The sequence below is a fragment of the Gopherus evgoodei genome, chromosome 4, assembly GCF_007399415.2.
Source record: "Gopherus evgoodei ecotype Sinaloan lineage chromosome 4, rGopEvg1_v1.p, whole genome shotgun sequence".
In the NCBI taxonomy this organism is placed as follows: Eukaryota; Metazoa; Chordata; order Testudines; family Testudinidae; genus Gopherus; species Gopherus evgoodei.
The window spans coordinates 99,913,232-100,201,589 of record NC_044325.1 but is presented as its reverse complement, the minus strand read 5'-3'; the positions used below and the strand labels follow the sequence as shown (position 1 = coordinate 100,201,589).

At 42.5% G+C, this 288,358-nt stretch overlaps 3 protein-coding genes across 4 annotated transcripts; all 3 read left to right on the top strand.

Annotated features, from left to right (window-relative positions):
• Positions 1–57,696: 57,696 nt before the first annotated feature.
• Positions 57,697–212,251, top strand: TEAD1 (TEA domain transcription factor 1). 2 transcript variants are annotated; one of them, XM_030560342.1, is made up of 12 exons: positions 57,697–57,941; positions 129,068–129,132; positions 132,279–132,341; positions 132,431–132,493; positions 145,191–145,325; positions 145,527–145,573; positions 146,730–146,791; positions 148,796–148,920; positions 166,299–166,472; positions 197,869–198,009; positions 205,377–205,529; positions 206,274–212,251. In XM_030560342.1, exons 1-12 carry the CDS (start codon positions 57,794–57,796, stop codon positions 206,385–206,387), a joined length of 1,290 nt encoding a protein of 429 aa, XP_030416202.1. In that variant the 5' UTR covers positions 57,697–57,793; the 3' UTR covers positions 206,388–212,251. The 2 variants fall into 2 exon arrangements, with proteins under 2 accessions (XP_030416202.1, XP_030416203.1); XM_030560343.1 differs by lacking the exon at positions 132,431–132,493.
• Positions 212,252–235,215: 22,964 nt separating this feature from the next.
• On the top strand, positions 235,216–254,491 carry LOC115651172 (alpha-1,3-mannosyl-glycoprotein 4-beta-N-acetylglucosaminyltransferase C-like). The gene is made up of 4 exons (XM_030562129.1): positions 235,216–235,294; positions 246,901–247,076; positions 250,527–250,674; positions 253,347–254,491. Exons 1-4 carry the CDS (start codon positions 235,216–235,218, stop codon positions 254,489–254,491), a joined length of 1,548 nt encoding a protein of 515 aa, XP_030417989.1.
• Positions 254,492–275,868: 21,377 nt separating this feature from the next.
• Positions 275,869–282,050, top strand: RASSF10 (Ras association domain family member 10). The gene has a single exon (XM_030560341.1). It carries the CDS (start codon positions 276,373–276,375, stop codon positions 277,777–277,779), a length of 1,407 nt encoding a protein of 468 aa, XP_030416201.1. The 5' UTR covers positions 275,869–276,372; the 3' UTR covers positions 277,780–282,050.
• The last annotated feature ends 6,308 nt before the right edge of the window (positions 282,051–288,358 follow it).

Here is a 288,358-nt window from a genome sequence, read left to right as displayed (position 1 = left end):
GGGCCAATATCACATTTCTGCTCCTGTCACTTTGCACTCTTCAGGTAGAAGACAGAGGCTGAATTCTGGGTATATAGGACGAGCAGAGAATTCCCCTAGTGCAGGGGAACTCTCAGCTGGCATAAAGGTTGAGACAGTTTCTCCATTAGCTGCCCCTCCCTCTTGGCATATGGGGTGTGGGCCTGGGCATGTCAGAGCAGCGATCCTCCACTCATATAAGGTCCCACAGAGCAAATTTTAGACTAGGTTGCTACTCCCTCCATCCCCATCATTGCCAAGCAGAGATCAGATGCAGGGGAGAACGCAGCCCATTATTTTGATCAGATCAAGTCTTTGCTCGTGTCTCAACTCCTTAGCTCTACTTGTAACCATAATCCATTTCAGACAGACTTCTGGAAAAGATAACAGGTTCTGCTTCTGTGTTAGTTTTAAATATGCATACTATGTGCAGGAGCCACAGGTGTCAGTCTAGTAAAACCGGTGACTTGGCTTAGAGTCCTGTTCCGTCACGGTTTGGAATGGGGAAGGAGAACTGTTGTCTGTGATATACTGTTGCTGTTGAAGGTGTGAAAAAGTATGTTCGGATTCTCTGTGCAGAACCTAGTGTGGGAAATAATGAAATAACATGGCAGCAGAGGCTACAGAGGTGTTCACAGAAGCTTCAGTGGAACAATATTCTTTAATCGGTGCATTGGAGTACTTACCGTTCTTGTGTTAAGGCGAGAGAACTAAAAATAAACATTTAAGTTAATAAAATGCTTTAGATGGAGAAAAAGTGGTAAGTTTAAAAAAAAAAAAAAGTCAGTGTCTACCTGCCGGTTCTTGTCACTTGTGTTTAAACTTAGTGGATGACACATCATCTTGGTCTCATGGTCTCACTTTTCTATGATTGATAGTGAATACATCTCTCTTTACTGCTCCTTAGAAGAAAGATGACCATACGGGTAGGGCACTGACCTGGGGGTAAAGAGATCTTAGTCCTGCTCTGATTTCTCGAACAGATGTACGTGACCTTTAGCAAGTTACGGGACAGTATTACCCATCTCACAGCAATGTTGTTAAGTTGAATTCATTCATATCTGTGAAGTCTTTTGATATTCCCAGATGGAAAATGTTTGTAAATGTAGATAAAAGTCTCTGGAATGGAAATTTCCCCAGATCCCTCCACCTTCCCCCCCCCCCCCCCCCCCCACAATATTTCCATGATTCTGTTGGTCTTGTGAACCAAAGAGCTCTGATTAATGAGAGTGTATTTGAGTGCAGAGTCAGAAGCCGGGAACTCCTGAATTCTAATCCCAGCTCTGACCATGGGAAGTCATTTGTTCTTTCTGCCTCTGTTTCCTACATCTGTGAAATGGGAGTAGGTAATACTTACTGAGCTATATCGCAGATGTAGTGAGGATTAATTAGTTAATTATCAAAATTATATAAATGCTGATGATTATTTTGAGTGAAGAACCATTTTTAGAATATGAAACTAATAGTCCTTCTGGAGCTAAAGGCTGGCTTCTAGTGCTCACAGATGGGTTGATAGTCTTCAGAGAGTGCAAACAGAAACTGCCAATCAGGGCAGCTTCAAAGGAAAGATACCCTAGAGTCCCTATCAAAGGCTATTCATAAAATCATCAGCGCTTCCTATTGCAAAGAATCCTCTGGGGATTTCATTTACGATTTAAAAAAAATGTATTTATTTTAGATTTAAACAATAAAAAAGTCCACACTAAAAAGCTCTTAAGTTCTCTAATTATTAATTAAATTTACTTTCACAACTGATGATCCCCCAGCAGAAAAATAATTATATACAAATAATGAATTAGCTCAGGCAGTCATAAATCACAGCACCCTGTCTGAGAGACTTTTGTAGTGTGCATAGAAGGCTATCAAATTGGGGCAATTTCAGACCAAGGTTTCAGAGCCCCCTGGCCTTTATTAAGAACGCCTTTTCTCTCTCTCCTTTTAAAATTCAAGTATAAGTGTCGACATATCCCATTAAACATCACAATATAAACTACCCATATATCTGTCCACCTCAGCTTACACCATCCTTTATGGAGAAGAGATGGGTTTTGCAGTGTGTCTAGAAGGTTAACAAATGTGGACTTTGGTGGAGCAAAGCAGGGAGTGAGTTCAAAAATGAATGACTCCTTACAGAGAGAACATCTTGCCATCAGTGCTCTCTCACTCATAGTGGATCACGTCTGCTGATCTCAGCTGGGGCCCATATGACAAGAAGAAAGAGGTGGTCTCTCAAGTAACAAAGTCCCAAACCATTTATGAAGGTAATCTCACTCTAGCGCCCCTGCTGCCTGCAATGATAGCTGTATGTCACCAGGAGAGAGGTCTTTGGTGATAAAGTGAGGCAGTTGATTATGGCCTCCCTGTTGGCATGAGGAACCTAGCTTTCAACATACTAACTTCTTCTCTTTAAAGGTATATTGAAGTTATACAATTCCTTCTGTCCGCTCTCCAATCCCTCCACAGATCAGTGCAAATGAAGGTTTCTAAACCAATTAAGGAAATATTTTGTTGAAGTCTCCAATACAGCTGTGCAGGCCTCCCTTCATTCCTCTGCATTTTCCAGTGCACTGCTTCTCATGGTGTGATGCCACCTGTAAGGACAAGCAGAGGGATAAAGAGTTGGAGTGCAATGGACGTCCTGTGGAAAAGCTATACCAGCTGTATTACTGGCAATAAACTTTTCGGCCAGGACAGTGGCATCAGGGAAACAGTTTTGAATGTACCATAGAAGAGTAGAGAAAAACTTGCAGGATGCAAAGTTCTTTAGTGAACCACTGAATTTTGTAGCGATTGAGCAACTGAAAATGAGAAATAATCCAAACTGGTGCCTAGATTGTACTTTCATTAGCCCTTTGATTGTAATATACCAGCCTTGGCAAAGTTGCAAAGATTCAGGTTAGAGCAGGGGCAGGCCCATAGGCAACAGAAGAAGAGGATTTGAGTAATCAGCCTTTCAGTTGCTCAAGAAACAGCATTCCTGACCAAGAGGGCTGTGAATGAAGTTTGATCATAAGTGGTCTGTGATAACATCACCGGAGTGACTAGTGGAGGTGTTCAATGAAAGATAAGTCAGGGAACTGATCAGACCATTGTAAAACTGTTCATTTTGTAACTCCCATCACTCTTGTCATTGCCTACTTTAAGTGAGGAGATGGTGTATTTGCCTGTTAACTTCAATGAGTGACGCTCAGAATTAATTCAGTTAATGAATACAGGAAAGTTACTTCAGAATATGCCTCCTGCAGCTGCAGCACTATTGATAGTGATTTGGTTAGTGTAAATGTAAGTGTGTGTACATGAACTGTGTGATGAAGTTTGGTGGAGGAATGTAATACACCTCTACCTTGATATAACGTGACCTGATATAGCACGAATTCGGATATAATGCAGTAAAGCAGTGCTCCGGGGGGGGGCAGAGTTGCGCACTTCAGTGGATCAAAGCAAGTTCGATATAACACGGTTTCACCTATAACGCAGTAAGATTTTTTTTGGCTCCCGAGGACAGCGTTATATCAGGGTAGAGGTGTACTCTTATTCTCTCACTACCTTTTCCAGTGAGGGCTGGTGGACTGGATTTACCAAGAGAATGGTAAATTTTTCATATTTATAAATTTTCTGTCTTCAGTAAAGTACATCAGCCAGCTAAGCCCCCTGAGGAGGAAAGAAAGTGAGCTGGCTTCTTAGCCTCAACTCTTAAACAGTGAAGGCTGATGTCATCTGAGAGCAGGCCAGTTATGTTTACAGCCAATCTACAGCAGTGGGTAAAGCTGCATTTGACTCAAAAAGTGAGACGTAAAGAGCACTCCTTGTGTACTCTGCAGAGCCTTCACTGCTCTTAAATTACTATAACATAAGCAGGATAAACACATTATTCCTTTTCTGATGTTCTTAGCACAGGTTTAGAGTGAGCTGTTGTTGTTGTGAAGTAGTAGCAGCTGCTCCATAGTAAAGATGCGATGGAGTCCCCCTTATGTGCCAGTTGATTTTGGTCCCATTATAAAATCTCCCTTTCTCCCCAAAAAGTCATGTCAACCACAGAATTGGTAGGTTAGACCTTTGGTCAAAGTAGAAATTTTTTACTCAACTTGAAGTGAACCGTAAATTCTGACATCCTGTGAATTGAGGACTTCTGCCTTTTCCCCCTAGCTGAAATCTAGTGCACAGGATTAAAGTTTACTTGATTGCAATTACGTTGGAAAAGTAATTACTATTTTAAATAGGAAAGTTGTGATGCACCTTTGGCTCTAAAGAGCCTAAAATAAGGGTCCAGTGAGTGCTGGTGACACAAACTTTCATTAGAGGAGAACAGATCTCAGGAGCTTTTCTGTACAGAGCTAGGCCAGTACATGTGAGTCAGTGGGGAGGCTTCTCAGTAGAAAGTGAGAAAACTAAAAAAACCAAAAACCAGATTGAAGTTAATCGGATGAGCTGTTTATTAATTGAATCATATCAAAAGGGTGGTTGCTACAATGAGAAACTTCTAACATTATTTTTCCAGATTCTTGATTAAGAACAGTGAGTGGGAGATAATGACAATTACTATTATCATTTTATTTGTACTACAGTAGCATCCAGAGTGAAGATCGGGCCCAGTATGCTAGGCTTGGTGTGAAACCATAGTTAAGAGACATTGTCAGCTGTTCAGAGCTTACTTTTTAGATAGGCAAGACAAGCAAAGGGGATAGACTATATAAGCAGAGGTTGAGAACTCAGGAACACAACTCAGGCACACAGAGATTAAGTGTCTTGCTCAGGGTCACGCAGGAAGCCTGTGGCAGAATCAAGATTTGTACTAGGATTTCCTGAGACCTGCAAGAGCATCTTAACTCTCATAAATCTAATTTACCAGGGAGAGCTAAATACCTAAAATGCCATGATAAGGTCTGCTTTCTTACTATAAAGAGGATATTGGACTCCAATTAATTATAGTGTCCAAAATGTGAAGAAACTCCTTCATTTTTAATAGTGTCCACTGGTTTAAATTTTATCGAGATAAGGATGCACCTCCCACTCAGAGTTCAGAGTACACGGCGGACAAAGCATGGAGGTACAGCACGCAGAACAAAAAGAAGTGTGTAGGTTTTGGTAATTGGCCAAGATGACCTCACTTCTTTGTTATCGGAAGCTGTGTACTTTTCTGGCAGGCAATTCAGTTGGAAATACAATTGCCTAGTTTATGCATTGTCTTCATTGAAGAAAAAGCTTGCCAGATATTTAAATACTTTATCCAAAGCCAATCTAGTAATAGCATGTAGTGGACAGCACAGCAAGCTGCCACATGGCAGACTTGGTTCCGGGCAGACGAGAGGAGAAACACTCTCAGGTTGTGAAGATGGAGCCCACACTTGAAAACCTCCCACTCCGTGAAGTGGTATCTTGTTTATCTAGGGTCAGATTGTGCCCTGTTGCTCCACACATGTGCAAGGAGGGAGGGGCAGGACATATGGCTCCCCCACTTTCCTCTCCCTTGCAGAGGTGGGGAACAGCTTCAGTCCTTGTGCTCTCTGAAGTTCGTGGACTGCTGCTTTCCTAAGCCCCTGCAACACAGTGTTTGACCTGGCTGATTGTTTGGGTGTGTGTGCTGCAGCCTGTGAAGGCATATAGGGCCACATAAACTGCCACTGTACACGGTATGCAGCTTCCCCCCACCGCAAACCTCGGATTGTGCCTTAGAGGCTTAACTGAGCCTTTACAAACCTCTCTTGATTTATTTGTGGAGTGTTATCAACATTGAGCTGCTGTCGGAAGAAGCCCTGCCATTGTCCTGATGAGAGATGATGGTGGAAATGAAATCTCTCAAAGCAAAAAAGAGGATTGCTAACGGTGGACAGAGCATGTTGAACCTTCGCTGCTTCCTTCTCTTTTCCCTCCCTCCATGTGATAGGAGACCTCTGTGATCCTCCGGGGAGAGTCTGGTCCTCACTGGCCTCCAACACTCTTCTAACTGATGTTAGAGTAAGACTGGTTTTAAAATTGGTTTGTCAAGACAAATGGGGAAGTATTTAAAATTCATGATGAAGAGCTGGGAAAGTGCTAAAAAAAATCTCACCCATCCCAAGTTAAAAAATCTTAAAGTTATTAGTCATTCTTGGTAGATAAAACACAAACATATGGATGGAGGAAGAAATGCTGTTTAGCTGTGAGCATGATTATGTGAACTTATTGAAGTAGTATGCATGTATATGTATATTATACTCTTTTGGTAATATGTGACTTTCCAGAAAAATCTGACTTCTACAGAAATCTTAATTTGTTCTCCCCACTCGGTTTGATAATGTTTTGGGTATGTCTGGTGTGTATAGCTAGACTGAGGTTTCTTAAATTTGTGTCAATGGAGAAGTCAGAGCCACTAAAATAGTTTGGCAAAGATTAAGTGTATAGGAGACTGATCTCTGTACTTGCATCAGGTTCATTGGATATGTATTTTGTATTAAAGCTTTGGCTTTGCCCAGCAGGTCTGATTCTTCTTTTAACCTATCTTGCAAGGATATGGTTTTTGGCAACCTGTGAAGCTATTTTGATTATTACTTTAAGACTGAAAATGAAATGGCCAAAGCAAATCTACTGCAAACCCTGAAACTGCAGTATCTGGTCTTAATCCTGCAGTGAGTTCTGCATGGACAGACCCCTATGCTGTAAGGAAATGTTTGAGAACTTCAACCAAATCCTAGCAGATTTTTCCTTATAAAGCCACTTGAAGTAGAAGATCATTATATCTGGGGCATGCAACTGCATTAGCTTATTTTAGTTGTCATACTATTCATTTCACTGTTCAATGAAATTCCAAGAAGAGGGTCAAAAAGGTGGACATTATTTCGATTAAATGTGCCACTCTAGTGGTAACCATTAATTGAAAACCCGATCAGTGGATTTGACCTTGTGCTAAAACATATGCTTAAAAACCTCTTCCAGGTTAACAAATTGAGAGTTCCTATTGATTTGTAAACTATATATAAGTAATCAGATTTGAATACGTGATTCCTCTGTCATTCTGTGTACAGGGTACAATATGGCTATACATTTTTTTTTTTAAACAGAAAAATCAGATTAGCTTTTATTTTGTCACCAGATGGTGTATAGCATGCAATTGAATTAAGGATTATGAGACATAACTTTCAGTCCTAGGTAACCTGACTGACAAAGAGTCCGTGCTTTATGGAAATGAGACACTCCAGGATTGAATGGACAGTGGAATTACTTTTCCCCCAGCACGAATTTCTCCTTGACCAGGAAACAAGTTTACACTTGTAGCCTGTGGTGAAAGGAGAAATTACTGTTCTGTGGATACACTAATCCCAATTATTAGGTTTAAATGTCATTACGAGGCATGTTTCAGCCAGAAAGGAAATCTCTATGTACTAAATGATTTGATTTGTGCTTCACTGTTTTATTTCTTTGTTTGCATATTTTCGAAAATAAACAAAAATCTCTTATGAAACATCTCTCCCTACAATAGTACAATAATTAAACTTGGTTAATTCTTGTAACTGTGACCTCCCCAACTTTCTTTGAGGTGGCTGGATTCTGAAGAGGACAGAATTGAGAATGTTATATCCTTATTCTCTTAAAATGGAAAGGCAGAGCTGGAAATGCCTGTAATTGGCTGGCTCAGAACAATGGGCTTGATTCTCTGTGTATTTATGTGTGTTTTACACTGGTGTAATTCCTTTGACTTCAGTGGGGCTACTCCTAAGTGAGAGGAGTGTGAAGCCAAATTTTTCTGGGGTGCAGAAATGGAGGAGATTAGTGGTCTACCTAAGATTTCCCGCCTCTCCCCTATTTCCTCCAAAATTTATCAGCAATTTCAACATCAACAATGTTATCATTAGACTCCAGAGTCAACACCTGGTTAAGATAAATGGGGGCATTCTACATCTGTCTTGGAGGTATTGAGCCAAATTCTGACCTTAGTTACACTAGACCAGATTTACTAGATTTAACTTCACTGACTACAGTGGAGAATTCAGCCCATCCCTGTGTAGCATCAGCAAGACTATGCTGCCTTAGGTCACATTTCAATCAACCAAGAAACCTAGAAGGTTTTTTTTAAAAAACAAATGCAAACCTCAATTCTGCAAAAACTGATTTGACCACCAGAGATGTGCTGGTCCAGCCTAGCCTAGAGCACTGGCAAGATCTGATTACAATACAGGATTAGTTCAAAGAATAAATGTGTGTGTCTGCAGCACATGGTGACTAAAAAGTGTAACTTTGGAGTATTGTGCCTTTAAACTGATGCTTTCGCATTACAGGCTGCAGTTAAATAATGCAAAGGGGTAAATTGTCTGTGTGGTTTCGGCTGGATGACTCTTACGGCCTTTTAAAGGGAGTCACTCATCTGAAGTCCTGTACAGTTACCCCCTATGGCAAGTGTTAACCTCATAAAAGAAAAGAGATCTGTAGTTGCACATCAAACACTGCATGTCTGCATGTAATGGGCTGCGGCTGGGTCTTGTTAAGGATGGTGCCTCATTACAGCGAGAGGTTGGTGGCTGCACAACTTAAAATTGGATTTATTTTACTAACAAAAGGGACAATCTTTACACTCTATTTAATATATTTGTATGACCAGGCAGACTGGCTAATCCACAATATTGTGTATCTGCCCTTGTAATTTGGTGATAAGGAAAGAGTTGAGTTAGTATCATAAAAAGACAGCTTAAGGCTTATAAAAATTGTGAACCAGAACATACCCACCCACAGAGGAGCACGGGATGGAAGGAAACATGGAGCAGTTTCTCTTAAATTCTGGCAGACAATGTTTGGTCACTGCCCACAGAAGAAAGGATCCAGTCTCCAAGCCACTTGGTTCCTGTACCATCTGTTGCTCTGTAGAGAATACCCTGTCCCTGCTACACAGAAAATAATTCCCCCTCTGCCTTCAAGTCTCCTAAAATTACTCCCCACGACTCCACTGCCAAGTGGCAGCAGGGAAAGAGACTGCCTCTGAGGAAGGAGCTGAATAGCCGCAGAGCCACATCCATTGTCGAGGGGGCACTTCTCCCTCGTGATTACAGTGACTGGCACCTCAGTTGGGAAGCCCTGGCAGCCTGTGGAGCTGACACCCACTCAGTGGCTGGCCTGATTTGGCCTGTGGGCTATAGGTTGACAAAGTGATTTATATAGCCCTTTTCGCAAGTCTCAAAGCAATCGTTAATACAGCAGGCTTGTAGGAAAGTTGTTTATTGATTGAAGTACTGTACAGAGATGGAGTTAGTATTACTTTATCTGACACGTGTTGTCATTCTCCTGGGGGCAAGCTGTCCATACCGTGAGCTGCTAAACCTGCATTGTTTTTTAGAAGATAGCACATGCGTTTGTCAGTAAGTCACCACTGTATCAGCAGCTTATTACAACTATTTTGTAGTTGAAAATATGTATTAATTGAGAGTTAGGGGTCAAATTCTGCACACAGATACATACACATAGCCCCATTTGTCAGTGAAGCTACATCTGCACATCTGAGGACAGAATTTGGCCCATAAATATATAATATATATATATATACACACACACACTGGAACCTCTTCAGCTGCCTCTAACAAGCAGCTCTGTGTTGAGTGGAATTCGGCAACTGTTGTGCAGCATTATAGCAACACTGTAGTTCAGGACAGGAAGTGAAGCGAAATATTATCTTTAATTTGGGATAAGAAGTGAAACTTCAGGGGGAATTGGGGTAGGTAGAATGTAGTTATCCAGATTAAAATTTAGCCAGAATATCAAAGCGATAGTCGCACCCTATTGCTCTTATGAAAAATGCCTGGTAATCTTTAATGGCCACAAGTGATCATAACGTTTGCTTTAGGTCTCATCCAAAATACAGAGGGTGAAATCCTGACACTATGGAAGTCATTGAGAGTTTTGCCAGCTGGGAGTTGCTGGTATATGGGATCAGCTCTCTGTTGGTCTGATAAGAACACCATTACCCTCTTTTCCTCCTGGCTCCAACCCTGAAATCAGAGCCCAAGAAGCTACAGCAGTAGCAGTAACAATCAAATATCAAAGATCACTTATAGGCCTTGGTGGGTTTTTTTTGTTTATTTTTTTTAAATTTATTCTCATTGGTGCTTTAGGGACAAACTATGAGCAATTTCCGTAAAATAATAAACATGCAGTGGGCTTTTAAGCAATTTTGTCACACCCCCAGCACCTCCTCCACAAGTACTGTTTTCATTTTTCAGGACATAAAGACAGACACAAGTATGTAATTACCAAAAGCAGATTCTTTGAACTTATAAAATGCAGGTTGCTTAAATTATACAGTATAAGGATAGAGAAAATCACAGAGCAATTTTAACAAATTGCTTTTAACTGGATTGCACAGGCAAAGCTCTCCTAAGACATCTTAGAAGGTGTGTTTGAGGGTGTAATCCTAGCTTGTGGCTAAGTAGCATTAAACTTGTTTTTCAGGTTGTTCTTGTATAACTTTCTCATGCTAAAGATTGTGAGCATTCCAGAAGGAGCACAGTTTGTCTGCAGCATGGTTTGATGATGAAAAATGTTGATTTATTCCAGTAATACTGGTCTAGTTCAGCTATAGGTACATTATATAGTGATTTTTAGTCTGTATTCTCTTTTTTAAAATATGTTTGGAGAAAAAGTAAACTAGCCCTGATGTTCTTAAGTAATAATGCAACTTTGCTAAAGTATCTTGAAAATATATCTGTTCAGACACACAATCTGTTTGCTCACCGTTACCCTTATGACTGATACTTCATTTGCCAGGTGCAAGTGGGTGATTAGAAATTTTGTAGAGCTGAATTATCAATATCAAAATACTGACTTGTGTATCTCTCTCTCTCTCTCTCTCTCTCAAAAGCATCTAAGTAACCCCCAGCACTGGATGAAGTTGTTTAGTAGTGTACATAGCTTTAAAGTTTCTGAGTAGTTTTATAGGAACGTCCGAAGAGTTTAACCCGGGGATTGGCAGCCTTTCAGAAGTGGTGTGCCGAGACTTCATTTATTCATTCTGATTTAAGGTTTCGTGTGCCAGTAATACATTTAAACATTTTTAGATCTTTTTCTATAAGTCTATAACATATAACTAAACTATTGTTGTATGTAAAGTAAATAAGGTTTTTTAAAGCTTTAAGAAGCTTCATTTAAAATTAAATTAAAATGCAGAGCCCCCCGGACTCGTGGCCAGGACCTGGGCAGTGTGAGTGCCACTGAAAATCAGCTCACGTGCCGTCTTTGGCACGCGGGCCATAGGTTGCCTACCCCTGGTTTAACCTGACGTTTAGAGTGTCTTTCAGCATTTGCTGAAGATTTTTGTTGGCGTTCATATAATTTACTATGCAAAGTAACAAATATTAGAAGAATCGTATTTATATAAAATATTGTATTTATATACACTTACAAAACATTTTTGTATAACAGCCAAGTTTATGTACATAAGAGAACTGCTGAAGCTCCATTTCAGTTTAATTTGTTAATGAAACAAGATGGAGTGAGTTCCTACTACACCTCTTTGGATGTTTGAGGCCAGGCACAATTAATTTATTTGTACTGTCTGTGTGGGCGTATGCCAGCTAATGTAGTGTAAGAGCTTTTATCTTTATGTTCATAATGAAGAGGGCAGGTTTTTGGCAACTAGACAAAGATTAACTGATGACTCATCCTCTCTGGACTGTAAAATTCTTTCTTGTAAAATCAAAAAGAAAACTAGCCCCTATTAAAGTAGGCAAAACCATTCTGAAATAGTTCATATACCTTATAAGCAAGCTGTGGAGGGAAAGGAAGCGAGACTTAGTCACTTCGATTTATTTTAGGTGTAAGTGGTCCTCTGTTGAAAATGTCTAAAACAATAGCAGGTGTGGGGGGAGGGAGAACCTTATAAATAAGATATTGCACTGCAGTTGGAGTTAGTCTGCTGGGAATTATGTTCTCAATTGCCGTAGCTTATGCAGTTGTATTTTCACGTGCACTAGCCTTTTGTACACCTGTGATTTGTTGGCAATGCATTTGATATCTAGTCCAGTGGAAATATTTTTCCTCTGGGCAATAAGTTACAGTACAGACACGTGACCCAATCTTTTTATGTACCAGTTGGTTTGGGTTACTCAACTCCTGTGCATATAGGTGGCCCTGTCAGATAGCAAGGTAAGTAGAATATCTGAGTTGGTGGAAGTGGTGGGAGTGTTCAAATGCAGAAGCTGACGTACACTTAGTATGAAATTAAATACTGTTTTCCACTTAAGGGAGACGTTAGCCTATGATAATGTCAGTTATATGAGTAGTTTATGGGAGAAAGCACTGGAATGGAATTTTTAACAGGCGACATGGATTTGCTGCTTGAGGAGCATATTCCATGAAAATAAACAAGAATGACTGGAGGATGTGAGTCAACTATTTTCTCTACACGTTGTGGATCAAAATTTTATTTTTATTGAAATAAAAATATCACTTCACCTCAGTTTTCCTATACAGACCTTTAGGCATGCACATGCCCTTGTATACCCATGCAGTTCCCCTCCTCCCCACCTTTATCTTGGCCCAATAGGATGGAGGACGGAGGATCCGGGCAAGAGAGGGTGCCAGTTAACAAACTCCCTCATCCCTTTTTTACTGTCTGAGTCACAGTTCCTTTTCTGAGCTGCTCCTGGGGCATTGCAGGGACATGCTTCCCGATGTATATAAGGAGATGTATATAATCTTCATCTGTCTCTTGGTAATTAAGAATTCTTGATGCTAAACTTTCTTTCACATCTAATTTTTATTTTAAATATAAATATTAATAGCATTTTGGGCAACAGTTTGAGTTGAACATCACTGGTATTGTCTTCAGTTGGGCTATGACAATTTACACTAGCTGAGGTAGTTACCATTTAGTAAAGGATGGTTATGTATGTGCCCCATGGTTAATAGAAGATGTTACCAGTTGTGCTGATCTGGAGTTATTTAAAACCAGTTCAGACTTCACTTTGCCACATATGAAATGGGCACAGTTAGTAGATTTTTGAGCACTTTGCCCACTATAGACATTGTGTTCTATATAGTTAGTGCCAGAAAATTGTTTTTGTGGATGGGTTTGCACAGTGTAGATTAAAGGGTTAAACAATGTCAGAGTTCATCTTGGAATGTATGAATTGTTGGGTCTTAGTTGGCATATATAGTGACAGCTCTGTACATGATGTATGAGTGAGGGTGATTGATAATCACATTTTAGATAACTGTAAATATAGACCTGTGAAAACTGAAAACCAGCTGGCAAATCTATAGCACATGCTCCAAAGGGGGTATTTAAGAACTGTCTACCATTGATTTTCCTTAAGGGGAATGTTAAAATCTTGAATCCAGGATGTAGAATTTGGGGATTACACTGGCTAGCATTTATTAACAAAGAATTTGTACAGAAATTGTAGGAGTTTAGTTGGTTTAGGCCACCATCTATTTCTTCTAATTATTTCTGCCCTACTTGTAGAGTTACTTTACCTGTAGAGTAACTATAAGAGATATCTAATATGTAGGTAGAAAGTAGATTAAATTAATTCTGATTTGTCTAAAGTTCCAGTTGCGTTATACTTTGGAGAAAATCTCCAGGAACTGACAGTTCTTTGGCATCTCATCTTTTAAAAAAATGAGGAGTTCCTGTGGCACCTTAGAGACTAACAAATTTATTTGGGCCTAAGCTTTCATGGGCTATAACCCACTTCATCATCAGATGCATGGAGTGAAAAAAAGTAGGCAGGTATAAGTATACGACACATGAAAAGATGGGAGTTTCCTTACCAAGTGGGGGGTCAGTGCTAATGAAGCCAATTCAATTAGGGTGAATGTGGCCCATTCCCAGTATCTGACAAGAAGGGGTGAATATCAACAGAGGGAAAATTACTTTGGATGTAGAAGCCCTTTATGTCAACATTCCACACAAAGATGGACTACAAGCCATCAGGAACAGTATCCCCAATAATGTCACGACAAACCTGGTGGCTTAACTTTGTGACTTTGTCCTCACCCACAACTGTTTCACATTTGGGGACAATTTATACCATCAAATCAGCGGCGCTGCTACGGGTACTCACGTGGCGTCACAGTATGCCAACATCTTTATGGCTGACTTAGAACAACATTTCCTCAGCTCTCGTCCTCTAATGCCCTATTGTACTTGCACTACATTGATGACATCTTCATCATCTTGACCCATGGGAAAGAGTCCCTTGAGGAATTCCACCAGGATTTCAACAATTTCCATCCCACCATCAACCTCAGCCTGGACCAGTCCACACAAGAGATCCACTTCCTGGACACTGCAGTGCAAATAAGCAATGGTCACATAAACACCACTCTATACAGGAAGCCTTCAGACTGCTATACTTACCTACATGCCTCCAGCTTTCATCCAGACCACATCACATGATCTGTTGTCTGCAGCCAAGCCCTAAGATACAACCGCATTTGTGCCAATTCCTCAGACAGAGACAAACACCTGCACGGTCTCTATCAGGCTTTCTTTAAACTACAGTAACCACCTGGGGAAGTGAAGAAACAGACTGACAGAGCCAGAAGGGTACCCAGAAGTCACCTACAGGACTGGCCCAACAAGGAACGTAACAGAACGCCACTAGCCATCACCTACAGCCCCCAACTAAAACCTCTCCGGTGCATCCTCAAGGATCTACAACCTATCCTGAAGGACGATCCCTCACTCTCACAGACGTTGGGAGACAGGCCAGTCCTTGCTTACAGACAGCTCCACACCTGAAGCAAATACTCAACAGTAGCTACAAACCACACAACAGAAACACTAACCCAGGAACCAATCCCTGCAACAAACCTCATTGCCAACTCTGTCCGCATATCTATTCAAGGGACACGATCATAGGACCTAACCCCATCAGCCCACCATCGGGGCTCATTCACCTGCACATCTACCAATGTGATATATGCCATCATGTGCCAGCAATGTCCCTCTGCCATTTACATTGGCCAGACTGGACAGTCTCTCCCCAAAAGAATACATGGACACAAATCAGATGTCAGGAATTGTAACATTCAAAAACTAGTATGAGAACACTTCAATCTCCCTTGGACACTCAATAAGAGACTTAAAAGTGGCCATTCTTCAATAAAAACACTTCAGAAACAGACTTCAATGAGAAACTGCTGAATTGGAATTAATTTGCAAACTGGATGCCATCAAATTAGTCCTGAATAAAGACTGGGAGTGGCTGGGTCACTACAAAAATTAATTTCCCCTCTGTTGATACTAACACCTTCTTGTCAACTGTTGGGAATGGGTCACATCCACCTTTTAGCACTAACCCCTCACTTGGTAAGGCAACTCTCATCTTTTCATGTGCTGTATATTTATACCTGGCAACTTTTTTTCACTCCATCCATCTGATGAAGTGGGTTATAGCCCACAAAAGCTTATGCCCAAATAAATGTAAGTCTCTAAGATGCCACAAGGACTCCTTTTTGTTTTTGCTGATACAGACTAACACGGCTACCCCCTCTGAAACCTGACATCTTTTTTCATCCAGGACAGAGAGACATTTAGTTTAACTTAGTCCACATACCTGGGAAGTCAATCATAGCAGATTGCCTTTTTTCCATATTTGCCAATAGAGATCTTTTATTTATCAGGATTTGTATTTGGTATTGGAATTATTATTTTGTGTCCATATTTAAAAAAAATGTGGATTTGTTAAATTCCTAATGTCTCTTCCAACCTTAACTTTATGGATAAGGAAGACCATAAATGCAGTAAAGTTGCAGCTGTTCTATGTATATTAGGTTTTTATATGGAGCCTATTTCTTTAGTATATAGAATTATGGAGCCATAAAAGATAAAATAAAATAGTATGTTGAGCAAGAAAACTACCTTATCATTCAGCCTTCATACTAGTCCTCAACAGTTCACCTGTACAAAGAGGATGGGAGGCAGACAATGCAGATGCTACAGAAGTATTTGTGACAGAGTAGTGTTTTGCAATGGGTAACAATACCATCAAAGAAGTGTGTTAGCGCGTGTAGTTGAGGGAATGGTCAGCAGCTCCACAACTATGTGGATTCACTGACTCAGACCCCCATATAGGGAAGGGAGGGGACACAGATGGTACTATTGCAGTCCATATGGTGTAGTAGCAGCTGCACCGGTGCTCTGCGTTTTAAGGTTTGGCATGATTCTGCCCCCTGACCATGCAGAGATCTCCTACGCAGGGATTCAAGAATTAGGCCTCTTGAGTAAAAATTTTAAGCATTGAAATATTAGTTATGTATTGAAATAGCAAATCCAATTTCATAAATAAAGTGATACTGAACCCTGCAAGTTGCTCTTGCAGTGGAGGTAAATAAGCAAACTTGCTAGTGTGTGTGTTCCCAGAAAATCTGACATCTGTAAAATATTTAAAATGGATGTTTGACTTGTGTAAGTGATGAACAGTTACAAAATTAAAAAAAAATCAAATGAATGTAGATGTCTGGTTTGGGACTCTCTTCTGAGACAAGATCTGCTTTTTTCATGACTGTTTTTAATGCAGAATTCCAGTAACGTTCTATAAGAGGAGAAACTATTTCTGGAATGCAACACCTGCAAAAAGAAAATTTATAACCATGTGTCAAAACTACACAGTATATGGTGTACTGTGTGGGTAGCTTGACGAGAGTTTTGTAGCAAACCATAAACTATGACACATTCAAAACCTTTAAAAATCTGGCCCAGAGTTGAGAGTTCTGTGGCATTTATAATAATCTGTTACACAATATCTCTTTATTTGCATGCACTTTAGGACTGGTTCTTACACAAGGATAGAAAAACTCCAATTTTGTTTAAGGCATGTAACTGACTAATATTCCTTACTTATAGAATGCCAAGGTCCATGAAATTATTCATTGCCTCTGGAACGTGTTTACCTGTCTTAGTATACTTCACTGTACAGCATAGTTGGCAATGGAAAAGCCACAGCTAGGTCCAGGCCAAACTGTAGCGTGTAGACACATGTTGCATTTTTCTTCAGGGGAATATTGGGAGAGTTGAAGTCATCCAACTAGCTTCATACACAATTGAGCTGAACCTTCTAAAACTAAAAGCACACATGGTTTGGTGAAGTATATGCCTGATCTGAAGTCTGAGTTCAGTGGAAGTTTGGCATTTATATCAGCCTCAGCAGTGATGTCACACAGTGGATCCAGTCCTACTCACCATAATTATCTGAGTATGGAACTACTTGTATGAATAAAGTGAAAAGGATTTTGCATTGGAATTTTAACACCTGCAGGTTCAACAGTGCAAAACAAAAAAAACGAGCTGAGGTTTTTCAGCTGGAGAGATCAGAGGATCTGCCATGTAATAGTCTTTTAAAATATAACAAAATGTGTGCATATATGTGTGTGTGTGTATATATATATGTGTGTAAAAAAAAAAAAAAGTGGTTTCACCGCAGAACAGTCCTTGAGGAAGATTTTCAAGTGCTCAACACCCACAGTTGGAGCCAGATTTTCTAATGACCTCAGCTCCCATGAAGGTGCCTATATAAAGGCCAGATTTTCGAAAGAGCTCAGCACCCAACATGCTGAACAGTTCTGAAAATCTGGCTCCGACTGCTAGTGCTGAGCCCTTCTGGAAATTCTGCGAAGAATGCTGCCTCAGATACATGCTGTGCAGGGAGGGTACTATTCTCTTTAAAGGTTTTTACAATAAAGAAGTAAATGAAACTGAAAGCCACGAAAATAACCCCAACTCTCCTTTAACAGACTATGTGTGGGAAGGGTCCTGTTCCTTTAAAAGGCTTTGCACCAGGCATTGTCGAAAGAAATATTTAAAGCAACATCATTTAAAAGCCTTTGGAACAATAGTCTTTTCCACTTCCCTCCCTCATTGTGGAGCAGTGGGCCCATCTTTTGTTTGTTTTGTACTGCCAGTGTAATGGTGCCTGATTGGTTGGTGTCTGATTTCATTTGAGTGGATGATGTCAATACTGATCCAGAAGTTTGCTGTAAGTTTGCTTTTAGCTTTCGGTGGTTGTTTTTTATGTGTCTATGTGCACAAGTCTTCTTTAAAGTCCTCTGTGGATTCTGTAACAGACTGAAGATTTTTCATCAGCAAAACTAATAAGGAATAGTCTTAGAATTTTCTTGCATTTTGAACTACAGGATTTGTTTCACAAAAATACTAAGGATATCTAGAAGTTCTGACCTTTGAAAGTCAGGAAGCTGTAATTAACTAATAATTCATTAATATTAATTACTATTTTACACGAAACCTTAAGCCATTAAAGGAACTTCTTTAAAGTACTGATAATGAAGCAAAAAATCTGAAAACCAGATTGATGAGGTGTAAATACTGAATTTACATTACTGGGTATCACTACTTTTTTGTCTAAAAATATTCAAGGCCAGAAACATTCATCCTAATTTAATATCACTTAAAACATTTTCATACTGACATGTTCAGCATTGGCTTCCCTCCGATGTATACTGTGTGTGATGTTAGGAATGACTAGTATGTAATATGTGCTCTTGTTTCTTACAGAAGAATAAGCAGTGTTTAGTTTGGTGCTATCCAGTCTGCAAATATTCTTATCTTTGTAAAACTTTGTTTTCCATTTTGCTGGCATTAATATTGGCTCCCCCGCCTCCAGCAGCCTCTGACTCTGTTTTTCTTTGTTAGATAAGTAAAAGATGAGCTTTACTTTATAAGGACATAGTTTCATACCCTTGTCTTCTGTTACAGTGCAGTCAAGTTGCTTGTATAAACATGAACAGTTTTGCTTACTTTTCAGTTTATTAAAATGACAGTACACGGTTCTAAAGCTAATTTTTGTCTGATTTCTTTTCTTTCTCTTCATCTCCTTGATACATCACCTTATGCACAAGTGGTAAGAGGAGAACCAGTTCCCTTAAGGGGTTCTATTGGTGTTACTCAGGGCAAGAGAAATTGCATTAGCCTTTACATTGCATTGTTCTGCTATGCAAAGTGGTCTATGTAGAGCTGTGAGAACATAGTAAAAATTTGTGCAAAAGTTTTTTACCATTTCATTTTTCATAGCAGAATGTTAGTGAAATGGCTCGGACTTGTGCCCAGCCAATTGTTACTAAATCCCGGTAGCTTGGAAACATTCAAGATAAAATTTCAAGCAGCTGTTTTCTGAGGTTTGCAGCATTGTTGGGAACTGACTAATGCTGATGAAGCTGTGCAGACCCTTCCCTGTGTTCAGCCATAGGTTGATGCTGCTGCCTTCTCATGAGACTAGTCTTCCAGATCCTTCCCTGCTCCCTCACCAGATGTAGGACCACCTCTGTTTCCAATGCTAACATTAGACAGTCTACATTTTCTGAAGATTATTATTGCTATTTATTATTACCGTAGAGCCTAGGAGCCCTAGTCATGAACCAGAACCCCATTGTACTAGGTGCTGTGCAAGCAGAACAAGAAGACAGTCCCTCCCCCAGAGAGCTTACAGTTTTACTGATGTTAAAACTCATGAGATAGTCATGAAAATGATCAAATAACCAGTTCCTTGGTGAGGAATTTCAGATAGTAGAGCTAGCATCTGATGATAGCATAGGCCATTGTCAGGAGCAGTGAGGGTATGTCTACACTACAATAAAAACACCAAGGCTTGCCTATGTCAGCTGAGGGGAATCATAGCCTTGTGAATAAGGCACTAGGCTGGGACTCAGGGGACTTCGGTTCAATTTCCAGGTCTGCCACAGGATGTCTTGACGCCTTAGACAAATCACTTTTTTTGGGGGGGGAGGAATAGCTCAGTGGTTTGAGCATTGGCCTGCTAAACCCAGGGTTATGAGCTCTAATCCTTAAGGGGGCTATTTAGGGATCTGGGGCAAAAATCTGTCTGGGGATTGGTTCTGCTTTGAGCAGGGGGTTGGACTAGATGACCTGTGGTTTTTTCCAACCCTGATAGTCTGATTCTATGACTCGGCTCTCTCTGGTTCTGGGGATATAAAATTGCCATGTAGATGTTCAGACTTGGGCTGGAGACTGAGCTCTGGGACCCTTCCCCTTACAGTGTCCCAGAACTTAGGCTCCAGCCTGAGTCCAAACATCTACACTGAAGTTTCATAGTCCTAGAGCCCAATCCTGAATCAGCTGATCTGGGCCAGCTGCAGGTGTTTTAATGTGGTGTACACATACCCATGGAGGGCTTCCTCAATTTGGTGTTAATCATTGTTTTCAGAGGAGCTGTGCTTATTTACACTAGCTGAGGATTTGACCCAGAGAGATTAGTTATGGCATCACATGAGTCTAAACTCTTTCTTGAAGACCATCCCTTTGTGAAACTACACTTACTCTGAGACCAGGGAATCTCAAATACTGTTACATTAATAAGAATTCCCCATTCAGTAAAAATGGAAGGAATTCCAGATTCTAGTAGTGCCAGTCTAGGGACAGCAAAGACAAATGTCTGCATCATAAATGAGGCCCCATTCTTCTCTTGCACCAGCTTCACAGAAATCAATGGAGTTATATGTGTGTAAAGGTGGTCCTGACTTACAATGGTGTGAGACCACAATCAAGGCCCTCCTCTGTGGTGGGGTATCAGTTCTCTCTAAGTGGAGAACACACAAGCTAGTCAAGGCCGTCTCTAGCTATTTTGGTGCCCTACGCAGACCCCCAGGGGTTGGGGGGGGCTGTGTGGGGCCCTGCCCGAGGCCTCTGTGAGAGGGCTGGCCCCAGGCCTCTGGGGGAAGAGGGCCTGGCCACTTCCTGTGGGAAGTGGAGTGTGACCTGGCCCCAGCTTGCTCTGCTCCCCTGGCTCCCAGGCTTGTGGCCAGGGGGGAACCACCCCCCCAGCACTCATCAGTGGCCCAGCTGGGAGCCAGGGGCACAGAGCAGGCTGGGGCCAGGTCACTCTACTTCCAGGTGAGTGCAGGCCCAACTGCTTCTGGAGTCCTCAGGGGAGTCGGGGTGGGGGTGGGGAAGAGGTGGAGTGGGGCAGAGCAGGGGCAGGGTCCTAGGAAAGAACCAGAGCAGGGGCTGGAGCAACACGCGGCTGCACAGGGCGCCAGAAAATGTGGTGCCCCAAATTTCCTTGTGCCCTACTCAGTTGCGTACTTTGCATATGGGTAAGGACGGCTCTGAAGCTACTACTTAGCCTGCTGTAGTCTGACAGACAAAGAATTGGATTGGGAACAGGATAGTCTTTTGTTTAATTAGCTCTTGGAGTGCAACCTTTTCGCACTGTTATATCAAGTAAAAATGGTTGCCCTGGACCTCTTGATCATATAGACTGGGCAATCAGGGGACTTACCAGAGACTTCACTGGGGAAAGTAACATGGTTGAAACTGTAAATGCATCATAAAAACTGCCTTGTGTTTTGAGGGACGTCAAAGATAGATACCTGTTTGTTTGTTTTTTTGCCTTAACTTCCCAGAGTTGAAGAAAATCTTGAATGTTTGCAGAAACAGGTCAGACTGGAGGGGGAATGCCCGTTTACAATGTTGAAGCGCTCTAAGTGTTTTCTTTTTTATGTGTGTAGCTCCCATTAATGGGAGGGTCACATGTCTGGAGGGTAAAATTCGCACATGGATGAGAGGGTCATTGCTGCCCCTTTGTACCACGCAGAGTTGCTCAAGCATATGTAATTCATAAAATCTGGAGGTCAGCCTACAATTAATGTGTTTTAGGTGCATCTAATGGAGATTCTCCTTTTGCTCAGATAAGTCTTGTGTTGGAGTGGAAGGTTCTGTATTCTGCCTTAAGTACTGACCATAGTGTCTGTGTGTATCCTGTGAACCCTTGCAGTATCTAAGGTTTCAGTCCAGCTATTCTTCTGGAGATAGGTTACTTTTAAGACAATCCACTCCCTCTCCCTACCAGACAAAAGTGAAAACTGTTTGTGTTACAAGTGACGCAATCATTGCAGAGAATTTGGTTAACTCCTGGTGTGACCAACCCCGATGAGAAGTATTAAGAAAGAAAATGCTGATAAAATCATTTTTCTGTCTGTTTTAAATGCTGTGCTTTTTTATGATTTCCATACGATTCTTGGGGATTTCACATCAAAGACTCAGATTATCCTAACTGATGTAAGATGTTGGAAAGGTTTTTTTTTGGTGTGGTTTTAAATAGGGTTCCTGCCTGGCTGCTTTTACCCTGGCCTTTGTAACGTTAAAGCTAGTTGGAGTTAAGCAGATTCCTTTTGCTTTATTTAATAAATAGAAAGAATTGTATTGTTTTAAGGATAAAAGGAGAGGCAGTGCGTGTTTTTTAATGCTTCCAAAAATAGTTTTAACATCCTTTGCCAAAATTAATCTAGCCAGAATTTCCATGAAAAACATCAGTTAATAGGGTTTGGATCACTTAGTATGCTAATAACTAAGTAGTCATTTCTCTCTCTTTGCCCCTCACCATAAACTATCACTTAATAGTATTAGAGGTGTTGATCTTTTACAAATTTTTTGAGAGCAGGTTAACCCTAGGCTTTTTTTTCTTTTAAAGATAGATTAGCATTCTGAATGAGCATATCCTTTTCATCATAAAAAAAAATCTTTGTCATGACAGTAGTTCTCCCAAGATCATGCCTGGGTCACTGCTCCTGTACAAAGGGGTCTGATTCTCCACTAGCTTGCACCGTTAGTAATCACTTACTCCTGTGCAAACCGGATGCAGAAGCTACCGGATTGGAATCCTTCATTCACTGACATTGATGTCCCAATGCTCAATTTCAACTCTCATTGCCCAGGTGTTAATGACTACATGAGGTCCAAAACAGTAGATTAGGCCCACAGTGATATTCTAGCAGTCACAGCAGGGTGAAATTGGTGTAAATCCTGGTCTATTCACTTTGCTGCTCCAGATAAACTATTGGGTAAGCACTCTACAAAATGATACTATGCTGCTTCAGAATCTAATGAGAATCGAAGGTCCTGATTCTCCACTGTTACAGTTTTTTAAGCTGATGAAACTGACTGAGCTGGAGTTACCCCTGACTTGCACCAACATGAGAGGTAAAATAGGACAGTATCAACTAATCACATGATTTTGGACAATGTAGCTAAAAAGCATTTGTTCAGATATTTGGATAAGAGTCCAAGTAGGGAAAACTTTTTGGCCTGAGGGCCGCATCGGGTTTCCTAAATTGTATGGAGGGCCGTTAGGGGAGCAGGTTGTGGCCTAGCCCCTCCCCCCGGACTCCTGCCCCATCCAACCACTCCTGTTCCCCGACGGCCCCTCTGGGACCTCTGCCCCATCCACACACCCCTGCTTCCTGTCCCCTGACTGTCCGCAGGCCCCCGCTGCCCCATCCAACCCCTCCTCTCATTCCTGATGCCTCCTCCCCGACCCCTGCTCCATCCACACCCCCCTTCCTTCTTCCTGTCCCCTGATCGCCCCCGGAACCCCTGCCCCTGACTGCCCCTTCAACCCCATCCAACCCCCTCTCCTTCTTGACTGCCCCCTCGGGACTCCTGGCCCCATTCAACCTCCTGTTCCCCCCCGACCACCATCCACACCCCCACCCCCTGACCACCACCCCGAACTCCCCTGCCCTCTATCCAACTGCCCCTGCTCCCTTCCCCCTTACCGCGCTGCCTGGAGCACTGGAGGCTGGCAGTGCTACAGCCGTGCCACTTGGCTGGAGCTGGGCCACGCTGCCACCACATAGCACAGAGCACTGGGTCAGGCTGGGCTAAGCAGCTGCACTGCCCCAGGAACTCACAGCCCTGCCACCCAGAGCATTGCGCCAGTGGCAAAGCGAGCAAGTGGAGGCTGCGGGCGAGGGGGAACAGCGGGGGAGGGGCCGGGGGCGAGCCTCCTGGAGCTGGGCGGGACTGTCCTGTGTGCCACATCGTAGTTTGCCCACCCCTGAAGTAGATGATGCAACAAAAATGATAGCAGATAGAGCAGAATAGAAGCCAGTCAGGCCATCATAGTCATTCATACTCAGAAATGAGATTCTTTCTGTGTTTAAATAATCACTTGTGGATTTTGCTTCTGAGCGATCTGTAAAATATCTGAGCATGTTGTGTTAGGTCCATCACAGTCTTCTCTTTGCATGGGAAACAAAAACATCCTTAAGATTCTGCTGACGCCATTACCTAACGTTCGCTCTTTTAAAAAAAGAAAAGTTAGACATTACAACATCTATCACTTCTGTTCTCAAGAGTGAAACTAATAGCAGAAGTTTTAAAGTGGGGACCCTAGGTTAATCTCCAATAGAATCTTAGTCTGAGATGGTATAAATTGATGTTGCGTTATTGGTTACAATGGCCATAGATATGATATCTAGAGAGAAACACAGTTATCAGCATTTTAATATCTTTTTATTCTGACACTCATCTTTTTTAATTATATAGACAATTACAAAGAATAGCCCAAGAAAACATTTACTTGAGGATCTGAAATTTTGATTCCCCTAGAACAGGCAAACCTTACAGAGAGAGCTCAAGGAAGGGAGTATCAGATTGGAATGGGTAATTTATATACCAGAAACAAGTAAAAACTAAAATAAAATCCTGAAGTGCTTTATGCAACAAGCAGCCTCAAGAATGGAAAAAGGAATGGAGTACAAAAACAACTGGAACCTGTCTGAAACTGCCAGTGGCTCACAGTCGCAGAGATCCAGTGCTAAATGCCTGGAAAGGACATTTCCTAATTTTAGCTCCAAGAATAGCTGCTTGCAGAATTTATAATACTAAAATTGCAGAAAGAATGACACTATTTGATGAGAAAGGGAAAAGATGCAGCTTAAACTCGTGTGATTTGAGACCTAGCTACTCAAATGTTAGAATGGATTTTATAGAAGAGGTTCTCACATAATAACAAAATACTTACTGAGCAGGTTGTCCCAAGTGACTGGGAAAGAAATCTAATGTTTTAGTACGAGACAGAAAATACTGGCAAAATATCAGAGGCTTAAGTGAGCTTTTTAAAGCATGCCTGGAGAAGTGCCTGATGCAAATAATTCATAACCATGTTGGGCCCACTGTAGAAGCCAAGCTCCCTGAAAATCAGAGTAGTGTTATTGGAATAAGATGCAGAGATTAAATGTTGATGGTCCACAGTGGAAACAAAAATCACTGACAAAGTTTGAAAAAGCTTTTTAGTTTGAGGAATTAAAACAAGCTTCTACCACCAGCTGTCCCCTTGTGTGTATACTATACTTTTCTGTTATATTCTGTATCCCTGCTGAAGTGATACGTATCCTAAACTAATACATATATATATTCATGCCTTGCCAGCTCTATGAGACTAAGCAAGCATTTTCATTGTAAAGCTGTGGTTAAGCAGGGTTGTGATTTGTCTGTCATACTGGAGCCATTCATACAAGATATCATTTTAGTTTGGACCTGATTTTCGGAGGTGGTGAGCAGCTGAAGCCAATGGGCACTATACATGATCAGCACCTATGTTAATCACTTAGAGTCTGATTCTTCCACGCTTACACATGTTGAGTAGCACTTTAATGGGACCGCTCGTATGTGCATGCGCTACTCGGCATGACTCAAGGTGGCATATTAAAGCCCAGGTGATCTATTTTAAAATTATGTTCAAGCACTCAAAGTACAAATGATTGGGGGAGAGTTGGATTAGCTCTTCAAAAATGTAAGTTATAATTAGCTGGTCCTCACCCTCCAAAAAAAAACCACCACAAACAAACCAACCCCAGACCCTGAGATTGTGGTTACAAAACCAGGGAAGATTTATTACAAGTTATGATTCTGGGTACAGGGGAAGTACAATAAAATAAAAGGGAACCAGATCATCCCAAGCGGAAAAGAATCTCTTGCACACGTCTTCCTCTGCCTGCATGGTAGCAGGTCCTGTCCTTGCAGCACCACTCCCCCCTGATTCTGAACTCTGCAGAGAGCCTCGTGCTAGTGATCCATATATGGGGAGGGAGCAGGCAAGGCATGTGATGTGCCAAGGCAAGTTGCCCTGACCCTGGCTCAGCATGGAATCTGCTGAAAGATTAATAAAGGAAAGAGAGAGAAGGATTTTCTACCCTATCCTAGCTCTGTTTGGATGCAGTGGAGAGTGCAGAGAACCGGTTGTAGCTTCCTGATCCTATGTCACTCAGCCCCAATGTGCAGCTTGTAACTTACACTTGTCATAAGATTTCTCAGTGGGATGAAAGTATGAAAGTAAAGTTACAGCTCTAGAAATGGCTACAAGTCTTGTTTGTAAAGCAGACTGGCACTATATCTGTTCCCTATGTTTTCAGAGCCCCTACAGAATTGCTAACTATCCAGTAAATTCAAGTTACATATTTATTGCTGCTGATTGAGGATCTAGAAGTTATCCCATTCTAAGCCTCTGGTACTACTTATTAGTGGAAATCAGTGTTCTATTAGTAAATTAATTGGGTCTGATATGCAAGTTACTGAGAGCCAACAAACATGGGACCTCTACATTGGCATTTTCACAGATGCTTTTCAGAGCAAAGTCCCTCCTGGAGCACCATCCAGGAGCACTGAAGTCAATCAAGAGTTCTGCTATAAATGTTAATAGCAACAGGATCAGTCCTGCTGAGATGAAGTGGGAATATTATTGTGTACAGAGGAGCTTAACAAGAAATTGCAAAAATCTTAAACCACACCGTAGCTCCTGAGAGCCTAGTGTCGGACACCACCTCAGAAACAGTTCTGAAATGAGGGATGTGGACAGCTTTAAAAGATGCAAGATAAATCTTTTTAGCACAAATAACATTGTCTGTAGTCTCAGTTTCATTACTGGACTGGATAAGATTGCGAACAACATGGTCCACATCGCTGAGCTTTAAGACCATAATTCAGTCTGAAGCTGTCCAAACCCATAAGAACAAGACAGAATAAACAACATGTAACAGGAAGGAAGAAGTTGAAGCCTGGAGGCAGAGTAAGGAGAAGAGGGAGGGATTATCAAAGCCCTAAATTTCAACCACCTGGAGGCTTTGTTTCAAATGGTATCAGAGGGATGCATTTTTTTATGCAGTTGGAATAGCACAAGACTGAGCAGAATATCATTACTGAATAGGAGAGGGGACAGGACCCCTCTCTGTCCTCATACAGTTAAAATATTTTTAAATTAAAGACAAATATTAATGGAACAGCACTATGTAAAAGTACATTAGGGAACATATAGGGCACATGAGCAGGGTCCACACAGCCAAGTAAATGTGCAGCATGTTAGTGTGCTTTAGGTATTACACCCCCCACAGTGCGCTTTACCCCAGCCTGTAGACAAGCTCTTAGAATTCCTTAATCTCAATAGACTAGATGGCTGTAAAAGGCTTGGGCCAATATATTTCCCCATTGCCCTTTATGGTGGGAGGGATTAAGTCTAAAGCTCTCCTAGTTTGCAAAATCCCTTTTTTCTCCTCCTACAAAACATCTGCTTAGCCTGTGGGTGGACCCGTGTGGAGGAACAACCCATACGTCCTCACTGATTACCATCAATTGTCCCTCATGTCTTCGCGTGTGGACAAGCCACAGGAAATGTCACAATCAGGCCTTTAATTCTTTGACTCAGTGCTTAGACATTTTCTCCCCTTCAGTCTATCTTCAAGCCATACATGGGCCTCTTATTGCTCTTTCCTAACTGTCTCTCTCATTAAATTCAGGACAAACAGCTCACTGAATCTAAATATTAATCATTGCCTTCCAAAGAGAGCGGTAGGGTCTAATGGCCATTAGAAACTTCATCCTGGCTGACTTCAGAAATCTACTCAATACCTGGGGAAGAGCGTAACCTTGAAGAGGGCATGGCTGAATTTCAAAGCTCTTGTCCATCTTGACCCTTCCTGGTTTCTCTGAGAAATAGCCAGTCTGTTAGGTGGAGGCTATGATTTTGTCACAGATCCGTGACTTCCAAAGACCTCAATGACTTCAGCCCCGGCGGCTGGTAGCTGTAGGGTCTCACTGCCTCCCACAGTGGCAGGGAGCTGTAAGGTACCCCTGCTGCCTAAGATAGGGGGCCCCCCAAGCTCTGAGCCACTATGGGCAGTGAGGGTACCCTGCAGCTCCCAACCCACTGTGGTGGGGCAGGGGGATTCCCCGGCCACCGTGGTGGTGGTGGGGAAGATGGGGGACCCTGGATCTCTGAGCCTCCATAGATGGGGGCCACGGAGCTCCTAGCCACCCCACAGCTGCAGCCCCTTCCCATTTTATCATAGATATTTTTAGTAAAAGTCACGGACCGGTCATGGGCTTCCGTGAATTTTTCTTTATTGTCTGTGACCAGTCCATGACTTTTACTAAATATATCTACGACAAAATCTTAGCCTTACTCATAATATTCCCTTTATTGTTCTCTAAAGCCTCACTATGATGGCAGTCCTACCAAAGACTGCCATTGGGAACAAGGGGGCAGCCAGAAATGACTAACTGGGGGTTCCATTGAAGTGTTTTTCATTGACCTGTAATTTAATGCTGTGGTGGTGGAGCAAAGGAGGGTTTGCAGAACCTTTGCAGGACAGCAGGGAGAGAGGTTGGATTGAGTCCTAAGTGATTAATTGTCCAGCTCCCTGTAAACCAGTTTTTAATCAAATTGACTAAATTAACATCTTGTGTTGTTTAGATGTGCTTGTAATTATTAGAACTGGTAGCACTGGCTGTTGGGAATCTGAAAGGACAGGAAACAGGAAGGAGGGGGCAGGAGTTGAGGAGGCTGAGTGAGAGTTACAGAGTGTGCAGCAGCAGCTTGGTAAAGGGGTTTCCACTGTAAATAAAGTCCTGTTGAAGATTGTTAGTACCTTGCCTGCTTGATAGAACACATCTGAGACATTTCTAATAGCAAAATGGATTTCCGACTGCTTTGTTCTTGCAAAGCCTATACCTCCAAGCCATGTGATTACACCAAAACAATGGCTGCGTTTACATTTTGAGTCCCTAGATTACAGACCCCTGCCTAGTTATAGACCCCCCTCTCCAGGGTCCATTTGGGAACATGGAATACCAAATTATAGCTCCCAGGATCTTCAGGGTTGTGTATGTCTGTGTGAATATATTCATGTGAAAACAAGCAAGAATCAGAGTTAAAAATAATCCTCTTATCCAAGTGGTTTCTAGAGTCCTTCTGTCTGATCTCGTCCCTGCAAGCCCTCCAGGCAGCAGCTAGCTATCACAGCGTAAAGGAACTGCAATGGCCCCATGGAGATTCTCCTGGCACAGGGGTGCTGCATCCCCCTAGGTCAGGAACTGAGAATCACATACCAGAGGTCAGGCAGAGTTAAAAAACCAGGAGGCCAGGAGACAAAAGTCAGATACCAGGACTCAGGCAGTCAGGTGACAAGAACAGATAGTACTGGGTAGAGAACCCAAAGCAGGGTGAAGCCCAGTTGTACAGAGGTTTTCTATGCTACTTCCTGTTTAAGTAGGAAGAGTAGGCCAAGCAAGTGCTCTGGTGTTCCAAACATCAGGGTCAGGAGGGTGGAGCCTTCTGTCTGAGTAGGAGTTCCCAGTTCAAGCTATACTAGTAAGCTGTTGGGTTTGAGGCTTGAAATGTGATGACCCCCCCCCAGGAGCCCTGTGGGCCTGGATTTGAGACTGTTGGGTCATGATGCTAACTAGTAGTGGTGCTGTGCAAACATAATATCATGGGGACTGGTGCACTGCACAACAATATGATTTAAGAAATTACCAATCACTTAGTTAGTCAAATTATTAAATTGTAGTCTAATGTCATTTTTCCAAAAAAACAAATGGCTTTGTGTGGCTTGTGTATTTTCACTCTCTGAATCAGTATATGATGTACTGTTGTAAAGGAAATATCCATTACTAGCAAAAATACCTCTGTCAAGGGGAAATTGGAAGAGAAATTTCTTTTCAGACTGATTTTCATAATTGCAAAAATGGGCAAACAGAGGCCCTAACTCTGCAAGCTGCTCTGTGCAGCTTGTGTGATCAGGGTCTAATTCTTACCTGCAAAACAATATGAAACATAGCAGATTAAGTCTCAGTTAACATATGTGACAAAGTTCCTCCTCTACCTTGGTGGGTCCTGCGCTTATTGGTAGATTTGCTCACCTCAGTGATCTTCCCCACAGTCTGGATCAACTCCTCCTGTGTCTGATCAGGAGTTGGGAGGTTTGGGGGAACCCGGGCCCGCCCTCTACTCCAGGTTCCAGCCCAGGGCCCTGTGGACTGCAGCTGTCTATAGTGTCTCTTGTAACAGCTACATGACCGCTATAACTCCCTGGGCTACTTCTCCATGGCCTCCTCCAAACACCTTCTTTATCCTCACCACAGGACCTTCCTCCTGGTGTCTGATAACACTTGTACTCCTTAGTCCTCCAACAGCACACCCTCTCACTCTCCGCTCCTTGCGCCTCTTGCTCCCAGCTCCTCACACGTACTTCCTCTCCTCTAGCTCCTCTTCACCTGACTGAAGTGAGCTCCTTTTTAAACCCAGGTGCCCTGATTAGCCTGCCTTGATTGGCTGCAGGTGTTCTAATCAGCCTGTCTGCCTTAATTGGTGTTTAGCAGGTTCCTGATTACTCCAGTGCAGCTCCTGCTCTGATCACTCAGGGAACAGAAAACGACTCCTCCAGTATTTACCCTCTACCAGACTCCTGTAACCCTACTGGTTTGGATCTGTCACACATGTTATTGAATGCTTTAAAGCAAAGGTGCTAAAAGTGAATCTCAGAGGTCTACAATGCTCTTTGATATGGAAGTGCAGGCTGCAGAGAGTACAGAGCCTCACATACGTCTGGATCCAGTGATCACATGTAGCAGAGAGGAGTAGTTTTGACCTAAGAGGTGAGATTCTTGTCTGCAGCCCAGAGGAAGGAGGCAGGGCTTTAAGCCACCTTTGCACCCTTCTGATCCTGAGCATCTCTGGGACCTCGCCCGGCAAAGCTTAGATTCTGTCCTGGGGGCCTGACTAAGTTACAGCAGGCTGTTCCTCATTGTCTGTGGTCCTCGGATCCACTGCAGCCCTGCCCCAACATGCCCCTTCCAGCCTCAGCCCAACCTCCAGTTTGCTTCCTGCGCTGGGGCAACTTTAAGTGAAGCTTCAACCTCCTTTCTCGTGCAGACCTTGAAACAGTCAGTGACACCTTTCTCACCTCCAGACTGGATTTACGTCAGGCTAAGTGGACAGGTAGGGTTACTGTTGAATTCCGCCTAGAAACTTGAGCTGCTGCAGAATGCTGCCAGGCTCCTTAGTGAGGCTGGTCACAACACAGGTGCTCCAAGTCTCAAAATTGAGTCTTCTAGACAGCAAAGCATTTAAGTGCGTACTTACATGTTGATAAATAAGGATGGATTTAGGCACATGCTTAAGTGATTTGCTGAAGCAGGATCTAACTCCCTATTCACTCAATTCATGGATGTATTGGTGATTACCTTGAAAGCCCTGAATCATTTGTGGTCTGGTTACCTGAGACCACTCATCTGTGCTATTTGCAGGGCTGGGACAGATGAATCTAGGACTGGCCAAAACGAAAGGCCTGCCCCCTCAGTTAAGGGGAGGAATCAATAAGCCCAGGCTGCAGTTGTGTACTTGGGACAACGAAGGAGGAAAACAGGAATGAGAGTGAGGTCAGAGGTTAAAAAGGAGGGAGTCAGAATGGTACACTGAGCAAAAAAACCCCAGACAGTGCCCCTTGCTCCTCAAAGGTGTCTTAAGGAGTCAGTGGATACCACCCAGAGCACTCCACCTGGAGACATGATCGAATGAAAGTGAGCAGGGAGAAACCTCCTGCAGGAGGCCTAATCACTGTACCTGGATTAAAGATTGTCCAGGATAACCCTTGCAACCTGTGCTATGGTACACAGAGTTTGCACTTAACATTGTTCTATCAGCTTGGAAATGCTTTAGCAGTACTAGCAAGAGCTAAGTAATGATTCCTTTCTCCCTCCTGTTGTCTGTCTTGCATTAATTAGATAGTAAACTCCTCAAAGCAGGGACTGGTCTTCCAGTCGGAGGGGAGGGTGGGGCAATCTTAGTTGGTATTGGGTCTCCACACAACAATCATACTAACAGTAACAGAAGAACATGTAAAAAAACATTCAAACTAGTAGGCATTTTAAAGTATAATCCACCATCTATCCCTCCATGGCCAGTAGCGGATGTTTGTTAGTTGACAGTTTGCCTGTCTGGAATGTAGTTCCCTGGCTGGTCCTGCCAGACTCTGACTTTGATGGTGGGTGTTGTAAGAGCTGTATAGAGGGAAAGCCATTTGCCGCACACAGGAACTAGTTTTACTGGTCCTTCAAAACTAGGAAACTAGGGGGTTTGGTCTACACTAGCCAAGGTACGTTTGGCATACACTGTGTCGCCTCGGGGTGTGTATTGTCCACATCCCTGAGCTATTTAGTTATACTGACCTAGTCCCCGGTGTAGAGAGTGCTAGTCCACGGGAGGCTTCTCCCTCGCCATAACAACAGCCTCTCGGGAAGGTAGCGTCTTCACTATGCCCTGGTCTACACTATGAGTTTAGATTGAATTTAGCAGCGTTTAGATCGATTTTAACCCTGCACCAGTCCACATGACGAAGCAATTTTTGTCGACTTAAAGGGCTCTTAAAATTCAATTTCTGTACTGCTCCCCGACGAGGGGATTAGCGCTGAAATCGACCCTGCTGGGTCGAATTTGGGGTAGTGTGGACACAATTCTTGTATTGGCCTCTGGGAGCTAGCCCAAGTGCTCCATTATGACCGTTCTGGACAGCACTCTCAACTCAGATGCACTGGCCATGTAGACAGGAAAAGCCCGTGAACTTTGAATTTCATTTCCTGTTTGGCCAGCGTGGTGAGCTGATGAGCACAGGGTGACCATGCAGAGCTCATCAGCACAGGTGACCATGGGAGTCCCAGAATCACAAAAGCTCCAGCATGGACTGAACAGGTGGTACTGCATCTGATTGCTGTATGGGGAGACGAATCCGTGCTATCCGAACTCCGTTCCAAAAGTCGAAATGCCAGAATATTTGAAAAAAAATCTTCCAAGGGCATGAAGGAGAGAGGTTATAACAGGGCCCCGCAGCAGTGCCACTGAAGCCTATCGAAGAACCTGAGAGGTGAACGGCAGCTCCAGGTCAGAGTCCCATACATGCTGCTTCTATATGAGCTGCATGCCATTCTAGGGGGTGCAACCTACTACCTACTCCCTGTGCTTCTCTCCTCCCCCAACCCCAGGCTACCTTGGCAGTTATCCCCCCATCTGTGAGACGAATTAATAAAGAATGCATGAATTTGAAACAGCAATGACTTTATTGCTCTGCAAGCGGAGATCAAAGGGGGGAGGGGAGAGCAGTTGTCTTACAGGGAAGTAGAGTGAACCAAGGGGCTGTTTCATCAAGGAGAAACAAACAGAACTTCATAAACCGTAGCCTGGCCAGTCATGAAACTGGTTTTCAAAGCTTCTCTGATGCACAGCGTGCCCTGCTGTGCTCGTCAACCGCCCTGGCTGCACGTAATCAGTGGCCAGGCGATTTGCCTCAACCTGCCAACTGTCTCCTCCCCTTGCTCTCAGAGATATTGTGAAGCTCACAGCAAGCAGTACTAACGTGGGAATATTGGTGTGCTGAGGTCTAACTGAGTCAGTAAAACTGCGCCAAGTGAACTTCTAAACGTCAAAGGATGATTCTACCACCGTTGTGCACTAGCTCAGCCTATAGCTGAACTGCTCCTTACTGCTGTCCAGGCTTCATGGAGCCATGGGAGCAAGGGGTAGGCTGGGGTAGGTGCGACGTGTGGTATGCTGACTGGGAGAGCAGCCTAAGGCAGAAGCCTCCAGCTGGCATGATAATCCAGGCAGGACTGAATCTCCATTAGACAAAACTTGAAGAAGAGAATGAGCTGGAGTCATTCTCATTTTTGTCCAGGTGCCCTGATCAACTCACTGAGACTGGCCAGGCGCCTTCATTGTCTGCCCAGGCATCCCCGACCAACCTAACCGAGGTTGGCCAGGAGCACCTATGGGACAATGACGGCAGCTAGCAGTTGTATTGCACTGTCTGCTGTCCGCAAGGCAAGGGATGCTGCTTGTAGTACTGCATCTGCCAGCAGCACCCAGGACACAGTGAGCTGAGCGGGCTCCATGCTTGCCTTGGTATGTCGTCTGCAATGGTAACCCAGGAAAAAAGGCGAGAAACAATTTTTGCCGTTGCTTATTCACGGATGGAGGCCTGGTGACATGTACATAGAACCACCCATAACCTGTTTTTGCCCAATCAGGCATTGGGAGCTCAACCCAGAATTCCCAATGGGGGCGGAGACTGTGGGAACTGTGGGATAGCTACCACAGTGCAACACTGCTAAAGTCGACGCTAGCCTCAATACTGTGGACGCACACCACCAACTTTATGCGCTATGTGGGACACACACACAATTGACTGTATCAAATCGATTTCTAAAACATCGACTTCTATTTAACTCGACCTAATTTCATAGTGTAGACATACCCTAAGTGCTGCAGTGAGCTGTAAGTATAGACAAGCCCTCATTAACATATATACAGACCTAGAGCATGTTGTAACAGGGCAAATGAAAAGGCTCATATATTTTGTCTAGCATTTTGCTGATTATTTTGGTTTAACTTTTTTACTGTTTGTTCTGTTCCACTTTGTTTTGATCTGGTTTTGGTTATTAATTTGTGTTGTGTTATATCTTGGATAACATTTATGTTATTAGTTTCTGGTGCCAGTTATGGTAGTGGCCGTTTTAGTTTTTTGGCAGACTATTTTGGGGGTTGGCAATTAAACTTGTGCAGTTAAAGCACTTATTACAGTAGCTGGGTTATAAATAATTACATGATGGAAGGGGGCCAGGGTTCTGTTTGACTATATTAATAAAGGATGACTATAAATGCAGAGTAGGCAGGGCTATTGGTACAAAATGGTTATGAGTGAATATGTAATTTGAACTGAGAATTTATCAAATGTATTAATTTTTTCTTCTGTTTAAATGTTGAACTCTAGCATTCAGTTGGACACGTGTGTAATACCTCTTATAGACATTGTGGAAATCTGCCACTTTTGAGCTCAGACTGCAAATTTACTTATTCATTACATCTACATAAAAGAAACATGCCTGTTGATCTAAAATCTTGTGCTCAGATCCGCCACCCCATCCGTCTTTGGCAGTTATGTTTTTTGATTGACAACTGAGCCATACTGTCAAGGTTCCTTCCCCACTCTGAACTTTAGGGTACAGGTGTGGGGACCTGCATGGATACTTTTAAGCTTAATTATTAGCTTAGATCTGGTACACTGCCACCATCCAGAATTCTAGTGTCTGGAGCACTCTCTGTCCCCCCAAAACTTTCCCCTCCCTGGATTGCCTTGAGAGACTTCACCAATTCCGTGGTGAACACAGATCCAAATCCCTTGGATCTTAAAACAAGGGGAAATTAACCATCCCCCCCTCCTTTCCCCCCGCCAATCCCTGGTGAGTCCAGATCCAATCCCTTTGGATCTTAAAACAAGGAAAAATCAATTAGGTTCTTAAAAAGAAAGCTTTTAATTAAAGAAAGAAAAGTAAAACTCATCTCTGTAAAATCAGGATGGAAAATACTTTATAGGGTAATCAGATCATATAGCCCAGAGGAACCTCCTCTAGCCTTAGGTTCAAAGTTACAGCAAACAGAGGTAAAATCCTCTCAGCAAAAAAGGAACATTTACAAGTTGAGAAAACAAAAATAAGACTAACACGCCTTGCCTGGCTATTACTTACAAGTTTGAAACATGAGAAACTGATTCAGAAAGATTTAGAGAGCCTGGATTGATGTCTGGTCCCTCTTAGTCCCAAGAGCGAACAACCCCCAAAACAAAGAGCACAAACAAAAGACTTCCCTCCACCAAGATTTGAAAGTATCTTGTCTCCCTATTGGTCCTCTGGTCAGGTGTCAGCCAGGTTTACTGAGCTTCTTAACCCTTTACAGGTAAAAGAGACATTAACCCTTAACTATCTGTTTATGACACATACGATCTTAAAAAATAATAAAAATGTGAAAAACCAAAATGTCCTTCTTGGCTCTAGATAATAATACTTTTCTACCAGGAGCCAAGTTTGCTTCTACTTTAATGTTCACCACCAGTGAATATTTTTCATATAGTCAGATGAAATTAAAAAAATGTCAGCTGCAGAAAGAAAATGCTAATTTGATTAAGAAATGTTTTCTTTACCGATACTTTTTTTCCCTGGGGTCATTCACTTCCTATTCTTAAAACTAATTAATCATAATAAAAATAAATAATGTGCCTTCCACAGTGCTTTTCATCCAGGGATTTCAAAAACATTAAGAGCCTTCTTCCATTGAAGTCAGTGACAAAACTCCTGTTGGCTTCAAGACACAGGATTGTGCTCTGAACTTCCCAGGAATTCAGAAAGATGGTGATATTGTTGGGATTTCACACATAAATGATTAGAGGCATAGAAAGGTTAAATAATTTTGCCGGAGATCACAGAACAGTCAGTGGCAGAGCAGGAAGTAGAATCTAGAAGACCCTGTTCCCAGTCCTTATTGATACTTAGCAGGATTGGTAATTAAGTGTTCCTGAGTGTTGCCAAGCTGACTATCTTAGGAGCCTAGAAATTTCATTGGCTTCAATGGAAGCCCTACACTTCAAGGATTGAGATCTTGATTTAAAGTGGTGGATGGGACGGTTAATGGTGTTTTGTGTAGCGAATTAAATTGAAAAGTTAAAAATCTCAGCTATGAACATGAAACCACCCATAGTCTATAATTTAAAAACATATTATAAAGCACATACTGAAAGAGTTCCTAATGATAAAAACTTCCCTTGCATTATGGAAGCTTTGTGTAAATGAGGACATTATGAAAAACAGAGGTAATTTTCAACAACAAATTGTTGTGCAATTTAAGATAATTCAGAAATGCTAGTAATCAGAGACTATTTGTCTTCTTCTGCTAAGCTTGCTAAAAAATATTTCCTTTTAGAGTGTACTTTGTAAATGTTACCTTTTCATTTTTCCAAACCTACACACTTTTAAATCTCGTTCTTTGGAGTTTTATTAAAAGAAGTTTCAATTAAAAGCTTCTTGTCCACCCTACAATTGAAACTATGCTATCAACAGCCACTTCTAGCACTATCCCTGAGCAGCAATGTGCAATTCTTTTGTCCAGAGCTTCGTTGATACTATATATACTACCCCCAGGGATTAAGAAGCATTTCATATTTATTTTAACATAGCTTCCCGGGATCCCAATGAGGATTGGGGATGGCAGTGTAGAATTCACATCCCAAAAATAATCCCTGCCCCAAACAGCTTGCAGTCTAAGTAGCCAGGTTCCAAAATTTTCCCTCAGAAAATTTCCTTAGCCACAATCATCAGAGAAACTGAGTTAGAAGCAGCTAGTTTATGTGTTTGTTGCTAGCACAGTTTAAACAGCAACTGTAGATGGGGCCAAATGACTAACCACTTCAGATCCTCTTTGCCTGATCAGAGTTTATATAACCAAGCAAGCATACTCCAAACTGAGTTTCAGTAAAAGCTGAATCATCCTTTGGCCATGGTGGCACTATTATTACTTTTGCGGAGACATGCAAGGATCCTATAGTGGGTGTTTCAGCTGGCTTGCAGCTCTGCAGACAGGAAACAGATGCCTAGATAGAGAGCTAAGCCTATTCTGTAAAAGAAGCCTGACATTCAGCGAAGTGTCAGCACCAGACAGCACGGAGCATGTAGGCCCTCCCTTGATGGGTCAGGAGCAGAACAGGGACCAAGGCCTGAAAAGTATCTCCAGCAGAAGATATATGCGGTGGAAAAGAAGAACAAAGCAAACGTGGTCCAAAACATCAGATAGTGCCCAAGCAAGTGGAAGCCTGTGCTAACTACATCAAAGGCATATTGTGCTCCAGAGCACACTCCTCCAGTTCACCCCCTTTGTCTGCAAGGCCAGAGAATCATAGAAGATTAGGATAGGAAGAGACCTCAGGACATCATCTAGTCCAACCCCCTGCTCAAAGCAGGACCAGCCCCAACTAAATCATCCCAGCCAGGGCTTTGTCAAGCCTGACCTTAAAAACCTCTAAGGATGGAGACTCCAGCACTTCCCTAAGTAACCCATTCCAGTGCTTCACCACCCTCCTAGTGAAATAGCATTTCCTAATATCCAACCTAGACCTCCCCCACTGCAGCTTGAGACTCCTTGTTCTGTTATCTGCCACCACTGAGAACAGCCTAGCTCCATCCTCTTTGGAACCCCCCTTCAGGAAGTTGAAGGCAGCTATCAAATCCCCCCTCACTCTTCTCTTCTGCAGACTAAATAACCCCAGTTCCCTCAGCCTCTCCTTGTAAGCCATGTGCCCCAGCCTCCTAATCATTTTCGTTGCCCTCTGCTGGACTCTCTCCAATTTGTCCACATCCTTTCAGTAGTGGGGGGGGGAAGGGGGGGTCCAAAACTGAACGCAATGCTACGGGTATGGCTTCACTAGTGGCGAATAGAGGAGAATTAATCACTTCCCTTGATTTGCTGGGAATGCTCTGACTAATGCAGCCCAAAATGCCGTTAGCCTTCTTGGCAACAAGGGCACACTCTTGACTCATATCCAGCTTCTCATCCTCTGTACCACAGGTCCTTTTCTGCAGAACCACTGTTTAGCCAGTCAGTCCCCAGCCTGTAGTAGTGCATGGGATTCTTCCTTCCTAAGTGTAGGACTCTGCACTTATCCTTGTTGAACCTCATCAGATTTCTTCTGGCTCAATCCTCCAATGTGTCTAGGTCACTGTGGACCCTATCCTTACCCTCCAGCATATCTGCCTCTCCCCCCACCCAGCTTAGTGTCATCCGCAAACTTGCTGAACTTGCTCCCATCATCCAGATCATTAATAAGATGTGGAACAAAACCAGCCCCAGGACCGACCCATGGGTCACTCCGCTTGATACCGGCTGCGAACTAGACATCGAGCCGTTGATCACTACCCATTGAGCCTGATGATCTAGCCAGCTTTCTATCCAGAAGGAGGACAGCCAACACACAATGGGGCTGGAAGGCCAAGCAGAGGACAAGAAGGGGCCACAAAGCTTATTTGCCCTCGAACTCTTTCATTCTTTCAGATAGCCTTGTCCCTGCAACACCTAGGGGAAGCCCAGCCAGAGTTATAGCCTAGTTCCAGTGGTGAAAGAGCACACCCACCCCACAGCCAGAACTGAGAATCCCCAGCACAGTTAACCCCCGGGATCTCCCTTTTCAGATAAGGAGCAGTCTAACACTCCCTTTCCAGGAACTAGCTCCGGGTGCAGCAGCTACGCACAGTGGCGACCCAGACAAGAAATGGGTCCTCTTAGGTTAGATGTGTATGTGGTTTCACCCACCTAACGAGGCTATTGTAATCTGGTGTCTCAGATGTGCCATGAAGAATTCAGAACTATTTTTTAATCCCTGCTCCCCCTCCCAAAAGTGGGGCTCTTCACATGCAAATCTGTGCCTTCCCTACTCTGTGCTGTCTCCTTTTTAATTCCAGGGTCCAGTGAATTCACGGTCCTGGTGGATGCCAGCAAAGTTATTTTTATGGTAAATTGACACCTCAGAAGCAGGATAAAACTACACAGGCAACAGGGAGATGAAATAGATGGGAAACATAAGTCAGCGCTGGAGATAGCAATTGCTTCACCAGCAAGCAATAACAGCAGAAGTGCAGACTAACTACATAACTATTATACTGGGTTTTGGAAATGCCGTAGTTGGTCATTGTAGCTTTTATTTAAAATGTTTAGCAATTAAAGATGCCCACAGTGTGGGATAGTTTTGGTATCTCAGCAAGACAGTGTTTTCCACTTGCATGTACAGGACCCAAGTCCTGATGAACAACAGACATTTCTTCGAGTAGAGACCCTATGGGTGACGCACTTCAGGGATGCATGCACCTCTCGAGCCCTAGATCGCAGATTTTTAATCAGCAGTGTCTGTTCAGCCCACATATGCGCCCTATGCCTCCTCATGCTGGATACTGAGGTTATACAGGGATGCAAGGGCAAACTGCCCTCAGTTCCTGCTCTACCACCTCTGCTTGAGTTGAAGCTCTAGTGTGCCCCTCTGGAACGTACCTTGGCTATTTCGTATTCTTCTTATAGTTGTTTGTGAGGATTTGTTAGTATTGTTAGCTGTTAGTAGTAGTTATAGTTAGTGTTTGTAGAAAGAGGATAGTTTTTTTTTTTCTTCCTCATCCTTTTCTTCTTGGCTCACCAGGCTTCAAACACTGCCTCTCCTCCTGCGAAGTTATACCTGTGAGCAATGGCCATTCTAAGGGTGCCCATTGTTTGGGTGACTCCTACATCTCCCAGCAGAGCAATTTCTGCATAGCCATCAAGTTGAGGGCAAGGAGGAAGAGGGATATTAAGCTCAACTGTTAATGACAGAATGCCTACTTTGACCAACATCTGAGTCTGGTTGGAAGGCCCGCCTTTTCCTCCCCTCCATACATTTGTCTCCGGACAGATCTAGTGCCCCTTCCACCTTGCCTCAGGCTACCACTAAGAAGGGAAGGTCGTTGAAGGCATCTGAGAGAGCTCCCAAAAAAGAGAAGTACAGACTCTCAGCTGAAAAAGCCTGCGAGATCTGTGGTCTCCAAAGTCTCGATCTCTTGGCTCAGTGCCATTGAATCAAAGGACTCCTCCACTACCAGCAAAGCCGGAAAGCCCTGGAGCTTGGGGGAGAGACATAGGTCTGACAGGGCTTAGGTAGTCTTTACCAGTGACAAGGCAGGCAAGTGTAAGCACCCTGGTCTGGTACCACCAGGCTCAGTCCCACAGCATATTCCAAAAATGGGATTGGCCTAAACTGGAAGAAGGAACTGCTTCATGCGTTTCTTCCAGCTCCACTGATACTGAGGGTGATGAACAAAATCATATAGGACAGGGCCAGGGTTATCCTTCTAGTACCATCTTGGCTGAGAGGTTTGGTACTTTTACCTGCTTCATCTATGCATCCATCCACTGCTCAAGCTCCCAACCACTCCTCATCTCCTCTCACAGGATGTGGGTCACATTCTTCACCCCAGTCTAGGGGTTCCCTGCCTCTGGTTGTAGTTCCTCGATGGTTCGTGGGATTAGAATCCTCCTGCTCTGAGGAAGTGCAACAGGTGTTACTGAATAGTAGGAAGAAGTTAACCTGTATTACTTACCTGCAGATATGGAGGAGATTCTCCCATTGGTGCTGACTTCACTGCTTCCTACCTAGATCTGTGCCTCTTTCAGTCATCCTGGATTATTTGATGGATTTGAAGAAATTGGGAGTTATCAGTTAGGTCAATTAAGGTCCATTTGGCCACAATATCAGCCTTTCATCTGACTATAGAGGAGTTTTCCATATTTGCTCATCCTGTATCATCTAGGTTTATGATCGGTTTGGGGAATTGCTACCCACAGAATAGAGACCTCACCCTGACCTGGGATCTCAATTTGGTACTAAATTGTTTTATGAAACATCCATTTGAATCAGTGGCAACCTTTTCTCTACTCCATTTATGTATGGGGACCATCTGTTTAGTAGCCATTACATCACATAGAATTGGTGAGAATGGTGCCTTGATGGCAGATCCCCCACCTTAATTGTATTCTTAAAGGATAAGGTTTCTTTATGCCCACACCCTAAATTCTTACAAAAGTGTCTTTTGAGTGCCACCTTAACCAATCTATTCATCTACCAGTGTTTTTCCTGAAGCCACATAACTCTGCAGGAGTCCTGTTTTCATATCCAGATGTTAAAAGGGCTCTGGCCTTTTACTTGGATGGGACCAAGCCATTTGGATGGGACCACTTGGATGGGACGAAAGATCACCCAGGCTGTTTCTCTCCTTCATGGATAGATCCAAGGGATCCACAATTTCTGCTCAGAGACTATCAAAATGGATATATGGATGCATTGTCACTTGTTATGTGATCACAGGGCTTTATCCTCCTCAAAGGGTGATAGCACATTCTGCCAAGTCACAAGCAACATCCACAGCCTTGCGTAAGAACATACCGCTCTCTGAGATATGTGAGGTGTTGCATGCGCTTCAGTACGTATATTTTTGAAGCACTACACTTGAATCCATAGTGTCAGAGCCTATGCGGCACTAGGTATTGTAGTATTATCTTCAGTTCTGAACTCAGTTCTGACTCTCCTTCCTCCCTCTGGGGAAAATGCTCGGAAGTCACCTGAAGTGGAGCACCCATAAGGACACTACTCGAAGAAGAAGAGGTTCCTCACCTTGTACAGTAACTGCAGTTGTTCAGGATGTGTGTCCTTATGGGTGCTCCACTACCTGCTCCTCCTTCCTCTCTGCTTCAAACTGTTCTCTGTGGAGACATTTGGGTAGAGAAGGGAATGAGGTTGGTTTGACCGTGCATCCCTCTGTAGCCTCGGTGTCCAGCACAAGGAGGCAACTGGCATTGCTAGTGGAAACATCTCCAGTCACGTGCACGTGAAGTGGAGCACCCATAGAGGAATGCACATCTTGAAGAACTGCAGCTACTACACTAGATGAGAAATTTCTTCTTTTGTTTCCCAGATGAATGCACCTTGAGGTCAGAGATGAATTGGCCTGTATTAGGGAAGAACTGAATATATAGATATATCATTTCTAATGTGAGGTAATTGATTAATGGAGTCAAGAGGATGTCACAGTATTTCCTGCGTGTAGAATGGATGGGTGCATAGGGAAGGGGTGACATGATTAAAGGGTAAGAGCACAGCTTGGAATACAAAAGCAGTGAGGTTTTAATGTTGTTTCTAGTGTAGAAGGCTTATTTTGCACTGTACAACTAAACAGCTCAGACTTAAAATTTGCCAGGTAATTAGCCCATAACACTGCCTATTTCTGTTTAGCAGTTGAAAAACAAAACCAGCTGATATTGTTCCATTTGATAAGTGACTACTACACTTGTGCACACACTATAGTTAGTTACTGTGGTTTTTTAGGCATAACATGAACTGAAGCACCTGGTACTGGCCAGTGTCAGAGGCAGAATACTGGTCTAGATGGACCCCTGGTCTGATCCTATGTCAGTTCCTATGTTTTTATGTAGAGTTAGTGACAGAGCAGGTAATAGAAATCCTGGCTGTACTGAAGGTTTTTCCATTTACTTCAGTGGAGCCAGGATTTCATTCCTTGCACTTTTGTCTCATGGTCTTGTGTTTTAACCACTAAGCCACACTCTCTTCCAATATCAACCTCTAGGCAGAATTGTTTCTAATATTTTTCCCCAGACTTCTCCATAAGGTAATATTTAAGGTCTCAATCCCGCAAAAACCTAAATGTGAGCAGTCCCATTAAACTTAGGGGATTTCTCATACATGTAAAATTACTCATATGCATACGTGTTGGGTTGTAACTCAGACAACAGCAGAAACCCACAAAAAAGGGACATGTGTCCTTCTGGTTCTGCATATGATCCAATAAGCTGGTTCAAATGGATCTGAGGCAGTTATAGTGCCCTATTTGAGAGGCTGGATCAGGTGGTTGGTTTAAAGGATGGTAGGCCTTATGGATGGTGGTTGGCAGACTGCCAGAAGAGTTATATAGCCATCCAGTGCACGAGGCGGCCCTGAAATCTCTCTGCACCTGCTGCTGGAATGATTTCCCCACTCATGAACAGAAAGTGGTGTGGGATTTGTAGACAGCTGGGGACAACACATCCAGCTTGTCCAGTGCTTCTTAGGAATTTATGTCCTCAACACATCCAGCTTGTCCAGTGCTTCTTAGGAATTTATGTCCTCTGGGGCTGAATAAAGTTATAGAGCTGCATGGGCTACCTGTTCATGTACAGTTGCTGAATTGTTTATTGAATAAATGTGCTGCTATTTCCCCTTTCCACTTGATACACTGACTCATTCACTGGAGACGTGTTCTTGATAAGCAAGGAAATTCACATTAGAGCTCACACATCCTTAATATACCAAGTTGTGATCAGTTTTACAGGAGTTTTAGGTCTGTTTGTGTTAAATTAGAACAGCCTTAGCCTTCTCTTTAGTTTCTGTGCTTCTGTTCATTTTTAGTGTTAAGCGTTGATTCTCCTCTCACTCCAATGTCCATCAGAAGTCACTCAAAAGAGGTCAGTATTTGTAATAATAATAATTAATACTTCGCTCATCCATAGCACATCTCATCCATAGCTCTCAAAGTATTTCACAAAAGCAGGAAATAGTGTTAGCCACATTTTATAGATGTGGCAACTGACACATGGAAAAGTAAAGCAACGTTCACAAGGATAACTATCAACCCAGTGACAGAACCAGGAACACAACTCAGTTTCTTGAGTCCCAATTCAGAAGCCTATCCACTAGATCAGCAGTTCTCAAACAGGGGTCCTGGGCCGTCTGGGGGACCATGAGCAGGTTTCACGGGGTCTGCCAAGCAGGGCCAGCGTTAGACTCGCTGGGACCCAGGGTGGAAAGTCGAAGTCCCACCATGTGGGGCAGAAACCCGGGGCCCTAAGCCCCACCACCCGGGGCTGAAGCCAAAGCCTGAGCAACTTTGCTTCCTGGGGCCTCCTGTGGCGTGAGGCCTCGGGCAATTGCCCTGCTTGCCACCCCCTAATGCCGGCCCTGGATTTCATATGCAGAAGAACAGTAGTTGTGGCACAGGTGGGCCATGGAGTTTTTATAGCATGTTGGGGGGGCCTCAGAAGAAAAAAGGTTGAGAACTCCTTTTCTAGATCACATTGTCTCAAATACAAGTGAATGTAGTTATCTTATACCCTGCATGAAATTGGTATGAGAGGAGACTGAAGAAGCCCTTAATGTTTAATTGCAGAGTAATTTTTGTATGTTCATATTCTTTATTTGGGATGCACGTTTTGTGACGGTTAACATTAAAACTTGCTTAACATCTATGCTGGCTAGCAGCACACTTCAGATAACCATTCTCCTAGTATTGACTTTATGGTTCATGTCAAGATTATGGAGTGCAAGGTCCTGTCAATGATGTCTAATAAAATCACCCTTTTGGGGAAATAAGCAAAAGGTTTTCCAAAAATTAAAGAGCTAGAATTTTGATGATGAAAAAAGCAAAACTCAAGGATATTGTATTTTATGTGATGCTACAGTTGTGATTAGCTAAGAATGATTAAACTATTACATTGTTCATGTGCACAGCACTAATGAGTGATCCCAGACTCTCTTCCCCATCACCCACAACATATTCACAAGATGGCCTGACCAAGTTTCCCCTCTAGCTGCCAGACTGAACTCTCTCCCTCCTCCCAAGCATGACCTGACTCCTTCCCCAGCTGCCAATCCAGACTGCACCTGCTTCTGACAGTTGCTGGAATCTCATCACCAGCTATACAGCCCCCCTTCCACTGGTGTCCCAACTGCCAAATCTAGTTGTGGCGCCACACAAAAAACTACCTTGAACTCTTTACAGTGGCTGAAACTGCTAAATTGCTTGCTTGGAAAAACAGAAGAAAGGAGGAAGAATGAAGGGAGATGAAATATTCTAGCTTCCTCCAACTTGTTTGACTGGACAGGGCTTTAGCTGTGTTGGACAGCATACCTGTTATAAAGTTTTATTAGGTTACATTACACTACTTTTGTTACAAATAATTAGCCTGCTCAGGTATATTTTGGGTTAGGAAATGTTGAGGAAAAATGACCTGCTGAGAGACATTTAGGTGCATGACAACTTAGATCAAGTTGTTATTGTCCTGTTGCTTTTTTATTTGACTTACGTGAATTTTTGTTTCCATTTCTTTAGCATGTTTCTTTTTTCCACAACCTTATTTCTTTTTAAGCTTTTGCATTGATGTGGCCAATTATGGTTTTCATCTACAATTTACCTTTCTAAAAGAAATGATGATGGGTGGTAACACCTGGAAAGCAGGGGTCAAACCACACCAGGAATAAAAGTATGCATGTCTCTCACTCCAATTTTCAGTGGTGAAGTGGGCCCATTCAGTGAGTTGATATCAAAACTCACAGCTTGATTGTTTTATAAAACCAGGTCACTAGCCATGAAAAACTTCAGAGAAGAGTTAATCCTGTGTCGATGTCCTATTTAAAAAAAAGGCACTTGGGTAAATTTGTATAAACCTTTTATTTCCTTGTGCCTCTTTTGTAATTTTTTTTTTCAGAATATTTAATATATAAAATGTTTTACATAGACTAGGGTTTTATGTTGCATGTGAACTGGTAAGACATTGGACCACCCTTCAAATAGTGATCATTCTCCCTTTCATGACTGACCTTATATAAACTTGCTCAGGCAGGTGATTTTGCAATCCCTCCCCACCGACACACGCACACCATTACTCACAATAGGCACATACCTTTTACAGCTATTGCTGAAAATACTTTCCCACTTAAAAACAAGCTAATGGGAAAAAGAAAAAGGTTGGTCACAGAGTGAAGGGCCAATTAGTCAGCCATAGGGAAGAAGCAAACGAAGGCATGATCCTGAAGGACTGAAAGTAGATTTTTCAAAAATGTATGTTCTTCTAAAAATGGGGTGATTATTAAAAGGTAGAAATATTTATAAAAATAATCCTAGCTCCACTGTGTATCACTGTTTGCTTTTTTAAAAAAAGGGAATACAGCTGGGGTTGACATGTCATGGTATTACATTTGTAATATGTGTTGCCATCACTGTTCACAAGCCAAAGCTTTCAGTGGATGGCATGTGTGCACGGTCTGCTTCCGCTGCAGAGGGCAGCAGCTAAATTGAGCCTTGCCCTCAGGTTACCTCACAGAGTTGCAGGAGAAATGGTTTCTCTTGCAGCGTAATTATCAGTAAGGACTTGAAAATCAGATAAATTGGCTGTACTGCACTAAAATCAGCCCTTATTTGGATTGCTGGCTATGTGTGAATTTCCACTGGAAAACGTTTGGCGGCTGGGTGCACAGGAGTGCAGGAGCCAGAACAGAGCGAGAGGTCAGAGAGCACTGCAGTCAGTCAAAGGCTGGATTTAGTCTCAGTCAAGTGACCTGTGTGATCGCCTTTTTGCAGTCATTAGTCAGTCGTAAAACGGTGTTATATTTTCTGTTCTTAGTGCTAGTGCTTCCTAGAAGGAGGCTAGGAGAATCTTTTTTTATTTTTTTAATCTCACTTTTATTCCAACCCCCAAAAAATACTAGAACGAATGATGAATTAAATATTGTCATTCCCACTGATTTGCCACGCAAGCTAGGACAGGCACAGTACTGTGGATGAAGCGACAGCATTTGCAAGGAGCAGTCAAGCATCTCTGCAGATGACACCCAACTGAACACTTTAGATATAGGGCTCTGAGACTGTGTCCTGCAGCCATTGTTTGTGCTGCCATTTTCGGAGAGGCCACTCAAGATCGCATCAGCTAGAAAGAGTGAGCAGCTGCTGGGCTTAGCTTTCAGTTTTTGTTTTTATTTGAAAGGGGTGTAAAATGTTCAAGTCACAATATATTCTAGCAATTCAAAATCTTATCCTTCACTCTGCAGCCTAATAGTATGTTGCAATTGACTCATAAATAAGCATTTTGTCCTTCAGCTTCCTGTATCTGCTAATTTATTGATTTATTTTAAATTTCCAAAAGGCAGATGTCTACTGGGCCTGACTCTCTATTTCTTGCACTCCCGGGTCTCCCCTGGGTTTCAGGGGGAGTTTGAGGTACACAGTGTGCCTGGGTGGTGGATATCAGGGCATTCCAGAGGAAAGGACTACTCACCATGCATTTGCTTACACCAGAAAATGACATGGTGTTTGAACATGTGGTAATTTACATGATTAACCTTCCAGATAAAATCCTGTCTCCTTTGACATCAGTGGCAGAACTACATTCGACATCAGTGAAGCCAGAATTTCACGCAAAGTGTGGACGGGGACTGTTGTATTGTGTTTTATCTTATCAGCTGCTAACTATGGCCTACTAACATGATGTTCAATATGCAAAATCTTTTTTTACATTGAGTGTTGATTTGTGCTTAACATCCTGTTTATTCCATTGGTAGCATGATGCACTTTTTGAGTGTAAATAAGCCCCAGGAACACTCTGACAGTCTGAACCAAATAGGTGTAAGCTCTAGACCTTCAGATGAATTCATCTGCTGTCCCTACAGCTTTTGAGCATTCAAGGAAGAACTTTTGTATTTCATTTTAATGGCAAACATTATGTGAACTGCTGAATTTGTCTGGCTGCGTTTTAAATGAATATTTTTTGTTGGAGACAGGCTTCTACTCTCTCCTGGTGTTCTTTCTCCTTGGAAGGAATTATTGCTGATAAATGGACCCGGTAACAGAAATACAATACAGTCATTTTAATGTAATGATTTCACCCTTGGATGCTCTGTAAATGATTTACATCTTTATTGTTGGTTCATCATTATAACGTTTCCTCATAAAGATAAATTATGTATAATCAGATATTTATTATTGGAGTATCTAGTATTTTCCTAAAAGCAATGCCATGTGAATGTTTCAAAGAGTAGAAAAAGTCCATGTGTACTGCTGTAAGCATTTTTTTTTCCATTTTAAAACAAAGTAGAGTATTAAAAAAAGGCCTGTGCATATTGTTTTAAATCTTGCCTCAATCCTACACGGTCGATTGTAAAGGCATTTTTAATAATGATGTATAAACACTGGCTTATTTCTCATAAGTCTGTACCTCGTTGTGTACATGGTTTTAGTAATCAGGCCTACCAGAAGCACAGTTTAGAAATTACCCCATCTTTGAGATGGAAGCATTGGATTGTTAGAGCAGTAGTTTTCAAGTTTTTTTCATTTGCAGACCCTTAACACATTTCAAATGGAGGTGTGGACCCCCTTTGGAAATTTTAAACATAGCCCACAGACCACAGGTTGAACACCACTGTTCTATGGTATTGACAACGGATCCGTTAGACATAGTATGTGGACCCCCAGTGGTTTATGGACCACAGGTTGAAAACCACTGTGTTAGAGCATCCTTCCCTACCCAAGTGTTGTACACGAGGCTCACAGCTTGAGATAGTCGCTCGGGGTTCTCTGTATCTCATGGGAGTTGTCAGTACTCAACTCTGCTACTGGTTTCTTCATTAAGTAGTAAGGTATGATGCACTGACCCACCAAAGAGGTACACTTTGTACTTATAACTGAGGCTGCATTATTTTCACTGTCATCAAGTGTCACTGAAAACATTAAACTGACCTTTTGCTATAGGACAGAATCTTTATTTCAGTGGGCTGCAGAGGACTGACCAACTCAGAAATGGATCGAGGGAAAAAAATTTGAGTATGTCCTTATGATTATCTGTACTGTGTTCATGCTTCATACTTGGTGCTAAGGAGACATGGGAGTGGTGCCTGCATATCTGGATTGGTGACTGGACTATCGAGACTCTGACATCTAAATAGGTCTTCCAGGGCAATGCAATGTGTATGCTAAAGAAGGTGGCCAAACCAGGAAAACTGGTTCTGGCCAGCTGGGCTGGGAACTGATCAATGTATCACATGATGTGGAACTTTTATCACTGTGACATTCTGTACCTTGGGGGAACACCTTGCACTCTCATGTTCATCCTTTTAAAATAATTGGTCTCCAATGCAAAGTTTGTCATGTCAGGTGTCTTTGGAAGGCACATGATGCACTGAGCGTTGTTGTTATAGGTTGTAATTCCATGCATAAAGTTATGAGGCTGAATATGTGTCCTCGTGGCTTAAAACAGGCCCAGGCAAAACTCTCCAAGAGCAGAGGGGCAGTTCACACCTCATCAGGGCACGTACAGGACAAACCCAGCCCAGCCTCACAGGAACAAAGGACACTGGCCTAGGCAGCAACAAAGGATCTGTTGGACTCTCGAGTGAGTCACTCCCCTTCCCTTGGTCAGTTTGGGCCTGCGATGAGGTAATGTTCACCTGACTCTGAAGTGGGGTGGGGGGACAAAGCCAAGAGAGAAGAAAGAACATGCTAAACGGGAGAGATGTTTGCCGTGCTCTTCCTCTCTATTCCACCTCCGTATACAGACCACCACCAAGTGACTGAAGTGCTGATCAAAGGGGAGAGCCTGGCTGAAGACCAACCAGCCAGCCTGTGGTGAGAAGCACCTAAGTTTGTAAGGGCACTGAAAGTGTTCAGATCAGCTTAGAATGTGTTTTGCCGACTTGTGCTTTGACTTATAATCACTTAACATTTATCTTTGTAGTTAATACATTTGTTTGTTATTCTACCTGAAGCAGTGCGTTTAGTTTGAAATGTGTCAGCGACTCCCCTTGGGATAACAAGCCTGGTACATATCAATTTCTTTGTTAAATTGATGGACTCATATAAGTTTGCAGCGTCCAGCTGCAAGACAGAGGTTCCTAGGGTTGTGTCTGGGACTGGAGATATTGGCTAGTGTCATTCAGTTGCACAATCCAAGCATGCCAGAGACTGTGCGTGAACAGCCCAGGAGTGGGGATTCTCACAGCAGAGCACGGTAAGGCTGGCTCCCAGAGTCAAGGATTGGAGTGACCTAGCAGATCACTGGTCCAGATAACTCCAGGGGAATGTCACAATCACCTGACAAGGCTGATCCAAGGGGTCACCTGACAGATGGGAGTTTTTTTTGACTGCAGGACCAGTTGGTGAGAGGGGAGAAAGAACAGACTCCATGTTCCGGGGGCGAACTCATGATGAGAGAGTTGCAGCAGAGGGGTTGAGTGGCGAAACAAGGAATGGAATATTGTTGTTTGTTGCTTTGTCTAGATCTGTATGTTTCTTTTGCTGTCTAACGTAAAGTGATTGGTTTTAGAAGATTTTGCAAAGAGTTGTAGGGTGACCAGATGTCCTGATTTTATAGAGACAGTCCCTATATTTGGGGCTTTGTCTTATATAGGCGCCTACCTCCACACCCCATCCCGATTTTTCACACTTGCTATCTGGTCACCCTAAAGAGTTGCAGCACATAACACACAATATCTTGTGTCTGTGGACAGATGAACTCTAAACCAGAGAGCCCACAAAGCTGGAACTCTACGGAGGATGTGCTTAAGAAACTGGAATGTCCTGGGAGGTCAGCACTGGTCCTAGGGCAGCTGGAGCATGATGTCTGACTTCCATGAAGGATTAACAGATAGTCTGTGCCTGGGAAGAGACCACAAAAGGAGACAGCATTGGAGCCTACTCCGATCAGACCAAGGGACGTTTAAGAGCACGCAGGCCTGTGGTGGGACCCCAGCACAGCAGCCTGAGTATCCAAAAGGGGCAGCTTGACCAGGGCTGATATTGGGCTAGATTAAGGATTTACTGGGTAAAATTCTTTGTCCCACATTATTCAGGAGGTCAGATTAGCTGATCATAATGGTCCTTTCTCACGTTAAAGGTCTGTGAAGACACCATTGTAGATGGTGCCAAAAAGATTCAGTAAAACATCCTAGGTGGGTAGAGATGAGAGTTTAGGAGAACTACATATGAGCAGTAGTTTAGGAGCAGTATAATCATATTTATCAGCTTAGTTATACAGTTCTCTGAAGTAATTCAAGTTTTTACTCCTTCCAGATTCCCCATAGTGGTACTTGGAGAGGATCAGTCCTGTTTCAGTAATATGCCAGTGAAAAAGCACAATTTAGAATCTATATGCTGGTAATTCACATGAGCTCGACTGAATGAAAAAAAATCACAATTGAATTTTGCCAAGCTAGTGTAAAAGATTATCCAACTCTGACAAACCCTGTGTTTTAGACTTCTTTTTATGCCAATCCACCGTGCAAATGCCGAAAGATCTTTTGCACATTGTGGTCCCAATCCTGCAAGTCATTCTCATAGACTCATAGGTCAGAAGGGACCAATATGATCATCTAGTCTGACCTCCTGCACAAGGCAGGCCACAGAACCCCACCCATCCACTTTTATACAACCCCTAATCCAGGACTGAGTTATTGAAATCCTCAAAACTGGTTTGAAGACCTCAAACTGCAGAGAATCCACCAGCAAGCGAGCCATGCCCCACACTGCAGAGGAAGGCGAAAAACCTCCAGGGCCCCTGCCAATCCGCCCTGGAGGAAAATTCCTTCCCGACCCCAAATATGGCCATCAGCTAAACCCTGAGCATGTGGGCAAGACTCACCAGCCAGCACCCAAGAAGGAATTCTCTGCAGTAACTCAGTTCCCATCTCATCCAACATCTCCCCGCAGACCATTGAGCAGACTTATCTGATGATAATCCAAGATCAATTGCCCAAATTAAACTATCCTATCATAACATCCCCTCCATATACTTATCAAGCTTAGTCTTGAAGCCAGATAAGTCTTTTGCCCCCACTACTTCTCTCGGAAGGCTGTTCCAAAACTTCACTCCCCTAATGGTTAGAAACCTTCGTCTAATTTCAAGTCTAAACCTCCTAATATCCAGTTTGTACCCATTCGTCCTCGTGCCTACATTAGAACTAAACTTAAATAATTCCTCTCCCTCCCTAACGTTAACCCCCCTGATATATTTATATAGAGCAAGCATATCCCCCCGCAGCCTTCTTTTGGCCAGGCTAAACAAGCCAAGCTCTTTGAGTCTCCTTTCATAAGGCAGGTTTTCCATTCCTCGAATCATCCTAGTAGCCCGTCTCTGGACCTGTTCCAGTTTGAATTCATCCTTCTTGAACATGGGACACCAGAACTGCACACAATATTCCAGATGGGATCTCACCAGCGCCTTATATAACGGTACTAACACCTCCTTATCCTTGCTGGAAATACCTCGCCTAATGCATCCTAAAATCGCATTTGCTTTTTTAACAGCCGTATCACATTGGCGGCTCATAGTCATCCTGCTATCGACCAATACCCCAAGTCCTTCTCCTCCTCCGTCGCTTCCAACTGATGCATCCCCAACGTGTATCTAAAATTCTTATTATTAATCCCTAAGTGCATGACCTTGCACTTTTCACTATTGTATTTCATCCTATTACTCTTACTCCAGTTTACAAGGTGGTCCAGATCTTCCTGAATAGTATCCCTGTCCTTCTCCGTGTTAGCAATACCCCCCAACTTTGTGTCATCCGCAAACTTTATTAGCACATTCCCGCTCTTTGTGCCAAGGTCAGTAATAAAAAGGTTAAATAAGATCGGTCCCAAAACCGATCCTTGAGGGACTCCACTAGTAACCTCCTTCCAGCCTGACAGTTCACCCTTCAATACGACCCGTTGGAGCTCTATTTACTTTAGTTTTCTACCTGTGAATGACAGCTTGCAAGACCAGGCCTATGTTTGCACTGCTCAGTGATAAATGCAGGGGCCTAAAAATGGAGAATTTGGGTCTGATGTGCTGTACTCAGCTGAACAAAACTTTTCCTCTAGTGAGAAGTTCCAGAATGTAAGTTGATGGATTGTTTTTGGTGAGGTATTATACAAGTTATCCCTCATTTCTTGGAATTTTCCTAAGTAAAGTTCCAACAAGCTAAACATGAATGGATATACATTACATTTAGCTATATACTAAAACCATTTCTTATGTCTTTATGAAACATTGCTGGGTTGATAATAACCATTAAAATACGTTTATAAAATTCAACGTGGCCCTTTGAGATTTTCTGTTTTGTTTAATTTATTCCTTCTGGGGCAGGGAGAGGTTACCAGATATACAGCCTTGCTGATGCTTCAGCTCTCATGCAGGAAGAGCGTTAACTACATGAAGACATCAAGTTAGGTTTGACTGACAGGCGAGAGGAAGAAGCAGGCAAACCTAAGGGAAAGCAAATGCAGGAAAGATATGGTCAGGCAGAGGTTATTGTGGCCTGCAGCTAAAAGGTTATCTGCACGATGGGAATCAAGCAGAAATACAGAATAAAGGGTGCAGGGAACAGGACACAGCAACTGAAAGGGAAATCTGAAAAGAGGCATCTAAAACAACCCTAGGAGCTACAAAAGGGAGAATTGAAAGAACATATTTGTCTGGATTTGGGGATCAATGATGAGGGTTTAAATTTTTGTTTTGTTTGGCAGGGAATGAGGCACATGAAAGTGATGGGTATTATTTAAAGGGTAAGGTAGATAAGTTGTAATGTGTTGGAGAACGACAGTGGAACTGTTCGTCCTGGTTTAAGAGTGTGCGAGAGCGTACACATATATATCATCTTTTTTTTTCTTCTTGTTTCCAGTTAATTAAATCCTCTCGCATAGAAAGGTGTTACTTTGAGTGTTGAAATTTACACACGTCAAAAAAGTGCATGAATGGAATATGTTTTTCACAGGAATTGGTGCAAAATTCCAATTTTTTTATTAGTTTTACAGCACCTAGTAAGTGTGTAGTATAGCTTGTCTAATGGAAAATAAATTGTGATCCCTCGCATAGTCACTTTGAACTCTAGAACATGAACACTGAATTATTTCATCATGGTTGAGGCCTCAGAATTCAAACTATAATCTGAAGTAAAATGGCCTTTTGATACATAATGTAGAGTTAAAGTGACTTAACTGAGTAGTTCATTATTCTCCTGAAATAAGAGGGAGTCATTTACTAGTTGGGATACAAGTTGTTTTTTTTCCTCTGTGTCTGCTGGCTTGATCTGCAGTGTCAGCAATCACAAAAATGGAATTCACTAAAAGCTTCCTTCAGTACATGTGAGCTTATTTCTAACAGCTTGCTCCCCTCCCCCACCATGCTGACATTTGACAAGAAACACATGCTTGTCCTAGGTTTTAGAGGCTGCTAAACACTGATTTGTAGAAGCTGTAGTTTTACCTGCAGATGACCCAAGTAGGTAGGAAGGGATGGGAAAGGGAGACAGAAAGTCATCTGAAATATCGTCATTATACACAGTGTGAGGTCCAACATGAAAATCAAGTAACATTAATTACTTTGGATCCTACATAATGTTTTCCTAGATGTTTCTTCAGAATAATTTCATATGGGAGTGCTCAAGATTTTGGGCTATGACCCTGTGGAGCACAGTTGAACTAGAATGGGAGACCTACGTGGCTCACCTGCATGCTTCAGGAAATGGCATTGGTGCTCTAGTAGTGGCATGCGTCCCCTCCGAGTCTATAGTGAAGAAATGCCCCAGTGTGTCATTAGGGCTGTGCTGCTGGAAGTGCTCACTTCTTCGGATGAAATATAAACCTGAGTTCTTGATCACTAGAGGCCATCAAGGATCTGATGCAATTTTTTTTTTTTTTTTTGCAAGAGCAGTGTTAATAAAACTCTTGTCCTTAGTAGAATGTCATTACCCTAATTAGAATATGATTACTCTCACTTACCTAAATTACCCACATAGTAAGCATTGCAGCTGGGTTATTCTTCAGTTCTTGCCCAATACTTTTGTGTAGATGTTGCTGATATAGGGAATAGTTCAGTGATTTGAGCACAAAGCGTGAGTCCTCTTAGGGTAAAACCAGCCCTTCAACCTCCTGAGGTTTGTGTTTCTTTCTCTTTTGGATGTCATATAAAAATCAAGACACCATCTCTTTTCTGTAGATGACAAAGATCCCATAGTACTTTTTCTGAGAGTAGGTTTTTGCCCTGATATCGTTAGCCGAAGTTTCCACTCTCATATGCTGCTGCTGTGCAGTATACTGTTTTTTTCAGCTGCCTACTAACCTCTGCATTCCTGCTTGCTTTGCCTGTAATATTGCTTTGTTATAAGGTTTTCTAGGCACAGATTAATCCTGATATTAATGGTAGGCAGCCTTGAACATTTTTGATGTGATGAAATTTTTAAAACCAATATGGGGCTAAATAAGGCCTTCAGGTAGAAAAGAACATGGGCGTGGAAAATTTTTCTTGTGGCTTGATCCTTAGAGGTATCCTGAGCAACCTCAGTTCTTGCTGGGATCAGAGGAAGTTGCAGGTGTGTTGTAAACAAGACACAAGAAGTCATTCTTCCGCTTTACTCTGCGCTGGTTAGGCCTCAACTGGAGTATTGTGTCCAGTTCGGGGCACCGCATTTCAAGAAAGATGTGGAGAAATTGGAGAGGGTCCAGAGAAGAGCAACAAGAATGATTAAAGGTCTTGAGAACATGACCTGTGAAGGAAGGCTGAAGGAATTGGGTTTGTTTAGTTTGGAAAAGAGAAGACTGAGAGGGGACATGATAGCAGTTTTCAGGTATCTAAAAGGGTGTCATCAGGAGGAGGGAGAAAACTTGTTCACCTTAGCCTCCAATGATAGAACAAGAAGCAATGGGCTTAAACTGCAGCAAGGGAGATTTAGTTGGACATTAGGAAAAAGTTCCTAACTGTCAGGGTAGTTAAACACTGGAATAGATTGCCTAGGGAAGCTGTGGAATCTCCATCTCTGGAGATATTTAAGAGTAGGTTAGATAAATGTCTATTAGGGATGGTCTAGACAGTATTTGGTCCTGCCATGAGGGCAGGGGACTGGACTCGATGACCTCTCAAGGTCCCTTCCAGTCCTAGAGTCTATGAGTCTGAGTCTATGCTCAGTACCTTTGGAAATCCAGCCATTTAGTGTGGGATAGAGGGACCACTTCTAGTTTTGATTCCACATTTTTTTCCAAGGCATCATCCACCTCTGGCTGGATTGGGTCCTACAGATTGACTCTCCCGAAACAGTGCTTGCTGTCAGTAGCACCTCTGTAAGGGAGTTCCTCAAAATGGAGGGGTGTCGTCAGGAAAGCTGCTAAAGCCTCTGGTTATACTGACTTTCCCCTGCTGTTTTTGTGAGATACAGGCAGGAAGATGAATATTGCTTAGCCTGCCATACTTCTCATCTGCAATTAGCCTGCAGAAGGGTTTGTGGGAACTAGGATTGTACTGTAGAGGTGTCTGATTTCCCTTCTCGCCACTTTCATGTGGAGAAGGCACATCATGGTCCTTCATTTCAAAATAAATCAAATAAAATGAGTTTTGAAGTTAGTAGAGGTTTGGTTTCATTTAATTTCATTTTTTTAAATTCCCTTCCTTTTTATATAACAAAAGTCACCAAATGTCTTTTTTTTTCCTTAATAAAAATGTGGTATGCCTAGACATGTCTGAGCCAAATTCATTCCTGGTGTTGCATAATTGACTTCCAAAGAGTTACACCAGAGATGAATTTGGTCAGGTATTGCAGATTTTAGCCTGAAGCAAACCTTTATAGCAGAGTTGTATTTCTCTCAAAAATATAAAAGGAACACTGACAGATCTGTAGCTGTAGTGGTGTTAGCAGGTGCTGCTACATTTATTTCTTATTAAATTGATTCAGCAACTTGAAGCTTGTAATTTTTGTTCTGATGTAGTTCCATGGCAGAGACTTTTTAAAACATAGATTAAATGTGTAATATCTTCTGTAATTATTCCTTTCGTTGTTGTTATTGTTTTAAAGATTTCATCTTATGTATAGTTCAGACTCTGTTATTCATTTAGTAAGATCTAAACATCTCAGTATTTCCCAATTTATCATACTGGGCTGATTTCATCCCTGGTGCAATTCTACTAACTCCATTGAAATCTGGGATAAATTTGTTGTTTTATTTTATTTAACATGTTTCTTTTTAGATTTAATGGCCTGGATCCTCATTAAGGTAAACCAGTGTACTTCTGTTGAAGTTGGTGGAGTGACACGAATTTGTACCAACTGAAGATCTGCCCCATTATTTTAAGGCTTCCAATGAAAATCCAAATTGAATATATTACATTCAACTGATTTTTTTTCAGTATTAGGTATTCACCAGGTTACTTTTTAAACATAGTGTAACTTGATACCATATTCCTATATATAGTGGTGCAGAAAAAGTGAAGTGTGGCTAATGGTTTTTGTTTCAAGACATTCATACTGCAAATGTTTTGGGATGGAATTGTGTTTGTATTTTACTTTTTATTGGGTTTTTACAAACTCATTAATCACAATAGCACTTTCACATTGTGCCCATTGCTGGCAAGCTCTGTGCAAGTTATTTTAGAGTTGGGAGTAGTCAAGGAATGTTCATGTTAAGTTCCATATCTTTAATATATTTTTTGTTTGTTTGTTTTTTAGGTTTATTTTCTTTAAGACTCCAGGCTTAGGCTTGGAGACCCCAGCCACCATCATTGAGCCCAGCAGCTGGAGCGGCAGCGAAAGCCCTGCCGAAGACATTGAAAGAATGAGTGATTCTGCAGATAAACCTATTGACAATGATGCAGAAGGTGTCTGGAGCCCTGACATTGAACAGAGCTTTCAGGAGGCTCTAGCTATCTATCCACCATGTGGGAGGAGGAAAATCATCTTATCAGATGAAGGTAAAATGTATGGTAAGTAGTGCAAATTTAACCTTTTGAAATAATTATCTGATGAGATGCACACAGCCAAACCTGTATCTAGACAAAAGACTAGATACTGATCTCCAGATACGCCAGTGTAAAACAGAACTCTGAAGTTAACAGAGTTCCAGAGCATTCAGTTACCCATCTGTCCAGACCTCGGTTCGTGATTGGTAGAAAAGATACAATCATTAAATTTACAGTTCTGCAGCTGTGTCTACAGTGTGGCTGAACAAGTATTTTTAAAAGGTTTTTAAATATGTGACTCCTTGTGCATAAAGAATATGTAAGCACTCTTCATTTTTCAATAAACGATGCAGTAAAATAAAATCAACTTGAACCATCATCTGGAAGTACAGTGATAGCACAATAAAATGTATAGCACTTTATTAAAGAAGTGATAAAGTTCTTGTCACTTTCACAGTCCTCTCAGTGAGTGATGCAAGGTTTTTTCTCTTTGTGAACTACTAAATTATATCATGTTCTGAGTCCATTTAACAATACAGACACCTACGCATACATATTACCCCAATATTGTTTTGTTGCCTTTCCAGTTTGCTCCAGCTAATCTCTGACTTTGGAGAGTTGTTTTTTTTTTTTTTTTAACTTTTGCAAATATTGCTGACTGTAGAGTTTTAGTTTTGGCTGTTCATATAGTAAAAGGCAGATGGTGGGTTGTTCCTGTGCACTTTGATTCTATTAATCATGGAGTGTTTTAGTGTTTGTGGTTTTGTACTGTTATGATTAAAAATGATCAGGAGTCTACCTGATGCATTGATGCAGCTTTCCTGATCTTTAGAGTAATTTGTTCCTAAATAATTGTAAATATCTGTCACATAATGGCATGTTGTGTCTTTAACAAAGTGCCTTCTCCGTCAATATCAGTAGGAACCTACAGAGCAAACTAGCAGGCACTGTAAGGAGAAAGCAGATGGTACTGCAGCTGCCACCAGCTGTGCCCCCTTCCCCAGTACTGGTTGGATGATGTAATGGAAACAAGGAAAAAAATGTCTTTCTGTGGCGTTTGGGAGTCTCTCACAGCCTGTCAGTGTCCCAGCGAGGCAGAAACAAACCTTAAGGCGTTAGTTTGCAGCTGTCATGTGACCCTTGCAGCCAAATGAAACATAATGTCTGGAAAAATAGACTTGTGATGAAGCTTCTCAGCTGCTGTTGGCAGAAAGTTTCTAGGCCCTGTTTTCCAGCTGGATTGATTTTTTTTTTTTTTTTTTTTAATATCTGAGAATATAGGTCTTTTTTCTTTCTCTCGTTGTTCCTCCTTCCCCTGTAATTTCCCTCTATTTTGATTGAAATGTTTTTGTTGTTACTCTTTAAAAAAGGATGAAAAATTAGTTTAATTAATTGTTTGTGCTTTCTCTGGAATGACTTAGAGATATACTTGCAAACCTGTTTATTATATATTTATAGTGAAAGACTGTACTTATACATGGACATTCTTGTCTGCTAAAAATAGTGTTGACACAATTTTTTAAGTCAGAGTCCCATAATCCATAGGTAATTTACAGTAATGACTTCTGAAATGTATTTTTTTCTTTTTAGATCTCCTTCTGCAGGAAGTAATGCATTCGTAATGTGCATTTTTGTGTTTTAATGAAAACACACATTTGTACATGTAAGGACTTTACTTTTTAACAATCCCCTGCTGTAGGTTTAATAAGACAATTGTACTGAATCCTAAATATATATATATTTATATAACACTATCTATGCAATAAATATGCATCGTTAATTGACAATAAATGCCATAAACCATATCTGCCGCATCTGTCATTATATAAAACACAGAAGTGTTATTTTGAATATAATTACAAACCCTAAATAAATGTTTTAGTATTAATTTATATGAAAATTAAGAACATATATGGTATTGCAACTTTGATTTAAAATGTTGCCATAATTTTGAAGAAGAAATATGTTAGGAAATGCAGAAAGCTGTATGAGTAGTATTTACATCCTGACTTTTTCGTGGATGAACTCGTTTTCATTCTTCAAGCTGAGTAACTGCTTTGTAGTGTTTTGAGGATTTATTGAAGTCATGCTAGGTTTCTGAGGACTTTATAATAGAGTCTTATGGTCCTAAGAGCATAATTGTTCTCCAAGGATTTTGAAATCAAAACAGCGTAAGTGTTTTAGATTCTGTGTGGCAGAATGAAAATAATTTAATGCCTTTTAGTGGCATACCAAGTTTATTTCTCTTACGAGAAAGACATTACGATATTTCAAAGCTTCCGCGGGGTTGGGGCATTTTGTAATGTGTCGGTAATTCATGAACCCTGCAAGACAAAAGGTCAAGATAGCACCATTTCATTTTCCGACCGAAATTACCTTCAAATGTAGACCCTAGAATAAATATGATTTTCTATAAAGACAAATGTAATGATCTCTCTGTGATGGGCTCAAGTTAGGGCAGTTGTGATTTTCTTTTTCAAAGAAGGGATATTTTGAAGAAGGGAGGAATCTGTTTTCGTGAAAGGTTTTTAAACGTCTCCACTGTAGATTTAATAAGATATTTTAGTTTCAGCAGAAGGCAGACTCTCTTTTTTTGTGATTATCTTGAACAGTCCTTAGGAGTGGAGCTCATTAATTTCGTTGGGTGAGTGTTCTTCACTTACTTACTTACTTTTGACTTCATGGGTGTGTAGGCACTACTGGGATTTTTGTAAATCCCATCTCTGCAGTGAAGATGTGTGTGGGTTGTCCTCTCTGAAGAAGGAAATGTGGGCTGCTGTGTCAATTCTACTTCTGGCATTGAGGGATATCTCTGGCTTCTGCGTTTTATGAATGTGACAGCTTTTCTTCAACTGTTCTTCCACACTTTTGTAATGTTTTTTTGAAGGAGTGGGACAAAGCCATTCCATTTCCTCTTCGGCCCAGGTCATTCTCCCTCTACTCCAGCCCTTCTATGAAAAGTAACCCGTGGGACTGTATCAAGAGGCTCAGAACTTTTCTGGACATTGCACCCTACAGAGAAGAAGGATTTGAGGACTATGTGGTTTGGGTTGGGAGGAAGATTTGCTCTCCCACTACTGCAGATCCGGAGGATCCATGGAGAAAAGAAATGTGAGATGCAAGGAAACAGTGATGTCTTCTGTTATGCCATGGCCTTCTCTTAGCTGCTTTATGGCCCCTCACTCTATCATGGAAACCATACAACAAAGCATTTGGAAACTCCTGAACTTTGACTCAGGGAAATAATTGGGTGAAAAACGAAAATACTTAACTTATTTTAGGCTAGTATTCATGCCAGGAATATTGGTTAGGAAATTCCTAAAAGAAAGAGAGTGGCCAGTAATAGTCGAACGAATAGAGAAGATGGTTTCTGCAGAACAGTGGCACCCATAGTTCCATCTTTTCCCCCTCAATGATGGTTTTATTGTTGTTACTGATAAAGGAGTGACTACAGTCAGAAAATAGAAGTGAATATGAAAGTTTGACCAAGGATGGAGAACCTCAGCCTGAAAATTGCTGAGTACCTGCTGCTCACTTTTTGAAGAAATAAGTAAGGAAGAAGTAGGTTACCACATTACTCAAATTTGCCATGCAAAGCCTTTGGTGTGTGAGGGATTTTTTGTTTTGTTTTGTCTTTAATTGCATTAAGAAAAGTATTGACAAAATACAAATACTATTTATAAATAGGAAGTGTGAGACTGCAGGACTTATTTCCCCTCCCATAAATAAACAATCATGAATTTCTGTCTTTATGTTCTAAAACTCTGTAAAACCCATAATCCATTACACAGCATTGTCTTTCTGTGTTTGTACTTAGTTCAAATTGTTGGTTCTTTTTCAGTTGACAGTTTAGTTACTTGTAGCGATTCCTGTTAACTCACTTATTGGCAGGATACTTGCCTGTACTTGTCTCTGTTCCTGCAAAGATTGTTATGGAAAGATTAGAAGAATGAAGGCTGCAGAGATTCTGAAGTGAAATGCATCTCTGATTCATCCCTGGTGTAACAACCCTGAAGTCAGTGGCATTACAGCGGGAATTAATTTGGTCCAGTGTGTTTGTTTTCATTCATCTAAAATGTAGCTATATTAAGAGATATATCTTTGGTAGCACTTTGGGGATGATATAAAAGTAATTCAGAATAGTCATTAAGTGTGATAATGCCTCTAGACATGCCGATACTTTACTAACAATATTAACTTATCCTCAAGACAGCAAAGACGGCTATTGTATATAATAGGAAAAATAGTTTATTTAATTTTTTAAATTAAAAAAAAAAGCAATTATCCTGTAAAAAGATCTTGAGTGATGAAGCAAATGTATCTGTGTAGGAAACAAAGCTACTGGACAAATTTATTGATAGTTTTATGAAAAATGTAACAAAGCTGTTTACATATTCTACAAAGATTAATAAGCCCAATGCAAAGGTGTAAGAGTATATTGCAGCCTTGCAAAACTGTTATATAAATGTAGTAGGCACAAAAGCTATGGGTCTGTCCTTACCAGAATAGTAATGAAAAAACTAATGGTATCTTATTCACTCATCAAATAAAAATACTCTGCCTAGGCAAATAGAATATTGCAAGATTCATAACAGCACTTTTCATCTCCAAAGCACCATACTAATATTAATGGAACTTCAAATGGAACTTCTCACAGCTAATACACCAGCAAAAAGTCCGATTCCATAAGGCTTATGTGACATTGTAGGTCAATACCCTTCCCTTGCTCTATCTAGGTGTTTATCAGGAAACTATTAGGTGAATAGCTTAATGAAACAATACTAACTTGTTAACAATTATTTTTTATTTTTGCTTTTAATTTGAAAGTTTCCAAAACAGTTACTGCTTCTATAAAGATATTACTACCTTATAAAGTTTGCACTCTATGAAATATATTTGAATGTGCATACGGTATTTAGAGTGATGAAATAGCAGGTGTGGGGTGTCAGGTTGCATGTTTATTCATCTGTTATTGCAATCGTTGTGCAAAGATGTGCTCTTGTATTTTCTGTCTCACAGCAACATACACAAAATGCAGCGGAGAGCCTGGTGGAGCCCTTTAAATGCCGCCCCCTGTCCCACCGCCGGAGCTGCGGGCGGGGTTTAAAGGGCTCCGCCAGGCTTCCCACCCTGGTGGGGAGCCCGGAGGAGCCCTTTAAATCCCACCCGCAGCTCCGGCGGTGGGGCGGATGGGGGCATTTAAAGGGTCCGAAGCTCCACGGTGGCTCTTGCCTTGGGCCCTTTAATTTGCCCCACAGGCTACTAATCACCTCTGCAGCTGGGAGCCCCCTGAGTGATTTAAAGACCCTGGGACTCCCAGCCACAGCTGGTGCCCCAGGACCTTTAAATCTTGAGGCCACGCCCCCTCCGGGACTCCAGGCCTTTCAGCATAAAGCTGAAATCACGCATGTTAAATGCGCGTAAGTTGCGAGAGACCTGGGAGACCAGTTTAGTTTTTGTACCTTGGTCTCTCTGGATTAAATGTTTCTCTAACCAGGAATTGAGATGGAGAGGTAGAACTCAATGATCAGGGACAGTGTGAACAGTGCCTAAAGAGCACTGCCTTAAAAGATAAGGGCTCCTACCTATGAAGCTGGTGGGAGAAGACAGTGGGAAGAAGTGAATCTGTGGGTTGAAGAATCATACATGACATAAATGCTGGAGTGCCTCCACTGGATATATGGAATAACATACTCCAGAGGAGAGCTGCTACAGAATTGTGCACCAAGCAAGAGCAGGATAATATTTGAGAGTTAATTTTAGAAGTCTTATCCCTTTTTGCCGTACTGTTCCCTCTCTACTTAGTTATGCAAAACAGATGCAGAAAGCCCTATATAAACCCTTTATTGTGAAGCAGAACAGGTCAGCTCTGTGCAATCTCTCAACAGGTTTTGCAGTGTTTGGTACTCATCTATAGAGCAGAGTTTCCATCTGAATTCTCTTTCATTGTACCAAGCAGAGACTAACTTTCTGCACGATAAGGTGGTATGTTCATCTCAGGAATCTGAGAGGCTGGCATCACTCAACATCCATTCCTAGTGATGCAGAATGGAGATCAGAGCAATTTTTCTCTTTATGAAAATGTAATTATTAACAATGGGTTGACCTAAATGTACACATTTTGCGAATGGGAGGATTCCTTTTTGGCTTAGTGGAATGTATCAGAACTAGAATAATATGAGCTCAGTAGAACATCCAGGACATTTGTTAAAAGATTGTTGAGTGTGATTTATACAAGTTTAGTCCATTTTTCCTCCAAGGTTGATACTACTACTGTAACCTGAGATCCTGTAACTGCACATAGCTGTTTGCAATAAGCTATTCTTAAGAAATTAATTTGCAACATTGGGAGGGGGCATGCATTGGATAGCTAAAATAGATAAGTCTGCTGTACCGGGGGAATCAGTAGCCTAGCATCGAAAAGATCATGAGATCGAATGGATATGTGGAAAAACCCAGAGGGATAGTGATTGTAGTAGAAAATGCACTCTTCCTTTTCCTTTTGAGATCATATGTTCCAATAACTAGGGTCCCTCTTAAAAATGCTATAGGTCAGAAATTTTTCCAGTCCAGAAGAAGACTATGCAGGAACAATGGTGCCACAGTGTAAGCCCCACAGGCTTTTAAGGATTGTAAAAGATAACCTGGATGAGGAGCAATTTGATAACCTCTATATGAAACTGCTCTGGAGATTTCTCCCAGATTCAAATATTGGTCAAACCTGTCTTGCAAAATCCAGACCAGGCTACAATAACGCCTTTCTTTGGGAAGGTGTTACCACTGGAATGTGGAGAGTGATTTGGTTTTTCAGTAGATACAAATGTCCCAGTTTAGGGGCACATGCTTTCTAATGAGTATCTCAAGGAAGAGGGCCATATTAAAGGGGGGGTAGAGGTGGGAGAGCCTGACTCAGTCTTTCAACAAGAGAGATGCGAACAGCAAAGAGAGCACTGTTATAGTTTTAAGACTGGCTAAAAGGAAAACCAGTCAGAACTTAGCCTGACAACACCACTGCTATGGCTTACATCAGTAATCAAGGGGACACTGTGGAAATAGGCCCACTGTCAGCCTTTCATGTAACATGGAACTTTGATCTATGAGCTGATTGGCCAAAACATAGGCACCTGAACCTTGTAGATCATAGACTCATAGACTTTAAGGTCAGAAGGGACCATTATGATCATCTAGTATGACCTCCTGCACAACACAGGCTACAGAATCTCACCCACCCACTCCTGTATCAAACCTGTGTCTGAGCCACTGAAGTCCTCAAATCATGGTTTAAAGACTTCAAGGTGCAGAGAATCTTCCAGCAAGTGACCTGTGCCCCATGCTGTAGAGGAAGGCGAAAAACCCCCAGGGCCTCTGCCAATCTGTCCTGGAGGAAAATTCCTTCCCGACCCCAAATGTGGCTATCGGCTAAACCCTGAGCATGTGGGCAAGACTCACCAGCCAGACCCCAGGAAAAATTCTCTGTAGTAACTCAGATCCCACCCCATCCAACATCCCATCACAAGCCATTGGGCATATTTACCGCTAATAGTCAAAGGCCTATCTCATTATACCATCCCCTCCATAAGCTTATCAAGCTTAGTCTTGAAGCCAGATATGTCTTTTGCCCCCACTACACCGCTTGAAAGGCTGTTCCAGAACTTCACTCCTCTGATGGTTAGAAACCTTCATCTAATTTCAAGTCTAAACTTCCTGATGGCCAGTTTATATCCATTTGTTCTTGTGTCCACATTGGTACTGAGCTTAAATAATTCCTCTCCCTCTCTGATATTTATCCCTCTGATATATTTATAGAGGAATATTTATAATCATATCTCCCCTCAGCCTTCTTTTGCTTAGGCTGAACAAGTCAAGCTCTTTGAGTCTCCTTTCATAAGACAGGTTTTCCATTCCTCGAATCATCTTAGTAGCCCTTCTCTGCACCTGTTCCAGTTTGAATTTATCCTTCTTAAACATGGGAGACCAGAACTGTACACAGTATTCCAGATGAGGTCTCACCAGTGCCTTGTAGAACAGTGATGGGAGAACTCCACCTGAATGCTTTTTCTACTGGACCTGTCTGATTTTGGACTGGCCACAAACAGAACTACTGATCAAAAGGGGAAATGGAAAAGCGAAGAGCTTTCACAGAATCTCTGATCTTTGTGGGATGTGCAGTCTCTCAGAGAAATGGGGTTTTCCCCTAACCTATGCCATCCTACATCTCTCTCAGATGCTCTGGGGGAAGAGAGCTCTACAAAACTTTTCCAGAGCAAATGCCACAGTGGTCAGATGATTCTTGCATTGGCTCCTGAGGCTATGTTGCACAGAACTAATATTTAATTTTAAATGTTGCTTGCAGGGATTTCCTCATGAGATACACACGTGATTTTTGAGAGGCCCTCGGAGCGGAAGTAGTCGTACTATTGTGTGAATTTTTTAATACCACACACATTATATAATGCAGGACAGTCAGTCTTGAACAGCAGAAAGCAACATTGACGAGTGGACATCATCAGTTGATTTTACTCTAAATGTATGTTTTAAATTAAGGAGTTAAACATTTCTTAGATCCAAACAATTTGGAGTGTGTTCAAATGGAACAAGTAGCCCCAAAAGCCTCTTCTAGCCCTGGGCACTCTAAAATTATTATGCCAGTTTAAGCAAAGGATATATTTTGTTAGAAAAATAATCTGGTGGCAAGGGGGCGGGGAGAGGAAGAGGGGAGAGCGAACATAAATATGCAGGTGCCAAACTGAATACACTTTTAAAATGTAGGGAACTGATGTTACTGTCTTGGCTCAGGCTGTACCAATGAAGTTGGTTGTAGAGGGCAGAGTGGTGGCCCCTGAATTCACAAAGAAATAGAAACCCCCAGAGAATAGTCAATTTTCCTTCTTTTCTCTGCAGCACCACCTAAGGGTGGCAGTAAAACAGTCTATCAGGATTTTACATAGAGAAGACTCCAGTCAGCACTTGAATCTTCTATTCAGAAGGCTCAGAGATGCTCCTGTAGCAATTAGCACATTCCCACAACCACCACTGTATAGGTCAAGCCTTTGAGGAGTCTCCTGGGTATAGTCAGTGTTTGTATTTTTTGGTGGCCTCTTTATAGACTACTCATGTCTCTAGTTCATCAGAACTTATACCTGTACAACCCAGTGGATGTCACTGAGTTTGCATAGAGCATAAGTCAGCACAGAACTAGGCCCAACATTTGTAAAGCTCTGTGGAATTTACAGCACTATATGTAGGATTTTTATTAATAGTAATAACTCCTTTAAACCTTTACTCTGCTGAACCACTCTGTTGTCTGATGTAGCCCAAGTTATCTTTGTGGCTGTTTTGCATAGTAAGGAGAATAAATGAAATTTATAGGAGCCTTTGGAGGTTAGCAGTGAGGAGTAAACTGTTTTTGTTTTAATTGCCTGTATTATTGCTGTATACGCCAGGAATTGGTGCCAAATTTGCTTTATCCTGCTCCTAACATTGTCAAAGACATAGTTGTGCAGAGATTCAACGTTATATAATGAGCCATGAAAACAGGAAATCTCGTGTACTCTTCAGATCTAACTTCAGATTGTTCAGTTGTGCTGCTTGGATCAAACCAGAGAGGGCAGGCAACTTCAAAAGCAACCAATCCCAAATGGATCAAAGTAGATACATTATTGCTAAGGAGTTTTCTCTCAGCATAGTGAAAACATGTTCTGTCAGATCTGGGGATACATCTTAGGCTAAGTGAGAGATAATGGAATTGTGCTGGGCTGAATCCTGGGCATCTGCATCCCTTTGCAAAGCATTATAGACTGGATATATGATGATTTTGGGAGTAGAGGCACTACAGCGTGCAGCAGATTCAAAATGTATCCCTACTTACCTGCATGGAAGTGGGAGAATTAAATTAAACTAAATTCTCAAGGAATCCCTGAACACTATTTTCAAGACTTGAATTCGTTGTACTCATTCTAACAAACCTGAAGCAATTCAGACTTGATTGTCTGAAATCTTTTTATTTTTGTTTGTTTATACTTTAACATTAGCTTGCATTTGGTTACTGTATAAAAGAAAAACACACTATAAGTTGTCTAATAAAATTAATACAAATAATTCCGGATGGGTAGAATAAAAACATGACGACAAAGCCATCCCTGGCCATCTGAAGAAGAGACCATCTGAGACTTCTGCCATAGGCGTGTATCGCCTAAACCAAAAAGCAGCGGAATGAACTCAGGTGGTAGGGAAGAGCTATGTAAACCTAAGCCAGTCCAATTCCATCCAGTAGGGAGTAGTGGGGCCATCCCCCATTTACAGCTCTTGCAGGCAACTATGGACAGGTAGTAAACCTGTTTTCACAGTAAAAATAATCTTTTAATTTTTTCAGTGGATGCCTTTAATCTTTCTGGGAACTTTAGATTTACTTCAAAATTTTAATCTCCTTAAGGCAAAGCCTGTATTTACATCTGTTCATGCAGCCTCAGGAAACTACTGACATGAAGTACATAATGAACTTCTTAGTAAAACTAATGTGAAATGCAAAGTTGACTAATAAATATATAACTTCTTCTGCTCCCTGGCACATTTTTACCTAAGCAAACAATTTCAAAAAATGTCAAACACAGAGGATCAGATATAAGCCCTCAACAAGCAAATGCAATGCCACCATTGACACAGAGCCCTTGATTGTTTGCTCTTCTGGCTGGTCATATGGTCTGCTATGAAAGGGATCCACAAGGAAATGTTCCAATATATAAGCCAAGTATTTATATGTAGAAATATGGGTAGAGGGAATTGCATCTTGCTGCTCCCCAGGAGACTTCATCTTCCTGGAGAGCAGGCAGAGGTGCCCTCTCTTAGGATTTTCCTCTGTGGGAAGGAGTGGCAAGTTATGATTGAAGCTCCCTTGTAAGGTTAACAGTGAAGCTTGATTAGGAGATGAGCTGATTTAGTAGGTTCCTAGGACAGTCCTGCCCACTTTTGGGGCTGTATTGGCCTCTTCTAGTCCACCTTCCAGAGGGAACATTGTAGCCACTTTCCATAGCTGTAAACTGCCAGTGACTTGTGCTAGGTTGACACTGGTGGAAGCCCAGCATAGACCAGGTGGAATCTGACTAATGAAGGTAGCAGAATGGATATTGTGAAAGAGCATGATAATTAGGAAGAGAAAATAGAGGTAGGAGTGATTGGGTGGTGTTAAGGTAAAATTAGGTTAAATATAAGAGAGAATTTACTGAGTGTTATCTAGTAGTGGATCCGTGTGTTTTTCATAAATGCAGAATAACACAAAATAAAACAAAAACAGTGGAAAAAACAAAATAAGTACAGTGCTCACAGCCCACCATGCTGGCCTCCACAACCACAGCTGCCATTGCTGCTGACATCTGGGCAGCAACTGTGATAGAGCAGCGATAGCACCCTGGAACTGCTCTATCCAGGTCCACGGGCAGGCAGGGAGAAGGGACTTCAGCCCGGATCAGCCCAGCCAAGATGGCAGTGAGAGCCATGGCAGAGGGCAGCCCACTCCTCCTCTTAAAAAAATTAACAGGGCTCTATCTATTGGAATGTTGAATAATCTTGTGAGGGAATCACCATTGTTTTGAGATATTTTAAAAACTAATCTTGTCAAAGACCTGGGGACTATAAAGAAGGAAACAATCTGTAACAAGGTGGGAATGGGCTGGATAGCCAATAAGTCACTTTAGTTGTTAATTTCTGTGACTCTCTATTCATGGTATTCTTCTTTTGTATCAGATTTTTATTTTTTGTTAACAGTATTTTAATATGAGCAATTTTTAAAATGACATGAAAGGAATGTGTTGAGTTCCATTATTGTTATCATCATCTATAATTCGTAGGATGGTAGCATTTAGAGGTCCCAGCCAAATCTGGGCAACATTTTGCCAGGTGCTATGCATGAGGGAAAAACAGATTCTGCCTCAAAGAGCTTGCAGTCTAAACAGACGAGAGACATAGGACATGTCTACATTACCCGCTCGATCGATGGGCAGCGATAAATAGACCGCCAAGCGCTCTCCCATCGACTCCGGTACTCCACTAGGGCAAGAGGCGTAGGCGTAGTCGATGGGAGAGCCTGAGTTGTCAACTTAACCGCAGTGAAAACACCGTGGTAAGTAGATCTAAGTACGTCGACTTCAGCTATGTTATTCACGTAGCTGAAGTTGCGTAACTTAGATCGATTACCCCCTTCCCCACCCCCAGTGTAGACTACACCTAAGGAAGGTTATTATACCCTTTTGTACCCTTTTTACAAATAGGGAAGCAAAGCACAGAGCGATTGACTTGTCCTAGTCCAGTGCCTTACCTTCTTTTATTTACTATATGGATTGGAAATAGGGTAATTTCAGTCTCTTTTAAAAAAAAATGTCTCCTAGTGTTAAAGTAGCCTGCAGTCTTTGGAAGAGGAGTGTATATTTTTCCTTATAACTATGCAGTAGTGAAAATAGTTTACTTTCTTTTTGCATGGAGCATTCAAGTCTTTATGGCATGTGCCAAGCTAAAATTCTGATCTTTAATTACTGGTTTAGAAAATATGTTGGTTTCAATTTCCCCTCAGTTACACTGTTGTAAATCTAATGGAGTTGTTCCCGATTTATGACAGTGTAACTGAGAGCAGAATTGGGTCCCTATGTTTAAAATTCAGTTTGCCATATAATAGCTAATAATTTCTGTCTGCTAGGCAGGAGTATAAAAATGTTGAAGACCTCTGTTTATGTAAAAGAAATATGAGGTACAGTAATGTGGACTAGTGATTAATGGTGAGAGAGATGTAGAGGGGCAATCTCAATTGGCTGGTGTTGAAAATCCATGTGCCATGCAGATTTAGGATCTGTTTGCAGATGCTCCATAATTTAAAATGTCATTTAAAAAAAAGTTTTAAGCCCTCATGTAGTAAATTAGTGCATTGCTTACTTGTTCAGTGTGCAGAGTACAAGACCGGCTAAAATAATAGTGTTAGATGAGGTGTGAACTTATTCCATTCCTCGTAAGAAGGAGTTAACTTCAAATCCTAGCATTAGTACACAAATCATAAAAATGCCTGTTGTGAGTTCCTGAATATATATATATAATAGTGTGTGTGTGTGTGTGTGTGTGTGTGTGTGTGTGTGTGTGTGTGTGTGTGTGTATATTAGTACATTTATATATATTGAGTACATTTAGGTTCCACCTTTATTAGAAAGTCATTTTCATTAATCTTTGTTGATCTCTTGAGCAGTCACTTAGGATAGACATCACTGGAACTAGGTATCACAGGGAACAGTCGGGTATAGTTTCAGATTTCAATTACAAGAGTTGTGCTAAAAACACAACTCCATCTGTATCCCCTCGGTACCTGCACACACGACAACAGTGCTAGCTCAATCAATTAAACCAAAACACATGGAAGCAGGTGCAGTGTAATAGTGGATAATATTATATATGTGTATAAATTGTCATTTAAAAGACTTGTTAAAGATCAAAGGAAGTAAACAACATATTTCTCTCCTTAGTAGTAGTAGTAATAGTAAATATTTTTATTTATGATAGTGCCCAAAGGCCCGAGTTGGGATTAGGGCTCCATTGTGCTGGGACAATCCTTGCCTTGAAGGATTTACACTAAATTATAATTCTATATAGATATATCAAATGCTCCCATTAAATAAATCTCTGGTTGCATGTTCATTCAGCATAACATGGCTTCTAAAGCCGGTATATCAAGTAAAAAATGAGATTTGCCTACTACAGTTACTTTCCCAACTGCTCTAATCTGCATCCCCCAAGCAAAGGCAGGGGAAGGGAGAAAAGAATAGGCCTTGCATCATACCTTAAATGAAAAATATCTCAATCTGTTTCAAAATGGGGGTAGAGAAATATAATTTCCACTTTGGGAGGCTCTCCCCTGAAAATACCCAACCATCTATGGATTGTTAATACGGATCTCAGCTGTCATGGGGCTGCATGAGAAGAGAGATGGTTCCTCTGAAATGGAGGTTGAAAACTATATAGGACTTCATTGGGTGATGCACAATTGCTGTAATGCATTCTTTGCTAAGACAACACCACTAAATCAGGTAAAATGTATGTTACACTAGCTGAAGTTTTTAAGTAGTCTTCAAAAGTAGACCTAATTGGAAATGTGGAAATAATAAATCATAAGAAATACCCACCCCAAAATATAAACTATTTATTTCAGAGTACAGGTCTCTCGCAACTTACGCGCATTTAACATGCGTGATTTCAGCTTTACACTGAAAGGCCTGGAGTCCCGGAGGGGGCGTGGCCTCAAGATTTAAAGGTCCTGGGGCACCAGCTGTGGCTGGGAGTCCCAGGGTCTTTAAATCACTCAGGGGGCTCCCAGCTGCAGAGGTCACTGGTAGCCCCTGAGGTGAATTAAAGGCCCAAGGCACCAGCCACCGTGGAGCTTCGGACCCGTTAAATGCCCCCACCTGTCCCACCGTCGGAGCTGCGGGTGGGATTTAAAGGGCTCCTCCGGGCTCCCCACCAGGGCGGGAAGCTGGCGGAGCCCTTTAAATCCCGCCCGCAGCTCCAGCGGTGAGACAGGGGGCAGCATTTAAAGGGCTCCACTGGGCTCCCCGCCGCAGCGGGAAGCGTGGTGGAGCCCTTTAAATTCCACCCGCCGCTCCGGCGGCGGGATGGGGAGGGGCATTTAAAGGGCTCCACCGGGCTTCCTGCCATGGCGGGAAGCCTGGCGGAGCCCTTTTTATGTCCCCCCCGTCCCACCAGCCGGAGCTGCGGGCGGGATTTAAAGGGCTTGGGGTTCTGACTATACGCGGTTTTTGCTTTATGCGATAACCGCGAAACGGAACCCCCGCCTAAGATGCAACAGACCTGTAAATACATGCTTTAGATCAAGTAGAGGCAAGGCAACATCCTTTCCGACCAGCATGTTTCTGACAGTTTAGTTCAGGGAGGAAATGAAGAATTCATTATTTTGAGCACTAAGCTTGAAATTTATTCTTAGCACATAATAGAGAGTAATAAATCATGTGCATTATGTTGTCTTAGAAGTGATTTTCATTTACCTTTTTTATTAGATGGGAAAGAAGTAACTGAATGAACCTAAAAAGTGTAAATGTTAAATATAGTTCTGACTTTATACATTTTGATTCATGACATCCATAACTTTTATGTATGGATTCTCTTTTTGTTTTTTAAATACTGATAGAGCATGGCTATTGCAGAATTAATTCAGATTAAAATGAATAAAACACACTTGTCATTTCTTAAGGTATTTTGCAACCTAAGCAAAGGCCTCAGGTATTCCAGCTATGAGAGATGTGCAGATTGCATAAGATGTTATGCATTGCTCACTCTAAGATACAGAGTCCTGTCTGCCCTTAAACCTTTTGTTCTCTTGGCTGAATGCAGTTAATTAGCAACTGTCTCCATAGCAACTGCCTCATAGTCCAAAAACATTGTCTAGTTTTTGCAGTTTAGCTTATCACACTGTTTACCTGAAGGGCTTTTCACTGCGTTGAGTCTCATTTGAGTTGGCTGCATGCCTGTTCACGGAAGTGAATTGTCAAGATAGAAAAACACCATGGCAGCAAGATGCTGAACAGGGCCCTTTTGTGTGAAACCAAAACATTTTAAAAGTTCTGTGGAAATAAAAGTTGATGTTTACCATAATTTACATTTAATTTTAAAGCATATAACCTGGCAGTAATACTCTGCATTCTAAAATACAGCCTTATTCATTAACCTTTTCTACAGTATGTAGTCTAACCTATTTAATGGTTCCCTTTTCAGAGTATACTCTCATTAGTAATCTCCAAGCCAAAGGTGATTTATAATTACAGAACCTTCCATACTATTTAAGGAGACTTCACTTCCCTTAGAGTCATACCACTTCAAAAGACTGTAGCTTGTTCATTGAGAGGGTATAGCCATATATTAGTCTGCTGTTCCTTGAACATTATACTCTTCTTCGTTTTCTTTTGTTTTAGCATAACTAAGAAGAAAGTCTGTGTTAGTTCCATACAGTAAATTAAAAACCAGATGATCCGTATCTCAGCTGGGTATAGCTGATTACTAGGGAAACTGAAAGCTGACTTGGATATTTATATTAACCATTAAAATGGAGGCAAAAAGATATGGAAATATATTTTTATGACCCAGATGTTATAAACGGATTTCAGTTTGGTGCTAATGTGCTTTTTAAGTATTTCAACCTAGACTGGTCATCAAGTTGTTAGTTTACACACACACAAGGTTTAATTGGAAAAAGTGAAATTATGTTATTTAAAGGCTAGTTACAGCTTAATGGAATACTGATCTACCTTTTTAATCTGGAGTGTATTCAAAATGCTAATAGTATTGGAAACTGTACAGTAAGGTTAGTACTGGACATCTATTTGTGGATTGTTGGTTTTTTTTTGTTTTTTTTTTTCCCTGAACATGCAATATTTGTGGCGGAGGAGATGCCAATTTAAATTGAGGAATTTCACATCTTGTCATTCACAGAATGTGAGACAGTTTGTTGTAGAAGTTGTACCCTGTCGTGGACGAATTCCTCTTCCTACAATTGCATTCTGGCTACCTTATTCCCCCTGCAGTTTCAATTGACTATTATATTCTTCACTTCCTGCCTTAACTGTTGTGTACTGTTGCTATACACTGATAAGCAGCTGTTGCATTTTATCCTAGATGTGGTGGGTGAAGTGATCCTTCAATTGAGTTTGTAAAGTGTTTTGGGATCCTTTGAGATGAAAGAGACTATGTAAATGCAAGCTGATATTAATTATTTATTCAGCGGTTTGTGTACAGCCTCTCAAGAAAAGTTGACAAAATTATTCTTCAGCCTCATTGATATATCACTGTTACTTTAATGCTATTTCAGGTTAATTATTATTATTATTATTGGTAGTAGCAGTAATATTTGCATTATAGCAGTGCCATAAGAACACAGTCAGGATAAGGGCCACATCATGCTAGGGACTGTTATAGACATAGAATTCGAGATAGTCCCTGCTCCAACAGTTTACAGCTTTAAAGCAAGTTGTATAAGCAGGTTTATCACAGAAAGCAGGTAGGAAGGGTGAGGGTAATAGTTATAGAAACCCATGGTTACATAGACTGTGCACATTTATGGAGGATTTGAGACATTCACCATTTTTGTGTACAGAATATAAATTGAAATACATTTTGCTGTTAGTAATCCCTGCTGCATTAGCAGCAGGCATTTCACTGTAGGTATGTCAGTAGAAGAGGGTGTCAAGAAGGAATTTGAAGGAGGACAGTTCAGTGTCTCTTTAGTGTAATCCAGGGACTGTTGTCTATGCTTCAGGAATAGGACGGAGAAAAGAACAAAGGCAGTTGTGCGAGGAACTGGACAAATGGGCAAGCAAGGTTAGCCATATTGGAGTTGCTGAAGAGGGGACCAATTTAAAATGATAAAGAACCTCATTGGTAAACAATTGCAAACTGTCTACTCCCTTCACTCTGTCATGGGGCACCACATGAGGCTGTCCCCTCTTTGCCATGCTATTTAACTTGGTAATCAGACTTTTAGTGGGAATAATTAGAAACATTGATAAAGGGATATGTGATGACAACCTCAAAGATCAAGTAATTCTAAATGTGTAAGACCCTATTAGTCACTTCCACAGACCTTACACTGGTCTGGACCCACTGAAAATGACAGTGAATTTTGAGGATGTAGTCTGGATTTTAGCAAGTTACTTTGTGTTGGCAGAAGCTCAGAAGCCATGACTCAGTTCCCTAAAGAGACTTCCTGGGTATCTTAAGTACAGTATTTAGAAGTAGAAGTCTCTCTAATAACCAGGGGAAAAAATCTGCTAAAGCTCATCATTACTCCATTAGTACACACCATTAAAATGGACCTTGACAGATGGGAAGAGTCTCTGTTTTAAAAAATAAAGGCCTCATCCTCAGCTGGTGTAAATTGGTATAGTGCCAGTGAAACAAAATCGGCTTTTGTTCATCACTAGGGGAGAGAGAAACTTTTGAAAACAGATGCAAGTGGTTGTAAATCCCCACAAATTAGAAGGGGGATTCAGGGGCAGGTATAGTGCTTGAAACTACTTTTAATTCATTTTAAGCTGACTGGATTTCAAGTTAATGATTAACAACTATTGGGTTGTTGATGTGTGAGACAGAAAAAGAATCCAACTGTCTTTGCCAGAGTTGTATTGAGTCTGCAGAGATAACAGGATTAAAACTTTCTGTACTCTAGCTTTTCTGAGTTATAAATTTTTGAGAATAAGACATCAATAATTCATTATAGTAATATATTGTCAATTTCTAAAGCTGTGCAGAGTCACCTATTATGTGATAACCGTAACCTCCCATGGTACACAGCTTCTTAGAAATAGGAAGCTTTGATGGAAAGCCTGTGGTCCCACCTAAATCTTGTCCCCTGAAAATCCTTTTTAAACTAAAAAGAGCTATTTCAGAGTTGTTGCATTTCCCATTAACTGTTTAATGTTTGTTTGTTTCTTTGCTTGTTTTTTATGAAAAAGAAAAGAACAAAGTCTTGAATTACAAAGTTGGCAGCTCACTTATCTTGCTAGGTATATCAGCACGGTGGCTTCATTAGTCCTTTCTTATAGATAAAATTGATTAGAATCAGAAATTAATCAAACTTGCTAAAAGCAAGAAATGTTTAAAATCTGCTAGGGATTAACCACACAAATTAAAACAGTAGGAAGTACAGCTTTAAATTTTAAATAAAGCAGTAAGAGGGGCTAAGAATATTAGTAAAGATTGCATTTTTAAGTCTCTTCACACTCTTGGTTTTGATGTTGCACTTTTAGGGCAAAATTATGGCCACTCCAGCTCAGAGGTTAGAGTGAGTGAGTGAGTGTTGGGGGGGGGGGTGCACAATAATGAGGCAAGTGGCTACAGGACTGGTGAGTAAGGGAAGAATCCTAGCTAGTGTTGATGGCAGTGCTAGCATTCTCATTGTGAGGGTGACTTGGGCAGGAAGGTTGGACCATAGCCCTGCTGCTCAGTATGCTGTCAGAGCAGTGCTCAGGGGAAGCACTCTTTTTACAAAGCTGGGAGTACCTCCCCACACAAGCACCTCAGTAAAACATTTGCAGCTGGCCTGAGTCTGCTGACTCGGGCTGTGGGGCTATAAAACTGCAGTGTAGATGTCCAGGCTCAAGCTAGACCTTCAGGGTCCCAGGGCCTGGACTCCAGCCTGAGCCCAAATGTCTACACTGCAACTTTATAGCCCCACAGCCTGAGCCCTGAGAGCCCAAGTCAGTTGACCCGAGCCAGCTGCAGGTGTTTTATTGGATGCACTTCATACCATTAAAGATATAATGCCATATTGCTTGGGCTGGTAACCTCGTCCCTGTCCTCTAACATGGTTCAGACTTACAGGAGCCATAACAAAACTCTGGGTGCCAGATTCACCTCTCTCATCTGATATAATAAATCATGCGTCATTCCACTGAAGTCAATGAGAGCAGAATCAGCTCTTGATAGGAGATCACATTTGATCCAGATCTGTTTTTACCTGTTCTGTGTTTACCTTCAAGGGTGAATCATCAGTCACACACCAAGGAGTTGCAAGATTAAATAAATGCTTATGGAATGTTACTTAGTAGCTGGTATATCTTCATTATTTACTTACTTACAAAACCATGTATGGTACCTTTTCTAACTACAGTACTAGGGAATTAGTAAAAAAAAAAAATATGTAGAGTGTTTACATGAGTCTGAATGTATGCTAGCTAGATGCAGTGCTTCTGACGTTTTTGAGACAAAAATAACAAGACAGGTTACCTTAAAGAATTCCTGTTATCCAAACATCTAAATTACCTGAAAATTCATGGTTAAACAAGTGGAGTTGGAATTATATGTTGTAATGCAGGTCTCAGTGTTTTTACAGCACTAGAATTTGAAACATGTAGTGTGAAATACTCTGCAATTGTGAAATTGCCTGTGAGAATTGAAAGTTGTACTGGACAATCGAATGAATTGGTGGGCTGGCTATCACAGGCAAACCTTGATTTCAAAGCTTGTTTAGATTAAACTTCAAAAGATAACCTAAAGTAAGTGGATATAAATCCTAATAGAGTTTTCTTTGTAGAAAATTGTCTTGTCGGTTGTTAAAAAGAATGAAGCTAAAATACTAAGCAAAATTGACTGGAAAACATTGTTATACCAAGTTACACAGGAAGGGCCAGGTTATCATCTAGTTATAGCAGTGCAGCGCCATTGAAACCAATGGAGTTTCAACTGTGCAAGTTAAGATTTTTGTCCTGAGAACCATCTCTTTTTGAAAAGTACATAATGAGACATCTAATCCACTGCCTCTGAAGTTGCCAAAAGTATAACTGGATTCAAATCAGAATTAGATAAGTTTGTGGAGGACAAGTCCCTCAATGGCTAGTAGCCAAGGTGGTCCTGGATGCAACCCTATGCTCTGGGTGTCCCTAAACCTCCAATTGCCAGAAGCTGGGGCTCTACAACAGGGAATGCCCAGTAATTGCCCTGTTCTGTTTTTCCATCTGAAGCATCTGGCACATGCATTGTCGTAAGAGAGAACATTGAGCTAGATGGACAGTTGGTCTGACTGGGTAACGCCGTTCTTATGTTGTGTGAAAGTGATGACATTTTTTTTTTGCGTATAATCTTGTAGTTGCATTTTGGGAGAGTTCACAATTCCAGATTTTAGCTTTTATGTGAAATTTTGCCAGCTGGTTATTTTTATTTTATTGCATCTAAGTATCCGAGACCATTTTCTGACAAAATATTGGAAGGTTAAGCTGAGGCCAACCATTTTTACAGTTCATTTTTAATGGTAGCCACCCCAAAATTAATTCTGGGTGTATTGTCGTGTGTCCCAAAATATGTTGTGTGACAAACCCAACATTCTTTCCTCAGTTCACTGTATCAGCCCTGTTGCCTGAGCAGTCACTACTCTCACTGAAGTAGCTGCTCTGAGTTAGTCATGGATTCCATGATTTTTACGTGACTTCCGCAACATCAGGCCTGGGCGGCCAGGCTCAGGCCGTCAGCCCCACACTATGCTGTAGGGCGTGGGCTCCAGCCCCACATCACAGGGCTTGGCCTTCTGTGATTTATTGTTTATTGCCTGCGACCTGTCCATGACACTTACTAAAAATACCTGTGACAAAATCTTAGCCTTAGTCATCACTTATCAGACCCAAGTTGTCTCAATCTGAGCATCCAGAAGTGAGGCATACAAATTCAGTGGCCTCTTGTATATTCTGTCCTAAATAACTTCCCCCACAAGGGGCTACCTCCTCAGGTATGCCACAGCTCTGCTCAGCACACAAGTGGTGGTGAGGGGAAGGTCATACTGTAACACTACTTTCCCGGCTACACTCTGAATCCTGGGGGCAGACAAGGGCTAATTAAGTATTTTACTTTTGAAATTTCTTTTGTAGCTTTCTTCTGATAATTTAGTACGAGTCATCAATATCATAATTTCTTTCTTTCTTTGTCTATATATTTATCTGGGGGAGTTAACTCTAATTGATTTTATTTGGGGGCATGGGAGAAGACAATAAGGAAAACAGGTGCAGCAACTGATTTTATTCACAGGATTGCCATCTTGACACAAAATCCAAGATGAAGGAGCAGAAAGAACAATAAATGACACTGATTGGGGGCTTGTGTAGACGAACATTTAGTTTGAGCAAGCTGGAGTGTAAATCTGTTTTGCACTATCTATGTGAACCTGGCTGCCGTGCACAAAATTCTCTAGTGTGGAGTAATTTACCCTGCTTTGAAATGGGAGTAGATTAAAGTACACTAGGGAACTTTTACTGTGTGGCAGCAGGGTCCACACGGACAGTTAGTTCACAGCACGCTAGTGTGAGGTAAATTTACAACCCAGCTTGCCACAAACTAAAGGCGTGTCTACGTGGGGGCATAACGCATACTACGGGGATGTGATTTCTAAAGGGCACTGATGTGTTGCTCATTAATTGGTCCATGTAGACCCTGCTGGTGCACTAAATTTTCTCTAGTGAGCTTTAATGTAGAGCAGTTTGAAATAGTACTTTGTTAAAGTGCACTAGGGAACCTTTAGTGCGCAGCAGCAGAGCCTATACAGACTAATTTGCAACAGATTAGTGCGATTTAGAAATCACACCCCCATAGAGCGCATTACCTGGCTGTGTAGACAAGCCCTGAGCGTCCATATAGACAAGACCTGATATTTAAGGCTTGTCTACGGAGAGGCACTCAGAAAAGTTAATCCAAATTACTAAAGGTGTACACTTAAAGGGGATTTACAATATTCTCCTGATTATTTGACTAGCATGGGGGACACAGACTTTATTTGAATAATCAGGAGTTCAGATAATCAAGAAGGCAGGAGCCATTCAGCAGCTGGGTGGTCTCCTCTGCAACTGGGAGCTCGTCATCCTCCTCCTCCCAGTCCTAGCTGGGGGTCTCTGCTCTGCCTGCTCACTCGCTCCTGTGAAAGCAGGGCTTCAGAGAGCAACCTGTGCTGCCAGGGGGCTGATGACTGCCAATCCCTGCAGGTGCAGGGTGCGGGAGGGAGGCTAGCTGAGGTCATGGCAGGACAGAGCAGAGACCCCTGGCCAGGACTGTGCCCTGCTTTGCCTTGCCAGGACTGCAGCTTTCCCTGTACCTTGTGTCTGCAGGGATCCAGTGTCACGACCCCACAGCAGTACAGGAAGCCCTCTTCAGTTCCGCTGTCACGTCCCTGCTCACTCAATCCATAGGAGCCATTCAGCTGGGTGGCCTCCCCTGCAGCTGGAACTCGTCCTCCTCACAGTTCTGGATAGGAGTTTCTGCTCTATTATCCAAATCTCTGCATTATCCGAATCCCTTCCTTGTCCCCCCAGCATGAGAGACATGCTGCAGAGGGCATTTATCTCATGCTGAGGGACAAAGAAGGGATTCAGATAATGTAGAAGTTCAGATAATAGGGTTTCAGATAAACAGGAGTATACTGTAGTTAAACTGCATTAAACCCTTTGTGGACCCTGTGTTTATTCAGAATTAAAGTGAACTTAATTTAGTTCATTTTGAAGTGAATTAAGCTAAACTGAATTAAAGTCACTTCAGTTCTGAATAACAGCATCCTCACAAGGGTTTGATGTGGTTTAAGTAATCCTCTTTAAAAGTTAATTCGACTTAACTTTCCTGAGGGTCTCCATGTAGACAAGCCCTTATCTGTAAATATAGGTACCATGGTAAAGCAAAAAGTGAATTCCCAGCTCTGTAAACCTGATGATTTACAGACATTCAAAACTGATATCTGGGGAGACAAATTAGTCACTAAAAACCACAGGAAAAGAGTCTGATATATTTACTTCCTTCTGGGCTTTCTGTCTCTGTGCTTGCTAAGGCCTCATTTAGGGTGAAATTCAAGCCTATGCAGAGAGGCAGACCACGGACTGTGCACCAGTTAGCACCTGTCTATACTGGAGATATTAGTAATGGTGGAAGTACTCTGGTATGAACAGATTCACTAACTTCTAGGGCTCAAGTAGTGTGTAGGTTTTTCTTTGTTAGCATCTAAAAAGCACGTTAGAGATATTTATAAATTCAGTTGTGCTACAGCCTGTTGAGGAGAATTAATCATTATTTCCATTTTAATTTAAATGGGGAAACTGAGAGGTCACAATTTCTGAGGTAACTACACCTTTGGTCACTTTGTGGCCTCTTTGAAAAGGCATCCCACTTGGGTTTCGGGTCTCTAGCTGCCATCTTTCTCAGAGCAGATTCCCATGACTTTCTCCCTTCAGACCAGGGATTTATTTAGACTGTAATTCTTCCTGCAGTTCTCTGTGATCACCTCAGCAAGTCTGACTTGGTTCAGCACCTGCAGCCCTGTTCTCTCAGGTGCAATGACAGACGTAACCAGTGACTAGCCATAAAACAGAGTACTGTCTATTCAGAAAAATATATATCTTAAAAGCAATAAACAGCATATGCCTGGCTTACCAGGTGTCACCCATCTTCCACATGCAGACCAAAGTACTTCAGGCACTCTCGCAGGGCCTGTCCCTCTGGGTTGCAGTCTCCTGTCAGTTATTGGGTCGGGTGATGGTGAACCATCTCCCTGCCTGCCTGTGGATCCAGGTTAAACCAGTCTATGCAATTCCCCCAACGGGGGTTGAGGCTTCTCCAGACTTGTTACCTACCTAAGGAGTTGTATTAATCCCCATCCCAGTGATTTAAGTTCCAGCAGGAAACTCTTTAGCTCCTCTGTGGAGCCAGAATGCAACCCCTCACACACAAGAGACATATAACAATTATAAAGTGGATGTAATTGTTTTTGGATATTCCATGTGTCTATAATAGCTGTCACACAAACACAGATGTGAAGTAACTTCATGCCAAAAGTTATAAAGGAAATCTATGGTAGATCTTAGACATAGAACCAAAGGCCCAAATTTTCAAACCTGAGTGTCTAAAGTTAGTCTCCTAAATGACGATCATGAGGCTTTTACAGGTGCTAAGCACTGGCTTCTCTCAGCAACTCTTATTCCTCTGCGTCAGCTGCAAGTTCTGTTCCCCTCATATCCCACAATGAAAAGGAACTTACCTACACTATGGGCTTGGCTACACTCGAAACTTCAAAGCGTTGCCGCAGCAGCACTTTGAAGTGTGAGTGTGGTCGCAGCGCCAGGTACCAGGTACTCCACCTCCTCATGGGGATTAGCTTGCAGCGCTGTTTACACTGACGCTTTACAGCACTGTATCTTGCAGCGCTCAGGGGTGTGTTTTTTTCACACCCCTGAGGGAGAAAGTTGCAGCACTGTAAAGCGCCAGTGTAGCCAAGGCCTATGAGTAAGTACCAGATAATGGGCCCATTTCCAGGCTTCCCTCCTACCTATCTGAGGAGTTCTACCAGGAAGTGCAGCTGTCTAGCTGTCTAGAGCCCTGCAAGTGGAAGCTGCAGTAAGGAATGTGTTAAGTCAGCACATTCCATGATGTTCTGATCACATCTCCCCTAGGAAAGATTTTTTGGATTGTCCTGGTTCCTTCAGATGCCAGAGCAAAATGGAGGTTTTCCTCTTTCCATTTGCTGCAGCATCACTGCTGGTGAATGTTGGGTGAGTTCAGCCCTGTGATCGTTGTAACAGATTCACAATTGGTTTACGCTGTTTCTGCATGCAGAATACTTAGTACCTGGTAAAAGTCCATCATTACTTTATATATGATGAGGAACAAGATAAGCAATAGAAAGAGGAAAAACTAAGAGTTTAGACACCAGCATTTTAAAGTGACAGTCTAGGTTAAAAAGTCACAGACATCTGTGATCCTACATGCATTTTGAAGAGATTAAGGGAAGGTCAGTAGTGGCAGTGCAAATGTCACAGGATTTTCTAAAGTGCTCTGAAAGGGTTTCATATATCAAGGTTGGTTGTGAAATCTGAAACTACATGCACCTAGAGCAGAATATAGGAATGAAATAAATAGAGGGCTGGGGAAGAAACTTCAGAAGTTAAGGTCTGATTGACTTTTTTGGCTTTATTCATTTCTTGTAAACAGAAAATATGGAATGGGGTACCAAATATATGGGAACTTTAAACCACATGGGGATTAATCAGTGGAACCAAAATGTAAACAATATATTCACAACTCTGATGAGGCAGTAAACAGTACAGATGGAAAAATGAGCAGACCATTCATAAGAAGAAACAACAACAACAACAAAAAGGAAACAAAACAGAACACACGAAAATCCACTTAATTCTAAGTAAGGATATGTAAACACATTGATAAATAGTGGAGTCCTTCATCGTTAATCTAACTGCAAAACATACTTTTTTTTGGTTTTGTTTGTTTTGTTTTACATTCCGTATCCTCCGTGACTGGTGCTTTACAGATAGTTTTGCTTTTATAGATAGATTTTAGTTAAAAGGACACTTAAAATTAGACATGTGCTTACGCACCTTGCTGAACTGAGGCCTAGGCTTAGTACTAGGACAACAACAGCAGCAGCAGCAGTGGACTTAATCCCATTATCACTGAGATCAGTAGAAATTTGCTGCTAAATTCAGTGGGACTAGCTTCCAGCCTCATGGTTTGTTTCAAAGCCCAAAACAGTCATTGAAAAGACTCCTGTTGATTTCAGTGGGTTTTAGATCAGGCCTCAAAAGCATACATTTTTATTACTTATTATATGTTTTGGGATAACATCTAGGAGCCACAATCATGGACCCATTGTGCTAGGTGCTGCATAAACACGCAACAAAGGTTGCCTTTATCCTAAAGATTCTGCAGTCTAAGTAAATATACAGCTGAGTTGCCCTTGGAACAATAACAATATTTTAACAATGACCGTAGTTTGCACGAAGATTCCATTCCTGCAGTCCTGACTCCCATTAGATTCAATCTGAATGGAAGGAGTGAATGAATAAAGACATTTTAGCTTCTCTTAGGAAAGGAAAGCAAGTGACAAAATTTTTTTAAGGATAATAGATTCATATATTTATATTGTTGCACCATTTTGAAAATCCATCAGCTGTAGTTTCTGTAATTATAAATCTGAACTCCGGTCAAAAGTTAATTTTTGAATAACTGTTCCCAAAGAAAACAAGTCCACTGCAGCTAGTGGTGTAAACTAAATAGAGTGTTCCCTCACTTCACACATTTTTATTAAGCAGTGGTTTGAAGGGCAGCATAATTTGAAAGCCCTGTCATATCTCTGATAAATGCTTTCTAACATTACTGTGTTTTGCACAGTTATCACAAAATGTATTATAATGACACACATTTCAGCTGTTGTCAGTTTGGATCTGCATATGCTCTGTGGAGCGAAGTGCAGAGAGAATGCTGCTGCCTCTTCTAGAGCAGGGGACCTGTTTTGCAGGAGGGAAAAACCGTTGGGTGCAGGCTGTGGGAGGCAAGTCAAACACGAAAGTTGTCTGCAGGATGTTTCCTACTTGGTAATAGCCAAGGCCGGAGTTGGCAGCAATTAGCCCTCACGGCCTTGCCTTTTGTGACCCTGCTGCAATTTATTTATTTATCTTCTAGAACAAAGAGGCTCTGGTCCCTGACTGGGCCCTCTAGGCACTACTGGAATACAAATAATAATAATTAATAATACAGTTACATAGATGACTCATCTGTGGTAGCATTTTTATTAATGGATGTTTTTGTAGCTTCATGGATACATTAATATTCCTTAGCTGGTAACATCTTTCTTTTAACAAAATAAAAGAACAGCCTTTAAATAGTAAGCATTATTTAAAGGTTCACCATTAATTTGCAGATTCAATTTGTATCAGAAAATGTGGTACCTGCTGTTACGTAGGAATCAGAAATGACTTTAGATTGGGAAAACAATTTAGCAAAAGAACATTCTACTACTTTTTTCCCAAGTTTGTTAACTTGACCCTTTTCAGTGTATAATCAGAAGTTGCTCTGTTTTCTCCCATATAGTCAGATTTTCCTTTACAGAAAAAGAGCCTGGTGAATTTAAACAAAGGAGAAGAAATGCCATATAATAATGTTAAAAAGGGTTTAAAAACAAAATTAGGTACCTATTTAAAGGATACTTCAATTTTTTTAACGTCAATCGTTTTTTAAAAATTTAAGTTGATGGTGTCCCTTTAACAATCACAAAATAATTAAACGTGAAATGCCTCATATTGGCTGTTTTTTGAAGAACATAATTCTGATCAAAGCCTAGTAAGCCGATAGGCTTTGGATCAGGCCCCAGATCACTTGAAGTAAAAAAGAGATATTAAATGACAAAACTCTGACTAATTTCACATTGTAATGATCATTTAATGCTCACAATGAGGTTTTGCCCCTAGGGATTTTTGCGGGGAGCTGTTTTTTTATGCTCGCATTGTAGTTATTAGATGCAAACAAAGCTGCCATTTGCTGTAGTGACATAATGTATACCTGTGTATGTCAATGAAAATATCAAAGATTAAAAAATCGAGAGTAACTGGTAAAATACAGTAACTATATGAAATCTGGAGACAGTTTCCTTTTATTTTTATGGCAGTTTCATTTGAGTGCATATACCATAAATGGAATTCTTAAACACCTGCTGCAGTAGTTTCAACCTGTTACACTTATTGTAAGACTAATTTTTCTTCTTTTCAAAGCCTTTTTAGTGCATTGTATGCCATTGATTGTCTGAGGTCTTCAGAACTGGTTGCCTTGTTTTTATTAACCTAATGAAAATACTTTAAAAAAAATCAGTTCCAAAATTTTTCCTGCTTCTGTGAAACTTGGATTTAGACATGCTTTACAGAAATCCAGTAAAGGGATCAATCCTGCTTTCTTTATTCAGTGAATAGACTTTTCTTTGAATAAAGACTGTAGGATTAGATCTAATGAGATCAATATGCAGTCTGGCAATGGTAAGCATCTAGTAAACATTAAGGATGTTCACAATATGTAAAAATTCAGACAAGAAAAATAAAGAATATGAAACTGTACATGAGTGATATTCTAATGGAGTATACAAAGTAGCACTTTAGATCATTAACCAGAGGTATTGAAAGCACAGCAGCCAGAGTAGACAACAGTTAAAAGAACTTCTGCAAGTTTATAATCAAAATCACCAGGTAAAATGTATAGGGCCAGATCCTCACTCTGGTGTAAATCAACTGACTGTAGCTCCTGTTGGCTTGAATGGAGCCGTGCTTATTTATTCCACATGAGCATCCAGCTCATAGTCCTTTCTTTTCATAGCCCTTTCTAGTTTTATTTCTTGACTTGTACATAGAGATCATGTCAATGCCTGCACTATCAAAAGATTGTACTGACTATCAATACGCTTCTCCAGCTTGGATGGCCACTGGGAGACATTGAACTAGAGTAGTGTGGGATTGTCCTTTGGCAGCTAAAAGCTACATGTGCAGATGTAATTTATTCATGTAGAGTAAAATACTTGTTACCTTTATCATACAAACCTGTGGCAATTATAAAAATTATGTGACTCAGTTTAGAACTGTGTTTGACCAACACTTAATGACTAAATTATAGACGGTCAAACAAAAGAAGCATTAATTTGAGGAAAATCTTATTTTACACACAAATATATAAAATAAATGTTGCTACTCCTGCTAAGAGAAGTCCTGTAACCTAGCAATGTGGGTTGGTTTTTTTTATATTAATATTAAACTAAATTGATCTATAATCCTGGCTTCAAAAGAGAAAATACATCTACAGATGCTATTTAAAAGGCCTGGTCTGAGCATGAAAACTCTTGATAGTTTGACAGTAAATTGCAGAAAATGCATATAGAGGGCTGCTAATGGCTTCTGTGGGAATTGTCTGCACATCCTAGGGTAAAATTTATTCTAGGAGGTGCAAAGTTTAAATGTGTTTAAATATTCATTTCATACACAGCATGCTTTTATGTAGTACTACAGTATAGGTAAATCCATAGTTTTACCTATGCAATTTTAACAACATATTAGCTATTCTAGGCTAATTTTAAAGGCCTGTATGCTCCCATTTTGCACAATACCACACAGAATATGAGTGGTTATGGTGCCAGGTTGTCATTAATCTGTCAATAATAAGATTTTTCACCCTATGCTTCTGTGTAAGCTCTTTTGGGAAGCATTCATATCTCTGTTCTGTATTTGTATAATGCCTAGTGTCGTGAGGGTCTTGTCTCTGACCCTAGGTACCACCATAATTGAAATAACACTTGTATTGATACAGGGTAAAATGAAGAAGGATTTTTAAGAGTATATGAGGTTTGTTTCCTTAAAGGTAAACAGTGAGCTGGATTGATCTGTGCTGTATCTGACTATTCTGGAGCTTTCATATTCTCTCGTTTATAGCAGTGAATTCTTGATGGTACATAAGGGGCATGATTGAATGTTGTCAAATTCAGTGTCTCAGTCACCCTGGACTAACTTGTGTTGCACAGCCACCTCTGAGCTCCCTTGCACTCGCACACAAGCCCACACAGTCATCATCAACATTGGAAGCACAGGTATTTTCCGTACCCTGGTGGATTGTGGTGACCCTCCTCCCTAGAGAATGCCAGTGGAGTTTACAGAATTTATACAGAATTTTCTGGCTGAGTTACATCAGTTTAAAAGGATTAACATTTTGCGTGAGGTAGCTCTTCCCCAACTCTTCCCCCATTCTGTGTAAGGCAACTGTCTTCCTGTAGACCATGTCTTCTGCTTGTGCACAGTTCTTCTCATAGTTGATACAGATGTGCAAATAGCAACTATGTGTTGGGAGGCCAATAAAAATGTGGCCTGCCACAGCTCCAGTAGCATAAGGATGATGTGCACAAGGGAGTACAAGTGCTATTACATATCTGAGTTACACAAGATACGGGTTTTGAGGCCTGCTGGTTACCCATACTGTTGCTCACCATGGGGCCATGTCTTTTTGGCGAAGTCTGGGAATTAGTCAGTCCTGATTGGCTCAAAAAATGATAGAATGTTATGGATTTGGGCATCAAAAAGTGAGGGGCCATTGACAGCCAGGGGTGGCTGTGGCCTTTAATCACCAACACTACTTCACTGCTGCCAGGACAAGTGACTTTTTAGGAGATAACATAAGGGTCAGTAAAATCACAGATAGCTGACCAAAGAGAGGATTATTTCTATGTCCTCACTGACTTTTACGATTCACCAAAGGATATTAAAAACATATGCATTTCGATTACTTGCATTAGGCGTAGAAAGCTGGTGAGGGAGAAAATCGTTGCTGTTTTAAACTGTGCAGCCACAGCTTGCTAGGAAAAGTTTAGCCAGATATTAGACTGCAGCAGACTGAAGAGAGAAGAGATTATGCTTTTGGGATCTTTCAGTAACACATGAAATTTCCTAAGTCATATCTTTTTCAGGCCATACATACACTGATTGATTCTTCTGTCAGCATTTCCTGTGGATTCGAGAGGCTTTCTAGATAAGCCTGGTTTAAAAAGTGGTGGCCAGATGTAGAGACTTAAGAATTCTTGATTTATTTGGTGGTATTGGCTTCACAGTCACTGAAGTTCAAGTCAAGGTCAAGAGTGGGAAATGGGGCTCATCTCGATTATTATTGTAGAGTATGCCATGGGCCTGATTCTCTGTTGCTTAGCAAATCAGAACTGTAGCATTTTATACCCACTTTGCACAGGTGTACTGCTCTACAAGATTCAAGATAGTGGGCAACGAGACCCCATGTGTTTACAGTTGTTTAGTAGCCACTCGGACCCTTTTAAGTGCTACATGTATGAGTGTTGTGTCCTGCATACTTTAATGTATTTGTACTACTTGGACAGGTGTGTAAATTACTGATTATGTTCTTACTAGCATCAGTGAGTTGCAAACTGCATTAACAAGTCTTACCAGATTCCCAGCTGGTCTGGTATAGTAACTGTACCATTTCAAAAAATGATGCATTAAATTCATTGGGTCGATCCTTTCTGCACCTCCCTATTTTAGGGAGCAAATGTTTTGTTTTCTTACAAATTCAAAATCCCTACTTTTCCTCCATTTTTCAACTAAACGTTAACTGTGAAGTCACAGTCAGAGCCTGTCACCCCTGAAAGGGAATAAATGTGCTTTTTGAGATCTGGGATGGAAGTATATCCCTGTTACTCTTAGACCTTGTCTACACTAGAAATGGGCTGTATATCAGGTATACTGATATAGCTATATAGGCAAAACTTCCTAGTGGAGACACAGTCCATACTAGCGTTCTCTTGCCACAGTGTAGCTTATACTAGTTCCCTAAACAAAATCAGTTATATTGGCAAAAGGACTTCTTTGCTGGTATAGCCGTATCTCCATTAGAGCTGTTTGTTTGTGGTGTGATTTTTCTTTCAAACATCTAAGCGATATAGCTATGCCAGCAAAACATGTAAGTGTACACTAAACCTTAGTGATATACTATTCTAAATACTTTGTGAATGAGCATGCTGGCATGACATAACAAAAATAAACATTTACAACTACTTTACAGTGAAATTCCAATGCAGAGGTAGCCGGCATAATATCTGAGTTGCGTTGTCAGCACAAGACTAAAAGCTGCAGCTGCACAGTTAGGGGCAATAATTTGCAAAACAACATATTGCGAACCCTAAAAGGTATGTCTGGAAGCAAGTCTCCTAACCTAGGCAGATATACGAGTGCTAGCGGGGCTTGACCTAGTGCACTGAAAATAGCAGTGTGGACATTCCAGTGGGAGAGGGAACTCAGGCTTTCAAGCCACTGGACCCGATAGGCTTGAGAGCCCAATCATCAGCCTGAGCCAGAATTCATGTTGCTATTTTTAGTGTGCTAGCTTGAGCCCCACTAGCAGAAAGCTGCCTGTTCAGGATAGGAGGCTCACTCCCAGGTGCAGAGTAGATGTACCCAAAGTGGCTATTTTAGCTGCAGTCTGTCCTGAGAAAGGGGCAGTCCTTAGTTGCACTACCCTGGGAAGCAGATTGTGACTTGGTACCTGGCGTCGTCCTGCTCTGGTGAATAAGTAACTTGGGCCAGGCCTATATCCTATACCTCGTGTGCACTGGGGGATGGAGCCTTGGCAATCTGTAGCACTCAACCCCAACCACCTGTGCTGGTAAGGGGAAGTAGCAACACGGTAGAGTCTGCTTCCCTAGCCATGCTCCCACCTGCGGTACAGGTATCCCATGCAAGATAGTAAAGGGCACCTTGTCCTCCCTCGTATTCATTTGTGTGGCCACACGGAGCTGGTAACAATTTAGGCTACTGTGATTATAAAAAAACCTTGTGACTGTTCAAAAGCCCTATATTATTTAAACCCAAACTTTTATAGGGTTATTCCGCTCTGCATCTTCCTATCCAGGTAGCTGATAAGAAACCATCTCCAGCAGGTCACTCAGGCACAGAGCCCTCTGTGTCACCAACAAGTCAACAATAATAACATTAATAATAAATGAAAAAAAAATCCTTGTCATTCATTCCTCTGGGCTTCCCAGTGCATCCCTTGTGTTTGTCTTGTTTAGATTTTAAACTAGGATTATCTGAAATTTGTGTCTGGGAGCCATAAAATCAATGGAAGGACTGCCATTGACTTCATCCATGTTAGATCAGGCTCTCGTGCAGCAATGAACACATGGTGTGTGCTTCACAAATGAATAATAAGAAGATATCCTAATTTTGAAGTGTAAACGTTCCTAACTGAACTGATTTTAATATTAATTCAACTGCTCTTTCTAACAGCTTTTTGCACTAGGCAGATTAAAGCGTAATAATTTATTTGCCCTTGAATATTTTTCCTGTTCTGGAGTGGAGGTGTAACTGTTGCTAAGTAGCAGTAAAAGATGGGTACACAGTGAAAATCCTAAGTTTGAGCTTTCCAGATCAGTGCTCGGAATTTTGTTGCTAACTTTAAAGGAAGATGTATGGCTTACTCTCTGTCACTGATTTGAGTACGTCGTCCTAACTATTTCAATTGCGCTTTGCCACTGTGTTCTCTTGACATACCTGGACCACTCTATTGATTTGTTTGTTTTTACCACCTCTCAAGGTAGTTTGGTTCCCACCTCCCTCAGTACATCTATCCCAATTACTTCTTGGCCTCTTGATCAGAAATGACTGATTCGGGCATATAATCTGTGGTGCTTTTATAATGTAGACTATTAAAGACAGCTGTAACTGCAGCCTCATTCCATTCAGAATTAATGTTCAACATAAACCTGTCTCATGCCTGAAAGGCTAGTGTGTAATGCACTAAACATCCATTTTTCGCTTCTACCTTACTTTAAATATATATAGTTCATTGGGTTGGATTGGTTCCCAAAGTATTTCTACTGCCTCCATACTGGACCTAAACCTGTTGTATATTGTAGCTGCAGCTAGTAGTGATCCAGCAGATTAGAATATGAAGATTTTTATATTCTGAGTACAGGTCTCTCCTGGTAAATGTAGAAAATGCTTACAGGTTGAACATAAAGGGCTAGGCGGTTCCTTGAAAGCACATTTGAGCAGTGGGACTATCATGCAGTGAGAGGCCCAGGAGGAATTTTGCATGAGCCACCCAGAACTCATGTTGGGGCTACTCCAAAGGAGCACAGCTGCCCCTGGAGCAGCTCGGGGGAGGAGGTGTGTGATTATGACATTCTCCCTCCCAGTCTCCCAATTGCTCCAGGAAGGGAGTATGCTGTGACCAACCTATGGGGATGAACTCAAGGCTCCACCCCTTCTCACTCTTCCTACTCATCTGTGTCCGGGAGAGGAGGTGGCATAAGTGGCTCTGCAAGACCTGGTACCCTCTTCAGACAGGAAATATCAGTACAGCACAAAGGAATAAGAGGCTCCTTAAACACTCTTGCTCTCTTGCACTGGTATGCAGCTTAGGCCACAGTCTGGCCATAGGTTAGTGAGATGATAAAGATGAGGAACTGTCAGAAAATGAAATGTCAAAAAGGGAGAGGGCACTGGAACAAATCCATCAATTAGGCCTCAGTCCTGGAAACATTCAGGTGACCACTTAGCTTTACACACACAAGTCATCCCGTTGATTTTAATGCATAAAGTTAATCCAATGCATAAATGTTTGCAGAATTTGACTTGAAATAGTAGTAAATCACCACAACTGGACGGTCTACATGCAAGAGTTCTGAAGCAACTGGAAAATGATGTGGCTTAGCTCTTAACAAAACTGTGCAATCTCTTTTTAAACTTTGGCTACTGTGGCAGACATAGGATAACCACCTTTTCAAAATGCAAATATAGGACAGGTGCAGGAGCCCCATGGCCAGGCCAGGCCAGAAGTTGGAGTTGGGCAATAGTCAGAGCACCCAGGAAGCCCAGGCTGCTGTGAGGAGACCCGGACTCTCAACCTGCCTTGGCCCCCTGGCCCGTGTCCCTGCTCCCTGGGGAGCACTAAGTACTCTTACTACTGCCAGGCTCCAGCTTCTGGAGGGGGGGGGGCTCTAAGTCTGCCACCACCCTTGAGTTTTGAGCAGGCATGGAGCAGGGCTACAGGGAGTCCAAGACAGATCTGTCCCAGTGTCATTCAGACCAGTACTGGGTCTTGAAATGTACATTTCTTGACTGTCCTGCCCCATTAGGGATCGGTGCTCATCCTAGCCAAGAGGGCTGGAAGGTAGCAGGTTTATCTATTAAAAGGGAGCCTACAGTTGCCCTGAGATTTGTAGACCAGTGAGCCTTTTTTCAGTACTAAGTGGGAATCAAAAATGGTTTAGACATTTATATGGATAATGAGAGCATCCAGTTACATAAGATAAGCATTTTATAAAGGATATAGACCTATATGTTTCAGGGCATAAAATGATGAGGGCTGGAGGAAACTTCCCCTATGGGCAATTTATTCCATTACAAGGTTTGCTATACTTTCCTTTGGAGCATCTCATACTGGCAACTAGTAGAGATAGGCTATTAGACTAAGTGAACCACTGGTCAATCCAGTTTAGCCATACCCATGTTTCTAGGAGATCACACAATTTAAAATGCTAAGATATTCCATATTCTTCCATTTTAGAGGTAATAGAGTTTTTTTGCCGCCAGTCTTTCTCAGTAATAAACCTTTCTTTGTGGTTTCCTTAGATCTACTAACAAGTCTAAATCAGCTAAAATAAATATTTTTAAATCTTTAGGTATGTCGGGTTTAAGTATCATATTTAGTCTGTACACTCCTAATTTACAGGATCTGTTAACCCGTTTACATTCCCATAACATATGGACCTAATTTCTGTCTTTGCCAGAATTCCAGCATTTATCATCTTAAAACATGTTAACTTTTTCCACCCTTGATGGAGTCCAGTGAATTGTATATCTTTTTTGTTGAATCTGCTTGTGTCTTAACCAAAGTACTGATAACGGCATCTCTCTCTTCCACTTTAGTATTGATATTACAATGCAAATCAGCACTCCACTTTTCTCCTAACTCATTGAGATCATATCTTGTTGTGCACTGTGGAAACTTACAAATTGTTGAAGCTGAAACTTTAGTTCTCCTCAGTTCAATCGAATATAAAATGTTCAGTTGACTGGGATATTGTTGCAGTTGTAGTTTACCAAATGCCTGATCTCCAAAATTAGGCAAATCTGATTAGTAGCAGTCAGTTGGGTATCTGCTTGGGTATATTGAGTGGTTGTGTCTTGTGTCCAATGATTCCACTTCCATAGATGAGCCACAGAGATTCAACTAATGCAAATAAGAGAATGCTCTGTCTGTAGCAACTAACTCAAGTCTTCAATAACAGTTTCTTACAAGATCTCTCATGGTGAACTGAACTCCCTCACTCAGGTTTGTTACACTGCATTTTCGATACAGCTGCTATCACATGAGGTTTGACTGGCTGCTTGTGTTCTAGTCTAGCCTTAGTGAACTTTACTGACGGTTTTGTAAAGCTGTTCCAAACTTTTATACAGGCACAGTATTTCTCATGCTGTTTTGAACATATTCTACATGTTTTGATTTTGGATTTTTGTTAGTATTGATAGTTAGGTTCAATCCTCCTTACCAAGAAGCATCATAGAAGATATATTTTCATCTCTCCCATACCAATACAACTCTTGGCCCACCCTTTTGCATGGGAGTGGTCGTTTCAATTTATAGCATGGTAAACTAATATGAGTTTGCCTGAACATAAACAGAAAATGCCTGAGTACTTATTTGTGCCATAGCAGACAGTCTGAGTCTAGCTTGTCCGGTCCCAACCCAGATCACTATAGATGGATTCAGCCGCTTCAGGAAGAACACTCTACTTATCTGTTTTTTTCACTTTTTGTATTCCTTGTGGTTCACTTTATAGCGTACTCTCTGACCCCTCTGTTGTTTTTTTTCATTCATGTTCCCTATACTGCTTCTCCCCTCACCCCCGCCGAACTTCCCACCTTCGTTAGTTGGAATGGATACTCTGTATGTCCAGAGTTTACCAGATGTTTTGGTACTTCACAACTCCACTTGAGTACAGAGAACCAGCACAAGGCCTAGGCTCCAGTAAGACTTCAGTGGCACATAGGCCTTGTATGGCTGTCGGCACTGAGACAAGTTTCATGCTTTGGGAATGCTGCTCTCGTGCTAACAGTCATGTCACCCTTTTGGTTTTCAATGCTAGAGACTTTTTTTTTGTTCCCACATGTGCCAAAACTGATAAAAACTGTCCAAATATTGGTTACCCCATGGTTCACAGGACACGGAGAGTTATGTAATTGTCATGTGGTACCATTTAATTGATTCCTTTTCAGAGTGCGTTTATGTCGGCCATAGAGCAAGCCGTGATTATATATTGTGTGGACTGCATAAATGTTACACTGTGAAAGCAATTCAGAATATAACTGCTGAGTCATCCGCAGCTTTTATGATAATGTTTACAACAAAAGGAAATTCAATCATGTAATAATCTGGCAATTACTGTATGTACTAATTTCTACATATACAGTAGATCAGTTGCTGTACTTAATTTAACATCTACAAACTAGATATTTTGGGCTCAGCTCTGCTTTAGCTACACAGAGAACAATCAGTCCCATTGATGTGACTGGTGTGGTTTAAATGAGGGCAAAAATAAGATGTACAGATATATTAATATACCTACACAGATTACAGTATGGAGTATCATCTCCTGCTGTAAACATGACTTTCAGCCTTTTCCATACTTCAGCCCCATGTTACAAATATCATTTTGGGACCCACCTTCTGTCTTGCCATAAAGAAAGGGAGAGTGATCATGACCCCTGTGGACCTGTCTGTGATTTCCCATGCCCTCTCCCTGGGAGTCCACAACCACCAGGATGAGAACCAGTATTCTCTGATCTTTAGGTATGATGCCTCAAACAGAATGTAAATGCTCAGTTTCACAAACTCTTAAGTGGGTCCTCCCCCTTGGTACACACATCTGAATTGTTGGCCCAGCTCTGTCTGAGTTCCCTGAGCATGGTTTTGAAATGAACGTTGTAGATAAATAATGTTATCTGTGTGTCTCTTTAAAGAAAAAGATTTTTACCTTTGTCTCTTTACAAGTGTTCTGTAGTAAAACCAGCGAATTGTTGCTTAAGAGTAGCATAAAAACAAAGGCTATTTTGAGATTTATCCGTATAGCTCTTTATGAGAGAACCTGGTTTCCCCCCACTAAAATGCATTAAAGTTTTGCCAGGTTGTTTGGGGGCTCTGAAGAACTGAGCCTCTGCCTTGCTGGTGCATGGACAACAAGACCCTATCTTAAAAAGGATTGACATCGTTGGAAGAGTGGATGTCTTTTGAGAGAGAATCGGTGAGATGAAACCAGCTTTAGCACATCAAAATCCACACGGGATGTCTCTGTAAAATAAAAACACAAAAACTTGCTGCTGTGTGGTGTCTGGAAGACATTTTTGATTGGTTTCTCTTACTTTTCACCTGAAGCTGGGTCGCACACTGCTGAGAGGTGACAAAATTTCATTGTTTTTGATAATGAGAATGTGCTTTGCTGGTGAGTTGCAATTGATCCGATTAGCTAAGTATATGCACTGTGTATTTAGGGTTTCTATTTAAATTTGAAAAGCTCTGTTTTTCAGCAACTTCTACTCCACAATAATATATGGACTTCCCCTGGAGTATACTTGTTCAAACTTCAGCTTATACAGAAAAGGTGATGTCTCGTTTAAATGTACAGATTGCATGAGTCCCCAAGTGTAAGCTGCTGAGCTTGCTTATTTTTGTGAAGGAGCATCAGGAAATGACATCTCTCACTGATATCTGTTTATAATGGATTTTCCTGGTTTACTCTAATATTCCATTTTAAGTTAATATTTAGCATGCTATGTGCTGGATCATGCTTTGTGTGCTACAGCTGTCATACAGAGCATCTTCATCGACAACATACAGCAATCTGCAGTGTGAATTTTTGAAAGTTTACATTGCCTTGCAGACAAAATTGATATTTAACCGGCACGTGTATGTTCACCCTGTTAGTTCGGCACATTATATGACCAAGAGTCAGGACAGAGCAATTTTCAGGACCAGTTGTGCAGGAATATGAAAATCTTCTAAACTGACATAAAAATTTAGAGCCTGTCTAGCCACAGGCTCCTTACATTTCTTTCCCCTCCTCCTCTCCCCAAATGGGATTCAGAATATATAAAGCTATATTTCAATCTTGAATGCTGGACACAAACTGTATCTAAATTATAAAGACATTTTGAAGGCTGCCCTAATTGAATGTAGGGCATTAAACTTGCCATGAAGAGATGATCGTTAATTTAGTACTGATATTAGTTATGGTACTTTTGCAATTTTTTATACAATAAACAAGGCAGGAAATCTTTGCTAAAACCTCACTGGGTATTCATGTCCTTTGTGTAGTCTTTGGCATTCAAAAGTATTACTATATTTCATTTTCATTACAAATTTTATTACAGTGCCATGTGCAACCAAAACAATAGGTACAGCATGGCAAAATAACTTAAACATGACACTAATATGATAGTGGGGAAAGAAATTCTGTGGAGCCATGGCTATGCTTTTCAAAGCATTTCATCCTGGAAAAATATATTTTAATTCTCTCTCTCTCTCTCTCTCTCTCTCTCTTTATTTCATGTAAAAGTATTGGTAGCATGGTGGGAAGCACAAATAATAAGTGGTAAATAATAGATTATGACAGTATTCAACCAATTGATTTAAGAATTTCAAAATTTTCTGACTTTATTTTCAAATATTTCTTGTTTTATTCATATGGAGATGTGTCAGTTGGGTATTTTGTTTGACCCATGTGAACTTTCAGATTATGATATGGCTGCACAGTGCTTGTTTAAGACACTGAGAAAAGCACTTTGTACCATACATCTTTCTCTGAAAAGGGATTTCTGTTTCCTATATTTACCTCCCCCTGAACTTCTGATTATATCAGCACTGTAGTAACTTGGTGTAGAAAGATCAAGACGGATCATGCTGAAGTCAAAGTAGCCCAGAAGAAGTCGGTTATCAAGATTGATTGAAAGGGAAATAGGAGTGTGGTGAGGACACTTGGTCACAGTCATCAATTTGAAAGAAGGAATGATTGTGAAGCTCTGATCATTCTGTTTTCTCTTTCTTTTTCTTCAGTCTAGTGTTCCAAGCTGATAGCCTGTTGGGGGACATAAACGTTTCCCCCAAATAGAAGAATAATACAGTGTCGTGGAAGAAGCATAAAGGGCCTGATTCTCTGTTCACATGGAAAGATGTAAATCAGCAACAAGACTAAATGTCAATTGGTGTAAAATTATGCTGATGTAAAATTGGTGTGGTAGAAAATCAGACCTGAAGTGTATTAAAGATTAATGTCCTGACCCCAACCCCGGTTTAAGTTTCAGAGAATTAGTAATGGTTAAAATTCAAAGTCTTGTCAGACCCCACATGGCCAACTGTGCATGCCACAGCCATCTGTGGCACAGAGATTTAAACTAGAGTAGAAAGGGAGAATAAAAGATCCAGGATCTGATTCTGATGTCACTTGCATTGTGCCAAACTAATTTCAATGGAGTTACACCAGTGTGAGATCAGAATCAGGCACAAGGTGTAATATATTTCTTGATATCAGATTTGATCTGTAGACTTCCATGGAAGCTGTACTCACTTTTTTCAGGCTGAATTTGACCCGAAGATTCATCAATGTAAAAATATTTGGGGCTGATTTCCCTCCACTTCACAAAATTCCTGTGAAGGGAGAATTGAGACTTTGAGGTGAAATCCTGTATCCATTGATGTCCCTAAGAGTTCAGTAGAGCCAAGAGTTCACCCTTGCTATTTATGTCCTCTACTTTTTGACAAATCCAGCAGTAAAGTTCATGGGATCACTCTCTTTTGTCATCATCTTTCTTAGTTGCTAAATTGATCTGTCCAAGGGTTAGACTTGTGGGTGTCTCCATGGAAGTAAGTTTGTTTGTTTATGTACTTGTTTTTCAGATTTGATCAAAATGTTAACTCTTTGAGTATCTGATAAAGAACGCCTGGTTTCTGCTAACTTTGATTATGGAGAATCTGAGTTACATGCCCTTACACTTGTAAGGTCTGATAATGATGCCGGACCTGATTCTCTTCCCACATACGCCAGTTTTACGTCACTGTGAGTCCATTGGTTTCAGTGGAATTACTCTAATACACCAGCATAAGTGAGAGGAGAGTTAGCCTCAGTGCTCTTTTAGAAATTTGTTCAGAATCTCTTTGCTGCTATGTATTACTCCTATATTTTTGGAGCCTCAAGTAGAGTCTTTCAAAAATATGTATTCTATGTATTTTTAATGTTATTTTATCTGGAAAAAAACATATGATTTGGTGTTTAGAATACTTAGTGTCCGTCTACAGTACACCCATTTCTTAGTTATTAGGTGGCTTTCTTATGTAAGAAGTAAACCTTTTTTTCTCAACAGTCAGCGTGTAGTCTTTAGAATAGTCTTAGAATTCAGAGTTGTCAGAGTGAGCTCCCATTCTAAGAGATTAAAAAACCAAACAATATTTCTCTTCTTTTCTCATATAGTTTAAGGAGCTCTTCTTGTTGAAAGATAAGTCTTGCATGTAAATTTCCCACTCCACTTTATCACATTTTACTCATGGATGTACAATTCCCAAGTACTTAAATTATGCATTCTTTAGTCTTCTGGCCTTGGATTGGTAAATGGCACAGTATAGAAAAGGTATGTTCTTCTATGTTTATGTAGTAGATATTCCTCCTTTGTAGGCCTCTGAGAATTCTCGTATAGAACCTTAGTGACTGCTTTCTGTCACAGTGATGTTTTCCATTAGGTCTGGTGAGTAACTTGGTGAGAACCAGAAGGGTTTGTCCAGCTCTGAAATAAATCCAACTGAGGAAAAGGTACCAGCAAGTAGTATACTAACTTCAGTCTAACAAGATTTGTTCTATTTTCACCTGTTGTTGGCAGGGTTGAGTAAACTCCTTAGTTGCAGATGATTGGTACAGAGGAACTTGCAGAAGTTAAATTTCTAGATAGGACACAAAAAGAACGTGTATTAAAGATCAAAATCTGTTTATTTGTAGTGTGAAGCCAGGGGGATTGTGGGGTAGCAGAAGGTTGTTTGAGGTGGAGGCATATAGACTAGCCAGTCTTTATATTTGCTGCGCAACTCCTTAGATTTCTAGTGACAATGTTAATGATAACTGAACATAAAGCTAGCTTGCTGTTCCACAACAGATACATTTTACTCTTGCACATATGATTCACAAGTTCCTAAATTATGCGTTCTTCATACTCTGGCATCTGGTTTAAACAATCGCTGCACTTGTTCTATGATCAGTACATTGTTAGTTAGTCTTTTAGTGTAGTCAACTGGACTGTATGTTCATATTGTTCTTTATATACTTATTTTATAGCTGCTCATACAGAAGATGAATGAATCAATTAGCTTCTTGTCTTGTGAACAGGGTACTGCTTTTCTAGAATAGCTACAAGGGTGTGTCAGAGAGTGAGACAAGGAGTAGATTTCTCTTCGGCAGTGCGTGGGTTGGTTTCAAGTGACACCATTTTTATTGGCTCCTTTTTTTTTTTTTTTGAACCGTGGTTTCAGATGATTGCGCTTGTTAGTTGAACTTAAAGGCGCTGGTTCTCTGATGTCATTGAGTCCAAAACAAGGCAATGTATACAGTCTGTGTTGTTCTTAATCTGTATGGTGTAAAGTTAAGTAACATTTCTCATTCATAAAGCATTATGCTAAGAATACAACTGGGCTGAATATATAATATTTAGTGAGCCAAGCTGTGAGGTAATAAAAAAAAATTCATTTAAAAGTAATATGCACAGAATTTCTTCGCTGTTTTTTATTGACTTTTAAGAAGACTCATAGCACCGAATTCCACAGGTTGGCCACGTGCTGTTTTCCCAGTTTTCTTTAACTGGGTTATGAATATCCACTGGGAGCCTTGGAAATGAAAGACACTCTATAAATGTCCAGTTTTGCTCATATTATAATTAATATTTTATTGATGTTTCCATGTTGTTTTTAATATAATGAAGAGTATTTTTTTTTAAATGTACACACTGTCTTGCAATGTCAGCTGCAACTCAAACACGAAAGCACCGACCTAAGGTCTGAGAATCAAAAAGTGACAACTTACTTATCCGACCCATCTATTTTCACTGTCCACAATGAGTTCGGGACACTTGGTGAGGAACAGATAACTTTGTCGAGTGAAGATGCTCTGAGCCCAATCACAATGTCCACTGAAATCAGTGGAAAAGCTCCCATTCATTTCAAAGGTGACTGGATATGGACTCGATCACACTGCTGCAGACAATTAAGTGGGGAGTCGTAGAGAGGGGAATTCTGCAACACTCTTCTGTATAGTTTCCCCATAATCATTCCAGGGATGCGGGGAGGGTTGTTTATCTTCCACCCCTCATGGAATGGACACTCCACAGATCATATCTCTGTACTGTCTCCAAGGCCTCAGATACCTCCCTTTTTATTTCCTGGCAGGGCTGCATCAATGAAACTGCCCTACTAAGGCTGCATCACAACTCCTCCCACCCTTAAATGAGCGCTCTCTGTTGTGCTGCAGAACCCACGTGAATGGTTATTGAACTCAGGCTGTGTCAGTGTAGAGGTGGTATGGGAGTGGTGTGCCGTTCATGCCCCTCCAACTCAGCTCTTCATGAAAAATAATTGTTACTGTTGCATCTGGTAAAGCACTGAGAGTATTCAAACTTCAGTGGAGTCCTTCTGCGAGCCAAATATGTAGGGAACCAAATCAAATAAATGTGTTTTCATACATCTATTTGAAATTTGGATGACATATTTTAAAACTGCAGTTTGGTAAATTTCCATTTTTTTAAATTACTGTAGTTTTTTCAGTTTTTCTACTAAAACAGTTTGGGTTTTACAAACTGAAGACTCATATTTTTCATCTGAAAAAAGTTGTAGGCATAAAGGGTTAAAGTATGTATCTATTTTTAGGTGTATGTAATTGAAGTAGCCTTCCTCAATCCCATTTTGTTGTGGATTTTGTGGGGGAAGTAATAATGTCATTCGCTAGTACTGATTTTAACAAAGGTTTGCATTAAAATTCCATATGTTCAGGGTGTGCATGGTCAGAGGGTAGGCATGAAGGAATGTTTCCTCAAACACTACTTTACCAAAAAAAAATTAAAAAAAAAAAAAAGGTTCATCTAAATCTGACTGTCAGAGTAATTTTACACTTTCTTTTGTGTAACAATAATAGAGTACAGAGTTAGCTGTATATCTTAGTGTTAAAATTAAAGAATCTGATGCAAAGTCTTTGATTCTTTGTACATGAGACTTTAAACTCAGCACGGCTTAGTGGAATCAATTTATATAAAGTTTCTTTTTCTTTTAATGTTTAATTGTCAAAAAAAAACCACTTAGTGATCCTAAGACTCTTCCATATGAAACAGAATAAATGTCAATAAGATGTCAAGCTGCATTCCTGGTGAGACTTTTTTCCAAAGCGATCAAGGATTTTTTTCCTCCTTCTTGCACTAATCATTAATAACTATACTGTTGTCACAGCTCAGAAACTTTTCTATTGACACTTCAATCTTTTTTAAAGATCTTGAATGTTCAACGTGTATTAAAACTAACCTTTTGCACTCTATTAAAATTTAAGAACTGCTTGATTTTCAGTGAATGTCCAAGCAACTAGATCATGAAAGCATTATCTTGTGCCAAGGGCATGATGCAGTGCACTGATTCCTTTTTAACAAATAATAAGAAGTTTGACTTTTCATTTACACATTCTACCAATTGTTAACAAGTTTCCATCTCGTTCAAACACTGGATTGATCCTAAGAAATTGAAAATATTGATTTAACCCTCTGCCTGATTTGTGCTGTGGGCACCTGCTAGTACAGTCTTAGCACATTACAATTGCTTGGCTGTAATTCCTCAGGGGACCACTAATAACTACCACATTTGTCTTTTCATCTTCTGAAATTATGCTAGCAGTTGTCCAAGTCAATTGTGATTCATTTGATACTGCTCTCCTTCAAGATATATTGCAACCAAATAGACTTGCTCACCAGTAATATATCTGATGACATAGTTAGTTCTAGTTAATTGACAGAATGATTCAGGCTTTTATGGATGGCATTAATTGGTCCCTCGTGTCCATGCAATAATTGACCAGACGGTGTAGGCTACATTAGCTTCTTATCCAGTCAGAATAGTGGTAAGATGAGGTAAATGTGGTACAAATGATAAAATGGCTATATTTTAAATCAAACATTTATAAACTATAAAGTGGAAGATTGTGGCATCAGTAGAGTCTAAGTAATGGAAATACATCAATGTCCACATTCAAAGTTTGGGTGGGGTTTTTTTTCTTCCAATTAACACATGTGGAAAGTCACATTTAGATGCCTTAATGGACTTGGTTGCTCGTGGTTTAATGTGTAAAGTAAAGCAGATGAAAAGACTGCCGATGTTTTTGCTTCCAGGCCTTTTAAATCTGGCATCAATCGTTATAAAGTTGAACTTGTTTAAAAAGATAACAAAGGATGAAAAGACAACAGATTCTACCTTCTTACTCACATTAAGCAGTGCCGTATTCCATCAGTAGTCCCATTAAACCAGTGTGATTAATTGTGGAGTAAGGTATCACTCAGAATGAATAAGGACAGCAGAATATGAACCTGAATAAAAAAGCGGACTTGTCAGGACAAGTGAAAAAAGCAATGAATATATTGTTGGTATAATACTGCCTTGCACTATTGCTTTCTGGAAGGGACTTAGAAAGAAAGTCCCTTAGCATCTCCTACTCTCCCTCTGCTCTTTGTGTGTGGCAAACATATTCAGTTGAATAAAGCCTGAAATAAAAGAAGGAAGGAACTTCTCTATGATGTGGGCCTTAGCCAGGGTTCGGCAGTAAGAGATGTATGATTGAAAAGGATTAAAAAGTGAATGGCAGAACTGGTACAGCAGGACTTCCTCCAGAAAATGTCATCCTACCCACCCCTATCTTGGAGAAGCCATAGAATTATCAACAATATGGAGAGTGAACTCTTTGCACTAATGGAGTATGCTGGGATTTGATGTTGTTTGATGTATTACAGAGGGGTTGCATTTTTTATGTGGGATTCTTATAAAAAATTATATTAGAGGCATTTATCTCCTGTTTTGGAGTCTCCAGAAGACAGCTGTGATACCATGACTTGAATATACTACAGTCTGGGCCAAAGCTGATATACCAACGAACATATAGGGAGGAATTTATAGAATTTTTTTTTTTTTAATTGCAGATGGAAAATACTTTCATAGGTCATTAGGACCCATCCCCTTGCTAGTGCAGGATTGTTCCCTTCAGTACTTTTTATATTGTGTTATCCTATCTAATTTTACATGCCCCAGTTGACAAGACTTCCTTGGAAGACTATTCCATAGTCCAGATCTTTAAGGAAATTCTCTCTAATATTTACATCTAGCACTTCCTTTGTTAACATCATCCCATTCTATTTAATTATATCCCCTGATAATACATTAAGTTATTCCTTCTCTCTTCTCTCCCCACCCCTGTCCCCTCATCAAATTCAGGCTTCTTGTCCATATGTTCAAGACCCTACATAACTCTATCTCTACCTACTTAGCTGCCCGTGCATCTTTGTGATGTTCTACCCTCCTCCAGTCCCTGTCACTCCTATAACAATGGTAACCTCAACAGATCATTTGTATGCCCCATCCGCTACGGCTGCCATGCTTTCTTCCATGCCACTCTGTGTGTACAGTTCACTTCCTGAGCTAATCCATGACCCTCTCAACATTTATATCTCATAGAAGACCCACTTCCACCATGACTTACAACAAATTAGTTTGCTAATAATAGTTAGATTGAACGGCAACTGGGAATGTTATACATGTTAGTGGAAAAAAATGATTGTATTCCCAGAACAAAGACAGTCATCGCCTTTGACTGCTTTACTTGTATGTCATATCCTTTTCCACTATACTTTCCCTGTTTGTTTGATTTTTAAATGGTAAACTCCTCAAGGTAGAGATTGTGCTCTTTTTTTGTTTGTTCAGCCTCTAGCTCATGGGTGGGTACTGCTAGAAACAAACAATAATAATAATTGCTGCCCATCTTTAATTTCTATGAAGTGCTAAGCACCCTCAATTTCCACTGATTTCACTTTGTCAGTGAGAGGTGAAAGCACGCAGTGCTTCCCAGGCATTCTCAGAACTTGTAGGCTCAGATCACTGGTCTTTACACTATCCAGATATGTGTCGGTAATTATCATGTCTCCTCTTAGTTATTACTTAGGCAAACTTTTAATCTTTCTTCAGAACCTGCTAATAATTTTATTGTTCTTCTGCCAGTTGTCTCCGAAGTGTCAATATTTTTTTGGTATTGTTGCAGCCCCACTAGAGCTATATAGCTAGAAGAAGCTAGATTTTGTCTGAAGAGGGCATTTTGGAAGGTTGAAAGTATGTCTGTTTCATAAGAAAGCGTTACAAACTGTCCCATGTTTGGATCAGACTTTATTCCTAGACCAAGAAGTCAACACTCTCCTCTTATACTGATGAGAATATTGGGTGATCATACTTGTGGGGTGCTGTTCCTATTTGGATTAGTGTCAGTTTCTGCCGCATTTGGATATGCATATGAGAGGCCCCGTACTTAAGTTGGAATATTCCTTGGAATACAACAGTCCTCACATTTCCTTTTGTTACATTACCATCTGGTTCTCTACAGTAACTTGTTTTTGTAATAGGATGTTATTCCTGGATAAAGAGATCTGCCTACTGGTAAGGTCAAGGTTATCATAATATGTTAGTGGATCTGATGGATTCTGTGTTGTAAATTGCACTGGCAGACTTACATACCACTGATTATTTACTGACATGTTCTGAACCTCCAATAACCAGTGTTAAGATTGTTTTTCTTCTCCACATTGACTACAATAGCCATGGTAATATGGCTTATGTTTCTGTACATCATAGCAGAACGTCAATAGCATGAGATAAAGAATGTTTCACTTGGTATAAAAAAGATACCGTTATTTGCAGGATTTTTTTTCTTCCATGGAAGTGATTTTTGTAAAACATGCCCTCTTCAGGTGCAATCCTGTTTTCTCTACACAACCAAAAATGCCACCAACTTCAATTGTAGTGGGACTTGTAAGTTCACAAGAAATGCAGGATTTGGCCCAAATGTTATAATTGTGGGATTAATTAAATCCTTACACTGTATAATTTGCACTGGTTTTTAGGTTAAAATATAATATGATGGTTAACTTAATGCTACTTTCCCCTGAGTGTATGTGTCTTTCTGTCTCTTCTTCCCTCTCCATCTAAGTTAGATAAACATTTATTTAGTGATTTAAGGCCAACGATTTCATTATCTTAATCTCATCATCTATAAGTATTTTGACATTAAGTACAAATGATTTGTATTTTCCACTTCCCAAATATTATAGTTTGGTATAAAATAAGAGAGCTCTCTATGCAGTGTCTGTAGCCATCATATAAAAGACCATAATCCGTGAGCAGGACTACATTTATTCTTCTTTGTACAACAAGGATAAGAGAAGCAATGACAACTCGGGATGGGCCTAGCTGGGGTGCACACACACAAACACAACTCATCCATATCTCTAACTAGGGCATACACATTTTAAACATTTGGGTCTGATGTTCAAATTTGATCTTACCTCTCTGATAAGGGATTGGTTGTCTTGAACTGATGCTGACTGAACATTTGTCAATAATTTCCAACCAACCCACAATTTGACAAAAGTTTCTGCAGAGGAAGATCACAGAATTGGAAGAGTTCCATATAGAGACACGTTGGCCAAGCTATAATAGGCAGATTGTACATGTGTGCTGTGATATTGGTTTGTTACCTTCATGAGCACCATGGCTCATCAAAAACATAAGAATATTTCTTAAAAGCTACTATCCGCTATGATACAGTTCAGCCATAGAAAATGTGACAAATCAGTGTTAAATTAAGAGATAATGTTAATGGGATGGAATGTTGGCACAAAATAATAGTCTTCTGCTACTAGGTAAGTGCAGAGACGAAACGGAAACATTTTTGGAGACTTATCATGTTTAAGTAGAAGACATTGATCCTGTGATAACATTCTCTTATGCCTCTCTAGTAGGGTGTTCCTAAGGTATTTAAACAAAATGACTGGTGAACAGTAGATTTTTGCTTATGGTCCTGGATATACTGGTCTAAATTTCTTCAGCCTACTTTTGTATGTCTTTTGAATATCTGGATATTTAGGCCCTCACAATTCTCTCTCTCTTCCTGTAAGCCAAGAGGAGCTCCTGGCCTCTGGGTGTTGGGTGGGAAGATGATGGGCTAGTGTGGGGGGAGTCAGGATCCTCATGATACTCTTCTTCTCAAACATACCGGGCAAAGCCGTTCAAATTGTTCTATACAGAGTTAGAGGAAATTTGCACAACTTAGTCTCTGTATTATGGACCCTATCACTCAGAGCGTGTTCAAGGGAGGCCATAGTAACACAGCTCTCGTCAAAGCCATGTTGGATTTGGGAACCATGGCTGAGTGGGCAAACAAACCCCAAGGGAAAAATACAAAGGAAACTCTGAGTTGAAAATCACATTGTTTACATAGGGAATAAGAGGGCCCATCCTTGGGAAACATACTCATGTTTCAGGTAATCAGAAAGAACTTAGCAATGAAGGGATTGATGTGGTTTTCATCGCTGGATGATCTCAGTTCTGCAGATGTAAATATTCTGCATTTAAAATTTTCTCTTGGAGAATAAAAAGACCTATCTGCCCAGATTAGAGCAGGAGCAAACAAGAGGACTACTCATAATAGGGTGAGATAATAAAGCAGGAACAATATTAAATGGAAAAATCTAAATTTATTTTTATATATATTAAAACAATGTTGATAAACTGACCTACATTTTGTTCAATATATTTAATGAATCCCATGGAAATTGAAATAAACCGAACCAAGAAAAGAGAAGACAAAAAGGTCATGGTCAAAGCCGATGATGATATACTTTTATTTTCATTCTGTTAGGTCAGCTTGTCAACATAACCAGTTTAACAAGTACTGACAAGTGGTATAGGCAACATGTAGCGAGGCGGTGTGGCTCCCCTCCCCTCAGGGAGGGTCGAGCCCCGTCAGTCATCCACGGGGGCAGGGCCGCTGAGCAGAAGTCCCGCCCCTCAAAGGGTCAGGCTGGCTCGGCCACCGGCAGGAGCAGACATGCCTGCCGCTGCTTGTGACTGGGAGGCTGCCCGAGCCAGAGGCTGAGACCAGGAGCCGCCAGGGCTGCCTCGCCCCTACTACGATGAGGAGCTACCAGAGCTGCCTCGCCCCAACTACGACGAGGAGCCGCCAGAACTGCCTCGCCCCTACTACGGCCCCGAGGAGCCCCCAGACCAGGCGTGGCCCGACTTCCCCGAAACCCTACCGGACCTGCCGCCCAGCCCGGATTGGGAGGAACCGATGGTCCTGGACGTCTCCGGAACAGAGGCCCCGGACCAGGTAGGAATAGAGGGGGAATTAGGAAGTAGCCCGGGGGCAGCTGACTCCAGTCAGACTGCAGAGCTACCGTTGCCCAAGTCAGTGTGTTGCGGTCAGGACCCCACTGACCACCAGTAGCAGTGATAACCGCTACCAGGGCCCCGGGCTGGAACGCAGAGGAGTGGGTGGGCCTGCGTTCCCCCTGCCACCCGTAACCAGGTGGCAGATTCTCCCTCTTCCCAGTTGGAGAGGCCTGTAACTGTTTAAACTGTGTTTGGTGCCCCACCCGAACCAAGGGCTGGGCCCCTTTTGACTTTGCCACTGCTCTGCCCCGCTTCAAAGGCCAGAGCTGTTTAACTGTGTTGGTGCCCCGCCCGAACCAAGGGCTGGGCCCCCTTTGACTTTGTCACTGCTCTGACCTGCCGAAAGGCCAGAGCAGACTGTACTTGCAGGGAAGACATCGAGGCCGGTGTGGCTCCCCTCCCCCTCAGGGAGGGTCAAGCCCCGGCGGAACCCGTCTACACAGCACTTAAACCTAATCAAGCAGAGTTTTCTTTGCTAGGTAGGAGAATGCTCTAGGTACTCAAGATGGCTAGCTATGCTGATCCATAATGCCAGAACAAGGCAACAATATGCACTATCTGCATATTAAAAGGGTGTTTGACCACACAAGTGGTCCTTTGTTTCCGTGCATGGAAACATTTGCAATTGGCAATACTTTTTTTTTTTTTTTAATAAGATATGGGCACTGTCCGTGGTCGTACAGACATAACACTGGTCTACAATTTTTGAGAAGTCGCCTGCTTCAGAGATAAAATGTGCTATTTATTATGTATTTTGATGTGCTGAATTCAAATATGACAATTAAAACAACTGATCGGCTACTGTTTCTAAGATATTTAAGTTTTTACATTTTATGTCTATGTATATTGTGTAGATAGTAAAGTTGTAATCCTAAATTGTAAACCTAGGTCTTTTCATGTGTTTATGGTTGCTTTACAGGATAATATTTCACCTGTCCTGTTTATGTAACACTTTAAAAATCAGCAAAAGGATTATATCAATAAAATTTATTATGAAACAAAAGGCAAAAAACTATTATGTACATAGTTTAGTCCTATTCAGTGTCTACTCGGTGCTTCTTGGCTTGTCTCTTGTATTCATTAAATGGAGCATCTCTTGTCACTATCCAGCAATAGTCTGCAAGAATTGATGGGCTCCATTTGCCCTGATAGCCTGCCAGGAGATTCCACTGCTGTAGTCTGGAGCCCCACAGCTCTGCCTTACTCTTGGGTAGTTCCAAATCCCTGACAAGGTCATTCCTTTCACCTTGTCTTATGAGGTGTGGTTCAGAGGAGGAGGATGGGAGAAAATGTGGGTCCTGTGAAATTGATGGTTCAGGACCAGAAGTTTCATCCTCTTCCTCTTCCTCGTCTGACTCAAGTGAGAATGATTCTGGTGCATCAGGAACCGGCAGGCCTTCTCCGTGGGGTACTGGGCGTATAGCTGATAGAATGTTTGGATAATGCACAGTCCACTTTTTCTTCTTTGACACACCTTTCCCAACTGGAGGCACCATGCAGAAGTAACAATTGCTGGTATGATCTGTTGGCTCTCTCCAAATCATTGGCACTGCAAAAGGCATAGATTTCCTTTTCCTGTTCAACCACTGGCGAAGATTTGTTGCACAAATGTTGCAGCATATGTGGGGCCCCCATCTTTTCCTGATCTCCAATTTTGCAGCCAAAATAAAGGTGATAGGCTTTCTTAACCATAGTGGTTATACTGCGCTTTTGTGATGCAAAAGTCACTTCATCACAAACATAGCAAAAGTTATCTGCACTGTTCACACAAGTACAAGGCATCTCTGCTCACTTTGGCTAAACAGAAATGTGTCCCTTTGCAAAATCAAACACTGACAAATAAGAGAGCACGACACTGTATGATTTCTAGAGCTGATATAGGGCAATTTGTTCAGCAGAGTGATGTAAGCTTCGTTATGATTGCATCATCCATGACTTCTAGGAATAACATGATGCAATTCATATCATGTATGACGCAATACCAGCTTCAGATTGCATCATTCATTGTTTTGCCTCAAAAGCAAGTACTGTCCAAACCCAGTCATAGATTTATTCATAGATCCAGTCAAAGAAGTATTTTAGTGATTTCTGGTTTAAATTGAGATCCCTTCCCTTTATAACTCACTTATCCTCCGCCATTCCCAAGTCAAGGGTCGTATATACTGACCCAATAGCATATCTTGAAAACTAGAGCCAATCAACAATTTTAAGCATAATTTTTGTTCTCAGTGACCCAGAATTAGTAAAGTTGGACTACATTTATTTCAGAAGCATTTTGGCTGTAGAGCAGTGTAATTAATGGAAAACATCATGAACGCCTCTACTGTTCTCAGTTGTGCCTGCACACACAGGGAAGGAATCAGTCCCCTTCTTTTGAAGTATTAATCTGAAATGGGGAATTTCTTGAGATTTTTTTCCTTTTTATTACTTACTATATAGATATTTCATTTAGAAACATCTATATACCAACAGCAACCAATATATTCGATAGGACATATGATTAAGAAAACATCACTTACAGGATTTATTTTGCATCCAGTTATTATAATGCTCTGAGGAGAGTTTGTGTCCTTTTGGTAGCTGAGGTTTAAGTTGCACTCTGAATGGAAGGAGCGTTGGTAAGAATTTGCAGGTGCAGAAGCGCTTGGGAAGCTGAACAGGATTTATTACAATAACAGTGAGTTACTTTGAGTCACGTCTCCAGGTAGTGCTTTTCTGTCTGTGCAGAACTCTTCCAAACCTTGGTTTGCTGTGAAAACCCTTTCATGTTAGGTTTCTCTGACCCTCTGACAGTTAACTCAGTAAGGAGGAAAAGTCAGAGTAAAGGCTCCATCATTTCCCTATTTCTCCATGAGCTCCTATGTTTTATTCTCTGTTTATTCCCAGGTCAGGTTTTCGTGCCTTTACTCCATTTTTGACTGCTGCTGGTCCAGTTTTGAACTACTTCTCCCATTTTAACTTTCCTTTTGCGCAAAACATTCAGTTCAACATCATTTTAAGCTTGCTTCTAGGGTATAACTATCACTCTGCATTAATAAGCACCAGTACTGAAATATGGTCTCACTCTTCTGTGGCCCTTCATCAGTCCATTCCCTTTAGAAATATTATGTTAGACATTTAAATACATGAAACTAATATAGTTTAAAAATGTGGGGAAACTATAAAATGTTATACTTTGTCCTAGACTTCCTGACATTCATATCAAAGATTTTGCTAGGCAAAATCTCATCTGCTGTTGGAAAGGTCATTGATTACAGTGATCCTGTAGCTATTTTGCTCATTTCTGAGCTCCATGACTGATAGCGTAGCTGTCCAAAATAGTCCTAAGGAAGAACTTTTCCTTGGGTGTCTCTTTCCTCGTGAAGAGGAGATGGTCTGTGCTTTTGAACATCCATTTCTTGTGGGCCTGTTGTTTCCTCTGATTCATTGCTTGTTTGTTTTCCTGTGCATTTCGTTCAGTCTCTTGTACACTGGAGTTACAGTATCTCTGTGATTCTGGGAAGAGCCCGGTAGTTCTGTTCTTGGGTGGCAAACTGTAATCACACATGACGAGAGACCTGAAAGCTGAGATCTGAAGGGATTTTTAAAACAGTTTCCAGCATATCTTTGGCTGGTCCCTTTTAAACTCACATTATCGTAGTTGCAGTTTGTTCTATGAATTATTTTTACAGTCCCGCCGTCCTTTTGATTGACTTTCTGAAAGCCAGAGGTAACCTCGTTAAATCCATTCACTAGGACAAACTTTTCCCACCAGTGCTGTTAAACATTCATTACGGGACATGACACATCCTGAAGTGTTGCAGCAGCGAGCTCAGGATTAGGCCCTACAAGAGCACTGCTGTACAATCCCGCACTGCTGTACAATCCCACACTGCTGAAGAAAGCAGTGGTTCTTCTGAAGTCCAGGCAACCGAGCCACACGTTTTAATGATAGGTACTTTTTAATGGCTTGTTTGTATTAGTGTGACAATGTACTTCAGTACAGTTGGGGAAATGAGAAACTTCACACATGGCATCTGGAAATCCTTGTGGCTCACTATGTGCTCAACAGGAATAACGTGTTTTGCCCAACAGAAAACTCATCACTGTATCAACAGCACCAGAAACTATCTTTAATTTTGCTCTTAATAAATATATTGTTTTAAATCTCTTGTTTTTAATGCCTTTATATAAGCTTTTGTGAGCCTTTAAGGTAACTAAGCATGTTTTTATTTCAGTCATTTTTACGTCCTAAGGAGAATCAAACCATGGTTCAAATTAGTGTGTTTGTTTGTACACATGCAGTGTTAAAAGAATGTTAATATTGTAAAGTTAAGCCTTCTAATGTTGGGAAATGCCAAAATTAAGGTTGTCTATGAAACCTTAATTCAGACCCCTTATATGTGTATACTACAATAGTTCTACCCATCATCATATAGGATGCCTTGGGAGAACTATGAATAGAAATATTTATTTATTTAAATCTCTAAAATGTATCTTTTTAGGAACTGTACATCAGTGGCTTAGGTACAAGTGGTGGCTGGCAAAGTACATCCTTAAGCTGTAGACGATAGATCTATGGTTTTATCAGTTGCTCTTTTTGCCAGACAATACACTATATTTAAAGGATAGATTTCTGTTTCCAGGCTGAAGAGAATGGACACATCAGTAAAATTCTTATGGAAGCTGTGGAGAAATGTAAAGAGCAGCTCTGTTTATGACTCATGTTCAAACCACAGTAATTAAGATTGAAATGTAATATGATAAAGTGTATAGATGTTTGTAAGACAAATATTTTTGCAAAGCTAAGTGAATACTTTAATCTTAAAATATATAAGTTTGGTTTGTATGCTAGGACACGGCAAGGTAGCTTGATCTTTTTCCTGTGTTTGCAGACTTGCATACTAATCTGGCATGTATAAAGCAGATTTCAATCTCCTTGTAAATCTGGAGTAACTCTGCTGTAGTCAATGGAGCTACTCTGGATTTACACCAGTGTAACTAGAATAGTTATCATTCTGACCTTCTGTTTTAGTACTAAAATGTGTAAGATTCAGATCAAGGAGCTTGACTGTGCCCTGGCCTATGCAGCCATGCAGGGGCATAAGTGGGACTAACACACACCCTCTCAGGCCCCAAACAACCTCACTGGGTGTGGTGCATAAGGGTAAACAAGGGGGTGGAGAGAGGGGAAGAGAATGGGTGGAGCCAGAGTTCTGCAGAGCTGAATCGGTGTGTAACAGAGGAACAAGTAGCAGATCACTACCCCGCAGGAGCACGTGGGGAGCAGGGAAGGCAGTGGAAGGATTAGTTTTTCTGGTCTAGAATGTTTGATTACTAACTGGTTTTGAGGTTAAAAAGTATCAAATTCCAAGAGGAAAAATACCCAGAAAAAAACCAAACAGAACCCCATCACTATATGCAATAAAGGATGCAAGTAACTATATTATTTGACTAAGTAAATAAGCAGTAAGATTACCGGAGCAAACTGAGAGGGGCAAAAGATCTGTAACTGACCTAAATAGATGTATAATGCCATTCTAAATCTCTGCATTTATACTTAAATTCCTCTTTATTATTGTTACATGAGGTTACCATGTTTGCAGCTCCTGCCAGTATAACTACTATAGTTCTGGTGATCATAACGAGGGTGATTATACTGAAAGATTTCATCCTCTGTCCTCGATCTGATTCAGCCCCCACCCCATCCCCAGTAAGGCACGTCTAAACCATTAAATGGAATCCTTCCGCTCATCTTGAAACATGAATTGTTGCTGTCAGCATTTTTAGTTACTGTTTGCTAAAACCATTTAGTGTGATAACCATGCTGAAAGGAACGCAAGTAGAAGGGAGATACATCATGTGGGAAATAGCATTGATCTTTCATGTTGCTGTTTTACTCAGTAGGTCTCTGTGAGAAAGCTACAAACTAGAGGATTCTAATACTCATTTCCCTACAGCCCAGTTTTCATTGCAGATATTGACTAGTTACCTGTTCTTTTTATGGATAAAAATGTATGTACTGATCTGCATTCTGTGCCTACCTGCATTTCTGTCTAGGTTCTCTTATGTCACCTGTCACCAGAGTATACTAATATCCCACACATTAATGAATCTCACAGTAATCTGGAGAGGTAGTGAAGTACTTACCCCTCTGCTACAGATGAGAAATGGAGACACAGAGTTGGGCATTGAACCCAATTTCCTGTATCCCAGGCCAGCAATACCTTAGCCCCCAAACCATTCTTTCTTTAATTTCTCCCACGTCACATCATGCATATGTAAGGTTTGTTTATAAATTGCGTAGGGCATAGCATGGTAATTCAGCTGCCTGTTTAACCAAAAACAAAACAAAAGGGAGGATCTTCTTTGAGTGCTTACTCATATCCATTCCATTCTAGGTGTGTGCAGACCCACGTGCACAGTCGCCTGCGATTTTTGCCTTAGTAGTATCCATAGGGCCAGCTGAGGCACCCCCTTGAGTGCCACACTCATGCGTCGGTATATTAGGCGCTGCTGCCCCTATGCCCTCTCAGTTCCTTCTTACCTCCCATTATGGTTGGTCGGAGCACCATCCCCTTGCCTTACAAGTGGATAGCAATTTTCTCTCTAACTTTCGCTGTTGTTAGCTTTGTACATAGATTGTAGTTTCACAGGTTTTTATGCAAGCCAGGACATATGCTTACCGGTCTTCTTTCCAAGACTTCATGAGTCAGAAGAAGAGTGCAGATTGCACTCTCTGGACATCAGGAGGGCGCTGATCTTTTGCATAGAAAGAACCAAGTCATTCAATAAGACGACACAGTTGTTTGTCATGGTGGCAGACAGGATGAAAGGCTTTTCGGTGTCTGCCCAGAGAATTTCGTCATGGATCACCATCTGCATCCATTTCTGCTATGATCTGGTGCAAATGCCTCCACCGGTGATTGTCACTGCGCACTCGACCACGGCGCATGCCTCATTGCCTGCCTTCCTGGCCCAGGTGCCGATTTTAGACATCAGCATGGCCGCTACCTGGTCGCCCATCCACATATTTATGTCTCATTAGGCACTTACCCAGCAGGCCTGTGACAACGCTGGCTTTGGTAGAGCAGTGTTGCTAGCTGCACGGCCGTGAACTCGTAGCCCACCACCATAGATAGTGCATAGGAGTCATCTAGAATGGAATCAACATGAGCAAGCACTCCAAGAAGAAAAAAGGGTTACCTACCTTTTTGTAACTGTTGTTCTTCGAGATGCTTTGCTCATATTCAATCCATTACCTGCCCTCCTGCGCCTCTGTTGGAGTTGCTGGGAAGAAGGAACTGAGAGGGCATAGGGCCAGTGGTGCCTAACATACCAACACATTAGCACAGTATTCCAGAAGGCGCCACTGCCGACACTAGAGATACCGCTAAGGCAAAAATCTCTGATTATGCATGTCGGCGCACACACATCTAGCATGGAATAGACATGAGCAGCACATCTCAAAGAACAATAGTTATGGAAGGTAGGTAACCAGTTTTTTCCAATCACTCACATTATTTGAATGAACTGCGCCCTTATACTTTCTGACAAAGTAATTTACAAGCATGTACTAGTCAGCAAAATAAAGGTGTGCCTTACCTGTCAGAGTTGTCTGGCAAGAAGGAACCGAGGGTGAGGGGAGTGCGCAGCTCCCCTTATAGCACTATATAGAGGCGTCACTGCAGGGTTGTGCTCCAGTTCTCCCCTCTACGGCTACTGCTAAGGGAAAAACTTCCAGCACTGGTGCATATGGCATGCACGCACACCTACTGTGGAAGACACCTGTGCAACACATCTCGAAGATCACCGGTTATGGAACAGGTAACTGTCCTTTACTTAGCTCTGCAGTGCTAACTCTCGAAGCCATACTTTACAGTAAGGAGTAGCATCTTGAGTTTTGCAACAGCACATTCAGTTTCCTTACCTAAGTAATAAAAGGATCATGCTTTCCCTCTCCCTTCAGGATGGAATCCTGCTGTACATCTAGGGATACCTTGCAGCTGCTTATTTTACATCAAATGGCACAGGATGGGGTTAATGGTGTGTAGGGCTGGTATTAAGGAAGCAGACACAGGATGATCCTGGAAAGGCTCATATTCTATCTGGAGGTAAAGTCCAAGTCTAATCTTTTCTGTTTAAGATAAAAGAGATGAAATATTCCCTAGTTTAGGTATGTTTGTGAATCTCTTGTACTGGTTCATAAATAGGAGCAAATATTTTTTATACTGAAGCTAGAACTATATTTCTAGCTATAAAATCTCTTCAAGGTGTTACTTTGTGTCTGTGAAATAACTAGAAAACCAAGGGTTGGATAATTCTCAGTATCTTTCATACCTTGGTCAAATGTTTCTCAACTTGGCCCATATGCTGTCAGAACCTGTCATCACATGTAAACGGAGACCAAAGCACTTGACATAATGTATGTTTAAATACCTATTTGCACCTGTTGTGAACACACAACATCTTCACTACACCAAATAATTCATAAGCTAAATAAACAGCTTTTGCAAACAACTGTGAGCAACAGCCAGGACTATAGAATCTGAGGGGCTGGAAAGGAAGGCAGCTCACACCGTCATCAATCTTATGTAAATTAATCCCCTGCCCAGAGCAATAAGATAGGCACAACAATCCTTAGCTGAGGCATCTGATATTTATCTTGTTTAAAGAGCCATTGAATTTGGTCAGAATTGGAATCACTAAACGAGGGAAGTGACCAGCTCCCTTACAATCTTGTTATAGTAAATGCTGAACTGAAGAATCATGTCACAGTTTTTTCCATTTATAATATCGTCCTTGGAAGAAATCTACCTCCATAATGCCATGGCTCTGTTCTGCATTAATGTCACTATAATATACAGCAGAATGTATTACCAATTAGACCATGGATCACCACTGGCGGTGTAAACATATGTGCAAGGACACATTTGGCTGTGCAATGACATTTTTCAAACATGCTGCTCACTGGCTGCTAAACCTTTGTGTGCGTCATCCATGCTCCATTACTTTCAAAACTGTGTGCTTGTATTTAACAGACAAATCTCAGGGGAAGGACAGATTTCTCACAACCACCTTAATTCAGGCCTGAGTTCCTCTGTTGTAACTTCCTTCTGTAGGAGTGGCCTCAGCAGGAGTCTTCACTTCACCCAAGTGGGTGTGTTCTCTTGTTATGTCAACACTTTTTGAACTTCCATACCGTCTGTGTTTTCATTGTTATCTTAGTCATATATATTTTCTCTTTTGTTTGTCAATTCTTGAAGTTACAGCAAAAAGCAAGCCTTTCATTATGCTGTTTTGTACTGTGAGCTTTCGAATCTCTAGGCACTACCACCATGTGCTATAAATATAATTGAAAGAAATACATATGGGTTAATTTGAACATCTCACTTTTTCAGTTGCTGAGTCATAATCATGGATTTGAAACTCAATAAAGCACTATGTGCAAACTTTACAATACCTGAAAGAGTGTTTCTTAAATGAATATATTTGCATTATAGTCAGTTTACATTCCTCATATTTTATACTTCTTGCATATGCAGGTTATATATGTGCAAAAATTAAAGAGCAAATATCAAAAACCAACACATACAATTTAAATGTAATCTTAAAACATTTTGTCATGTAAAAAAATCACAGAATTTAAATATTTCTTATGGAACTAAAAATGTTGCTTTTTTTTAACTGTTAGTATGACATTTACTTCATCATTCTTAAAGACTACCCATAGAAGGGAAATCAGCACCTAAAATTTAACCTCTGCACATTAATATTATTTAAATCAACTGTAATTCCTCCAAAAATGGACCTTCTCTTTCCTCAAGGGAGCAAACAGAACTGAAACCACCTACTGAGAAATTCTCTTTTGCTAATTTTTATCTATTGTGATGCAAATAGTGGTTTTAATCCCCTTAACTCATCCATCATGCATGACAGTTCAGCCAGTCTATTGTCTGTGTATTTGAAAGATTTCTGGCTTTTTACTAGTGGCTTTGGGCAAAAGTCGTCTTGTTTTTTAACCTGTTTGTGCCATGCAATATTAGCACCACTACAGAAAGTAATACAATAATTCTACATTCGCTAGTAACATGAATATCACTTAAGCTGCTCACAACTAGGTTGCTAAGATTTCCTATCATAGTAGCAAAAACAATAATAGCTCTGTAGTATGTCAAATTAAGGATATGTACGTTTTATATAATCTTGTAGCTGATCCATTTAGGTGCAAAGGGCAGGTTTGGGAATTTCTTTCTCTTTCATTGGATATTCTGAAACCTATAAATTGCCATTTGTTTTAAGTGCATTTTTATGGATATAATAAAATACATTTTATAGCATGTAGCAAACGATATAATTACAAGGTGGCAAATGAATTCAATATAGCTTTGTTGACGTGTTGAATTTTAATTAAACCAGGCGTATAGTAAATTATAAGTGCATCTTTTGTTGGGTCAAGTGACATTGACAAAATATTAATCTAATGAATTGGCATTTAAACAAGCTCAAACTTCTCTATACCATTCTTTGCTTTCTTTGAAATATTTGTTCTGGGTGTGCTTTAAAGACCCAAAAGAAAAGAATAAAATTTGAAACCCACATGAAATAAACATTGCTTGTATTGAATATTCCATTATTTGAAAACATGCCAAGCAGAATCCAATGCATCTCATTTGTGTCACTGAAGACCTTTTTGAACCAGATGTGTTTGTGGTTACTTAATAAAAAAAGTCTTTAAAACTGAAGCTGGGATAAATAACAAGCTATTGAGTGCAAGGCCTAATATTAAAAGGATAATTATTCCGTGTATCCTGTTAGGTCATCTCCCTTTTGCTTTGTAAATTATTTTGTGTTACTGCTTAAATCTGAGATTACTAGGGTTTTGGCTATTTTTTAAATAACCAAGAACCATAAAAAGCTCTTTTCTTTAGGAACATAATTGTTTCATAACTTCAATAAGTTATCAGTATTAGTCCGTCACCATCCAGGAGAATTGTTTATATTATTCTATTTCCTGGGCCTTTTCCTTGTCCTGTCGTGCTGGGGTACCCATTTTTACAGTACGCTTTCCTAGCAGTTCATTTGCATATAATTAAACTTTAAAGGCTTATCTTAATATTTAAAAAAATATAAAAACTAACTCAGATGACTCTTATGACGCACCCGCCTTAAGTATCCCATGATCATAGTGTTCTCACAACTCCTTCCTATGTCTATCTCTTCCTCCTGTTGTTCCTGTACAAATTTAGGGTCACATTCTGCACATCCTTATGGGTTCACTCATGAGCTGGCTTGTGTGTCCATGGAGGGAATAAGGGTATGTAAGACATCCCATTACTTCCCTATGTTGGCAGCCTACACTGGTCACAATTTAGGGGAAAAAGCAGCCATTGATCCACTGTCCCCCATCTGCACAAGAGAGGATATGGGTTGGGGCATGGACAGAACATTGGTTTCAGCCTTGCAATGATGAGTGAACACAGAGGAAGGAATATTATCTGCCAGGTATAGGTATGGTGCAGATTACTTTCCCTGTGGAACCAGGGGGGAGCAGGCGCCTATTCTGTTCCTAGGGCAGCACAACTATGCTCTGCCCCAACTCACATTGTGAAGTGCTAATCAAGCTCTAGGCATGTGATCCCATTGATTTGCAAAATGGCTTTTCAGAATCTGGCTCTTTAATTGTAAACTGCCTGGACAGGGACTCCATCTTTGTTTTGTGAAGCACTGTATTTATGGTGCTGTTTTTAAATAGCAAACAAAAGCAGGGAATTTAAATGTTTGTATTCATCAGATAATTTGGAAATTCAAATTATCTTCCATGTAAAAGTGAAAGATCACTAGCAACTTCACCACAGGAATATAGCAAATAATTTGTTTTACAGTTAATCTATATGAAATGTGATTTATGATTTTGAGTGAATAATTGTTACAACTTGCTAACACTTAGAATATTAATGGCTTTATATTTCTGTAACTGTTGTAAATGAATATGAAAAATCTCTATTTGATTGGCTATAAATATTGTCAGCTCAGAGGTTAAATTCTGTTGGAGTCTCTTAGGGAAATTCATCTGAAATGCAAATATGACAGAAAAAGCAAAACAATATGGCAGAGGAATATTTGCTGACTTAAGAGCAAAGGATCAACACCAATATTTTTCCAGGGATGCTAAACCTCTTGTAACTGCTAAATTGGATTTGTAGTTGAATGAAGTATCAGCTGCTGTTGGACAAGCCCATAAAGGCAGGACGGCTGGCCTTTTGTAGGCAGGGCTTAAAGGACGATTGATATGTTTTAGCACTTTTGGGATTATTGTGATTAAGAGGAAACCATTCTGAATGATAGAGAAAGGGTGTAAAAATACACAGTCCACAGCTGGTAAGCAGCATGTGTTTGCTTTGCGGGGAGGTCACAACTAGCTGATCCTGCTGGTTCTGGAGTTGATTGACAGATAAGAAAACTTGATACTATGGAACAGGCTATTTCTTTAGGAAATAGTGCTTTAGTATATAGAAAAATAGCACAAAAAGTAATTAGAATCTGCGAAATTTTGTGCAGTAATTTGTCAGTATTATCAAAAGACATAGTGAGCTGAATGCTTAGAAATATATAGCTGCAAAATTCCAAATAAGTTGTTAAAAATTCAAACAGAGAAAGGATTTATTTATGTCCAGTTGTATAAGAACCCTACTCAGGACTTTCAAGGTTGGCTTCTGTGTTTTGCATTTTTCATATTTTATATACAAGTGAAATAAAACCCATATTGTGATACAGTAGAAAAAACTATGCTGGATAGATGGAAATGTTAAGTTAGGTGAATTTGTAAACTGTTAAGCATCTGATGAGTATGAGATATTCATGTTCGTATAATTTATGCAATACAGAAATCTTACATTAGAAGAGCTGTTTTATTTTTAATAAACACCTGCCCCAGAAATGTGTCCGCTTTTTCATCTTATCTCCTTCTCCTCCACTTGGAACTTTAGCTTGTTTAGTTGATTGCTTTTTTAAAGCGACCATCTGAATGCTCACAAATGTATATTCAAATGGTTGGATCTCTGACTCTTTTTAGTGGGCCTGTACCTCTTTCAAAATTTGAGTTTAGCATACCACACAGGAAAGAACACAAGCTTGCCAACTCCTGCTGAGCGTTTTTTCAAGCCTGTGAAAAGAATGAATTATTCAGCAGTAAGCATGCTTACAGCTGGCCATTTGGGAGCTTTGATGTGCGAATCAGGCGGTTGCATGAATGCCCTTATTGTCATGTTATGTGTACACAGTGTGTGAATTATTGAAAATAGTGAGGCCTGAGCCTCATCTGGTAGAGATTACAGTGCAGGCATGCTGGGTGAAGGTCTGTAATTGAAAATCCCCAGATGCTGTTTATTTGGCCTATGTCACATGACCTTCTGCAGTAAGCTTGTCTGAACAAAATGCTGCCTGCATAGGAAGCAGAGCCCAACCCCCTACCCTAAGCCTTCTTAAAACTCAGTATGTGGATGACTTAAACACCTGCCCTTAATATTTTTAAAAGCTTAAAATAGATTTGCCCATAACGTTTAAATAGAGGATGTCTTACTTGCGCGTTTAAACTGTTTAACCAGTTCTTGACTTTTAGTGCTCTTTTATCTACAAGACACTTCTTGTTAGTTAATTTAGCTTTATAATGTCTTTAGAAAACACCACATACACTTTTGGACAAATGCTCCGAGAGCTTCATTTTATGTTTGCAAAATGGAGTGGAAAAGTTCAGGGCTCAATCCTGCAAAGTGCTGACTACTCATGTGAAGTGCTGAGCACCCTCAACTCCCACTGCCATCAATGAGGTGTACTCAGAATCAAGTTCTTATAGAGCAAAACAGCAAATAGAGCCCAATCCACCTCCCACTGGAGTCAGTGAAAAAACTCTCATTAGCTTCAATGGTGTCTGGAGCAGGCAAAACAAAGAGGCCAAATCCTGCTTCCTTTACTTACGTGAATTGTCCAAGTGAAGTTTGTAAGAGGTCTCACATAAGGATTTGACATTCCGTCCTCAGTCAAGGAAAATTTGTTATTTGGGGAAATTAACAACGTATAGTCACATAAAAAGAGGAATCTCAAGTTTGCTTATTTTTTCATTCTAATTACTTCTATTTTGCTACTGATTATGAGAACTTTTTTCATTCCCTACCCATTTTCAAGTTAATAAATGTTTTAATTTTCTGTACTTACTTTTAGCACACACATTTTGAAGGCAGCTATTATCATGGGCTTTGGGTGCTATGTTTTAATTTGTGTCATTAACTTTCCAAATAAAGGGATTGAAAAACTCCACACTGCTCTGCAGCTATAAAGCTAGAGGGCACGGTTCATCCTTGCATTTCTTCCAGTTCTGTGCTGGTGTAACTCGACTGATTTCAGCATAATACTGGAATGATAGATCATTCCTAGAGAATGGAATAAAATCTGGCCTGCCAGCTTATGGGGCAGATCCACCACTGGTACAAATTGTCCTAGCTCTGTGGCAATTTACCCCATCTGAGGCTCTGCAGCTGAGTTTCAGTGTGGGTGAATGAACTTCAACTGAATTGTAAAGTGTGAATTATGGAAAATATTCTTTTCACGACTATTTGAAGATAAAAATATTTTGAAAACAGAATGTTGCTCCATTCATGTGGTATATTTGTGTGTGTAAATATATGCTGCATAATAATAGTGTCTGCTAGTGCCACAATTATTAAGAGTTTTCTTTGCATTGTATAGCATGCTTATATCAGAAGGATTTGAAAATTCTGCTTTCCTGTGGAGAATAGAAATCTCTTCAGAGTGATTGCTGTCAACTTCCATGTAATTTAATCTTTCATTTAAATAAAAAATGTCACTAACCCTCATGGCTGTGAAAGAAATATTTCAAATTTGTTCCAAATATAACTAATGCACTAATGTCTTCCTAACTCCGCAGGGAGAAAAGTTTGATATGCTACTGTTTTCCAAGTAGTTTCTAGAATGAGTACAAAATATTGCTCTAGTTTTAAAATGTATCTTCCACTGTATCAAACAAGGGACAACTTGTAATTTTTTTTAAAGCTTATTTTTCAGGTGGGTGTGGAAGAAGCCTACGAACTTGGATTTTCTTTTTTAAACAAACCCACATCAAACATTCTTTTAAAAAAATGAAATTTAATCCCTCATGGTCTTGGCCCTTTCTGAGGAAGGGAGGCTTTTCCTCCAGTCTCCATATCCCTTGGAATAGGCTCAGTAAGATTCCTCTGCTCTGGAGATGTACCTTATCTCACTGGCAGCTTCCCAAGACTGTCTGATATCTGAACCAAAAAATTCCAAGGAGGAGACTGATTCTCATAACAAAAGACAAGAAGGAATAGAACATTTCCAGTTCATGAGCGTGAGACTTCTTTTCCACTTGGCAATCTCCATAAATATTATTTTTCACCTGTTAGGAGAAAGATGGAGAAAACATTACCACAAACATACTCTTCTTGGAGAAGCACATACATATCTAATCAGGGACACTTTGCAACTCCTAGGATTTCTAATATCTGGTGTAGGTGGTTCCTTGAGTCCCATTTTGTTTCAGCCTCTTGCTACTTCACAAAGACAGGGTGTGTTTTAGGAATATCCTGTCTTGCCTTTTGCTTCCTTAAAATTCCCTCCATTTCCATGTTTGGTCAGTTTCTGACCCAGTCTGATTTTGGAAAAAGAGAGAATGTGTTGCTTGGCAGATAACACAAAGGCCCTAAACTTTTATTTGGAGAGTTCTAGTTCCTTTCATGTATTAGGCAATGTTTATTTTACAGGTGGAGTCTAAGAAAGGCTTAGTTAGTTAAGGCTTCTCAGATAACACTGGCTAGACTGATATTGGTATGTTATTGAGACTTCTAAGGCAGAAGTAGCTTCTTCCCTGATTAGACTTGGGGCTCATTTCTCCCCTGAAGGAAAACTATGGCATTAGAAGATTTTTAAGGTCTTGGTTATCTTGTATGCTCTGTCTCTTAGGGCTTGTCTCACTACAACTATTAGCTCACATTACTACATTCAAGTAATGGCACTCATGCAAGAATCAAACTATCCTAACATGAGAGAGAACAACCAAACTGCGAAGCAGCACTCTAGTCACCCATGCCCCAGGATGGGCCAGCTAGCTTGAGTTTTAAGCACCACTTAACTCAAGCTATCGCTATTTGTGTGCTGATGGGAGTCAGATTAGGGGCAATGTTTGAATATTAGCCTTGCAATATTTGGTGGGTTTTTTAAAAGCTTCTGCTCCTGTCAAGTGATTATATAACCATCACAAATTTCATTAAAAAAAAGTGTCTAGCCCTCATGGTTGAGGAGAAAAGCTTGAAAACATGACCACTAAACGCTCAAACCAACTTTGACTTAAAAATCATAACAATTTTTAAAAAAATCTTATTTTTTAATACTTGGGTGTGGCAGTATTAGATCAGAGGAGAATTATGTACAGATCATAACAGTGTTTTAAATAAAATAATAGAAATGCCTAAAATTTCTTTCAGGTGAATTACTGCATCTCAGCTTCAACACTTTGGATAATATTGAGGGGTTGTGATTCTAGATACCGCAATGAATGTATAATTCGTGTGTATTAAGAAGTGTTATTGTTCATGCTTATTGATTAGTGAAATTTTCCTCAGGGCAGGTGGCAGCTTGGGCTCAATCAGCTCTGCTCGGTTCATGCTCAGTGACTTTAAGCCGTCTTTCTGTTCCCTTTTACCCTGACTCTGACCAAGGACAAAAATGTATCCTGTGGTGATAGTTTAGAATGGGGGAATGACTTGGGGTGCTGGTGAATTTAGGCCAGATGAATACATTTAGTTCTTGAGCTGGTATGTATTGGGTAAAATTTTCAACCCCTAGATACCAGCACCATTTTCATTCTAAACTCCATTTTCAAGGCAATGCCTAATCTTAATATAAAAACTCACTCTAGATAAGTAATCTTCCAGAGTATCAGCAAAGGGCCATGTTTTAAATATATTTACACACAGTGGTACAAATATATATTCTGAAGTTGTGTAACAGCTCCTTCCTCAAGTGTGACTTACGCCAACTGCCATGATCTCATGAGGACTACTTCATTGGCTAAGGATTGATGAGAGCACTCTACCCCCACACCAAGCCTGTCATTACTGCAAAATGTGGGGCTACAGAGCTGGTGACGCTGCCTTTACACTAAGGATTTTCTTACATGATGGGAATCACCGGCTTTCCCTCTAAGGCAACTTTTTTATACCTTGTTGCATTGAAGAACTGGGCCTGAGTATTTATTTTATTCATGTGTTTATTGAAAGATGTATAAGTGGCTCCCGTTGCTTCCACAGCAGGCCACCTCCCCTAGTTTAAGCAAAAGATGCACTTAAATTAAGTAAAATTTCCTCACAGCTTGCCACACTGAAGAACACATCAACTCTGTTAAGTCCTGGCCAAACAGATAAAGCATACATGGCTCCCTGAAGTTTGCCAGGTTCCAGAGCCTTTGCACTGTTCTTGTTCTCTAATTAAAGGCAGTGCTAATCCATCGCCCTCCATGTTCTCTTTTCATTTCTCAGCAGTTTTTCACTCACTGTATTATCCTAATACATATTAAAGGGACAATGTGGATGTGTAGGGGTACAAAATCATTGTGGGAAGGTTGCTTGAAGCTGCTGACCCAGCGCATCTGCAGTATAGTGTGTTGGAACCATTGTTTTATTTGTGTTTTCCCTGCTCTTTCCCATTGCTCAGGCGTCAGTCTCTTGACCAATCACCCACCTTTTACTTCTGGATGATCTTTTCCCTGTTTTACCACATTAGTGGCTTCAGAGCAAAACTAAACCATAGTGGCCCATTTTCCTTCCCTGGCTGACAATCATGGAACAGTTGTGCAATTAGCTCTGTTGTTTGGAGTAACTGGTGTTGTTGTCTAAGGCTGTGGAATGCTGCTACAGAAACCAGATATCATTCTCCATGTTGGAAGGCGGGGCTCTGGGCTGCAGAAAGCAGGCTGCAGTCAGCTCTAGGCTCTGGGTATTATTATATAAAGTTTAAATAAAAATAATGTAGCTGTTAAAAAAAAAAAAAGGCCATATCTCCTACATAGGGAGAGTGACATAGAGGAGATGTTTTGGGCTCTGAATGACAGAACTATTAGCAGGACTTTTACTCTTTTGCTAACTTGCTCAGTAATATAAGATGTGTGAAGACTGCTAGATTGACAAGGACTCTCCATTTTGTTGTATTGTGTAATTGCTTCTACTCTTGATTTTGTTGCAATTTGATTGTGTAGGTGGTGTAACATTTAAAATCTCCTTCCAGAATTTTTAATTTAATATATATTTTGGCTTACACCAAAGAATACTTGAGAATTACTCAGGATAATAGGACAGGGCTATTGTTCCCTGAAAATAGGATGTACCATCTTGACATAGTGCATTGCAGAATTGCTGTCAGGGATCTGTTTTCAATCTGCCTAAAGATGAGGTTTTCCATCTAATTAGACAGCTCACTGCTCAGTTTGCTGATTTTGTGTATGGAGATTTAGGCTAATGTGTAACTGTTTGCACGTGCAAAATTTGGTTTTTGAAGTTTGGCCTTAAATGTCCTGTAATGTAGTCACTAACTTTGCATCACCACCGTAATTACTTATTCCAGATAGCTCTGACATGTAGTCCAGGCCCAAACTGAAGGGGAGCAAAGGGAGTGCGATCCACTTTTCACATTCATCTATCTATGCACAGAGAATATGAATAAACGACAAAAGGGATGGGAGTGTTCTAGTGCTGGAGGTGACACTTTCCAGAAAAGATGTAAAATTAGGTTTAGAGTGGAAGGTGGTGGGGGGCGACAGGGGGAAAGCCTAGTTAAATAATTGTGCTATGTGTAGACCCTCCCAGAAAGGGTGGGCAAAAGGAGCAGTTTCCCCTAGACTCACATGGAATTTGGGCTTGTGACCTAAGCCAGGGGGTCACAGCGCCATTTAAATTTGGCTCACCCGAACCCTATGCGCCAAGTCACAACATCACTCACTCAAGTTTGGCCTGGCTGCCCACCCCCCATCATGAGTGGCACTGTGATCCCATGTGCCAGGCTGCAACACCTATGTGGAGCCAGGCCCAGCCCTTCAAGCCTGTAGCTGAGTATGGGGCAGGCTCTCTTTCCAACATGACTCTCTCCCCGCCAGCCTTCCCTCAGTGTTTTTGCACTGATAATTTTTTGAGTTGGGTGATTTAGTTTTAGATTTTACCCTAGCCCAAAAAACTTGTGTGTGGCCCTGGTTACATGCTCCATTTAACAGGTGCCCCTTCCAGTGTAGTTCCTTATTTTAAAATGTCTGTATCTGCCCCCACAACAGCAAACCAATACAAATTTGGATATCTGTTAGATATGGACATAACAACTAACTGCACCTTCTAATCAGACACCCTGCTAGCTAACTTCAAAGTGACCTAGTGGGTGGTGAGACCGATATGTTAGTCTTCAACCTCCAATTAAAAAAACCCTCTTAACTTAAGTCCTCTCATTCTCACTGGTACCTTGCTTACTTTACCTTGTGTTTAACACAAACATGACTCTAAATTAGTATAATATTTGTTCAACATGGCAAGAATAATACAGATCATGTAGAGATTATATTATATAATATAAAGTGAAAATGAATAGGACATCATAGAAACTTCATTAACCTTGGTGTCAGTAATGTTTAGGAGGGACATTTTTAAAGAAAATTTTAGTTGCATTAAACACCATGCTCGCTGGCTAAGAAAGCAGACCAACTTTAGACTTTGAAATCCTGTGTTCAAAGAGTATGTTTGTTTAAAACTGAACTAGAGTTTTAAAATAAAGTAAGTGTGTGCTTTACAGTCCTCAATTAAGCAAGTTATTTAAGCAGGTCAATGCAAGAACTTGTTTGCTGAAAGTTAAGTATGTGCCTAAGTACCTTGCTGAATCAGGATCCTAGCTTCTTTCATTGGAGTATCTCAAAGCACTTTTACAAAGTAATTATCCAATCATCTCTAAACCTCAGCAAGGTGGATATATTTTCTGAGCCTCATTTTAAACATGGGAAACAGACACAGAGTAGTTAAAGCCAAAATGCTCACACCAGAATTCCAAAGGTAGGAGACCTAAAGATAGGGTGACCAGATGTCCTGATTTTAAAGGGACAGTCCCCGATTTTTGGGTCTTTTTCTTATACAGTCTCCTATTACCTCCCCACCCCCTGTCCCGATTTTTCACATTTGCTGACCGGTCATCCTAACTATAGAAGAGACCAGATTGGAAGTTGTAGAGTCATTAGATCCTCTGGAAATCATCTGCTCCTTTAGATGTCCAAGTTTATAAACTCGCATTTGAAAATTTTGGCCTGTGTGTCTGTCTAAAGTCACAGAGCAGAACTTGAGAAATCCACAGCAAGCGGCCACCCTCTCTTAAAACAGTGGGAATCAAGGATTACAGCCACTAAAGAGCTGCACAGTCACTGGGACATGTGTCTTCAACTTTTTACTGTCTAGTTGAGGTTTCCATTAATGTGTTTGCAGGACTCAAGTAGGATTATATTTTATTTATATACATATACCTTGTTTGTTATATACACATACCTTGTCTGTAATGTACTATATTAAGGAAAGAAAAGTAAATGATAAAAATATTGATGAATGCCACTTCTATAAGTGAAAATCAGATTATATAAAAATCAGACTATCCTCATGTTTATAGATCTTATATTTTTAAATCATGCTGTTTGATAGCTTCATTTACAGAATTGTGGCTGTTCGGCCCTCATTGTAAATTCTTCTTCATTTCAGGTAGGAATGAATTGATAGCCAGATACATCAAACTTAGAACAGGGAAGACACGGACCAGGAAACAGGTAAAACAACCCAATTGGAAAGTGTGCATGTCAGTGAGTGACAAAACATGGCATTTTTGGCTGCAGTGACTATCAGTGATTCAGCCCTGTTGAGATAATGCATTTAATTTCACTGTTATGATGAAGTATGTGCTTTTTAAAAATCCATTGTTTGATCTGTTCATCATTTCAGTGACCATTTATTGGGCACATTCCATATTAATCTCTCTACATATGTAGCTATTACCTCTTAGTGAAAAGAGCATTTCATAAGTCAAACTAACATAAGCCATATTAATTCTTGCATCATTTGCATATAAAGAAAATATAGAATTTAACCATTGTTTTCATATGGTGAATAATGGAGCAATTAAATGTCTGGCCATTTCACCGAAACAAGAAACTTACTAGCTGTGGATATGAAAAATAATAAATAATGAGTATTCAGAGGAGTCGTTCTACTCATGCTCCCTATTCATGGTCAGTGGTTGCTATAGGGTGAAATAGAGTTGTTTCCATAAGAACTATGAGTGCTGTTGTTCTGTAACCACAATAAGATTTTGTTCATAAGTAAGTCAGCATAAACCTCTACCAGTCTTTAATCTTTTTCAGAAGATTATCACATATCAGTTAAGTTATCACATATGACTAGATCCTTTAATTGTTATAGTCACAGTGTTTAGCTATCTCACAAATGCCCACATAAACTTTGTGTAGTTTGTGTCGAAGTTACTAAACTGGTTCACTAGTGTAAAAAGTTTGCAAATTACACAGTCCCTTTCCTCCTTTAGTTTTGAGCACGAGCTTCCAGGTCTCCTTATCAGTGTGTGTTATGGGGAAATGGGGAGAAGGGGGAGAGGCTTTTATTAGGGCACGCAATGAGTGTTTTGTACTGTGGTGAAAAGTAATGCTGAGTCAGCACAAACAAAGATGGCCTGCTGCCAGTGCTCGTATTTAAAGCACATTGAATTGGGTGACATTTTCCCCCGGGTGATGTTCTTTGTCAATTAGGAAGCAATATAAAGTACAAGGAATGGAAAAAAAGCCATGAGGAAGGAGAGAAACTGCAATTCATAGAGACGGAACAAACACCACATTGACAAAGAAATCCACAGCAAAGGACTAAAGCTCCAAGTTCTCTTCTGTTATACCTGGACAACCCCCATGAACTTGGAGTTGCACAGGTGCAGCTAAGAGCACATTACAGCTCGGTGGTTTCAAGTACATGACCAAATCCTCAGCCAGGGTAAATCAGCCTAGCTCTATTTAAATCAATAGAGAAATCTCCCACCCCCACCCCCATATATAAATAAAATACATTATGAATGTTTTGACACACTACTTTTGAGAATCTCTCAACAAATTAAAATTAAAAATGGAAATTGCAGAATTGTGCATACCATGTAACCTTTAACACTATTATCTTGCGAAACTGAAAACAAAAATTACCATTGTGAAAATTATTTATGTAGATTGAATTATCAACTTGTTTACTAGTCTGAATAACTACAGACTCTCGTTCCTGGGCTGCTTCATTAAGAAGCCTAGTAAAGTTGGCCCTCAAGGATCAGAATTTGTTTACATATTACAATATGTTTTTTCCCCTAACAAACGTGTTGCTTTCAGGTACCACAACAAAAGGATTTTTCTGAGTGATAACAGTAATATTTCCTTTTCCCCTCCTTTTATCTATCAGGTCTATTTAGCTTCAAACCTCTTCAGGGGTAGGAGCTGTCTTTTACTATGTGTATGTACAGCACCCAACACATTGGGGCCCCTGATCTTAGTTCAGGTCTCTAGGTGCTACTCTAATATAAACAATATGGTGGTTGAGAAGTTTCTCTAGCAATTTTTGTTATTGTTGCAGTTTAGAGAAAATCATATTGGGGCCTGCAGGGGGCTGAGCAACAGCTGGAGGTTCTAAGTTCCCTCAGCTTCTGTTTAGATTGGTTGCTCAGCAGCTTGGCAGGATTTAAAACTATACCTGGGTTCAAAAAAATAACTAGATAAATTCATGGAGAATAGTCCAGCAAAAGCTATTAGACAAGATGGTCATCCCCATCCTCCGGTGTCCCTAAACTTCTGACTGCCAGAAACTGGGACTGGATGACAGGGGATGGATCACTCGGTAATTGATCTGTTCTGTTCATTCCCACTGAAGCATCTGGCACTGGCCATTGTTGGAAGACAGGATACCGAGTAGGAGGGATCATTAGCCTGACTCAGCCTTGCCATTCTTACGTTGTTATGCTTTAATCCATCATCGCAACGGATTTTAATACATACTTGAGAAAATATGAATGCAAAACATGGCCCCTAATCCCTCTCTCATCAATCAGGTAAAAGTTCCAGTACAAATGATCCAGTATGGGACTGGGTCTCATGCTTGCACATATTTTTCACTGACATAGTACATGTAAAGACAGTGGGTCACATTCAGACCTGGTATAAATTGACTTCAAAGGAGTTGCCTGCACTTATTATCAATGTGGTGGAAACATGACCGATATTCATATTATAAAGAAATGCAGCATTATTTCATGTTTCTTTAAGACCTATAGTGTGTCAATATTTTGTCAGTTATTAACAAATATAACACTATTAATGAGCTCAAAACACAGCCTTGGTGTAATCATTTGAAGTCATAGAACACGATAAATTATTGTTAATATTTCTTGATGCTTTGTCAAATAAAGTATCTCGTTCAATGCTTACGGCTGCAAGGGCCTGATTCTGCAAACCCTACGAATATGGTTAGTCCTTGTTCATGCAAGAAGTCCAGTTGACTCTTTGCATGAGTAAAGACTCTTTGGCTGTCTATAGGGGTCATAGGATTTGTAACAAAAGAGCAAGTGGTCCACACCTACTTCTGAACAGTGTCATTGGTTCTCTCCTGTAAAAGACTATATAAATTGATAATTAAACTTTTTTCTCCTTAGTCACATCACTGCAGTGATGGCCTGTGTTATTAAACCTTGGTGCTAAGAGCTAGGCATCTGCTGGGAATGTAGTATCTTTAACAGCAGAGCTTACTGAAGATGCAAATAACTTCCCCCCCACAAAAAAAAGTAATTTAAAAAGATATTTTAAATTTGATTTCCTTTTTGTTTTTCTTTTTCTTTTCTTTTTTCTTCTCTCTTTTTTTTTTATAAATCTGAACAATGTAGGTGTCTAGTCACATACAGGTCTTAGCAAGAAAGAAAGTTCGAGAAATTCAAGCCGCCATTAAGGTACGTTTGGCTTGCCCAGTTGTAGGGGGCTTTTCATCTCCATGGTTACAGGCTTTTCCTTTGTTTTCCTCCCTTCCCCTACCCTGCAGGTGTCTAGTCACATTCAGGTTCTTGCCAGAAGGAAATCTCGTGATTTTCATTCCAAGCTGAAGGTATGCGCTTTTCTGCTTTTGGGCTTGTGGTTGCTATGCATTTCATTTCCTGTTTTCCATGGTGATTGGTGAATGCCTGGTGCTGTGATTCTTGTAACCTAGTTTTCTTGCATGTGGTAGCTGTTTACATTTCTTTGTGTTTAATCTCTGATTTCTGCACTAGCATCCATATTAAAAATGTTAACACTCTCCAGATACAAAGTGAGCTACTCTTTGTAACTACTCAGCACGTAAACATGATTGTTTTTAACCTGTTAGTTTTTTAACAGCCTAGTACTAGATTGTTAGTGTATTTAAATAAAAGAAGGGGGGTTTTTTTTGTACACTTTGTACACAAAAAACATTTCCACAGTGATAATTGGGATTGTAATGCTTCTTTTCTGTTCCAAAATGCTTTTAATCTGTGCTTTTGAAATGCTTTCAAGAATACTTAAAAATAGATTATTTACTCTAAGTGCCAGACAGTATAGTTTTTAGGATTGCTTTAGAAACTGCAAGCTGAAATTTCCACAGTACAGTCTAATATAACTTTAAATTAACTACTGTACATGATTCCCCGAAGATATATTCCTTTCAAAGTAAAATATTTACATTTATCTTAGTTAATCTTTGGAGATTCTCAGTCAGCATCATGTTGGGGGAATATTAATATGTTTATTTAATCTGACGTAATGGAACTGTACATGTCCCCATTTTTCCATGAAAGATCTACCAAAACTAAAAGGAACCTCTTGGAAATGATTAATAAGGGTCTTTGCACATTTTCCAAGGGAGATCTTACGTTGCTTTTTAAAGGTGTTTGACATTACTTAGAAATGCAAGTAGGTTTTAGAGTTTTTTATTTTTTTTGTTTACAAATAGGAAAGAAACTTGTAAATCTTTTATTTCCCCCTTTCCTCCCCCTTCTTTTTGCTGAGTTGTTGTGGGTTGTCTCCCCCCCACCCACCCCGGGCTGTGAATGAGAACAAATCATGTTTTTGTTCTAGCTGAAAAGCAAAATATTTCAGAAAGTAATTTCACAATATAAAGTGGTGAGTGCTGGGGAAGCTTACCACAATCTTGAAACTGCAATATGTAAATAACAGACTGGCTCTATAACAGGCCTACTTGATAGAAGCGTTTGGTTTTCAGTGTGCAGTGGGCAGCATGCTGGCAAGCTTGTATGGCTGTGGTGGCTGGCTTTTTAGCTGCACTGGCTAAGCAGTTGGGGTTGATGAAGAACTAAGGCAACTTAAACATACTGCTTTTTAACCAAGGGTGCAATAATACAGAGAAATGTAGCAATTTAGGCCAAAATGATCAAAACTGAGTGCTTAAAGTTAGGTACCTAAACCCATATCTAAGTATCTAAGTAAATGGGTTGATTTTCAGAGGTGCTGAGCACCTGAAGCTCTCATTGATATAGATAGGAGCTGTGAATGCTCAGCAGTTTAAAAATCAGAAAACTTAGCTCTATATTTAGGCATTTAAATAAGAACCTAACTAAAAAATTGGCCATAGTGTTTGGAAAACTTGAAAAAATATTTTTGTCCATACCCTAAAGCAGTGGTCTCCAATCACGCACCCCTGTCAGTAAAAAATTTTTGAGCACACACCCTCTTCCACGCACCCTGAAGGATCCTCTTGCTCACCCCACTTTGGAGACCACTGCCTTAAAGTACTATCAAATATGAAAAGACACTGTTTTTAAAACAAAAATATTCTTTATTACTGCACCTGCTTTTCAATTCCTACTGAAGCTGTTCACAGAGCAAGGCAAAAAACTAAACTCCTGTGATACTTAAAAGTCCCCTTTCCTAGTTACCTTTCTGTAGGCCCCATAAATTGAGCTCAAAAAAGTATCCTGCTAAGGCTGTTGGTTTTAAGGAGCTGTGTAAAGAAGGAACAGTCTGCTAGTACAACAATGTATTGTGTAATGGTTTCTTTAATTCCTACACTCTCAGATCCATCAGTGCAGATTGATGGATTGCAGCTCTACCTCAGCTGAGTAACAAGCAATGGACTAGTGAAAATTAGGCCACCCTTCTGGTGCTAAGAATTCCCTCCACACTCAGGTCTCACTGTCCCTGCAGCTCTACAGAAGACATTCACTTCAAGTCTGTGGAAGAATTACACAGCTAGGATGGAGAAAGCAATTTTTTAAAAGGGTGATTTCAGTTTTCACAACAAGCCCTGTGAAAGGGGCAGCAAAAGAAAGGAAATGTGTCCGTGAGAGGCACAGTTCCCTCCACTCTCTGTTTGCTCCATGGTGGAGAAATTAACCAATACCAGCAGCAAATTGTGACCAGCCCCTTCTTACTAACACATGCAAGATCAGGTATGCTTGCCAGCACATTGAGGGGAAGGGGCAATGCCAAGACCCTGCCTATTTTCCCCCAACTGCCTCAAGGGAAGTATTTATACTGTACTCAGAATACTGTCCTTATATGACTGGCTTTTAGGAGGAAGTGACACAATTTGACACCTCTCTTCAAATTCCTTGTTCAGAAGAGTGTCCAACACATTGAAGGGAAAGAAGAGGGAGAGGGGCGAAGCCCAGACTCTGCCCAAACAGATGGCCCCTCACTGCCATCTTGTTGCATGTAGCATTTCTGTGTCTATTACCTGGCTCCTGCTCTACCTGCACAATCATCTCTTGACAAATTAGCCGCTGCCAGTTTCCTCCTCTCCCCTGCCACCACAATGGAGGAGCTGAAATTTTTAAAAGAAGATGATGATACAATTTCAGTGAGGACACATCTCCTGCTCTACCTCCTCATGCAAATGAACCACTCACTCAGAAAAGGAAGAACCGGATTATTTTGGACCTTAGAAGAAACTTCTACCATCCAGATAATTTGTATAGTGGAATTACCTGATTTATGGAACAACTAAATTTCTATATCTAACCACCCATGCTTCCCAACTATGCTGAAAATTACCTCAGGGAACGTTATTTGTTTGGGTGGAAGAAAGGATTGGATACTTCTTGGCATCCCTGATTTTACATTTGATTGTCCATGCTACAGTAAAGACCAGTTACTTGTATTTTGCTATAACCAGATCATCACATGTAAAATCATCTTTTGGGTTTTGTATTAGCCCAGCCACATGAAAAACAACCAGAGCATCAGGGGTAACCAGGAATGCAGTTATCCTGTATCTCACACCTGTATATCCAGCTGTGCTACCTATTGGCGAATCAGTGGTCCACCCTGAGCAAAGGCCAAAGATAACTTTTATATAATGTGCTATGGGTAGTGTTCAGGAGACCAACTGACATTTAAGAAAACCTGTGTCTGAGCATCACGTTTCTCAACTACAGTGTGAGGGGAAAATCTTCTAGCTTTTGAAAGAATTCAAATATCCTTCTGTCTGTCCATAATTATCAGTTCAGCCAGAGATGGCTGATGGCCTAGTCTCCTAGGTCTCCTTTTCTCTTGTCTTGTCACAAGATTATTCCCTAAAACATGCTTCCAGTTACCAGATTTTGCAAGGGAATTTTGTAGCATGTTGAGGAGCAGCTGTGTAGTTGCTTTTTGCTATTCCTATAGGCATTTGGGGCTGAAATGAAAACTGGAAAATAGGATCATAGAAATATAGGCTGGCAGGGATCTCAGAAATCATCAAGTCCAGCCTTCTGTGTTGTGGCAGAACCCGGTAAACCTATAGCATCCTAGTATATTGCACTGATCTTTATTGAATTTCATCTTGATGAATTTGTATCAATCTCCAATTTGTCCTGGTCATTTTGAATTCTAATCCTGTCCTCCAAAGTGCTTGTAATCCTTCCCAGCTTGGTGTCATCTGTAGATTTTATAGGCAACTCTCTACTTCCGTTATCCAAGTCATTAATGAAAAATATGAATAGTATTCAGACCCAGGATTGATCCCTGTGGAACCCACAAGATATGCCCTCCCAGTCTGACAGCAAACCATGATAACTATGCATTGAATACAGGCTTTCAACCACTTATTTACTCACCTTTTAGTAATTTTATCTAGACCACTTTCCTTGTTTGCTTATGAGAATATCATTGGGACTGTGTCAAGATATATCAAATCCATAAAATAAAGACATATGTCCACAGCTTCCCCCACCCCCATATCATTCTTTAGGCCAGTAATCTATGGAAAAAAAAAAAAAGAAAATAGATTGGTTTTGCCATGATTTGTTCTTGGCAATCCAGGCTGGCTATTCCTCATAACCCTATTGTCTTCAGATGTTTGCAACTGATTGTTTATAATTTGTTCCAGTATCTTTCCAGGTATCAAATCTAGTTGGCAGGTCTGTAATTTACCTGGTTCTCATTTTTCCCTTTCTAAAATAGGTACCAAGTTTGCCTTCTTCAGTCTTTTGGACCTCACCCTCCTCCAGTAGGGTCTCAGAGATAATTGCTAACTGTTCCAAGATTGCTTCTGCTAATTCCTTAAGTACCTAGAATATATTTCAGCAGGCCCTGCTGACTTGACTACATCCAACTTACATAATATTCTTTAACATGTTCTTTCCCTATTTTAGGTTTGCATTCCATTCCTTATTGTTCATGTTAATTGTGTTGTGTATCTGGTCACTATTAATCTTTTTAGTGAGGACTGAAGCAGAATAGACATTAACACCTCAGCTTTCTGATGTCATCAGTTATTAGCTTTCCTTTTCCACTAAACAGAGGACCTACACTTTCCTTCCTATTCTCTTGCGCCTAATGTATTCTTATTCCCTTATGTCCCTTGCTAATTAGTGCCTTAGTTTTTCTGATTTTGTTCCTGCATGCTTGTGCTATTCTTCTGTACACCTCCACAGCAATTTGTCCATGTATCCACCTTTTGTAGGAATCCTTTTTGATTTTCAGGTCATTAACGAGCTCCAGATGGAGTCATTTTGGCCTCTACTATTCTTCCTATCTTTCCCTTGCATTGATATAGTTTGTAGTTGGTGCCTTTAATATTGTCGTCTTGAGAAATTGCCAATTCTCCTTAACTTCTTTTTCCTTAGATTTTTCTTCCCACAGGACCTTAACCTACCAGTACACTGAGTTTGTTAAAGTCTGCTTTATTGACATCCATTGTCCTTTTTCTGCTGCTCTCACTCCTTCCTTTCCTTGGAATCATGAAATCTGTCATTTCATGATGACTTTCACCCAAATTGCCTCTCATCTTCAGATTCACTACCAATTTGTCCCTGTCGGTCACAATTAAGTCTAAAATAACTGTCCCCCTGGTTACTTTCTCCACTTTCTGGAAAAAAAAGTTCTATTTTGCCATATTATTAGTTAAAGTCCCCCATTATTACCAGGTCTTGTGTTTTGGATATTTCTTTTATGAGATATTTCTAAAACAAATAACAGAAGTATCCAAAACACAAGACCTGGCAATAATGGGGAACTTTAACCTCCCTGCCGCCAAAGTGCCACCGAGGACCCGGTACAAAAGTTAGTTACTGCCTACTTTATAATAATAAAAAATCAGGAACTAAGGTCACTGGAACATCTCCCAGAAGTCCAACACAGTGGTTATATGCAAAAAAAATTATTAGCTGGGAGTGGGCCAGAGCCAAGACCAGTGGATCCACCACTACAGAGTTCTATAGACCTGAAGCTCTCGATCTTAGATGTCTACTATAGACATCTTCCTAATTTGGTGGTCTATAATAGATATCTAAGATCCAGAGCTTCAGGCCTATAGAAGCAGCAAAGAATCCTGTGGCACCTTATAGACTAACAGGCGTTTTGGAGCATGAGCTTTCGTGGGTGAATACCCACTTCCTCAGATGCAGACACATGCATCTGAGGAAGTGGGTATTCACCCACGAAAGCTCATGCTCCAAAACGTCTGTTAGTCTATAAGGTGCCACAGGATTCTTTGCTGCTTTTACAGATCCAGACTAACACGGCTACCCTCTGATACTTGAGGCCTATAGAACTTGGTAGTGGTGGATCCAGGGCCGCCCAGAGGGGGGGCAAGAGGGGCAATTTGCCCCAGGCCCCGGGCTCCGCAGGGACCCCCACGAGAGTTTTTCGGGGCCCCTGGAGCAGGGCCCTTCACTCGCTCGGGGGCCCCAGAAAACTCTTGCGGGGCCGGGCCCCAGAGCGTCTTCCGCTCCCGGTCTTCGCTGGCAGGGGAGTCCTTCCGCTCCGGGGCGGAAGGACCTCCCGCCATCGCATTACCGCTGAAGCGGGACCTGCCGCCAAAGTGCAACCCGGTCTTCGGCAGTAATTCGGCGGCGGGGGGCCCTTCCATTCAGGGACCCGCTGCCGAAGTGCCCTGAAGACCCGCGGCGGGGGCCCCCTGCCACCGAATTACCGCCAAAGAGTGGGCTGCACTTCGGCGGCGGGTCCCGCTTCGGCGGTAATTCGCCAGCGGGGAGCCCCCACCGCGGGTCTTCGGGGCACTTCAGCTGCGGGTCCCAGAACGGAAGGGCCCCCCGCTGTCGAACAGGGCCGGCTCTAGACATTTCGTCATGTGGGGGGCCCCCTGCCGCTTGCCGGTCCCACGGCTCCGGTAGACCTCCTGCAGGCATGGCTGCGGACGGTCCGCTGGTCCCGCGGCTCCGGTGGACCTCCCGCAGGCGTGCCTGTGGATGCCTCACCGGAGCCGCGGGACCAGCGGCCCCTCCGCAGGCACGCCTGCGGGAGGTCCACCGGAGCCGCCTGCCGCCGATGGCCCCAGGCCCCCGGAATCCTCTGGGCGGCCCGGGTGGATCTACTGGTCTTGGCTCTGGCCCACTCCCAGGTAATAATTATTTTTGCATATAACCATTGTGTTGGACTTCTGGGAGATGTTCCAGTGACCTTTCGTTCCTGTTTTTTTACTTTTGTAAAGTAGGCAATAACTAACTTTTGTTCCCTAGATACCTTCAGGGTTTAATTTAAACCAAGAGATCATTCTACGTACCTAGCCTTTGACTGAATCCAGCCAGTGATGGAGAGAGAGAGTACTTGGCACTCCTGCTAAGGAATTTAAGAAATCCAATTAGCTGTTCATCTTCTGGCAGTATTTTGGGACTGGATGTAAAGATCGCAAAGCTATGGTTACTCTAGGAATTGCCTGGCATATTGTTGAAGCTTACCTGACAGATAATATTTCTTACCCACTCCTTGTAAAGGCTGTTTGCCAGCATCCTCTTCCTGAATAGTGAGAGGAAAGCCTCAACGGAAAGTATTTTTGAGGGTGCAGTATGGTTATCTTTGTAATAATTTACCAGGCACAATGCCAGCAATTGCTCTGGATTGGTGGATCTTAGCACGCAGGAAAATTTTTACTTGTAAATGTTGTTACTGCATCTCAAATATAGCAATCTGGAATGTCCCACAGATCTCGCCAGGGAGGGTAATGCATCCTATTTCCTTTAGGCCAGGATTTCAAATATTGTAGGGCTTTTTTTAGGGATCTTAGCCTCCCACCCCCATCTTTAAAATGTTTCTAAGTTTATGGAAGCCTCATGGAGAAAGAGGCAAGACAGGGTGGGAGAGTGATGTTCCCTTCTCCATGCTAATGGTGAACTGAATCCTTCCTCCACATTTAAAAAAAACCAAAAAACTACTATTGAAGCCAGCGGGAGTTTTACCTAAATAAAGAGCAAGTATACAGAATTCAAGAAAAAGTCCATACACAAGTATCCACTCCCATCTTTTGACTTTGATTTTAGATATTTTTTCAGAGTATAAGATTAATTAAGAGAGGCAAAAAAGAAACATTAAAATGCCTACAGTTCACGCATATTACATGTTTTAAAATCCATTATTCTACATTCCACATTGAGGGATAAAAAAATATTGTTGACAATTATAGAATGCTAAAGATAGCTCTATACTTTTTAAATGAACAATGATAAAAGCCTTGAAAAATTCCCTTTGATGTGAATGGAGTCTTCAGCATTTTGAAATACAATAAGATGGATTAATTGCTACTCATTAGGCAGCAAGTTGGGACAGCTTTGAATGCGCATTCTCTTCTTGGCATTAGCTATTGCCTGGCTGAAATAGCCAGCTTTTGTATTTACTACTGTCTTCTCTAATAATAAGCAAATTGGAGAGCAGGGCTAGAAACATTCAAGTGCTCTCTATCTTTTGTCCAGAACAATTGTATAGTTTCACGATTTGTTTATCTTTTTGGAGCTACAGCTAATAATTGCAAAGGTTATTTGAATCAACACAATATATGAGCAGAAATAACATCTGCCAAAATTACTATTAGGAAACTATTTTATGTCAGTGTCTATTGCTATACTGTAAAATCCATTTTTGTGAGCAAATTGCTATTTCTTTTTCACCACATCATATTTTTTTCCAACAAGAAAAGTTTTGTCTTAAAAAAATCATTTGATAGGTTTTAGGGCTTTTTGAATTCACATGATCTTATGTTGCCCTTATTTCTTATGTCTTAGATTATTTTTTCAAAATCCATCTAGTCAATGTGGGATTGAAAGCCCCATTTATCATTCTAGGATAACAGATCCTTTTTCTTTTAGTAGAACTACAGTAAACTGATTGATTTTTCTGCTGTTTATGTTGGATTAAACGAAAGTCAAGCAAAAATCCTAATGTGCTGGTTATGTAAAACTTCTTTTAATGTGTTTTAAATTTGAAATTTGGATGTAAAATAGATGATTCTGGAGAATTGTTCTCTGCTAATGTGACAGTGATCTACATTCCAAAATAATGTGTGTAACATAAACCCCAGGGATGCGATTCATTAAAAGTTGTATAATCCATTTGTTAGATTCTGACAATTTATCCCTTGTCCGTGTGTGTGCGTGCGCACATACACACACAGACATCCACACACCCACACAAAATCTTTCAAAAGGCTTATAACTGCAAATTGAGGACAGTGAGCTAAAAATTGCAAGACCAGTTCTGAGCTCATTGGAAAATCTAGTGATTTCAATAGAATTTCAGATTTTTTTACTGGTATGACTGAGCTCTAAATCTAGTCTAATGCTTCTAACTGTATATCACAAGATACAAGAATTTGGTAATGGGAGAAAAAGAAGAGAGAATTTTTAAAAATGAAATCCATGATTTACTTCAGTGTCATTCTTGGGCAGTAGTAATCCCATCAGAGCTCATAAATTAAGTAGGGTCAGGGCAGGTCAGTACCAGATGGGACTCATCCAAGAAATACCTTAAGCTGCTGCAGGAATTAATGTTAATAATGCTTTAGGGAACCTCTTCTTCTGAGTTTGTGCTGAACCAATATCCCAGCATAGCACTGAAGGAAACTGTGCCGCTGGATATTCTGGTCCAAATTCTACTCTCATTTACCCGAGTGTAAATATTTGTAACTTCATTGACTTCAGTAGGGCTATTCCAAATTAATAACTGATATTCAAATTGATAAGATGTAAAATCAAGATCCTGATGCCTTGTGGTCATTAAAGATCCCATGGCATTCTCTGTTAGAATAGGCCATGTGTCCTGGCCAAATTCCAATTTGGGTAATTACTGTAATCTGCCTGCCTAAATTCCCCCTGCTATTTTAATTGGATATAGTATTCTTCACTTTCTGCCTAAACTGTTCTGACTGTTGCTATGTATTATTAATCAGTTATTGTGTTTCATCCCAGAAATGTCTGCATTTCATTGCTGGACAAAGTGATCACTTTTGTATTGGTTAGCCATTGATGTGGCTATGCATGCTGTTGCAATTTTTTATTTATTTTTAAGTGAGCTAAGGTAAATATGGCCAGTGCTTCATTTTCTGATCCAAGTAAAAAATGAACCTTAAAATGGAGATTTATTCCAGTTTTTTGGAAGACTAGTTTCTTGGGCCCAATTTTACAGGTGTCAATCAGCTGCAGCTCTCACTGACTTCTGCTAGAGTTATGTGTGCTCAGGACCAATGGAAATCAGAGCCTCTTGTCTGCTTGTATTTGATTTTGAAATGAAAGAGAAGTTAAGCCAGGCAATTTTTTAACTCTGAAAAAATTTCCTTTCTGACCAACGAAAAAACTTTGCCAGACCAGAGACTCAGAATCCTAAACTAGGGTCAGACTCTCAGCCTATGTTTATTTGTGTGGCTCCATTGAAACCAGTCAAAGAACGTATATAGACCTTTATAACTCTGTGAGACATTTGCCCTCAGGGATATTCTTGCATTGCTGATCTTGTCTTCTTCCTGCCTTGCAGAATTCAAAATGTAACCAAAGAAACTGAAATGTATTGCTACTACAGAAAGGCATGCGCCTCTGGGATGAAATGCAGAATGTTTAAATGCACATAGCAACAGTACATTCTCTTATTCACATATATATGTGTGAATAAGAGAATGTGTATATGTACACACACTTAGCTCTTCACAATCAGATTTTTTTTTTTAAATTACTCTTTCTCGTCCCGCATGATAACTTAAACAAATCTTCTCTCCATTGTACAACTCCTGTGACAGCTCCTGCAACTCATGAGTGTCAGATGTATCACTAGTAAAGGGTAGCTACCTCCAAGGCAAATCACAGGTGCTATTTCTGGACTTTCTCCTGTGAAGTGCGACTCCTGTAGGAAAATAGAACTCTTTAAAAGCTTTTTTTATTTATTTTTTTGGTTGTCTGTAAGAGCATAATTCATTGTGGCTTGAGCAATGCCCAGAACGCATTTATGTCCCAAACAGAGCATTGAATATTTAACCCCCAGTAGAGTTTCGATTCACAGATGAGCAAATTCCATATAACAGCGGAGCAATGTATATTTGGGAATTAAAAAAGAAGCCCATGAATTGGCTGCACTGTTTATGTGAAGGCACTGGATATATCATACCTAGAGAGGAGGCTGTGCCAGAAATCGTTGGTTCTTTCAAACCAACTAATTTCAAAATTCAGTGGTGGTTTTGCCTGAGTAAAGACTTCAGGTTTAGGCCCTAAATCTAAATTCACCAAGTCAGAAATCAAGGCCACCACACATGTTGTCTGAGGGCCATATTATATTTTTACTAGAGTTTTCAGTCAGAACATTCTTTCTCACTGTGCAGGACTGTTAGTGGAGTCAGCCTTTTGAATCAGCAGATCTCCTGAGACCTCAGGAGCCTCAGAGTCCCTGTATCCCCTACACAGCCGCTCCACTGTCCTTTTCTCCCTGTCAGCTTGCTTTTATGGGAACCCTGTTGCTCTCAGCTGCTTCCCCTGTGGCTGTGCAGGAGCAGTTGTGGATGGGTCCACAGGTGTTAATGCTGCTTCAAGAAGCATTAACATTTGATTGGATTTCTGCCTGTAAACCTGCAGGATGTGGAAGGCAGAATGCTGCTGAGAGTAGCTGCTCCCCTGCTCCATCTACCGTCAGGTCCCTTATAAACCAGCAGAGGCCAAAATATACAGAGCTCCATCCAACAGAGGAGCTTCCATAGGATCCCACCAAGGCCATGGAAACATGCCGAAGGGCCAGTACCCGCCACCCAAGATCTGCTGTGGAGAAGAGCGTAGTTTCCCGCGTCTTTTTACTTTTTTTATCTTTTGATGAATCAGTCCCTTGGTGAAAATGATGATTTGTTTATACCTTATATGTAATATTGGCCAAACCACTCTTCCTTTGTCTCTTAGTACACTGTGAAGCACTTTTTAAAAAATCTTCTGTTATACACAAGCATTTTAACAAATTGTTTGTTGTTGTATCCAGGTAACAAGCATGGTAAGTATTTTAACTAAACCAAGTATTATGTACATTAGCTGTGCTTGGCAGATTTTTTGGCTAGCTTTTACTGTATTCTCAGCCTGTGCTGTTTCTAAATGAGCTATTCAAAGGAAGAAACTGCTCACCTATAATACTACTACATGTAAGCTTTAAAGGGTACATATATGCACATTCATGTACCATATATAAAAGCATGCGCCCTTGCCAGCATGCTTGCTACTTTGCTTGTAAAAATGAACTTGCCTATTATTGCTTGTGTTCCTTCACTGTAAGTCGTGAATCTAAACATTAGCATTATTATACAATATATACAAACGAGGAAACCATGATCTGGCCATAGAGTAACAAAATTGCTGTGTGCCTATTTTTATTGTCCTACTATATCCACTTACCTACATCTATAATCAAACAATTGTTTGTTTTTTTTAAAAGCCAGGTCTCTGTGCTTGAAAGCAGGTTTTCCTTGTTGTTCTTTTGGAAGCACTGTAAATTATTAATGAAAATTTTTCAAATTGGAAGTTGTCTAATATGTTTCCTTGTTTTTGTGATGGTATGTATTGGATACCACAATTTGAAATGTTTTGTCTGTCTGTAAAAATGAAGAGAAATAATGCCCTGTTCACAAGTGACTGTAATTCTGGGTTTGCCTTAAAAGTTTTCATTAAGGGCAAATTCTCTCAGATCCGCATGGTTGAGCTCAACTCTCATAGGTCCCAGTCCTGCAATCGGAGCCATACCAGGAGCTCTATTGAAGACAGAGCTTAGATGAAGTCAGGGAAGCTCTGCATTTGCAAAGGGATTTCCCTATGTGGATCTGATTTGCAGAACTTGGGGAACAATTTGCTCTTCTAGAGTTCCCTGCATGTCAGGAAAGCAGACTGAGAGAGTTCAGCTCTGCCCTGCATCTCTGAGAGGAGATTTTTGCTTTGAGGAAGTTCGAGTGTATTTTAGCCTTCATGCTATATTTTTCTGCATGGTTTTCTATTTTTTGTTTTCTGTGGCCTTTTAAGTTTGGCTTACGTGCTTGTAGCTGCACTTATGTAACCAGATTTGTTGTGCCAAATGTTTTAAGAATCCATATAATTGTCATATTAAAGGATCAGACTGCAAAGGACAAGGCACTTCAGCACATGGCAGCAATGTCATCCGCTCAGATCGTATCAGCTACTGCTATACACAACAAGTTGGGCCTGCCAGGAATTCCCCGTCCTACGTTTCCTGGTGCACCTGGGGTAAGTTGTTAACTGATGCCAAGACAAAGTTTATTGCCTGACAATGATCAGTAGGAAATAAAGGCTAGATCAATGGATTTATGCGCAAATTGTACTTACATCTGTGTTTGCAAAATGAATACGTAATTTTGTGTATAAATGTATGAAATTATTCTACAAAGAAAGCAATTACAAAGTTATTTTTCTCCCCACCCCCTCTAGTTTTGGCCAGGAATGATACAAACAGGGCAGCCGGGATCCTCACAAGAGTAAGTCTGAAGAATAAGAATGCTTTTATATGCAGTATATAACTAATCAGTGGAATTCGCTGCCAGAGGATATTATTCAGGCAAATACTTAGCAAGATGAAAATAGAAGATTAGACAATTACAGGAACCTTTTCAGTCACAATAGCTCATATGGCTCCTGTTAAAACATTACAAGTGATAATACTCCGTAAGACAGAAGCTGAATATTAACTGTGACAATAATCACCCCACCCCACCCCACCTCCGATATAGAATTGCACTATAAAGCATGTGTATGATAGTGTTGTGTGTATGTATATGTGTGTTTCCAATACAAATCTTATCTCACTCATTTCAATATATACAGGACATGGGGGGAGGCGTAGGGGAAGATAGCCCAGACATCTATTTTTCTGTAGGGCAGGGAATGACCACTTCACGTGAGCAACAACTAGATGAAAGGCCTGGCCCTGTTCAGTGGGGTTTGAAGCTGCATGGCATCTTGGTAACAGGCACTTCATGTAGAGAAGAGACTTGTAAACCTGACGTGTTCAGCCCCAGCCCTACAGGAAAGTGTGATCTGTGGAATATCTCCTCCCAGCTCTCATTATAGGCCTTATCCAAAGCGCACTGAAATCAGTGGGAGTCTTTCCGTTGGATTCAGTGGGGTTTGGATTCACAGAAGGCTAAAAGCAACCATTATGATCATCTAGTCTGACCTCTGTTACTGTTATCCAGTAATTTCTGCAGTGGAGGGATTATTCTTCCCTACTACCTGAGTCAGTGGTTCTCAGCCGGCTTGCAGCCCAATCAGCAACAACTGCGGCTCATGTGACATCCTCAGGGCCACACAGGTAGTATTTATATTGTATGTGGATGCGGCCCACATAATATACAGAGAGCTGCATCTGTGGCCCACAATGGCAAATAGATTGAGAACCACTGACCCAAGTGAACACTGTCAAGCTCAATAACTTGTGAATCAGGCTCTGTTTACATTTGGGGTAACCCCTTCTTGCTTCATAACCTGTTTTTTGACTATCTTTTAAATATGCCTACTAGAAAGAGCCATCTGTGTGCATAAAGGTTATTAACAACATATTTTCTTGTGCTGTATAACTAACTGAATGACCTGTGAATTGTGTAGTTTATGATTTTGTGTAACTATTTATTCCAGTGTAAAGCCATTCGTTCAGCAGGCCTATCCTATTCAGCCAACAGTCACAGCTCCCATTTCAGGTAACTTCATTTTCTAGCTTCTTTTAAACATATTGCATAAGGAAAAGTAATGAGTGTGTTGTGTTAGTTTCTGAGCCCCACAGAGCCCTCTAATCTGTGTCCAGAGTCTCATATGTCCCTTCCAGACATCAGTGGACAAGCAATTGATTAATTATGAAGAAAAGTCACTGTTTAGATAGGAAAAAAGGACTGCTAATCCCAGCACATATGTGCCAACAGTTCTTGTGGCACTAAAGTATATCATCTGGTGGTATTTCATATGATGCAGGAAAATGACTTGTGAAGAACAGAATGGATGATGGGTTGCATATTGCAATTTAAGGGCTAAATCTTGCTTCCCTCACTCATGCAAAGTACATTGTATTTACTTAAAATTGGAGCTAAAATTATACCAAAATAATTTATATTCAGTCCTACAAAGTATAAAACATGTCACTACCAGTATATACACTATTGATCTTTTTCTTCTTCCAGAGCATCTCAGGTTAGAAGCCAGTGGCGGCAGAACTCTCCTCTGTTAATTACTCCGTAGTCTGGTAGAAGCCTTATGCCTCAGAGCAAAAGAGGCTATGATTGCCCAGAACTGTGTCTGTGACCTTTCCCCCTATTTGTCATCTCATGTGCATTTCATTGCTAGTTCCAATAATGGGCATTATTTCTATGCAAATGACAACAAACTGTGTCCCTCACCAAACTTCCTCATCCCTTTATTTCTCATTTATTGGCTGTTCTCGATTCTATCCATTCTTCTCTACATTATAATTTCCTACTAGAGATTACTTGAAAGACGCTAGCCATCTTTCTGAGTAAAAACTTTCCTTTGTGGTCTTGTATATCTCACTCTCTTCTTGTTTTTCCTAAATTATGTAATGTTGCTCCCGAAGCCAGAAATTATGAGTCATCTTCAACTTTCAGTCTTTCACATCTCCTTTTGGAATCTGTTTCTTGCCACTGTTAGAACGCTGCCAGATTTTTCATCATTACTGAAATCCATATTCACATTTGACTGTTGCAATTCCCCTTTTTATATAGGGTTCCTAAATCTCCGCTATCTAAATTTGAGATGCAGAAGAATTACAGTCAGATTCCCATTCCAGGGAGTAGAAACATGTTACCTGAGTCCTCCTTCACCTTCACTAGCTTGTTGTCCATCTCTCTAAACCCACTTCAAAAATGTCTTCTTGGTTTTCAGATCTTAGGGGATTATCTCTGCCCTGCCTTCTGTGGTCTCTTGTCTCCCCTGGTCAGTTGCTCCACTCCTCCTTTGTTCTTTCTCCTTTTGTGGCTTTCCACGATTTGAAGCAAGAGAACAGTTACCGTTTTAATTGTGGTGAATCAGTTCTGGTGGTAGACATGCTTCCTCATAATGGGTCAAGTCACTGACCTCTGTTCTCATTTTAAGTTACGATTCATCTCCCTACATTAATTATTTATTATTATTTGTATTGCAGTAGTGCTTAAAGGCCCCCCTGTGCTAGGCTTTGCACAAATACATAGAAGAGCCCTGCCTTGAAGAGCTTACACTGTAAATAGACAAGAGTGGGAGGAGGAACAGGAGAGGAAAGCCCAAGGTCACACAGCAGGTCAGTGGTGAGCCAGGAATAGAACCCAGGTCTCCTGACTCCCATTAGACCATGCTGCCTATGAATGACCATACTGCTAGTGAAATGTCAGTTGTAATGCCATGTAAAGTGTACAATAATTAATTATATAGTTTAAGCAAAGATTATACAGTGACACGCTAGCCAAATAATTCAAGGAAGCTCCACTTTTGTTTCCCACCGTCCTTAGCTTGACCAACCACGTTGATACTATGATCAATAGGTTGGATCCCCATCTTTCCATGTTGTTTACCTTTAACAAATAATAAATCCATGTTGATTTAGTGTTTTTTTAAAGTCTGAATCAAGAAGAACCCTATGGCTCCTAGTTAAATTTAATATAGAAAACGGAAGTTGAGAAATTTGATTGACTTGTACATAATAATGATACTTTGTATTTCAGGGTTTGAGCCTGCATCAGCTCCAGCACCCTCAGTTCCCGCTTGGCAGGGTCGATCCATTGGTACAACCAAACTCAGACTGGTGGAATTCTCAGCTTTTCTTGAACAACAGAGAGACCCAGAATCAGTAGGTGTTATCCAAAGAAATGCCTAGTAAACTAAAATAGTTCTCTGCTCTTCTCAATTGTATCTACCCTTTTCTGGTCTCTTCCCGTGTGCTTTCCACTGTTGACACTGATATCACTTTGAGGCAGAATTTCTCAAGGCTGATAGACATCGATCAATGCACTGTAATATTACTCTGATTACAGTACAATTGTTCCCTTTTCAACTTTTTTTATAGAAGCCATTGCTTATGAAAGTGAAGGACTGTGTCATGTTTGCCTCCTTTCAGTGCCTCCATTCAGCTTCACTGCAAGCTGCACTACATAGCTATGTCACTGTGCCTCATCGCTGGTCCAGTCTGAATGGCTTGCTGGCCCAATTTTCCAGTTATACAAAGTTGCATGGTGATTTGGGCCACAGTTCAGCCAAGTACTTAAGCATGTGTTTAATTCCTGTTGAAATCAATGGGTTTTAAGCAGATACTTAGAGATAAGGCTTGTGCTTAAGTTGTTTCTGGAACAGGGACATAATTTAAGGACATGCTTACAATTTAGCATGCCTTAGGTGCTTTGCTAAACCCAGGCTTTGGAGATTTGGGCAAAAATTTCTCTAGATACCAAGAACAGAGCATAATTACTTCTGTTGCTTTCAGTTTGAGTCTCCAGGAGTGTATCATTCCACTGAGCCACGTAGTTTATATTTTTTAAGAAACAGCTATTTGGACAAGAAGTTTTTGCTGAGAATAAACCTTCCTAACCTAATTTGATTTTAAACTTGTTTAAATTTCTGCTCCGTTGAATAGAGCAAGAATAGTTGAGTAGTCTGTACAACTTACCTATTTAAAGATCTAAATGTGATGCTTGCTTTGATTTCAGTCTGTTTCTCAATGCCAAATTCAATATTTAAAAAATATCTAGATTCTGCACTGCAAAATCTCAGGCAAGTCCATGGAGCTGGGTGTAATATTTCTTATTTAATCCAACCATTGGTGAGCTCATTTGATGAAGTAGCTCCTATTATTAATCATTGTGTTTTGTCTTTGCCATGAAAACTTATCAGCTTAACTCTCCTCCTGCATGTCAAAAAACACCATGAATCAAAAGAGCTTGTGTCAGTTTTCAGTGGAAAAACATGTTGTTGAACTGAAAATTTTTATTGAGATTATTGCAGAAAAGCAAATACTCTCATGAGCATGTGGTCCTTTCTTCCTCAAATTGCTGGTAAAATACAGTAGCTTGAAGTAGTGTGGAGCCGTCATGTGGTGTTGATAATTCTGTTCTGGAAACCATAGAATTTATGGGCTATAGCTAGGTGATGTTATCAAGGGAGTATTTACACTGCATAATGGAGATCAGAGACATAGTACAGCAACTGTACATCAAAGGAATCCTTAAAACAGAGAAACATTAAACTAAAAAGTACAGTATATTTCAGCAGTGAGATATTAAAATATATGGCCATATGTTGGGTTGCTAACTATTATATTTGGGCATGCTGGTTTAACTGGAGTGTCTGTGTTTAGAGATAGGGACAGTTCAGCTCTCAGTTACAACTGTCTATATCCAGAGTAACTCCACTAACTGTTGTATATTTTTAATACTGTTTTTTTATTCCTCTGGTTATGCATTCCATCAATTTCATTATTCATTTGGAACGAAAGTGGCACCCTTGTTTCTATGTTCTTGCCTAATACAGTGGCTTTAATACACTCCTGGTGTCAGACTCTGAGCTCCTTTACCCCAGTGTAAATCAAGAGTCACTTCCTTGAGAGGGAATAGTAAATAATGAAGAGGATTGGTCACTGATACAGAGCGATCCGGGTTGCAGGGTAGCTGGGCGCAAACAAACAATATGTGTTTTATTGTGGCCAACTGTATACATCTAGGAACAAATGACATAGGCTGTACTTACAGAATGGGGGACTCTATCCTGGGAGCCAGTGATTCTGAAAAAGATTCTGGAGTTATGCGAGCTCCCAGTGTGACGCTGCGGCCAGGAGGGCTATAATGCGATCCTTGGATGTATCAACAGGGGAATCTGAGTAGGAGTGGGAGTCCTGTATTTAGCATTGGTGCAGCGGCACCTCAAGTACTGTGTTCAGTTTTGGTGTCCACAATTTAAGGAATATGTTAATAAATTGGAGAGAGTTCAGGGAAGAGCCATGAGAATGATTACAGGAATAGTAACCATGCTTTAAAATGGCAGACTCAAGGAGCTCAATCTATTTAGCTTAACAGAGGAAGGTTAAGGGGTGACCAAATCACAGTTTCTAAGTGTCTACATGGGGAACAAATATTTTATGATGGCCTCTTCCATCTAACAGACAAAGGTATAACAAGATCCAGTGGCTGAAGTTGAAGCTAGACAAATTTACACTAGAAATACAATCCAAATTGTTCACAGTGAGGATAATTAACCAGTAGAACAACTTTCTAAGGGTTGTGGTGGATTTTGTATCACTGGCAGTTTTAAAATCAAGAATGGATGTTTTTCTAAAAGATGCTGTAGTTCAAATAGGAATTACTTCAGGGAATCTCTCGGGCCTGTTATACAAGAGGTCAGCATAGATTATCACAGTGGTCCCTTCTGACCTTGGACTATGAACTCAGTGAAATTATCCTGCAGTATATTTACACTGAATGTTTTATTTTTCTTAAATGTATAGAGATACAATATCTGTAGGCCCCTATCCTGTGCTCTGAACATGTATACCATAATTTAAAAACATTCAAGAGGACTGCCGATAAATATAACAATTTACTCCCCTCCTGAAGAGCCTGGGAAAAGAGATGCACCTGGCAGCATGCACAAATCCAGGCTCTGAAACACCAAGGGTGAAAATGAGTTCCAAAGTCACTGACCCTTCTCAGACAACGTATTGTCAGCAGCTTCCTGTCTTTTATATCAAGGGAGCACCCACCCAAGTGCCTTTGCTGATCTCATTGGTGGCTGTATGTCATGAGGAGAAAGGTGGACTTTCAGGTAATAAAGTCTCTAATCATCTAGGGTTTTGTAGATTAAAAGCAAATTATGTTGAATTCCATCTGGAAACTTAATGGGAGCCCCAGAGCAGGTCATAGAGCACTGATTATAAAGTGCTCCTGCTCCCAATGTATAAGCGGGATGCGTTCTGTACTAGCTTCAGCTTCTGCAACTCTCTTGGCTGCAGCAGCTACATGGGCATCCAAGATCCAACACCACTTCCGACTTGCAAGCCTGTTTTGCAAATGGCAGTCACACTTCCTCAATGAAGGGTGCTGACAGCAGTGCAGCCAATGTTTCCAGCTGTTTCCCTCAACCCATCAACTTCATGTCAGCTTCACGTAGACAGACTCACAGAGAGAAGACTCTCATTTAAGCCCCAGTTCCATCTAAACAGGTAATTTGCTCCACTGTTCTCGCTGACTCAGATGTGATGGAGTCATAAAGCGGGGTGTCATACTGAAAGCAGCGCAGACATGCTCTCTTCATCAGTCCTTCCAGGGGCTTCATATTCACGCAACACCCACGCAAGAGAACCTTTGGCACAAAGGACAATTGCTCACAGCTCTTAGTGAGATAAGAGTAGGTCCACTCCAGAGCAGCTCCAGCCACCCTTTCTAGGTTTTCCAAATGAATCAACAAAATCTCATAGTTAATGGTGTCAGTAGGGACTGCTGTATCCCTAGCAGAGGCCAAAATTTACCGTGAAGTGCTACCATCCCATAGAGTGATCTGTCAGAGCAGTCTTATCTCTCAGGACTGCCTGATAACTCATTAGTTCCATCAATCTCCAAAAGCACACCAGCAAACTAGTTCAATTTCCCTGGCATTGCAAATCAAAGGAGACAGTGGTCTGTGCATGACAGAGAGGTAAACCTATCCCTCCAACATCCACACCCTGCCCAGGAATGTGAGCCAGTGTGTGGAGAAAATAAAGTCAGAATATGGGTATGTCCAGACTACCTGCCGGATTGGCGGGAAGTGATCGATCTATCAGGGATCAATATATCGCATCTTGTCTAGATGCAATATATCGATCACTGAACACGCTCCCGTTGACTCTGGAACTCCACCAGGGCGAGCGATGGTAGCAGAGTCGACAGGGGAGACACGGCTGTCGATCACGTGCCATGAGGATGGGAGGTAAGTCGAAATAAGATACGTCGACTTCAGCTACGCTATTCTCGTAGTTGAAGTTGCGTATCTTACATTGACACCCACTCCAGTGTAGACCAGGCCTATGACGCTTGTTGACCTAATTGTTTTACATTTCTGCAAGTATTTATGGAGGTTCTCAAGAAAGCCTCCTCTTAAGAAGCTCCTAATAAAGAAGTATACCATCACGTAGGTTTTGTCTTCATGCGGCCTTGTAAGGTGTACAGCATAGAAGTCCTTGGCTTAGTCACTGTATACCTAGTATATTAGTGATTTATGGGCTCTGGAGTACACAGAATGCTACACAGGAATAGAAGATGTTGCATATGTGTCTCCCAAAGTTGTAGGGAAAATGTATGTTTGGAAAATAGTATGTGATTGTGTAACTAAAAACAGCATCCTGATGCGCACACAGAGGGTGGCAAAGTTAAATAAATGAATTTTCTTTCCTAACTTCTGAGTGGTTAAAACCATGTCATTGAAACATCCTCTTTATATTGTTTTCATAATGGAATTATTATTATTCTACATTAATGTGTAAAATTTAGTTTAATAGATATGTATCAGAGTTTGAAAAACATGTACAGTGTACAGCATTTGTATCTCTAGGCCATCTCACAGTTTCAAACAATGAATAATAGAGCAGTACACTAACTAAGTAAACTTTGTCCTCCCTCTGCGGAACAGAACAGCTTTAACCAAATATGTTTTTGCCAGATTATATGTGCTCTTCAGTCACCCTACTGGAATTAGTAATATGAAACCAGCTGAGTGAAATGAATAGATTTGCAACATAATCGACTACTAATGGTCAAAACATACTGCTTTGGCAACTCTGGGTATCAAAAAGTCGTGTCCTAAGTATTATTTTTACATGCAGTAGCTCAGCATGCAACCCATTGCACTAGTGCAGTACATGTGAGACTAAGGCTCAGCAGAGGCCTCTGAGCTCTCATTTTCCAGGCAGGTGCAGACTCTCTGGGGAATGTAACACACACACTTGTATTGCAGAGCAAAGTTAGAGACTTGAATTGAAAAACAGTGGTGAAGAAAGCCTGGATAAATACCACAGAGCCCTCTTTGGAGTAGCCTAATATCTTCTAGAATTCCTGCCATGTAGGGGTGAGAACCCCACAAGCATTTGCCTTTGATTAGGAGTGCACTGCTAGGAGATCCTACATTTTCAATGCACTACATTGACATGAATGGTTAACTAGAGTACCAATATTATGAAACTACTTGAATCTTTCTTTTTAAAAAAATACCAGCTGCTTTAGTATTTGTATTGTACAAAAATAAGGCACAAAAAAAGTAAATTTAATGTCAGTTATAAACCCAAACTCATGTCATTCTTTAGTCCCACTGTGGCAATTTCCTTACATGTCTACCCTAGTCCAACATTAACCCTTCATACCAGAGTCTGAATGCTCAACCATTTGTGTGTTGGGCAGGGAGTCGGTGGCAATGGGAGAGGGTTCGGAAGGCAAGTGGGTAGGAGCAATAGGACAAAAATCTGTGAGATGGAGTAATGGTAGAAGGCTGAAAGGAGAGAAGACAGAAGGGAGCCAATGATGCTCCCACTCTTCTCCCTTCAACTTGCATCAAGCAATCTGGGAGAAGCTGAGTAGGAGAATGACAGGAGCAGTGGGAGGAGAGCAGGGCAGATTGGCTGAGCACAAGCCACAGCTAGCTGATCGGCCTGTCAGCAAAATGTTAGGAGCTGCAGCTCTTCTAACCAGCAGAAGAAAAGGGTGAAGAGCCATCCATAAGAGGTTGGCGAGGAACCGCAAAGCCAGCCAGGGAGGGCAGACTCTGTGTAATAAAAGGGGAATACGTGAGAGCTCCCACTTCGTTACTTGCAGTTTTGAGGGTGGCTGATAGTTTACTATTAATATGGTTTGATTATCTGGATCCTACTGTAAATAATGGCATGCAGAATAGTCCAAAGACTATGAACAGTCTCCCAAGGGCAAAAGTGGAAGCCTCCTCACTCAGAACATTGAAAAGGAGAATGAACAAAGCACTAAAAATACATATTTTCGGGAGCACTCTGCCTTGCAACATAATGACCCAAGAACTCTTTGGATTTTGCAAGAAATGCAACTGATAAAACATAGTCTAGATTTATCTTGGGCACTTCTGATTTTGTTTAAGTGACAGAGAATTTTCCAACAAACTCCAAAGCCACCCCTAGAGACAGGATGCTAGACATACACCCTGATCTCATTTAGCTTTGCTTCACAGCATTCTGATTGTGTCTATAGTTGTGGCTCTTTATCTCTGCTATGGGACTCTGCTAGTATGGAAATCAGTGTTAATTTTTTTCCTAATATAGAAATAATTTACAAACAAGAAATGCACAGTAGTTATGTACATTTTAAGCTATGAAGTTTTAGGTTGTTGTATTCCTTTGTTCCTCTTCTGGCCTAATAAATGGATATATGTAAGCTTTTAAACAAGAATCATGTAACAATTTACTCTATCCTTGGAGCAGTCCAAGGGTGGCCAAACTTACTGATCCTCCGCACCGTATAGGACAATCTTCAGAAGTTTGAGAGCCAGGGCACGCCTGCTGGGGTTTGAGGCTTCTGCACCACAGGAGGCACCTGCAGGGCTGAGGGCTTCAGCTCTGCTCCTGCTAAAGCCTCGAACCCTGGCAGGTGCACTCCATATGGCTGAAGCCCTGAGAACCTCCTCCCCACTGGGTAGAAGCCTCTACCCCACCACCCTGCTGCAATGCAGAGATCTGAGCTCCTCCCAGCCCCAGTCTAGTAGGTGGAGAATGGGCGAGGGAAGGCGTGGGATGGTTTGGCCACCCCGAAGTAGTCTTTTAGTACTTTTTTACCAGTAACATTTCGCAGTAAATAAAATGAAGTACTATTTTTAACCAAATGGATTATCAACATTTATTAGCTGAAAACAGAAACCCTCATATAAATAATTACTTACTTAGGCCTTATTTGCCTGAGCAGCATCCCCTTGACTTCAGTGCGGCTCTCTGTGGTTTTAAAGGTGTATCCACACAGAACTCATTGCAGGATTGGAGCACTAAAGATTTATATCCCCCGTCCATTGGTAATGAACATGTAGAAGTACAAGAGCCTGTAACTATCAGTCAGTATTCTAGTGGATTTCAAACGTGCTCCATAGAATCCTGCCCCTTGCAGGACTCTCTTTCCTAATCACAGAATTATTCCATTTACAGGTGAAATTTTAAATAGCAAAAACCTTCCTAAAATTATAGAATGGAAATAATTAGCCTCACTTATAACTTTTGGTGTTTTTGGAAATTGCAAGGTAGGATGTAAGATGCCACACTTACAACGTCTCTGAATATTGAGTCTGCAGCTCTGGATGAGTTAAATGACTCTCTCTTTGATGTGAAAAACAACTAAACATACATGTGCCAAATTCCTGTTGCATTTTCTTCCAAAGTCTCTGATCGTTCATTAGTTCGGTGGTCCTTTGTACTTACAAACAAACTATAGAATTTCACCTCAAGTCATCAAACACCAGTCACTTTATAAGAGAAAAAGTACCTCTCTTTAATTGTATTCCAACTCTGTATATTTGGAACCTCACCATATTAAATGATCATATTTACCTGTTTGTCGCTGTCAGTCTAAGATCTCTTTACTTAGATGTTTTGTGATTTCACTGTAAGAGTTCCTGGGAAGTTCAGAACAAATTTCTATTCGTGGTTAAACCAAGTAAATGTGTTTTCTAACACGCAGAAGTTGAATCCTCAAGCAGATTAGAGAGAACCTAAACTGTTGTCTTACATACAAGTGTTTCTAAAATGCAACGACTCAAAAAGTTAAATTATTATAATTTCAATATATAAGACCTTCTCCTCAATATATTTTACCTGTCTGATTCTCCAGTTGCAACCTAAACTGATCTGATTAGGTATCTGTTAGTCTACCTCCAAAAAAATTTTTTCTTCCCTCTCTTCTGAGCATTCAACTGTGATTACTGCTTTCAAGCAATCTCCAGCACTTGAAACAGTTTTATGTCTAAAATTCTTACAGCTACAAAGAATAGCATGAAGAGCAAATTTTCCAAATTAACCCACCTACCCATAATGTGGGGTAATAGCATTAGCAACAAAATTCAGAATTTGTTTTAAAAAGAAACGGTGGTGGGGAAGTATAATCTTAATGGAAATGTTCCTTATTTTTTATTTCCGGGTTTGTTTGTTTTAAACAAGGCTTTTGTATTTAAATATTACCCTGCGGTGTTGTGAGTCCAGGGAGCATTGTGAAGGAGAGCCACAAAGAGAAGCTGACTAGAAGTAGATCATAAAAGTGAAACTTTTAGCCTGGTCTCATTGTGCAAATGCAATAAAATATAAAAAAAAATAACCAAACCATCTCAGCTGATGGGGGAAAAAATTACATTTTTAAAATTCACTCCATTTTAACTGTGTAAAATATTACAGAGGCTCAGGAGTTTTCTTATGTTATATTATCAACACATCTTAAGCTGTGTTTAGAAGTTTATCTTCTTGCACTCTTGATAAGCAGCATATCAAAGATGTCAACTTTTTGGTTATACGAAACTCCTTGTCTCGCCTCCTTCTTATATAAAAAGAAGAGCAAATACACTTACATTTAGATGGATCAATTTTTTAAAAAGAATTAATTTAGTGTGGTGGACTCTGGATTCAAAGTTATTTTAATATAAAGTTGAATTAAGTACACAAAAATATGGAGTTCACTTCTGTTGATGTGTATAGTGATTATGCATCTACACTGTGGAATGAACATATGTCATACTCTGTAAAATTTTCAAACTTGAGTGTCTGTATTTAGACACCTAAATTAAAGTGCCCTGATTTTTCAGAGGTGCTCAGAATGACGGTTCCCATTGGTTTAGTATTGATATAATCCTGAAACTGGCTATATGATAGCAGCCCCCTGTGGCTGCATGGAGCCTCACTGGCTTCAAGGGGGACCTATGCAAGTCTAGGTAGTCTACCTGCATAGTTCCTGTGGCAGAATTGCGACCATAGGTGCCTAAAATTAGGTGTCCAGTATGCAAATATTGGTGGCAATAAGTTGAAAGACATTTGGCAGTAACTAATTCTCCAAAGTTGGCTTTCCTTAATGTTAGTGTGACCAGGTGTGAAAGATCATCCACATCGTTCTTGTTCAAAATCTGTCACTGTTGCTTAAAATTTTCAAAATAAAATGATAATCACAATTTTTTTTGCAGAACTTACCAAAAAAAAATAATCAATTTTGTTGACTCCCCCTGCTGGCTCTGCCGTAACAATTAGTGAGCAAACACTGCTCCCAGAGCTCTGCTGAGATCGTTATTGGTGCTTGTGCAAAACCCAGGGAGTAAAAATAACCATATTAATTTTTGACTTTATTAGATGCATAAGGGATGACGGTTGACAAGTGGAAAGTGGAATCAGCTGAGAGATTTTATTTAAAAAACTCCTAAGAGAGCATTGCAAATAATGGAAGTGGGTTTTAGAGATGTAAAATCACAATGAACCCTTGTTGATTCTCACTAATGGCCAAGAAGTGAATTGGGGAGTGTATCAGTATGAGGGTAAATGCATATAAATTATACCTCGGTAGTCAGCCGGGAGCGCTATATCATGCACTAAACCCTGCCAAACACAGCAGTAGGATCTAACTTGTTTCTTAAATTGCAGTTGTTTGACTTTTCAAATTTAATAATGTTCTCTTAACTTAAGGAGAGGTTTTTTTGTGTGTAATTCCCTAGTTTTTTTAAAAGAAAACCTGAAATAACAGTAATTCAATCAGGTGCCGTCATCTTAACGCCATGGTTCTTCAGTGCGCTTGGAACTTTTAAATCCACAGATCTGTCATTTGAGCTACTGGAATAATTGGTAACAATAGTAGGTTGTCATCTTTTTTGTAGACCGGCACTAGAGGGGCAGAGGAATAGTGGATCAGGGATTTTGGGGTTATTCCAGGATTTAGAGGGAATGTGATCTAGTGGGCACAGATTCTTCATCCTGTTTTCACCAAACAGGACCCCTTCTGTCCCTCACTTCCTCCCTGTCCTGTCTCTTCTCTAACCCTGGTAGCAGGTCTCAGGCCCATTGTCCTCATATAGCCAGTCTCTGTCTTCATTTCACAATCTCCATGCCTAGCAAGTTCTAGTTTCATCCCTCCTAACTCCTCATCACAGTCCCAATCTCCTTGCACAGTCATTCCATTTCCCCCAGCTTTTCCTTCTCTGTCTCCTTGCCCAGCCAGTCCAAATTTCTCTGCCACCCCCCAGTTCCTCATTCTGTCTGTCTGTCTGTCTCTCTCTCTCCTATCCTGGCTTCCCTCCCCAGCTACCCATCTAATCTACATGCTCCCCGGCTTCTGTGTCCCAGGCCCTGTCTCTAGCCATTCCCAGTTCTCCCCTCTACCCTGTTTCCTAGTCAGGCCTCCACCCTCCACCCCATCCAGCTAACTGGTTCCTACTCTTTATCCCACTCATTTCCAATTTCTGTCCTATCCCCAGGCTTCCTGTCCCACTCTGTTCCCCTGTTCCTGTCCACCCTGCAGATCCAGCTCTCACCCCCTTTGCTTTCAAAACAGGCAAATCTCTCCTCCCCCTGCCAGGAGACGAGCCAATGACAGCAAAGGAGAGAGAGGCTCCCTGCTCTCAGTTCAGGTGGCCAGACCCTAACCTGGCATGGCCCGCAGCAGCCCCGAGCTGGAATGTCAGGGAAAGTCTTCCTAATCTGCTAAAAAACTAAGAAGTCTCTACTGAGCATGTGCAAACTGCATTTTTTCTGAGATCTGTAACTTGATCAAATGTGGGCAGGTTTTCCTTGGGATGGCAAAGCGCATGTGCTTAACACAAAGGCCACCCCTTGCCAAATTTCAAGTCCCTGCTTTAAAGCATGGGGGTACTAGGGCTCCTCTGATGAAGGTTGAGGGGATATTTTTAACATGGGCAAAACACTGTATTTTTCCTTAGTCCTATTATCAGCAATGGCTGACCGGCTTCGGCTGAAATTTTCCAGAATAATTTATCCTGACTAGACACCCAACATCAAAAATTTCAGCCCAAATAGTTAGTTTGAAAAAGTTACAAGCAATGAAAACCAGGTTCTTAGAATAGGAAGTGCTAGGCAACCTTAACAATAGGCAGTGCTGCCAGCTCCCAGTGCTGTGTTAAAATACTGCTAGGCCAACTCTATCCTGATCCCTTTCCGTGGAAAGCTAAATCTATGGGAATGAACATGTTAGTCACTAAAATTTTATTAGAAATAAAGGGAATTCTTGGCAAGGTGAGCCATTTTCTCACATCAGTAGGAAATTAAAGGGTGTCAGATTTACAGATAAGGCAGTGCAGCCGAGCCAAGGCAATACGGGTTACAGTAGCACACAGACTCTTGTTGTATAGGTAATTATTTTTTAATCAGTGCATCCCACTTGGTTCCTTTTTCCTCCGATAGTACAGTTTGTTAACCTAACACAAGCAGTAGTACCTTGTAGATAGCTATCTCAGCTACAGCATATCACTAACCATCTATAGAACCCAGCCACTAGAGCAAGATTGTTTGCTGCCCCATCAAGAGTATGTCTACACTGCAATAAAACACCTGCAGTGTAGACGTTTAGGCTGGAGCTCAGGCTCTGAGACCCCTTGGGGGAGGAGGGGTCCCAGAGCCCATGCTCCAGCCCAAGCCCCAACAACTACACTACAATTTTATAGCCCCACAGCCCAAGCCCTGCGAGCCTGAGTCAGTTGACCTGGACCACCTGCTGTTGTGCTGTGGGTCTTTTATCACAGTGTAGACATATCCCAAGTGTCTTAGGCAGAGCCTAGTGAGACCACTAGCCTTTCACCCACCCTTTCTCTCTGAGCTTCCATTTTAGTCCATTGCTCACTTTGATGTAGAGTACATTCAACCCAAAGTGAACAGAGAGGGCCTCTTTTTATTTCAGCGGGGATAGAAGACATACAGCACAGGGCCATTTGAGTGTGATGCTTTGCAGGGGTTTTTTTGGATCCATGAGACACAGAACCAGTTAATCCAGTTCTCACCTTTCCTTACTGCTAGTGATGACAGCTTCACCGAGTGCCTTGTTGCTGTGCCTGAAACGATAGACAATCTCCCTGGTGTCCTTGCTGCAAGCATGACCTTTTCCTCCTGAAAACTTGGAGCTTCGCTTTCATCAGGGCCGTTGCAGCTGGAACAAACTTGCAAGAGCCTGTAGATCTCCTGGAGTAGCCTGGCTTGTGAGATATTTCTAATTGTCCCAGGTGGGGAGAGGCAAGATCATGGGATGCTGCCTCTGCACAACGGATGGTTAAGAACAGGGCAGACTCTAGCCATTTTGCTACCCCAAGCACGGCGGCACGCCGCAGGGGGCGCTCTGCCGCTCACCGGTCCTGCGGCTCCCTTGGACCTCCCACAGGCGTCCCTGCGGAGGGTCCGCTGGTCCCGCAGCTCCAGTGGACCTCCCGCAGGCGTGCCTGCGGATGCTCCACCGGAGCCGCGGGACCAGCGGACCCTCCGCAGGCACACCTGTGGGAGGGCCACCGGAGCCGCCTGCCGCCCTCCCGGCAACCGGCAGAGCGCCCCCCGTGGCATGCCGCCCCAAGCCCGCGCTTGGCACGGTGGTGCCTGGAGCCGGACCTGGTTAAGGACTATATTCTGCCTGGTCTTTATGTGGGTATGCAGTGGGAGGAAGGTGCAAGGAGCCATTTCTTTATGTGGCCCCTTTAAGGATCAGGCATTTTTGCAGACCCTGCGTTCAAGGAAGTGCAGGGATTGTGTCCTCCCTACTCCCCCAAAGGTGTATGGTATTTCAAATGGGCATAGAGGAGGTGGAACTATGGCTCTAGCATCAGGAGGGAGCAGGCTGTATCCTACGAAGGGCTTTTGTAATGACCTTGCTTCTCTCCAGTACATCTTCTAGGACAGTGCTGTCTCCACATTTCTTTTCTCTGTGGGCTTTGCCTAACTGGCACAATCTAGCCTTGTAAGATATAGTTGGAGCAACTGGTTCTATGGTAGAAGGCTGCAGGTTATAACTCTATGCTTTGAGAGCATGTGTATGTCAAGTTACAGTGCAACCTGCATCTTGCCACTGCAATTGAAAGAACTTTGCTTAATAGATGCGTATTTGTGTGGCATGAGATTCAGGGTGCACTTCCCTGGTACTGTGGAGCACAAGAATGCATCAGAGAGAGCTGTAGCAGCTCTCATCACCTAGTTTTGTGGAATGTAAGAGCAAAACCATAGAACATAAGGACATAATTTTGCAAGAGCCAGTATATGTATTGAATGGTAGAACAAATGTAGGTGATTTGTCTTTGTTCTGCTGCAGCTTGTATGTTAGCATTCTCTGACATTGGCAATTTGTCTTGGTTCCTTTAAATTCCTAAGTGGATTATAATTTTTCTCATGGTATTAGTTGACAACAGTCATTTTTCATGGCTTTACTGCATTCCTCAGATATTTAGAATTTTTTAAGGGAAGGAGTTCACTAAGAGGCAGCCATCTCCAGGGCATGTAGTGTAATGCAAACTCTGCAGATGCAATAGCTCAGGAATGTATTCTGTAAACTTTGATGTAGTTGTTATGCTTTAAAAAAGCACAAGATTTGACCCACTGTGGTTTACAGTATTTAAAGCATATAATTATGTACATGTCAAATGTAAATCCTTTAAATACTGTGGCATGGGCAAATTCCTCAGTACTAATGTACTTCAATAACTTTGGAATATGCAGCCTGAAATAATAGTGAAGTTTGCTTATAATGAGGATGTTCTTCAGCTTTTCAGACACTAATAGGCTCAGAAGATATAGCCATGTAACTTAACCTCATCTCTTTCATATATATACACTTTTCATGGAGACTGCCCATATAACAAATTTGTCTTGTGCCTAATATTGTGTTGTCATTTATGAGCCTGTAGAAATATGCCTTATCTAATTAGATTAGTAATGATTCTGTTTCATATATGAATTACAGCAACATAAGCAGAAAATAATCACACACGCAATGTCAAAATAAACATTTATGTCCTAAGAATATTCTCAGGTGATGTCACACCATCTGTCCCACTATATCCCATCAGAATTCTTGCTGCAGCAGCATCTGGTACTTTGGCAAGATCTGCAGGCAACTGTAGTAACTTTACAGCTGCCTTTAACTTTGCTTTTATATTTAAGCAGCATAAAGGCTCTGTGATCTGCTCTGTATTCCTATATACATAATGTGTCTTTGATTGCAGTTTGGAGTCTGAGAACTCTACTACATTATTTTCCAGACCGTAAAATAGTATAATGTCTGAAGAAATGTTTTACCAGATTATTTTGCAAGGCAATAATGTTGGGATTCCTTCCAAGACCTCTTCCACTTGGCTTATCCAGAATACCTCTCCCAGTTCTGGGAGAACACTTTATCCCATTCTCAGGATCTCAAACACCTCAATTTGACTCCTACTCATCACTCAGGTTACTTTATTAGGCATGTGACAGCTCTGTGCCCATGTGGATGAGGCCACCCAGATGCAGGGCTTTAGATACTGTGTGATACCAATTCCAGTTCAAGCATGTCACACGCTAGACAGTTTATATACATTTTTCCCAGCCGTAACATCTATACTTGTTGAATCTAATTGGGTTGGACGTTGTGCAGATCATGTAGGGACCAATCACTTTGGAGATTGTGTAAGGACCAATTGCTTATTTCCTCCCTTTATCTGCATTTCAAGGTAATCAGTTCAGATTGTTCCCACTTATCTCAACTAGCCCTGGAAACACTGTCTCGGGCACACAGCCTGTCAAATCATTGTTTACAGTTGAACCTTGCACACAAATTTTACTCATGTCCAGCAGGATCTGTGCCCACAGTTACGTGCCCCAAATTCTCATGTGTTATCTTCACACAGTTGTGAATTTATCTCGAATTATAGTCACCACCTAAAATCCAGTGTTCTTGCTTACTTGCTTTCCCTGATCGCCAGACCTTTAAAAGGTAAACCTAGAACAGCAGTGGTTCCCAACAATATCATGTATTAATTTTTTGTATGTGCTCGACGCACCAAGATAATACAGTGATGTGTAACTGAAGCAATGTGTGTGTATTTTGTGTGTACAGCAAGGATGTTTCATCTGCAGTTATTCAATTATCAAGTAAAATAATAAATCTCATGACTCTGAAGATATTGTTATGATAATCCCTCATTGTAACTGAATAGTATGATGATTACTCTAATTCTTGTGTAAATGATTGGTATGTGACTTAAACCTGCTCATGGTAAGGCCTTGCTGATAAACTTTCATTCATGCATTCATTCATTCATGAACTCAGTCCCTTCCGTTCACTTGTTTATTTTTCTGACCTATGAGCTTTGCTCTTTAGAGTAGAAACACCCTATTTTGACTACACTGCCCCTTTGGGGCTTGTTGTATCTATAAGCAAAGATTGGGGAAGTTTTCTACGTGCACACCAAGGAAATACGGTGGGGGCTATTTTGAAAGAATGCTCCAAGGAAAAATCTGTGTAGCTGATGTTCACACCTTACAAATCGAGCTTAGGTTTATTAAAGCCTGAAGTGTTACGCTCTTCCCTACCACACACACACTAAATAAAATACATCAGGAAGAGACTGGAATGTATCCGATTATATTTGTCCATTATAACAGATACGTGTATTCTGAATTCAAATTTCACTGCTCTAGATGATTTTACTACTTTTATTAGTTTACTCGTCCAAGTACAGTTGGTAAAAATTTAGTCAGTCTACTTCCTTTTCTTCTGGGGTTTGCACATTTGTTAGGGAAAGTTGTATTCAATTATTGTTTATTTTTATCCCAAGCCCCAGACACGGATGAGGACCCCATTGTGCTAGGTGCTGTACAAACACAGAAGAAAAAGACAGACCCTGCTCCCAGGGGCTTACGGTCAAAGTGTAAGATGAGTGACAAGAGATGGAAACGGGAATACAAAGAAACTGTGAGATAATATGGTTTAGCATGATAGGCCAGCTGAATGGTTGGATGTTCAGTTTATTTAGATATGACAGTGTTATTTTAATCTGTTTTGTCTGCAGATATATTGTGAACAAAATAGCCAGGCAGATGTCAACTCTGCGTTTTCAACATTATTTTATGCTTACCTGTTAGAAATTGCCACCTTATAGCCAGTAGCTATCCACTATTGCAAAGTTTTTGGCTGTTCAGTGACTGCACATTGGTTTCCCTTTAACTGAGTTAGCAAAATGTTGTTTGTGATCTATGTGGTTAAAAAACAGCCATGCTCCTTTCATCTTTTCATGTGGTCTTGTGAGGTGTGGAGCACTCCCCTGGGAGGGACTTAGTGTCATGCAGTATCAGGTCCTCTTCTTTTTCATTTCAGATTTTACAATGTGCTATAGACAAATATGCAGGGTGTAAACAATATGGGTAAAGTCCTTGCCCTGTTGAAGTCAATAAAGGGTTTAATGATAGACTTCACTGGAACCAGGATTTCACTCGGAGAAGGGAGAGGAATTGTTTTGGGTGGTACCAATTATAGTGGAATGAAACTAGAAAGGGGGAAATTCAGGTTAAACATCAGGTCATACATTCTGGCAGCGAAACTGTGAAACTAGCTCCCAAGTGGTAGAAGCTTGGGTCATTTGAAAGTGGATTCAACAAAGCATTGGGGAATATACCAAAGGGAAAAATCCTACACTGGGAGGGAGATGGACTAGCTGACCTATTAGTTCCTTCTTATTACTATAATTCTAGGAATAAAAGAAAAATCTCTTCCTTCTCCTTTAGGCAACTGACATTAGCACACTTTTAAAAAAAAAAAAGAAAGAAATGTTAGTAATGTAACGATTAAGGGAGCTGTTGCACTAGCAGAAACTAAAGATCTCTGTACATAAGACATTAAACTGCATGCAGACACCACCATTCTTTCTAATGACCTTGATCTTACTGTGCTCAGGATGGGCAGATCATCACTTTGCTGGCTGTTCTGGTTTTTTAGGTAAACACCTGCCGGCAGTTAATCATGCTTAGCAGGTTTACAGTAGGGGAACTGGTTTTATGATATTGACTCTTGTTCACTAGGGACTGTGCCAAGACCACCAAAGTTACTTCATGGAAATCATGTTGCAAATAAACCGTAGTCCCAAAGGTAAATGAGGGCAGGTTTTTCTAATCCACCAAAGCATCCTAATCTTAGCATGAACACACAGACATACTGTTCAGCTTAAATAAACCTGTTTTTCTTGTACAATAGTGATTTTTTTCTTTTTCTTATTTTCTTACAGTACAACAAACACCTCTTTGTGCACATTGGACATGCTAACCATTCTTACAGTGACCCATTGCTTGAATCGGTGGACATTCGTCAGATTTATGACAAATTTCCTGAAAAGAAAGGTGGTTTAAAGGAACTCTTTGGGAAGGGCCCCCAGAATGCCTTCTTCCTAGTAAAATTCTGGGTGAGTAAAACATACCATAAAAGTTAATTTAGACTGTGTGTTCATGTTATGTGCTTCCCTACTCTTTCTAAATGTTCACGTACACAGGAATTTATTTTATCATCGCTTAAACACGTGAAGCTGAGTCTCCATCATTTGTGTATATCCTTCATGTTGGACACTAGCACAAAGCCACTTCTATTGAGGTTTCCCACAACATATCTGTGTTCCTAGAAAACAATTGTAGTAATTGTAGTGCCTGCCAGCACTTTGTTATACATGATCCTTTGCCAGTGACAAACAGATAATAAGTTTTGTTTAAACAGGTAATAAGTTTATAAATGGTGAACTGCCATCTAGTGGTTTGATTGAAGAGCAATATCAGCAACTTTAAGACTTCTGTGTATATTTTTGAGTGTTTTGTATGTTGGACTCTGCTGAAGGCAGGTAATATAGTTTTTAGTCTTGAGATCAGCCAGTGTTTTCACAACACCGTTATATTTAAAATTAGTATTAAAAAAACTTTCTAAGAGTTTGTGATATTTCCAGTGCTGTTGTATAATGGTTTTGGTTGCTTTAATTTCTGCTTCATTGTTGAAGCAGACCTGCCTTCAACTGGGACATTGGCATGGAATTCTGTTTGCAGAGGAAGTATACCTGCCCAAAGTAGCTGTGAGGAGGGGCTGAAGGAGGATTAGAATGAAGGAAAGAGAAAAGCTAGATATCAGAAATGTTGAAAGAGCCCTAAAGTATTGGTGTCACTTTATCCATGTGCATCGCTGTACATATACTGTTGGATTTCAATGGACACTTCAATCGAACACCCACTCTATAAGACACACACATAAATGGCAGTAATTCCCCAAGCTTTTCTAAAAGATTTAATAGCAGACCGTTATAATGATATCTCATTTTAACAAGACACCATTTGTTTTACAGTATCTACCATAGAACATTTACTAATACATAAAATCATAAGTGTAGGGCTGAAAGGGACCTCAAGAGGGCATCTATTGCAGGCCCCTGCCCTCAGACAGGACCAAGTATATCTAGACCAGCCTTGTCCAACCTGTTCTTTAAAACCTCCAGTGATGGGGGCTCCACAACCTCCATGGTAACCTACTGCAGTACTTAATTACCCTTAGATGAAGTTTTTCCTACTATCTATCCTAAATCTTCTGGGCTGCAGCTTACACCAATTACTTGTTCTTCTACTTCAGATCACTGTCCTCTTTGTAAAATCCTTTAACATATTTGAAGATTCTTTGCTCACTATTCTTTTCTCCAGACTAAACATTATGAACTATTATAAAGTGGGGAAATCCTAAAAAATAATTGCCAGCCTGAATTCTAAAAATGCATTTTGTGATGTAAAACATTTGCTTTTGTTTTGTTTGTGTGTGTTCCACTTCCCTGATAATTTGCCAAATTTAGTAATTCACAATGGGACTCCCAGTCTTTCATTAGTGCCAATTAATGAGGTTCTACAGAAGCATAACATGTTACCTTTCAATACTACTACTGTGTTGAAAAGTATAAGTAAAGAAGATTGTTCCCATTTATTTCTTAGCAATAGTTTTTAAAAGGTGCATTAATCTGAAATTGTCATATCAAGATTTGCATATTATAGGAAACAAAAGGTTTTCTTTAGCTTTATATAATTTATGTTGAAGCTTTTGCCATCAGGAGGACGGAAGATTAGAGGCAGGGAAAGGTGTTCTGCTCTAGCATTCTCTTGATACCAAAACAAAACCATGTTTTAAGCCAGGAAAATACTCCCTGAAAGTATAAACTTGGCATACATTAATTGTTGTGATCGTTTGTGGTTGGTTAGCATCAAGAGCTTGTTAAGCATGTACAGACAAGAGCCCTGCCACTAAGATCTTACAGTCATATAAAAATTGTATTGCCATGGTTATACTGTGGTTTGCATATGTAAACAAATATACTGTGAGGTCATCAGGTGAAGTTTGTCCATGAATAAATGTGGCTTGTGTGGTCTGTCATACCGAGCATTAGGCCCTCATTGGCCTGTTAAGACATTTCCTGCTGCCTCACATGTTCATGTTGCTCTGCGAATTAAAATGTAATGTTTTAAAAATAAGGTTTTCTACCACTAAAGTTGTGGAAGCATTTGGAAAATCATCCCATAGTGAGTTTCAGAAATTCTGTATCAACAGGGTCTGAAAAGCTAGTGTAGTATTTAATGTCAGTTTTTAAAAACATGTCCATAGATATAAATTAGGGCTGCTTGGTTTTCATTAACATTCCCACTTAAAGCAGAGCCTGAGCTTCAGAAATGAACTTGCTAAGAACTTCATTGAATGTAAGTCATGTAAAGGGAAGCAAAACGTGCATGAAATAATGTCTCTGAGAGAAGGATTATTTTCTCCCTCATAGCTCTTGCTACTGCTGCTGCTCTTACCTGAGACTTCATCCTGCTCCACCAGTGAGAGTCTTGCTCTGCCAAACTGATGGACCATTCTGGCCTTTACCCAGCTATTTCACTTAAGGGTATTGTCTGCCTGGCAATCCAAGGTGTGATAGTTGCTTGGATGGACATATCCGTGCCTGCTTTGGCCTGGCTAAAAATAGTGTTGTAGATGTGGTAACCTGGGCTTCAGTAAAACAAGAATAGGTGCCCTGGGTCTCCAGGGTGCTTGTGCAGCCCATGCTAAAGCCCATGCCATCCTATCTGCGTGGCTTACTTTTAGCCATGCTGTATGGATAAAACTAGCCTGGCTATGGCTCCACAAGCTGCATTCATGCCTCAGATTGGAGACTTACCCAGGAAATGCATTGAACAGAATGTGCCTTGCTCCTTGCCAATGTCTAAGGCTTGCAGCAATCAGGGCTGAAATCCTGATCTCATTAAAGTAAATGATAAAACTTTCGTTGACTTCAATGGAGCCATGTTTTGGGCAGAGTTTGCTGAAGAGGGGTTGGATTTTTATTGTCATGAAAATTGGTATTAAATTCCAATTTAATTCCAATGCCATTTTTTATGTTAAGTAATGTGCGTACCTCCTAGGATAGACTCATGCGTGATAAAACACCAAACTACCCATTCAGCACCTTCAAAACGCAGTGTTAATTGCCAGGATTTCAAGCATTACTCAGCTAAATCTTAGGTTTCAGCAGCACTTCTGCTTCTGCTGCCTCCTTTTTGAGTGGGTAATTGTCTCTAAGGTTCTTCTTCGAGTGATTGCTCACATCCATTCCAGGTAGGTATGCGCGCCGCGCGTGCACGTTCGTCGGAAACTTTTTTACCCTAGCAACTCCAGTGGGCCGGCAGGTCGCCCCCTAGAGTGGCGCCGCCATGGCGCTCTATATATACCCCTGCCGGCCCGCCCGCTCCTCAGTTCCTTCTTACCGCCGTGTCGGTCGTTGGAACTGTGGAGCGCGGCTTAGCTGTCCTCCACGTCCCTAGCTCTCCTAGTTCTCTATCGTTTATCTATCGTTCATCTCTAGTTCCATTATAGTTGTTAATTAGTTTGTTAAGTAGATAGTTTAGTTAAATAGTTGTTAAGTAGTTCTTCGCCGGGGGCTTAGCCCTTCCCGGCACCCGGCGCCAGGCTCATGCCTGTTTCGCCGGGCTTCAAGCAGTGTGCGGCCTGCAAGAAGCCCATGCCTACCAGCGATCCCCACGAAGCGTGCCTGAAGTGCCTCGGGGAATCGCACAGATCCGACAAGTGCCGCATCTGTAAGGCTTTTAAGCCGAGGACAAAGAAGGAGAGGGATCAGAGGCTCCGAACTCTCCTAATGGAGGCGGCACTTGACCCGTCGGCTTCGCAGGCCGTGGTATCGGCACCGGCACCGGATCGCTCCGGCACCAAGAAGACTCCTCGGCACCGACCTTCTCCGGCACTGGAATCAGAGCCAAGGCCGTCGAAGTCTGATACTCCGGCCAGGCAGACCCGGCTTGAGCGCCCGGCCTCGACATCGGCCGCGGCGCCGCCGGCACCGTCAGCACCGTTGACTCCGGGCCCGGCGGGTCCGTTGAGTCCGGTGCCGCCAAGCTCCCCCATGAGATCTGGGGTTGAGGTAGTGGTCCCATCCACACCGGAGACCTTCGCCTCGGCTCGGGACCTTATTGCCCTGACTGAGCCCACTCGGCGGCCACCCCCGGTACCTCCGGTGCGGGTTGTGTCCAGAGGCAAGCCCATGATGTCGGCGCCGCCCAGAGACAGTCGTTCGCCATCCAGGTCCCGACGTCTTGGGCGCTCCAGATCCCGACGCCGCTCGCAGTCCCGGCACCGCTCCCCTCAGCGGTACCGGTCGCACTCGCGGCAACGGTCGGCATCGAGGCGGTCGCGGTCAGGCTCCAGTCGGCGACACCGGCACCGCGACTCCAGGAGCAGGTCCCGACGCTACTCGCCGCACCGGTCGACCTCCCGGCACCGAGCTGGTGGCAGGTCCCGGTCTCGGTCGACCTCCCGGCGCCGAGCTGGTGGTAGGTCCCGGTCGACCTCCCGGCACCGAGCTGGTGGCAGGTCCCGGTACCGAAGCGGCACCCGGTACCGATCAGGATCCCGGCACCGTGACAGATCCCGGTCCCGATCCCGGTCCCGGCACCGATATGACTCCCGGCACCGGTCCCCGGCACCGAGACGATCCTCCGTGCCGGCCCGCGCAGACCCTTACCATCCGGGGTCGGCCCCACCGTGGCCCTCGAGACAGCCGTCCGTATCCTCCCAGACGGACAGCGGGTATGCGCTGGGCACCGACCGGCAGGCGGTGCTGTTCGGGGATCCGCCGCTGCAAGACCAAGGCCCACAACAGTGGGGATTCTGGACACCCTGGGCATACCATCAGGCCCAGGGCCCCCAGCAGCTCCCTGCTAGACCGGCGACTGCGGAACGTAGGGCCCCTGAAGCCTCCTTGTCTCGCCCCCCTCCCTCCCCGGAAGGGGAGGAAGGGTCCAAACAGCAGGACTCCGCTGTGGCTCCGGAGGCAGAGGCGAGGGCTGAGGAAGACCCTCAGTTGGACACTCTCGTGCCTGGGGTCTCATCATCCTCCTCCCCGGATGAGGCGGTGGCGGGTACCTCCTCCAACAGTCCCCCCCCCGCTGGATCTCAGGGCGCACCAGGACCTCCTCAGGCGATTGGCTCAAAATCTGAGTCTGCAGGCAGAGGAGGTCTCGGAGATAGAGGATCCAATTGTCACCATCCTCTCTTCTGATGCTCCCACCAGGGTCGCCCTGCCTTTCATACGGACCATCCAGGCCAACGCCAATACTATCTGGCAGTCCCCGGCCTCCATCCCTCCGACAGCGAAAGGAGTCGAGAGAAAGTACATGGCCCCTTCTAGGGGATACGAATATCTACATGTTCACCCGACTCCCGGTTCACTGGTGGTGCAATCGGTGAACGATAGGGAGCGTCACGGCCAGGAGGCTCCGGCCCCCAAGTCCAGAGAGGCCAGGCGGATGGACCTCCTTGGCCGTAAGGTGTATTCGGCTGGGGCGCTGCAGCTCAGGGTCTCTAACCAGCAGGCCCTGCTGAGCAGATACGCCTTTAACTCCTGGGTGGCAGTGGACAAATTTAAGGAGCTGCTGCCACAGGATGCTCGCCAAGAGTTTACGGCCATCTTGGACGAAGGCAAGAAGGTCGCACGCACGGCCTTACAAGCCTCCTTGGACGCTGCGGACTCGGCTGCCCGTACCCTCGCGTCAGGAGTTACGATGCGTCGCATCTCCTGGCTGCAGGTTTCCGGCCTTCCGCCGGAGCTCCAGCACACTATACAGGACCTTCCTTTCGAAGGCCAGGGCCTGTTTTCCGATAAGACAGACCCCAGACTCAAGAGTCTAAAAGACAACAGGGTCATCATGCGGTCCCTCGGGATGCACACCCCCGTGACGCAGCGTAGACCCTTTAAGTCGCAACAACAGCAACAACGTAGGCCGTTTTCCCAGTTCCGCCAGCGGCAGGACCTTTACAGGCGCCGCGGCAGGAACGGCAGGCGCAGGCAGTCTGGGAACCAAGGGGGGCAGAACCAAGGCTCCTCAAAACCCCCGCCTTCATTTTGAAGGTGCGCCCGAGGGCGCGGTAACAGTTTCCCCTATGGATCCTTCCCCCCCGTTTTCAAACCGCCTTTCGTTTTTCCTTCCGGCGTGGTCCCAAATAACATCGGACCGCTGGGTCTTAAGCATGGTGCAGACGGGATACCGCCTGCAGTTTGTTTCGTTTCCTCCTTCCCGCCCTCCTTCCTCGTCCCTCTTAAGGGACCCCTCTCACGAGCAATTCCTTCGGCAGGAGGTGCAGACGCTCCTCAGCAAAGGAGCTATAGAGGCGGTTCCGGAAAACGAGAAAGGCAAGGGGTTTTATTCCCGCTACTTTCTGATCCCCAAGGCCAAGGGGGGCCTCAGGCCTATCCTCGACCTGCGAGAACTCAACAAATACCTCGTGAAGTTGAAGTTCCGCATGGTATCCTTGGGGACCATTATTCCATCCCTGGATCCGGGAGACTGGTACGCCGCCCTCGACATGCAGGACGCGTATTTCCACATTGCCATTTGGCCGCGCCACAGACGCTTTCTCCGCTTCGTTGTGGGGGCTCTTCATTATCAGTTTGCAGTCCTCCCATTCGGCCTGTCCACGGCCCCGAGGGTGTTTACAAAATGCATGGCAGTTGTCGTGGCGCATCTTCGGCGCAACCGTGTCCACGTGTTCCCTTATCTGGACGACTGGTTGATTCGGGGCACGTCGGAACAGCAGGTCAACAGCCATGTCCGCATGATCACCGCCATATTTGCAAGTCTGGGCCTCTTGATAAAACAGACAAGTCCACTCTGAGGCCCACGCAGAAGGTGGAATTTATCGGGGCCGTCCTGGATGCCACTGTGGGCAGGGCCTCGCTGCCTCTGCAACGGTTCCAGACCATGGCAGCGATCGTTCAACGTTTGCGGTCAGCCCCATTGATGTCAGTGAGGACATGTCTAGCCCTGTTAGGCCACATGGCGGCGTGCACTTTTGTGACCGACTACGCTCGGCTCCACATGAGGCCTCTCCAGCTATGGCTTATCAGTCATTACAGACCGGCAAGGCAACCTTTAGACATGTTAGTCACAATCCCCCAGAAGGTCTTAGATTCTCTCGGCTGGTGGTTAGACCAGTCCGTATTATGTGCGGGTCTTCCCTTTCACCCCTCTCAGCCCTCGGTATCCCTGACAACGGATGCCTCAGATCTAGGCTGGGGGGCCCACCTAGGGACCCTGCGGACACAGGGCCTGTGGTCCCAGGAGGAGGTGGGGCTCCACATCAACATGCGGGAGTTGAGAGCGGTCCGCCTTGCTTGTCAAGCGTTTTGTCATCAGCTTCAGGGTCGTTGTGTCGCCGTGTTCACGGACAACACGATGACCATGTACTATATCAACAAGCAGGGAGGCACCAGGTCCTCCTCCCTGTGCCACGAGGCGATACGACTCTGGGACTTTTGCGTAGCCCACTCTATTCACCTCAGGGCTTCCTTCCTCCCTGGAGTACGGAACACTCTGGCAGATCGATTGAGCAGATCCTTCCTGTCACACGAGTGGTCCCTTCGCCCGGACGTCGCTCTCTCCATTTTCCGGAGGTGGGGTTATCCCCGGGTGGACCTCTTCGCGTCCAAAGGGAACAGGAAGTGCCAAGCGTTCTGCTCCTTTCAGGGCAGGGAGCCGGGGTCGATAGCGGATGCCTTCCTCATCCAGTGGTCAACCCACCTGTACTATGCATTTCCCCCGTTCCCTCTGGTCCACAAGGTCCTCCTGAAGGTGCGCAGGGACAGGGCTCTCGTGATCATGGTGGCCCCGGCGTGGCCCAGGCAGCACTGGTACACCATGCTGCTGGACTTGGCCATAGCCGACCCAGTTCCCCTGCCCCTTCATCCGGACCTGATTACCCAGGACCACGGGACCCTCTGTCACCCAGACCTGCAGTCGCTGCACCTAGCGGCGTGGCTCCTGCGTGGCTGACTGGTTCCGAGCTGCGCTGCTCTACGCCTGTGAGAGAGGTGCTCTTGAGCAGCAGGAAACCGTCCACAAGAGCCACATATTCGGCGAAATGGAAGCGCTTCTCCTGTTGGTGCGTAGAGAGAAATCTCCGCCCTATGGAAGTTTCGGTATCCGAAATCTTAGACTACGTTCTGTCCCTCAAAGGGCAAGGTCTGGCCTTATCGTCGTTGCGAGTCCACCTAGCAGCTATCTCCACCTTTCACCCGGGTGCGGACGGTCGCTCCGTTTTTTCTCACCCGACGGTGTCGAGATTCCTTAAAGGGCTGGAACGTTTATTCCCTAACGTCCGTCCCCCTGCTCCAACCTGGGATCTTAACCTGGTGTTGTCCCGGCTCATGGGGCCCCCCTTTGAGCCGTTAGCTACTTGCTCCCTGCTCTACCTCTCTTGGAAAACTGCCTTTCTAGTGGCTATCACCTCAGCTAGACGGGTGTCGGAGCTCCGAGCTCTTGTGGTAGACCCCCCATATACGGTCTTCCACAAGGATAAGGTGCAGCTGAGACCACACCCTGCTTTTCTGCCCAAGGTGGTCTCAGCCTTTCACGTCAACCAAGAGATTTTCCTTCCGGTTTTTTTCCCAAAACCTCACTCCTCAGGCAGGGAGCAGCAGCTCCACTCGCTGGATGTCCGTAGGGCTCTCGCGTTCTACATAGAGAGGACTAAGCCCTTCCGAAAATCCCCCCAACTTTTCGTGGCGGTAGCAGATCGTATGAAAGGTCTTCCTATCTCCTCCCAGAGGGTATCCTCTTGGGTTACGTCCTGTATCAGGACCTGTTATGACTTGGCCCATGTCCCTACGGGCCGTGTGACTGCGCATTCCACCAGGGCGCAGGCGTCGTCGCTAGCTTTCCTCGCCCGTGTGCCCATCCGGGAAATCTGTCGGGCAGCGACCTGGTCATCGGTCCACACCTTTGCTTCCCACTACGCCCTGGTCCAGCAGTCGAGGGAGGATGCGGCCTTCGGAACTGCAGTGCTTCGTGCCGCGACTTCTCACTCCGACCCCACCGCCTAGGTATGGCTTGGGAGTCACCTACCTGGAATGGATGTGAGCAATCACTCGAAGAAGAAAAGACGGTTACTCACCTTTGTAACTGTTGTTCTTCGAGATGTGTTGCTCACATCCATTCCACACCCGCCCTCCTTCCCCACTGTCGGAGTAGCCGGCAAGAAGGAACTGAGGAGCGGGCGGGCCGGCAGGGGTATATATAGAGCGCCATGGCGGCGCCACTCTAGGGGGCGACCTGCCGGCCCACTGGAGTTGCTAGGGTAAAAAAGTTTCCGACGAACGTGCACGCGCGGCGCGCACACCTACCTGGAATGGATGTGAGCAACACATCTCGAAGAACAACAGTTACAAAGGTGAGTAACCGTCTTATCAAACTTTCAAAAGAGGATGTAACTTACAGTCCCTCAACAATATAGGTCCCCCTATTGCACTTACCAACTCCACCTTTGTGCTAACACATGCTTGTACAAGAGTGTCATAGCTTATGCAGGTTGGACCTTATGCTTACAGTTACACTTCTGTACTCACACATGTGGGGTTTTATGGGTACATGAAGTATACACGCATTATCCCAACCACTGATAATTTAAATATTTTAATAGGCATTTTCCAAAAAGGACCTATAAAACCCCCAGAGGAACTGGGCTAGTTTTAAAGGCCTAATTACAGTTGAGAAGTTGGTGTGAAATCATTATAGATGGAGATGGTAGTGCACGTAGAGTTAAGGTTCCCCAACATTTGCCATTAAAAGACCCTGTTTTCAGTTGCTAATATCTTTGCCAGACTTTAACTATTCAGGCTGAAATTGTCCATGCCAGGTGTCTGTCTCAGGGTGAGTTTTTTTGCTGTGTCACCAGGTGCAGGAAGTGAGAGCAGGATGACTGCCCTCTTGACAGCGCAGCCTGACTAGCATGCAGAGGGGACAAGAGCCAAACCTGAAGGGTGGGAGTGGTAGATTGGAACATGGAGCCTGTGGGGGGGCGGCTGTGATGAGTAGACAGGGGCTGGCTAGCAAAGAGACCAAGAGCAGAAGCTGGTGGGGAAATGTGGGTGGATGAGGAACTGAAATCAGAGGAGAAGCCAGGATGGGGAGACTGGGAATGCCAGGCAAGTAGAATTGGTCAAGGAGTCTGGAGGGGAAACTGGGACTGGAATGAGGAGCCCGAGGAGTGAGGGACTGACTGTGACTACCTATGTGACTAGGACAAGGAACCAGAGTAGAGACATGACTGGGGCATGGACAGAAGCGATCAGGCTTGAGGGAATAGGGACAGGAGAGTCTGTGACCCCCCCGCCCCCCAGCATAGTCCCATCCAGAAACTAGAATGGAACCCAAGATTCCTGAGTCTCAACATTCCACTGCAGTCAGAAGATATCTGTGAAACTTACAGGCAAAATGTGTCTCTTGTCTCCCTCTAGTGCTGGTCCACAAAGAGGATGACAACCTACTACTACTATCAATTTCTCTGTTAGCGCAGGTGGCAGAGGTCTGTGCTGTGCATCTAGAGAATCCAACACCTATGATGAACCATCTAGCTGAAAATTTGGTTCCACATGATGAAATTTCTGGGGGGTTTTCAGGGTGGTTTGGTTTTTTTTGTTTTCTTTTAATGCTAAAATTCAATTTAAAAAACTCAGGTAAAAGAAGTTCATGGTTGCAACATTGAACACTCAAAAGTTAGTAAATGCCAGAATTAAGGTTGCCTGCTGACCACAGTGGGAGGAACCTATGCAACTTTAATTGAGCCCCTTTGTGTATATCCATTGTGATACAGACATTAATTACATGATTACATCCTATTTTTCCAGAGAACTGATGCCTCACTAAGTGCACAGGATGAACCTGCTCTTGAGATGGTGTAACAAAGGAGAGTGTTGTCTGTATGACACCTGCCTTATTTGTTGCAGAAGCTGGAATGTGTGTAGTGGATGAGGCAGGGAACTGGAGAACAATAAAGGATCGTCTAATGATTAAGGCAAATGATTACTGCCCTGGAGCACTGGAATCTATTCCTGCCTGTGCCAATGCTCCTGATGCTGGACAAATCACTTAAATCAGACTTTTTACAAGTGGCCACTAATTGTGTGTTCCTCATTTTTTGAATGACTGATTTGAGATCTGATCTGAGTTGCAGAGTTACTGAGCACTCACAGCTGCAGCTGAAGTCAATGGGAGCTGTGCTTTGAAAGTATACACTGAAAAATCAGGTCCTAGGTATCTCAGATGGGGCAACCAAAATTAGTGGGCAGTTTCATAGGTTCATAGTTTATGCAACCAGGGGACCACTGTGATCATCTAGTGTGAATTAGCTTTAATCTCTCTGGGTCTCAGTTCCCTATCTGCTAAATGGGAATAATATCACCTCACCTTACAATGATGTTGTGAAAATAAATTAATTAATGTTTGTAAAGAACCCAAGATTGTACAATGACAGTGCCATTTTTTCCCGTAAGGAAATTAATAATAATTGTGTCTTTGAGACAGGATTTGAATAGTATGCAGTAAATAAAGCCTAGGGGGACACATTGAATGTTGAATAGCTGCTCATTAACTGTGCACAAGAGGCGGTGGGAACCTGTGGCAAAAATATGTGATCATATAATTAAAGACTGCTTAAGCAAAAGGGGGCTGAATTAAGCAAACTTAAATGGTATTTTAACATAGTTTTTTGTGTGTAATAATATACAGATTAGAGAACATGTAATACCAAAATTCTTGTTGGTTATAAATTAAAAATATTGATGAAGATATGTTTTTGAATCATGAACTTGTAATAGGTTAGAGGGTTTAGTTTTTCCTGGGTTTAGCTAAGGCAGAAAGGAATGTGCCAGTGTTAGAACAGCATTATGTGTGTAACAAAAGCCTTGATGCATGTTCCTGTAAGAACAGACTTTGCATCAATCCTTTTCAGCTAGAAATGTATGTAAAATGAATGGTACAAAGCTAGGTAATTAGTCATGAGAATTAGATCCCAAACAGGCAGATCTCTCTTCTTAATTTTGATCATGATATGATGATACTACAGAAAAAATGATTTTAATGTCTTTTTTTTTTTATGGGAACCATGCAGAAGTTGCTCTAAAACTGTGGGCCCATTCACAAGTATTACCACTAAAATGCCAGCAAGGTCTGGGTTATCATCAGTAAATGCTGGGCAACCCTGACTTCCCAGAACACTTGTGGAATTTTGAGTTAATGAATTAAAAAAAAATGTTCTCCTATGCTTCTGTTCTTTTTCTCCCTGTTTTTCAACACGTGCGTTTATGTACAAAGAGAGACACACCCTGTCATAAACAGATGGTTAAGGGTTAATGTCTCTCTTATCTGTAAAGGGTTAAGAAGCTCAGTAAACCTGGCCGACACCTGACCAGAGGACCAATGGCGGGGGGGGGACACAAGATACTTTCAAATCTTGGTGGAGGGAAGTCTTTGTTTGTGCTGTTTGTTTTGTTCGTTGTTTGCACTTGGGGCTAAGAGGGACCAGACGTGCACCCCAGGTTTCCCCAATTTTTCTGAAACAGTCTCTCATGTTCAAAATAGTAAGTACTAGCTAGAAAAGGCAGATTAGTCTTATGTTTGTTTTCTTAACTAGCAAATGTGTATTTTGCTGGAAGGAGTTTTACCTCTGTTTGCTGTAACTTGGAATATCAGGCTAGGGGGGAGGGAGTCCCTCTAGGCTATATAAATCTGATTACCCTGTAAACATTTTCCATCCTAATTTTACAGAGATAATTTTTACTTTTTTCTTTCTTTAATTAAAAGCTTTCTTTTTTAAGAACCTGATTGATTTTTTCCCCCTTGTTTAAGACCCAAGGGGATTGGGTCTGAACTCACCAGGGATTGGTAGGGGGAAAGGAGGGAGGGGGAAGGTTGATTCCTCTCTGTTTTAAGATCGAAGGAGTTTGGATCAGTGTAGCCTCTCAGGGTAATCCAGGGAGGGGAAAGTCTGGGAGGGGGAAAGGAGAGGGGATGGTTTATTTCTCCTGGTTTTAAGACCCAAGAGGTTTGGGTCTTGGGTTCCCCAGGGAAGATTTTGGGGGAACAGAAAGTGTGCCAAACACTATATATTTTGGCTGATGGCGGCACTATCAGATCTAAGCTAGAAATTAAGCTTAGAAGTGTCCATGCAGGTCCCCACTTTTGGACGCTAAAGTTCAAACTGGGGGAAAAATACCGTGACACACCCATGTACATTTATGAGTCAATATCAGCCATTTCTGTCTACTTTAAGAAATACAACTCTTCACAGGTACCCTTAATGCAGTGTATTTCTGCTTATTCTTCTCATTTTCTCCCTTTCTTAGCAGCTGCACCCCTTCCATCATTTCTTTGTCTCCCACCCTCTCCTACTCCTTAGTATTAAAGCACGGATTGTTCAGCCCTGTACAAAATGCAGGGGAATGCTTAGTTTTTTGCCCATTGAGAGTATACAGTCAAAACAGGCCAACAAGACAATATAGATACAACTCTGGATACCTACAGGAAGGATGTCAGTGCTGCACTGCTTTAAATGATCAGGTGCGTAATCACACTGACCGTTTCCATTGCTATTTTTAGGCTTGGTTGAATTAATGTAATTAAAAGCAGGATTTGAATGGAGGGAAGGTGGTCAGTTTGTGCCTCAGGAGCCAAGTGTATAAGGGCTGCGTGGAAGAATGTCTGGTGAGTAGTGAAGGCAAAAGACGACAAGGAACTGTGGGCAAAAAGTAAGAGGGAGGAAATAGAAGAACATTAGGGGAGGTCGGCAGGCAGGAGGGGTGCTGGTGTGTGCGCCTAAGGAGGTGAAGCGGAGAAACTTGAACTTGTTGTGGAAGGTGAAGGGAAGCCAGTGGAGGGATTCAAAGAGAGGGTGGCATAGTCCAAGCAACAGGTGAGGAAAAGTATTTGATGGTAGCTGTGGTGGTATTTTGAATCAGGGGAAGGCAGAGAGGTACAGGGCAGGGAGACTAGAGAGGAATGACCAAGCTGATAGATGACCAAGACATAGACAAGTGGTTTAGCCATGGGGACATAAAGGAATGTTTTGTTTATCTTACCTCTCCAGTTAGGGTTTGGGCTTTACATCAGATTGGTTTGCTATAACTTTCTCTGTGAAAAATATAAAGACTTGCTAAAAAAGGCAGGGCGGGGGGAGTGTTGAGATCTATAAAAAGACACTTAGCCATCATGGAATTCGGCTTTGCAAAGTGTCAAGTACAAAGCAAATTGCCATATTTCTCTGCAGGGGTTTGTTCTTTCATATGAATTACATCTAATCTGACATACAAATGATACTAACAAGTAATCAAGCCCTCAGCCTCAATTTTGGTGAAGAATCTAGATGGTGTGTTTTTTGGTCTCCTCCATATCTGTATCTAAATCTTGCTGCCTCTTCCTTTGTCTCAAATATCCACCTCCTTCTGTCTGTTCAGAGCACTTGCCCAGGTCCTTATCTTGCATCTTGAATACTATAATCTATTTCTCTTTGCCTTTGATGTCTACAGCTATTGCACACGCTACCAGTAGACTCATCTGCCTGGCCCATTATGATAACTACCTTTCCCTTCTCTGTGCATGTCTCCATCAAGTTACTAGATCTGAAAGGTAGGGTGGGGATCAAAGGTACATGGCATTAAAGTTGTGGTTAAGAAACGTGTACATTATGTGAAGGGGCTCTCCCTTCATTACCACATCATGTACAAGCTTCCTAACCTGACTTTTAATGCCATCACCATTTAGTGCTCCTTCCTCTACCCCACCTTTCAAATGTAATAGAGTTAGTAATATCAGCCTCCTCACTAACTGTCTTTACTTGCCTGCATGGCTGCTTTTTTCCACAAAGATCTCTGTGCTTTTTCCCAGGCCACCCCCATGTCAAAATTTGTAAAGGTGTTACCTTATCTTATTTTAGTGCCTCCCACCTTTACTCTGTTGCATACAAATCACTACCATTTGGCACTAGTTTGACTGGTGAGCACTTGTTGCTACTAAGAGCACTGTTATCACTAAGTTATCCATGCACACCTGTCTGTGCTATAACCTCACTCCCTTCTCGCTCTTGTTCGTTTGTTTTTTTGTCTGGATCTTAGATTGTGAGTTCTTTGGTGCAAGGATTTTCTCTTTGTGTTACTACTTTGCATAGTGCTTAGTGCCTGTATAATGGGTCCTGATCCTTGTTGAGAATTCCTAGGTGCTTCTGCAGTAAAAATAATAGTAATTTGGTTGTTCATTATGGGCCAGATCTTGCTCCCAAGGAAAGCAGCTTTGACTTTGACCATTAATTTCTGCAGGAACAAGAACAACCGCTATGAGTAAATACATCTGAAGTGAGTGAAAGACTGGTCTCTGGATAGTCACACAGTAGGAAAGAACAATCATTATAAATCAATGCCTGGCTTTATTGCTTTCTTACTCTGCTACATTAACAACCTTAATTTTAAATGCTTTCAGTAGTTTGCATTATGCTTCAAACTGATGAAAGCTTGGTCATATGTCAGTGCAACTCTGTGAAACAGAGAATGAAACTCATCTGAAGATGTCTGGGCGATATTAATTGATTTTTTTTTTTAATGAATGCCTCCATTTGCAGGAATCTGCAATGCAAACAAGCTGTTATTAGAAAGTAATACATATTATAATTAGGGCAAGCTTTTAAAGATGCTTTGAAGTCCTAAACATTTTTGAAATTCAAATGTGGAATGGAAATAAAGGAATCTGCACAATAAAAGGACATTAAATTATGTCCAAAAAAAATCCCTGTTTTTATAGATGTAAATATATGCCATAATTAGTGGTAAGTAACATGAGTAGGATTGTTGAGTTTATTCCTATTCTTATTTAAAACAGCTGTGGCGTGAAAAATAATTCTGCTTCTCTTTGCAATATGTTGTAACAAACAATTTACCCATGTAGTCAGTGTTCAAAAACGGCTTGTCCGCATGGTTGCCTCCACCCCCCACAGTTCCTCCCCAGGAGCTTGCAGCAGACTTTCTAGACATAGAAATGCTTTGTGTTCTTCATTCACAAAAAAAGTTGTTGCTTGTGTTTTTTCTTTTTAAATATGATATTTTTTATTTTATTTTATTTTATTTTTTTTTGGCAAAAGAAGTGAAGTTTGGAATTCCCCCCTGCTCACTCACCACTTCCGACTAGCAAATGATTTGCAGTTCACAAATGTAATCTGTGATGTGGATTAGTCTACAACCAGCATGCAAATGTATTCAGAAGAATTTAGAAATGGAAGAAAGCAGCAGTCTCCCTCTTTTTCCCTCCCCCACCCCTTTATTTTTAAAACTGGACCGTCTCTGCACGGCAATCTCATGTGGTGCTTTTGCAGGACTTCTTCACAAATTGATACAAGGGCATTAGTGCCTCAGAATCAATAATGAGTCAAAAGGGAAGAGCAGCTGGGAGGAGGGAGCAGCTTGGCCTCTCCATCACAAGCCTAACCATGTGGCAGACCTGGAAGCAATTCCAAAGCTGCAATGTAACTATGTGCCAAGGACCCAGATGCTACCATTGGAAAACATTGCTTCACAATTTGGAATCTCTGCCTTTGATTACTGTTCCGAGAGAAAGAGGGGAGATATAATGTGATCATATGAATGACACCTCTTTGCAGTCAGTAGTAGTTAAACCTGTAAGTTGTTAACAATACATTTAATTTTAACTACTGAGGGCTTGGCTACACTCGAAACTTCAAAGCGCTGCAGCGGGAGCGCTGCCATGGCAGCGCTTTGAAGTGTGAGTGTGGTCGCAGCGCCAGCGCTGGGAGAGAGCTCTCCCAGCGCTGCAGGTACTCCACCTCCTCATGGGGATTAGCTTGCAGCGCTGGGAGCCGCGCTTCCAGCACTGCGGCACTGTTTACACTGGCTGTTTACAGCGCTGTATCTTGCAGCATTCAGGGGAGTGTTTTTTTCACACCCCTGAGGGAGAAAGTTGCAGCGCTGTAAAGCGCCAGTGTAGCCAAGGCCTGAATGTTTGTGTAAATTATGCTGGTTGCTCCCTAAATACCCTTATGTTACTACTCAGTGCTTTTTTCTTTCCGTTTGGTGGGGAGAATTTAGAGTCTTTCCCTGCAGTTGCTGCCTTTTGGTTAACCGAACCCATTATGACACAAGCAACCTATCCCCTTCTTGCTGTAGAGACAGAGCAATGATTCGTGTGAAGTTGTTGTTTGTTTGTTTGAAGCCAGTTCTGTTTCCGTGCGTGCTGTGATGCAGCATGTCAAACACTTGATACTGTTGATATACAATGTTTTCAGTGCTAGATACTGGCAAAAAATTGTAGTAATAAGTGAATCTGTTATATTGTCTGTGCATTGTTGTACAAAAAAAACAAGTGCTTACAAGCAGGGCATGTCCATCTCCTGAGACTTGTTAGCGCTTTACAATTCAGTGATAAAAGAAAATCTCAAAAATGAAACACATCGGTCTCCTTTTTATTTATAACCTAAAAATAATAGTTTGAAAATGTGTGAAGTTATATTTTTAGTTCACTGATCTTACCACTTAAAATCCAAAAGTCCAGCTTTTACACTTTAAGCAGAAGATCATTGTATAAATATGGTGATCAATGTTTTTGGTTGTTTTGTTTTGTTTTGTTTGCTGGTTTTCAGACCAAACAGAGCAGATACTAAATTACTCTGCTTTTTTTGTGTCTCTAGACTTATTGTTTAGGCATGAAAAGGATGACCTTTTTGACAATACGAACACGTGAGGAGCATTTTAGAGAGGACTTCTTATTTACTTTGGACATAAGTGAAGCAGAGAAAGGAAATGCTCTGATAATAAAACTGTAACTATGGGGGCAATAGAAATTACTATTTTTGAGAGATTATTACTATCATCCACCATGAAATAACTATTTTTTAAGAAATACCTGTTCTTAAGACATTCCAGTAGAGCAGCCCTGGCATGCTTGAATAGATGTCACTATTTTTCATATTCAAATATAATTGCGGACCAGCTAAGATGGCAAATTTGTTATTACTTTTAGTTCAGAACAATTTTTTACAGATCACCACGAACACTAACATTAACCAGTGAACTAATGAAAAACGTGCAAGAAACGAGGAATAAAGATAGAATTCTTTTCTGTTAGTACATGACTAAAGAACTGTTTGTGTTACTTAAGTGACTCTTAAGTGACTTCTCCACTGATTAATTTACCAAAGCAAGCCTGCAGTAATATCAGACCTCTGATTTCTTCTCCCCACCACTAATTACCTCAATATGAGCCATTATCAGCATATTGCCTGCAAATGTTTGTTCCACAGAAATGGAATGTAGCTGCTAAGTAGAATTTAAAGAGTTGCTGCCTAGTTAAAAATTAAATAGTGCACACAAGTGACTTGATATTGTCAGAAGTGTGGATTACACATGATCTAATATGTAAACATATTTGTAAACTGGGTTTTAAAAAGTAATCATGTAAAAAGGAAGATGTCCTCGATCTTCCTGAACATGTTCAGAAAGTACCAGGAGAGATTTTTGTTGTAGTTTACTAAAATCTCTGTTAACAATAAAAACAAAGCTGGAATTAAGAGTTAAACAGCTAAACTGGCAGAAAGTACATCTGCCCACTGAAACTCCCACCAAAGATTCAGCTGATTCTTGGGCTTTTTTTAACAATAGTTGGCCGTATGTTGTGACACCTGGAAATTATTATTTTTCTGAGAGGTTTAGTAAACAACTTTATACATAATGGGGCAAATCCTGCCCATTCCCTGCAGGCACGAAATATGTGACCCTTGCCAGTGTCGATGCTAGAACGAACAAATCTAGCTGTGAGGACTTCCATGGATGTGTTCAGTCCCTGAATTAGCTGCTTTAGGGCTGATTAAGAGGAAACCTTAAAGAGTGGCTCCCAGATTATGAGGTGCACAATGGCAGAACAGCTTCACTGCTGCTGCAAGAATTGAGAGGGAGAACTCAGCCTCTGACCCATTATACCCTTTTCTAATATATTTACTCATGCTGTGCGCACGGACTAGGGTTTGGCTTTAAGTAAAGAAAAGGGAGCAGTGAGGCAGACAGAACCATGATCTCTTCTCTTCTCTTTAACCGGTGAGCCTCCGTCTGTGCTAAGATAGTGTGGTGATAGAGACTATGAGTGGCTGGATAGATATTCACTCTGTAGAAATAGCTAAAGAAATATAATTATTTTTTAAAATAGTTTTCTTCCAGTAGGCCCCACTTCAGTAAGGTACATGCGCCTGACTTCAAGCAAGGTAGCAATCCCATCAAGGGGATTTAAGTATCTTGCTGAATCAAAGCCATATTACTTATTATTAGTGATGGAATCTTCTCTCTATGATACCCCCTCTTTTCTATCACCTCAAACGTCTTCCTTTGTGGTGATAGTGTCATTGCTTTCAGAAAGGAAAAAGAAATATAATTGTACCAATCCTCCAGTGCAGTATTCATGAAGAGGAAAAGAAAACTCTACTCCTTTTCTTCACAGCAGTCAACACATGGACCAGCCTCTGCCCTTAGTACTTGCATGCTGTTGTGGCTGGCCAGACCTAGTAGTCAGAGCCAAAATCAGTCATGAGACAGGAGTCATGAGTCAGCTGGGTAAGGATACCAGGAGGTCAGAAGCAGGAAACAAACTAGAGATTAGAACAGCGAGTCAGGAACCAGAGTTAGGCCGGGTCAGGAGACCAGGGAGTCAGAGACAGGACACAAACTGGAGGTCAGGAACTACCAAACAGATGCCAGGAGTCAAGCTTATTTGGAAAGCCTGGAGATCAAGTTAGGGGAGTAGAAAGCACAGAGGCAAACAGGGTGAGTCCAGCTGTTCAGACAGTTTCCTGTTCCTGCTGCAGGCTTAAGTAGGGCCAGTCGGCCACTCTGGGACTTTGCCAATCAGACCTCAGAGGCAGAGCCTCACACTACATCTGGGCTTCATGGGTCTTAGGTTAGCTATTGCCAGCAGGCTGCAAAGTGGAGGGTCAGAGGGTGGCTGCTCTCATGAACCTTGCTGGCCTGCATTCGAGACCCTGAGTCATAACATTGCCACCTTCTCTTGTGGTTTCTGTGGAAGGCCCAAACCAGGATGGGAGTGAGAATGTTTGCAGCTGACTCCCAAGTGTGTTCTACCAGGCCGTAACTTTCCCAATCAAACAGTTAACATAATTTGCCCTGCTTAATCTTATGGACGAGAATTTTGTGTACAGCATATTTCTCCTGACCCTGTTCATGCACTGCTGGGGCCAGTGATTGGGCTTTATGAGGAACTGTGTTCCCAATGTATGGTTTTAGAAGTGAGACTTTAAATATAGGGTGGACTCTAAAGGATCAAGGGAGATGGATCGGTTAGATTTGTTGCTGAATCCAGTAATGGGCCACGGAATCTTTAGTCTAGTTTTTGAGAGGGTCATCCATGCGGAGATGTTCTGTTGAAAGCCATATCTGTTCTCCTACAGAATAGGTGGGATCCTGTTGTCTGCATTTGTCTGCGTACCTTTTGGAGTTCTTGCTTTTTTCAAGGTGTCCCTTCACCACCTCTTGGACGTGATGGATGTGTTGTACTAGGTCTGAGGCTGATGGGTTGGGGGAGGATGTAGGTAGTTGTGGGTGAAATCAGATGTGGTACCCATAGTTAATAAAGAAGAGACTGTGGCTTGTGGATGCATGGTCCACATCATCGCACAAGAATTCTGCATAGGGTAGTAGTGAATACCAGTCATCCTAGGGATGGTTGATGTCGTAAATATTATTCAAGGATGTAATTGATTCTTCCTGTTGGGCTGTTTTACTGGGGATGGTAGGCAGAGGACAGTTGTGCATAGACTGCTAATACATAGGACCTTGTGCCAGAAGCAGGCAGTAAACTTTGGCCCTTGGTCAGAGGTGACATGATCAGAAAGTCCATGAAGATGGCCTATGTTGTTTATCCAGAGCCAGGTGGTTTCCTCTGTGGAGGGTAAGCCCGTGCTGGAATGAAGTAAGACATTTTATAAAAGCAGTCTACCTCCATCAGGATGATGATGAAACCACTAGATTCTGGTAGTTTTCCTACAAAGTCCAAGGAAATTGCCTCACTAGGGTGAGAAGGAGTGTCCAGAGATAGGAGAAGACTGCAAGCTCTCTGGCATGAAATCTTGGTGTGAGCATGCACCTTGAAGGAATCTACAGAGGTCTCTATCTTGGGGCATACATGGGGCCGTCAGAAGTAACGGGATGTTAATTGTCGGGTTTTATATCACGCTAAGTATCTTTCAGGTGGGAGTCATGGCACAGTTGAAGAACTGCCACTCTCACAGGTCCTTGGGGAACACAGATGTGATTATTTACAAATGTGATCCCCTCCCAGGTGTCGTACATGTCTCTGTTGGTAATGGCCATCTCATAAGACAGAATTCCAGAGATAGACACAAAGAAGATGCATGGGAGCAGGTGCTGGCAGTAAGTCACATTAAGTAAATGATCAGACTTGAGAATGTGGGCTGGTTCTAAACTGGGGCCGTGTGGGTCGGAGCCATATCTTCTTCTTCGAGTGCTTGCTCATGTCTATTCAACTTAGGTGTCTGTGCTCTCCACATGCACCGATGCTGGAAGTATTTTTCCCCTCAGCAGTATCCATAGGGGACTGGCTCTGGCACCCCCTGGAGTGGCACACACATGCCATGGTATATAGGGTGCTTCTTCCCCCCCCCCCCGCCCAGTTCCCCAGTTCCTTCTTGCCAGGGTGCTGTAACTGTTGCTGCTTCAGCTAGTGCTGTTGCTGCTTGTTCGTACGAACTAGTTATTTCTTGTATTATAGTGTATATAGTTTTCTGTTAGTATTTATAAATCCCTTAGCTATAGGTATAGACTTCGTAGGTCCCGAATGGGACTTTATCTCGGGACGGGGCATGCCCCGGTCCCCAGGCTTTAAACCCTGTGATTGCTGCAAGAGGCCCTTGCCTATTAGTGATCTACACAGCAGCTGTCTGCATTGCTTGGATGAAGGGCATATTAGCGAAAGTGCAAAATTTGCAAGTCCTTCAAGCCAAGGAATAAGGAGGAGTGTGATATTCGTTTAAGAGCACTCCTTATGGAGTCAGCCCTCACCCCGGCACTAGAGCAACGCCCCGACTCGGCGCCAAGTACCATGACCTCAGTATGCACTGCCCCACTGCGACCGTCCACTGGCCGGCACTGGTCACTATCCGTGGCTCTGACCAAGAAGGCAGTGTGAGGCCAACCTCCCGCAAGGGAAAGGATAAGACTGGGTGTGAACAAGGTCCCATGCAGGGCAACTCTTCACCCATGTTGGGATCTCAAGCCCAAGCTCTGGGCATCACTGCGTACGGGCACTTCCTGGCCCTGGGCTTGTTGCGACTCCCGGGCCCGCTCGTCATCCTGATACTGCTCATCAAGCATGAGTCGTAGATCGCCAGCCATCATGGATCCACCGAGCGTCACCGGTCCCAAAGACCCCACTCCAGATCAGACTCCAGGCAGAGTGACCAGCACTGGTCAGGACAGAACCATCGTTCTGCTCTGTCCTGGTCACCAGGGAGCAATCACTCGAGACCCAGCCCTGGTTTGAAGCGAGATTCCCTGATGGCGGGACAAGCTCTGGTACCGGCACTGAACATTATCACTACTGAAACCGGCCCTGTGGCCTCAGGCACAGTGGCTGGCACCATGGTACCCATGGAACCCCTGGGGGTTCACCCAGCCCTCTGAGGCTGCCCACTTGCTGTGCAGAGCCTCGGAGAGACCAGCTGCCTCTCTCTCTCCTGCCCTCCTTCAGTGCATGAAGCCTCGGGCGTGAGGACTCCGCAGTTGTAAGAGGGAGCAGGGGAACAAGCCACTGGGCCACCAATGGTTGTGGAGGACGCTATGGCACCAATATCTTCCTTGTTGTCACCTGACAAGACTATAATGGGGCCCTCTTCTCCAGTTCTTCTGGAAGACACTACCACAAAAGCGCACCAAGAACTACTGAAGAGGGTCGCTGCCTACCTGGGTCTTTAGGCAGAGGAGTTAGAGGAGCCCTCAGGCTTTCTCTTGGATGTCCTGTGCTCCACAGCACCAGCCAGGATGCTCTGCTCCTTCGTAATGAGGTCTCTAAGATCACTAATGCCCTGTGGCAAACTCCCTCCTCCCTGCCACCCATCTCCAAGAGGGCTGAGCGCAAGTATTTTGAGCCAGCCAAGGGCCATGAGTACCTGTACACCCAACCTGCTCCCAATTCCCTAGTGGTAGAAGCAGTTAACCACAGGGAGCAACAAGGTCAACCCGGGGCTACCCCTAAGAACAAAGACTCTAAGAGACTAGACTTTTTTGAGCATAAGGTTTATTCATCCTCTAGTTCCAGTTGAGGGTCACCAACCATCAAGTCCTCCTTGGACTCTGGTTTTAACATTGGGGCAAGCCATGGCCAAGTTCAAAGGCTCTCTTCCTGAAGCTTCTAGGAAGGAGTTCCAGGTAATCATGGAGGAGGGCACAACTGTGGCCAGGGAGACACTCCAAGTGGTGTCGGATGCAGTGAACACTGCCACCCAGACATGGCCTTGGCCATCACCCATGCGCCAGCATCCTAGCTGCTCCTCTCCGGCTTGATCACAGAGGCTCAGCAGTCTATGCAAGACCTTCCCTTCGATGGGAAAGCCCTGTTTGCAGAACAGATGGACAATAACTCCATGGCCTAAAGGACTCCGGCACAACCCTTAAAATGCCTGTATGTTCCCGGCCCTGCCTGCAGGTGGTTCAAGCCGCAGCAGCCTCAGAACCAGGGGAGCCACCTTTGCCAGGAGCCTCCCCAAAAGAAATCCAGAGGCTACTTGCGGTGTCCTAGCCAACAGCCTTTGCAGACCTCTCAGTCGAGTCCAACCTGCAAGAAGAGGGTGGTCAAGTGCTCATTCTGAGGGTATGCTCGAGAGTGACCTACCAAACTGTTCCCCGGATCCTCCCTCCCCTATTTTTGCCAACCGCCTTTTTCCTTTCCTCCCTGACTGGGCATCTATAACATCAGACCGATGGGTCCTCAGTATGGTGGTGCAGGGTTACACCCTAAAGTTACTTTTTAGCCCTCCTTCCCACCCTCACCTCGCCGTCCCTCTTCAGTGACCCTTCTCCCGAGAGTCTCCTCGTTCAGGAGGTAGAGGGGTTACTGCAGCTAGGTACGGTGGAGGTCGTTCCTCCAGAGTACAGGAGCAAGAAGTTCTATTCTTGAACTGCTTCCTAGTGACTCTGTAAGTTCCGCATGGTCTCCCTGGGCTCCGTCATCCCCTCACTGGATCTGAGAGACTGATATGCTACCCTCAGTCTGAAAGATGCATACTTTCACAATGCCATCTTTGAGGGACACAGACGCTTCCTCCCGTTTATGGTACGTCCCAACCACTATTAGTTTGTGGTCCTCCTGTTTGGCCTAACGACAGTGCAGTGAGTATTTACCTAGTGCATGTCAGTGGTGGTTGCTTACCTCAGACATCGGAGTGTCCAGTTCTACCAGTACCTTGACGACTGGCTAGTCAAGGGCAGCTTCAGGTCCAAAGTGATATCATGATGCTGTTAGTCACTTGCCATTGCCTGGGCCTATTGGTAAAGACAAAAACTCCACATTAGTTCCAGTACAGAGGATAGAGTTCATCGGAGCAGTGCTTGATTTGACCTGCACCAGGGCATTCCTGCCACTGAAGAGATTCAGGGGACTGATGGACCACATTGCGGAAGTCACCGCATTTCCCTGACCAGTGCCTGCACCTTCTAGGTCACATGGCAGCGTGTACATATGTGGTGCACCACACTGGCTCTAAATAGGCCCCCCCTTAGCAGTGGCTGGTGACGGTCTACTCCCAGTCCAGGGACCACCTGAAAAAGGTTGTTACCATCTCCTCAATGGTACTTACCTTGCTGCAACAGTGGACCAACCCTGGGAAAGTTCTGGAAGGAGTTCCCTTCGTCAGTACTCCACACTCAGTCGAGGTGGTTTCAGATGCCTCAGACCTCGGCTGGGGGCATTCTGTTTCTGGGACTTCTGCATTGGTTATGGAATCCACCTAGAAGCATGACACCTTCCAGGTGCCAAGAACATGCTAGCAGATCACCTAAGCAGGTACTTCTCTCACCACGAGTGGGTAGCCATCACAATCTTCCAGAGGTGAGGAACTCCCCAATTGGATTTGTTCACCACCAGGCAGAACAGGAGGTGCCACAGTTTTGCTCCAGATGGGGTCTGGGCAAGGGCTCCCTCTCCGATGCCTTCCTCCTGCCCTGGGCAGCAAGCCTGATGTATGCATTCCATCCAATTCCACTCATCAGCAAGGTTCTAGCGAAAATCTAGAGAGACAAGGCTCAGGTTATGATGATTGCCCCAGCGTGGCCTCATCAGCACTAGTTTGGGATGCTATTGAGCTTGTCAGCTATCCCTTTGTGGCCCCTGCTGAACCAACCAGACCTGCTGTTACAGGATCTTGGTGATTCTTGCACCCCAAGCTCTTGTCCCTCCACCTCACGGCGTGGATATTATGTGGCTGACCGCTGAGGAATGGGCCTGTTCAGAAGGGGTCCAGAAGATCCTCCTCAAGAGTAGAAAGCCCTCGACTAGGCAGACCTACCTGGCAAAGTGGATGAGATGCTGTGCAGCTGAATGGGGCACTTTCATAAACCTAGTCCCAGATTTGGACCTTAGCGTCCAAAATATGGGGGTTAGCATGAAAACCTCCAAGCTTAGTTACCAGCTTGGACCTGGTAAAGCTGCCACCACCCAAAAAATTAGAGTGTTTTGGGGCACTCTGGTCCCCCCAAAAACCTTCCCTGGGGACCCCAAGACCCAAATCCCTTGAGTCTCACAACAAAGGGAAATAAACCTTTTCCCTTCCCCCCTCCAGGTGTTCCTGGAGAGATATACAGAAGCAAACTCCATGAATCTAAACAGAGGGAGTCCACCCTCTCTATTTCCAGTCCTGGAAAACAGAATTACTTCCCTCTTCACCCAGAGGGAATGCAAAGTCAGGCTAGTAAATCTAACACACACAGATTTCCCCCTGACTTCTTCCTCCCACCAATTCCCTGGTGAGCTGCAGACTCAATTCCCTGGAGTTCCCCACTAAAGAAAAACTCCAACAGGTCTTAAAAGAAAGCTTTATATAAAAAAAAAGAAAAATACATAAAAATGGTCTCTCTGTATTAAGATGACAAATACAGGGTCATTTGCTTAAAAGAATATTAAATAAACAGCCTTATTCAAAAAGAATACAATTCAAAGCACTCCAGCAACTATAGACATGTAAATACAAAAGAAAAAAACAATAACCCCTATTGTTTTTATGATCTCTGTACTCACAACTTGGAAACAGAAGATTAGAAAGCAGGAAATAGAAATCCCCTCATAGCCAAGAGAGTACAGGCAAAAGACCAAGAACAAAGGACTCCCACACAAACTTCCCTCCACCCAGAGTTGAAAAAATCCTGTTTCCTGATTGGTCCTCTGGTCAGGTGTTTCAGATACTTCTTTCCAGGTGAAAGAGATGTTAACCCTTAGCTATCTGTTTATGACACACACACCCCTTCATATTCCTCAGTGCAGTTGATCTTAGACTACCTGCTTCATTTGAGGAACCAGGGCCTGGTACACTCCTATATCAGGGTGCATCTGGCGGCCGTTTCTGCCTTTCATCTGCTAATCCAGGGCAGATGGTGTTCTCTCATGACGTGGCGGTCAGGTTCCTCAGAGACCTTGAGGGACTTTTTCCTCAAGTTAGGTCCCTGACCTCTCAGTAGGATCTCAGCTTGGTTCTGTCCAGGCTCACGGGCCCACCCTTTGAGCCTTTGGCCTCGTGCTCCCTGTCTCACATAACGTGGAAGGTAGCTTTCCCGGTGGCGGTGACGTCAGCGAGGAGAGTCTCTGAGCTGTGAGCCCTGACCTCAGAATTGCCATACACTGTCTTCTGTAAGGACAAGGTCCAGCTCCGGCCCCACCCAGTCTTCCTCTCCAAGGTGGTGTCTACTTTCCACATGAACCAAGTCATCTTCCTTCCAGTCTTCTGCCCTAAGCCCCATGAGACTAGTGAAGAGAGGCACCTTCACGCTGTGGATGTGAGAAGGGTCCTGGCTTTCTACCTAGATCAGACAAAGCCTTTCCGTAAGTCTACTCAGCTTTTGATCTCTACAGCTGATAAGATGAAGGGCCTCCCAGTGTCCACGCAGAGGATTTCTAACTGGATCACCTCTTGCATTTGGACCTGCTATGAGTTGGTGGGAGTCCCTCCACCACCGATCATCAGAGCCCACTCGACCAGAGTGCAGACATCTTTGGCAGCCTTCCTGGCACACTTCCCAATCCAGGATGTCTGTTGAGCCGCGACGTGGTCCTCAGTGCTCACGTTCACGGCCCACTATGCTATCACTCAGCAGGCCAGGGATGACGCTGAGTTCTGCAGAGCTGTGTTGGGATCTACACATCCGTGAACTCATACCCACCTCCAAGGGGTACTGATTGGGAATCCTCTAAGTTGAATGGACATGAGCACGCCCTCAAAGAAGAAAAGACAGTTACGTTTTCCATAACTGGTCTTCTTTGAGATGTGTTTCTCATGTCCATTCCACAACCCATCCTCCTTCCCCATTGTTGGAGTTTCCAGCAAGAAGGAACTGAGAGTCGGGGGAACCAGCAGCACCCTATATACCGCAGCATGTGTGTGCCACTCCACCGGACGCCAGAGCCAGTCCCCTACAGATACTGCTGAGAAAAAAACTTCCGGCACAGTGCATGTGGTGAGTGCACACACCTAAGTTGAATGGGCATGAGCAACACATCTTGAAGAACACCAGCTACTGTCCTTTCAAGACGAGGTGTCAGCCGTGCAATTTTTGGTTCCAGCGTGTTAGGTCAAGGTAAAGTTAATCTGGGAGAAGAATAGGGCCTACTGCAGCTGTCACTGGCTTAGGGCCTGGCCCTGCACAGGTCCTCCAGGTTCTTATGGTTGCTAAACACTTGGACTAGTTGGTGGGCCTCATCCAAATAGTGTTGCCACTCTTTGAAGTGATAATTGCCAGCAGCTCCTTCAAGATCTCATAGTTTCACTTAGCCAGCTTGAGCTTCCTTGAGTAGTAGATGATAGGGTACAGTATTTGCTTGGGTCCAGGCCTTTGGGAGAGGACTGCCATGATTGCCAAACTAGAGTCATCGGCTTCTACAACAATAGCTTGTCACATTTGGGTGGGTCACTACTGGAGCAGTGGAGAAGGTAAGCTTCAACTGCTTGAATGCATGCTCGGCCTTGGGGGACCAATGGAACTGGGTGTTTTCCCAGAGCTGGGCATTTAAGGGCTTGACATTTTCAGAAAAACTGAAAATAACATCTGGTAGAAGTTCGCAGAACATAAAAAACATTGTATGTCACGCACATTGCGGAGAAGGTGGGAGTACCCAGTCACAAACAGCCTGGACCTTGCACAGATCCATCTTGATTCATTCCAGGGACAGGATGAAACGCCAGGAACTCAGTTCAGGCCTGATCAAATATGCACTTCCCAAGTTTAGCATAGAAACCACAGTCTTGTAATCTCTCCAGGACTGTGCCGATATAAATGGTGTGTTGGTCCAGATCGTCTGTGACAATCAATACATCATTTAAGTACACTGCTACAAATTGGTCCAGTAGGTATCGTAGCACATTGTTAATGAAGTGCTAGAACATCGCTGGGGCATTAGTCAGTCCAAATGGCATAACCAAATATTCAAAGTGGCCATAGCAAGTCAAAAAGGCAGACTTCCATTCGTCCCCCTTGTGAATACAAACAAGGTTGTAAGTTCCCCAAAGATCCAGTTTAGTGAATATGTGAGCAGCTCCATGCAATCGAAGAACTTAGGGATCAGGGTTGCAGGGAACAGTTCCAGATTATCTGATTTAGGCCTTAGTAACTGAAACAGAGGTGGAGACTGCCGTCCTTCCTTTTTATGAAAAGGACCAGGGCATCGGCTGGTGAAGTCAATTTGCAAATGAACCCCCAGACCAGGTTCTGTTGGAAACATTCTCCTCATACTGACAGTTTGGTTTCTGACATTACATATATCTGCCCAAATGGTATCTTCCCCCCTCGCTGTAGTTCTGTGTGGTAATCGTAGTCCTAATGTGAGTGGAAGTTTTCTGCATTGTTATTCTCAGAGACATCAACCTAGTTGTGATACTTGCAGGGGGAGTTCCATAGTTCACTCAGTGCAGTGATTCTCAACCAGGGGTATGTTCATCCAAGGGGGTACGGAGAAGTCTTCCAGAGAGTACATCAACTTATCTAGAGAGTTGCCTAGTTTTACAACAGGCTACGTAAACAGCACTAGTGAAGTCAATACAGACTGAAATTTCATACAATTACTTGTTTACACTGCTCTATGTACTGTACACTGAAATGTAAGTACAATATTTATATTCCCATTGATTTATTTTATAATTATATGGTAAAAATGAGAAAGTAAGCAATGCTTCAGTAATAGTATGCTGTGACACTTGTATTTTTATGTCTGATTTTGTAAGTAAGTAGGTTTTAATGGAGGTGAAACTTGGGGGCACACAAGACAAATCAGACTCCTGAAAGGGGTACAGTAGTCTGGAGAGGTCGAGAGCCACTGCCCTAGTGGGGTCTTCCATAGGGGTGACTACACCTACTTGAACCGTCTTGAGTCTGGGTACAATGTTCTCTGGTCCCTGGCCTGCTGACAGTAGACTTCCAACGGGAAAGTGACCTGTTCTTGTTCCACTCTGTATATGTCATGAGGTGGTGAAAGTGCACTGTATAGGAGGCCACTTCCTTTGTTCCTGCCTCAGGGTGGCCTCAGCCATTCAGGCTCAGTGCAGGTAACTGAAGACAGTTGACATCAGTTGGAGAAAGCCTTCCCTGTTGGACAGCATGGGGCTATGGCCTTTTAGCATGGGGGATGCCCAATGTAATAGGTCTCCAACCAGCAGGCTGATTACAAGTTCACCTTGGCCAAATCAGAGGATAGATTTGGAGCCCTATCAGAAACAGACAGCGGCACTGGTTCGTGAATCCCTGGAACCACCAGCTGTTCCCATCGAGCTGTTTGAGCAAGGGTATCACAGGCCCCTTTCAGGCAAGATGCTGTAGGCTGTGTTTGCAGGCCAGTGTTCTTGGTGCTGGTCTGCCTCACTTGGTCCTGCACCTGCTGGCTGTCCAAGGTCAACTGTGCAATTTGGGCCTGCAGTGCTTGATCATCCACCAATGGCAAGAGGCCCATTTGGGCAAGTCCAGTGCTTCTGGTGGCCATTGATGTGCTGCTGGTTCCATCCTTCTTGCACTGGGCTCGGTCCCGCAGGGTTACTGAGGTCCAGACAAGCTGCTGTGGCTGAGTTGTGGGCAGCCATACCTAGTAGTCAGTGCCAGAATCCACTGTCTTGGGAAAGGAGTCAAGAGTCAGCTGGGTCAAGATACCAGAAGTTCAGAAGCAGGGGACAAACCAGAGGTGAGGAACCACAAGTCGGATGCCAGGAGCCAAGCTGACTCAGAATGCCAGAAGATCAAGCTGGGGAAGCAGGAGCCAATAGTAGGAAGTGCAAAGCTCAAAGTCCAGAGCAGGCTAAAGTCCAGTTGTTCACACAGCTTCCTGTTCCTGCTGCTAGCTTAAGTAGGACTAGTGGGCCAGTCAGATGCTCTGGGAATCCATCAATCGTACTGAAGGAGCAGGCGCTCACATGGGGACTGGACTTCATGTGTCTCGGGTAAGCTTCTGCCAGCAGGCTGCCAGATGGACAGTTGGAGTGTGCCTGTTCCCATAAACCTTGCATGCCCAGGCTTGAGGCCCTTGGATCATGACATATGCCACTCCCATTCACTTCTGTTAATTAATTGTGTATCCACGGGCAGAATTAGGGCTTGTCTACACTTACCGGGGATTGATTCATCGGTGGTTGATTTAGCGGGACTAAACCTGCTAAATCGACTGTAGCTCGCTCTCCCGTCAACTCCTGTACTCTACCTGAACAAGAAGCACAAGGGGAGTCGACGGGAGAGCATCTCCTGTCGACATAGAGCAGTGTGGACCCCACAGTAAGTAGATCTAAGTACGTCGACTTCAGCGACATTATTCACATAGCTGAAATTGCATACGGTAGGTTGATCTCCCCCATAGGGTAGACAAGATCTTAGTGGGCCTATAGTTAAAAGGAACAATGGGTCTTTTAATGATAGGTGTGCAATTGTTTTGTTGCTTATAGTTTGAAAAACTTACCACTTTCCTAAGGTTTTTACTGTGACATTGAACTTATACCTATGAAAGAAATGTATTTTTACTTATTAAAAAAGAACACCTGAGTTTTACTTTCTCTCTCTTTAACTCTGTGGCAGTTATGTTTATAGACTTGCCTCTTTCCCTCCCCACTTTTGGTAGGGAAAAAGAGGTAGGCTGAGAGTTAATTACTGCTCATTACTATGGCCCTCCTAGATGACAAAGATAATATTCAATATCTGTTACTTTCCCCCACAGGCTGACTTAAACTGCAACATTCAAGATGATACAGGAGCATTTTATGGAGTAACTAGTCAATATGAGAGCTCAGAAAATATGACAATCACCTGTTCCACCAAAGTCTGCTCATTTGGAAAGCAAGTAGTAGAAAAAGTAGAGGTAGGATGTACTTCTTGATGGTGTTACTCTGCTGATTCATGCTATTATACAGTACATTTCTGCCAATGTAATGGCAGTACAAAATGGAAAATTGACTCTAATTCATTTTACTTAATCCTCTTATCTCACTTTCCTACCCTCCTCCAGTCTTTCTTGAAGGAATGTTTTCCTTCCTGATAGTGCTTTGGTTAGTTTGGATTACTGTGTTTGTGGTGACACTAGTGAAAGTAAAATCCCAATTACTTACTGACTTAGAGTATCTTTTCCATCATTCCCCTGGCAACCACTGGCAACACAGCAACTTACCTTCTTCTTCGAGTGATTGCTCATATCCATTCCAGTTAGGTGTGTGCGCCGCGCGTGCACATTCGTCAGAAAACTTTTACCCTAGCAACTCAGTGGGCCGGCAAGTCGCCCCCTAGAGTGGCACCGTCATGGTGCTCAATATATACCCCTGCCGGCCCACTCGCTCATCAGTTCCTTCTTACCGCCCGTGTCGGTCGTTGGAACAGTGGAGCGCGGCTTAGCTGACCTCCACTTCCCTAGCTACTCGTAGTTCTCGTATATAGTTACGTTATAATCCTTTTATATATATATTTGTATAGTTATACGTTTTTTCTTTGCTAACATAGTTTAGTATAGTTAGCGGGGTTCAGGAAGTAGCCCCTTCCCTGCACCCGATGCTGGAGCCCATGCACGGCTCACCGGGTTTTAAAATGGGCTCGGCATGCCAGAAGCCGATGCCGACGGGAGATCCACATGACTCCTGTTTGAAGTGCCTCAGGGAATCACACTTGACAGCTAAGTGCCCCATTTGCAAGGCTTTTAAGCCGAGAACAAGAAGGAGCGGGACTTTCACTTACCCCTCCACCTTTGGCACCAAGCGATGATCAAGCGGCTGGCAGAAGCGCCTCCTCGGCACCGGACCCCGCCGGTACTACCAAGGCCTTTCGGCACCGGCCGTCGCCGGCACCGAAGTCAACTTGGCACCCCTCCCTTCCTCCGAGATCGAGAGAGCCTACAATTCCCGCTGGTGCCTGACGGCTCCCCGGCACGCACCATGGTTGAGCCCCCTGCTCCTGCTGCTTCCGTGCCACCCGCATCGCAGCCAGAGAGCTCGTCTAAGTCGGATCGCCCGGCACCGACACCTGCAGAGGCACCGATGACATCGGCACCGTCAATCCCGGTCCCACAAGGGCCATCGAATCCGGTGCCTGACAGCTCCCCGGCACGCACCGTGGTTGAGCCCCCTGCTCCTGCTGCTTCCATGCCAACGGCACCGCAGCCAGAGAGCTCGTCTAAGTCGTATCTCCCGGCACCGACACCTGCTGAGGCACCGACGATGTCGGCACCGTCGATCCCGGTCCCACAAGGGCTGTCGAATCCGGTGCCTGACAGCTCCCCGGCACACGCCGTGGTTGAGCTTACTGCTCCTGCTGCTTCCGTGCCAACTGCACCGCAGCCAGAGAGCTCGTCTAAGTCGGATCGCTTGGCACCGACACCTGCAGAGGCACCGAAGACATCAGCACCGTCGATTCCAGTCCCACAGGGCCACTGAATCCGGTGCATGACGGCTCCCCGGCACGCGCCGTGGTTGAGCCCCCTGCTCCTGCTGCTTCCGTGCCAACGGCACCGCAGCCAGAGAGCTCGTCTAAGTCGGATCGCCCGGCACCGACACCTGCTGAGGCACCGACGACGTCGGCACCGTCGATCCCGGTCCCACAAGGGCCGTCGAATCAGGTGCCTGACAGCTCCCCAGTATGCACTGTGGTTGAGCCTGCTGTTCCCTCCACGCCGGAGACATTACCAATGGTGAGGGATCTCACTGCCATGACAGAGTCGATGCTGCCTGACCCCGGCACCGCCGGTGCGGGTAATACAGTCTCTTCATATGACCGTCCTCTGTCAGCACAGCAGAGCGGTACCGTTCATGATCACGGTCCTGCAAACGCTCCAGGTCCTGTCGGCACGCCCGACACCACTTGCAGTCCCGGTGCTGTTTTCCTCATTGGTACTGGTCACACTCGCCGCACCAGTCGGTATACCGTTCACCGACCCGCTACTATCGGCACCGTTCCGACTCCCGGCACCAAGACAGGTACCGTGACTCCCGTAGCCTCTCCCCAAGCCTCGAGATCTCGGTTGACCTCCCGGCACCGTTCTGGTTGCAGGTCTGGATCTCGTTCCAGGTACCGGTGCCGGTCCCCGGTGCCGAGTTGGGCAAGGTCAGATAGAGTCAGAGACTCTGCCAATGCCTTTTTTTAGTACCTCCATGGCCATCCAGACACGGATCCATGTCATCCCACATGCGCAGATCTTATGCTCAGGACCACGATTCTGATACGCCCCCCGACAACCTGAGGTGGAGGAGGTCCCAGAGGTAGAGGACCCGGTATGGTGCCCTCTAAGGGGTACAACTGCTCGTCTGTCCGCTCTCCTCTCTGCTCACTAGTCTTTCAGTCTGTTAAGGAGGGGTATTGGCATGGCCTGCGGGCGCCAGCCCCGAAACCGAAGGAGGCTTGGCGAATGAACCTACTTGGCCGCCAGGTGTGCTCTGCAAAGGCCCTGCAGCTCTGGGTAGCAAAGCAACAAGCCTTGCTTAGCTGCTATAATTATAGCACCTGGGTGAAGGTAGTTTAGTTTATGGAGTTTCTCCCTCAAAACTCCCGCCAAGAGTTCGCTGCCGTCTTGGAGGACGGGGGAAAAAGGTACACAGAGCGTCCCTCCAGGCCTCGTTGGACGCAGCAGACTCAGCAGCCGGGACTCTGGCCTTTGGTGTCGCCATGAGGTGCATCTCATGGCTTCAGGTTTCAAACCTCCGGCCAGAGCTGCAGTATGCCATTCAGGACTTACCCTTTGTTGGTAAAGGCCTCTTCGCGGCAAAGACAGCCCCAGGCTGTGAAGCCTGATGGACAACAGGGTCCTAATGCGCTCTCTCAGCATGCATATGCCAGCGACCAAACGCAGGCCTTTCTGTCCCCAGCCGCCATACTCTGTGCCTAGCCAGAGACAGGACTTTGGTAAAAGGCGAGGCCAAGGTGGTCGCAGACAAACGTCAGGACCCCTAAAGAGCCAAGGTCAAGGTCCCTCGCAATTACCACTGAGACCAAAGACGAACCTTCCAAGGTGCGCCTGAGGGCGGTGTACCAGTCACAGGCCGGGATCCCAATTTCGCTTTCTCCTGGCGTGGCCCCAGTTAATTTCAGATCGCTGGGTCCTGTGCACGGTGGAGCATGGATACCACCTCTAATTTGTTCCAACTCTGTCCCCCTTCAGGGATCCCTCTCACGAGCATTTCCTCGTACAAGAGGTACAGACGCCGACGGACGAAAGGGGCAAGGGGTTTTACTCCCGTTATGCCCTAGTCCCCCACTCGAACGGAGGTCTCAGACCTTCCTAGTCCTGCGCAGTCTCAACCAGTTTAGGATAAGGTTGGAGTTCCGCATGGTATTCCTGGGAACCATTATCCCATCCTTGCCTCCTGGGGACTGCTATGCCGCCCTCGATATGAAGGCCGCGTACTTTCACATCGCCATCTTCCCTCCGCACGGGAGATACCTCCGCTTTCTAGCCAACCGTCAGTACTTCTGGTTTACGGTCCTGCTGTTTGGCCTTTCTACAGCCCCACGGGTATTGTCCAAGTGTATGGCCATAGTCGCCGCCTACCTTCGCTGATGTCGGATATGCGTTTTCCATATCTGGACGATTCGCTTATCCAAGGAGACTCGGAGACACAAACCACTCAGCACGTGGTCATCGTCACGGTCTTATTCACAGGTCTAGGCCTGATGATTACTATAGAGCAATCCACTCTGGTTCCCACGCAGAGGTTGGACTTCCTAGGGGCTATCCTGGTCTCCAATCTAGCCGGAGCCTGCTTACCACAGCCGCGGTTTTAGGCGATGGCAACAATCATCCGAGGTCTGCAGACTTTCCCAACGACCTCGGCTCGCACTTGTCTCAGTCTCCTGGGTCCATAGCTGCCCGCAAGTTTGTAACCAAACACGCCAAGCTCCGCCTCCGTCCTCTCCAAGTCCGGCTCACCTCGGCGTACCGCCCGGACAGGGAACCAATGGTCATGGTAGTCACCGTTCCCTCGAGCATCTTAGGCTCCCTAGAGTGGTGGCTAACTCCCTCCCTGGTGTGGGCAGGGATGCGGTTCCATCCGCCCCAGCCCTCACTGCCCCTGACGACGGATGCGTCATCTCTCTGCTCGAGTGATCATGGTCACCTCCAAGCTTAAGGCCTTTGGTCTTCTCGGGAGCTGGCATTCCACATCAATGCCCCAAAAATGAGAGTAGTCCTCCTGGCGTGCCAGGTGTTCCAGCGGCAGCTGCAAGGCCATGGTATCTCGGTGTTTACAGCCAACGCAACGGCCATGTGCTTCATAAATAACCAGGGAGGGACATGGTCCTCCCCCCCTTTTTGTCAGGAGGCCATCCATTTCTGGGACTTTTGCATGGCCCACTCGATGGAGCTGGTGACGTCCTTTCTCCCAGGCGTTCGGAACGCCTTGGTGCTTTGACTCAGCAGGTCTTTCCTGTCTTACGAGTGGTCACTCTGCCCCATGTGAGGCGTTCTGCTTTCCGGAAGTGGAAATTTTTCCTCACATAGACCTGTTCGCTCACCGCGAGAGCAGAAAATGCCAGATGTTCTGCTCCTTCCAAGGTCTCTCCTCGGGATCGATCTTGGACGCATTCCTGATGCTGTGGAAAGGCCAACTCCTTTATGCCTTCCCACTGTTCCCACTGGTTCATTAGGTCCTACTCAAACTCCGCAGGGGCAGAGCATGCATCATCATGATCACTCCAGCGTGGTCCAGGCAGCACTGATATACCACGTTGCTCGGCCTGTCAATAACCAACCCAATTACCCTGCCACCCCACCCAGACCTCATCACTCAGGGCCACGACAGGCTTCGTCACCCGGACCTGCAGCCTCTTCGCCTCACAGTGTGGCTGCTGCGTAACTGAGCCGAGATGGCAGGAAGCCTTCCAACTGGTCAACATACCTGGCCAAGTGGACGCGTTTCTTCTACAGGTGCAATACGCTCGATCTTGCTCCTACTGAGGTCTCGATCCCCTCTATTTGGCCTGCCTCTGGCCTTCAGCGGCAGGACCTGGCAGTATCATCGCTGCGGGTACACTTGGCAGCCATCTCTACCTTCCAGCCAGGCTAAGGTGGACGTTCCGTGTTCTCACACTCTATGGGTTTGAGGTCCCTCAAGGGCTTGGAGCGGTTGCACCCTCGGGTGCGCTGCCCAGCCCCAACCTGGGACCTCAACCTAGTTTTAACCAGACTTATGTCTCCCCCATTCGAGCCGTTCGCGACCGGCCCTCTGCTATACCTGTCTTGGACGACAACTTTCCTCGTAGCTGTTACCTCGGCCAGACGAGTCTCTGAGCTCAGAGCTCTTACGGTGGTTCCGCCGTACACTAGGTTTCACAAAGACAAGGTGCAGTTATGACCACACCCGGCTTTCCTCCCTAAGGTGGTTTCGGCCTTTCATGTTACCCACAGCTCAACGCAATGGGCGCAACAATTGCACTCCCTGGACATCTGTAGAGTGCTCGCATTTATATTGCGCTGACAGAACCATTTCGTAAGGTGCCCCAGCTCTGTCACGGTAGCAGACCAAAGGGAAGGCTTGCTTGTTTTCCTTTCAGAGGATCTCATCTTGGGTGATGGCGTACATCCGCACTTGTCATGATTTGGCTCATATTTCCCCAAACCACATCCGTGCATTCTACCAGGGCTCAGGCTTCATCTGCCGCCTTGCTGGCTCGTGTTCCTACCCACGAGATCTGTCGTGCAGCTCCATTGGTCCTCGGTCCATACCTTTACTTCGCAGTATGCCCTGGTTCAACAGTCAAGAGATGCTGTAGCCTCTGGCTCAGCAGTTTTCATTCTGCCACATTTCACTCCGACCCCACCGCCTACGTAAGGCTTGGGATTCACCTAACTGGAATGGATATGAGCAATCACTCGAAGAAGAAAAGACGGTTACTCACCTTTGTAACTGTTGTTCTTCGAGATGTGTTGCTCATATCCATTCCACACCCGCCCTCCTTCCCCACTGTCGGAGTAGCCGGCAAGAAGGAACTGAGGAGCGGGTGGGCCGGCAGGAGTATATATGGAGCGCCATGGTGGCGCCACTCTAGGGGGCGACCTGCCGGCCCACTGAGTTGCTAGGGTAAAAGTTTTCCGACGAATGTGCACGCGCGGCGCGTACACCTAACTGGAATGGATATGAGCAACACATCTCGAAGAACAACAGTTACAAAGGTGAGTAACCGTCTTTTCAGCTGGGGAGCCTGGAAGCGACGCCAATGCTGATTCCCGCATCTCCCCAGCAAAAGAGCGATGAAGCAGAAATAATTTTTCTCCCATTTTCAGCTGGATGCATCACTCTCATGACAATTCAGACCCACATTTGGAACCCTATTAAGATGGCAAGCAGCTCCCACTGTATAGTTTAGTTGGTTAGGTATTGGGGGTGGGAGGGTTGTATTGTGATGTTACAATGATGTACCTTTTAGCGACCACCACCACCACCATTTGTTAGCTACATTTCAGTTGTTGCACAGTGATTTCCAGTTTACAGCTGTAATTTAAGCATTTATAGAGGCAGGGGCTGCTGTGCAAGCCCTGCTTTTGCTATTGTGGTCCCCATAAATGGGGACCACCAAAGAACAACAACTTCTGGCATCACCTCCACTATCCCAGTCCTGGCTGAAGTCAGCAGCCCAAGAAGTTCAGCCAGCCATTGAGAACTATTTATCATGACAATAGATAGTTGTGGGGTGGAGGGCAGGAAGGCACTGAATCACAGACCCATCCCCTTAGTGGGATCTGTTGGGCCAGGTACTAGTCTATTCTCCTTCCTTCCATCACAGTTGACTCTTTTCCTCTGATGTAGACAATTGCTTAGTGAGTCATATAGTAATTAAAATATAACATTAAGATATGGGTAAAATTACCCCCTCTTGCTTCGTCTGTACCCAGTCATCTTTAAACTGTTTTAAAATCATTGAAGATCAAGTATGCTGTGAAGTTTTTCTCAATGCATTTATTCTCACTTGAGCGCTAGCTTATACAGGCCTCATTCTCTGAGATTTAAAGTGATAAACTTGGAAATAAATCAAGATTGCATACCCAATATATAATTTCCAAAATTAGGCTATGGAAGGAGATTTGTGTGATAAGGCTAGCATTTCAGATCAACAACTCCACTTTGTACATGTTGTTGTTTCCAAACCAATCTAGCCGGAGAGAACCAACCCAACATTTTGCATTCTCTCTATTGATCACTGTAGAAATATGTTTATTGGTAAATATTCTTAAAATGTTTTTCATTTTCTATTCAGACGGAATATGCAAGGTTTGAGAATGGCCGGTTTGTGTACAGAATAAACCGCTCTCCAATGTGTGAATATATGATCAACTTCATACACAAGCTCAAACATTTACCAGAGAAATATATGATGAACAGTGTATTGGAAAATTTTACAATTTTGTTGGTAAGCATTCGCTATTCTTTACGACTGAGTCTAAACTATGTTCTGTTTTGGCAGGGGTCAATTAACTTTGAAATTAAGGACCAGACTCTGCAACTCTTACATATATAAGGCCAAGTGGTCCTACTGACTTCAGTAGAACTATTCATGGAGTTAGGTCCTATTCAACCTGAGGAAGAGTGATAGAGTCTAGTTTCAAAACTGGATGTGTTGTTTCCCAAACGTGGGGTCTCAGTCCTGTAGGAGGACACAAAAGGCTAGCTGGGGTGAGACCTCTCAGTTGTTTTCCAGCTTACTTTTTCCATATGTTTTTAGCTGTTATGATTACAAAGAAAACCCTCAAAACAGGTATAACCCTGCTATAAACAGTGCAGCGATGTTTGCTTTAATTTGCAGAGAGCCTGAAACACACGCTCTGTGGTGTAATGTCTCCAGTTCATTTCAGTGGGTGCTAATTTAGTTGCCAGTGGTGATACTTTAAATGTCAACATTGTTCACTATTTCAGTGCTCATCAAAGCATGTAAGAAAGGAGAGGAGTAGCACAGTATGAAGATCATTTTGAGATTGGAAAGGGTATAGTCAATTTCATTTTCCTAAAGTGGGGCTCAGCTTTGTAAAGTTTGAGAAACACAAAGTTACAATTATATTTTCTTCTCTTTTCAAACTACAGTATCTTTTAGTGCAAATCCTTTTTTCCAAGTTTATAACACGACTGTCTACTTTTTCTCTCCCCCTCCGCCCCCCAGGTTGTAACAAACAGGGATACACAAGAAACCCTACTCTGTATGGCTTGTGTATTTGAAGTTTCGAACAGTGAACATGGAGCACAACATCACATCTACAGGCTTGTAAAGGACTGAGCAGTTATTTATATATACACTTCATTATACTTCTTTATCAAAAACACAGACTGTAAACCTCAACACTAAGTGGCAGTGCCTCTGGCCCGGCTTTCACCCACATTTTTCTAAATCCTGTTTTAGTGAAGTCATTTTTAATGTGTTCATATATAATTGTAGCTGTGAAATTCTGGTACAGTTGTAAAAAATTCTGTCTAAAACTAAGTGTTCTTCAAATTTGTAAACGACAGTTCTTTGGGAAGACTGTATTTAAGAACCTAATGCCTTTGTCTGTGGAGGCTTTATTTTTAATTGTGATAGAAAAAATGTAAGACAGAGCATTTGCCATGGGGAAAACTTACAGCATTATAAGAATTTATTTAGGGTTTTTGTTTTGTTTTTTTTCCAAAATAAAATACTTATTTACGATGCAAGTGAAATTGAAATGAATCTTTAACTATAACTGTAAATTAGTACACAAAGTTAATAATCTTTATAGATTTATCTTTGTAACTAATTAGAGTGGAAGATATGGACGAATGTTAATTCACTAAATTATTTTTTTAAAATGAAACATTTTTCTGTTTGAAACCAAATGATAAATATAGCCTTAAGAAATGCATGATAGAAACAAGCAGGTCCTAAAATTAGGCAAATTTTGTATTTTTTTTTCTCAATGTTAAAACTAATCTTCTAATTCATTAAACTTTCCAACAGGTATTGCAGAGAAGAGAACATCAACCCTTATACTTAACGTATCTAGTGTATTTTTAAAATATAAAGTTGTGTTATACTAATATGGAGATTTGATTATTTAATGAAAAAATGATGGTTCATTTTGCAATAAGTAGGTAAATACTGAAAATTTAGACTTACATTGTATGTAGTCTTGTGTGTGCAGTTATATTTTATACGGACAATTATATTTTCTGTTGAGTGAAAAATTTGCAATACCAAAATTAACAAACATAGGGGGAAACAATTGACATTATTACTGCATTGCAAATAATCTGTAAACTGCAAACTAGAAAAAGTAATGTGGTTGAGAGAAGAATACATAGGCCAGTAAAAGCCTCATCAGCTTTAATGTCGTAGGGATGCTAGAAAATCACAACCATCATCAGGTAAAACAGATTCGAAGGGTTATGTTCTTTCTTTTCTCATTCTTCATGATGTTCCGGCACATATATTATCCCAGTTCTGTCACCAGTCTCAAACAAGACATGATGCATTTAGTACTAGTAGGCAGTGCATGTAGGACACCCATCAATACCACTTAGGGTCTGATTGCCTTTCACATCCAGAATACACAGATGTGCATTGTTCATCCCTCTGATTAATAAACTGAAAAGTAGGTAGTTCAGAGAAGATTCTATCATAGAGTGAATTGAAGAGATTTTAATACTAATAAGGATTAAAAGTGTGGTGGGTGTGAATAGTTTTCTGGGATACACACATGCCCCATGTTCTCTGATTCTTATTGGCACAGCCTGTCCTTAGTATTACTCAGATTCTGCCCCTCTGCCATCCATTCAATCACTGCCGTTTCACTGCCCCATGCAACATTAATATTAAAAGTACTGGGAGGAGAAATGGGTTATAATGGGAAATAACTAGGCTAAAACATTGCAATCCATTTGGCAAACCACAAATCCTAACAGGACATATCAAACAGAGGTTACAAGGTAAGATGCATGGCCGCTGCAGACATCCAAAAAACACATTTATCAGAGGCTCGGTAAGTCTTAGGGAGCCATGAGTAGGGCACAGAAATATGTTCAACAGTTCTCTTCTCAGCTGCAGTTTTCAGGCATGTGCCTATGTGTAATTAGAATCTTGAATTTGCCCCAGGTATAATATATTGGTTTACAGTTTTAATTTTTATGACACTGTCATTCTAAAAAGTGCCCTCAGTTATAGCCGCATAAATATAGATGAATATTCTTAGTCAGTATACTGGCTAGAAGAGCAATCAGTATTTGTAATGTGCAGCAAGTTATGGGTTGTTGAATGTTTGCCTTTCATTGTGTTAATCTTTAATACTGTTAGGATTTACATTAGAGGAAGGGGCCAGCATCTGGGGGGAGGGGTTTCAATTCCTTAGGCTATAAAACATCTGATCTGTCTAACTATAAAGGTGGGTGATTGCTGTGATGTCTAGCTGTCATATTATTCTACGTGAGGATATTAGAGCTGATGAATCTTTTAATTGTTTATATTCTGTCAAGCATAAAATTTGATGTCCATGTCATAAGATCTCTTAATACATTTATAACACTAACAATCACATCAAGAAAAGCACTGTATTGTAACAGCCTAACGGTAGCTCTTTATTCTAAGCACTTGGTGTTTACAAGTCAAAAAACTACTTCTTTTGTTTTGGTTCTAAAATTTGTCTCCTATTTAGGTTTTTGAATTGTGGTTTTGATGGATTTTTTTCTAACAAATTCTTTGAGGAGTATAAAATATAGAATTCAATTTGCAAAACCAGGTACAGATTTTTTATACAATCTGGCACACTACATATGTCATAACTATAGGGTATAAAAAGTCCACAGTGTTTATTGGTGTTCACATTTGTAATGTTAGGAGAAAGATTTGCATTGTCTTTATTTTACACTTATGTAAATGATCTAAACCCTGCATGTGTTTCATTCTTAAAAGCCTTAAGTCCTTCAATATATATCGGGGAGTGTGTAGTCCAAAAGGCTGCCTGTAAACTGTGAGCTCTTTTGTAAGCTGGAAGAATTTATCTTGTTACTGTTACTTTTTCTAGGAACTTTTTAATTCAGAGCTGCCAAAGCATTACAATATGCAGTGCCTTAGTGTTGTATTAGAAATACCTTTAGCCTCTTGAATCAATTTTATATGTGTTTTATTAATTGGTTCCATTTAAAAAAAAAATATTTTCCCCCTCCACAAGAAGCTCTTTGATTACTTGGTCTAAACCTTCAGCATAGTCAGATCCCATTATTACACAATGAAATGTCTATACCAAAATGAAAGGTTACAACTTCATAGTTTTCTGTGAAAAATGAATTGTACTAATAATGCTGCCTTTTTAAATTTCATGACCAAATACTTAACTATTTGTGACTCTTCTGCACTCTAGCATGAAAGTGCCTTTGGTTTGAAATTCCAGCTTAGAAAAGTGCTGCCATAATAACGACTATTTGTAGAGAGACCAAAAATATTAAGTGATCACCATAATGCCTTTGGTTTATTGGAATAAGTCAAAACTACAGGCCTCCATTCACGAAAGAGCATCATTTATGCTAATGTCATTTTGCAAATCACCAGATTGCATAATGCTGGAAAATAATCTATATGCCATTTAACTGTTTGACATAGATTTGCAACATTGTAACCCAGTGACTGATTTGTTTATAATATAAAAATGATCAGTGATTCACCTTTTTCATCTTTTCATCCAGTCTTGCATCTGAGTAATGTGATGTCCATATAAACGACCGAATTTCAGACAGTGGATAAATGTGACTTTATTATTCTATTCTGATAAATATTTCAGTGTCTGTGAAGGTTTCTTCTGTATCCTAATTTTGCACTTATTTTGTTTACAAAGTCAAGTGTTCTGAAAGTCAGATGCATAAAATTTGAGATGAAAGTACAGAAAAAAAATTAATTGAAGTAAATGTAATTTGACATGTGCTTATTAGCATCATAATGTTAAGCATGAGCACTGTTAGATGAAGGTGCTGTGTGGAAAACTGCCTGCAGCACCATTCCAAACTCTGTTTTTTTCCAAGCACTGTCTCAGTGCAGGAAAGGCAGCTCCTTTAAATAATGTGTCTGCTTTTGACACATTCTGTGAATTGGGGCCATAGTGTACACTAGAGGTGAAATTGACAGGAAGAGGAGCAAGATTAAAAAAAAAAAAAAAAAAATATCAGCCAAACCAAAAGCTGGCAAATGGATTATATAGTTGTGAATACAATTTCAGTGTGATTTTTAAATATTTGATGAAAACTAAGATTAACTTTTATATATAATATTGTGACACTCTATGGTAAATATTGTGATAATTCAAGTGCCCTGTCTCTAAAAAACTTTTTTTTTTTTCCCTCCAAGGTCTAAATCTCATTTACCTTCCTCACACAAATAGCCCTGTTGAACTCAATAAGGCTGGGATAAGGTAAAGAGGATTTGGCCCCAAAAGTACAGCATGTGTTTACAGTTATTAAATATAACTGCTGGGAGAAAGATTTGATAACAATTGTGATAAACAGTAGTTTATTGCGAAGTCAATTTAATCCTATTATTTCCTATCTCATTGTACAAAAGTTCAAATAAGAATAATGGTACCATTTTTGGCAGTTCAAAAAATTACTACTAACAAATGTAGTTTTACTTACTTGAATTCTAAAATGATTTATTTAGGTACTGTACCACTATTTTAAAGAAGTTACACATCTTATGCTTGTTTCTCCACTTTCCCCTTCTGCTGTAGCTACAGCCATTCCGTTTGGCAATAGCTCCACACTCAACAAACTCACTGCTTTATATGCTCTTAATGAAAGAACAAAAGGGTGTCTGTTAACATTAAATGCAAGTAACTGACGAATAGATGTCAGATATAACATTTGACAAGTTGATTCGTTTCTATTTATTTTCCCATTCTAATTCTTAGACATGCTTGCTTTCCATCAAGTTTTACTGGATCATTCAGAACCAGGAATGTTTAATGTAATGTTTAACATGACCCACATTAATACGTGTACTACTCAGTCACTCAACATGCATGGTAGTAGATTCCAGTTTCTCAGGATGATTTTTTCCCCCTATCTTTCTTGATGGTTTTTTTTTTAACCCCCCTGAAAGATTGAGGGTAGGTAATTCAGAGTTCAAAAATACTTGGGAGATCTTGGTCTCTAACTTTTCAGGTCAATCTTGCTGAGATCATGTGATTAATTTTACTGTGTAAGTTAACTCTTAAATGCACTCAGCTGACAAAGAAAGATGTGTCCCTGTTACCTCCTTACAAAATGTGTGTGTTTGCTTTTGTTTTTTGTATGGGCCTCTTTGCTTCAGGCTCTTGACTGCAGACAAAAAATACAATATGTGCCTGAAAAAAAAAGACAAAAGAATTTTATAACACTTAAAAACCTGAATAGCCTTTAATCCTTCAATATCAGTACATTTTATGTAAAACAGTTTTGGTTTTTTGTTGCCATGTGCATTTGTTCACATTTGTAAATGACTTAATGGAATTCTCACTTTGTTTATTTGTGTAATGTGTATAAACTGGGTTTGTGACTTAAGCATATTCATATATGGTCAGTGGTTACTTTAATATTGTACTGCTGCTGGTAACTTTTGATGTAGAACCTGCCTTTTGATGATAAAGTACCTCTTGATTAGACAGGGAGGGAAAGCTCTGATAAAAGTGAATGTTCTCAAATGTTTTTTTAACATATTTGCAGAAGCTTTCAAAAGGAGTTTCAGTCAAACCTCTTGGCAGTACAGTAATCTTGTATTTGTTATTGTCTGTGTGTAGGTACTGGTACCTTTTTTGTTTAAAAATGTTTTAAGTGTTGGCTTTAAAGTGACTTTATCTTTAGTACGATAGTAATATGAAAATTATAGGTTTTGTGTGCAGAGAATTTTTTTATAAAGTGCTTTGTAAAAAAAAATGTATTCTAGCTTTTGCGGTACATATGTGTGATAACTTTAATATCCATGACAGTTAAGTGCAATTATTTCATCACTCTAAAAATGCTATTTTTGTGTCGGTTACTGCAGGTGTTTTCATGTCTTTGCAACGTGACACATTTTGATGCCTTCTTGATAAAGTGGTAGAATTTTTGTAGCTTTCTAGAAACTTTGTATTCATACAGTATCGATTGAAAATAAAGAAAATGAAAGTGTTTGGTGCATTATTTTAATCTGCATGGAAATCACTCTTTTTTTTACGTATTTTTACATATTTTAGATATTAGAAAGTAATATCTAGTGCGATTTAGAAAAAGGAAAGCAGGTTAGGTGTCTAATGCCTATTTAAATAAATTACCTTTGAAAATATGGCCCTTAGGAGTGGATTTTAAAAGTGTAAATGACATTTTGGCACCTTACTCCTGCTGAAAGTCAGTGGAAGTTGGGAACCTAACGTTTGTTTGAGCCTTTGAAAATCTGCCCCTTTGAGTCTCGTTTTCAGCCAGACCTCACTCAACCCAAGCTCCATTTACGCAGATAGAAAATAAATGTGTTGTATACTTTTAGCAGTTAGATGAGTAATGATGTATGGCACAAATTAATAGTTAAATGTCTTAATGTTTGCACCTGCAATTCATCGGAGCACAAAATTATGTGTGCAGAAATTGAGATTATTTCTTAATCTGTAGTTTTTGAGGGTTGCAATTAAGAAATGTCTATTGTGTACAGCCTTTTCCTGCACCATCCGTGCTCTGTTTTTGTAAATTTTAACTGAAACTGATTAAGACTATCCGTTACCATTAAAATGTCTACATTTTCTACAACAACAATATTTTGCAAATATCAAGTTTTAATGGCAACCACTGTAGTTGCAGTTTGTGTCCAGTCTCTGTGTGTGTTTGCTTGGTTGGGTGGCGGTGGGGTTAATACTTTATTCTTAAGCATGTGGTACTGGCCAGTGGCTAATGCAGGATACTGGACTATTTATCTAATCAGGTATTTCAGTTTCTGTCTCCTACTTCTTTTAAGAGCTGATAAACACATTTAATCCATATTAATTAATCATAGATAGTTCCTCTGTTCTCTATCCATTTATATCCTCCATTTCAACACTTACCCCAATCACAGCTGCAGGTGATGGGGGTAATTTTTTAAAAACATTGAATGTATATGCAGGCCATAAGTTGCTTGGGGAGGGAAGAGGGGTTCTGTCTGCTATTTGAACTGAAACAGATGTTAACAGCTTTCCATTGACACATACTTAATAACCCACTGATGGCCTAACCTTGGTAAATTTCAACTTGCGTTCATCTGCAATCTGCCATGCTCTGCTGCACCAGTGAAGCAGCTTGGCCCAGTTCTAAATGACCGTGTGCCATAATAAAAAGGGACAAAGCCTGCCTGTGTGTAGCATCCAATGCAACCCAGGAACGAGATGCGGTTTTACAATGGCCTCTTGCACCTAAAAAACTGAAGAACGGCTATAAGAAAAAGAAGATAATCAAATCTGATTGTCTCAGCCCAGGAGTGGTCCAATCTCAATAGATCTATTAAACATCTAACAGTTAAAAGCAAAAACTCTCTAAGCTATTTGGGCAGAGAGTTAAAATCTCCTGATTGCCAGCTGATAGCTTGGAGAACATCTGCTATTGTCTAATCCTGGTATCACTTAAGTTGCAGTTGTTGCATTGAAAATATTCAAAAAATGTATTTTGTGTAATTCCTTTTCCTCAAATCTAGCCACCTTCTGTATACTGGGAACTTAGAAATCAGCTCCTGAAGCATTTGCTGATGATGCATCTGGAAATAAGTATTCAGCAGGGAATAGCAAGTACTTCAGTGATGTAGCAGTAGAAGGAAACCCCCTTAACTATTTTGTTTTCCTGAAGCAACAGAGCAGTTTTTTAAAAGAATACTGAAGCCATTAGACAATGAAGGAAAAGCTTCCCTGATCCCAAAGGAATGGTGATGTGTTCAAAAATTCAAATGTAATAATTATTTATTTCAGATGCATTCATGTTCCCTTATCAGCTTATGCTGCCATGCTAGTTAGCTCAAGAATTGGTGTTATTCTATGGGTTGATGAGCTACTTCTCCAGGAGCTGAAGTGAGTTCCTAGAAACAGTAGTAATATTTTAGTACTCTTTTTTTTCTCCTTGTTATGGGGATTTCCAAAAACTTGTAGCAATAACTGGTGAGATGAAGGGTGTGGAGACTAGACAAGATTTCACTGGCTCTGTGATGATGTGAAATCTATACTAGGGTGAAATCTTGGCTCATTAAAGTCAATGGCAAAACTCCCAATGGCAAAACTCCTAGTGACTTCAATGGGACCAGGATTTCTCCCTCAGTCTCCCACTTTCTGCATAGAAAAACTGGCACTGCTGCAGCTTTAAACGTAGAACTTTGGCTTCCCACTAAGCCATCCCCCCACTCGTCTTTGTGTCTCATAGACATTCTATAACTGCTTGTAAGATACTGCCACAGCACACTTCTAAGCAGGAAAAGGAGGAGTTGTTGTGTGGGAAGCTGTAGCCAGAGACCTGACTTACTTTTATCTGGTGTGCCTCTCTTTTGTACCATATTGTATGGGTCCAGCATCTGAAAGTGTAGCAGTTACCGCAAAACCAACCTGATCCCTAATTAATATGCCACTTAAAACAAATATATACAATCTTCATCATTTCTGAAAAATTTCCCTGAGCTTTTAAGTGTTGGTATTCTAGGCACATCAGTCACCATGCCCATGTTACTTAAGACGAATAAGTTGGCTTCTTATCAAGGCACTTAGTTAATTGGACAAAGTTCAGTTCTCTCTGTGTGAATATGATTGCAAGAAAAACTTACTACAACGCAGTTATATGAAAATAGAGGTTACAATACACTAGCAGGCTATGGAAAGTTTTCATAGATCACGAGTGAGCAAACTAAAGCCCGGGGGCCGCATCCAGCCCTTCAGATATTTTAATCCAGCCCTCGAACGCCTGCTGGGGAGTGGGGTGGGGGCTTGCTCTGTGCAGCTCCCAGAAGCAGTGGTATGTCCCCACTCGGCTCCTACATGTACGGGCAGCCAGGGGGCTCCACATGCTGCCCCTGCCCCTCCTCCAAGCACTGCCCCCGCAGCTCCCATTGGCCAGTAAACGGGGCCAATAGGAGCTTCAGGGATAGTGCCTGCGAATGGGGCAGCGCGCAGAGCCACTTGGCCATACCTCTGCATAGGGAGCTGGAGAGGGGACATGCTGCTGCTTCCAGGAGCTGCTTGAGGTAAGTGCCGCCTGGAGCCTGCACCCCTGAACCTCTCCTGTGCCCCAACCCCTTGCCCGAGTCCTGATCCCCCTCCCATACCCTGAATGCCTCATTTCTGGCCCCATCCCAGATCCCACAACCCAGCTGGAGCCCTCACCCCTTCCTGCACCCCAACCCCCAATTTCATGAGCATTCATGGCCCACCATACAATTTCCATACCCAGATGTGGCCATTGGACCAAAAAGTTTGCTCACCCCTGTCATAGATCGTATGTAAATCACACAAACATTCCTGCTCATGAAAATGAGACTCAAAATATTGTTCAGAGCAAAGCATGGTGCTGGCAGATGCTGATGGCTTCCACATACAGCTCTGTCCATTCACCTCAATCCTGACCTTCTGCAACCTTATTGTTATTGTTTGAGGACCCGCTTGAGCAGAATCAGCGGAGGTAGGGCTGCCCAGAGGGGTGGGGCAGCAAGTGGGACAATCGGCCCTGGGCCTCTCAAGCCCTTGCCTGGCGGCGGTCCGGGTTTGTTGCGGCATTTCTGCGGCAGGGGGCCCTTCAGTCACTCCGGGTCTTCAGCAGCGGTGGGCCCTTCAGTGCTGCTGAAGACACAGAGCGACTGAAGTGCCACCCCGCTGCCAAAATGCCACCGAAGACCCAGACTGCCGCCAGGTGTGTACAAGGTGAGGGGTGTTTAGGTAGTTGTTGCATTATTGTTGTTCTCTGCACTGGTTTCTAAATAGCTGAAGGGGGAAGAAGACCTAAAATCCATCGGAATGTAACACCCAAGCTATGGCAGATATAGTTAACAGCTTCGTATCTTCAGTTTATTTGAGCAATTGCTATTGTACTCCATTGCTGGAGCCCAGCAGCTTTGCTAGAGTGCACACAGTTGCTAAAAGTCAAGGGACAGAGTCCCAGAGATTCATCCCTCCCCCACATTCACACACATCCTTTTACATGATTTAATTAATTTGCTAGGTACAAAAAATGATCTAAATGGCTTTCCCCAGCATTCCTACAGCTGGCTCAGTGCATTGTGGTCTGCGCAGACGAGGCAGGAGTTAGTTATATGAGATCAGGAAAGGAAGCCAACACATTGTTCCCCAAATCCATGCCAAAATGCCGTTGTCAGTTGTGACAGCTCTTGCCCTATACCCACCCATTAAAGTCAATAGGGAACACACATTAAGGGCAGTCTGTGAGCCCTTTGCCTCATAGCTCTTTTCTTCTCTACTATTTTTCCCCCAGTCTTCAAACACCATCAGGTATTGCCTCTTTCCCCACTTGTTTGGCAAACACTCATGATGCTGCCCTGGATGATATGCGCCTCTCTCCAAGAGAATATAATTTAGCCTCTAATGGGCAATGGCCTAATTTTTCTGTCTTCTCTACACATTACACCTGGGTGTCCATATTATACTAAGAAATCAAGGGGGGCAGGCAGCACTTTAACATGACTGCAAGATATGCTTCTCCTTAGCTTGAGCTGCATATGAACACGAGTGTGATGGCTTCCTACTAGTCTCCAGTGATCCCATTTTACAGCTGGCAGTAGAAAGGATCAGAAGCTTTCCCATGGCTACCAAGAGAGTGAAAATCAGCGACATGATTCACTTGCTCTCCTCTCACGTACACCAGTTTTACACTGGAGTAGCTCCCAACTAACTCTGGTGCAAAGAATATAGCTAAACACCTCACAATCCCAAAACTGCTTTGCTTTAAGGCACTCCAGTAAAAGGGGACTCTGACAATGGCGCTCACCATTCTCACAGCAGATTTTTCTGTGCATGAAAAACCAAGTTATATGTGGATGTGACTTCGTTTCAGAAGAGAGGCTGTTTGCACTTTGCTGGCCTTTTGACAAACAAAAATGTACATTTATTATGCATGTTTGTTTCCTTCCTTTTGTTTAGCTGTCACCAAAGTAGTTAATATTTTTTTCTGATTTTTGTTTAATACTTTTCAACTGAAATCATATTTTTTCTAAAGCATTTGTAGCAAATTCATTTTCAATTCAGTTTTCACCTGAGCTGCCTGGCTATTTTAAAACGTGCACTTGTATAATAAACCATACACGAACAATGTTCTGCACGTTAATGTTTCTCCTCGCATAGACAATGCTTCCTATTGATTACGTTGTGAATAATAAAATCGTTTCCAATACTTACCCTTTGCAAGAGTATGAACATACATTCACATATAAGATTCTTCCTCATTCCAGATTTTGAAACAAAGTGTCATGCCTGATTTGCATAGCAGCTCACAGACTTCTGGAATGATGTACGGAATGGCTCATTAAGAGTAGCCACCAGTCAATTGGCTGTAGCATGCTTAGAGAGTTATGCACTACGATACTTTTTCCTGAGATTAGCCATGTGCTAGTTAAGCTTTATCATGTGCATCCCAGGAAGGGTGCCAGTTTGACAAACCTGCAGGCTGAAGTTCACGTTGCTCCAGGGATTACAGCAACACTTTGGGACGCAGGTGGCCTTGCTTTGAGTCCCAGCTCTGCCTTGGACTTGCTAGGTGCTCTTAGGCAAGTCATTCATCCTCCCGTGCTCACAGTTTACCCAGCTCTAACAACACTAATTGCAAGTCCTTGTCTACGGTGGTATTGCGAGCCTTCATTGGTGTTGGAAGGTGCTTTGAGATGCTCATATGATAAGCTCTAACTAAGTAGTCATAGCCTCCAAATACAGTAGGTATGGCACAGTGAAATGCATGTGCAAGCCTCCCCACAGGAACCACTTACAGGCATGGGATGCTATTTCAGTCCTCATGCCCACTTATTTTGCTGCTGAGCCTGCCAACAAAGGTGTCAGCTGTGGTAATGGGTCTGTCAGGTGGAAACTGACCTAAGACTTGCCCTGGTGCCTTAGTTATGAAAGGCTGTATTTTCCATTACTACTTCCCTGACCCAGGAAGGTCTCGCTAAGCATATGGCTAATTACAGTATTATTATCTAGGCTTCACTCGTCAATGTTGCATGCTTTGTTTCATACCCAGCCCTCTGCTGCTACCCTAATGAATCCCTGGTCCAATCCTTGTTCCTGCGTACTCCCTCTATTAAACTTGCTTAATCCGCAGGGCTCCTGCTCCACTGTCTCCTCTCCAGTTGTAGGTTGAGCAGGGGCATGGAGGGAAGAGGCTGTGCTACCATAAGCCTGGAACCCTGATGATGTAACAGCTGGATTAAAATGCACAGCTGGTGATCAGGCAGCTAGAGTGGTTACAAAATAGTAAAAGTGCCATGAAGAACAAGAGCATCATGCTACTAACTGATGGCGCTGACTCTTCCAGACATTTTGCTGTCCCACAGTCTGATGAGCTAATGGAGACTGCTAAAGTGGTGGCACGGTCCTTCCTGAATCCTTAGGATGGCCAGGCAGTGATAACAATGGCAGAACAGATGGTGGAATGGGTGAAGGCAGTTAAAGAAAACAACTGTTTAGTGTCATGCTTCTCATACAACTCTATCCCAACATGCTTGCCAGTTAAAAATGTCAAGACTGTAGATAAATGATAGAAAAGAATTAACTATAAGAACGAAAGCACTCACTTAGAGAGAGGCAGCAGGTCTAATGGATAGACCACTGTACTGGGAGTCAGGACCTATGGTTTCCATTTGCAGTTCTTCTACTGACCTGCTGCTTTGACAAGTCACTTCACCTCTCTGTGCCTCAGTTTTTCCTCCCATCTGCCTTGTGTGCTTAGATTGTAGCATGTCAGGACAATGATCACCCCTAGTTGTACAGTGCTAGCACACTAAGACTCTGAGCTCAGAGGAAGCATCTAGGTGCTGCAATAATATAAATACTTTTAAGCCCAACTGAACTAGAGATAGTCAGTCTAGTGCTGTCAAGCGATTAAAAAAATACTCACTATTAATTGCACAATTAAAAAAATTAATTGCAATTAATCAAACTGTCAAACAATAATAGAATACCATTTATTGAAATATTGTTGTAGCTGGCATTGCAAAATATTTACATGCCAGGTACACTAAAGATTCATATATGTCCCTTCATGCTTCACCCACCATTCCAGAGGACAGGCATACATGCTGATGATGGCGTCTGCTCGATAACGATCCAAAGCAATGCGGACCAACGTATGTTCATTTTCATCATCTGAGTCAGATGCCACCAGCAGAAGGTTGATTTTCTTCTTTGGGGGTTCAGGTTCTGTAGTTTCTCCATTGGAGTGTTGCTCTTTTAAGACTTCTGAAAGCATTCTCCACACTTCATCCCTCTCAGATTTTGGAAGGCACTTCAGATTCTTAAACCTGGGGTCGAGTGCTGTAGCTATCTTTAGAAATCTCACAGTGGTATCTCCTTTTCATTATGTCAAATCTGATGTGAAAGTTTTCTTAAAACGAATAACATGTGCTGGAGCATCATCCGAGACTGCTATAACATGAAATATATGGCAGAATGTGGTTAAAATAGAACAGGAGACATACAATTCTCCCCCAAGGAGTTTAGTTACAAATGTAATTAGCTCATTATTTTTTTAACAAGCATCATCAGCATGGAAGCATGTTGTCTGGAACGATGGCTGAAGCATGAAGAGGCATATGAATCTTTAACACATCTGGCATGTAAATATCTTGCAACGCCAGCTACAACAGTGCTATGCAAATGCCTGTTCTCACTTTCAGGTGACACTGTAAATAAGAAGTGGGCAGCAATTGGCTGAACAAGAAGTAGGACTGAGTGGACTTGTAGGCTCTAAAGTTTTACATTGTTTTGTTTTTGAATGCAGTTAATAACAAAAAAACTACATTTATATGTCGCACTTTCACGATAAAGAGATTGCACTACAGGACTTGTATGAGGGGAATTGAAAACTACTATTTATTTTGCTTACAATTTTTACAGTGTGAATATTTGTAATAAAAATAATATAAAGTGAGCACTGTACACTCTGTATTCTGTGTTGTAAATAAAATTTATATATTTGAAAATTTAGAAAAACATTCAAAATATTTTATAATTTTCAATTAGTATTCTATTTTTTAACAATGTGATTAAAACTGTGATTAATTGCAATATATATTTTTAATTGAAATTATTTTTTGAGTTAATTGCTTGAATTAACTGCAATTAATTGACAGTCCTAACTCAGTCATATCTTAATATCAATATATTACCTGAGGCCCTTTTGGGCTGCTTTCAACCATCCATGCCCCCCACTCAGGGTTAGTGTCAGGGTAGGGAAAGGTGTAGAAGGTAAGCATGGAGCCATAGAGGACAGCATTTCACCTGATCCTTGGCTGGTGAAGTGGCCTTTATAGAACTGCTCCAGGTGGCATAATTTAGAGCAGCTCAGCAGTGGGAGACATTTTGATTTCTGGAGACCTCAGAAACAGAGAACGAGTCACCTTTCCCCAAACTAGCCCTAAGAGTTAAAAGGAAGGGAGACAAAATGAGGGGGAAAGGGTAGTGGGGTGGGGAGAGTTAGATGTGATTTGAAAAGAGAGAGCTGATGAAGCAGCTTGATAGGGGAAGCTATTCCCGACTGCAAGAGCTTCAAAGAAGAAGGCTATTGCACCATCAATGGTGAGATTGCATGAAGGAACAGAGATAAGGCCTGTGCTAACCAACTGGAGATAGCTAGAGAAAGTAACAGACAGAGTGAGCGAGAGAAGGCCTAAGAGCCAAGCTGGAGCAAGCCTATGGCATGCAATTTTTCTCGGTGACATTAAATTAATGAGGCGCAAGTGGACAGGAGTGCAGCGGTACAGCTTTAACTTAGGCACACGATAAAGAAGTAGGAGCATCACGTTGCACATTCAGGAAGCTGGAAGTAAGAGAGGCTGGGATCGACAGTTGCCAAAGCCAGAGGAGCTGAATGCATGGATAAGGGTTTTAACAGAAGTGAGGGGGAGGGTCTGAGGCTTTACAGATGTGGGAGGGGATGACCACAGGTTCCTGGTAACAGGAGGCAGCTGGAATGTCAGTGATGAGCAAGGAGATGGAATTAGAGCAGCTAGGCCAATAAAGAACTTTGAAATGTTCTGTCAACCACTAGTGACTAACTGGTTCTATTGTAACATAGTGCTCTTGTTTCCAGAAAGAAGGAAACAAGCAACTGAACAGCCATGTATAGTCACCATATGATTATATTAGTTAGAGCTCATTTGGGGATGCCTGTTTAATAACACATACACAATTGTTTATGCACAGTGTGATTGGTTTGTGTTACCCTCATGGGCACCAAATGACAGAGCCGAAACTGTCCCCAGTAGTGTGCGTTGAAATGCCTTGTTTTAACAGTCAGAAAAATGGGGCGGCATTGTATGGCATGTAAGCAAGCTGGTTAATGGTTAAACTGCAAAGTGCTTTCCAAACTGTTTAAGCCTTAAAGCAGATGAGAAAACAGTAGTCTGAGATGCTGAGGGTACAGAAGAGGCTGACACTCTGTGCTCAGGACTCAGTCTGTATTAGTCTGGCCTGGACGGCACAAGAAATGCCAGGTGTATATATAGATGGATACCAGACATACAGTAACTGTCAAAACAACAGATCATGGAGGCAACAGCTGATTTCAAGATACTGACTACCCTGGAATAGGTTCAGCCATAAATAACATCCCCGATGGGACTGTAGTGTTCTGTGAGAATTGTCCAAAACACTCTAGTCAGCACCAAAATCAATGCACAATTTTCCTAAGCAAAGTCTGAGAAGTATTGCCTCTAGTACAAAAGGTATCCTAGCTGATTTACGAGTTTAGTTGACCGTCTTTCACCACTCTCTTCTGTGCCTGGGATGGTTGTGGAGTGTCCAGTTTATAACAACTAAACTGATTTAGAAATGTGATTGTATTTATAGAAACCATAGAGCCAAGAGGTGCCCAGTATTCGAGATTTCAATCACTCTGTCTCAGGGCGACTCAGAAAGTCTTGGATTCCCCTGCTGTCCAGTGAGGAAATAGTCTTGAAAGGCTGATTAAAATACAAATCAAAAAGTTTCCATAAGATCAGTAAATATCTAGTTGCCTTTAATTAGAGCCAACTAAAAACAATTCTACTTTAAACCTCAGTAAGTTAAAGAATTTGATATTCACTTTGTAATGGTTAAGATTTATTTGCATGACACACTGTTAAACCCAAACTCTTGTAAAAACAATTGCAGTTTCACAGAAGATCTTAGATTGTTCTGAGCTGCTCACAAAATTATGCAAGCATAAGGCCATGCACTGGTGTACACCGTGTTCTAAATTCTCCTCTGAGACCTGCCCATTAAAGTGAGTAGGGGTGCAGTAGTGTGACCAAGAGGAGAATATGGCTCCATGACAATAATTTGACTTGGTGCCTGCTACAGAAAATGCATTCTACTACAGAGTAGCGGCTGACTAAATCTGATAAGGATTTGCTATAGACATTTCATTGGAATAGCTTGTCTCAATCTGTTTAGCAGGAAATACTAGGTTTAATCAGGTTAGGCAAGCCCATTACTCCAGTATGTAACCTTTGGACTTTGGCTTGAGGCTCCTACTTTCCCTTCTGGGAAGAGCACATTCTTCTTACTTGTATTACAGCTTTGTTCAGCCCTGGAAAGTGATTGTATCTTCTTGTTTGTGCCTCAGAAGAAATCAATATGGAGACATTTTAAAGGGAACCATTTAAAATAGTGTTTAAATGAACAATAAGAATCAAGACAGATAAGAAGTGCAAATGAATCGTGGACAGCATATTTCCCATACTGTTGTGTGTTTGTATGCCTAGAGTCAACAATTCTGAAATTCTCAAGAATGCATCAGGTTTCCCCTCTTTTATCTTTCTGGGCCTGCTCTTGATCCCACTGAGTCAATGGGAGTTTTGCCAGGATCTCAAATGAGAGAAGGGCTGAGCTGTCTTTAGCCTATCACCCCTGTAGTTTATGCACATACATAAGAGTTTAAGTGAGTCAAAGTTCATGGAAGAGATGCATGTATTGCTAACCGCTAGGAGTTAAAGCAAAAGAAAAGGACTAGTGAGTTACAGAAGTTGCTGGTAACTCATCTGTCCTGTATAAATGAGGATGTTTTCTTACCTTTCACGTTATTCTTCTGTTTTTCCTGGTGGCCAGTGAATCCTCTTTGCTGCCCTATCATTTCTTGAAGGTTTGCTCCCTTCTGCTCTCTGGGTACCTGTCCAGAAAGAAAGGCTGTAGATTCCATTACAAGCAGTCACAAGGAAAGCAGTCCCCTTCTGATTCCTCTATAGCACTGGGCCAAAACCTTTAGGATTTGGCCTGGAACTTTTTGACTTTTCTTCTCAGTCCCCAGTAGCTACAAAGTTTGAGTGAGCTCATATTGAAGAACCTGTCTCTTGACAGAGGTCCATTTGATTAGACACGGACGTCTGAAAGATTCGGCTCAGTTGTTCAGCTACAAAAGAAATCCCCATTCTGCCTCCTCGCATGCTCTTCCCTTTCCTTGCTATGGTCTGTTTTAAACGATGGTTTAGACCAAAGGTTCTCAAGCTGCTGTTTGGCTGATGTAACAGTTAATATTAGCCTTCTTAACCTGTCCCTCTTTTTTATGGGACTTAATATTCTGGTGACCATAATACATCATCTTTACCGTGGTATTCAGAGCATACCCTGATACATGCAGAAAGCTGGCTCCTCCTCCTTATTGTCAGCTGCTTAATACCTTAAACATCAGCTAAAATAGATTGACTACTACTCCCTACTTAAGGAACTACTGTACCAATATGCATACTATGTTCATGTTTGGCTGTATTGCGAACACCATTTTTACTTGGATGACTGCACCACTGTATTATAACTGCAATTCCAGCAAAGCTTATATTAAGTGGTTTATTGGCTTGAGGCCACAGGGCCTAGCTTTTTCATAAGCAGTTACCAGCTGTCATTCTATGTCACCTAGAACAGCACCTAGAATAATGGAGCCCCAATCCCTAACTGAGGCCTCTAGGTACTCCTATTTTAGTACAAAAATATTAATAATTTTAAAGTACAATTTGTTTATGGGCTTAACACTATTATTGTGGGCAAGCTGTGGAAATGATGTCTGGGCCATAGTGATGCATCTTTAGGATGCAAGATTTAGGATTTTGAGTAGCACAGGTGGCTTTTCATTGCAACTGGCTTGAGAAAATCGCCATTGTGGTCAGCCACAAAACACATTCCACAGAAAAAAGCGTCAGAATATCCCTGACATGCATTAGCATAGGTGCCGACTCCTTGAGTGCGCCAGAGCTCTGCACCTGCCAGTCACAGCTGTTTGGCAGCTTGGGGAGGGGTGGAGGGGAGCACAGAGAGTGGTGGATGGGGGGCCTTGGGAAGAGGGTGGAGTGGGGGGGTGAGAAGAGGCAGGGTGAGGGTGGGACCTCAGGGAAAGGGGGTAGAGTGAGGGTGGGAAGAGGCAGGGCCTTGGGGGAAGGCAGAATGGGGGTGAAGCCTCAGGGCAGAGCAGGGGGTGGAGCACCCCCGGGGAAAACTAGAAGTTGGTGCCTGTGTGCAATAGCTTTCTACTATGCCTTCTAAGTGTACATTGGAAGAGCATCCTCTCTGACTGACAAAGAAATAGGGTTGCTTCATATAATACTGAGACCCTGATCAAAAGTGAGTGTTGCGAAGCATTGATCATGTAAGAAACATTCAGTGACTTACTCTGTCATTACATCTTTTTTAACTGTCCCAGGAAAGTACTGGTCGCTGAATCAGCCATTTCTATACAACTGAACAGCTCAGGGTGAAATGTGGCCGCTGCACATTGATGCAGCCAGCTATCTACCTAGCCAAAAATAAATTCTCACTCAACAGGCTTTTGCAGTTATCCAATAGCATGATCTCTGACTTCCAGAAAATGGCCTCTCCTCACTTTTTCTCCCAGCTGAATACCAGTATTAAGCCCTTGTGTGCAGAATGTAGTGCGGTGCAACACCTGCTTAATGTGGCGTGTTTTGTGTCGGTAGGACATTGGGAAATGCAAAACAGTTAATGTGAGAAAGACATCTATTTCATTGTGCATGCTCTTGTTTGTGTCACCTAATGCTCAGTGGACCCTCAGATGGAACATGGATTTAAAACAATAACAGCACAGCAGGCTCCCACTTACCTTTGTTACCTGTATAGATGAACGTATCTCATATACCTTACAATTTATAACAAGACATGACAGGGCATGTATTCTAAAGCCATTAATAAATGCCTTAGGCACACTGTGAGGCACACAATCAAAGACCAATGCCTTCACTTGCCAGAGGTGTGTTTTAATTAAGCAATGAGAAACAACCATTGTCTGTAATTCGCACCTAGCATTTTGATAGACCTGAGGGCTGAAAGCTTATTAATGTTTTTCATTTCATTTTCCAAGAGACACTGAACCAGCTTATGCTGTCAGTTGCAATGCAGTAAGGATGCAGAGTAACGTAAGTGACAGCAGAATTTAGCAAGCTATGTTTAAAGGAAAAGTAAGGTGCAAAATGGCAGTGGCCAGCCTTGTGTAGTCAGTTTTAAAACAGCATTTGGTTTTATTTATTTATTTTTCCTTCAAGGGGTTGCTGGCTGGGGCTTGGTAATGGACTAGAGAGCTTTTTTCCTCCAGGTCACCAGTCTTCTTAACATGGCACCTTTTGTGAGTCCTATACCTAAAAACAAGAAATAAAATGGCATTTTATGTTTTTCTCTCAAGTGCCTTCCTGGCATGGCTCTTCTCATTAAACAGCTCCCAATTTAGCTTTTTTTAATAGCAACTGAAACTTGAAAGGTACCCAAGCCTAGTGCTGCTGGGCCATGCTGGAAGGGGAAGAACAAAGCGGGGAGGAAGGGGGAGCGGGGAGGAGGTCAAACTATTGTTAGTTGTTTAATCAGACACATGTATGAAATTCCCCCAATGGTTCTGCCCAGGCACCTCAGCCCTGACCTGCAGCATCAAGGTTTTTCCACCTTGCTGCCTTTCCTGAGCAAATTCAGCTAATTGCACCAAACGAGGTAGTGTTTTTCTGATCTTCAGTCATGCTGCTAGCACTGTCTTTCCAGCCCATTTTAACTATGCAGGCAGGTCTGGGCACTAGTCATACAATTTGCAGAAGAAGATCCTTTGCTTGTCTTTCAGATAATTTGCATTTCAGGGTATGCCACATTCCTCAATATAAAGAGACTCGTGAATGCTACACAGCTCTGTTGTTTAACTCCAGGCCTTTGTGTTACTATTTCTGCCACGCATTCTGTCACCAGGCCCAAATGGTTTTGCAGAGCTAGTTTTCGTGTGTTGTAATGATATACAGTGTTAAGAGATTTATTCAGGCTGCAATTCAAGCACTGAAAAGTCAGGAAATGTCAGAACTCCGGTGTTCTGTGCACAGCTTAATTACTACCCTGTTGTGCTATTATCCATTATAACCCAATGGTGATTCTCAACCTTTTTTTCATTTATGGCTCCCTAAAAATTTTGAATGGTGGTGCAGAGCTCTTTGGAAATCTATTATCTGTATATACAGTTGAATTCTTTTCAGTCTAAGTCTTTCACGAACCTCTTAGATGTAGTCTGCAGGCCATAGGTTGAGAACCACTGCATTATAATACAACCCTTTACTTAGCATGATCACATTTATTTTTCCACAGGGTCCCCCCTGCGTCTTGGCTAAATTGCCAAGGCAACCCTAATTCTGAATTTCCTCACTTTTAGTGCTTGACTGCTACCCTTAATGTTCCTAAAAGTACTTCTTTTTATGTAATGTCCTCTGTTCTTAACAAAGCAGACTGAGAAATTCCATCATGTGGCTTCTGATTAACACCCACGCGCATCATAAGCGGAGTTGGAACCTTTCGATGAGCGACACAGCCCTCTGCCACTTGAGCTAATTGGAGTAGCTGACAGCAGTAATAGGTTGTCTTCTCTATGTGCACCAGCACTGCAGTGGGGGCGGGGGGAGGGAAGATGAGACAAATAATGTACCCATTGGTTTCATGGATATTTGCTGACAGCAGAGGAATGGTGAGAGTCAGGAATATTGGGCTCCATTCCAGGCTCTGAAGGAGAATGTGCTCTGGTGGCTCCGGACTCCTTTGCCCATTCCTCCTAAGCATGATCCCTTCTGCCTCATCCACTCCAACCTGTCTTGTCTCTTCTCCACCCATCTTCTCCACCCATCACCTTGTTCCAGTACAATTCTCCTTTCTACCCAGTCCCAGTCCCCTTATCATATTTCTCATCCTTATGCCAGCCTCCTTGCCCAGCCAATCCTAGTCCCCTGCTCCTCATTTACTGTCCAGTTCCCAATCTCCTCCTACCTACACCCAGGTTGCGTTACCTTGACCAGCCAGTCACAAGTTTCAACCTCTCCGCTTCTTGTCCAATTTGGTCTCTTCTTCTCCACTGGCACCCAGTCCTAGTCTTTTTCCTTCAGCTTCTCATCCAGTCTGTGTCCCCCAGAGCCTAGCTCCTGACTCCCTAGTTCCTTGTCCCAGTCTTTTGGCTCAGCCAGTCTCACTTTCCCTAGTCCTGCATCCTAGTTCCTTGTCAGAAGTTTCCCCTCCCTTGCTCTCCCCCTCGCTGGTTCTGAGTCCCAATCTCCTTGTCCAGCCAGTCCTGCTCTCCCACTCTCCCTCCAGCTCCATGTCTGAGCTCAGTGTTCCTCCCCTAAGTCCTAGTCCTACCCTTCATTTCCTCAGTGGCACCCAGTCCCAATCTCTTGCCTGGATCCCAGTTCCAGTTTCTACTCCTTCCATTCCCAGTCTTATCAGATGCCTTGTCCCAATCTATTCCTTTCCCTCCCCCTACTCTGGCTTTTGTCTCCTCGAATTTGAATCAGATGAACTCCATGCTAACTGGACCCAGATGAGGGGGAGGGGTCATTGAGAGCACAGGAGAGACAGGCTGCCTGCTCTCAGTTCTGATGCCCGGCCCAACGCATTTGGAAGCAGCCATTACAGGGGAAGTACGGCTTCCCCCCCTTAGGTCTGGGTTGGAGGAAGCATGCTCAGTCACTCTGTGGCAATGGAACATGCACAGGCTTGGCAGCACTAGGAACTGTGAGGGGCTGGCGCATGCTCAGTGAGGACAGAACGTGTGGAGATTTTTATCTGCTAAAATCAAAATCTCTACTGAGCAGGTATGAACTGCAATTTTTCAAAGCCTTATAGCCTAGACAAATGTGAGCAGGTTTTCCTGGGGAGGGCAAATGGCACATCCCTGATATAAAGGTCACCTTCCTGCCAAATTTCAGGACTCTGCACCAAAGCATGGAGGTGCTAGAGTTGTTCAAATAAAATGTCCAAAATGTTTACAATGGACAAAACAAAGTTTTTTTTCCCTACCTTTGTTCTCAGAAATGGCTCAGCTGGTTTGACTGAAATTTTCTAAAAATCATTCAACCTGAGGCAGTTGCCTGCCATGTAAAATGTCAGCCTAAATGGTTGAAGTTTGGCAAAGTTATAAACAACTGAAAACAGGATTTTACAAAGGGATGTGTCAGAAAGCCTTAATAAAAGGTGGTGATATCATCCATGGCTATAATAAACTGTTAAGTATAAGGGCCTGATCCAGCAGTTCTTACCAAGTCTAAGTGCCCAATAAGATTTTTGTGTGAGTACGACTGGATTCCTGTTTGCATACAATAGATTTGTATGCAGCAGGGGAAGCTTCACCTCATGTAACAACAGGTGACAGATTATTTTTCTATTTTCCCCTCAATCAATGGTGCAAGTCAGAGTGTGCTATCTGAATCTGTGGTAGTCTTGTTATATATGAAGAAAACAGAACTCAAAAGATGAAAGTTGGGAATGATCACTCATAGGAAGTAGATTTGGGAAGTTTTCCACAGACAAGGTCTGTTCTGCTATGTGGTTTATTCATACTGAACAGCCAAAGCTGTTGGTGGATGGTATAGGACTGACACTGTATAGCTCCGAGACAGCAGCTGACAAAATGACTGCAAAACAGAATGCATAGCATTAATTACAATAAGTCTACTCCTTTGTGGCCCAACAGGCTGCATCAAATGTGACAGCAGGGTTTCCACTCTGCGGAACAGCAGATTGCAAGGCATCCGGTGGTAGCAGAGTTACTCTGTGGCAAAATGTGCTACATTACATAGAGCTGGGTTACTTGCTGCAGTATGGCAAAACAGATTGCATAGTGTTAGCACTGGTGACAACAGGACATTCATTGTGTAGGACAACGGGTCACCTAAGAATGTGCAGAAACTTGATTGGTTGGGTCCATCTTCACATATCCATATCAGAGTGACATATGGCAATTGGTGACATTCCCGTCACAGATGTTGAAAGCCTTTGTTTTGTCAGTGCCTGGTGAAGATCCAGTTTATCTTTTCCCCTTTTCGTGGGTGAGCAGTTTGATTGTGCTAAAACACTTTCACTTGATTGCATGACTACACTGATTCCTATTGCCAGGAATATTTCTAGTCATAGTTTCATGTTGCAAAGTGCTCAATCGCCTCTCTGCCAAAAAAGTCTTACAATACTGGTAGTGTCATCATTGAGAAATCTGTTAGGTTCACAAAGGTGAGGAGATTGTGATCCTGTTTCACCTTCTTATGCACTATGCAGTTGATCAGTTTGGGTTTCTACTTATAATAGCTCAGACTGTAACAACAGCAAAGCTTTTTACAGCATTTTTAAAAGGTCAAATAATATTTTAAACAATTTTTCACTTAGTTACTGCTGACATTGATTACATTATTTAATTAACCAATAGCCACTTATTTGTCTGTTACTCTCTAGAAATCCACTTGGACTATCTTTGTTTGCCAATTGCTTATGTTAATTTAAAGTGAATTTTTGCCTGTGACAGCAGACAATGGAGGCAGGTATCTCTGTTTGGCCACAAAAGATACAAACTGGACAGAAGCCGTACTAGGTCCCTCAGTCCTTTCACTATAACTTCTGTTCTGGAAGGAACAACTGTAAGGGTGAAAAGATAATTCAGTCCCCCCCACTCTCTCTTGAGACTGTCCACAGAGGCGCCAAACACTGCTGATTGTAGTGGCAGGTTTTTCAAGGTGACCACCTTTAGGCAGTCTAGCCTCATGACTAGGGCATTGCACTAGGGCCAAAGGTGCTGTAACAATTTGTATAGTGGACGTGCTGAGAGACATTGAACCAAACCACAAACCTTGCATGTAATAGAAACCACCTCAAGCCAGGAAGTGCGGCAGCACCCCCAGCACCTCTAGTTCCAGCACATATGACGAGGACTCAGGAGCCTGGATTCTAGTCCTGGCTGTGCCAGTGGCTTGCTGGGTGGCCTTAGGCAGTCATTTGACCACCACATGTCTGGGTTTCCCTATTTGAAAAATAAAAGTGAGCTATCGGCCAGATGAGAGCAGTTTAAATGGGGAAGTTTAGCAGCCTGGATAAGGGAAGCTAGTTTGAGTCTAGGGGTGCAATAATTATGGAGACTTGCTTGTGCTCTTTATTGATGGCAATTTGTTTGCCTAGTTTTGTTCATTTTTCGCGCATGCTCAGATGGCACGAAGCTGCACATCTAACTGTCACTGAATAACAAGTAATAAATAGTAATAGAAAGTTCCATTTTTAAAAAGAAATGCCATCAATAATTTAAAAGGTCATATTCAAACTGTTTCATATTTGAGCTAGTGATTATGTGGATCTGGCAGGATAATTTCTGAATTATGTGGTGTGTTTCTAAGAGCAAGTGTACCCAAGTATATTTCACACATTTCTATGGTGCTAGGATGACATCTAGTGGAATTTGAAGGTGAATTGACAGGCAGCCAAGACCTGTGTTCAGAGGTCTCTATGCTGCCTTTGCTATCACTGATAGCCTGCCTCAGATCTGGGCATAAGCTTTAGCTGGGGAACCATAGAAACTTGATCTTATGGCTTAGTTGATAAGTAAAGTGGATGCTGCCCCCAAGACCTTATTTTCCCCTTTACAAGGGTTAGAATGGGACTTCATTCCATAAAGTATCTGATCCCTGGCCAACCCCAAGTCTTGCAAAGGGAAAATGAAGAGTTGTCCCACCTCTAGCGATCTCCCCCTGTGGCAGAAGGAGTTGGTACCTGCCTACTATTGGGGATGGAGAGAACCATTGCTGCTCTGCCAGTGCTCAGCTGATCAGAAACATTTGTCAAAGTGTCCTTAATGGAAAAATGCGATTTTCATCTAAATTGAAATATTTCCAAAAAAGTACATATTTTGTTTAAAATTACTGCAGGAAAAATATTCTAAACAAAAATAATTTAATGTCAGAAAATGTTTTCTTTGGAAATTGTTGAAATTTTGTTTTGAATTTTATTTGATGTTTTTCAATTTTTATATTTCTACATTTTACAAAATGTCAAACTGTTTCATTACAGCACTGTCACAGGGTGATTGGGCCTTGAAGGGGAAATGGGTCCAGTCCTACCTGTGCCACTTAGCTCATCTCCTGAGGTAGAGAAAACAAGCAAAGGCTCATGACAGGCAGGTTAAGACAGAAGCCTGTGGAGAGCCAAAAGAGAGATTCCGGGTAGGAAGCCCTGGGAGCTGGTTCTTGGTAGAGACTCAAAGGAGCCAGAGAGACTCTGAGAGGAGAACAGAACATAGAGCAAGGATCTCAAACTCAAATGACCAAAAGGGCCACATGCGGTCTAATGCATTGGCCCAAGGGCCACATCACTAACACCCCCACCCTCACTGCCCCCGGCCCTGCCCCCACTCCACTCCTTCCATGAGGCCCTGCCCCTTCCCACCCCTTCCATGCCCCTTTCCACCCCTTCCCCAAAGTCCCCACCCAACACTGCCCCTTCTCTGTCACCAGGGGGTGCAGGAGGGGTGTGGGGTGTGGCAGGGGCCTCAGGGCAGGGAGTGTAGGAGGGGTGTGGGGTGCAGCAGGGGGCTCAGGGCAGGGAGTTGGGGTGCAGGAGGGATGTGGGGTGTGGCAGGGGGCTCAGGGCAGGGAGTGCAGGAGAGGTGTGGGGTGCAGCAGGGGACTCAGGGCAGGGAGTTGGGGTGCAGGAGGGATGTGGGGTGTGGCAGAGGGCTCAGGGCAGGGAGTGCAGGAGGCATGTGGGGTACGGCAGGGCGTTCAGGGCAGGGAATTGGGGTGCAGGAGGGATGTGGGGTGCAGCAGGGGGCTCAGGGCAGGGAGTTGGGTGCAGGAGGGATGTGGGGTGTGGCAGACAGCTCAGGGCAGGGAGTGCAGGAGGGGTGTGGGGTGCAGCAGGGGGTTCAGGGCAGGGAGTTGGGGTGCAGGAGGTGTGTGGGGTTCGAGCTCCTGCCCGGTGCCACTTACCTAGAGTGGCTCCAGGGTGGCAGCAGTGTGCGTCAGGGCCAGGGCAGCTCCTGGCCCTGCACCGCTCTGCTCCAGGAAGCAGCCAGACCCACGGTCCCTGCCACTGCTGCTCCTCCAGGTTCCCTGTTCCTGGCCAATGGGAGCTGCGGGGGGTGGTACCTTGAAGTGAGGCAGTGCAGGAACCCTCTGCCTCCTCCCCCCTCCCCTCTGGCCCCAAAGAGACCTGCTGCCAGCCGCTTAAGGGAGTGGCTCGGGGCTCGCGGCACCATGGGGGGCAATCCCGTGGGACGGATTCGGCCCACAGGCCGTAGTTTGCCCACCCTTGGCCTGGATGTGGGCAGAGGGGCGGGGGCGTGAGGAGCTTGGTGGGCCACACAGAAGAGCCCCGCGGGCCACATGTTTGAGACCCCTGGCCTAGAGGGTGGGCTGAAGAGTGGTTGAAGGGGGAAGACAGAGGGGCTGTGTGGACACCTTGAGACTGGGAGTGGAACATTTTGTGTGTGTTTGTATTGGACTTGGAGACCCTAGAAGAGTTGGACTTCATTTCTTTAAATGACTTAGCCAGAGAGCCAAGTGACAGCAGCAGGTCATGGCAGCAACCAAACCATGCTGGAAGATCAGAAGATCCAGCTGCAGTGAGGGTAAACTGAGGAAGCAGCTCTGAGTGGTTGTCCCTATGTGTAGTGCACTTCAGGTTCCCTATTAGTGTCTGTGTCATTTGTTCATTTGTTCACATGCCCACACTCTCCTCACGCTCTGCAGTGAGAGAATAAAAGGACACTGCTGGACTGTTGCCATTATAGTTCCTTCTTACCGCCTGTGGTCTAGGAAGGAGTTTCAGTGTTCGTGCTGATTTCTTCAGCTTATCTATGCAAACAGTGTAGTAGGAAGAGGGCTTGAAACATAAGCTCATGTATCAAAGGCCTGGTATGAGGCCTGAGGCCTGGGCTAAAGTAGTCAAAACCTTGCTGATAAGAAGCAAAGTTCAGTTGTGAGCAAAAGGCAGACCCTGCTCACAGAATTTGGCAAGCATAGGGCTGATATTGCAAAAACACATATTCCTAAGAGATGCAAGGCACAAAGGACTCATGCAAGCACATTCCAGAAAGGTGGTACCAGAACACCCTGGTTAATACATTCCCCAAAGATAACAGGAACATGTGGACCCATCTTAAGGATAATGGCACCCTAATACATCAGAAGGCGGCACCCTGATACGTCAAGGGTGACATGTAACTTGTTGTATTGTTGTATAAAGATGTATCTCTGAGGGAATGGCTTTGTCCAGCCAGCAGTGGAAAGTCCTGCCACTGACTGAGCTGCATCCATTGTCACGGGCATACATAGACTCATAGACTCATAGGTCAGAAGGGACCAATATGATCATCTAGTCTGACCTCCTGCACAAGGCAGGCCACAGAACCCTACCCATCAACTTTTATAACAACCCCTAACCCAGGACTGAGTTATTGAAATCCTCAAAACTGGTTTGAAGACCTCAAACTGCAGAGAATCCACCAGCAAGCGAGCCATGCCCCACGCTGCAGAGGAAGGTGAAAAACCTCCAGGGCCCCTGCCAATCCGCCCTGGAGGAAAATTCCTTCCCGACCCCAAATATGGTGATCAGCTAAACCCTGTGGGCAAGACTCACCCGCCAGCACCCAAGAAGGTGCTAGTGTAACTGTAAACATTGGTCCAGGAGCTAGGACCATGTTTTGCTGACAATAAACCTAACCAAGCACCTTTGTCCGTAACGGATTTTGTGGTCATTGAGTGGTTTGCTCAAGATCTGCTGTGTCAGCTATCTGCGCAGAGGTGGGACAACACACTCATGCAGCCGAACATCTGACAAATATTTTTAAACGGCTTTATATTTTCTAGCTAGTTTCACTGTTAGGAGATAGTATAAAGTTTTGGGTCCATGTTTTTGGACCCACCCCCCCCCACCCCCTTGGCGTGAGAAGCCCTTTCTGTACACACCCCAGAAAGCCTCAGCCTTCCAACAGTTGTGATGAGTATGCCAAGGACCCCGGCTTCTGTGATTTATGGTAAGCTGTGATACTTGCCATAAATTCCTCCAGTGATGGGTCACATACTTCCATGACACATCTGCCTGTACTGCCTGGGGTGGGGGGAGTGCATGTCACATCTGGGTGCGGTGTAGCTTGTTCCCAAGTAGGACAAATCAGTCCAGGGAGTTTCAGCTCCAAAAGTTCCTCATGGAGGTAACCTTAAAGACAGGAACAACGTCTAACTGGGGAGATTCTCCCGTACATCAGCCTGAAATAGGTAGAAGTGGTCCCTCTTTTTCAGTCCTGAGCACTCTGTGACGTTCTGACATTGTGGGAACACCCTACACCCCCATGTTTATCTTTATAATATGATTGTGTGGTATCTAATGCAAAGTTTGTCATGTCAGGTGTCTTCAGAAGGCTCATGATGTACTTAGCATTGTTGTTATAGTAATTGTTGTTGTAGTAATGTTATAAGTTGTAATTTCATGTGTATAGTTATAAGGCTGAAAATGTGTCCTCATGGCTTTAAGCAAGCCCAGGATAAAACTCCCCAGGAGCAGAGGGGCAGTTCACACCCCATCAAGGCATATTTGGGACAAATCCAGCCCAGCCTCAAAGTAACAAAGGACACTGGCCTATGCTGGACATCTTGCATAGTTTGGGCCTGAGAAGAGCAGCACTTCCGATTAATGATGGCATCCTCAAATCTGCCAGGATTCTTTGGCAGATATCCACCAGGATCCCACCAGGATGCAAATGAGCTAAAAAGAGGTATTCCATACCTGTGAAAGGGTCAGAGTGTCTGGTCTCTCACCTGCCTCCCAGCTTGTTGGAAGCATTAGTGGCCACTGAGCATAGCAGACAGAGAAAGGCAAGGTCTACACCTCCTAAGAAAGAAGCACCTGTTTTTAAGAACTGGGGCTTTACGTTAAATATCAAATATCATGAGATTCCCGGTAAAATCATGAGAGTTAGCAACAGTGAGATTCTCTCCGTTCACCCTGGTTTAGGCATCAGTCCTTCTCTTGAAAGTCCAGCTAAGTAGATAAACCCTGAAACATGCCCCGATGGTCAGCAAACTCAGTCTTTATTGGATCAGTGAGGGAAGACGTTCAGACACACACACCCAGCACTGAGAATGCCCATTTCAAGCAAAAAGCATCATCCCAAAGAGATCATAAATGAAACATAAAATACAGCTGAAGTGTTAGTACAGTAACTGAAATGACATGTTCGCTATTTATCATCAGTAATAGCAGTGTATATTTTTAAAAGAAAAACAATTGTATTTAATTGTTTGACTAATTGTATTTCCAGAAGGCCCGGGAAGATGCATGTGCAGGGCCATGGTGAGTTAGTTTTTCTGTTTTTGCAGATTTTCATTTCTGGTTATCTCTACTGCCATTTCTGGATGATGGATGGATGGATACATAGATACAGAAACTCTTGAGCTGTGTAAAAATTATACAAAAAGTAATTTCCTGGTTCTGAATACACAATGCACACTGAGTCCTCCTAGTGAAAAGGGAGAAAAATCTTCCTTCCATGAAAGAAACTATCATCTCTTTGCATGAATAGTTTGTTTTGCCTGAGGAAATACAATCTTACCGTTGGTAAAATCCAAAGACTATTTCCTGAACACAACCTTTATCTCTTTATTTGCTGGACTTACCAGCATTGAAAATTGGCTTAACAACCGCATACCTCATTCCTTTGCGGGTCCTCTCTTATATATGCTTCAACCGCTGACACTACTCTTGGGCTAAAGATATAAGACACCTTTTCAGTACCTCCCCATTGGGAAAGCATTTATTAGTAAAACATGACATGAAAAATTGTACAAACTACTTTTTCACCTTTCAAGATGGTCCCTCTGAATAAGGTTGAAGCAAGGACTAGCCACAAGGAGAAATTTATCCCTGGATTCCAAGCTGAATTTGGCCTTTGGTTTGCAACCAAATACCAGGGAGATCAAACTAGGCCTTTTTGAGTCTGGCAATCTAACCTAAATATCACAGACGAGTCTTTGGTGGATTTGGTTATCTCACCACAGTTACAGTACGCTGTAACACCATCCCAGAAGATGTCATGCTGTGGAAGTCCACCCTGAGTGTGCAGCTAGCAGGAGAGAGCTGGGGAAATAACTAGTAGTGACTGGTGACATCTGAAAGCAAGTTATCAAAGCAAACAGTTTAACACAATTTTACCGTTTTCTCCAGCTCTCGTCCCTTCGTTTTCTGTGTTGTCTCTGACAAATGTGTGCAGACCACTAAAAATTGGAGAAGAACTTCCTACTCTACAGTGGCCATTTCTGGAAATGGTGAACCAAGAGGATTTCTGAGCATCCAGAGCCCCATTTCTGGTCTGTTTGGAAAAAAAAAACCCTGTTGCTATCCCATATGGCCAGTCCTCTCTAGCCACCTTTGCTCCTTCACTGAATTACAGGATTTACTGAACTGGGCTGAGTGAGTTTTTGAAATTTTCAGATATAGCACCTTTCAGCTTCAAATATGTGTATGCATATAATACGCATGTGTGACCGGACTCCGAGGGGAGCCAACTGAGGTCACTCAATTAGGGTGAACTGCAAAGAATGGGGCAGACAATCCCCAAAGCTTTGGCGGATATTTCAATACTTAGATTTACTAAGCCAAAACAGATTTACCAAAGCCAAAACAGCTTTTATAATACCACTGGTTACTCAGATGCCAGCAAAACAGTTCCCTTAAACTAACCCAGGCTTAGGCATCCACCCAGACACCCAAGTCAAATATGATGAGGATTACTGAAAATCTTATTCATTGTATAAAAAAGTTCTACCAATCCCAAATGATCGGACACATTACCTCCCAGGTTAATGAATATTCCAGATCTTACCCAAATACATGCCTTCAGCCTATTCTTATTAACTAAACTAAAATTTATTAAAAAAGAAAAGAGAGAGAATATTGGTTAAAATATCAGTGTACATACAGACATGAGTACAATTCTTGAAATTCAGATTCAGATTCATAGCAAAGATGGTGAGCTTTGTAAATGCAAAGAGTTCTTTCAGAATTAGTTCATAGGTTATAGTCCAATGTTTATATTCAGGGTGATTCCCCAGTGCCCCTGAGGCCAATGGGATGCTGCGGGGGTGGTGCCTGGGGGCAGAAGCGTGCGCAGGCCCCCCCAGCCCACCCCACCTTGGAGCCCCAGGTAAGCACCACACCCCCAATCCCCTCCCAGAGCCTGCACCCTCACCCTGTTCCCACATATCCCTTCCTGCCCCCATACTCCTTCCCAGAGCCTGCACCCACACCCCCTAGACCCCAAATTCCCTCCCAAATCCTGCACCCTCCTCCCCATACCTGCCCCCAGGCCCAAAACTCCCTCCCAGAGCCTGCACCCCAGACTCCCTTCCCCACCCAAACTCCCTCCCAGAGCCCAATCTCTCACCCCTTCTGCATCCAAACTCCCTCCCAGAGCCTGTACCCCTATCCCCTACCCCAGACCTCCTCCCCCACCCAAACTCCATCCCAGAACCTTAGGCAAGTGGGAGGGGGGAGTTTTTTTGGGGGGAGCGGTTCTGGGTGGTATGAGTGACATTGGCCCACTGGGAGGATTTGAGGACTGATACTAGCCCTAAGGTAAATTGAGTTTGAGACCTCTTCTTTAAAGAAACATATAGACAATGACATTATTTCACCAAGATTATCCAAATGTTAATATTCCCTTTTGATCTCTGAATCAATAGCTATAGTGACAGACAGGAACTGTTTATTTACATAGCTAATATTTAACAAGATGTGAGTACACACATACAATTAGTATCATCTCTAATTTCTAACAATATAGGTTTGCATTTTAAAGTTCTAGCCTATCTACCATGGAATGGCCCAAATTACCATTTGCATACTTTTCTAACCTGACTTTAAAGGTTGGCTCTGGGTCATTTAGCCTGCAAGCTGCTTAACCCTTTCTGGCCATGTCTCACACTTTGTGTAAGATTCGTTGCAATTATATAACAGGGGTAGGAACAATGATTTGCCTGGTCATACTCTGATCAGATAATGTCACAGCATGTATGTATGCACATGCATGTATGTTATATATATGTGCAGATATGGTCCAAAACAGAAATTAATCTTCTTAGATCTCCCAAACTCTTAGTCCTATAGACATGGCCCTATATAGATAGATAGATAGATAGATATACATACATATAGATATGGCCAAAAACTTGGGAGGCCCAAGAAGCTTAATTGCTCCTTTAGCCCACATTTGCAAATCTTTGGCTTGTGGTCCAAAGCAGCTATTAGAATTGTTGGTCTTTCCATTCCTACCAAAAGGTGAAGTCTTCATGGGAAAATACATTAAATACTCTAAGTATTTATTTCACTGGGCTGAAAAACAATTATTGCCTCCAGTTTGTAGCTCGACTACCATCTCCTTCTCCTTCTACCATTATATCTAGACAATACCAAATAATTAGTATTTCAAAATATTAAGTGAAGTTTTGACTAGATTACAAGCTGTTATGGTTCTTGTAGCGGAAAGAATCAGTCTGGCTCCTTAATACTCTGATGATTTCTCTGAAATTCAAATAATATTACAATCAACTAAGAAGGTAGCTTTAGCAATGCTACTGCGCACAGGCAAATGATAATGCCATGGAGATAATAGAATCCTGATCTGTCAGTATTAAGAGATTGGTTTGGGGGAAAAATAAATTCTTTTCAAGAGCTGATTTATCATCCCCATTGTAGCATATGCTTAACTTTAAGTGCATGAGTATATCCATTCCTCTTTAAAGTTAAGTATGTGATTGAGTGCTTTGCTGAACTGAGATTTGGATGGTGATCTGGCAATGGTTTGGGGTAGCAGAGAATTTTTTCTAAAGAGGAGTGCTGTACTTTTAAAATAACAGTTTATTGTTTATTTTCCTCTTACTTTTTCCTTTTTTTTTTCTCTTTCTAAATCGTTCTTTTCTTTTCCTTTTTTTCCTTTTTGCAATACTTTCATTTTCAAGGAATTCCTTTTGGTCTGCATGTAATTTTTCCTTATGTTTTTATTTAATTTAGCCCAATTTTTGTGTCATCTGCAAACTTTATCAGAGATGATTGGGTGTTTTCTTCTAGGTGATTGCTAAAAATGTTAAATAGCCCTAGGGCAGCAATCTCTTTTTATTTCCCCCCACCCCTGCTGAAGAACTTCCTCACTTCCCCTCATTTGATGTTATAAATTTCTCTTTCCCTCTCTTTAAAACTCAGGCACCCAGCACATCCCTCTGCCCGTGCTGCTTCCCACAGTCCCAATTGGCCTGGAGGGGTGAACCGCGGCCAGTGGGAGCCGCGATTAGCTGAACCTGTGGACTCAGGGCTGGTGCAAGGATGTTTCGTGCCCTAGGCGAAACTGCCGCCTTGCACCCCCCACCGCTCTGAGGCGCCCCCCCCCCTGGCAGCAGCTCCCCTCCTCTGCTCTGAGGCACCCCCCTTGCGGCAGCTCCCTGCCCCCCACCCTCTGCCCTGAGGCCCCCCCCCCGCCCCAGCTCACCCCTGCTCTGAGCACAAGCACCCCAAGCACGCCGTGGCTGCTTCACTTCTTCTGCCTCCCAGGCTTGCAGCGCCAATCAGCTTAGGCACTGCAAGCCTGGGAGGCGGGAGAAGTGAAGCAGCCATGGCATGCTCGGGGAAGAGGCGGGGCAGGGGTGAGCTGGGGCAGGGAGTTCCCCTGCGTGCTGCCCATCCCCCCTTACTTGCTGCAGACGGCTCTCCCCACGCTCCCCTGCCCCAGCTCCCTCTGCCTAAATGCCGGCGGTGACCGGGGTGTCCAAAGATCCGCCGCCGTCAAAGAAAATGCTGCCCCCCAAATCCCAGTGCCCTAGGCAACCGCCTAGGTCGCCTAAATGGTTGCACCGGCCCTGTGTGAACGCAGCAGGTAAACAAATCGGCCCAGCCTGCCAAGGGCTTTCCCTGAACAAGCAGTGGCCCGACTTTGAGAAGCACTGGTCTAGGTAATACTTAGTCCTGCCTTGAGTGCAGGGTACTGGACTAGAGGACCTATTGAGGTCCCTTCTAGTCCCATGATTCTATGATTCTATCATCACATTGGGACTGTGCCTGTGTGTCTGTACAGCACATAGCACAAGTGAACCACCAACTTGACTTGGCCCTCAGGGCACTATTGCAATACAATTATTACTACAATAACTTCATCAGAACCCAAAGCTTGGTCTTCTAATTCATAAACTGTGGACAATATGGACAAAACAAAACCGAAGAATCATTTATATCCACCTAGTATTGCTCAGTCTTCTCTGCCCCAAAATATTGCAACTTCAACCCTTAACTTTTAAAAATCACCCCTCAAAAATGTATATCTAATCTCTGCAAAAGCCATTCCTCTGCAACATCTCGAAGCATAAAAAATATGTTTAACATAAAATACTTCTGCATGCCATATACTTCATATACTGTGAAGAGTATATGACAAAGTTCTTGTTTTGATCCACCATTAGTATTAATTAACATTGGAAAGACAGGGCGGTGATACACCATTTCTGTAATAAAAGAAAGAAAGTAAAATAGTGGAATTAAATATTAATTTTTAATTAAACACTGTGATGTGATGAAACCTCTAGGAATACACCCAACTAAAATTGGCAACCGTAGGTCTGCTTGAAACACCTTAAGTGGGCCTGACTTTGAAAGGCTGGGTGCTCAGCATTCTATGAAAAAAGGTCTCTTTGAGGTGTCTTAAGTTGGCTACTCTAGTCTCTAATGTGCCACAAGTACGCCTCATTCTTTTTCCAAAAGCACTAGTCTCTTCTGAAAATTTGAGCCTACATTTTGATCCTCTAAACCTTCCTTTAAACCTGACAAGGAGCTGAGAAATGAAAAAACAGAGGAAAATTCAGTTTTTATATATTACTAGGGATAAAGAAGGTACAAAGTGGTTGGACTTGGTAGCAAGGAAAACTAAAGTGTGGCAGAGACTGCAGAAAGCAAAGGGAAAAGCAGCTAAGAAGCTAGATGAAATTAAAGTTTGGGATATCTGAGTAAAAATCATACTAATAATCCAGTTTTAGAGACAGCTGCAAGGGGAGTTAGTTATTCCTGCAATTGAGGGTGTGCCTGTGCTTCCAAGAGCTGTAGAAAGCAAACAGTGAGAGCTTGGCAAATCTTTATACTTTTAGCTTGCTGAAATATTTCCAGAGATTTTTTACCAGCTTTTATGATTCAGCCTCTTCCCCTAACGTAGGCAAATTGAGTGGACCTTGGAAGTGTAGGACCCACAAACATACAAACAAAATCATAGGTCCTAATCCTGAAATCATTTTGTTGTAGGCCCTTGTCTCTCTGCACAAAGCATATTATAGGATTGGGGCCATAACAGTATCTATTAATTCCAAATGGCATTTACCCTTTCACCAGCTAGTTTACTCCACACAATGCAGCAAGAATTCTGTCAAGTTGAGTGTGTGTTTAGAAAACACGATGCAAAGCTAAGAGATTTCAAAAGACAAAGATTAAGAGATAAAGTTATAGGGAAAATATTACAGAAAATAAGAAGAGAGACAAGCACAAACAAAAAGGGGAGAGTCTAGAGAGAGAGAGGGGAAATGGTCTCCAGATGGAGGATGGTGGGGATGCCAAAAGTCATGAAGACTTTTTGATTTTAATCCCAATTTCCCAAACACTGGATGTTGTTTATAAGACAAAATTGTTTGTATGTTACTGCCTAACTCCCAAAGCCCTGGAACAAGCTGGGGAAGCCACAGCAGGGTTCCTTTTTAAGCATTAAATCAACATGTTTCATCTGTCTAAATCCTGGGTAGACACAGGCAGTGATGTCAAATTACAGAGTCTGTACTCAGCAGGAGCTGTGTGGTAAATTTGTGCATTTAGAATCATAGTTTTGGTTTATTAGCTGTCACCCTCTGGAAATGCTTTGGAGACACTTCAGTCAAAACCCAGAAACCATGAAGTTTCCACCCGTCCCCCTCCCATTATATTTCTGATGTAGAAGATCTGAAAACCCAGCATAAAACCTTATTGCTGACACTGATGAGCAGAAGCGTCTCATATGGGTCCTTGAAAGCACAGATGATCATAGGGTTGTTTTTGTTGTTGTTGTTGTTGTTATAAAGAAGAGCTTCTAACCCTTTTCTCTATGCTGAAAATAGAAAGTATTGTGAATTGAGTGCTAGGGCTGAAATGAATAAGCAGCTGCAGCAGGAGACTTGTGAATGGGTGAGCAGGGAGCATTCTTCACACCCAAGTACATAATATGCTATTAATGTAAAACAAGCTGGCTAACGGTGAAGGATGGCCCAAACAATCACCTTGCTAACTTTCTTCAAACTCCTCAGGTCAGCCTTGCACTGAGTGTTGGGATCATGGTGCAAGGGACTCAGTTATGTTGGGGAAGGTTGGCCCACCAAAAAATCCTAAAGCCAGCTCTTGGTAGTATGTTCAGCCATGTCTGATGCTAGGGCTGAGCTGGCTACTGTACATTCAGGCCTCCATCAAGTAAAGCACTGAAGCATGTGGTTAAATCCCATTGATTCTCACGTCCTTATGTGTTTTGCTGGGTCAGAGCTTCATAGGTGAATGGCTCCTAGCCCTTACACAAATGGGCAGAGGGGTAGGAAAGCGTGAGGATAACCCCAGTTTGTAATCCCAGCATGCTGTGTTTACACTGTGTACCTTGGGTAAATCACAGCCTATCTCAGTGTCCCTATTTCTAAAATGGAAATAACTTTGCTATCTCACAGGGGTGCTGGAAGGATTAATTAATTAATGGTTGCACAGTCCATTGGCAATGTAAAGCCCTAATTAGGTGTGATTGTAAAGCTTTTGTAATTAGGAATGTTTGGTTAACAGGTGTGATAGTAGTGTGTTTTTCTGAGACAGTGCGAGCTAATGGCATGAAACAGAGGGCATAATATATTGGCACAGCAAACAGGTTTACAAGCTACATATTCTGTGGTGTAATGATGCCTGGGAGTCACTGGATGTTACTGTGACTTCTGTGTATCGAGAGATCTGCCATATAAAGAAACGCTTCCAAAAGCCAGCTGTTAGGGCAGTCAAGCCTGGTGTATGTGTGTCCCTCCTCTTCAGTATGGTGCTGTGCTGTAATGGTTAATGGCAGGGGCACAGGACTACTGTGAAGCTTAACAGTTTGGGGTCATTCAACATTTCTTTTGTTTTGCTTTGGTTTGCATTGGTCCTTGCCCCTGATGTTCCACTCTCCTTTTCAGGTTTGAACCAATCTGCAAACTCAGCCCAAACCATTAATATCTTGCCACTATTCTCCTCTCCAGTGAGAAAACATCCACCAGTCCAACAAAGTCGGAGGCTGGAATCCCCTTTCCACAAGCAATGTCACTGAAAGTGACAGACTCTCCATCGTGGGGTAGCTGCCCAGAGGCTGTTAGCACCATATTGTTAATGCAACCAGTAGACTTCCCCCTACCCCTGGGTTCTGGCTCGTTCCCTGCATCCTGGGTTCCCTATTGAAGGAGAAGGTAGGAGAGTAGGGGTCTGACAACTCTGAGTGGAAAAGGAAGGTGCATTGAGAAGACCAGGTCTTTAGCAGGTTGGATATCTTTCAGGGGAAGGAGAAATCTTTTCCCATGAAAACCTGAAGTGTCTGTCAGCAGATGAGACTCAGGAGGATTCTCTGCAGCTTGAGGTCCTCAAACCACAATCTGAGGACTTCAATAACTCAGACATAGGTTAGGGGTTTGTTACAGGAGTGGTTGGGTGAGATTCTGTGGCCTGCATTGTGCAGGCGGTCAGATTAGATGATCATAATGGTCCCTTCTGATCTTAAAGTCTATGAGTCTATGAGCAAGTCTTGGGAGGAAACTGAGAAAGAGAGGGACAGAGGCAGAGCCCTAACAGAGGAGGCTAGCAGGGTGTGTGTCAGGGATCCATGTCCAGGCTCAGGGGTGGCAGGTTCCGTGGCAGTTGGAGGCAGCCAGTCTGGGGCAGAGACGTTGGGAGCCTCCATGCCATGGAGCCTTGAAGGAAGCTGCTTCAGGAAAATGGACTGCACCTAACCACTGCCCTGTGCCTTCCTAGTCCTGTTGCTCTGGCTGCCTGAGTCACCTCTAGAGCGTCCTGCTGGAGCTGGAACCTGGACAGCCCAGTAAGCGCCTGCTGATGCTGTTTCCCCATATGGGCCGTCAAACCTACAGCTGGGACGAGGGAGTGACTGAAGCTGCTTGCGCCTCAACCCTGCCTTGGAGGTGGTGCAGGGGGCCATTGTTCCTCAGGAGGCACAATGCCCCCCAGAGCAGCTCCCAGCGTGTGGGGAGAGAGTGCACAGACTGCTACAGCTCCTCAGGCAGTGCCCTTGCAGCTGGCTAGCGGCACTAGCCCCAAGGGCTAGTAAAGCCCAGGGACTGTACTCATGGCTGCTGCCTGTTCAGGTGGAAAAGCCGCCCCCCTGGCCCACGTTAGCTTTTTTAACAAGAGGATTAACTTCACAGCCAGCTAAGTGTGTGTTAGTCTGGGCATTCTGTCCTGAGGGACTAAGTGACAAAAGCACCCCAGTGCCAATCCAGTGTGTTAGGCAGAGGCTGATAAAACACTAGAGCAACATGTTGCCAGCTACAGGGAATCCTATTTGTTGTGACTTTGACCCAGAGTTAAATGTGGCCTAACACTCATCAGGGCACTGACTGTAACTTGCCCCTGGTAGTTCCCATTCAGGAGACTATGTGCTCCCAGTGGATTTCTGACCTCTCCCCGTACAGTGCAAACAGGACATAAGGCTGGGATTTTTCAGAGGAGATTGAAATATGGGGAGGTGGGGTGAAGCATAAAAATGTTAAATTTTTCCAAGGAAATTTTTTTAATTTTACAGCAAAGAGTCAAGAACTGAAATAATGGTCAGGCCATGCCATTATGGTACCTCATGGAATATTGGATTCCTCATGCTCTTATTCACCTCTATAAGTTGGGCTACCTGGTTGGATTACATTTCCCATGATGTGCCATGGTCTCGCCTCATACTGAAGGCAGTCAATTGATTCATAGGAGTTCCAGCTGTGGTGCATTATGAGAGCTATGGTTTGACTGAGAAGTCCAGCCCATAGAAAAGGATGGGGAAATGAGGAAACTGAACTTCAAAACCCATGAGGTCTGGTGGCAGATCATTTCTGATGAACTATTTCAGTTTTTGGATGTTTGTTTTTGTGATGAAAAATAAAGATTTTTCACAACAAGTAGACACTTTTCAGTCAAAGTTTTGTTTTGTCAAATCTCCAATTTTCTACTGAAAAACAGTTTTGATAGAATTTTTTCAATCAGACCAACTCCTTTTCCAGTATTGCCAATCCCAAGCACTGAAAAATCATACACATCATTCCCCAAGGCCAGGGCTATTACAGTAGAGAAAAAGATTGGCTGTAAGAACTGCTGTGGAAAGGTTCAGTAGTGTTCTCAGACAGTGCTGTCTGTTAAATGGAAGGAGTTATCTCTCTGCATTACATTTCCCTCTCATATGTCCCTGGAATCTATTGGTGCACAGACTAATTGTATTCTTATGAAGCAGTGGTTCTCAACCCAGGGTACATGTACCTCTGGGGGTACACAGAGGTCTTCCAGGGGGTACAACAACTCATCTAGATATTTGCCTAGTTTTACAACAGGCTACATAAAAAGCAATGTAAGTACAATATTTATATTCCAGATTACTTATTTTATAATTATATGGTAAACATGAGAAAATAAGCAAATTTTCAGTAATATTGTTCCATGACAGTATTTTTGTATTTTTATGTCTGATTTTGTAAGCAAGTAGTTTTTAAATGAGGTGAAACTTGGGGGTACAGAAGACCAATCAGACTCCTAAAAGGGGTACAGTAGTCTGGAAAGGTTGAGAGCCACTGTTATAAAGGATCTTCCACAGAGCCCCAGTGGGAGGAACAATAATCTACAGCTCTTCCCCTTCCATGCCCCAATGCGAGTGAACTGACAGATCTAAGTTCTTCTGAGCTCAGAATCAGATAGGACTATCCACACTTATGTGCAAAGGTACAAATTCAGCCCTGGTGATTCAATGGAGTGGCACCTGCTAACACCAGATTTGAATATGCCCCATTGACTTCTGTGGAATTGCAGTCACATATGTGAGAGCAGGACTGGATCCTTAACTTATTGTCAACATCTAGCTGTGTTAAAGGTAATAGCTTTGTGTAGAAAGAGGAAAAAATAGGAATTTCATATGTTTCTGCTTTCTAGAACAGAATGTATCCAGCGTGATCAAATATATGTTGGGTACTAAAATATATATAGTGAATAATATTATGCAGTACATACTAGCCCACTGTGTTCTAGATTTTGGTTTCTTACCTACCTGATACATTGTTTGTTTAAAAGGAGGAAAAGTGACAATGAAAACCCGGAACTTACCAAAGACACTAGCCTGGTATTGGAGAACCTTGCCGAGGTTATTTTTTCTCTTATTTCTTTTCATCATATTGTTCGCCATGATGTGGAGCCAGAACAAAGAAGAGTGTTTAAAAATGGGAAAGCCTGGATTAACGACATTTCATGTAGGTAGCAAAAGAGATGAGGCACAAATTCATTTCAAATAAGGTTATTTCTTATTGGTGGAATATATACAATGAGTTGATAAAATCTCCCAAAAGAGGAGCCTCTGAACAGAAATTTCAGAAAAAAAATTGCATATAAATCTAGCTAATGAAAAATTCTGAATCTTTGACAAGACACTGAAGTGTAAGTTTTTCAATGATGCAAACATTTTTCAGCAGTTAAAAAAATATGCAGATCTTTAATGGCAGTAGTGGCTTGCAATACTCATGCTCAAAAAGACCCTTTCCACTATAGGGAAGAGAGCTTTGGCAGTGTTTACCAAATAGATTCCTATCCCTGAAATTTGTAATAACAGAACTCAGGCTGACTTTTGTCACCATTATTCCTTGAATTAAAAAAAAAAAAGAAAAAAGACTGAGGTTTGTTTAGGCTGATCAGATTTGCAAAACTGTGGTTTATATATTTTGGCTCCTCAGCCACTCCAGTCCTGATGTTTTTCAGTGTTTTGGGAGCTGATCTGTGCATGAGAGTGTGTGTTTGTGTCTGTGGAAGAGTGGGGAATAGAGGAAAAATTAGGTTACTTACCAGTAATGAGGATTAATTAGCTAATGTTTGCAAAGCTCTTTGAAGATGAAAAGCACTATATGTGTGCTAAATACTATTAAGTAATTGAAGTTCTTTGATTGACTGCTAGTTGATGGGATAAGAGCAGTCCTGCCACCCCCCCCTTGTCTTGCTTGTGTTTCACTATTAATCTTACCTTGTTTCTGTTTGACTGTGCAGTGCGCACTGCCAACAGACACTATCAGAGTGCCCACTCTAATCTGTCACAGAATCAGAGGTGCTACTAGGGCCATGGGTATGTTAAAGAGGGGTTTGCATTCAGGTCCACAGTCCAAATATGAAACTTTCTAAGTCAAAATTGTGCCCAAAAATCCGGTTTGTACACACTATAAAAGAGTTCCCTGAGGCTTCTTGCCCAGATGGTGAGAGAACCTGACCACACCCAGTTATTTATACTGTATATCTTCAGTCAGTCAGGCGCCAGCTCCTTACAATTTTCAAGGGGCCCTGGCCATTTGCTGGTCTTCTTAAGTCTTTCTGGTTTACCCCGGGAGTTTGCTGCATTCTCCATAGGGTTGAGATGAAGGGCTCTCAGCTGGAAGTTCCTTCTGTGGCTCCAGAAGACCCTCCAGCAGTCTCCTGCTCCTTTTCCCCAGCTGACTGCAGTTTCCTCTCTTTTAAAGGCTCCTTCCTAAGCATACACGACTGACAGGGCTAGGGAGGTGTGGGGATAGCCCTGTCCCCAGGACCTGTCTGGGACCCTCCTTTTCAATGTGCGGTCTATATACCCTGTCGCACACACTTGTAGACCAGGGTGAAATAGTGCACTGTATTATGGCTGATACAGTGACACTGTTCAGCGAGAAAATGTTCAAAGTTGCAGTGGCTGCCAAGGAGGGAAAAAAGCAAACATGGTACTGGTCTTCAAATACAGAAAGACGAGCAAAACTGGCAACTCTTAGCTAGTAAGTTTAACGTCAAACACTAGTGAAATAACAGAACTAGTATCAAGAACCAAAGCTCACAAAACACCTAGAGGAGAATGGAATCATGAGGAATAAATGTGAAGTTATAAAAAAGAAATCTTGTCAGACAAACCCACATTTATTTCAACAGAATTGTAAAATTTGTGGGTGATGGGAATGAGATAGATATAATCCATTTGGAGTTTATTAAAGCATTGAACATAGCTACTCTCATAATCTTATTCATTAATTCAAATTGACTTGGATATAAACACTATCACATGGGATGGAAAATCACAGAAGTTCTGTAAACAAAGGCTAATGATAGGAAGCAAAGTATTGGAGTGAGGGAGAGCGTTTAACGGAGGGCTGCTAGGATAGATCATGCTCTGTCTTATTTAACATCTTTGTTAATTATCTGAAAGAGGGAATAAACAGAAAATTGTTAAACTTCCTAGATATACTAAATTCAGCAGTGTTGCTACAGGGTGAGAAATAATACAAAGAGTGTTAAAGGGCTTGGTAAAAGAAAAAAATATACTGTTGTGGTGTTGACAACCTTGCTAGATTTTACCTAAAATAAATATAGTTACTCAGCATCTGCATAATTCCCATGTATTTCCCTGTATCCACAAAATAGGAAATAATATAAATACAGAGGTGAGCTACCTATAAATTTTTATTTGGCTATCTGAGTCCATTGGCGAGTTTTATGTAGTGCCTCAAAATGAGAGGCATCTTGGAGAAGTGAGTTAATGTACTTGAGGGAAAAATAATCCAAAACACAGATGTTCAATGGGGAGAAACCTGAAAAGCGGTAATGCACAGCCCTAGGGGGTGATTGTAGACAGCAAATTGGATATGAGATTACAGTATATAAAGCAGCAAAAACTGTAAATGAAAATTTGGTCTACATGTGCAGAGTAGTCTTCTCTAGTAGTTACAGCAGAGGTCTCCTGGGTTCTATTCCCAGTTCTGTCACTGCTCTCTACACACTCTAGCACAGGGGTTCTCAACCTTTTTCTTCTAGAGCCCCCCCCATGCTATAAAAACTCCACAGCCCAGCTGAGCACCATAACTGTTTTTTTCATATAAAAGCCAGGGCCAGCATTAGGGAGTAGCAAGCAGGGCAATTTCCTGGGACCCCATGCCACAGGGGTCCCCACAAAGCTATGTTGCTCAGGATTCAGCTTCATCACTGGGTGGCAGAGCTCAGGGCCTCAGGCTTCAGCCCCATGTGGTGGGGCTTCGGCTTTCTGCCCTGAGCCTCAAGCGAGTCAAATGCTGGTCCTGCTTAGCGGACCCCCCCCGAAACCGGCTTGGGGCCCCCTAGGAGGCCCTGGACCCCAAGTTGAGAACCACTGCTCTAGCACAGGTCATGTAACTTCTCTGGACCCTCAGTTTACTTATAGGTAAAACAGCTCTAATAAATAGCTACATCACAGGGGAGTTTGTGAGGCTTAATTAGCTAATATTTATTAATTAGACTGAAATTCTGGGATGCTTGTTGTTCTCTTAAGTTAAGAATTCTGCTAGGGATTTTTGAGAAGTTGCATTAAATTTAAAGAAGAAAACAAACCTCTCATCATAGAGAGCATAAAGCTTTTACTAATGCGTATTATTCACTCTCTATAAATACCTGTGAGGAGGAGGATTCTAACAGCACTTTTCCGTGCCCTGGTTCCCATTGCCACTGACTCACATTATATATTGGTCTCCTGTGACACTGTACCTTGCTATAATACAAAAATACATAAATAGCAATAATAATGTCCTTCACATATTGGAGCATTGGCAGATTGAGAGGTATAAAACAGACCAACATAACTTCCAAATGTATAGGAACAGAACGGTTTATATTGTATGCTGTAGCTTGCATCAGTCTCACATATTAGAAAGTAACAGTGTTTTCTTTTTAAGGCCACAGCTGGAGAGCAGGAGACAGCTGGCTTGGACGCTGCTGTTTGTGAGATGCCACCAAATCAAAATTTTACTGTAAAAGAATATGTGATAGACTCTTTACCGATTCCATATGAATATCTCTTAGGCTCTCATCCTACTAGAAAAAGTGAGTGTTGCTTGCAAGACGGACTCTGATCAGCCCAGTCCCTTGCTGTTGTATTCAGAACAAAAGTATTAACATGTGGTGCAGGCAAATTATCAAAATAACAAATGACCTTAAAAAGTAAGACACCTGAGAGGTGAAATCACCCAGTTTTCTCTGAAACATCACGAGCCACAAAAGAGGGAGAATTCTATCTCTGTTTCATTCCAAAGAAACTCTGCCCACCAAATCTCTCCAGCTGTATAGCAACATTATAATACTGGCCCCAGTTCAAGATTCTTAACCACATGCTTAATTTTAAAGATGTGAGTAATCTCACTTATTTCAATGAGACTACTCACAGTCTTAAAGTTAGGAATGTGCTTAGTATCTTACTGAATCAGGTCCACTATGACATCAGACCAATGAGACATTGGTTTATCATCCCTGAGGAAAAACACAATGTAAGTTCTGGAGCTTCCCCTATAAATCAGAGCAGAATTTGGCCTATTCTTCCTAGCAGCTTCTGAAATTAATCCTTTCATGGGTGTCACATACACCATGTCTGTTTCTTGCCTCTTTTTCACCTAAAACTACCAGTAAACAATGTGCATATGGATACCCAGTACCACTGGATGTAGGTGCACCTTGGAACAATCAAGAATAAGGTGCTGATTTGGCAAGCAGCTCCACATGGCAGGGACTCCTCGGAGGGGATGGTTGGAGCACTCCCTGGACTGAGGCTTTTGTGGAGAGGTCAGTGTAGGTGTTCATGAACCAGGAGATCAGGCTAGTTGGGGGCTGGGGCAAGGGCCAGTTTTTCTGCCTCTTGGAGGTGGCAGCGTCATTTGGACCCTGACCAGGTTTGGCCCTAGTGCCCCTGGAGATGTGGGCCAAATTTAAGTGAGTGGCATTGCAGCCTGGCACATGGAGTCACAGCACTGCTCAGGTTTGGTGTCCTACCCAGCTGGGCCTCTTCTCAACACTCCTACCAGATGGCCATGGTGTAAGAGAAGGAGCGCTTCTGGGAGGGGTCAGGTTTCTCACATCACTTTTTATGGTTCAGATCATCCTTGACTTGTTCTGCCTCCTTGTTGGTATCATGAGCCATCAGAGCCACAGTGTCCCCTTTGGAGTACTGGTAGCTGGTTATGAAGCTCACCCTTCTTCCCAGGGGGAAAAGAACCAGCTTTCCTGCTCACTTGGCTGCCCAATCACCCAGTGCCTCAGAGGCAGTTCCCTGTTTATATTGATTCAGACCAAACTTGTGTCCAGAGCCAACGGAGACTCCAGGCCTCTTTCTCTTTGGAGCTGGTAAATATCTTCTCTTAGTCCTGCCTGTTTTTCAAAAGGCAGCAAGACACCTCTGGCTCAGGTATCCAATGTACTAATGTACTGGCTCTTTTCTGATTTGTGTGGTGTCCAGCGAGTTCTGCTTTTGGCAGGAACCCTCTCCCCCTATAGCTGGGGAGCCAGCTGGACATGGTCGAGTTCATTTGTAGGTCACATTTCATGAAGACACCCAATATGTAGCCTAATTAGCGAATGTTTCCCAGAACAAAAGAAGAGAGTACGGGTATTAGATTTTTAAAAGCATCAAATTGGTATGCATATGTAAACTAAATACACCTCTACCTCGATATAATGCTGTCCTCGGGAGCCAAAAAACCTTATCACATTATAGGTGAAACTGCATTATATCGAACTTGCTTTGAGCCACCAGAGTCCACAGCGCCCCTCCCCCCTTCCCCGAGCACTGCTTTACTGCATTATATCCGAATTTGTGTTATATTAGGGTGCGTTATATCGGGGTAGAGGTGTATTCTAGATATATTAATACTGAACATAGTTCACATTAGATTTTTTTTAAAGTCTTGGCTGATCTTTCCCTGTTGGTTTAGAATAATTGTCTTATCTGAAGATTTTGTAAAGTCCTTGTGGCAGATCTGTGAAAGGTAGATAAGTTGTTATTCCTGATGTCCAGTACAGTGAAAAAAACAATGCCAAATGCTATGGTGACCTGGGGTTCTGAAGGCTACTTTTTTGTCAACAGTAAAAGGAAGAAACCAAATCTCATTGCAGACCTGCCATGTTATTTGTACTTGGCTGGACTAGGCATTCATTTTAATACCAGGGAACTGAGTTCAAACTTGTAAGCATATGCGCTGAGCTACAAACTTCCACTCCCAGACTAGGCACTGAATCTGGGGTCCTACATTGAAATCAATCGGTGTAAGAGGGAAATGATTGTGATACAGGGCACTTTCTCTCTGATTCTCAGATGTCTGTCTATCTATCTGTCTCTCTCTCTATAGATATACACATTTACATTTATGATCACTAGAGTCTTAGCACAATACTCAGCTCACTGATTACGTATTATGTAGTTACACAAATAATTAATAAACGGAGATGTTCTCATATTTACAGACTGTATATCACATGCTCTAGCTAGTTTAAGGAAGGTGCGTGTTTGGGGGAAGGGGGGCAATTTCCATGGTACACAGGATGCCAAAATTCTTTAATTTGGCCCTGCAGGTTTTACTGAGCAATTGGAACTACTATGGGAAAACACAGGACCAAACCAGCGAAACTATAATTTCACATGACTCTGCCTCTAGTTCACCAGAGCAGGAACAGTGCATAGAAGGAAAAAAAGAGCTCATATAAATTATTTCTGTTTTTACCTTTTGTAGGATATTTGTCGATTGGGATTTCCTCCATTCACCGGAAGAATAAATACTATCTAATGAGAACAATTGAGTCCGTTTTTAGTCAGTCTAGCCCAGAGGAGTTAAAAGAGATAGTCTTAGTTGTCTATCTAGCAAACAATGATTCTACTCTAAATAAGCAAACAGCCAAGGAGATTAGAGATGGATTTAGTTCACATATTGATGAAGGAAACCTTCTTGTTATATGCAGCTCTCTAGCCAGTTACCCTTCTTTACAAGGTCTGCAAAGGAACTTCTGGGATAAAGATCAAAGTGTCCAGCACAGATCAAAACAGAACGTGGACTATGCTTTTTTAGTTAATTTTTGTGCCAGCTTCTCACATTATTATCTGATGTTGGAAGATGACGTGGTTTGTGCCAACGGTTTCCTTTCCATAATACAACAATTCATACGTGAACGGATGGAACCCTGGACGACAGTAGCCTTTTCCACATTGGGCTACATAGGGAAACTCTATCACAATGAAGATCTTCCCAAACTGGCACGATTCCTGTTGCTGTTCTATGACGTGATGCCTTGTGACTGGCTCTTAGAACTTTTCCACCAATCCAAAGCACAGAAAGAAATCATTACCTTCAGACCTTCTCTTTTTCAGCACATTGGCAGAATCTCATCTTTTCACACTATGGAAACTATATTCAAAGATCCAGAGTTCCAAGAAGATTTTGGGGATTTTGGAGACTTCCCTGCTGTCTCCTGTTACACAGACATATCAGTGTTTGATGACTATGTGCCTGAGGAAGTTTGTCCACCTGGCAAAGGTGTCTTTTGGGGAAGAAATGTAACATCAGGGAGCTCCTTTACCATTGTTTTTGAAACACCTGTCATTCTCCAGAAGCTTCAGATTTATACGGGATCAGCTGAATACAAACGGGACATTCTGTATTCTGGTTACGTGGAACTGGGCACAGTGAAAATAAAGTTAAATGTTAGTGCAACATGCAGGATTTTCAGAAGAGTGGGAGATTTTCGCAATGGACAATTTGAATTGGACAACTTTGGTCAAGTTATGGGGGAGCAGATTCACTGCCTTCGAATACAGGTAACAGACACACAAAAGGAATGGCTGCTAATAAGGAAAATAAATATTTGGGTTAAAAAGGGTTGATGGGTTAAAACTCAGGTTCTGTTTTGCCACTTATGTTTAAAAATGGGAAGGAAATCCATATTACACATCACCTTGTACTACTCACTATGTAACAAAAGCAACTTTGTCATTGTTTAATGAAAAACAAAGCCAGACTTGGGAGGCATTTCTAGTTGAAATAAACAAAATAAAACTCTTATAGAATGCATTAATCTTTTTCTCTCACAATGCACTTGTGTCTATGAAAGGTCATTGGTAATAGAACGTGTATGCCCACTCTTTAAATAAGATTTATCACCTATGTGGTGGTCATGAACCACCACATAGGTGGTAGGAGAGCTTCTCCAGCCAACATAGCGGTCACTGTTCGTGGGGCTGGAGTAGTTAACCCGACAGGAGAGCTCTCTCCATTTGGCTTGAATGGTTACAATAGTGAGCTTACAGCACCACAGCTGCATTGCTGCAGCTCCAGTCCTGTAAACTCTCCAGTGTAGCCATAACCTCAGGGTTACAGTTAGGTGCATATCTGCCTAAATCTAGGTTCTCTGCTCAGCTGTTGCCTACCCCTGTAGATGTCTCCCAAAAACAGAATGCACAAGGGTGCCATGCTAGTAGGCAAACTTCTGCTTAGTTCCAAGACACAAATGTCTTAATTGTTTAAATATAATTGCTGACTCATCAGCATTCACACATTTACTCATTCCACACATCCTCATAACATTGAGGTCATTGTGACACTGGGAAAGTATCTTTAAGAGTCTAGGACAAGTGGATAACCTTACCCTAATAACCTTTGGCCTATAAGCCAGAAAGCTGCTTTCAACAGCTCTTAGAAATGCTCATTTTTTATTAAACATTTGGCCCACTAAAGCTACTCAGGCATAAATCCAAATATGGCCTATGTTCCATACACCATATCTGCACAGGAAGTCACAGACCTTGCACCAAAGAGCTTGCATTCTATCCATATCTATACCTTTTCTGTGTTGGGAGGAGGAAACGGGTATGCTTAACATATATGTGTATATGAATTTCTCTCAATGGAAATGCAAAAGAATCATGGTGACACTTTTCTGCCCTCCTTTGTATTTTGTGTTCTATGCTTGTACAGTAGAGGGCACCAAAGCTTCATTAGCTGGCCTTCACAAACTGACCTTTTTTTCTGATGATGCTGACAATTTCATGCATGCTGTTTAATTATATGTGCTCAAACTCTACCTAAAATACATGTAAAATCAAGCTCAGGAAAAAGGAATTAAGCACTAGTTGCATTAATAAAGTAGCTACTATTAACTCTAGTGATGATACATTTACCTGGTGATGTTTTGTTTATACTCTTTGACTCAGTATATTAAATATATAATACATCAACTTTCCATACTGATAACAATCTAGCAAAGTAAACTCATGACTCATAGGTGTGATAAATACAAAACCTTTAATTCATGGTTGGCATCACACCCACAAATGGGAAACTGAAGGAACCAATCCAATTTAGCACCTGGGAAGAAATGAACACTGTAAGCTGCTTTGTTGTAGTCCCATTGATTAATTCAGTGAGGGACACTAATGGACTCCAGTGGTGTTCTGTCCATTTCTTGGAGAATACAAGAGAGGCATCAGTGAAAAAATGCCCTAAAGATGAGGAAATGTAAAGATTAATAGAATCAAGAAGCCACATAGTCAGCTACAGCAAAGAGCTAGTGAAGCACTACTCAAACTGCTGGCAGTGAGAAGTTTACTCAGGGCTGCAGCAGTTTTATTCTTTAATATAAAAGAACGCAAAACCAATGTTAAGCCTTCAACAGGATCCAGGTTAGCAACTCCATACAAGGTGACAGCTAACAGCAATATAGCTAGAGTGAGCTGCTACTGAAAGCCACAGCCACAAAATGTTGAGGAGAGCTGAAATTGCTGGCAAAGGGGAGAGATTGTGTAGCGAGAAAGAGAGTGATCTATATTGAGCACCACTAAGATAATCAATAATATCAAAAAGAATAGTGCCTGAGTCTAACTTTGTGGGGCTCTACATGCCAGATCTCTGGGGGAGGAGTAGCTGGTGCCCATCATAACTCTTATAGACCTGTGGAAAGTATTAAGTGCCACCATCTTAGTGAAATTCCATCAGTGTCGGGGGGACAGAAATACCTTTTGGTTGATGGTGTCAGCAGTGTTTGATAGATCAAAGAGAATCAGCACTGATGCTCCAGTTCTGTCTATCAAAATAAGGAAGTCATCTATCAGTGCCACCATGGCTGCGTTGATGCCACGAACTTGCCTGAAGCTAGAATGGGAGAAGGCTAGAAAATTAGTGATGGTCAGATTAGTGATGGCCACAGCTAGAGCTTTTCTTCTCTTGTCTTACCCTGGAGTAGAAGCTTACCTTATGATTGCTAGTGGTTGGGTATATTTAGGCAAATAAATATATTTTCAATACACTGATTTAAAATTAAAATGTTACTTCTATGCTTTATAGTGCTAAGAGTCTTATGGGCCTGATACAAAGCCCCTTGAGGCCAATGAAATAACGCCCAATGACTTAAATGGGCATTGGATCAGGTTCAATGAGAAGACACTAACGTTTAAAATTCTGGAAGTGGCACAACTGATTCTGATTCTGTGGTTTATTGGGACAACAGAAACCAATTTTTCGACTTCATAGTTTTAACCCACAGAGTCCTTGAGTAAACCCACACTTAGATCTCATATGGTATGTCTACACTGCAGCTGAGAGCAAGCTTTCTAGCCTGGGCAGCTTTATCTATGTGACACCACTGACTTTAGTGGGAGTCCTGTTCATAAAACCTCTTTAACCATTCTGAGAATTCATCTATAACCCTTTGAGGAATATCTATCAAACAGATTACAAATGCCTTTTCCTTCCCCTCCACCTGATAATTTATTTTCTCCTACATGGCATGTCAACTAATTGGATACTGACAAGTCAATATTGGGTGCGGGTAGGTCTGGGTTGTCTTTCTGTGGAGTACTCGTAACTAAGACTCCAGAAATAGGACTGGTTAACTAACTAGAGTGGACCACGTAATGATGACTAGGTGGCAGTATTTTAAACATGACAGTTTTTTTCTATACTAAGTGCTAAATCATGTTTAATATATTAGTTAATGTGTCATAACAATGTCATTTCCCTAGTGGCTGCAATGTGAATTTCAGGTGAATTGCTCAGGTTAAGGCAAACTGAACACTGGTTTCCCATAGAGTTAGTTTCACAGTTCCTTATCTTCAAGGTGTTCAATAGCATAGACCTAAGATACCTAAAAGAGCACCTAACGCTCCTGAAAGAAGACCATGGCCAGCAATTTTAGTCCTCAAGCATAATGGAACTGTCTAGCATAAGGGTAAATCTTGTCTGTGCAGGAAACAGAGCTTTCTTGGAGGCAGGTCCAAGATTGTGGAATGAATTCCCACAGGAACTAAGGCCCACACTGGAGTGCAAGGGCTAAGGAACAGCTCTGGGCCCAGGTGACTCCACCCAACCACATCTGCAAAGCCTCCACAAGTAGAAAGCTGGGCTTAAAAGGGGAAACAGAGCCACTCACATGGAGGCAGATAGTGGAAGGGAGCAGACTGAAGTGGTGCACTTGGAGGTGGAGAACTTGTTGCCTGAGGCCTGACAAGGAAGACTTGAGCAAACCTACAAAGGAGAGGAAGGTGACTGACTGTGCAGGTCAGAGACTTTATTTGAGGTTCTTTGATTTACTGTGCGGGAAGGAGACTTGAGTAAAAACTGGTCTGGTGTATGTGTAGGGGGCTGCTTACCTGCTCAAGGTGCAGGATGTATTTACCCACCACTGGGCCCTGGACTGGAGTCTGGTGGAGAGGGTGGGTCTGGGCTTCCCTATATGCTCCAAGAAGATGTGATAAGAACAGGACCCTTCACCCTGGGGGAGCACCCTACTGGGGAAGATGATGACTGTTCATAGGCCCAGACCCCAAAGTCCCTGTATTAAAGGGAAGGACTGGAAACCCTTGGTGAGGACTGTATTTTCAATAGGGAGATGACCTGACACACCCTGCCTGACTGCTAGGTGGCACTGTTGGTGGTCATTCTCCTTCCCCAGACTGTCACAAAACTCACCACCTTCGGCTCCAAGTGCAAGGTGTCTTTTTGACCTGTGTTCTCCAATATAAACATATATCTTGCTGTGTGCATGCGTGTGTGTGTGTGTGAGAGAGAGAGAGAGTAGTGAGAGCTGTACAAGAACCCAATTAGAATAGAGATAGTTCAATGGGGTTTGAAAACTAAGGTCTCAATAGCCAGCATGGACTGAATAAGATATAGGCTTTGGCCTGTGTGGTGCTCCCTGTACATCTCTGGTCAAGAGAAAAAAAGATCTGTATAGAAATAGTGACTGAACCATCCTAGGATACAATGGCCACAGCTAGAGCTTTTCTTGTCTTGTTTTACCCTGCAGTTGATGTTTACCTTATCACTTCTGCTGGTTATAAGTGTGTCTATTATCAGGATGCCAAAAGCTGACGGAGGTGTTGAAGACGTCCTCATTCAGATGCCATTCTTCTTAACAAAAAATTAAACCGTGGATAGTAGGAAACTTCAATTTAAATGTATTTATCCAGATCTCATACATTGCTACACTTCTGACAGTGACCCTCGCCTATCAAAAGCCCTTTCTGATCCTCAATTCTGCAAGGTGGCAAGCACCGTCAACTCCCATTGAAATCCACATGAACACTCAGCTTCTCACGGTAGCACTCTACTCCTTGCAGGATCAAGCCTTTCACTGACAGCTGCATGCTGTAATCACACAGGCAGAATACACTAGGGTGGATGCTTTATCTATGGATTGCATTTAAGCATTTCCAGCTCCCATGAGAAGAGACAGATGTGCTTCTTGAAGGATTTTGAACTTAGTTTGTTGAGGAGGGAAGCACTATATTTGGGGAGCAGTTCCTCTGTCTTAAGCTAATTTATTGCCTTCTGCTGTGTTTGTTCCTCCATCATATTAAGCCAGCTATTAGACCTGACTCTTCTCTCACCGTTAACATGATCTCCAGTTTCCGCAGCCTCCTAATCAAGCAAAATTCCCACTGACCTTAAAGAGAATTTTGTTCCAGTAAGAGCTGCAGAAGAGTGGCAAGGGCAGACATTCACATACATGAACGCTTTTTTCATTTCTTTTTAAAATCACTTCCAAGCATGGGGAAATTTTGACTCTCAAGGGCAAACTTTGAAAGCAAAGTAACACACCCATGTCCTATTTCTTAACAGGAGCTGTACATATAACTTGCTCGTAGCTTTGAAAATGTTTCCTTTAATATAGATTAAAAGCATGTGAGTCTCTTGCTCAATGCCAGAGGCTCTAGAAACCCTGTACTTGGTGGCTTGTAAAATGATCTCCCTTCAAAAGTATTTTCCTGTGCACTGATTGCAAAAGGAAAGAAAAGAGAGTAAAGTAATGCTAATGGGATTGTGCGTTACTCCCTCATTCCACTGTACATTTCTATTCATTCTGCATACCGCTTACGCAGCACTGCCCTGATCGCGTAAACCCTGCTTTCAAACAGAGCCAGCCTATTGGTTCAGCATACCTGGGCTGCCTGCTGAACAGCTCCATCCATCATACACTGAAAACTACCCCATTGAAGCATCACCCATGGCCATGTAATCACTAAAAGGTGGCAATCCTAAAAGAATAAGCACGGCTATCACTGCCTCATCAGCAATGGGCTGACGCTATCTTGTCATAACTGGGAACGATGCTCCAGGGGGGATAACAAGGTGGCAACCATCTTCTCAAAAGAGAAAAGATTGTCTTGTAGTTAAAGCACAGATAGGGGTTCCGGCCAAGCTGGGTTTTGTGCAACCTTGGGCAGGTCACTTGGGGGAGGGGGAGATTTTTAAAGGCAAAAATGAGATTTAAGAGCCAAACTCCAATTGGTTTGAGTGCTTAAATGCCCTGTGTGCCTCTGAAAATCTCCCCCTTAATTTCTGTGCCTCATCTCCACCATCTGTAAAATGGGAAAATAATACTAGCTTTCTCCTACCTAACTCCTCTGGCCTGGAGCTGTCCCTTGCTACATGTTTATACAGTGCTTAGCACAATGGGATCCTGATCTTGGTTGGGTCTCTAGGCTCTTCTGAAATAAAAATACTATAATAATCCTTGAGCTACCTGCAGGTCCCCAACACCTCCATCAGCCCACCTCCCTTTGTATAGCAAATGCTACATATTAGAAAATGTTTGGTTACATTACTCAACATAGTTGTAACTAACAATAGTTGATATAAGACCAGAGCAAGCTGCTTCGTGGGTTTATAAAGGTTTCACTTAGTGTACTTGTCAGGCAAATCCTGCATCAGGCAGAGCTCCTGCGACTGCCACTGAATCCAATGATATCTGTATCAGGCTTTGATACCATGACCATTAGTTTACTACTTCAGTGCCAAGCTGAAGGTACACTGCACCTCTCAGTATATGGGCCAATGTATATAAGAATATCACTGTCGAACACCCTTGATCACAGAACCTGTTTCCTTTTAACTCTCAGCCAGAAGGTTTCATGTAACTAATGTGGGCTGAAATCTGAATGACGACGTATTCTTCTGAATAAGTGATGATCAGACTTGAACTTCTCCTAGAATATGAGGACTTGAGGATTCTGCTGTGTAGCTCTGCATAGCTACTCTGCAGCTCCCATTGCAGGGCCCTCAAATCTCTTTGGATTAAGCCTTTAAAAAAGGTCATTTTCCTATATCTTTAATAAGGGCTTTGTTTTACTTCTGATGCCACACAGCTTATGCTTGTTCCTTTCTCAAGCTAGATTGCCAGGGGCTCTCCATCCTGCCCCACAAATCCTCTTATTTTAACTTTTATTTTCCTCCTGCTTTCTGATTTTTGTCCAATTTTCCTTCTTTAGGGCATGGGGGGGCTATTGTTTTGCTCCTCTCCCCTGGTTGCCTCCCTTCCCTTACACACTGATTGGGAGAGGGAGCGTCTGGACCATGTGCTCCAACAGCTGAGTTATCACAGACACACAAAGTCTGAGCCAGTGGAGCTTCTTTCTGAGGCTGTGGCACTCCATACAGCAGCTACACTTGTGGTCTGGTGCATTAGGAACAGCACGTTTGAAGAGGATGTCCACTGTGTTACAAACAGCAATTCATTTGCATTGGAGAAGCAAGTGGAACTAGGATCATGTAGCTTTTCCACCCATGCTGCTGCTACTCCCTTCTACCCTGTGTAGTCTTGTGCCCAGTGTTGACAAATACTGTCATAAAGCACTAATGATCACCATATGGCTAATGTGGAGATGTGGTGGAGTCGTCCTGAATTGGAAGGTGGCTGGGAAAAAAGCCAGAAGTCCAAAAAGGGATGAGATACAATAGATTTTACAATAAAATCAGCTTGATCTTGTTGGGCAGGATCTTCTTAAAGCTTTTCCACTTTTACATGATGCTTTAAAAACCTGTAAGTATATTTGAATAAAGAAATGTCTTAAGATATTGATACATATTTTGATTGTCCTGAAGCAAAGATCCATACTGTGTGGTAGAGTTAGCCAATCACCTGGATGTGTGGTTAGTTAAACCAGAGAGTCCTAGATTTTAAAGCCAATTTTATTGTAATAAAAGATTTCAAATTAGGCTGCCTCTCAAACAAGGATTTTTAAATAATATATGTTAGAAAAAGGAGCAAATAGGTTTATGGGGCCAGATCTTCAGCTGGTGTAAACTGGCATAGCTCCATGAAGTCACTGGAGCTATGCTGATTTACACCCACTGAGGAGCTAGCCTGAATCATTCTCATAGAAGTGCAGTATGATTTTTTTTTATACAGACCAGAGGCCCAAATGTCAGCAAGAACCAGCATATATGTATGTACATTAATTGCTAACCTTTTCCAGAGTAGCAGGGAACACTATGAAATGTGGTTTGTTGGTGTTAGCTATCCAATTGACTAGCTTATGTTTTGACAACTTAACATTCATTACCACACAATTTCAAAAACAGGAAAAAATACAGTAGATGGTATGTGGAAGGCATTGGAATAATCAGCTGCAAGCAGAATGTGAGTCTACATCCACCCTAGAAACCCCATGCAGTCTCCTTGAGGATTGTTTACAAAGTAACTTAAAGGGGAAGATGGGGGACTCTTTTTTAAATAACAAGAGCCCACTGAAGCGCAATGGGCTGATGATGGATGGAGTATCATTCTTTCCTGAATGACAAGAGAATAATGTGGGTAAAACCTAGCTGTTAATTTGCAAGCTAACCTGAAAAAAGTCTGAGGCAAAAAGCACAAGCATTATAAGGATGCACAGACAAAATAATAATGAAACACTTGACAGTTTGCACATAATACCCAAAAGGTGCTGTAAGCACCTAGATCCTCTGAACACCGGTCACATAGCCTGTAGAAATAGAAAATGTGTTATTCCTGCAATGTAGTTACTCAGATGAAGCTATTGAGGAGTGGGTCCTATATGTAACCCAGAATAACACTAGCCTGTTTTCCTGCCATATGCATTACATTCCCAGCTAGTTTACTATCTGCTCTCACCCCCTTGCCTCTTAGCATCATTCCTTCCCAGACATCTTCCTTCTACTGCCTTTCTAATTATTTGCCCCACAAGGTTCTAAGTTGAATCTAATTTTATTTTCTTCCCCGATCCTGGACTTGCTCACATAACTAGTCTTTAATCACATGAGTTGCTCTTCTACAGTTTAATTGCTTAAGGAAGGGCTACTCCTGGGCCTTCTCTAACCCCTCCTTGGTGTCAATGAGTGTGGAGCTGAGATCTTGGGAGTATGAATACACTTGTTTGGGCCGCCTATTTCCACCAGCATTAGGTACCTTTTAGTGTTGTTTTCCTGTTGTCACTAGGCTTTACAGACCTCACTATATATTATTTATGAATGTACCTGACCTACTGGAATTATTTCCAAAAGTTGGTTTATATTTGACCAGCTAAAAGATCAATTTCATGTATGATCTACCCAAAATAAGAATGACAATAAATCTTAAACTGAGCCAAAAATGCCAATATTGATAAATTAGTCTACAAGTTTCATAGTAAGGCTTTGGGGAATGCTGCATGTAAATGGCTTGAAAGATCAAGCCCTGTAATGGGAACAAAAATGGAGAGGTGGCAAAAGAATTTAGCAATCTCACAAGCCATTTTAATTCCGTTTGACTACATCTGAAATGTAAATTGTACTTCCTACATTCGTATTAACAGCTATGCCTATTGTGTCAATGTCTGAATATAAATCTAAGCAAAGAAAGCTGAAATTAACTATTGGCCATGAAAACACAGTAGGAAAAGCAAACTGTGTCCCAACATTTGAAATCTTATAATCAGAGGGTTTCATAGTTTATCTTAGAAACAATGAGTCTTCTATTCATTCCAGCATTCAGAATATTCCTTTGTTCACATACTAATGTGCTGAACCTGATTACTTCAGGAACAAGACCTCATAATTGTAGGGAGCGAGAGTTCTGGGTTTTTCATCAGCTCCCACACCATATGTTTCATTGGATAAAAGAACGTCACTGAATCCAAAGAGATGCCCATATAGTGTACTGTACAAAGTAAAATATTGCTCAAACTTGTGAAATGTTGAAACAATGTCTTGTTTCATGTGAACTTCCAAATGAATGTGGCAATAGTGTAGGGTGATGAGAGGATACAACTCATCGCTATGGATAGAAATGTGTATCATTAACTTCTCCTACTTAGACAATATATAATTAATATCAGGTTCTCTTTGCACCTGGAAGAACTGCATAACAAAAATGTACTGTATACAATATACCTGTGAGCACATGACAGTTGGAACTACTTGCCAAAAACCTTGCCAAGGTTGATCTTTGGCCTCTTTCTTTGCTGCAGCAGCGATGTTCAGTAGCTGCATTATGTTGCCAACATGAACACAAATTTTAGTTTTATGTTAGACTGACATGTTTCAAACAATCAACACTTTGGCTCAGTCCCACTCCCAGAGAAGTCAGTGACTTAAGTGAGAACAGGAGCAGGTCCCTTCTGTACCATGGACAGAAATGACTGAAGGTGCGGGTTTTTCCCGCCCTCAGTGTCCATTGTCTAACTTAAGGCCTAAATCATCATGGCCCTTTTGGCAAATGCAAAATTGGCCTGCACACAAGGGTATTTGCATGAAATCAGCATCATCCTTTCCCCCGAAACGTGCATTGTCCCCCTCAGAAACTGAAGAAATTTTATGAATACAAATGCCACCACAGCATTATCTCACATGGCCCTCGTACAGTGCAAAGAGAGAGTTTAGAAACAGCCACTGGCAGCATTCTCTTAGGCCTGAGGACAGGAAGTCACCCTCTTTCCTCCCTACACTCCCTTTCATAGTGCCTCTGATTCATTGCCAGTTTCCTAGTGTTTCCACCTCCATCTTGCAAATGGCCTTCTGAGACCACAATTCTTCTTAATTGATTAGAAGGAGATAGGGCTCATCAGATGGAAACACATTTCACAGTGTTCTCTGCTTCTCTGGAAAAGATTAGTAATTAGTGTAAATATATTATGTTCTTGCTGCCATTTGGGCCTCTGGTCTGTATAAAAAAAAATATCATACTACACTTTTGTGAGAATGATTCAGGCTAGATCCTCAGTAGGTATAAATCAGCATAGCTCCATTGACTTCACATAGCTCCCCCACCGCACCGCATGGCTGGTATCAGGGAAGATCCCTGCTAACCAAACAGGAACAGCTCAGTGTGAAGCCCCCCACCCCCATCCTTTTCTTTGCGATGATCGCTTTAACTCTTCCCCAACCGCGTGGCTGGTATCAGGGAAGATCTCTGCTAACCAAACTCGAACAGCTCAGCGCCAGTGGCCCCCCCCCCACTGCTTTTAAACCATGTTTTATATTTACATAAGGTACAGTCACCAGAGGTCCCTTCTCTGGCTTCATGGTCCAGGATACCACCTTGGGAGGGTTGGGAGGATCTTTCAGTCAGGGTGAGAAAAAGATCCTGGCTGGCAGGGAGAACAGGTGTGCTGTGTGCTGTGTGCTCTCCTCAGCCTCGTCCTCCTCCTCTCCTCCTCATCTTCCCCATCCGCAAAATCCTCTGGCCTGGTGACTGAGAGTACCTCATCATCAGAGTCCATGGACAGCGGTGGGGTAGGGGTGGCGGCCCCCCCTAGAATTGCCTGCAGCTCAGTGTAGAAGCAGCATGTCTGTGGCTCTGTCCCAGAGCGTTTGTTTGATTCTTTGGCTTTCTGCTCCTTAAGCTTCATGCGGCACTGTGCTGAGTCCCTGTTGTTGTGGCCTCTGTCCATCATGGTCTTGGAGATTTTTTCAAATGTTTTGGCATTCTGTCTTTTGGAACTGAGTTCTGATAGCACGGATTCGTCTCCCCATATAGCGATCAGATCCAGTACCTTCCGTTCGGTCCATGCTGGAGCTCTTTTTCGATTCTGGGACTGCATGGTCACCTGTGCTGATGAGCTCTGCACAGTCACCTGTGCTGATTAGTGCTCCACGCTGGGCAAACAGGAAATGAAATTCAAAAGTTAGCAGGGCTTTTCCTGTCTACCTGGCCAGTGCATCAGAGTTCAGACTGCTGTCCAGAGAGGTCACAATGGTGCACTGTGGGATAGCTCCCGGAGGCCAATACCATCGAATTGCATCCACACTAATCCTAATTCGAACTGGCAATGTTGATTTCAGTGCTACTCCCCTTCGTCAGGGAGGCGCATAAAAATTTATTTTAGGAGCCCTTTATGCCAACAAAAATGGCTTCGTTGTGTGGACGGGTGCAGGATTAATTCAATTTAACGCTGCTAAATTCAAACTAAACTCGTAGTGTAGACCAGGCCTTGGTATGTGTATTTTGGTGCCTAGCACACTGAAACCCCTAGGCTCTGTTGCAATATAAATATTAATAATTTTCCCTTAATGGAAGTCAACAAAGAGACATACATGCATTTTCAAGGAGTTGCACAGGGACGTATCCATGCAGCCCCCATTGAGTTAGCGGAAGGTAGTTCTGTCCCAGCACAACTGTTTGTAGTATGGGTGGAACAGTGTATGCATTAAATAAAGAATAACTGGGATAAAGGCATCTAAGTGGTACAATCCAACATCAGTGCCAATTGTTAATACAGAAATCATCACAGCCTTCCCAAAAGGTATCACATAAGTGAATAAAAACTATTGATCACATTAAATTGCAATGATTATTTCCTTATATAGGTAAACTCTGTTAATTATAATTCAGTAATATACAAATTGAATGAAGGAAACTGAAGAGGTAACGCAGAAGTAGAAATATCTATCAAAAGTGCAAGTTTCTTCGATGGCTGCAACAGAGGTAATAAGCTAATATTCCATTTGAAACTGATTGGAAACAATTTCACCAAGGAAAGTCTAAAACTCAGTCTGTAAATTATTTCAGCTAAAATCTATATACTCCTGTTGATAGAGATTGTTCAAGATTTTCATGACATGCATCCTAAGCAAGGCAGCAGATTTTCATGGCACTACATGATTTGGTTATTCTGTTTTATGTTTTCAGGAATAAATAGATATGAGAGAAAGAAGCATCTGTGAAAGAGTGATTTGTAAACTCAAGTAGCCTCTTCACTATTCATATACCGTAAGCTCAGGCAAGCTCTGAGAATCTGTAATAGATCTTATTAATAGTCTAATTGTGTCCTAGGACTGCATTAATGCTTGTCTCACAATCACAAAACAAGTGTAAGGGACCTATCGCTAAACCTTGTAAAATAAGATTAACCAGAATTAACAGAGCAAATAGCTGTTGTTCAAGAACACAACAAAGACTAACCTCACTGCCGTTTATGGCTTGATGGAATATTGGTTGCAACTTGCCTTTACTTATCTAATTTATACTATATTCTTTTTCAGTAACAACAGTAGAACAATCCTATCTGAAAATTAAGAGCACTCTACTTGGAGGGGAGGGGGTGTGATTTCGTCTCCAAACATCTCATTTTACAGTTTAACCCTTTGTAAATAAATTATAGTCTTTATTTAGTTTTTAAAACATTCACCTACCTGCTACTCCGCTTCATGAATTGACAGGCAGTAAATGAATTTGGGGGGTTTGGCTCTGATTATTTAAGGTAAGTTCCTATTGACACTATTTGCTTTTTGTTTTTTGAAAGTAGCAGAGCTGCAATTACTTTCTGGAAGCTCAACAGAAAAAGAAACCAACATTTTACTATCAGAAACACCTAAAATAAAAGTACAAGTCACACCACTATCAGCTGTTTTTATCATAAATGAGTATTTGTAAGTTATTTTATGCCCTCTTGAAATATGAAGGAGAGAGAACATTTATATATAGTGACAGGTTATGGCCAGTGTACTGTCACCGTTGCCCTGCTTTGTCACACTTGTGAGGAATGTCCAGCAGCAACTTTTGCACATGCTAAATTGTAGCTTTGTCATTAGATTTCCAAAGGCGCCTAAGGGAGTTAGATACCCCACTCCCATTGACTTTCCATGCTAGCAGTTAATAAGGCAAAATCAGTGAAAACAAACAAGGCCCCTCCAGTGATATGGGTGGCATTTAGTGAGATAAGTTTACAGTTCAAAAGCAGAGCCTACTGTCACACATGTACATTGATGTGATTTTATACAAAGTAATCTGATGGCTACCTGGGTTCAGGAACATTCTATATGTGTGTTGGCTTTAAAAAGTAAGAAGGTTAAATTGCATGGAATGCTTATTTTAGGATTTATAGGGGACTTGACATTACTGCTGGTATGGAAGAGAACTATCTTCCTTCCATGTTGCATATAAGCTTACGCTTGACCACTTGCAGTCTAGAGCTGTTGGACTCTAAGGGTACGTCTACCTTACAGCATAATTTCGAATTAACTTAAACTGGTTTTATAAAACAGATATTATAAAGTCGATTTTATGCGTCCACACTAGGCACATTAATTCGGCGGTGTGCGTCCATGGTCCTAGGCTACCATCAATTTCCAGAGCGTTGCACTGTGGGTAGCTATCCCGTAGCTATCCCATAGTTCCCGCAGTCTTCCCTGACCCTTGGAATTCTGGGTTAATACCCCAGTGCCTGATGGGGCAAAAATCATTGTCGCGGGTGGTTCTGGGTACAGCCTCACCCCTCCCTTCCTGAAAGCAGCAGACAGCCATTTCGCGCCTTTTTTACTGGGTGAACTGAGCAAACGCCATAGCACAGCAAGCATGGACCCTGCTCAGCTCAGTAGCGCGATCGTGGATGTTGTAAACTCCTCACGCCTTTTCGTGCTGTCTATGGTGAACCATGAACTGCAAACGCAGGAGAAGAGGAGGCAGCTACGGCAGCTATGGCAGCGCGGCGACGAGAGTGATGAGGACATGGACAGTGATTTCTCCCTAACCGCGGGCCCCCGCGCTTTGGAGCTCCTGCTGGTAATGGGGGAGGTTCTACTCATTGAATGCCGATTTTGGGCCCGGGAAACAAGCACAGACTGGTGGGACCATTTAGTTTTGCAGGTGTGGGACGATTCGCAGTGGCTGAGGAACTTTCGCATGCATAAGAGCACTTTCTCTGAACTTTGTGACTTGCTTTCCCCTGCCCTGAAATGCCATAATACCAGGATGAGAGCAGCCCTCACAGTGGAGAAGCAAGTGGCAATAGCCCTCTGGAAACTTGCAACGCCAGACAGCTACCGGTCAGTCGGGAATCAATTTGGAGTGGGAAAATCTACTGTGGGGGCTGCTGTGTTGCAAGTAGCCAAAGCAATCATTAAACAGCTGCTATGAAAGGTTGTGACTCGGGAAACATGCAGGTCACAGTGGATGACTTTGCTGCAATGGGATTCCCTAACTAACTGTGGGGGGGCGATAGATGGAACCCATATCCCTATCTTGGCATCGGAGCACCAGGGCACCCAGTACATAAACCGCAAGGGTTACTTTTCAATGGTGCTGCCAGCACTGGTGGATCACAAGGGACGTTTCACCAACATCCACGTGGGATGGCCAGGAAGGGTTCATGACGCTCGCGTCTTCAGAAGCACTGCTCTGTTTAAACGGCTGCAGCAAGGAACTTACTTCCCGGACCAGAAAATAACAGTTGGGGATGTTGAAATGCCTGTCGTTATCCTGGGTGACCCAGCCTACCCCTTGATGCCATGGCTCATGAAGCCATGCACAGGCAGCCTGGACAGTGGTCAGGAGCTGTTCAACTACAGGCTGAGCAAGTGCAGAATGGTGGTAGAATGTGCATTTGGCCGTTTAAAAGCCTGCTGGCGAATGTTACTCACTCGCTCAGACCTCAGCTAAACCAATGTCCCCTTTGTTATTGCTGCTTGCTGTGTGCTCCACAATCTCTGTGAGAGTAAGGGGGAGACCTTTATGGCGGGGTGGGAAGCTGAGGCAAATCACCTGGCCGCTGATTATGCACAGCCAGCCACCAGGGCGATTAGAAGAGCACACCGGGAAGCGGTGCGCATCAGAGAAGCCTTGAAAATGAGTTTCATCACAGGCCAGGGTACGGTCTGACTGTTGTGTTTGTTTCCCCTTCATGAACCTCCCCCTCTTTATTGACTCCTCCTGTAAGCAACCCACCCTCCCCCTTCGATTACAGCTTGCTGCTGGAAATAAAGTTACTATCATTTAAAAAGCATGTATTCTTTATTAAAAGTCATTCCCTGTAAGCAACCCACCCTCCCCCTTCGATTACAGCTTGCTGCTGGAAATAAAGTTACTATCGTTTAAAAAGCATGTAATTATAAAAAGAGGCAGAGAATTAACAAGGTATCCCGGATGTGGTTTGGGAGGAGGATAGGAAGGAAGAAAAAGGCCATTAAGGACATTTCAGTGTAATGACAGCCTTTTGGTTGGACTGTCCACGGGGGTGGAGTGGGCGGGTGCAGAAAGCCTTCCCCCACGCGTTCTTACATGTCTGGGTGACAAACATACGGAACATAGTGAGTACTGAGGGTGGTTAAACATGGGCTGGAGTGGCACCCTGTGACCCCGCTGCTCTTCCTGAAGATCCACCAGATGTCGGAGGATGTCAGTTTGATCACGCAGCAGCTCCAGCGTTGCAGCCCGCCACCGCTGATCTTCCTGCCTACACCTCTGATCTTCCTGCCGCCACCTCTCATCTCGAGCGTCTCTCCTATCCTCACGTTCGTCCCTGCTGTCCTCACGTTCACTGGCATCTTTCCTGTACTTTGCTACCACGTCCTTCCACTCCCCCAGATGAGCTCTTTCATTGTGGGTTACTGCCATGATTTCTGTGAACATTTCATCTCGTGTCCTCTTCTTCCTCCGCCTTATCTGAGCTAGCCTTTGGGATGGAGTAGGGAGGCTTGAAAAATTTGCAGCTGCATGAGTGGGGGAAAATAGTGATAGAAGGATTATAAAAGATACATTTCACAGAACAATGGTTATACTCTCACAGTGAACAACACTATTCACCTTACATAGCACGTGATTTCACTACAAGGTTGCATTTGGATTCTTTTAGTATTGAGTGCCTGCAGCTGTGGTGTAACAGATCAACACAGACGCAGGTCTGGGCATCACAATTCAGCTTGCATGCGGTCATGGTAAGCCACACAAAGAGGCATATAGCTTCTCCCTGTGCTGATTCTTTAACAAGGAGCAGCAGACGCCAAATCCTAACCCTAACACTGGAATTGCTTTACCCCTCCCCCCACCGCATGGCTGGTATAATGGCAGATCACTGCTAATCACCCCCCCTTTCTCCTCCCCCCCCACCATGTGGCTGGTAGCTGGGAAGATTCCTGCTGGCCAAACGCTAAAAAGCTCAGCGCCATTAACTCCCCTCCCCTCCCCCTGCTTGGCTACCTGCAAGGAAGGATTTCTTTTAAGCAACAGGCAAGCAGCCCAGTAGGAATGGCTGTCCCCTTAATAAAATTCCTTAATTTCAACCAGGTTACCATGAACAATATCACTCTGCTGAGGATAATAGAGCGAGATAAAGAACGGATGTTTCTTGGATGCCTGCAATCACCGGGACCATACGCAGCTAGGCTTTGTCATGCAATGATACCCGATTACTTGCTACATGCATGGCGTGGTAAAGTGTCCTACCATGGTGGATGGAACAAGGCTGCCTTGCCCAGAAACATTCTGCAAAGGCTTTTGGAGTACCTCCAGGAGCACTTCATGGAGATGTCCCTGGAGAATTTCCGCTCCATCCCCAGACATGTTAACAAACTGTTCCAGTAACTTTAATGCCTGCTAATGCATGCCAAACACTCATGGCAAATCAATCATTAAAAAAAGCTTGCTTTTAAACCATGTTTTATATTTACAAAGGTACACTCACCAGAGGTCGCTTCCATGGCTTCACTGTCTGGGCTAGTGGCTTGGGAGGGCTGGGACGGTAATTCCGTCTGGGTCACAAAAAGCTCCTGGCTGTTGGGGAGAATGGAGTGCTGTGTGCTCTCTGCAAGCTCTTCCTCCTCTTCCTCCTCCGCTGAATCCTCATCCATGGTTGAGATTACACCCCCCACCTCGGAATCCACGGACAAGGGGGGGGTAGTGGTGGCGCAGCCCCCTAAAATTGCATGCAGCTCAGCGTAGAAGCGGCATGTTTTTGGCCCTGATCCAGATCTGCCGTTTGCTGCTTTGGTTTTCTGGTAGGCTTGTCTGAGCTCCTTCACTTTTACTCTGCACTGCACTGAGTCCCTGGTGTGGCCTCTCTCCCTCATGGTACTGGAAAGGAAATTTTTTCAAAAGTTTTTCCATTTCGTCTTTTGGAACGCAATTCTGTTAGCACTGAATCTTCTCCCCATATAGCAGTAAGATCCAGTACCTCTCATGCGGTCCATGCGGGTGCTCTTTTTCTGTTCTCAGGAGACTGCATTGTTACCTGTGCTGATGAGCTCTGCATGGTCACCTGTGCTGATGAGAGCTCCACGCTGGCCAAACAGGAAATGCAATTCAAAAGTTCGCAGGGCTTTTCCTGTATACCTGGCCAGTGCATTAGAGTTCAGTTACCTGTCCAGAGCGGCCACTGGTGCACTGTGGGATACCGCCTGGAGGCCAATAACTTCGATTTGCGGCCACACTAACCCTAAATCGATATGCTAATATCGATTTTAGCGTTACTCCTCTCGTTGGGGAGGAGTACAGAAATCGATTTTAAGAGCCCTTTAAATCGATTTAAAGTGCATTGTAGTGTGGACAGGTACAGCATTAAATTGATTTAATGCTGCTAAAATCGATTTAACTGCGTAGTGTGGACCAGGCCTAAGATGAAGGAGCTTTCTTTGCTAAGGGGATGTCATAAACTAGCTTGTGTACTTCTGCCCTCTACTGGAATATAGAAGACTTACTTGTACATTCTTCGGTTTGCTGAATTTGCACCTTCATTTGAGCTGGATCTGTTATTTTGGAGCCAGTGCATCCTTGCGGTATTTTTTTCTCTTGGCATGAGATGACAGAAGGAGAGAAAGACTGAAGCAGGGAGGAAGGAGGGGTAGTCCAGTCTAGTGATTAAAGATAACTGGAAAACATGAGACCTTGTTTCTGTTCCCTGCTACTATCTTGCTGAATAACTTTGGGCAAGTCCCTTAAATTTTCTGTGCCTCAGTTTCTCTTTCTGTAAAACTGAGATAATACTGTTACCCCCTTTGTAAAGTGCACTGGAATCCTTGGATGAAGTGGCTGCATGTACTCCACTACTCCACGGAGAAAGAATTTGCTGCAGAGCTCACCTGTTTGTGCAGAACTGTGCTGCAGAATTTTAACTTTTATTTCAGAAAAATTAAGCCTCTAGATTTTTTGGGTTTGAAGAAAACAACCTTCCAAGTGTAACTGATGCAGTGACATCTGCAGCCAGCCTGAAACAATAACTCTGGAGTGTTAACTTTGAAATCTAATAGTGCAAATTCCAGTGTCAACTACTTCATTACTGATCATTTAAATAGCCATCTAATGGGCTCACCCTGCAAATTCAAGCCATTCACCACACGTTGCCACGTGACAAAAACCCAGCTGTCCCCAACCAAATCAACAACTTCATTTCTCCCTGATAGAAGCTGACTGAGGGGGACTCTCCAGTGGCAAAGAACCAACATAACAACTCTGTGCCAGCACTCAGTGCTGGGGGCATACTCAGGGAAGGTGGTACAGTGAGAGCGAAGCAGTGCTCAGGCTATGCCTGGCTGCCAGAATGAGGCCATAGACAGCCAGACTCAAGTTAGAGCAGCCTCTCATTAATCCTCTCTCTATAATTTACACTTCCATGTACCAATTAGGTGCGTAGAACTCTGTGGCAGATTCACCCTGAGGGACTGCAGGGCATTGCTACTCCCTCGCAAGTTTTCCAGCAGGGTGATGATGGGAGCAGCTCTCTCCCTTCAGAACTCTACATGCTGTGTCAGCAGGATCCTTTGAGGTGAGGAGCTGAAACTGCAGAATTCTTGGCCACATTCCCTCCTTGGTCAGCACCATCCAGTTTTGGGGCAGTGTTAGTTCTCCTAGGGCTGCATCAGAGATGCTGCCACTTTGTGCCATGGCATCCTGGAGCCTCTCTGCTGCTGGGATCCTCCTTCCTAGCCCCCGATGCTAATCTAGCCCTAAGGCTGAAATTAACTAAGGGTGCTTAGAGTAATCAGACTGTGTCTGGAATTTCATGAGACTTGATATATACCCCTTCAACTCATGGATAACACACGGCAATGAAGCACAGGCTCCCTGTGGCAGCCACTACCCCCCTTTAAAAAGGGGATTACCAAATGCTAGTACCCTGTCACATGAAAATAACAGTAATCATTAGTCAGCAGATTATGACAGGGATATAAATTTGTGTCAGGTGCGTGGGCCCAGAAAACACTGTTTAGTTTTTTTACCATCACTCCTGTGTTTTATGCCTTATTACAACACCCACCAGTTTCCTCAGCTTAGAATCTGTTAACCCCGAAAAAAAAATAAAGTGAGAAAATTAGTGATCCTTATCTCCAGGAAAGTTGGAAACAATGAACAAAGTGGCCTCAGCCCACTTCCTATTTGGACAGCAGTTTTCATCATAAGAACCACCATCATACTTGGCAACCTTAGATGTTTTAGTAGCAAGGAGACGGAACTAGACAGTTATCTGTCAGGGTTTTCCCTCCAGGGCAGATTAGAAAGCAAATTTGCTGAAAAGCTTTCTCAGCCACTGCCTGTGCTTAGTTTGACTTCTATGGATAAATGGAAGAGGTTAGTCTCCAGGGCTGTTAACCCAGAATCTTTCACAAGCACAACGTTCATTATTTTACAAAAATGTAAGACTTGTGAGATCATGGTGGTTGGGCTATACTATAAGCTATGTGATTTATAACGATGATTCAACTGACATTAAAGTAACAATCTTTTGAATTAAAATATGAACCAGGTTCACTTAAAATGCTCCCCATATGACATTTTTACCAACTATGGAAATTCACACATCAATCTTCAATGTTAGGAGAATTTTCCCATTTTAACAATTAACTTTTTAGTCATTTAAAACAAAATTGAGAAGTGCAACGTTCCCAGATTCCTCGGCAATCCTCGAAATTGTTACACACATCACAACATGAAAAAACAGATTTTATGACCATTTCTTCAAGCTACTTTACTGTATTCCACACTGAAGCTCGCTCCCACCAGAGTAAATGGCAAATTCCCATTAAACTCTGGCTTAGTAGCATTGTAATAACACTCAGCAGTTACTGGCCATTGCACATTGCATCTGCAAAGTGCTTTACAAACATAAGCTCTAATTAGAGGCTGAAGGTTTATTAAAATTGTAGAAATCCTGGCCATGGCTTTTTACTTTGAAGATCCAGTGTTTGCTTCAACCGCTCTATTGGGGGGGGGGGAAGCGGGGAGGGCGGGGTATAGGGCAGTCCTAGAAAGATCCCTTAAAGCAGTTCATTTGGCCTCAAGCCTGGAGCTATTGGTGAGGAAGAGGGGCAAAGTGGCCACTTGTACCCCCCCAGTGATCTTCAAGGGGCCCCAAACTTTTGTCAGAAAGGCTAAAACATGCACAGTCTTTATCCTTCATAGACAGTATTTTGTTGTGCTTTATAATGACACTAGCCACAAAATATATATCTATATATATATATATATATATATATATCTATATATCTATCTATCTATCTATCTATCTATCTATCTATCTATCTATCTATATATATATATATATATATATCCAAGATTCCCCCCGAGGTCTAACTAACCCCTGGCTGGTTGTTTTGTTTTTCAGCTAGCGACCCACTTCCCTCCCAGTAAGGGGAGCGTGGCACCGGCCCCATTTGGCATACAAGGAAAGCTTCCCTCAAGCAACCACCTCGGCTTGTTTTCGAATGCAGTGGCCTTGCGAGAGGCAAGTGGCTGGGCAGCTGAGCTCGCTGCCCGGAGTACCTGCAGGCTGGGGGCAAGGGGAAAGGTACCGCCGATCGCCCCCCCCCCCAGCTGGGGAGGGAGGGAGCCGTCACGTGGCGGGGAGGAAACCCCGGCAGCCTGGGGAGGGCAGTAGCAGAGCGTGAGGAGGTCAGACGGCAGACGGCAGGAGGAGCTGGAGCGCTGAGGTTGGTAGTTTCCCTAGGTTCCTCCTGGAGGATTACACGGCGGGGGGAAGCAAATGCACCGAGGAGGCGAGCTGGGCGCTGAGCAGTCGCCTCTGCAGCTGAAGGCTCAGAACAGTCTCTCTCCAGGGGGAGACTTTGCATCAGTTTAGCCGCACGTCCGGCACAGGAGGCAGGCGGGGTGCGCTGTTTGGAGACGTGGGGTGACTAGCTGCGGGAGAGACCTCCTTTCCAGCTATGCTCAGGCTGGGCTGCAGGGCGATGCAGACGGGACCGTGGCTTCCTACCCTACCGTGAAGGCTCCTATGGGGGATTTCCCCTCTGCTGGGAGGCGCAGCCCGGTGGCCAGGTGGCCCCAGCCCCGATGGAGCCGGAGGAGAGGAAGATCTCGGTGTGGCTCTGCCAGGAGGAAAAGTTGATCTCTGGCCTCTCCAGACGCACCACTTGCTCCGACGTGGTGCGGGTGGTGCTGGAGGACAACAGCCAGCGGCAGCAGCTGGCCGCCCTGCAGGAGTCCGGCGGGGGGATGCTCTCGGGGCCCCCCGAGTCCTACTGCATCGTGGAGAAGTGGAGGGGCTTCGAGAGGATCCTGCCCAACAAGACCAAGATCCTGAGGCTCTGGGCTGCCTGGGGGGACGAGCAGGAGAACGTCCGCTTCGTGCTGGTCCGCAGCGAGGCGTCCCTGCCCAACACGGGGCCCCGCAGCGCCGAGGCCAGGGTGGTGCTGAGCAAGGAGCGCCCCTGCCATGGCCTCGGGGCAGCCCGGGCCAGCCTGGCGCTCACGCAGGAGAAGCAGCGCCGGGTGGTGAGAAAAGCCTTCCGGAAACTGGCCAAGATCAACAAGAAGCGGCAGCAGCCGCTGGCCAAGGAGGCGTCCTCGGCGGAGAGGATGGAGACCCTGGTGCACCTGGTGCTGTCGCAGGACCACACCATCCGCCAGCAGATCCAGCGGCTCCGGGAGCTGGACCGGGAGATCGACAGGTACGAGGCTAAGATCCACCTGGACCGCATGAAGCGGCACGGCGTGAACTACGTGCAGGACACCTACCTGGTGGGGGCCAGCAGCTGCGAGCTGGAGGCGAGCCGGGAGCTGGAGCCGGGCCCGGGCCCGGGCCCGGACGGGGCGGCCGGGCAGCTGGAGCAGTACGCGAGGAAGTGCCAGGAGGTGCTGCAGCTGCAGGAGCAGCGGACGCGGCAGGAAGAGCTGCTGGAGCACCTGGCCAGCGAGATCCAGGAGGAGCTGAACGAGCGCTGGATGAAGCGGCGCCGGGAGGAGCTGGCCGCGGCCAAGGGCTCCAGTTCCAACCTGTCCGAGCCCGAGTGCAACACCACGGAGGTGAGCGGCGGGGCCGGCAGCGAGCTCCACGTGGAGCAGGAGCGCCTGAAGACCCAGCTGAGCACCAGCCTCTACATCGGGCTGCGGCTGAGCACGGACTTAGAGGCGATCAAAACGGACCTGGATTACACGCAGCGCGCCCGGGAGGACAAGGAGCGGGAGCTGCAGCGCCTGCTCGAGACGCTGAACACCTTGGACTTCGCGGACACCCAGGCGGCAGCTCAGATCCTCCTCCCCGAGGAGCGCGCTCCCGGCAGCCCTGCCTTACACGAAGCTGGGCTGGGGACTCCAGTGGGCAGCTCAGACGTCTGGGATGGCCAGGCCAGGGGCCGGTGCAAGGCCTGCGAGGAGAACGATGAGGACTCGGATACAGGACTGAGCTCCATGCACAGCCAGGACTCTGACTCTGTCCCAGTCTGTGAATCGCTTGTATAGCGGCCTCCTTCCTTAAGTAAAATAAGCTCAGGGACCCACAGCGAAATCCAAACTTGTGCTTCCTCCTTGGCACTCTTAGAATACAACTAGTCGTTTTCACATCAGCCAGCAGAAGAGATCCTAGAGTGGACTCCTGTGATATATTTCCATTAGAACAAAAATGTGTGGTTTTTTTGTTGTTGTTCTATCCTTTTGGGGAGGAGGGGGACCACTTTAAAATCCAGATGCCAGTTAGTGCCATATTATGGTAATTTATGCAAACTGATGACCAGTTATCTGATGATAACATAAGCTAATGGTAAACTACACAGTTGAAAAATTAAATGGATTACACCATGTAATGCTGACTCTACAGAAAGACTATACCTGCATTTTGCTGCATAGCAACTGTTGGGAAAGGTTTGTTTGTAGTAGGTACTGTAAGGAAAGAGTTGGGGGGGAGAGCTTACGTTATAAAATGCTCTCATAAAAAGGAAATACACTGAATCTGAATTGTGGCTTAAGTTTAAACTTGTTACAACTAGTCATCAGCAGACACTTTTTAGTCTGTCTCCTCACTACTTTCATCTTTTAGAAAAAAACCGCAATGTTTGCATTTCATTCAGTATTGGAATTACCTGTTTCCTAAATTCCTGCCGTTTATTTCACCTCTTGAATGGAACCCTAAATCCTATATTTTTCCAAAGCAAATACAGTCCAGTATAGATTTCTTTACATAGTCTTTTTGATGGAATGCTGGAACATATTCTCTAGTTGAAACAAAAATTCAGCACCTTTATATTTCCTCAGTATTGCAAGTCAACTGTTTGCTACAGTTTTTGCCACTTAAGAATTCAGTAGGTTCCTCTTAAAGAAAAATTTAAAAAAAGTTGAAAGTGCAGAACCAACGTTCTGGGTGATTGAAAAATTAGTAAACAGGACATCTGTCAGTATGTGTGACATGGATGACAGTTTGTCCTAATATATAAGCTTTTGAAATATATTGACTATGGGTTTTGCCATAAAAAGTGATAATAAATCATTAAACTAAGAACTGAACAAACTAAACAAATATAAATTAGCATGCACTATCAGCACTCAGTCGTGAATGATGCATGTTCCATGCATTGGCAATAGCACGTTTGTTGACAGAAAGTTTAAGATAAATTGTAAATATAAATGTTCACTAGATTAATTTAAAGCAGTAATTAACACAGCCCGGTCTCTTCAAATATATTTTCTTTATCAGGTTAGTTGATGGTCTGCTGAGTTTAGTGATAGATAAATTACTGCATCAGCTTAAACTACCATTCTAATTTGCAGTTCAATTCAGGCTAGCTCAGAATCTAGCGAGCTGATGCCCAAAGTATAACTCAAGCTTGCTACAGTACAGCTGGGTGATGAAATAATACAATCTCAGTTATTCCAGTGAAAAGGTACAGCATCAGGTGTAACATGTATTTCAATTAACTGGACTGCCAAATTTTCCTTTGCAACTTAACCAATGTCGGGTATACTCTTATAATAACGAGTATTAATGGTTTGCGTATGAAAGAAGTGTTACTGTAATCAGTTTAATGGTAAAAGATCAGAGAATGTTCAATAAGGTCTGATTGATAACACGTTATCTAGGAACGTTTACTTTTAAGTTATAAGAAAGTATAAGGATAGATGTGTCATGGACCAGGGTTCTCAGTCTGTGTACATTTGTGTAGTCCAGTGAACTCAGCAGAACTACTCTGATTTACAGCAACTGATACTGGGGGGGCTGGGTGTTTTCCAAAGAGAAGAGTTTCTCTTTAACAGTGTTACCATTGGGAATCACACAGCAGAAAAATAGTTACAGCATTAAATCAATTTAAAAACAAAACTAGTAATATACATGTAAGTAAAAAAGCATTCAAATTTCCATTAACGCCATTATTATTGATAAATTATACTGAAATAAGTGGGCTTCATAACATTTTTAAAAATCTGATTATAAAATTATGGTTTTTGTATTTTGGGTGGGCTTGGAAAATATTTGCATACCTGTTGAAAGCCTAATAAAATGCTAGAAGATGAAATAAGAAAAAGGAATGTCCCCAGATTGCAATTTGATCACAGAATATCAGCCTTGGGTCTCCATAGCTATGCATCTTGGGAGTCATTTATCCCAGTACAAAGTGAGTGCTAAGATTTTTATCCTCACTCTGTATGGAGTAAATGATTCTACAAAGTAAAAGGCAATGGAGAATCAGCCCCATCATGTCTAACATCAATAGGCTGAGTTTGGAGATGTTTGGAAATGCTCACAAATGTACACAAAGGACCTAGCTGACTTGCAATTCAAAGAATTTTTATGAACCTAGATCTGAGGACTTTAATGGAGGTGGAGGTCAAGTCACAAGCAGGGGCTATGTGGTTTTGCTGTATTGTTTTTACCATTATGGATAAAATTGAGCAAGTGACTACAGACTGCCTCTCCAGTGAGTGGCTGATGTAAGCAGTAAACTTCTCCAGTGAACATCAAGTAGCTTTACGTAAGATCTCCTATTAGCCATACCAAGCAAATAAAAAGGAAACCACATTATAGAACTAAGTTGCAACAGGCCTTGAATTATTATGCTATTGATACTTACTTCAGGTATGTTGTGAGCATGAGGCCAAAGCACCAAAAACAGGAAATTCAAAGTTGTTCATTCAGGAGCAAATTCTGCCTATTTTTCCTGAATCTGGAGGGCTCTTTCTGCAGCTGAATTATTGCTGTTTCAGTGCACGGGATACTATTCCAGAAGCCTGTGCAGTCTGCACCCGAGGTATCTCAGCAACCAGGGGTCATTGGAGGAACATTGGGGCTGATGGGTCTGGATTCTCCTGTAGGGACTGGAATGTTGTTGCTGTAGATGGCACTGCAGTCCTGAAGTTACAGTAGGGGCTGCAGTGATTTGCCCATAAATGCATATATTTGAATGCTCTTACATCTAAAACAACCACATACATCTGCTTGATAGTGTTTAAACAGCGGTATATGCAACTGCATTGATTTCACTTTCCATCTCTATTTGCAATTTGTATTTATGCGTATTTGCAGTTCTCTGTCTTAGAACACTATTCAAAAGTTAGTAGGAAAGAGGAAATTACTGTTTGTGCTGGATCAGGGTGCCTTTCGGTTCCCATCCTCTTTTGTGCTTGTGGATCCTTCACTGGCTACTAAAGACAAACGATGACGATGTATGGGTTTGAGTGGAATTTGACCCGGAGTGCTCAGCCAGGTCATTGAATATTGATCAACTGTCAGTAATATAGAAGAGTAGGATTCTATCACTTGCTGTCTACATTATGAGAACAGAGATATAGGTAAGCAGCAGAAAAAGTGCATTTATTACTACCTATTGACAAAGAAGTGATAGTGTTTTACCTCTCCAAACTCCATAATCTACCTGAAAGCTCTAGATTCTGACACTTGTCACCTCAGTTTTTTGTATACCATTCTCTAGAATCCCATTTTCCATGTTCTTCCTCCCATGTTCATCTTACATGGAGGCATTAGAAGCAAGATAAAATGAAAAGCAAACTCTATTAAGAACCTGCTTTAGCTACCTCAGTTTATAGCGCTGCATGGCTCCAAATAGTCAAAGCCTTATACGCTTCTCCAAAGAACTGTTAGGGGCCAAGGCCGGCTGGCCTTTCTCAGGCAAAATGTCTTTGGAAGTCAATGGGAGTCTTGCCTGAGAGAAGACTGCAGAATCAGGCCCCAAATCTGTCATTAATCTGAAGATAAGAGGCCCTGATTTAGATCTCTGGTTAGCTGGTATCACTCCATTGCCTGAAATGAAGCACTCCCTTACATACAATTTGAGTTGTGTAGTTTGGCTTTTAACCTTGACCTAGTTTCAGAAATCCAGGACTATCAACATCATCAGAAAATGAACAAGGACTTCATGTCAAATGCAATACATTGGTAACACTTAATGCATGTTGTGGATCTGTCAGTTTGAATACTGCTTTGTAGAGTTATCTTTGAGGCCTTAATGGTGGAGAGATAATTCCTAATACAAAATGAATAACCTATTAACTATTGCACCTTGTATTACAGTAACTTTTACAAGTCCCAGTCACAGAGTGCCCATTGTGCTAGGCAATGTATAGACTTATTGTAAGGCTCCCGTCCCAAAGAACTTGCAATCTTAGTTTAAAACAAGACATAAGAGGTGGTTGAATGAGTAGGAGTGAAACAGGATAGGGTAACAGTAATGCAAGCATGTTTGTTCATTGACTGGCTGCATGCACAATGCATTTTCATGATTCATTTTAAAAACAAACTGTACCATTATGTGGAGAGAAGTATAAGGCAAAAGTTCTTTCCAGGTATGTCCTTCAGTTATGCGTTCTTTTCTTTATTTGAACTGAGCTGGGAATAGCATTCAGTCCACCAAAGCAGCAGCCCAGGCTGTGAAATGAAAAGGGTCTGGTGAGCTATGCCAGTTACCAAGTTAAAACACAAACTTTGTGGATTCACAAAGCCGTTGTCCTTTGAAGTCACTTCATATCATTGATCCTCAGCTGGCACATGAAGCTGACAGAAACAAGCATTACAAAGCACAGGGAGTCTGCAGAGAGGTTGCTGCGTTTGTGTGAACTATTATTAAACCAACTCAGAAGCTTAACTAAGGGGGGGAGGGAGGGAGGGAATTTAAATAAACCCAAAGCAAAACAAGGGTAACTATATAGTATAACCAAAACATCATCACCCAGAAACAACAACGACTGACCTTAGAAATGTTCACTGGATTACTTGTTTAAATATCTCATAGCCCTTACGGCCAGGTTCTTACACCCTTCCTCCCATTGATTTCTCAAAGAGCAAGGTACTGCTCGGTGTATCAGAGTCTGGTCCGAAATTAAAGCCTTTTCAAGTATTCAGGATATTATCTAAATGCCATTTTCTTTCATCTGTAGCACTTGGAAAGTTTAAAGAGAGAAATTCTGATCTAAAATGATCCACAAATCCAACAACACTCCTCTGAGCAGCATTCCCTTCCCCTTGTTTATTACTCTCTCTTCTCCCCTATTCCTCGCTCCCACTTATCGTGATTTATCACCCTCTGAGCCGGCAGACTACTCATATGAATAGTCCCATTCAAACCAAGAATGGGACTACTCGTGTGCAAGATTGGGACCTTTGATTGAAATCTACTTGAGGCAGAGGCATTTTTTCCTGTCACTGTAAAATAGCACACACCTACAGTGCTATACAAATGTGGAGTCACAGTAGAAAGATTACACCTCTGAATGCAGTATTAAGTAGATGTCCTTCATATGTATATCATTGACTCAAACAGTGTCTGATTTCTCCACTGCCTTGCCCCTTGTGCAGCTGGTTACACATAACTATAGGGATGGGGTAGAAATAAGTAGCCACACTGAACATGCTGCCAGCCATTCTTTAGAGGAATTACTCTGGCAAAAGGAAGTCTTGGGTGGCAGTGTGGCCCAATGGATTGGAATAAGGAGCTGCCTATTGTCAGCCAATCACCTATGTGACCTAGGGCAACTCAGCTTTTAGGTTTGAGCTCTTTGGGTCAGGAACTGTCATTTATTATATGTTTTGTGCAGCACCTAACACAATGGGACCCAACCTGGTTGTGTTCAGACGCTACTGCAATAGAAATGGAAAATAATAATTTCTACTTTTTCTGTGCCTTAATTTCCCCATCTGTAAAATGGGGATAATAACCTCCTTTGTAGGGTGCTTTGAGTGCTGTGGATAAAAAGCCTTTATATAAACAGCTAAGTATTATTGCAGTGTGATCTCCAAGATGGTATTTGCCATAATTGCCTTTGGGAGGGTTTAGCCTTTATTGAAAATACCTATTGTTTAACTATGACTCATAGGAAGAGAGCTCTTGTATATTCAAAACCTACTGTTCATTGACATACTAACTACAGAGTTAACATGGCTTAACTATGTGGTTATTTAGCTTATTATTTGAAAAAGAAACACTTTTTTGTCAGTTAAATTGTGCTTCAAAGCAGGTTTTTGGAATACGTTAATAGCCTTAAGGAAAAATAGTTTAATGTGTTCAAATTTGGATAAGATATAATACCTTTGTTTTAATCTCTTAGAGCATAATTTGTACATGTAGGCAGGCTACCAGGTACGTATTTAATAATCACTGTAATCTTGCAAACTTGTCATGTCAAACATTTTAACAACTTAAATCTGGAAGGGGGCCTGAATCAAAAAACAAATCTAAGCTAAGTTTGGGGAAGTCTGGATCTGGATCAAAAGTCTGTGCCTCTGGTCCATCTCTGCCTCAAATATATACTTTTTTTCTACATGCTTTTAACTTGTAACATTGGGAAGAAACATGACACTTTTCACAAGGTAACAAATATCCAATGTCCTGCCTTTCTACCACCAACATAGATATACATTATTTTGTTTCTAGTTGCAGTTGAAAGGTCACTGCTATATGTTTTCCCCTCTTTCACAGTTTCTCTTCACTCACTCTACATTGAATAAGGCTCCTATATAGTTCTACTATATAATTCCTTCTCCAAGTGACTGGATGGCTCAGGAAATCACAACTGGATTTTAGACCAGGAACTGCCTACATCATCTAATCCTGCACCCACATAGGCTTTGCCTACCCTACTTCTCCACAATTTGGAATAAGCCAGGCAGTAGAGGGGCTGCCATCTGCTTTGATTCCACCATCCTCTGAAAGCACAGACCTCCAGATCTTCTGCACCTGGATGGCTAATCTGGTCTTCAAAATGGTGTGTTTTCAGCAAAAGTGAGCTGATGTGGAGGATACATGTGTTCTTCTGGTAGTAATGTCTGAAAAAGGTGCAGGTGAAGCCAAAGTATATAACTTATACAAAATGTACAGGGATAACTAATGCTCCTGAGCATATGGTATTAGATGTGAAGCCAATAAGGAGTTCTGACTACATGTTCATTTGTTTTTGTAGGACTATTGTCTTCAAATGCAGAATGTAGCTTTTAGAAAAACAACATCACCCCTCTACCTCAATATAAGACGACCCGATATAACACAAATTTGGGTATAATGCAGTAAAGCAGTGCTCGGGGGTGGGGAGGAGGGCTATGCACTTCGGTGGATCAAAGCAAGTTTGATATAACGCAGTTTCACTTATACCGTGGTAAGTTTTTTTGGCTCCTGAGGACAGCGTTATATCGAGGTATAGGTGTATCTCCCAAAATGTGCTGTACATTTTACAGACATAAAGGAAATCAGAATCCAAGGGTATCCAGATGTCCTGATTTTATAGGGACAGTCCTGATTTTTGGGTCTTACATAGGTTCCTATTACCCCTCACTCCCTGTCCTGATTTTTCACACTTGCTGTCTGGTCACCCTACAGAGTCCCTACCCTGGAGAATTTACAATCTAAGATGACAAAAATTGAAGGGTGAAGAAAAGGACTACAATATACAAACAAAACAGGACAATGTTTGGCACGTCTTGTTAATTTTTTTTTGTGGGGAAGAGGGAGCAACACCGTCACTAAGTTGATTTGTAACACATCTAAAAGAGGTTGGGAGTGTGGTATGTTATGGGGAAGGAGACCAAAGCAGTGTCAGGCTAAAAGGGAAATCAAGGAGTGGGAAACAAGAAGTGGCTGGGAGGAATGAAGAGGAGATGACTTATGCAATAAGGGAGGTAAGAAATTGGGGAGGAGGGTAGAGGATAAAAGCAACAAACAGAGAGAAAATATTTAAGTTTACATATGAAGTAACTAACTCCTGCACACCAGCATACCAATAAAGATCAACGTTAACCATAGTTGTTCAACTGCTCCCATGCATCTAAACATCACATAGCACTCCAAGGCTAGGCATCAAACCTAAAAGTACTGGAATTGTACATTAAGTGTCTTCCTACCCTAGCCAGGTGAACAGGAATGTGAACGTTGCAGGCCAATGGCCTTGCTTGGGTTGCCATCCACCTAGATGAATCAATAATTGGGATGCTTTGCAATATGGTAACATACTGGGAAATCTGAGGAAGGAACATCACTCTTAAGTTGCCTTGCTTGCTTGTATTTGGCTCAGATCTTTGATTTCACACAAATAGAGGGTTTTTAAATAATGTGTTTTTGTAAATAATACACTTGTATCTTAGCTTTCCCCCCTAAACAGCTGCTTTCTTGGGGTGTTGAGGATTGTCTTGATGTTGTGATAGTACCCTAACCCTTCTGCCTAAATGCAGTACCAGGCACTGTGACATTTAGTAAACTAAACAGAACATTTAGCTTTTTGATGATCTTTCTGAATTTAATATTAAAGATTAAGGTAAAAGCAATCCCAGCCCAATCACTTAATTTGACAGAGTTTTGCAAAATAGTTTCTGTAAACAAAGCCAAGTAGGCTGGATTTCAACTCTAGTTGTTTAAGGTCTTCTAGCGTGTGTCAGTGAAGTGATTCACCTTTAAATCACTTACTCTGGTTAATGGTCACAATTATCATGTTTTGATTATGTTAATTATACCTGCACTTAAATCCTCTTTGCATTTCACCTCAACAACCACTCCCTTAATTACTAACTCTTATAGCTTTAGAATGATGTAGGGTTTTCTCTTTCTCTCTTTTTTTTTTGGCGCGCGCGCCTTTGTGGAATACATATTTCACTCAATTTCTGTTTTTTCCCCTTAAAATTTCTCAAGCTTCCCCCCCACCCCAATTCTTCCCACATGTTTCATCTGTCAAACCAATATAAGGGGAAGGCTGCCAGTATGGGTGTGGAAGTCACCCTCAGCCCCTGCTCACTTGTGACTTCTGAGTGTTCTGTTGGCTGGTGTTCACATCCTTTTGACATTAGCATTTTTGGGCTTTTTCTTTCATACATGGACATGGGAAACATGCATACCTTCACATTCCTTTGAGTGCCAGAGGTGTGCAACTAGAGACCGGGGCCCAGATCCTCAGCTGTGTAAATACAGTGCCACAATTTGGCCCAGGACATCTAAGCTCCTTCATCAGGGGGTCAAATATAGTTCATGTGGAAGCAGGCACAAATCCATTGACTTTAACAGAGCTGTATCCACTTACACCAGGGCTGATTTGGTCTGTTTTCAAATGCAGATCAGCTCTGTTCTTATTTCTACCAGGGTAGCACCTTGGAGCTGTACAAAAGAGTGGGGTCCCATTGTGCTAAGCATTGTACAAACACATAGAAATAGACAGTTCCCACTCCAAGATTTTACAATAGACAAGACAAAGAGAAGGGAAAGGCACTAAGATGTGAAGTGACTTGCCCACAGTCATACAGTGAGTGAGTGAGTGGCAGAATGGAATAGAGGCCAAGCCTCCTGCCTCCTTATCTGCTAAGCCGCACATTCTAAAATTTCATAATGGTACCAAACCCTACAGTTGTGTACTATGGGTAGTTATAGTTTAAGATAGATTTGATACATCTGAATAGTAGTGCCATTACACTGGTCTACAATTCTTGAGAAGTCGTCTGCTTCAGAGATAAAATGTGATATTTATTATGTATTTTGATGTGTTGAATTCAAATATGACAATTAAAACAACTGACTGGCTACTGTTTCTAAGATATTTAAGTTTTTACATTTTATGTCTATGTATATTGTGTAGCTAGTAGAGTTTTAATCATAAATTGTAAACCTAGGTCTTTTCATGTGTTTATGGTTGCTTTACATATAATATTTCACCTGTCCTGTTTATGTAACACTTTAAAAATCAGCAAAAGGGTTATATAAATAAAATTTATTATGAAACAAAAGGCAAAAAACTATTATGTACATAGTTCAGTCCTATTCAGTGTCTACTCGGCGCTTCTTGGCTTGTCTCTTGTAATCATTAAATGGAGCATCTCTTGTCACTGTCCAGCAATAGTCTGCAAGCATTGATGGGCTCCATTTGCCCTGATAGCCTGCCAGGAGATTCCACTGCTGTAGTCTGGAGCCCAACAGCTCTGCCTTACTCTTGGGTAGTTCCAAATCCCTGACAAGATCATTCAGTTCACCTTGTGTTATGAGGTGTGGTTCAGAGGAGGAGGATGGGAGAAAATGTGGGTCCTGTGACACTGATGGTTCAGGACCAGAAGTTTCATTCTCTTCCTCTTCCTCGTCTGACTCAAGTGAGAATGATTCTGGTGCATCAGGAACAGGCAGTCCTTCTCCGTGGGGTACTGGGCGTATAGCTGATGGAATGTTTGGATAATGCACAGTCCACTTTTTCTTCTTTGACACACCTTTCCCAACTGGAGGCACCATGCAGAAGTAACAATTGCTGGTATGATCTGTTGGCTCTCTCCAAATCATTGGCACTGCAAAAGGCATAGATTTCCTTTTCCTGTTCAACCACTGGCGAAGATTTGTTGCACAAGTGTTGCAGCATATGTGTGGGGCCCCCCCTCTTGCCCTGATCTCCAATTTTGCAGCCAAAATAAAGGTGATAGGCTTTCTTAACCGTAGTGGTTATACTGCGCTTTTGTGATGCAAAAGTCACTTCACCACAAACATAGCAGAAGTTATCTGCACTGTTCACACAAGTACAAGGCATCTCTGCTCATGTTGGCTAAACAGAAATGTGTCCCTTTGCAAAATCAAACCCTGACAACTAA

Excerpts from the sequence above, each read along its gene's own strand:
- TEAD1 (XM_030560342.1), top strand. The coding sequence starts at position 57,794 with ATGAGTGATTCTGCAGATAAACCTATTGACAATGATGCAGAAGGTGTC. Across the intron at positions 132,494-145,190 it reads ATTTTCATTCCAAGCTGAAG|GATCAGACTGCAAAGGACAA; the intron begins GTATGCGCTTTT and ends GTCATATTAAAG. Across the intron at positions 148,921-166,298 it reads AACAGAGAGACCCAGAATCA|TACAACAAACACCTCTTTGT; the intron begins GTAGGTGTTATC and ends ATTTTCTTACAG.
- LOC115651172 (XM_030562129.1), top strand. The coding sequence starts at position 235,216 with ATGGCATCCTCAAATCTGCCAGGATTCTTTGGCAGATATCCACCAGGA. Across the intron at positions 235,295-246,900 it reads TGCAAATGAGCTAAAAAGAG|GAGGAAAAGTGACAATGAAA; the intron begins GTATTCCATACC and ends TTTGTTTAAAAG. Across the intron at positions 247,077-250,526 it reads CTGGATTAACGACATTTCAT|GCCACAGCTGGAGAGCAGGA; the intron begins GTAGGTAGCAAA and ends TTTCTTTTTAAG.
- RASSF10 (XM_030560341.1), top strand. The coding sequence starts at position 276,373 with ATGGAGCCGGAGGAGAGGAAGATCTCGGTGTGGCTCTGCCAGGAGGAA.